The following is a 202616-nucleotide window of genomic DNA, read 5'->3' as shown; positions in this document are numbered from 1 at the left end:
GATGATATTGAAGTGTTTCTTCAGACTAAACATTTTGGCAAATTTAGCCTAATGCAGGTGAAATTAGCAATTGAAATGAGGGGTGTTAACAACAGTGAAAACTTGCTAACCACATTTGACGTCACAGCTATTTACGGCGACGGCTGTACTGCGAGCGCGCGCGACGATATCGTAAATCTTGCAATTGTTCTGAAATCAATTGTACATCCCTAATAGTACGTAATATGGTTCTCGGTAAAGTTGTCCTTTAAGGCTAAATATAGGTATAAGCAAAGCTTGTCCTAGCGCCATTCTACGTCGTCATCTTTGCCCACGTTGATTCTATTCTATTTTAAATAGAGTTTGCCAAGAACATTAGTGAACTGATCCTGAAAGCTGAGGTAAGGGCAGTTTTGATAGAACACATGAGTGTGGTGGATTTAATAGCAGATTTACACATTGTCTCGAATAACAATAATATGGCTGGGTTGGAATGTGTAAAAACCGGTGAAAACTGCTTAAATCTGGTAAATTATTCGCAGAAAATCACCTTTTCAGTATTCACTAGTGGGACACGCGAAGCATGGAAAGCTGTCGTCAAAAATAAACACAGCTTTACTATTGGGCGGGCCGCGATATTTCTTTTCGTACATAAGTTGGGGACACCTCGTGAAAATCTAAATCCGCGACTGGTAAATCACACATCACTTGTGTGTACGTCTCCACATCGTCTAAACGTAACATAGCGAATGCGCATATCATCTTAGTTGTTGAATCTTAAATTTCTAAAATAATTTAGAGTAAGTAGCCAATCGCATGCCGCTGAAACTAGTGAACCGAATAATCGCATGCACCAAGAATTATTGGTGTCAAACCAGGGAGTTGCTGGTCAAACCACGTACGTACGTACGTGTTTTCCCAGACGGAGTTTATAAGCTTAAGTAGTATACGTATGAAACGCCATATGTGCCAAAATATTTATCTTTTTACAAATATTAAGTCAAAACTCCGTCTGAAACCCATAGTCCAGGAGTATTAGACAAAAAAAGGGCCAAAGGTAGAAATAAATATGCTAAAGCTGAATTTTTCAGGATAGGTCCCCAATGTTGTCTGGAACAACATACTAAAAGTCCCCGGGTTTCCCCGTTGTGCTTCAACCTGATTGGGCCATTTTTTCAAAATGGCGGCCATCTTAACATTATTTACCATATTTTGACAACCAGTAGGTGTAAGTAAACAATTTTGGTGTCAAAATACTCAGAAGACCAATATTTATATTCACTGTAATGGAGAAGTTTTTAAAAAAATGACCGGAAATGCCTGTTTTGACCTTTGACCATAAATTTGGATTATCTCAATATCTCATCAACGACTGGCCGTTGAGAGTTCAAAATTGTCCCAAATTATTCAGAATGCCCAACTTTCTATTCACTCTAATGAAAGAAAAATACTAAATTCCTTTAGACACCTTCTATTCTGACCTTTGAACTATTGACCTAAGCATATTTTAATTTTATAGACATCTTGGTGATCGATAGGAGTACATAAGCGAAATTGGTGTCAAAATACTCAGAAGACCCATATTTATATTCATTATATAGTATCCCTAAATTAGCCATATATTGAGCAAATCTGTGAAAAAATTTAAAAGAAGCTAATTTCAACTGATTTTGGTAGGTATGGGTATGGACAACTACCAAAAAAAAAGAAGGGAAGATAGGGGCTGGGGAAAATTTTTTATCGGAGGTCAAAGTTCATTGACCATTGCCAAATAGCTATAATTATTGTATGAATCATATTTCGTCACCAGAATATGGTATCTAAGTAAAATTGGTGTCAAAATGTGCAGAATTAAAAAAGGAATAACACTTAAAATAAAAGTCATGTCTTTGGATCAAATCTTGACCACTAAAAATGAGGTCAAAGGTCAAAAGGTCAAATTTTCTACATAAAATGGCATATAATTGATATTTCAGCAACATAATGGTATATTGATGTTAAAATATGCAGAAAAAAAAGGAAGAAAACTTGGAAGAAAAACAAACAACTTAAAAAAAGAGGTCAAAGGTCAAAAGTATTTATTCTATCATGAACATGTGCTATTATTAGTGATTGTTTTTTTTTTAAATTAACAAAAATCCCCAAAACATTAACTTTGGCTTATTGAGGCGTACATGGTGTCAAAACGCACAGAATAAAACGGTCAAACTAAATTTGATAATGACCCTAAACCAAGTCTTGACCACCAAATACAAGGTCAAGATAATGCTGATAATAACTTACAGTAACTATCACCAAAACAAATTAAATTAATAATTATAGTGCTTCCTCTTCTTCGCTGTCAATTAGTTCTTCTGCATCTGTGTTATCCTTTCCATTCTCGCAATGTCCACTGCACACACCACATGCAGATATGATACACACGACATGCCAGCTTTCATGCAGCTGCATCTCATGGTTTGGCATTGCCTTTCGCCTTCCTTGCAATTGCAGCAGATTCCTTTGAGAAGGTTGTCTGGCGCAATACCACAAGAGAGCATCTTAGGTTTAAGTTTTCTGTTGGAGTCTAATTCCCATCCTCTTCCTTTGGGTTCAAGAACCGAGGTGTTCAGATGCCTCCATATCCCAACTTGAAGATGAACACGCAGGGAATGTTGAGCGGTTGCATATTCCGTTGGTGGTAGACGGTCAGGATTGATCTTTCCTTTGGCTGCTTGCTTCTTGAACTTAAGATAGCGAGGCTTTTCAAGAGGAGTATCCCCACAGCCATATGTGATCTGCATTGCCTTTGATCCGGCTGTTCAAATTTGTGAGACAGGTGAAGTGGTACATGTAAATGTTGTGATGACACAGGCAGGAAATTTGGATTTGTAAAGAGCACATTTAGTATGTCCATGAATGCATGAAACAGTGTCATTTCCAGACCAGCCATACTTGAAGAGGAACTCCTCGCGGTCACTGATGTCTATGGTAGAGATGTCGTAAAGACCATCAAAGTCTGCTTGAAGATACAAGTTAGTACAGTCGATAGGTCTATGATAGCAGAGCAAAATCAAAATATCACTGTCTTGGGCGACAACAACAACCGGGGAATTAACACCTACGACCAAATCCATTGCAGATCTAACAATCAGTGTGTCACCATCATCCTTTGCTTGGCGTACAGATATGCTGTCTTGCCCTCTCTGTAGATATCATCGTGATTAAGGCTCCTTTGTTCTTCTCATTTGCCAGGAATACCTCTCATCACATGACACAGTCAGGTCCAGTGTGACACTCAAGTTCGGAGAAACCTTCTTTCCAGCCATCCGGCGTATATGCTCATGGTCTTTCGTTGATGATTCTTCCCCGTAGTCATCAAACATGACGGTAGCACTCTTGAATTTGTTGTCAACATACCTGACATAAGAATCAACTATAGCCTTGACAGTTGCTCCGCTGGCCCATTTTACCTGATGAAGAAGCCGTCCTCCATCAACCACGTGCACCTTGCTGTTCATGTCTACATAGAGTTTTGTAGCTTTCTTCTTTAGCATTTGGCAAATTTATCTTTTTTATTTTGGTTTCCTTATCATGCGGTCCATTGTGAAATTACATTGCTGCTTGGTCCATTGGTGGTCTCCTGAGAAACAGGTTTTGGCTGAGGGTTATCTGTTTTAAGGCCATTTTCATATAAAGATATTGTGGAACAACGTCAGGTCAAGTTCAATATTGAATATCCACGAAACGTGGCAGGCGCTTGACCTTTGACAAGATCGCCTAAATTTTTTGTATATTAACTTTACAATACCTAGTGTTGTGTATTCTGGTACAGCCGCTCCATAATCTCTTTGCTTTTCTTCCTTATATCTATATTTTTAATTTATACTAACAAATATCTTTTTATTAATATAATAATAATATATCAAAAATGTATTAAATAATATTTATCGCATAATATACAACCTACGATAATTTAATTACCGGTAATTGATATAAAAAATCATTATAATGATATTATATTCGATATTATACCCAACTATTATCTCCAATTCCTTGTGCAGAACATCATTAGAATAAAAGAACAAATCACACATCTACACATAATCAAACATCGTATACTCTATCTCTAACAATTTTTTCAATCTTCTATCGACTAAAGCCGAAGTATAGTCGTTATCTCGGGACTGTTCTATGGTTACCACCAGGTAGGCTTACTTCATCAAAGCTTCTATGAATGGATGTACTGGTTGGGAGCAGAAAAACTAGTAGACCATACCCAGTACCGTTTTAATTACGGTCAATCGGGAAATTACCTCACGAAATTCAAGAGTGCTACCGTCGTGTTTGATGGCTACGGGGAAGAATCATCAATGAAAGGCCATCGAGCATATACGCCGGATGGCTGGAAAGAAGGTTTCTCCGGACTTGAGTGTCACACTGGACCTGACTGTGTCATGTGATAGAGAGGTATTCCTGGCAAATGAGAAGAACAAAGGAGCCTTGATCACGATGATATCTACAGAGATGGCAAGACAGCATATCACTGTACGCCAAACAAAGGATGATGGTGACACACTGATTGTTAGATCTGCAATGGATTTGGTCGTAGGTGTTAATTCCCCAGTTTTTGTTGTCGCCCAGGACACTGATATTTTGATTTTGCTCTGCTATCATAGACCTATCGACTGTACTAACTTGTATCTTCAAGCAGACTTTGATGGCCTGCGTGTTCATCTTCAAGTTGGAATATGGAGGCATCTGAACACTTCGGTTCTTGAACCCAAAGGAAGAGGATGAGAATTAGACTCCAACAGAAAACTTAAACCTAAGATGCTCTCTTGTGGTATTGCGCCAGACAACCTTCTCAAAGGAATCTGCTGCAATTGCAAGAAAGGCGAAAGGCAATGCCAAACCAGGAGATGCAGCTGCATGATAGCTGGCATGTTGTGTGTATCTGCATGTGGTGTGTGCAGTGGACCTTTGACCTCATTTTTTAAGTTGTTTGTTTTTGTTCCAAGTTTTCTTCTTTTTTTTCCTGCATATTTTAACATCAATATACCATTATGTTGCTGAAATCAATTATATGCCATTTTATGTAGAAAATTTGACTTTTTGACCTTTGACCTCATTTTTAGTGGTCAAGATTTGATCCAAAGACATGACTTCTATTTTAAGTGTTATTCCTTTTTTAATTCTGCACATTTTGACACCAATTTTACTTAGATACCATATTCTGGTGACGAAATATGATTCATACAATAATTATAGCTATTTGGCAATGGTCAATGAACTTTGACCTCCGATAAAAAATTTTCCCCAGCCCCTATCTCCCCTTCTTTTTTTTTGGTAGTTGTCCATACCCATACCTACCAAAATCAGTTGAAATTTGCTTCTTTTAAATTTTTTCACAGATAAACCTTTAGTTAGGGATACTAATAAAGGAAAAGGTTTTTAAAAAATGACCGGAAATGCATGTTTTGAACTTTCACCCTAAATTTGGATTATCTCAATATCTCATCAACGACTGGCCGTAGAGACTTCAAAGTTGTCCCAAATTATTCGGAATGCCCAACTTTCTATTTAAATACTTTAATGAAAGAAAAATACCAAAAACCTTTAGAAACCTTCTATTTTGACCTTTGAACTATTGACATAGGCATATTTATTTTTATAGACATCTTGGTGATCGATAGTATACGAAATTGGTTTCAAAATTTATAACTTTGACCCTAAATTAGTGTTATCTCAATACCGCATCAACTGCTGGCCGTAGAGACTTCAAAATTGTCCTAAATTAAGCAGTGTGCCCAACTATCTATTCACTGTAGTTAAAGAAAAATACTAAAAGCCTGTAGAAACCACCTATTTTGCCATTTGAACTATTGATCTGGCCAATACAATATTTTATATCATAATTATATAGAAATCTTGGTGATCGATAGGAATACATAAGCGAATTTGTTGTCAAAATATTCCAAAACACCCATGTTTTTTTACCTTTGTTTGACTTTAATCACTACATTATAATTTAATAATTTAAGTCCCAAATAGCATGATGGACATATCATACCATTCATCATGCCATGAGATGTCAAATTTATCTAAAACAGCCTAGAAAAAATGTCCGATGGACGAATAATAATATTCATCAATATAGATATGAGGCCATAATTTCAGGTATCAAAGGGTCACAATGTGTCATTTGACAAATCACCTAAATAATAAAATACAATATGAAACTCTTACAAATCTATCAAGATGGATTATAAAGAAATTGTCACTGTAAAGTTGTTATGGTCTTCAACAGATTTCCATGCCCTTATTTTATTAACCATCATATAGTCCTGAAGTATTTTCGATTTTTAGAGAATTTTGATTAGAAAAAAAAACAGAGAAAAATGTTCACATCTTAAAGATAAATGCAATAATTCTTTTAAAATTAAATTGCATCATATCAGATAAGAATCGGAGGTACTGTATGACTAGAGCCTAAATGAGACTTAGACTGAGACCTTGATAAATGGTTGGGTGGTGGGTGACTATGTACAGTGTGCAGTTTTAGACAATTTAAAAAATGTTATAAGATGAATTATGTACTCCAGACCTATATACACAAAGAAATGTAATAGTGCAGCTCAATTGAAAAAAAACCAACAATTTTACCAATAAGTGTGTGTCAAATCAACCAGTAGTGGTCTCTGCTATATTAAATGACGCTGCCGAAGAGGAAACATTTCAGAATTGGTGTAGCTCCAAAGTTTAAACATGGACATTAGCCATATAGAGAATGCGTGGCATTTTTTGGAGGACTAATTTCTAACCTTGATATTTCAACATTTGTTTGGTTACTAATGAATAAAAGAAGTGAAAACAGGCTAAAGCCCAAACAGACAGTAAAATGTATCATATATATATAGTTTAAAATTGGGGCTTGGTTTGTCTGTTTAGCATCTGAGCAATTTGGAATGAATTTTACCTCTCATGGCAATGGCCATACTGATGAATTGTTAGATTCTGTCTATCTTTATGTCAACTTAAATTTAACTTTTTGCATCTAAGCCCTCCCTCTGGAGAGCACGGGCTATTGTCGGTTTATACAGGTAAGCTAGGCACGAAATGAGACTAATTTTCATTAAAATGTAATGATTAAGGTCAAAGGTCAAAACACTTTCAATCGCATTTAGTACATTATTTCTATAAGAGTAAACAGAAACATGGGTGTTTTGGAGTATTTTGACACCAAATTCCCTTATGTATTCCTATCGATCACCAAGATTTCTATACAATTTTGGTATAAAATATGACTAGATCAAGGGTTCAAAGGTCAAAATAGAAGGTTTCTAAAGGAATTTGGTATTTTTCTTTCATTAAAGTGAATAGAAAGTTGGGCATTCCGAATAATTTGGGACAACTTTGAAGTCTCTACGGCCAGTCGTTGATGAGATATTGAGATAATCCAAATTTAGGGTCAATTTTTAAAAAACTTTTCCATTATAATGAATATAAATATGGGTCTTCTGAGTATTTTGACACCAATTTCGCTTGTGTACTCCTATTGATCACCAAGATGTCTATACAATTAAAATATGTCTAGGTCAATAGTTCAAAGGTCAAAATAGAAGGTTTCTAAAGGAATTTGGTATTTTTCTATCATTAAAGTGAATAGAAAGTTGGGCATTCTGAATAATTTGGGACAACTTTGAAGTCTCTACGGCCAGTCGTTGATGAGATATTGAGATAATCCAAATTTAGGGTCAAAGGTCAAAACAGGCATTTCTGACCATTTTTTGTTAAACTTTCTCATTACAGTGAATATAAATATGGGTCTTCTGAGTATTTTGACACCAAGATTGTTTACTTACATCTACTGGTTGTCAGCATATGGTAAATAATTTTAAGATGGCCGCCATTTTGAAAAATGGCCCAATCGGGTTGAAGCACAACGGGGAAACCCGGGGACTTTTAGTATGTTGTTTCAGACAACATTAGGGACCTATCCTGAAAAATTCAGCTTTAGCATATTTATTTCTACCTCAAAGTCTAATACTCCTGGACTACCAGACTAGGTATTCGTAAATGCTGTTTACATTTTTCGGTGCCTGCTATTACAAATACGCGGCCGTCGGGAGGGATAGCTACTCCAGATGTTATCTGCAGTGTCACTCCAAATGGATTGGTGGTGAAAAAGAAATATGAAAACAAGAACGAACATTTTGTTGTAGTTTATTGTACAAATATAAATATGAAAACACATACGGTAGCTTATAAAATAAGGCCTAGTAAAATAATACTGTAATGACAAACACAGTATCGTTCGAATACGACATAGGCCATATAGGCCTACAATCCTGTCGCCACCACTGTACGTAAGGCTGCTGCCGATTTGGCGCTAATGTAGATACTGAACCCTTAAAATAATTTACTTGTTTAAAACATCATGAAAGCATACAATTGTAAAAAAATCGAAATTTTTTTAATTTATAACTTTTTAAAATCAATTAAAGAAATCAAAACTATTCATTTACTACTACAGTACATGTAAAACCGTACAACAGTGATATTAATTGCGGCGTCATCCGTTCACCCACTAGCGAGTTTTACAATAACAACCCATTTTTCCCTTAATCAAATTATAATTAATATAGATTCTGTTTCAGCCCTGGATTTTTATAACGTTATAGGCCCTATTGCATACGATGAAGTGGGATCAAATTTTTAATTTAATGGCAGAAAAAACATTTAGTATGAAATTCCCGAGCCACTGGGCAACACCCCTCGGTCCGCCCCCTGATTATGACCATGTGTAACTTCTTGGACATTTCATTCCATTCAAGCATGGAGAAACATGATTCAAGCGTCCAGTGTTTTTTTTTTTTTATTCCAGGGGGAGAGAGAGAGAGAGAGTCATAACTGTACCTGACCATTATGGGATAAAGGTTGTGAGAGTCAGCAAATAAGAAACTGTAGATGCTGTTTTGTCTCTGGACATAATACCGTACAAGAATCTGGTGTAATTAAAGCATAACAAAATCAATACGGAACGATTTATCCATTACTTTTTTATTATTTTGCAACCACTTTTAAATACGACACTTTAAGCAAACGAAGACCACCACAGTTAATTACCCCTTTTTTCCAACGAGCTTTAGAATGAAAATTGATTATCAGTTAATTTTTAACCAATCGCATCGTTATAAAAAAACTCAAGTGCGCACGATCAAAGTGCCGGCATGTGGGCTAAATATTTGACCTTTTGGTCAAAGGTTAACAAGTATCGCATTATACAGGTATTTGATTTAAATGAAATAAATTAACAGTTAATTTTGTCTAAAGTGAAATCGGTTAAAGCCCGTTTCCACAAAACATTTATCGGATAATGTTCGGCTTTGCTTGTTTCTAGTTCCACGATAGACAAGTCATTTTAAATTGTACAACTGTAAAATGACTTGACCCACCAATGTTGTTTATCTAATATTATAGTTATTCATTTGAAATCACCAATTAACAAAAGTTCAACAAGAAAAATGTTTGAATTACTTTTAAAATTATTAAAAAATGATGCTTGATAGTTTAATTTAATTGCTTATACAAATAAGTATGTATGCAGAAACTGATTACACGTCCTACCACCAGTATAATGATGTAAAAGAAATATTTATCATTTTAATTAATAATTAATTTGCCATCGGGGTTTTTGCAATCGAAATTGGATTGAGTGCGGTAATTAAAACAGCTATTAATCTCATACCAATAATAATAATAACATTCGTGACTGAATCCATCCGATTGCAAAATGAAACCAATCAAATTGGTTCCATAGAAAGTAAAACTATTCTTCTGCGAAATACATATCTATTTCTCTATCAGCATCCTGTCTTCGGTTATCAGGTTTAATAAATATAGTTATAAATACCGCTAATGCCCCCATTATGCATATCATGATATTGGCTTTATTCAAATTGAAATGTTCTAGGACAATATCATAAACATATACGGTAAATAACGCTACAATATCAACAGAAGTGACTATTACTGATGCAGAAACGGATTCGGGTTCCGGATAAGTCTGTTCCGCAGCAGTTTCGAACGATACTGGGAACAGAACACGAGATAAAATGAAATAAATATAAAAAGATATGAAACTCCACCAGCTATATTCATATTTTAGTGACAACGTGAAACATACAAAGGTTACAAATATCATGAGTACAATAATTCTTGTTGCCAATAAAAACTTTTTAGTTCGGTCTAAAATCCAACCGCCTACTACGGCTCCGATATTAACAGTCACTAAGCTACCCAAAACAACAGCGCTAATATTACTGCTCTTTTCTGGATATACAGTTACAAATATATATTTTATTTTCACCATGATAAATGCAGATTGCCCGATAGCAAGGCCACAAGTCGTAAGGAGTAAGGCAAAGTTTTTATTTGTGATTACAAATTTGATAGATTTCCAAAAATTGGTTTGTTTTCTTTGAACTGAATTCTTTTTCTGAAGACTGGGAGCCGATTGTGGTTTCTCCTCAAAGAAACAAATTATTATTGGTAAAATTATCGTCATCAAAACTGCTGTTCCCAGAAACATATATTTAAGTTTGATATCAGTCTGAAATTGTAATAGCTGAGTTGGTATTATGAATGAAATTGCAATTCCAATATTGAATGCAGTGTATACAAGTCCACTTGCTAAAGAAACTTCGTTAGATCCAAACCACGTACCCGCAAATTGTGAGGAAATTCCAAGGCAACATGGTTGCCCCGTTCCGCAAAGTATCTGGCCAAAAATACTTAAATAAATGGATTGATGAATTATTCCGATATAACGAATCCATGAGCCAGCAAGGTGTAAAACACCGCCTGTTACAGTAATTGCTTTCACGCCTTTCTTCTCAACTAGAAATAGTGCAAAAAATACAAAAACTATGTACGTTAGGAAATAGACAGTACTTAGTGTATCTACAATAGGCGCACGAACGTCAAAATAAACTTCAACCTCATCTGATATTGCCGCATACTGGACCATCATCATTCCGCTTGATAACTGCAGAGACATGAATATTAATAACATAAACCATCTTCTAGTGTAAAGTTGGCATCTCGTTGTGTCGATTAAAGATACAGTTTCTCTTTCAATGTCGGCCATATATAATTTGCTTTTTGTGAAGGTAAACGGATAAACATAATAGTCCTGGCGATGGTTAGTAGGTCTCGTCTACAGGTAACAGTCCACTTGACTTCAAGCGATGACGTAGGCGAAACGCAAGTCAGTTGACAAATCATAAGCGATAAGTTAGTTTGGATGATCCATCGCCTCGTGTGATTGGCCAAATTGTGTCGATCTATTCTAAATTCAATTTTCTCAAATTCCAATTGATAATGGATTGTTGCTGCCCTTGATTAATTATATAATTCTAAATACAAAAACCTAAAACCTTGAGATTTAACTTTTGATCTGATTTTGTCCAAAATGGTGCAAATCAGCAGTGGGCAAAATCGGTATTTTACCGGCAACAAAAAATAAGATATTTCAGTTAATAGAAGCCAAATTTTCTGTGCAACCTGAACCGTATTGTATTCCCTATAGTATTCCACAACCAACTTCAATGACAAATGGAGGTATCAATGAATGACATTGTGAATCTGATTTTTCAATTTAGAAATGCTAATCCAGGCTTATATAGGCCTATAGCGCATTAAGCAAAATCCTCAACGTGCTTAACAAAGACAAAATACCACATAAAAGTAGAGTTTAAAAGTGAATTGTCAAAGTAGGCCTAGGCCTATAGCTTTAAAATATTATAGTGTGGCCTACAGTAGGCCTACAAAAAGAAAAATATAATCCTAAACTAAAGAATGGTAGTGGGTGGACTGTACATATTCCGGGGTAGGGGCGTTACTCCCTTATGTCATAGTGACACACCCAAACATTCAAATACACACAACTTATAATTTCCCAGCTACCGACAAACGTACTCAATATCAAATAATTCTTCATCTATAGGCCTACGCACCATTTACCAACAAATATTTACCATTAAAGGCCTCTAGCGGGAAGGAACGTTTTTTGACAGCCTGTGACTTGTACCGTACCACACACCACAACACAAAGGGTAGAATTATAATATTCCTAAGGAAAAGGTCTATAAACTATCTCAATAAAGAAAGTACACATCCATAGGCCTATGCCTGTCAATCATTAATATTCAGGCATAACGAAAACCAAACAATAGCATAGGGCTATATTAGTATGCCGTTTCTTTGTTTTGTACAAGGCCTGGGCATCTGGATAGATTGATAATATCAATGTCTCATCTACTAACTTATTCTCAACAATAAGTTAGTAGTTACCAGATCTGGAAGATTAACAACAATTTCAGTAAAAACAAATAGACATAAATTTTCATTCTTACCTAGCGCTATTAGACTATACAACAGTGAGTTTCAAAGATAGGTCATTAGGTCTGTTGTATTTTTTATTGCTGATCATTTGTTGTTGTTAGTTCCAAGTTGATCACGAATGTAAATATTTTGTATGTATTGTTTTGCTTGTGTTTTTCTGCCAAGAAAACAATTATCATTATACTATGTATGAATGACGTTTAATAATTCGAATCTGAATCTGAATCTGAATCGCCCGGAAATAGGCTACTTCACTTTGGTAATAAAGGCCTCGTATCCTTTTTTTCTCCTCAACAATAGGCCTATTCACAGATTTTTGTGTAGGTCTACCGATAAATTCCCACGTCGATAAATTAATTCTGCGTTACATGCAAATTTGTGTAAAACGGTGCTCTTTGCATAGCTTCTAAATCGGTAAACATTGTGAAAGCTAATGTTGTAGATTATGAACTATTATGTACAATTTTTGTGAGACGGTCATGTCTATTATTTTTGTCGTAGGGGGGGGGGGGCGGGCTCCAGCTCTTACGCAATTTTTTTAAAGATTTTCTTAAGTTTCTGTGTTGCTGTAACAATCTTGTTTCTTTCGGCTTAATTTCGTGAAATAAATGAGGAAGAACTACTTTTAAAACCGGAGCTACCCTTTAAATTACACTCCGCCTTTCGTCGTCGCCGTGCCACCATCTCATCATCATGCCATCATTATTTACACGGTTACCGTACAAATAGAATTTACATTAGTTATTTACGTACGTCACATGTAAACAAATTCACACTTTTGAATTGTTTCCGTGTTATTGTGAGTAGCTAGCTAGGCCTATAGAGTAGTTTGTTTAATCTTTGTTTTTTGATGATAGAATTTAAATAATTAAATCTGCTGACATATCACATATGAATAATATTAGCCGAATTAGCTGAATTCTAGGGAGGTAGGCCTAGGATAGGCCTACTAGAGGCCTAGGCTAGGCCCCTACTCCTAATTAATTAATACTAGCCTACGCCTAATAGTTAATAGTAAAACCGTCTAGGCTAGGTAGGGCCTAGGCCTAAGCCTGTTAGGCTAGAATAGGCCCCCTAGTAGGCCTAGTTAGTAGTAAGTAGGCCTTAGTTAGTTAGCCTCCTCCGGTGGCAATAGTGCTAAGTGTAGGCCTATATTATAATAAGTGACAGCCCTCCCCTCCTGCCAAGTTAGGTTAAGTATTTGAGCCCTTCGTCACGGTGAGCGACCACGGAAAAATTAATTAATTTCCTGATATTATGTATTTTCGCTATATTATATATGTGGTGTTTATTATTAATGAATACATGCATAACTGTTTTGTACTTTTAAAATATACATAAATTAATTTGAAGGCATTTTCCTCTCAAAAAGTGTTAAAAAATAATCACGCAAATACTTCTGCGAAATGCGTGACAAATATGTGGTCAAAATGCGTGTTACATTAAAAATCGCTTTGAAATGCACGATGCGAGACAGTTGGTGACTATGATATTGTAGTTATTTTTTAAATGTTAATGGATGTGAACTAATTGTTTAGCTTTTCACCCTGTCCGCATGAAAAATGATATATTATTGTTTTAATATTGTTATTTATTTTTGAAGGAGAGAGAATGTCCAGAAGAAGAAAACTTGTCGTAAATTCAACATTTGATGATGATCACTCTGAATCACATCCATCTGACGATAACAGTCGATTTTTTGCAAGAGGAAGAGATTTTGAAAGTCGTTACGTAAACCACAAGTACACAAGACAGGAACGTGAGTTGTTGGCCACGTATGAGAGTCTTGACTACCTGCCTCCTCACAGCCAGGCTTATAAGACTTGGCTGAGAAAACAACCAGCAAGGTACAAGAAAATTTAGTACTAGTGCAGATTTCAGCGGGTGGTGGACGCCAACATATTGTTTAGTCTTGCGCACAAAATGCTTTACAATCTGAGATAATTTTATTTACTGCGCTATTCTATAATTGACATTTTAATTTGTATTATTGTTCTTTCTCTTTGTCTTCTGGATGTGAAAACTTAGGTTGCAGATAAAAAATGTTTTTCAAATATTTTTTTTTTCATATGGAAAAATGATAATCGAAAAGTATTCTTTTTCAAAGTTTATTATATTATGTTTTAAATGAAGGGGGCTTGGACTAAGCGGCTACCAGTCTCAGTACTTGTTTTGACAACTTAACCCAATGGCAGTGTTCAGGAGAATGTGCTTATGCGTGTAGCCACGTGAAAACGAACTTTGGCATTCGATTTGATATGCCATCGCCAGACTGGAACTGTCCCGGAACAGGTGTGAAAGACCATCACTATAGTCTGGGTTCCAGACAGACTTTTGTCTTAATATTAGTAAAAAGATAAATATTTTGGCACATATGGCGTTTCATACGTATACTACTTAATTTTGGATACTCCAAAAATCGAAATAAAACAAATAAGTAAGAAGACAATGAATACAGACATAAGGCACTCACCACTGTAGAATAGCAATTTCGTTTCATGGCATAGTGTCCCGTGTGTCCTCTGATTAGGTATGTCCGAATTGACGGTTTCTACTGTCCAATGTAAAAAAATGATTAAAATATGGTGAACTTTGTAATCATAGGTTGGAATGGGACCGATGGGTAATGATGGCGTTGATTGGGTTTTCTACAGGTTTCATTGGTTTCCTTTTGCATCAATCAATTGATCTTATCTCAGATTTTAAATGGGAGAAAACAGAAGAATATATACAGGTACAGTACTGTATGTCTTAATTCAAAGAGGTCTAAAGGCATGATACTCTCCCTGTAAAGGAGAGGTTGCGAGTTTGAAAAAGATATTTTATGCATATTTATAATTTTTTTTATACCAAAAATCTTTTATAGAAATGGATTATGATACTCATTTAACTTTTGAAAACATTTTTTTAAATCAAATCAACGTTTATTTATTTCAAATCGGGTTAGAGTAAACATATCTTATTAATTTCTTTCTTTTTTTTTAAAGTAAGCAAAATGATTATTGAAATGGCAAAGTTTAATTTCAGCATTGTTTTTATTTTTCAGGAAAGCTATGCAAAATCTTGGGGATGGTTATTTGGCATTAGTCTGGCTTTAGTTCTTTTTGGTAGTGGTATTGTTGTGGTGAGTTGTATGAATAATAAAATTTAATGAATAAGAATGACAGATAAAAAACCTTGATGTTTGGTCGTTTTCTCGTAGTCATCCATATAGGGAATAGAATAGCGGAAGGCTATGACGATGAACAGTGTGAAAATGAGATAAGATTTGATTTTGAAAACTATCTATTGTCTATCTATTGTTCTAATTAATACACCAGTAATGATAATCAATTACTTGTAAGTTCTGTCAACCTTTAGAACTACATACATATGGTTCACCAAGTTTGAAGCTGGAATCGTGGATTTGATTGTTTAAATTATTGATTGATTGATATTATGTATTTCACTTTACTTACACATTTATTCACAATTACATTTACAATATTTAATAGTACCGTATACCAAAAGAAGCCAGTGCTTGTCAGTTTGGTAATGATATAAAGGCATTTAAATGTGCTGTACATACATGTCAGAAAGACGTTAAAAAAAATGATTTTAAAAAAAAAAACAACATGGGTCACCCACGACCAGTCAGTAACTCTGGTAGGGCACTCCACTGTGGGAAAAACGGAGAAATTCAAAAAATTTCATTTTAATATTCAGTTTCATAATAATTGCACATTATATGAATTGTTGTAGTTCCTTAGGCCGTCAGCAGCAGGATCTGGCATGCCTGAACTAATAGGTTTTCTAAACGGTACACTGGTACGAAACATCTTTAATGTCAAGACACTGGTTGTAAAGTTCCTGTCCTGCTTATGTGCTGTTAGTAGTGGACTGCCTGTTGGCCCTGAGGGGCCTATGATTCATATGGGGTATGGTCTTAGTTTAGTTTAGTACAAATTTGATATTCTTGCACTTAAATTGATTTATTGTAGTTGTCTTCAGTTTTGTTTCTAATCTTTAGAAAGGTGTAATTTTACTATCAGTAAACCCATCTCAAGGCTTTTTTTTATAGGGAACGCAAGATACTAATTGTTTAACTAAACACCCACTATATGGTGGAACAATTGGTCACTTTTATTACATCTACCTTCAATTCCTATGCCTTTATTTGAAGTGATGTTCATCCATCCAAATCTACTCTATAGTACAGTATAAGTACTTTCATTTTTTAGCCGAAAGGGAAATATCCAATTGTTGCTGAATAGGTTCATTGGAGTATTTCATAACAAAGGAACAAACAGCCTTAGTTTTTTTATTGAACACAATAATTCCTCCCCTGTCCGAAATAAAGATTTTTTTGGGATATTTATTTAAAAATGTAAAATTTTTATGATTTTAAAAATAAGTGTTTCCAAATAAATGTTAATGTCTGCGAAATTTTAAATTTGTGTGTGGAAGTTACAATCCCTGGGTTTGGAAAAGTTTTGAAAAATAGAAATTGTTTTAATGTGCCCTGATTGAAAGTAATAATTAAAATATGAATCTGTTTTAGTTCTTTGATAGGAGCAGGCTTAAGCCAGTGTAAGTCAAGAACGCTAAAATTCACTTTGCCAATATTTGAAAGATTTAGAAATCCTGAAGACAGGTAGGTGAAACTATAGAAGGAATTACATACACATTCTTGTCATTGTAATGAAAGACAACAGACTTGACCAGAACAATCAATACACTGTATAGTGCCTGGTTTGAAAGACTATTTTAATTCAAGACACTGAATAGTGCCTGGTTTGAAAGACTATTTTACTTCTAGACACTGTATAGTGCCTAGTTTGAAAGACTATTTTACTTCAAAACACTGTAAAGTGCCTTGTTTGAAAGACTATTTTGTTCCAAGACAAGTGCCTTGTTTGAAAGACTATTTTACTTCGAAACACTGTATAGTGCCTGGTTTGAAAGACTATTTTAATTCAAGACACTGTATAGTGCCTGGTTTGAAAGACTATTTTACTTCTGCACACTGTATAGTGCCTGGTTTGAAAGACTATTTTACTTCAAAACACTGTAAAGTGCCTGGTTTGAAAGACTATTTTGCTCCAAGACAAGTGCCTTGTTTGAAAGACTATTTTACTTCAAAACACTGTATAGTGCCTCGTTTGAAAGACTATTTCACTGTTGGATTTGAACATTTCTTTTTTACAAAACCAATATTGAAATTCTATTAGAAAGTCTATACCATTGAGCCACACAGCCGGCTTAAAAACTCGTTCTATTGCCATTACATTTTTATATCAAAATAACTTTTTAACATGAATTTTGTTTTGAAAAAAAGGAATTTCCAAACCAAATAAGATGAATATTTTTTAATCTCTACTGTTGTACTACTTTTTTTATTACTGAATAACATTGCAATATATTTCCTTTATTCCAGACGCAACTTCATCTCAGCTGGATCTGCTGCAGGGGTTGCTTCAGCGTTTGGTGCACCTGTTGGTGGCCTCTTGTTTGCAATGGAAGAGGTGTCATCCTTCTGGAGTATGAAGCTTTCATGGCAGATCTTTTTCTGTTGTATGATATCAACGTTTACCACAGACTTGTTCAATTCAGCATTCCAAGCGTTTAGATACCAGGGGAACTTTGGTTTATTTACTTCTGATAAATACATTCTTTTTCAGGTAAAATACAAACACGTAGGATTGGAAATCACTTCAGAAATTCCTCATTAAAGCGTGGTTCCCACTAGCGACGCAACTTAAGGACATAACGCAACGCAAGTGAATTGACTAATCACAAGCGATGGCTTATTCGCTTGTGATTGTCACCTGTCTATAACTTCGCTTGTCATTGGTTAAAACGCTTGCGTTGCGTTTACGTCCTTGCGTTACGTTCTAGTGGGAACCAAGCTTTACATACAACCTGTCCTATTGGTATATAAGTACTCTAGGCGTTGTTTTCTGTTCTGATGATGAGAATAGTTTCTCAAAACATCTTAAGACATTTTAAAGCAGTGTGCCCATCAAACGCCTTACAATCGTTATTTTAACTCAAAAGTAGAGCTATTCTAAAAAATATTAACTTAACCATGCCTTGTTCAGTGATTTCGAGCTCATGCCTCATGGGCGTCGCTTTCGACGTAGAACAAACGGGAAAAGGAATTCGTTTCTGCCAGTGGCCATCCGACTCTTAAATTCTTGAACTTTGACTCTTGTTATATTGTACTGTGTATTGTGATATTTTGTATATTTTGTAAGATCATTTTAATCCAGACCTTTTTATTTGAATGCTCCGTGTGGGATGATTAAAGAATTTTGAATTGAATTTAAAATTGAATTGAAAGATCGGTGGAATCATTCATGATTTATCTAACTTCAAAAATGCGATAATTAAGTATGTCGGGTGTAAAGTTAAGAATATAGTACAGTTCAGAATGTCATTAGAAGACATTTGTAGCATAACAACCCAACATAAAGACATTCTCAACATATATATTCCCTTTTGAAACGCATGGTGCACAGCTAATATTACTATTGTTTATTGGCTATTTAAACTTTTTTAACAATATTATAATTTTTCCCATATGTATCTTTAAGCTGCGTTCAAACTGAGACCATATTTCGTTCCGGTAGACGATTACAAAATTGTAAAAAACTTTTCACATATTCACAAATATTTTTCTCATAGCAAACTTTATTTTAACAAAATTCATTTTTTTTTTTTTTAAATTGTAATTTGTATCTATTCCACAGGTTCGCAAAGGTTTAGATGTTAATATTTTGATGTTTTTTCCAACCGTTATAATTGGTGTACTTGGTGGTGTCCTAGGAGGACTATTTGTGTTTTGTAATCTAAAATTAGCCAGATTTCGTCGAGCAAAATTGGCCAAAATCAACAATAAAATAACGAAAAAAGTTGCTAGACTGTTAGAGCCTTGTATCATTGTTGTAAGTATGTTCTTTTAATGTTTATGCTTTTTTTAAGTGTTAATTGTAATGACAAATTAGTATGTGTAGTGTTGTAATAACTCGGAATAGGAACATTTTAAATTGTAATTGTATCCTTACTACCATATGCTTGCTGAATCTGACAACCTTAATACTACTTGTACAGTAATTCCAGAAAAGGGATAAAGAACCAGAACCATATACAGTATTGTATTTTCCCTGGTCTTATCAACCTTGAATGTTGCCGATAATTTGCTACTAAACCTTCTATTTGCTCAAATAAATTCCTGTGCTTTGATTTTGTGTTCGCATCGCGTGCAACAATTAGTAAATTCACTTAAAACATTATCAGTTTGTTTATTAGAATTTCAATATAAACAATAGGATATTGAAATAGTAACATAGGTCCAGGCTTAGGTGTTTTACCCAGGTATTAGTTAGTCATCTACCATCTATAGCGATAATTGGTTCATAAGGCCAGCAGGAAAATAGGTACGTGTGAATGAACCCATAAAAACAGTGCATGTGGGCGAATGGAGGCTACTATACAGTGATCTTGGAAGTTGTGGCTCTTTCATATTCAAGCAGTTCTTGCACAATGCATTCAATTGAAGTGATATTTTAGTTACAATTGTTGCGTGGGTGGTTATTCATTTATATATAACAATAAACTTTGTTTTGTTAAGGCAATAATGGCAACAGCTAGTGTCTTCCTGCCAGCTATATTTGATTGTAGTCCTTTCACATGCTACTATGAAAACGAATCAGGAAAGTAAGTAAAGATGGATTAAACATCATCACTCGGATAACATTTTAATAAATGCTGTGGGTAAAATGCTGATCTCAATGGAGAAACAAAATTTGTAATGAATGAAAGTAAAATGTTTTAATGTTAAGTTAAAGATGCTTGCCTACTGGTCCCAAGGTCCGGGGTACAAATCGTGTATGATGTAGTCCGGATCTCATGATATTGTATTAAGACATTTTATGTTTATGTCGAAAATCTTGTGTATACAGTCAATGAAAGTGAAGGTCAGTCCATGAAATCACTGTGGTTTATCCTTGGCAATTTTTCTATATTGAGAATGAATGAATGAATAAGCAGGAAAGTAAGCATCTAGAAGAGAACTCTTCTAAACTTTTGGAAAATATTATTCAGTCAAAGAAGCACAACCTCCAATGTATATTAAATATCCTTAAGATCTGCTTCCACCTTCCAGTAGCGTAATGGCTATGAGCGCTCACTGTCTAAAACCAGGGGCCCAGAGCATGAGCAGCCCAATGCACTCCTTAGGAGTGCTAAACTAGGGGCCTTGCCGTCCGTGTTACGCCACTGCATGAGTTTCTATATTTTGGGAATGTTCTACTGTATGACACTACAATTGATATTTGTAAATTTTAGGCCACCATCAGACTTCAGCCCCAAATGTTTGGACAACCCTGCTGGGTCTACAGAAAAAGAAGTCAGTTACTATACTTGTACCCGTGGAATTGTTGTGAAAGAAGGCGAGAATATTACATTTTCAAATGATACATTTAGTCAAGGTTGGTTTAACTATGAATACTGTAATAAATAGACATAGTATATGACATTCACATATTTAAATTCACATATTATCAACCATTGCAAAAGGCTTCAGTTCTCTTTTTAAGTACAGAAGTTCTTGCTCATTTTAGCTCCAATGTTTCATCTGCACCCCATCCTAGTAATTTATTCTTGTCCTCAAACTTAACTTGAAACTGGATAAATTTGGATTGGGCTCATCCATAGACCCACGCCATCCAGCAGTGCAGCGCGATCCCCTACTCTTTTCACTTAGTGTACCAGCTTCTTTAACATGCACTAAGCTTCGGTATGAGTTTCAAAGGGATTAACTGAGTACTAAGCGTTTTCTAATTAAGGAATTAACGCAGTACCAAGCGTTTTTTAATTCAGTGATACAATATAACCTACAATGACATTAAAGAATTGATTCGGAAACTAGTAGTTTATTTTCTCATACATTATGATTGTGTGTAGAAATTATACCAATAATTTAAAAAGATGACACATTGAAGCTCTTCTCAGATACATATTAGACGAAATGTTTTCAACTTTCTTGTTTAGTTGCTACATTACTGTTTGTAACCGGGGAAGAAGCAATCCATCATCTATTCTCACGTGAAACACATTGGGAGTTCACCTTCGGTCCCTTGTTCACCGTTCTAATATTCTACTTCTTCATGGCATGTTGGAGCTGTGGCCCATCAATCTCAAGTGGTTTAGTTGTGCCTATGTTGTAAGTATATTGTTGTTGTTTGTTGTTTTATTCACGTGTATTTACTGAGTGTGCACTATCAACTTGTGTGCTACCTGGTGCCACTCAATAGATTGATAGTTCTCAGGTGATCGGCAATCAAATTTTTCCAAATGTTATTATGTTATATTAATTCATTGTGTCCATACTGGGACATTTGGACGTGTTTCCTTACCCGATCGGACTCCTTAACACAATTTTGCCGGAAGTTAAAAAGTGGTTTGATAGTTGGCTACAAATTCCAGGATCTTTAGTTCAAATCTGTCAGATGGCAATATTTTTTTTCTCATGACAGCCACTTGTACAAAAGACTTTAGTATGTTTGTCTTGTGAATTTGTTGTCAGTATATAAAGAAAAAATGTATACATATTTGTTTATTTTTAGGTATATTGGTGCTCTGTATGGTCGAATTGTAGGCCTAATAATGGTCACTTTGTTTGGAGTGCACTCTACCGATGATATCTATTGGGCTTGGATGGATCCTGGAGCCTTCGCTCTTATAGGAGCAGCTTCATTCTTCGGTGGTGTATCTCGTCTTACCATGTCACTCACAGTTATCATGGTAATTTTTTAGTTTATTGTTGAAGCATAAACCAAAAACCTTACATAACCCAGGCGTAGTACTCCGTGACTGTGTAGGGGTCGTGAATGGTCGATTGCATACTGTTGGGTACCCTCTCTATGAAGATAACATTTGAATCCGCTCTCTAGCCAATCTATATAAGCTCATTGATGTTTGTGGAACCTTTTTAGTATGCTGTGAAAATTAACAATACTGATACAACTTTACTTTTTGTTTATAAATGTTCTCAATGTTTATTATGCAACAACAAATATTGGGAAACATATTTATAATAACAAAAACTGTAACTTTTATATTTTTTTTCAGATGGAGATAACAAATGATATTCAATTTCTACTTCCCATTATGGTTGCTATTATGGTTGCTAAGTGGGTTGGAGATGCATTTACACATCCCATTTACCACGCCCTTCTAGAGGTCAAATGTATACCATTCCTTGATTCCGAGCCTGTAATATTTCATGATGGTAAAAGGTATGTTGTAAATTTGTACTTTATCATTGTTAATTTAGCTACAGAAGTTGAAAATTAGAGATTATAGTGCTGAATGTACAATACATTCAACAGCTAGTGTAGTAGATTTTTCTAGAGATCCTACTAGACAATTTATAATACGCATACCACATGTTGTGTCACATCTTCGTAATTACCATTGTCAAATCACATTAATCTTTCCATATTTTATCATAGATAGTTATTACAAATAATGAATGTTCATTAATTCAATGGTACAAATAATTTCATGAGGTGAAAGATGAAATTCTATTTTCATGAAGTGAAGCCCATATGAAAATAGAATTTAAATGAAATTCTTTTTACCATTGCATGAATATAAAAACATTCTTTGTTTTATATAACATACAAATAGACTCTTGAAAAGTACATTTGATTCATTGATTTAATAATACATACTATTGCATGTCATGTGACTCACAATCATCCAATCAAGTGACATGAATTTATTTAGGTGTTATATAATATCCATTATATTATAATCTTAAATATCATTACATAATGTTATTTCTGTTAGCATTAATCTTGAGCTACATTCAGCAGCTGATGCAATGGCCTCACCACCTACAGTACTTCAATGCCGGCCAACTGTTAGTGAACTAGCTCACGTTCTTCTGGACACAGCATATGGTGGTTTCCCTGTGGTCGAAACCGGGCCTCTTGGCAACCGCAATGAATTTAAGGGCCTCATAAATAGGTATAAATACTATGTTTAATGTTTATTAAAATTTATTATGTGTACATTTAACCTATTTTTTGTTGAATTTAATTTATAATTGAAAACATTACTTTTTTGGGGTTTTTTTTCTACGGAATTTTAAAACTACAAAATGGTTAAGTTTAATGAAAGATTTATTTTTTTACACATAGAAATGAAATATGTGTTCTGCTTTCCTATGAATCAATATTTGAGAGATCAGACGCAGCTCAAGATGATGAAGTTGAAATTCCTAAACTTGATTATCAGACGGTAGGAAGATGCTTTTTTTTGTTTTTTCTTTATTTTGTTGTGTTATTTTTAATTTAGATATTCTATACATAGAAATAAATAAATCAATTAAAATTTCAAAATTTTACTGACTTTTTCAATCAATATTTGTTTAATTCGGTATTTTAAACAGAGGTGCCTGGTGAAACCAGTTAAACTTCAGGCGCAACAAAGAAGAAATATTCTATAGCTTTAATTGACTTGCTTATTTCTTTATTATTTTTGTAATGATTGTTTATTTCATGGTAAACTTGATTAGATTGCGGTGGAAAACCTGGAAAATCCAGAGGTTCTAGAAGAGTGTCTTCACCAGTATTGTGAAGATGATAAGTTTCAACATATGACAGTTAACTTGGTGAATACATTTTATAATTATTTTCTTTATCATATTTCTATTATGCTTAAATGCTTGTGTTTGTATGTAATATAGATATATATATCTTTATGTTGTTTTACCATTTAGGTACTGTATCTAATTCAGTATTATTAATTAATACAGTATAATTATATAATCAACAGTTTTGTTTTATTACTTAATTTGCATATAAATACAACCAATGTTTATATATTACTATTTTCAAAGATGTATTTCTTTCCTACTAAATAAGTTATTTAGAGGTTTATTCTATCAAAACATCTGTCTGAATTATTTGATGAAATGTATAAAAAATATACTATATATACTAAAACTCTGTCTACACTATCAAACTTTGTGATAAAAAAAAATGTGATGTGCCATATATGGACGCGATGACATCATATAACTTTTTTTTTATCAAACTAGTTTGATATTGTAGAAAGATTTTATAAATAAATCTATTTATATTGCTACCTTATCATTTGATATAACAGAAACCCTATGTTAATATGTCTGCTCCATGCATTCCAAGCACATTCTCTTTGCACCGTACCTACATAATATTTCGCACACTTGGTCTGCGTCATCTAACTGTTGTGGATCACAAGAACTGTGTTGTGGGCATGATATCGCGCAAAGACTTGATGGGATTCAAGATCGAGGAGAGCATTGCACCTATACTAAAACGAAGACAAGAGGCTGAACGAAATCCGGTTGAAATGACAAACGTAAGTATTGTTGGAACAATCGTAGAAGTCTTTGAATAAATTGTAATATAAAGGCTGTTTTAGACTTAGAGGTTTGTCTTAATAAGTGTAATTTTGTAATAATTATGTAACTTTTTTATTATTAAAATAAAAACAGTGCTAAGATTGCAGGGCAGCTCTGTTGTTTTGTGGACTTTTAGTATGGTAATAGGTATAAATCTAGGCTTTATATCTATGACTACCGAAAGACCATTTTTCAATCTGTCCCTGGATTGGTACACACATCAGTGTAATTTCATACCTCATGGGATGTGTTTTTGTTTTCAGAATTCTGGTGTTGTTTGAATATTCAATTCATCTTCATTGGTTTCATTATAGAGTACCAGTGCCACCATGATCATGTCCATAGAGTCAGACTAGAGGGCACCAGTGCCACCATGATCATATGCATATAGCATCAGACTAGAGAGTAACGGTGTTACCATGATCATGTGTCTATATCATCAGGCTAGACAGTAACGGTGTTACCATGATCATATGCATATACATAAGACCAGGGAGTACCAGTTTCACCATAATCATGTGCATAGCATCAGGCTAGAGAGTACCTGTGTTACCGATATGTGCATAGCATCAGGCTAGAGAGTACCTGTGTTACCGATCATGTGCATATAGCATAATAAGACTAGAGAGTACTGGTGTCACCATAAGCATGTGCATATATCATCAGGCTAGACAGTACTATTGCCACCATAATCATCAGTCTAGAGTAGTACTAGTACCAATGCCAGAATGAGCATGTGCCTATAATACCAGGCTAGATAGTACCAGTGTCACTATGATCATGTGCATATATCATCAGGCTAGAGAGTACCAGTGTCACTATGATCATGTGCATATAGCATCAGGCTAGAGAGTACCAGTGTCACTATAATCATGTGCATATAGCATCAGGCTATATAGTACCAGTGTAACTATGATCATGTGCATATATCATCAGGCTAGAGAGTACCAGTGTTACCATGATCATGGGCATATAGTATAAGACTAGAGAGTACCAGTGTTACCATGATCGTGTGCATATAGTATAAGACTAGAGAGTACCAGTGTTACCATAATCATGTGCATATAGCATCAGGCTAGAGATTACCAGTGTTACCATGATCATGTGCATAGCATCAGGCTAGAGAGTACCAGTGCCACCATAATCATGTGCATAGCATCAGGCTAGACAGTACTATTGCCACCATGATCATCAGTCTAGAGTAGTACCAGTGTGACAGTGTCATCATGATCATGTGCATAACATCAGGCGAGCGAGTACCAGTGTGACAGTGTCATCATGATCATGTGCATAACATCAGGCTAGAGAGTACCAGTGTGACAGTGTCATCATGATCATGTGCATAACATCAGGCTAGAGAGTACCAGTGTGACAGTGTCACCATGATCATGTGCATAGCATCAGGCGAGAGAGTACCAGTGTGACAGTGTCATCATGATCATGTGCATAGCATCAGGCGAGAGAGTACCAGTGTGACAGTGTCATCATGATCATGTGCATAGCATCAGGTGAGAGAGTACCAGTGTGACAGTGTCATCATGATCATGTCCATAGCATCAGGCGAGAGAGTGCCAGTGTGACAGTGTCATTATGATCATGTGCATAGCATCAGGCGAGAGAGTACCAGTGTGACAGTGTCATCATGATCATGTCCATAGCATCAGGCGAGAGAGTACCAGTGTGACAGTGTCATTATGATCATGTGCATGGCATCAGGCGAGAGAGTACCAGTGTGACAGTGTCATCATGATCATGTGCATAGCATCAGGCGAGAGAGTACCAGTGTTACAGTGCCATCATGATCATGTGCATAGCACCATACTAGTGCGACAATAGAATTTTTTTAAAGAAATAAAACGTTCCATATTTTGATATACATTTATTTAAACTATGATACATTCCATATATTTAATATAAAAGTATTGCATTGTCTTTTTTTTTTGCAGGTCAATATGTATTAAGACTGGAACAAAATTGTTACAAACTATGTAAAGATGCATTTTTCTTGTTTTTGTGATTAAATAATTATTCATAATTAAGAATAAAAATAATTATAATTACAATAATCGATTGTACATAGTTTTGTCTTTTTAATTAAAATTGAAAATAAAATAAATGATTGTTTTTTGTTTAAATGGCCAAAATATCGACTTTTAACAATTCAATTATTATGCAATAATATTTCAATATATTCGCATATATTGTGTTAAAGACATCTGGTTGCAATATCAAAGTGTGACATGCTCTAAATCACATGTGATCTTCGCATGTTACGTGATGAGTGGCCAAATGGTTAAGACAGTGGAACCGCAATACCTTGCCATATTAACATCGTTAGGGGTTTGAGCCTCACTCGCTTCATGGTTCTGGTGGTAGAACGAGTATTATTGGATAAGGACTATAAACCGTAGGTCCAGTGTACACATCTGGCTCATGTGCCCTTCAAAGAACCTAGTACATCTTTCGAGACAAGTAGGGGGTTACCCCGGTGTACTAGTATACACACATCCACTGTCACTCATCAAGAGGGCCCCTTGATTGTCAGCATATGCTGTTGTCTATAAATACAGCATATAGTACAGGGATTTTTTCGAAAATTGGCCAAATATCAGGTTTTTAAAATTCAATTATTATGCGATAATATTGCTATATAATGATCATATATTGCATTTTCATCATCTTATAGTACCATAGAAACCAGTTATGTCAAAAAATAAAAGGTTCGAAATTTGGCCATTTAAAAAAAAATCCCTGAACTATACTGCCCAGCTGTCATGAAAGAACGACTTAACTGACACATTTTTTCAAAAATCACTTTTTTAGCTTTTTGGGCTATTTAGGGAATGATACACCTTGTGGTATATTCAGATATTCTAAATTTTAACTAGAAATATGAAATTTAAAAATCAAAATACCACTCAATTACAAGTGTGTGTTACTATTGCTATGCTCTAGTAACCATTTATGTCAAAACTGGTTAGTGTAGCATTGGCATGCGCATAACCCATTATTCGTCTCTGCGCATGTTTATTATGCAATAGTAACCATTTATGTCAAGAAATAAAAGGGTCGAAAATCGGCCATTTTTCGGAAATTTTCCTGTACTATAGTACAGGGATTTTTCAAAAAATTGCAAATTTTCGACCTTTTTATTTTTCGATAAAACTGGTTACTATAGCATAATTGACATGCGCTGAACCCATTATTCGCCTCTGCGCATGTTTATTATGCTATAGTAACCATTTATGTCAAAACTCGTTACTATAGCACAATTGACATGCGCAGAACCCATTATTCGCCTCTGCGCATGTTAATTATGCTATAGTAACCATTTATGTCAAAACTGGGTACTATAGCACAATTGACATGCGCAGAACCCATTATTCGACTCTGCGCATGTCAATTGTGCTATAGTAACCAGTTTTATCGAAAAATAAAAGGGTCGAAAATCGGCCATTTTTCGAAAATTTCCCTGTACAGCGATTTTTCAAAAAATTGCAAATTTTCGACCTTTTTATTTTTCGATAAAACTGGTTACAATAGCACAATTGACATGCGCAGAACACATTATTCGCCTCTGCGCATGTTTATTATGCTATAGTAACCATTTATGTCAAAACTCGTTACTATAGCACAATTTATATGCGCAGAACCCATTATTCGTCTCTGCGCATGTTTATTATGCAATAGTAACCATTTATGTCAAAAATAAAAGGGTCGAAAATCGGCCATTTTTCGGAAATTTTCCTGTACTATAGTACAGGGATTTTTCAAAAAATTGCAAATTTTCGACCTTTTTATTTTTCGATAAAACTGGTTACTATAGCATAATTGACATGCGCTGAACCCATTATTCGCCTCTGCGCATGTTTATTATGCTATAGTAACCATTTATGTCAAAACTCGTTACTATAGCACAATTGACATGCGCAGAACCCATTATTCGCCTCTGCGCATGTTTATTATGCTATAGTAACCATTTATGTCAAAACTGGTTACTATAGCACAATTGACATGCGCAGAACCCATTATTCGCCTCTGCGCATGTTAATTATGCTATAGTAACCATTTATGTCAAAACTGGGTACTATAGCACAATTGACATGCGCAGAACCCATTATTCGACTCTGCGCATGTCAATTGTGCTATAGTAACCAGTTTTATCGAAAAATAAAAGGGTCGAAAATCGGCCATTTTTCGAAAATTTCCCTGTACAGCGATTTTTCAAAAAATTGCAAATTTTCGACCTTTTTATTTTTCGATAAAACTGGTTACAATAGCACAATTGACATGCGCAGAACACATTATTCGCCTCTGCGCATGTTTATTATGCTATAGTAACCATTTATGTCAAAACTCGTTACTATAGCACAATTTATATGCGCAGAACCCATTATTCGTCTCTGCGCATGTTTATTATGCAATAGTAACCATTTATGTCAAAAATAAAAGGGTAAAAAATCGGCCATTTTTCGGAAATTTTCAGGGATTTTTTAAAAAATGGCAAATTTTCTACCTTTTTATTTTTCGATAAAACTGGTTACTATAGCACAATTGACATGCGCAGAACCCATTATTTGCCTCTACGCATGTTTATTATGCTATAGTAACCATTTATGTCAAAACTGGGTACTACAGCACAATTGACATGCGCAGAACCCAGTATTCGCCTCTGCGCATGTTTATTATGCTATAGTAACCATTTATGTCAAAACTGGGTACTATAGCACAATTGACATGCGCAGAACCCATTATTCGACTCTGCGCATGCCAATTGTGCTATAGTAACCAGTTTTATCGAAAAATAAAAGGGTCGAAAATCGGCCATTTTTCGAAAATATTCCTGTACTATAGTACAGGGATTTTTCAAAAAATGGCAAATTTTTGACCTTTTTATTTTTCGATAAAACTGGTTACTATAGCACAATTGACATGTGCAGAACACATTATTCGCCTCTGCGCATGTTTATTATGCTATAGTAACCATTTATGTCAAAACTCGTTACTATAGCACAATTTATATGCGCAGAACCCATTATTCGTCTCTGCGCATGTTTATTATGCAATATTAACCATTTATGTCAAGAAATAAAAGGGTCGAAAATCGGCCATTTTTCGGAAATTTTCCTGTACTATAGTACAGAGATTTTTCAAAAAATTGCAAATTTTCGACCTTTTTATTTTTCGATAAAACTGGTTACAATAGCACAATTGACATGCCCATTATTCGCCTCTGCGCATGTTTATTATGCTATAGTAACCATTTATGTCAAAACTCGTTACTATAGCACAACTTATATGCGCAGAACCCATTATTCGTCTCTGCGGATGTTTATTATGCAATAGTAACCATTTATGTCAAAAAATGAAAGGGTAAAAAATCGGCCATTTTTCGGAAATTTTCCTGTACTATAGTACAGGGATTTTTCAAAAAATGGCAAATTTTTGACCTTTTTATTTTTCGATAAAACTGGTTACTATAGCACAATTGACATGCGCAGAACACATTGTTCGCCTCTGCGCATGTTTATTATGCTATAGTAACCATTTATGTCAAAACTCGTTACTATAGCACAATTTATATGCGCAGAACCCATTATTCGTCTCTGCGCATGTTTATTATGCAATATTAACCATTTATGTCAAGAAATAAAAGGGTCGAAAATCGGCCATTTTTCGGAAATTTTCCTGTACAATAGTACAGGAATTTTTCAAAAAATGGCAAATTTTCGACCTTTTTATTTTTCGATAAAACTGGTTACTATAGCACAATTGACATGCGCAGAACTTATTATTCGCCTCTGCGCATCTTTATTATGCTATAGTAACCATTTATGTCAAAACTCGTTACTATAGCACAATTTATATGCGCAGAACCCATTATTCGTCTCTGCGCATGTTTATTATGCAATAGTAACCATTTATGTCAAAAAATAAAAGAGTAAAAAATCGGCCATTTTTCGGAAATTTTCCTGTACTATAGTACAGGGATTTTTTAAAAAATGGCAAATTTTCTACCTTTTTATTTTTCGATAAAACTGGTTACTATAGCACAATTGACATGCGCAGAACCCATTATTCGCCTCTGCGCTTGTTTATTATGCTATAGTAACCATTTATGTCAAAACTCGTTACTATAGCACAATTTATATGCACAGAACCCATTATTCGTCTCTGCGCATGTTTATTATGCCATATTAACCATTTATGTCAAGAAATAAAAGGGTCGAAAATCGGCCATTTTTCGGAAATTTTCCTGTACTATAGTACAGGGATTTTTCAAAAAATTGCAAATTTTCGACCTTTTTATTTTTCGATAAAACTGGTTACAATAGCACAATTGACATGCGCAGAACACATTATTCGCCTCTGCGCATGTTTATTATGCTATAGTAACCATTTATGTCAAAACTCGTTACTATAGCACAATTGACATGCGCAGAACCCATTATTCGTCTCTGCGCATGTTTATTATGCAATAGTAACCATTTATGTCAAAAAATAAAAGGGTAAAAAATCGGCCATTTTTCGGAAATTTTCCTGTACTATAATACAGGGATTTTTCAAAAAATTGCAAATTTTCGAACTTTTTATTTTTCGATAAAACTGGTTACAATAGCACAATTGACATGCCCATTATTCGCCTCTGCGCATGTTTATTATGCTATAGTAACCATTTATGTCAAAACTCGTTACTATAGCACAATTTATATGCGCAGAACCCATTATTCGTCTCTGCGCATGTTTATTATGCTATAGTAACCATTTATGTCAAAACTCGTTACTATAGCACAATTTATATGCGCAGAACCCATTATTCGTCTCTGCGCATGTTTATTATGCAATATTAACCATTTATGTCAAGAAATAAAAGGGTCGAAAATCGGCCATTTTTCGGCCAGGGATTTTTCAAAAAAATTGCAAATTTTCGACCTTTTTATTTTTCGATAAAAAGGTCGAAAATCGGCCATTTTTCGGAAATTTTCCTGTACTATAGTACAGGGATTTTTCAAAAAATTGAAAATTTTTCGATAAAACTGGTTACTATAGCACAATTGACATGCGCAGAACATATTATTCGCCTCTGCGCATGTTTATTTTGCTATAGTAACCATTTATGTCAAAACTCGTTACTATAGCACAATTTATATGCGCAGAACCCATTATTCGTCTCTGCGCATGTTTATTAACCATTTATGTCAAGAAATAAAAGGGTCGAAAATCGGCCATTTTTCGGAAATTGTCCTGTACTATAGTATAGGGATTTTTCAAAAAATTGAAAATTTTCGACCTTTTTATTTTTCGATAAAACTGGTTACAATAGCACAATTGACATGCGCAGAACACATTATTCGCCTCTGCGCATGTTTATTATGCTATAGTAACCATTTATGTCAAAACTCGTTACTATAGCGCAATTTATATGCGCAGAACCCATTATTCGTCTCTGCGCATGTTTATTATGCAATAGTAACCATTTATGTCAAAAAATAAAAGGGTCGAAAATCGGCCATTTTTCGGAAATTTTCCTGTACTACAGGGATTTTTCAAAAAATGGCAAATTTTTGACCTTTTTATTTTTCGATAAAACTGGTTACTATAGCACAATTGACATGCGCAGAACACATTATTCGCCTCTGCGCATGTTTATTATGCTATAGTAACCATTTATGCCAAAACTCGTTACTATAGCACAATTTATATGCGCAGAACCCATTATTCGTCTCTGCGGATGTTTATTATGCAATAGTAACCATTTATGTCAAAAAATAAAAGGGTAAAAAATCGGCCATTTTTCGGAAATTTTCCTGTACTATAGTACAGGGATTTTTCAAAAAATTGCAAATTTTCTACCTTTTTATTTTTCGATAAAACTGGTTACTATAGCACAATTGACATGCGCAGAACCCATTATTCGCCTCTGCACATGTTTATTATGCTATAGTAACCATTTATGTCAAAACTGGTTACTATAGCACAATTGACATGCTCAGAACCCATTATTCGACTCTGCGCATGTCAATTGTGCTATAGTAACCAGTTTTATCGAAAAATAAAAGGGTCGGAAATCGGCCATTTCTCAAAAATTTTCCTGTACTATAGTACAGGGATTTTTCCAAAAAGGGCAAATTTTGACCTTTTTATTTTTCGATAAAACTGGTTACTATGGCACAATTGACATGCACAGAACCCATTATTCGACTCTGCGCATGTTTATTTTTCAATAGTAACCATTTATGTCCAAAAATAAAACGGTCGAAAATCGGTCATTTTTTGAAAATTTCCCTGTACTATAGTACAGGGATTTTTCAAAAAATGGCAAATTTTCGACCTTTATATTTTTTGATAAAACTGGTTAGTATAGCACAATTGACATGCGCAGAACCCATTATTCGCCTCTGCGCATGTTTATTAAGCTAATCAAAATAATATTATCTCCACACGTGAAGAGCTAAAACAAGAACACGTTTTGTTGATTATCTCAAAACTTTGCTTTATGCAGTTGAGTCGTTTCTTTCATGACGGGGCAGTATAGTACAAGGATTTTTTCGAAAAATCACCAAAATATCAGGTTTTTTTTATTCAATTAATATGCGATAATAATGCTATATATTATCATATATTGCATTATCATCATCTTATAGTGCCATAGAAACCAGTTTTGTCGAAAAATAAAGGTTCGAAATTTGGCCATTTTTGAAAAATAGTAAGCCATAGTAACTCTGTACTATAGTACTACAGAGAATAAAGTCGTTTTTTGGACATTTCCATCATACATGCTTTTCACACAGAATGATTATCTACTAAGATAATTTTTATTATAAAATAAACGACTATTACTATTAATTTACCTCTCAATTTTGCTGTTTAATTATCAAGGAATAACAACATCAAAAAGCCAGAGTTACAGTGAAAAAAATCTGCAATTGTTTTAAAACGCATTTCATATCTTTTCATTTTATATGTACACAAAATTAAATTCATACTAATTATGGTAAAGTTAACGTGTTATACCATATAACCTCTGACCTGAATAATTAATCATTCTTGACACACGCACACACATATTATTTTTGTATCCCCATAAAACCTTATTTCATACAAAATACATTAAATAAATTCTATTTTTTTTAATATGCCCAAATATATACCATCCATATAATATGCACAATTAAATTAGTAGTGCAATCATTATGAGTTTTATACATTTAACATACATTTACAATTATAGTCATGATTTTCTTTATATTAATCAAGAGGCAGAACGAATACGTTAAAAAATAATCAATACCAAAATATTTTTCCATGCTCATCTGTATAGAGTAACTTACTAACAAAAAAAAACAAAATAGTGTTCGGATTTAGGTGAATCTTTAGTGTTTTTATTATACCCTTGTCACATCTGTATATATGTATATTTTGATCTCTCGATGTATTACACGTTGTCATCATTCGCGAACCTTGCCAAGTCACAAGATGAGAAGTTGGGACCAGGGAAGAGTAAATTTGTAATCTTACACTCGAGACACCAAATAATTACTAATCTTTCTTGGTCCTCTCCCCACCCCTCCTCCCACAAAATTGGATTCACACTACGTAAACCTGGATACTGCGCAGATGTGAAAAGGGTAATTATATTGGAGCATTTGTTGTAGATTTCTTGTACTACAAAAAATATTGTTATACTCAAAACTTTATGCATACCCCTTCAAATTCACTTAATCCACTTTGTGATTAATTAAAACATCTTCCTAACAACATACACGGTATTTTTCAACCACATTCACTAAATTAAAATGCAACTGAACCACCAGTACCTATATAAATCAAAATAGAGGTACGGACTACCTGCACCTGATCATGTTTAAGATGCATTCACACTGTGTACGGATTCGGGTAGTGGCCGTATAAATAGAACCGATCATGCTAAATCATTTCAGATTCCCTACAAAACATTTTTTTTTTCCTCCTATCACGTTAAAGGCAGATATTATGAATATATGAAATTATTTTCTAACCTTAACCTAACCTTCTAAATATTCTCTCAATAAAAAAAAAAAACATGTATGATAGTATATATCTATACAACTTAGCTGAATAATTCATAATTGCTGTCTGAACCCGACAGGAAAAAATAATGCTCGCCGCCGACCTGACCGAATCAGTGTGAACGCAGTTGTAGGGGTGAACATACATGACAGTAGACATTTAACCAATCACCCCTATCATCAAAATGATAGCTGGATCTCACTTTGATGAGGGCATTGTAATGATGGTATGTTTTGCATAGGAACTCCAATGAATAAATATCTCGTCCAATCTGTTGCACATTCACTTCAGTTAACAGAAATCAGCATGCCTATTAGTTTGTTGTAATAGATAACATAATTGTGCTCAGATTTTAAAAGTATGTATCCGATTGGCAGCAGCAATATAAATCTCTGCACCCGATTGGTTGATTCAAAGGAGCTATAGTCACATCACTCAACAGGTTGACTGATCTGCAAGTGTATTTCACTTGATAGCCTAGCCTTCATAAACTATATTATTAAAGTACGTGAAGGGGACACCTCTATTAAGAGAACCCAGAAGGTATCCACTGGTAGACCTAGTACTAGTGAAAGGTAAAATTATATATATATATATTTATAATGCTTCGAAGGAACAAAACATTTCTTTAAAAAATATGGGTAAGGTATTTTTTAAAAGGAAGTGAGTCATAATTTAATTTGATTATTACTTAAGTGCTTTAGATTTTATTTTACATGTGATATATAGATAAAAAAATTATATTACTAATCGTTTATAATTTAATGAGAAATGACTTTTCTAAAATCATCTCCATTTTCTTTCTATCCCATTTAAAACTATATACAATCTTTAAATTTAGTTGAATAATAATTATAATAATCAATTACAAAGATATAATATTGCTTCCTAGATGCAACTAACTCAATGGAAGTGACAATAAATGAATTTGATTAATTTTGTTTCCACAGCATCACACCTGGTTTATGTAAATAACCACCTTAGTGCTACTGGTTATTAAATCCGGCGACCGATGCCACTTTCCATCATGGTGGTAGTTTTATGTTGTGGATGCAACTTTCTGCCATAGCAGCAATGATCATGGTGTCAGCTTTTCATCATAGTGGTAAGTTTCTGCCATGGTTGCAGATGTTACTTATCCATCAGTCAGCTTTACATTATGGTGGCTGCTTACAATATAGTTTCTGCCATGGTGGCAGCTTTCTGTCGCAGTGGCAGCTTACCGCCACAGTGGCAGCTTTGCATCATGATGGAAGCTTCCCATCATAGTGGTAGCTTTCGGTCATGGTGGCAGCTTGATAGTGGCACTGTAGCAGCTTTCCATCATAGTGGTAGCTTTCTGCAACCGTGGCAGCTTTCCACCACAGTGGCAGTTATCCACCAGGATGGCAGCTTTCACTTATAGTGATATCTATTAATATTTATTGTTGGTGCTTGGTACTCTGGGTGTGATCTTTGTGGTGCCTTTGTGTACATGTTGTCTCTATTCTTGACCAAATCCTTCAGTTTCTTCGATGGCGAAGCTTACTTTTTCCCATAGTTGTTCATAATTTTTGTAAGGTGGTAGATCAATTCTATTAAAACTGCAATTGTAAGTTAAAAAATAATTAATTTATAACCATGTGAAAATCCATATATGTTGTACCTTTCTCTACATTGATCTCTAAGAAGAAACTCAAAGTCAATCAAAGAACAAGAAGCTGAGCTCCGTTAAATCAAAGGTTTTATCTGTGGTTGCGACAGAATTCTCCCATGCTCTTTACACAGAAACTGGAGAATAATGTATTTGATACTGTAACCATAACTAGTATACATTTTTCGCAGCCAATCATAAGATCAAAGGACTCTTGCTATCTTGGCAAGGCTAAGCATCCTGTTGTCATCATCAAATTTCTTCCTAAAATATAAAATAATTGTACTCACCATGTATGACTCCTTGGCAACCAGGTATCTTTACCAACTTTCTCAATACAAAATTTCTGTGCTCCATTGCTTCCTACATTTGAAAAAAAAAATCATAATTGAATTCAACAATTAATATACAGTGGAAATAATTTGCTTTGTACTTTTTATCCTTGTTGTATAATTTTTTCATAAGGAGACACCTTCAGTACCTTAGAAAACGTCCCCTAAAGGAGCGCTTCTACATAGAGGTTAAAGGTCAATTCAGTAAGGATTTACTTCTACATATACCAATACAGTGATTAAGTTTAGAGAGCATAGCATTTACTAACCCATTAATTCACTAAATCCGCCAACAGGTAGTCGACATGTTCCGGTAACAAACTGTAGTAGTCGCGACCTCTTCTCATTATCCATTTCCTTCACAGCGCGCCAGAACCACACTACCTGCTTACTATCTCTTGTGTAGTGGCGGTATATTGTGTTCCGTTGCCAGTCTTCAATGTCAAACTCTTGCATCCCACATAACATCAACTAAATAATAATAAGAGAAGGTATTTAAATGGATGAAGTTTAAAGATATATGATCCCTGGAAAAATATATTTAAATACCGTAGTTATTTGAATAAATGCCCCGCTTTTAATAAACAACTCCTTCTAATAAACTATAGAACATCTTTTGGAATAAATTCTGCCTCATTCTTTTTCCTGAATAAACGTCCCAACACATATATAAACGTGTGTTACAACACTATTTGTAGTAAAATTCATTGACTCCCAAGATCTACAATTTACCAAGCACTTTATACTGTATTTTATCACTTCTTAATGGCAATAGGGTTGTATTTTTGTTATATCTAGGGGGCAATTATTTGATTATGGATGTTACAACAAAAAATAAACGCCTCCCTCGAATAAAAAAACCCTAAAAACTCTCCCAACCAATAAATGCCCCAGGACTTTAATTGCGTTGCTGTGCGCAAGATGTACAGAGGCTTCATGTAAACAGGTGATTACCTCTAATTCTCTTTCATCAAAGTACTGTAACCATTGTAAAGGAACTACTTCATTAAATCCCTCTAAGAAAGCTTTCATCTGCTCTTCAATGCCTCGTGAAAATCGCCATTGAGTCATCAAACTACGAGAGGATTAAAATAATTTCGTATGAAATTTTAATATTTTTTTGCATTTGTATTTTATCCTCTTGGTGTCTTTAACTGTCTGTTTTTTACCCATTTAATCATATTTTTTTATGTGATTGTTTATTTTCATGGTGTTTATATTTGTATGTGACAAACAAGACACTTTTCGAGCCAGAGTGATGTACGAAAAAAATGTATTCATTTATAGATTTTCCACTTATTAAACAGACAAGTAAAAGACTTCTACCTAATCATATTACAAGACATACATTTTTATTATGTCACTATTCATATATACAGTAGCTAGACCTAGATGGCATAATAGTGTTCTCAACAGCACTTACTGTATATATTCCTCTTTGTTTTCCTCTGTGACTGGAATATCTGCTCCGCCTTCTTTCAAATCATGTGACTCTATCTTACCTAGGATCTCAAAGTCCGCTGTGAAGTACATATCAAGACCACACTCCTCAACATTGTTCTCCCTGATAGTAAGAAATGAATTTAGATAAGACTACACTACTAAACATTGTGTGCACGTCAGTTTGGCTAGGGCTGGCTGTATTGTTTGTTTCCCAAAAGGAAGAAATCATGGTTCTGGTATAAAGCTCTGTCTACACTATCAAACTAGTTTGACAAAAAAGTGTGATGTGTCCAAATATGATAGTGACATAACGTCATCGTGTTCAAATATAGGCACATCACTTTTTTTTATGGGTCTGTCCCCCAGTAACTGGCCATTTTTACCAGTAACCTTTTTTTAGAGAAATGAGAAAGTTTAAGTTATTGCACAATTAAATTTGGGGACAATGGTTCAGCTAAGTTAAAATTAAGTCGACCTCTGTAATCAATGAGTAGAAACAGCATATAAAATACTTACTTAGTCCATTCTAATGAGTTGTAAAACTCGGGGTCAATATTTTCTAAATCTTTCAGGGTCAATGATTTGTTCAACATTCGCTTGTAGAATGGCATGGTGAAACCACTGTAGATGAATTTACCATGATAAAGAGCCTGCAAAGGTAAATAGATAGATATCATAATAAAACATTAAAACCCTACATTTGGGATATACCTTTTCAAGGGAAGCTGTCATATTGTGTATGTTGTTTAGATAAGGATGCTTTAGACCAGGTCCGCCTTATATTATTAGCCAATCAAAATCGTATAATTTTTGGAGGGAAAATGTTATCCTCCTCTGAAGCCTCAAATTTGCATGTCCAGTATAAAAGTGGAATGTAATATATATTAAAAGAGAAGAGAGAATAAGATCAGAGTAGATAAACGGAAAGATGATAAAGAAAATAATAAGGCTTGACTGGTAGTAAGATGTATTAATCGAATTACAAGGAATAAAAGTTCTAGTTGAGTTAAATATACTTTTTGTATGAGTTATCATTCAGTGACAGCTGTGTACGTCGCGTGGAGTTATATACGCCTGAGAAAGCTCGGAACCAACTAAAATAATCACTACAGAAGCTTTCATGTGAAAACGAACAAGGAGAAATATGATTTTGAATACTACTTTGTTTGTTTATGTATACAGGCATACATGTAGTGTTTTTATTTGTATACAACTACATGTAGTGTATGTACGCAACATGTAGTGTATTTATGTGTATACAACTGTATGTAGGATATAGTGTATTTATGTGTACAACTACATGTAGTGTATGTATGTGACATGTAGTGTATTTATGTGTATACAACTATATGTAGGACATAGTGTATTTATGTGTATACAACTACATGTAGTGTATGTACGACTACGTGACATGTAGTGTATTTATGTGTATACAACTGTATGTATGACATGTAGTGTATGTATGTGTACACAACTACATGTAGTGTATGTACGTGACATGTAGTGTATTTATGTGTATACAAATGTATGTATGACATGTAGTGTATTTATGTGTATACAAATGTATGTATGTGACATGTAGTGTATGTATGTGTATACAACTATATGTAGGACATATTGTTTTTATGTGTATACAACTACATGTAGTGTATGTATGTGACATGTAGTGTATTTATGTGTATACGAATGTATGTAGGATATAGTGTATTTATGTGTATACAACTACATGTAGTGTATGTAGGTGACATGTAGTGTATTTATGTGTATACGAATGTATGTAGGATATAGTGTATTTATGTGTATACAACTACATGTAGTGTATGTAGGTGACATGTAGTGTATTTATGTGTATACAACTACATGTAGTGTATGTATGTGACATGTAGTGTATTTATGTGTATACAACTACATGTAGTGTATGTATGTGACATGTAGTGTATTTATGTGTATACAACTACATGTAGTGTATGTATGTGACATGTAGTGTATTTATGTGTATACAACTACATGTAGTGTATGTATGTGACATGTAGTGTATTTATGTGTATACAACTACATGTAGTGTATGTATGTGACGTGGAGTGTATTTATGTGTATACAATACAACTACATGTAGTGTATGTATGTGACATGTAGTGTATGTATGTGTACATATATGTTACTAGTGTATGTGACATGGAGCGTATTTAAGTGTATACACCTACACAGTCCTTGGCAATGTACATAAATAAAATAATACTTGGTATTAGTTACCATGGCTATAAATCGGCCAACAAATTTGAAGTATTGGATGTGATCTGGATTGACAGATGATGCAGCATTAATTTGTAGACTGTAGTTATTTTTGCTGGCATATTCAAATAGACAATACATTGGGTTCAACACTTCATGCGACAACATAAAGAACCATTCTCTGTAAAAAAAATGAACAAGTTATATAAATATTATAGTCGAATTTTATTCAGGTTGATGCTGTATCTTTGTGTTTTGCGTTCCAATCTCAAGGCCTTGTGTCAGGTTTGCATTGCATAACTGTTTCTGCTCAACTCACCCTAGACCTCTAATGAGACCAAGTTTATAAAGCACAATATAGTATATCCATCCTGTAATTAGGGACTTACAGTTGTGGATGTTGTAATTAATCACAATATACAAGATGTAAAGAGTAAAACTGATTTGCATTGTAAATGTATTTACCTTGCTACGCCACCGTAATCTAAGCCTTCCTCACCACGAAAGATAATATAAAGTCTCCTTCGTAGATCATATGCATGCAGTCTCATTATCTAGTAAGAAACAAATATTAATATTTAAAAATGGGTGTAATTCCCAGCATCATTCAGGGGGAATTCCCAGTATCATTTGGGGGAATTCCCAGCATCATCCAGGGCGAATTCCCAGCATCATTCAGGGCGAATTCCCAGCATCATTTAGGGCGAATTCCCAGTTATCATTTGGGGGAAATTCCCAGTATTATTCGGGGGTATTCCCATCGATATGCAACAAAGATCTCTGTTAATTTCTGTTCTTTTAGTAAGTTAATCCTTACACGAAAGTGGAAGACAGGCAATTGACCATGCTTGAATACCAATGGCATGATCTATTGGGATAATCAAGTTCCAGCAAAAAAAAAGAAAAAAAAAAGATCGTTGTGGGAGTTGTGGTTTCTATGCAGATGTAGCAATTCTCGTGCTCCAGAAAACTGTTAATTATTTTCTATTGCTGGAATTTACTCTACTTATCACGGCTAAATTCTGTATTAAATACAGTAGAACAGTCTATTAGGGGGAACCAACTAAGTGTACTTTAATAAAAATCTGAATAAGGCTTAACAGTAGTGTTTAAAACATATATTTCCTCCATAGCCAATTTTCTTAAATTCACTTTTCTTTTGTATATCCAACAATCATCTATTTCATTTTCAATATACCTTACCATTTCTGTTTATTATTTTGTATTGTTTTGCTATGGAGGAAAATAAATGTCTTTTGAATTGAATTGAATTGAATGTTTGTTTCATTGGAGAGTGTCTCCTTTATAAGGGTTTCCTCTGAATGGCGGTGTCCTCACTGTATTAGAAATAATATTGCATCATTTCCTTACCTGATGGAATGAGTCTTCAAATAACGTATTCCTAGACACACTAATCTTGACATGGCTTGGTAGAGAGTTACTTTGACACAGATATCGGAACTGACCTAGCTTCCATCGGAAACTTCTTTCGTACGCTATTGGCACGCCAAATGCTCCCTTAGGGCTACGATAAATTTTAGAAATAAATATTAATTAAATTATTGATCAAAATTACTTATGTAAGGGCAGTTGGAAATTTTACTTCTGATTGTGAGGATCTTGCACTTGAATCCAATGCTCATCACATTGCTTGTATGCTAAGGGAAGATACTACTTATATTTAACTTTATAATAATAATAATAATAAATACTTTATTTTAACACGGAAAAGCTTGTGTCACCATAAAGGTGTTCTTCTACAAGGCCGTGATCAACTAACAGTAGTACATTACACATTTAAAAATAACAAATTTAAAAAATAACAAATTTAAAAAATAACAAATTAGAGAACAAAAATATATGAACAGAAACCTTAATTACATTTGTGATAAGAGAACAAAATAAATAATAAATCACACCAATAATTTTTTGAAAGTATTTAAATTTGTGGCATTTTGCATTGGTTTTTTTTAGAGTATTCCATAAACTAGCACCATGATATGAAAAACTTTTTTTTTTTTTCTCCACCCAGGTGTACAAATGGGTACCTGGTAAGGTCATGACACAACTTTGCGCCGATTACTAGCTGCATTATGAGGGTATGTTTTCATACGGGTTTGATCCAAAAATGATGGGGTAATAATATGTACATCGCTTTGGAGATTTCACAACATGGTTTATAAATCCAGGATATTATTAGCAATTTTGAAATGTCCTTTAATAAATAAAAACAATAATAATTTTTGAATTCTTACCCCTTAGTTGCTCCTGGTCTTGGATCTTGGAATGTTGTTGCTCTTGTGTTGTGATCCACAAAATACAATACACCTTCCTTTGTGTAACGTATCTCCCATCCATCGGGCAACGGCTTTTCAGTATGCTGCCTATATTGTACAAACAACATATAACACTATATAGATTAACAACTGAATAACAAAATAATAAGATAAAGGAAAGCACTCAGAAACTGAGTGAAGTACTCGGCAAAATATTGCCATAGAGAGCACATGTTGATATTTCTGCCTTTGTTAAAATGTTATTTGTGAAGTTATTAATGAACTGATTTTCTTGAATTTCAATAGCCATGTACTGTAAGTATCTACCTATTTACACCCAAATTCTCAGAAGATAACTTGAAAATTATAGGCTCTATCATGCTAACAAATTAAGCAAGTACTACACATGGCAAAATTCTATTTTTCCAAGTAAAAAATAGCGGACTTGATCAAATTAAAGATTCCTTTCAACACTTTCCAGTGGCCAGAATGAACAAGAGGAATTTTGAGTTTCAATACTAGGTGTTTATAAAGACACCTCTTATGGTACGATTATTATTAAGCTGGCTGGAAGACCCTTTAAGTCACCCAATACACCTTTTGACCAGCACAAACACCTCCATTTTATCGGCCTAGATGGCTAGAGCTGGTACACAATTCACTTTTAAAAATACTTTTACTTGACTAATGATATCAAAACAGTACTAACTCTTGAGTTCCCTGTGTTCTAGGATCTTCCCATTGTGTAGTTCTCGTTAGATGATTCACAAAATATATCCGTCCATGTTGGTCTATACGTTTTTCTGCAATAGTAAATTAATATTTAACAGAATCTGTGATGGATCAAAAAGGAGGCAATCTACTAAATTACTATACTTGTAGGGATTTCAAGTGTGTATATCTAAAGTGGTTGAACCTAAGCAACTAGAAAAACAGCATATATATGAGTGGCGTGCGGCCACCTTTAGATTTGAGGCAAATCAATGTCCCGGCAGCTGCTAGGATGACATCAAGCAGCATCCTTACCACTAACACAGTCACTTGATTTCCAATGTCAAATTTTACCATTGAGCGATTCAAACGTTGGATATAGTTTATCTTCAATCAATCAAACCTAGTATCATTAGTGAACTAAAAGAGGACCCCCCTATCGAAATGACACTTTGTTGGGTTTTGAAGGTGTCACCTTAATGAGGGTTCTATTGTAAAGATTAATAACTTACCCCATCCTTGTGGTAAAGGTCCTAGTGGATCACTAGAATCGACAACACCCTATGAATTATTTAAAAAAACATATTCAATTAGAAACAAGTCATTTTTTGAAAGCTCTCCCAAAAAAAATAATTGTCTCAAGCTTTGAAATTCTTAGTTGCATTCTAAAAACCTCCACACAAAGACTAAGGGGAACACTTATCCTTTAAAATACCACTTAATTCTTTATTATAATTTGCGATTAGTGAATATGGCCACAGGAGTCAGAGTTATCAAACATATTTAATTTAAAATTAATGACTTTGTCCGTTTCCAAAATAATTTTTAAGGATTTTGTTATTTTAGAATACAAGTCAGTTTTTCACCTCTTAAAGTATCTTGACATGTATAAAAAAATTTAAGGATAATTTAATAAATACAAGCCCTATTTATATACTTGTATAGGTAATTCAGAGACAAAAAACATCAGTCAACATACTGGTAAATACAAGCGTGAGTTGCGCTGTTGGGCAACCTGGCTGCGTAATCTTTCATGCTGAAGCTGCCATTCCTGGTATGACCGTACTGAATCGTTGGTAGGTCGTTGCCATGTAGTAGAGCGAGTGTTGTGATCTACATAATAGATACGTCCCTGTGGATCATGTCTCCTCTCCCATCTAAAAACAAAATAAATATGTATCATTAATACTAGAGATAGAAAGTCATAATTTTTATAAAGCATAATTGAGATGGGAGATATTCTAGGCTTCCTCTTATTTTGATGAAAGATATGCTCTGGTTTTTCTCCTAGTATGTGATTTTTTAATTTTTGTCCTAAATGCAAAAATTTCAAAGCCATACAAATACATTCAGAGGTCCCATGGGAAATCCAGATGCTTTTTATCCCAGGCATGTGCCAATATGTGTTTTAACAAAGGATAAAAATGCATTGTTTACACATTTTCAAAGTCAAAAGGGACTAGAATTATAGCACAAATGATTGATGCACTATTGTGTGTTTTTTTTTCTATATTCAAAACAATCAGGAGAAATCATATACAGGCGATGGAGATCACTTTTCTTAGAATACTTGGAGGTCTGTACACACTTCATTGTTAAACACACTTACCCCTGAGGAAGGGGCTGTGGTCTCTCCCATGTTGTTGTATGAGCATTGTGATCTACGTAATACGTCCTTCCTTGCTGGTCAGTGCGCATCTCCCATCTGCAATAAAAATGATTTTTAAATAAAATTTCTAGTATTGCTTTCACTGGACACAAATTAGAGGCACTAATGAATTCTTTGATTATTTTTGACAGTGATAAAGTTGCTTGTAAACATTTTGTGTAAATATTGTCTGGCCTACTGTACAGAACAAAAATATAATTATAAACTTAACTACAGTATATGTACATATTCCAGGGTAGGAGCATTACTCCCTATTGACCCGGCCCACCTACTACATACGGATAACAATACAACTTTAAAAGTTAATATTTTTCAAATTACACAGCGTTCAATTCAAGAAACTATACACTCGGAACTCACCCTGGTGGAAGGCCATCATTGACGGCATTGTTTGTGTCTGGAGGTGCTGGCACAGGCACGGTGCTGTTTGTGTTAGCATGTGGCACTGAGGGTGCTGTTGTAGTTGTACTACCACTTCTTGGGGGTGGTGGAGGTAAAGCTAAAATGAGAAGTGAATATTTAACCATGATTTAAATATTTATCAATGGTATATTTTATTCAATTATACATAAAAAATACATATAAACATAAAAAATGAAGATAAATAAAAATAAAGAACTTCGATAGGTTTTCGTTTTAATAAAGTTAATAACTTCCATAGAAAAAAAAATGTTTTCACTTATAATCATTATTTATTAACAACAAAATTGTATGATTCTTAAGCTCTATCTACACTATCAAACAAGTTCGACAAAAACAAATGTGATGTGCTCAAATATGGTAGTGATATGACATCATTGTGTCCATATATGGGCACATCACATTTTCTTGTCACATAAAGTTTGATAATGTAGCTTTAGAATAATCAGCACTTGTTTTTTTTATTAAAAACAATTCCAGAAAATTGGGATTTGTTTGACCTAAGGTCAAAGCTTGCATAATATACTTGACACATTCATGTTTGTTATTTTGTATTCATAAATATTTCAATTGAAATAAACACTTTTTTAGAGTGGAAGGCAAGTATGTAAAGGTGGGTAGGTCATATACATAGGCATACATCTTTACAACAACACAAGTATCAAGTATGTAGATATCAGAATGTCAAACAGACATAAATCTAAATGCATTATGGGATACCTAACTACCAAATTCAATTTATTTATTATAAATAACCTAAAAAAAATATACAGTTTGGGAAACATTAAAAGAAATGGTGGTGACATCATTAGAAGTTGGTGATTTGTGTACAGATTGTAAATACAGCAGATCTCTGTATAATACGTGTTTTACTTTTAGTTGAGCTGAAAAAGTACTATTGAACGTTCAGCTTGTACAACAAATTTCAGAATTTTGTGTCCTGCGGTAAGGATGGTGAAGGATAATGCGATTGTACCAATGATGGTGCCAGCATTTACTATTAATTTTCAAGAATTAAATTAGCTGTGAAGATATGGCAGCAAAGTTTCCATGGGTGCTGTTGACATTACAACGCTATTGGGCTTCTAGATTATTTAATAGTCATGATTTTTTTATCTCAGCAACATGAAACTTAACTTATAAATAAATTTATTTGTTACTGAAACTGATGAACATGATATCATATACATCATAAACCTAGACACACACACAACATCTAATTCAAATAAAAATTTCACTTTCAAGGACCAGTCAATTTTCATAATAAATAATAACAATAGTTTTCTCTCAAACCACCAACTTAGATCACTAAGTACTAATAAATTGACTTGTACAGGTGTCTTGTGTTGACAGGTGTGGAAATTTACAGTAGAAATGTTATAAAACAAATAATGAATTATTTGTACTAGATAACTCCACAGATGGTTCTCGAACACACAGTAATTTCAGCGTAAAAAATGTACGTACCGCAGGACTATAGTACATTGTCGTTTACAGAAACGAATAAATAGACACGATGATTTATGTAAAATTAGCACCCTGGGAATTAGGCCTTGTCTTAAAAATGAGTCCAATTTTTTTTATTTGAACTCATTTAAACAAACCCAATTTGTGTTTTGTATATAACATTAGAGTTGAGGGATGGGGAAGAGGATGGGAAGAACAATTTTAAAATATATTCTCTATCCACTCAGTAACGAAATATTGTTTTAAATGTTTTATAGGCCTATCAATAATATACCACTAAACACAGTAAAACATTTACGATTTATAATACTTTTTTAAAACTGTCCCTGTTATAGTCGATTGAAATAGTAAAGTACATGTAACGATACACCACTACGACGTTTATATTTTTTATACTTATTAATTAATACAAAAACATTGAGAAGCAACTGTCAGTAATCTACCCACAGTCACAGTAATAAATGTTCTTTGTATATTTTGTTTATATATCTAACAGTAACCACATTCACAGTAAGACAATTTCGATTCAAATGGCGACCAAAAATGGTTAATACGTACAGTATTTACAATATTGCCAGTATTGCAATACTATATATAAGTTTTATTCTCCAAGGGCCCATAAATTTACTTACTTGTGTTAAACCAAGGGCTCATAAATTTACCTACAAACTGGGAGTCTGAGAGATTGGAATGTTCCATTCATCGCAAATCAATACATTTGTATAAACGTATATTAAATCTATCAAAATAGTATTTTTTAAAGAAAATCGGCCTGTCTTCAACATTATGATACTGTACTCGAGCTGTTCAACCGGTTTTCAGCTATTAAAAACAATTATCGTAGGAGGAGATAGGAAAATGCGAATCCTCGTATTATTGTGTGCAGGTATTTTTCATGAGGACATCCAATAGACAGTGTATACCACGATCGGAAAACACCCCTATTTGGGGCAAATCTTTGAACCTAAATTCGTTTTAATTGTCAATAACTAATTATCTAACTAAATTTAATTAGTAAACAGGATTACATCAGGTCGTTAAAATCAGTACCGAGATTCTAACCAACTTTATATACCATCGAGTAAACATTCTAGAAATAACGCGCGATTTACCGAATTTTGCCCTTACTTACATTTATATATAGATTCATTGAATGGTGAGAATACTGTAGTTGAGAGAATTTACAGTTCTATGACCATAGATGTTTTTTCCTTTTTTTTCCATAACTGAATAGACTGAACAGATTCTCTGTGCTGTATCTTTATATGGCATTACATGTCCATTGTCATAGGCAAATTCTGTAATACAGTATCACATGTGGTACCTGTACCATGTTAGGGTTTTAATAGACTTACCTCTAGTGGTGGGGGCTGCTGGTGAACGATTCACAGGAGGATTCACATTCCTGTTTGGTACTGGGGGAGCCCTATTGTTAGCTCTTGATGTTGACGACGGTGATGGGGCATCAGAGCGCCCTCTTGCCTCGTTTGAACTGGCTGTGGTACCTGTGATAAGTGGATGAATTGGTCTCGGGCTTATATCTCCATTGCCTATCATATCAAAAAATCATTTTAAATCCACTGAATATACTACTACTGTCTACACTACACTTTATGTGACAACCAAATGTGATGTGCCCATATATGAGAATGTCATATCACTACCAAATTTGGGCATATCACTACCATATTTGGGCATATCACTACCATATTGGGCACATCATACTGTTTTTATCAAACTAGTTTGGTAGTGTACTGTACACAGAGTAAAGTAAGTCAAATCTGAATATTGGATTTTAATTTTAAAAAGAGCCGACAGAATTAAAGCAAGATGACAAATCTGTGGCGATGTAAATTAATGGGTATGCCATATGCCAAGAGAGCATCATGATAAATAAAAATAAACAATCATGATAAAAAAAAACATTGTTTTGTAACAGAGGCTTGTTCACTACAAAATTTGTTGAACAAATATGCACTTACCGTTTTGTGTACTATACCTAAATGCTGCTAAAGCCCTTTCTTCAACTTTAAGTTGATTTAAACATAACAAAAGCTCAGATCGTCTTTGTTCGGATAACATTGACGATGACACTGACGATGACACTGACTTTCCTTCTGCCTTTAACTGCAACTTGTATTCAAAATTACTAACTGTATAACGGAATACAGATACATTATAAGGCAATTGAATTAGTAGCGATATAAACTGTGTCTAGATCTATATTAAGTATCAAATCTTTTGTTTCTTTTTTTTCAACATCAACAAACTATTCTCTTGCTCCTGAACCTAGTATATATTATTCACTTATCAAATCGGTACTTTTCAAAATCATCTTCTAAAAGATTATTTTGACAAGTGGCATAAAACAAGATGATTTTGGTGCTAAAGCTTGGTTCCAACGATGTACTGTAGGTGAAACGCAGGTTAGTTGACCAATCACAGACGACAGTTCAGATGATCAATCATGACGTGAATGATGGAATTACTTCTACGGTGGGTTATGTCCTTATCTTACATTTATGTGGGAACCAAGCCTTAGTATGGTTGATAAATCTTACCCCTGGTGTCAAAAATCCTTTAGTGCACAATTGCACAGTGAATTATAGTGTAAACAATACTTACTGTCACCATTGTGTTGTAGAAGTATAGGCAGTAGATCTAGCGTGCCACTGTAGGATAAGCTGTCTGTTTTAAACACATGATGAAAGAACACCTTGAAGCTTATCTTAGACTTTGGTTCAACAAGTCTGAAAAAAATTAAACATGTCAACATAAAAAACAATGCAGTACTGATTATGATTTTTAATATCTTATACAGTATTTACGTTGCCAGCCAAAATTTTCCCCATTTTGACAATGGTAGAATCCATTGTTGTATTATAATAGTTTGATTTGAACAGATTGAAACAGCAACCTCTAAAACTCTGTCTACACCATCAAACTAGTTTGACAAAAAAAAGTGCCCAAATATAGTAGTGATATGTTTAAATATGGTAGTGATATGGCATCATCATGTCCATATATGGGCACATCACATGTTTTTGTCATATAAAGTTTGATGATGTAGACAGAGCTTAAGACATCTAGAGTAGTAATGCAAGATTTTGAAAGTCATCATACGGCTGTGTAAAATTTGTTCGCGACAACCATAATACTACACAAAAAAAGATTCAAATTTTGAATCTTTTTTTTTTAGTCTAAATGCGCATGTTTATAACAGAAACTAAGGTTGTCACATGAACCTATAATCAACCAAATTGGGTAAGACGACTTGAAAAAAGGGATTTTTATAGTGTGGGTTGTTGATTTGTCCAAAAAAATAGTGTTCAATAACTTAAGGCCAAATTATAACTTTGCGTGGTTTGTACAGGTAAGGTATTTCTGTAGTATTTATCTTCATTTTCGAACAGATTTGGGCAAAATTCCTGCAGTAAAGGGTCTTTCACACCTGTCCCGGGACAATTCCGTTCTGGCGATTAGCGCGTACCCGCGTGATAACGGAACATTGGTGTTAGATTGGATTTTCCAGTGCCGGAATAGGTTTGAAAGACCCTTAGATGAATGTGCGTAGTATTTTACTTCAGAACCCTGATTATGGAAAGCTTCTTTCTTACATTGTATAATCATCCTTCCACTCTGGATTCCACGATTTCTTGACAACATCTGTCTTACGATGATTTTTACCCTTTGAATCAACTGTCAATGTAACATAGGTATCCGGCTTGCTGGCAAACAGACTGCTAGATCCTTCTACTAATTTTGCTGATATAACTGAAAAAAAATATATATATTTTACAGTCTGTAGCAAAAGAGACCAGACAGGATGAGAGGTTATAAGAATGGAATTAGATTATTCACAGCATGGGGTGGAATGATAGAGAGAGCTATCAAGATGGGGCTAGAGAGCTATCAAGATGGGGCTAGAGAGCTATCAAGATGGGGCTAGAGAGCTATCAAGATGGGGATAAAGAGCTATCATGATAGGGCTAGAGAGCTATCAAGATAGGGCTAGAGAGCTATCAAGATAGGGCTAGAGAGCTATCAAGATAGGGCTAGAGAGCTTTCAAGATACGGGCTAGAGAGCTTTCAAGATACGGGCTAGAGAGCTTTCAAGATACGGGCTAGAGAGCTACAGTATCAAGATAGGGCTAGAGAGCTATCAAGATAGGGCTAGAGAGCTATCAAGATAGGGCTAGAGAGCTATCAAGATAGGGCTAGAGAGCTTTCAAGATAGGGCTAGAGAGCTATCAAGATAGGGCTAGAGAGCAATCAAGATAGGGCTAGAGAGCTATCAAGATAGGGCTAGAGAGCTATCAAGATAGGGCTAGAGAGCTATCAAGATGGGGCTAGAGAGCTTTCAAGATGGGGCTAGAGAGCTATCAAGATGGGGCTAGAGAGCTATCAAGATGGGGCTAGAGAGCTATCAAGATGGGGCTAGAGAGCTATCAAGATAGGGCTAGAGAGCTATCAAGATAGGGCTAGAGAGCTTTCAATATGGGGGCTAGAGAGCTAATAAGATACGGGAGTAGAATACATTTTGATTTTCAATAATTGTAGTTACCTGATAAACTAAGTTGATACAGCTTATTGATAGCTGGTGCTGGTTGGTCATTTGCCATTTCACTTTGCTTCGCTTACTTGCCCAACCTACGAGGGAAATACAACATGTACTGTAACAACATCAAATGATTCCTACTGAACTAATTAAATATTTACATTAAGTTAATATGCTATATTATTAATGATTTTACACACACTGAATTATTTTTTTTTTTTTTTTTTTTTTTTTTTTTTTTTTTTTTTTTTTTTTTTCATTTCATCACATACATAATACAAAATTAATATATAAAGGCAACGTAACAATTAAAACGATATAATACTCTCTCAAAAATAAGAGAGTAATGAAATTAAAGAAAAAAAAAATAATGTATCGCAAAAATACACTTAATAATAATCATTTTGCTAATAATATGGTTGCCTTGTATTTTTGGTAAATGTGAAATAAATGATTATAATTAAGTAATTGTTTTTTGATTTTGCAACTAAATATGTACCACTTTGTAATTAAAATTAAAATGTTTGCATCACTGTGTGTTTTTCCAAAACCAAAACATATACTTTCTTTGGTGATAATTAAGTTATTGTTGATATTTCGATACATATATTGTTTTACATTTTCCCAAATGTTCTTTACCAGATCACATTCAAAGAACATATGTAGCAGTGTTTCCTGCTTTTCCTTGCAAAAACTACACATTGGTGAATCGACCTTTGACATCTTAAAGAGCATTGTATTTGTATAAATTATACGATGAATAAATTTAAATTGAAAATTTTTTAGCTTAGTGTCATTTGTACAGGCGTGTAAATTTGAGAAAAGGTTTTTCCAATTAAGTTTGTTGTCAAACTCCTTTTCCCATTTGGATTCAATTCCAATTGGCTCTTCAACATTTTTTAATATAATGTGTTTATAGATATAATGACAATTTCTCGTTTTCACAGAAATGAATGTCTGTAATTTGGATTCAACTTCATTAGTTGTGTTTATACCTTGTTCAATTAATTTCTGTTTCCAGAGCTTTGGAATTGAATTTACAATCTGGTGATATAATAAGAAGTCTGGTTTAAAATTATATTTTTGGTTAAATTCGTCTAGTTCTAATATTTTCCCTTCTTTGTTCACGATATCTTTTACATAGTTTACATTTTTAACCAACCAATTTTTTTCAACTTTAAATTCTCTTTTATCAAAAACATGAGTTGTTCCATAAAGATTGATTTAAGATGTCCTCTATCGTATACGGTTCTACAAAATTGTATTCACTCCACGCAGAGAGTATATCTTTATGGAACCTTTCAAATTGTTTTAATATTTTTGAAGATTTAGAAAAGTTGGTTTCGAAAACAATATTTCCTCCAACCTCTTTAATCTTACTTTTTAAAAACACTTTCCACTTGGATTGATTTCCATCAAGATATCTTTTCACCCAACATGATTTGAGAGATGTACAGTAACTCTTAATATGGGGAATTTTTAACCCTCCTCGTCAAAATTGTTAAGCATGACTTTTCTTTTGACTTTATCGGGTTTTCCGTTCCATATAAATTTAAAAATTTTACTTTGAATATCTTGAAGGAAACAATCGGGTGGGTCTGGTAAATTTGAGAAAACATACGTGAATATCGGGAGAAACAGTGACTTAATAATAGTTGCTTTTCCAAACAGAGTAAGTGAGCGTTGTTTCCACATATTTAATACTTGTTCAGCATTTTTAGCCTTATCTGGAAAATTGAGTCTGAAAATATCATTAAAATTACAAGAAATATTGACACCCAAGTATTTTACTGGGCCTTTGGTCCATGAAATACTTTTCTCAGATGGCGTTTTATAGTCGCAGTTTCTTAACGATCCTATTCTCATAATGTTACTTTTTTCATAATTAATTCTGAGTCCAGAATATATAGAAAATTCATCCAGTATATCTATAATCGGTTTAATTGAGTTTTGGTCTTTGAGAAAAAACACAGTGTCATCTGCAAATTGGCTAATTCTTATGTCTACATTATTGTACTCTATACCTTTAAATGTGTCTGATTGACGTACCATGTTACCTAGTGTTTCTGCACAAATTATAAAAAGATATGGGGATAAGGGACATCCTTGACGCAGGCCTCGTTTTAAATTGAAGAATTTTGATGTTACCCCGTTATTTATAACGCAACTAACAATGTCTTTATATAATATTTTTATCCAATTTATCATATTTTTACCAAAGCCAAATCTCTTAAGAGACATATCAAGGAAGTCCCATTTCACCTTATCGAAAGCCTTTTCAAAATCTACAAAAAATAGTAAGTTTGGCTTGTTGTGCATTTCTGCATATTTTATTACATCATAGACTAATCTTATGTTTTCTCCAATATATCTGCCTTTAAGAAAGCCCGTTTGATCAGGATTAATTACTGATGGCAGCACACATTTTAAACGAGTCGCAATGGCTTTTGCTAAAATTTTATAATCCACATTTAAAAGCGAGATGGGACGCCAGTTTTTCAATAATAGCGGAGATTTATCTTTTTTCGGTATAAGTGATATCACCCCTCGTTTCTGGGAGATACTTAAAAACCCGGATTGGAAAGAATAATGGTAAGCGTTAATTAGCGTATCTTTTATATCATTCCAAAATAGTTTATAAAACTCGGCAGGAAAACCATCTGTCCCAGGGGTTTTATTGTTATCCATCGCCTTTAATGCTTCTAAACATTCTGTATCTCTAAGGGGCTGGTCACATATAGATTCATCATCTTTATTGATTTTATCTATGTGTATCTTGTCAAAAATATCAGCAGGGTTGACATTGTTATTTTCGCCTTCAAAACTATATAATGATTCATAGAATCGTTTTTCTTCATTTATTATATCGTCGGGGTTAGTTATGTCTCCATTATCTGTTGTAATTTTAGTTATATGCTTTTTATTATAATTCCTCCTCTCTAAATTAAGAAAATATTTCGTGCTTTTTTCTCCTTCTTCTATCCAACGGGCTTTGGATCGAATCAGTGAGCCACGTGTTCTAATTTCATAGATTGATTCTAGTTCGTTTCTTTTAATTTGGATCATTTCGGTTATTTTTTCATTACTGTTTACGCAATATTGCTCTTCTAGGGTTTTGATTTCATTGTTTAATCGATCCGCGTCTTTTTTAATTGTTTTATTTAGTCTACCAGAATACGACATTGATGTTCTCCTTGTATTACATTTTATCATTTCCCATACAGTATGTGGGTTATTTTCTAAACATTCTTCTTTTGTGTTTTTTATGGTTTCTTTAATTTCTTTAACGTATTGTGGGTCACTTAAAAGGCTTGTATTCAGTTTCCAGAAACCTGACCCTCGTTTGCTTGTTATTCCATGTATTGATAACGTAATCAATGAATGGTCACTTTTAAAACCCGGTGATATTAAAGTTTTTTCAACTTGAGACCAAAGTTCATAGGATATAAGAAAATAATCTAACCTACAGAACACTTTTGGAGATTGATTGGAGTGCCATGTAAATTGGGTTTTAGTTGGATTTTCCTGTCTCCAGATGTCAATTAAATTATAATTGTCTTTTATACTATTTATTTGTTCTACAGATCTCGGGTGAATTTGACCTCTTCCATTTTTCTTATCCAGATCAGGTTCAAGTATTGTATTAAAATCTCCGCCTATTATTAGAGAGTACTGTGCGAACTCCTCAATTTTATTATTAAATTGTTCAAAAAAGAAACTGTTGTCATCATTTGGTCCATATAAATTTGCAATTGTAATATGTTTATCCTCTATTTGTATATTCATAATAATAAATTTCCCATTTTGATCATTGTATATGTTTCCTATTTTGTAGCTGACATTTAATTTTAAAAGAATACAGACTCCAGCCGAATTATTCTTTCCATTGCTAAATTTAATCTCAGAACCCCAGTCATTACGCCACGCAGTTTCCAGCTCATGTGTGCAGTGGGTTTCTTGTAGGAGATATATGGAGAAGGGTTGATCCCTTAGCCAATTAAATACGGTGCTGCGTTTAAAAGGGTTTCTAAGCCCCCGTACATTTAAACTACATATATCTATGCTACCCATATTTATTTTTTTGTGGTTTTATTACTGTCTGCGTTATTATTATACATTTAGTTATATCAGAGAGATAATAACAATTGAGATCATAAACGTCGTTATAGATACTGTACATCGTTATCTGATGGAAATAAATAGTATATGTTAAGAATGCAAATAATTAGCGGAGTCCGGTTTTGTATAGCCGTTTCCATTACCGTGGGTATAAAAACATACACATTTAATAGTCTATAAAATGCGATACTCAAAATAAAAAAAATAAAATTAAAGATAACATTAACATTAATTACACTTGAGAACATCAAATACAAAAATGCGTAGCATTGGATAACCATCGCCATCTGCGAGTAGCTATCATGTACATGTAAATTGATATAAAACATATCTATATTTGCAATGCCGTAGTAATAGATAAAAAAGAAAATTATAAAAAGTGTTCACAGTCTAGGGATCAAAATACCTTTTGTTTACACCCTGGTAGTTCATTTGCTGTTTTGTCCAGGTACGAATGATTCAAAGCGGCCATCTTGCTTCTGGTATCTAATAACTGGAGGCACACAGAACGGGATAAACGCGAACTTAACGTCCGATCGCCGTCTTATTCTTTCGATGTGATTTTGCCTCAGTATTTTCCGCTGCTCTCTCACCTTCTTTGAAACATCGTCGCTAATATATATAAGATTGGTGTGCAGTGGATTGTTCTTCAGCGTTTTTGCAGCATTCCTCAGTACAAATTGACGATCAGTGAAGCGGAGTAACTTAACATGAATCAGCCTAGGCGTTTGTTTGCGTTTTGTTGATCCTTTATTATGCAAATAGCCAGGTGTTCTATGGGCGCGTTCGATCTCGATGTGTTCGCCATCTTCCAATTTCATATGGGAGGTTAATATATATTTCACTAATTCTTCACATGTTTTATTTTCCTTCTTTTCATAGCCTTCCGGTACGTTGTGAATTACAAGGTTATTTCTTCTGGACCTGTTTTCCAGGTCTTCAACTTTGTTTTGTAAATATTCAAAATTACCTGTAATTTCACTTGTCGACTTGCATTTTGTTGTGTTTTCTTCTACACTTTTACCAATGAATTCTAATGACCGATGAATTTCTGCGATGTCCTGATTTTGTGTTTTGGATTTTCCCTCTGCTTTACTCATCCGGGATTCTAAGTTTTTTACACGCTTATCCATCGATTCTAGTTTTTGAATGATCATGTCCAGTTTCTGGTCTAGTACGGAATTCGACGGTTGGGCTGCGCTTCCCGCGCTGACCGGTTCTATTGTTTCCTCGGCGTCCGCCCTTACAGATCTCAGGTGGTAGGTGATTTTTTCTTTGTCTTGTTTTCCACTTTCCATAATGAAATTTCCGATTTAACGTCCAACATCCAATGGAAACATTAATAAAGACAAGTTTGGTTTACAGTATTGTGTGTATTTAGTAATATTTACCACCTTTTTGTGATTCTACAGGTATATACACTGAATTATTATTCATAAAACTAAATTTAATCTTGTCTGAAAATATCAATATCTGCAGTAAATGATTGGAATAGTTTGCCATATCATATACTGTAGTAAATGCATCCTCTATAAATAATTTTAAAACCCATCTTGAAACACACTGGAAAACCCACAACCTAAAGTTTGAGCCATATAACCAAGATGTTCAAAGAGGGACTCACAAACCTTAACAGGTTTATAGTCTAAAGGTCAAGGTAAATCAAGGTAAAATAACATACAAAAACAGTAACTATGAAACCATGTATCTAAATAGGTTCATTTTCAATTAATTGAATAGGTTAAATCTGAGAGAAGTCGATTAAACTACAGAATAATAGTTAATACACAGTGCTTTGTGTGATACATTCTTCTTGATTGTAGCTTGGGAAAGGTACAATCATATACAGTACAGTACAAAAAGAAATAATTTTATTTCCTCTATGAAAATATTCTGTAGACTACTGTATACTGTTTGTACAGTGATTCTGTGCCAGAATAAATTGGCTCCGATCATTGTAAAAAATGGTGTACTGTTATATTGACATAGACACTTGTCCTAAGTATTAGTAGTAGGCTAGGCCTATTGTATTGTAATGTACAGTAGCCATTGAAATATAGACAGTGAGCAATCAAAGACTACTGTAAATCCGGAATGATAAAGTAAAATATCAATGTATCAAATTGTAAGCTACTGTAGGTAATCATCTAGGCCTTGGTATCTCGTCTGTTGTCAATAATTGTCTCTGAGAAATTTTAAATTGACAAAACACAGTAAAACCATACAGTACCAACACTGATAATAGCGAGCTTTCGTTGTAGTACGGAAGTAGTTCAGTACGGTAATTCGAACCAAAATGTGATCCATGCATGTGCAGAAATTTGAGACTCACCGTAGCGCTAAATTTGAGAACGGTAGTGAGAAGAAATAGCGTCCTTAATTATGGAGGAAACGATGGAAGCAGTATCATCAAACGTAAAGCAGTTTAATCAGTCGTTATTTTAACTTATTGTAATCAAACATAGACTAGGCTATAGCATATTAAATGAATGTTCATTAATGTAGTGCTCTAAGATCAGTGATGACAAATATAAAATGAAAAAAATTGCCTTAGTTAGAGATTCGGCCTAGCCTGAAATAGCTGTTGCATTCATCATCGTTGAATTTATCTAAGTTGAATTGATATTCATCACTTTTATACTGAAAATCAGGGCGCTAGTTCCGTTTCGCACCTGTCATTTACTTGGGGAATTCATAGTATACAACATAATAAATTCTTCCTCGTCTAGAACATCTGAAATATAGGCAGCAACAAGAGCATCTCGTACCCTATGTAGGTTTGCCATGTTGTGAGATGCTGAAAGTCGAGTCAACTGATGATGATACCTGATCGCACTATGACGTCGCGCACATGTTCCTGCCGCGTGAACAAAACGAAACAGTAACAGACATGACGGGTGACTAGTAAATGAGTACGGTCACAGTTGGTACTGCACGTTTACCGTCCCTTTACGAAAGCTCGCTAATAGTAATAATAGAACCAAAAGAAGTGTACAGTAATAATATTATTAAAAATTAGTAAAATTCAATGAAATTAGGAAATTATTACGTACAAAGTATACTGACCTATTGTTCATTATAAATAACTGAAGCCAACACATTAATCAATCAATCACAAACACTTAAATATTAAAACGATGACTTAATTAAAATGACAAAATTGATTGACTAGTAATACTAATAGTATTAATTATTGGTAAAACCAGAAACTCAGAACCAGAAGTACCAGAATTTTGAAATTTAAAAACCAGATTTTAAATGGAAAACTATTTGGCCAGCCCAATAGTGTCTATTATTGGAATCATTAGACCTGTTTTATGCATGTACTGTATACCTTTGCCCACTTATTAAGAATTAATTAATGTTTGAATTATTATCTCTGTATCATCATACAATTATTGCACATTACAATTTATTAGAGTTAGGTTTATACCATGTATACCAATGTATGAATAAGTACTGTAGAGGTGTAGTATTAGATGATTATTTGGTGGCCACACCCATCAGTAGTATCACCCATTAAGGTTGGGCTTACTGTACTGCTGTATAAATTTTGATATAAATTTTGATATAATAATAATAATAATAATTTTTTTATTTTTTTTTTTGATATAATAATATTAATACCAATGTACAGTAATGTAACAATTAACATGATGTATTCTTATTATAAATAAATACAGTTTACAGTACTATTTTTAACATTATACTTCCTTCTCATAGCTGAAGTACAGTATAACAAACATACAGGGGTTTCCCAGAGTGTTTTAACCAAAAACATACTGGTTCACTGACTTTTGTTTGCCATAACAATATGATCCGTTGGTAGTAGGAACTGTGTGTACAGAAAGACGAAAATACAGAACAATACACAGTACTAATATGAATGAAGTGTCATAGTTCATAGTCAATGAAATGACTCAATGACCTGAATTCAGTGTCCAGTCATTGCATGATGATTTTGAGTGAACACGGCTGGTGTGTGCTATACTACTACAGTATTAAGGGACCGTAATATTAATATTATGATTAAATAAAATAAATTATTATACTGCTTTAAAAGTACTGCAGTAACTACAGTACTTTTGCTTAATCTTTAATTAACCAGTTGGTGCAATTATTTATCAATCAGTACTGTATATAATTGGGGTGGATAATTCAGACAGTACACTATTGATTACAGTCATTGGCCAGTTATAATCATACATTACTGCAGTAAGAAAATGATACAATAATGCTGTTACAATAAAAATGACAAATGGTCCCTAAAATACACACGTAACTTGTTTATTTTTTTGGTTAAATAAAACAGTCACCAGTTGTCAAAAATATGATTCTTATTCGAAACTACAGTATGAATTTTTATTGAATAACTTTTGTACACTTTCAATATTATTATACAATATCCCACAATTTCTGGTAATATTACAGGTCAGTGGTGATAACATTTACGTAATCTGGGTCAAAGCCAAACAATATACACTCGCTTGTAGGCCTAACAAAGATCTGTTTTTTTTTTACCTTTATGCACATTACATAGTGGTTATTATTAGATGGTTATGCACTTGTCAAATGTATGACCCACCATACGACCCCTGGGAGAGGTGCGTCATTTGTCCAATGTGCATCATGAATATACCATGACTCACCTGTGCGTAAAAAATATGACTTTCCTTTAGGTGGCCATGACGCACCCATTTTGACGCACTGTGACCATGTGTTTATGATATGGTGGATGGTAAAGTGACACACATTGACACACCATTGTTCAGTGATGTGACGTACCATCTAGGTTTTTTTACGCATCCCTGCATCAATAATTATTTGTAAATGACGCACCTCTCCCGGGGGTAATATAGTGGGTCATACAATTGACAAGTGCATTAAATAGAGATACTGTAAACATGCCTAAGGCCCAATATATAACAGAATGCCCCTCTATTTCCATAACTTTATATCAGCAATTATAGTGTCCACAGCCAACAAAAAAAAGCACTATACAGTGCTGTTTAAACTATCTTTTCATTTATTTTGCCTTCAACATACTGTTTCGTTTCGTTTCGTTTGTTTTCCCACTCACTTATAGATATAATTTGAACAAACATGAGTATACATATATTAAATGTGGGTGGATGGAGGTCACAATTTGTATAAATATTAAAAATATCTAAACAAATACTGATCATAAAAATAAAATGTGATTGCAATACATTATTAAATAGTCTAATAGACAAAATCAATAAATAGCAGAATATCTTATTTGTGTACATGAAATTGGCATACAGGTTACAGGTATTTTACTGGCCTGTGTACTGCTGTATGCTAATTTATATTCATATTTCCATCCATATTATTAATATTATCAATCTTGTTATTTTCTACAGAAAAAACATGTTTCACTTTCACTGAATAAGAAATTAGGCCTAGGCCTAAGTCTGGATAATTTACTACTAATACTACTACTATTACTACAGTACAATGCCTAGACTAGGAGAGTCTAGCCCATAATTATAATAGCTAGGCTTGGGCAAGTGGTGGTGTTTGGATAGGCCGGCTAGGCAGGCTCTAGTGTTGTGACAATAAAAATATTTTATTTTTAGTTTACAAATTATCATTTTTCAAATCATCATCATGAAAACGATATAAAAACACTCCCTTTTTAAATAACAATCCAAGACCACAGTTGAAACTAAACAATAAATTATTGTTAAATATTTAGATCATAATATATTAACCAGTCAAAGTTCAACAACAGGCCGTATTGTGATAGCCCGCCGTGTCCAAAAATCATGAAGTACCCGACGACGACACAACCGACCGGAGCAACTGCCTACATTTTACGTTCCATCATCCATACAAAATGTAGATGAATGGGCCTAGCCTAACTGACATAAAACTACAGTATATCAATGAATATCTGATATTTACCGGGCGTATGATTCCTATTTACAGAAAAAGAAACATCCCATTGACTTCTGACTTTATAACTTGTGTATTTATGTAAGTAAATCACTAAACAATATTTCAACTATTTTTTTCTTTCCGTTAAAATCCGCTTGTGTTGAAGGCTAGCTATCTGTTGCAGGTCACGTGATCACGTGATGACGACAAAAAGTATTTTTGTGTGTGGTACGGTTTGTGTGTGTGCTCGGTATATGACGAATCTCAGAGTATGCGCTAATAATATTATATTAATGTATAATGTGTGGATTTTGTGTTCATAATATGCCCTATATTAAGATCATTCATTTGTATTTCGACAGTGAAATATAAAACAAGGAAATAAAAATAACAGAAAGATCAGAATACAATGTCGAATATTGAAAAATAAGAAATTTTAATCATTATTCATTGATTCAATAAAATAACGGATAAAAAAAAATACATAATTAATGAAGGACGAAGATTCATACGAATTTAACTGAAACCCCCAAGTTGATTTGTTATCTACGTTTTGGATCGGCTGATTTCAGTTGACATAGCCTAATCATTTTTATTTTTCATTCATTTCTTAATTACATTTCAATTTACTTATAGGCCTACTTTTAGCATGTATAGGCCTAATAGGAAGCCCATTAAGTATGACATCATAAATATCCAGCTACATCACAAGGATCATCTTCTAACAAGTCACATCCATAATATGTCACTATTATATCAATCTCATAGGCCTATACTCTTTCATCGGGAATTATTATATTGGATACAGAATTAGGAGAGTCTACTTGCTATTTTTTGCGTTCCATAATCGAGAAGCATTGGGTAACGAACTTTGATTGTGGTAAACCCAGATTCCTCATTTTTAAATGTGAACGGAACTCTTTACCACTTCGTTCAAACGTATACCGAAATGGTGTGCCGCCCGGCCATTTTGACAATGGTTTCAAAGGTCAATATATATCATTATGCACGTGTCACAGTGAATAGAAAATTTGTAATAACGGTGGCATATGTAGGCCTATGGTTATCTTTTAAGTAGAAAATTTCAGATCGGACTCATCTGGCCCATTCATGTTTTCCATTCACTGTCCCCTCCCCACATAGAATGAATGCGGATCATCATCGGACACACCTCTTTCCGTGCGAAAGAGTGGGAAATATAGCTCATGTTCACCTGGACACATTTATTAAAAGGGAAATTTTGTTAAGACACCAAAAATAATAATACCGGTATGTTTGTACAGTGTTTTGTAGGCCTTCTAATATTACATAGTCATCATCAATGATCAATATAATGGTTGTACCAGGAAAGAGATTAAAATCTCTTTTCTGGTTGTGATAGTGGTGCAGTCAACTTGAACTACATACAAATAAACGTTATAAACCAAACAAATTTAAAAAGAAATATATACTATAATATGTAGGTACACTCAGCGATACACTTCCACCTCTCGAACAAGAAGCTTGCCAAGCGGATTATTATTAAACTTTAATTTAGAGAGAAAAAACAATTTGATTTCCATCAATTATTTATGTATACATGAGTAGTAGTATAGGAAAACAGTGTTTACATTATGTGAATCGCAGAACAGAACCGAGTTCACGTACTCAGTAATAGAATTCTGCGAACTTTCGACGAGTCATCATGACGTGGGCATGACGTTAAAAATTGCCTCACACCGTCATATACGTCACATAATCTGCAGTCTATAGGCGTAGAGGGGGCTATCATGATTTTTATTTGCCTCCAATATTCAAAAACTTTATTCAAACAAAAGTTACACGTTAAAGGGAAGCTCCGGGTTTGCACGATAACAATCACATTTTTTCCAAAAGTGTTGAAGAAAGAAAAGAAGTAGTATGCTACAGAGCTTTTTCGTAATGTAGGAAGAATGAATAATTAACAAAAAAAAAAGCTTAATGTAAGAAACCTTCGCTTATTCTAAACATTTAAAGTGCTGATCCCTACTCCGATTCGAAATTGAAAACATGTATGCCGGTTTCAAACTGGTTCTTTTCTAAAATCATGTTTTCTTCTATCACCATAATACTCTCACTTTTGTAATTTCATGGTAATATATTTTACGGCTGTTTTTAGATTTAGTTCTATTTAGGCCTACATAACATAATAAAGAAGCTACACATATTTTCAAATAGCTTTAACGGCAGTTTATTTTAATTTCCTGATCTATTATTTCTTACTTACTGTATAGCGTTGAAGAAGAAAAGTACATAAAAACAAGTATTTATAATCGGACAATATGGCTAAACTCCTCCCTTGGAACACGTCAGGGGACACCCTTATAAGGCGGACATTTCCTTGAAATATGAATGAGGGACATGTTTTTACAATACGGGTAACCCAGCTCTCAGAGGTCACCTCTGCTATTAAGGGAGGTGTCATAAAACAGGCATTTCACAACCAAGTGTTGTCAATAAACACCCACTTAGCTAGTCATAAATACAGATCAGAATGGTCTGATCAGGGATCTTGCGTTTAACCTAGTCCACACTGGGAAACTTTGTTTGAAAAAAAAATTGCAGAAAATAAGTTTACAGAAGTCTACACTGACAAACATTAGTTGAAGAAAAAAATTTAAACAAGTTTGATAGTGTAAACTAGGCTTTAAATAAACAAATCAACAATAACTCTGCGAGTTTGAACGTAGGCCAAAGCCATTTTGCAGTTAATCCTATAACACATTTATACATTTTCCACACTTGGTGTGGCATCTATAAAGCATGCAATAAGCTCTAAACAATATTTACATATTTTCACTCCTAATCACTTCTCTGTGTAAACTAAAAGTTAAAATAAATACAAACATTAATACCAAAATAGATATATGTATACAGAAATCCATAAATTTAATTGCAGTTTCCCGAACAAAATTTTAATTTACCGTATTTTAATCCTTTTTTTAACACTGCAGTTGGCAAGTATATAAAAGCATGCAAGGCTCAGGACAATCACTGTTAAAAGTGACATTTTGGTTAAAATGGAATGGATGTGCGAGTCAATAAACAGATGTTAATTTCTTTCATTGTGTAAACATAGAGCAATATCAGTTGTCAGAAATAAAAGTTGTTAATAACTAAGAATTAAAGATGTATTGTCCCCCAAAAAACATGAAAAATGAAGATTAATTAAATCAGACTTCGAGTTATTTTGTAGTTTATTAAAGTTAATCGCTTTTGTAGGAAAAAACCCCAAATGTTTTCACTTATAAAATGACAAAAAAATGGTTAAATTCTTTTTTTCGATCCATTTTTTGGTCAAAGTGGATAACTCTTAGGTTACATTAAAATGGTATATTCAGCAAAAATTTTGTTAAGAATTATTTTTTCAGGGGGACAAAACATCTTTAATGGGTTTCCAAATGTTGATTATGATATATTATACAACTACAGTACATTGTGACCAAACATTCACTGAGATTTCTTAAATACATATTCCCGCTCTTGCATAATTTAAATGCTTCTTTCCATATGTAAAATGAAAACCAGATGTCAATGGTTTCAACCAGTTTGAATTATTTAAGTACAGTATTATTTAATATTATCTAATTTTAAAATGCCACAGATAAGGCACTCAACATACAGTACAAGATAATAAATATACAATGTAAATTAATTTTTAAGGATGCTAAGTTAAAAGTTCAACAAGTCACATAATTTCTTACTAAATTTACGAACAAACAAAAACTAAATTTAAATTCCCAGGAAATGGCAGATTTTAACCTAAATCATAATTTTGTTGCCATGACCATCATTTTTTGTTTAAAATTAGATAACTTTCTACTTTCCAAGTACACTCGTAATTATTGATACATAATATGAACAGCTTAGTGGATGGATTTTTGGTCTTACGAAATAATACTGTATTATTTTGTAAAACATATTGAAGAAGGTGGTACGAGTTTGGTGATACAGTAATTGGCACATGAAAAAACGACAAAAAAAAGATTCTGACAGGAACAGAAAGTTTTTTTTTACTGTACAAATAAAAGTATTAGAGTGGCATTTAAAAGGAAGCACCTACATATAATTAAACGCTGTACTGAAACTCAATCAGAGTAAAAAGTTGATAACAGATCTTGTGGACAGTTTGCTATTCATATCTTTTCATGGCTTTTGTGAGTAGAGAACAAGTATCAAATGAACTGTTTTTGGTTGTTTAAAAAAAAACTTCCACTGTGATCATATACACATAGTTTAATGAATGCATGTGTAACCGGCTGGTTGGCAAAGTGATGTGTTTAGGAATGCCATAGTTGTGGGTTAGACTTCATTTTTTCATCTTTCATCGTCTTGAGTCAAATAGTTAGGCTGGTTTCACTCACCATTTCGCAGAGGTTTATATACATTTTTTGGTAAGCTACTAATTTCAATGCTGTTCTTCAAATACAAGTGGAATCTTTGGTGACGACAACTAGTATTTGGATGTCTTAAGCCGAAATAAGCGGACCTTGTATAGTACTGTGAACTTGTTGTAGGTCATTTCAAATTTTAAGTACCTTCTTCCTCTAAGTTGAAATAAATGTAACTTCGTTTAAAGTACATGAACGACTTATTTCCTGAGCTTTGATTGGTTGCGCATTTTTTTGCATCGCAAACAGTAGAAACAATTCAAACTACTAATTTTGCTAAAGCGAAAAACTCAAGGAACTAGAATTCGTCTCAGAAAGAGATTTTGAAGATAAAAGATAAATATGCATGCGTATAAGCGGAATGCTTTTTCGATTCGCCCTAGTGGGAAACAGGCTTAAGTACAGATGCCTTTATGACAGTTTAGGTTATGTGTTACTGTTTACATCTCACAGTTTTAGTTGGCACACGGTGTAACAAGTCGTGTACTTATCGCGTAGTATAAGACAAAGGATCAGAATGTACTTGAATTGCATTGCTATACATCTGTGATTCATATAAAAAAACTCTGAAAGAATAAAAAGAAATAATTCTGTTAAAAAGACAGTTGGTGTTGTTAACTTCATGTTGATATTAATGTATTCAATAATAAAATTATTATTATTATTATTTAGTGATTCTAAAGCTACATTTTCCATTTGTTACGTTTCAGGGAAAGAGGTGCAATTCAATTCAAGTTTTCATTATTTTCCCATTTTAAAAATCAAAACCGAGCTCACTTTCATTTCTAATCTATGAATGTAGCTTAGAGAAGGGTGAATACATGAGAAATTGGAGCAGGGGAAAAAAGTTGACATAGTGAATAGCATTGGATAGTTTTTTATTATCATTATCAACTTTACCTTGACTAATTCCTTAATCAATTTTCTGCTGACCAACAACCATAAACAGCCTCTGAAACCAAAAACTTGTTGTTGCTGAATGAAAGAAAATAAAATTTAATATTAAAGTTATATTCATTATGGACAATTTTAGATGCAATGTGCAGGCATCATGTTTACAGTAGATACAACAACTTTTAGTAATATAACCATTTATTCAGGTGTTGATAAAAAAAAAAGTTCTTACTTATCATTCGTAGAAAAACAAGTGGTTTATCCGTCCACTTGATGCAGAGGAAATAAACGGGGAATGCCGTAATCGTAATGGCTAAGCCAATCAGTGTATCGTAGAAGGCAGCAATAACGCCCATGACAGTCAAAAACAGACATGCCAAAACAAAGGCTATTGGGAACATAATATTTAGCTGCAAAAGAAAACAGAAATTACAAACTGTTTGAGTAAAAACAAAAATTAAATTATTAATATACCATGCCATGACTGGTTCAGGAAGAAATTGTGAACTAATTTGCACTCTTACCTTAAATGGCCTTTTGAGCTCTGGTTTCTTGAAACGCAAGTAAATGAGACCGCAGACTGCAAAGCCGATTGCAAGCCACGTGACAAAGCTGAAGTAGTTTATTAGTGTGTCTATCTCAGACACGAACACATACATACACGACAAAATACACTGCGATAAAAGAAAATAAGCAAACAATTGTGTATATATATATATATATATATATATATAAATCAAAAAGCAAATTACAGACAAATTAACACTATGGGTATCAGTGGCTAGATCTCAATGGAGATACAAATAAATTAAAGCAGAAAACAAATCGATAATGCAAAAGAGTCAGAAAGTGAAAAGCTTTTAGAAATCACTATTCCTTCATCTGGGTTAAATGTTTAATGTACAAGAAGGGCTTTTTGGCAAATAAGGTACTGTTGCTTCTCAAATCTCAAAATAAATATTACTTACTGTGAAAAAAATAGAAGGTAGAGGTGTACACCGCTTAACATGTATCATCCCCATCAATTGAGGTAGCTGGCCTTCGCGAGCACCCACAAAAAACAACCTAAATTATTCAATACATTAAACGGTTATGAAGACATTACCTTACATAATATATAAAAGAGTAGGTACAGTATAGTCTATAATAAGGTATGATTTTTATTTAAACCCATCAATAGGAAACTTTCAAATTGCGAAGGTTGAGCTAAAAATGGATGTTTTTAGTAAATATATAGTAATTGGGTTGAATGTTTGAGGCAGTTCTTGTTGGAACAAGACCAGTTCCTTTCCTTCAAATAAGAATTACAGTCTGGCTACAGTAGAATCTATGTTGACAAAGAACCAGATGGCCAAATATCATAACGCTATTGGACATGACAAAGAACCAGATGGCCAAATATCATAACGCTATTGGACATGACGAAGAACCAGATGGCCAAATATCATAACGCTATTGGACACGGTTCTATGTCCTTTCTTGGAAATGGAATATTAGTGAATGTAGACTGCCTAAATCTCCTTGATAGTGATTGATAGAGTTTATATTAATTACCTTGACTGGGATAAAATCCCCCCATTAACAGCTCCAAATGTAGACATTGCCACAGCAATGGGAATAATCCAAGCCATTGGTCCAAGAACTTTCACTGCAAATGACTAAAGAAAATATCACATTTTTATTTGTAAAATTCCAGCAAATAACACATTATTACTGCTTAAGTATGTTTAGTCTACACCAGTATTTGTTTTTATATTAAGGAAAATAACCTTAAGCGAATTCATTCAGTGTCCTACTTAAAACTAGCAATCCAGCTCTGACAAACATAATACGCAAAAGACTCTACAGTGCATATTAACCAATTTTCCGAGTAGAGTTGTTTTTTTGTCTCAGAACAAATCCTGACATCATATGGAAGGACTTGAACCCAGGACCCTTGGAGTGGTAGAAGAGCATCTTAACTAAGCTAAAACTGTATTCTACGTAAATCAGTGAACTTATACGTACAACTGCTACTGCGTTTGACAGCATCAGCTCATTGGGTGAGAGAACAGCAAAGTATGCCACATTCGCTAGTACATAGATGATTGTTACTAGTGGCATGGCAATGATAATAGCCCTTGGTAAATTTCTGAAAGGAAAATAAAATACATTACCGGTACAGATTTTTAAAACCAGCAAATGCAAGCCAGCCAACAAGTGTTTCATTACGCAAGTTAATCGATACAAAGCCTTTTTTCTACTAGGCAAATTTGTTTGGGTAAATAGTGCTACCAGTTTAATATGTTCCTGCTACAACTTACAACTTACAAGATTGTTTGCTCGGATTGGTTTTGAAATCTTCGCAAGAATAAATTGTGGAAAACATGCTTTAGGTTATGCATTTAGAATATGTTGAAGTTTGATGCTGTAGCATATTGCCCCAGAGCTTTAGTGTTGTATAGTAATAGATGGCTCAAACCTTGTGAACTTATAACCAATATGGCAAAGTGCTTTAGTATGAGGTCAATTATGTCCATCAGATTATAGGCTTAAACTTTACTGTAGCTGCAATATACACTAATGGAACCCTCACTTATGATCATAATTTACTTAATATTGTGTGTAGGCACGCACGTTTAAATATTCGCTGGAAGTCTTTTAGTTCAGTAAATTATCAACTACCATAGAGGAAATGCATATTGCCAATAAGCTCCTCTCGAAGTTTAAATAATTTTAATTTTTGCTTCCTTTTTTATTTCAGTACATTCATTTTATCTATAATAAATACTGCACATAAAATACAGTATGACTGTCCTCCTGTTGCATAGACTATCAACTACCGTAGAGTGAATAAAGCTCTTCTCTAAGCTGAACATACATATACATAAAGAAATATACTATTTTTTCCAAATACAACAAATCAGCTTTATGGAAAGTATTGCATTCTTGGTAAATAGTTTCAGTTGCATAGATTATCAACTACCATAGAGTGAATAAAGCTCTTCTCTAAGCTGAAATGCATACTTTTTGCACCAAGTTTTTATGTTTCCATTTTTCCTCCATATTTTATATAATATATACTTTATCATTTATTTATAATAAAAACCATACATACATATACATAAAGAGATATACTATTTTTTCCAAATAAAACAAATCAGCTTTATGACAAGTATTGCATTCTTGGTAAATAAAAATTACAACATGTGTTCCTCATAGTAACACTTAAGTGATTATTTGTTTTAAGTACTTTGCTTTAATAATTAACAGCAATAGTAAATAACAAACAACATACTGGTCTGATTCTTTAATTTCTTCTGTCAAATAATTCAAATAATTCCTGAAAAATACAAAACAATACTGATTAAATATTGTGATTGTAATTTTTACACATGTTAATAATTATAAATATGTATACAGCCACAGAAAAAATTCTAAACTGCCCAGTGATTACTGAAAATTTATTAATTAATTTAAAATGATAAAGATGAGGAAATCTGTTTCTATTTACTCTAGTAGTAAGTTATGTTGCATTCAAAATATGGACTAAACCTATTACATTAACATCTATAGCTAACTACAGTACTACTATAATAGCTCAGTGTGTGCTGCTAGTGAAAGAAAAAACATTGAATCATGCCTTGAATAGAATCGTTAATATTTCATATATATAAAACTCAAAATTCGTTTCCTTTTAGAAACATGTGTACTGCAAACAAACGTTAAATAGTGCATACTTGCTATGTATACCTACAGTAAAACATAAAACCAAATATATTATATTCTTATGTATTATTACTCATTATTTAAACATAATTCTATATTCTCTACAAGTAGAAAAATATTCATAAAAATTACTTCCAATCGGAAAGAAATAAAATCTTTAATATTTCTATTTTTTAACACAATCTGACGAATTCAGGTTTACAGAAAGTAAAGAGGAATGAGTTTGAGACTTTACACTACTTTTTTTGGAAAGTGTCTTCTCACACTACTCTCCAAAGTACTTACCAGCCTGCATATGCAAATAACCCACTGTAGAAAGCAAGTGCTATGCTTCCATCTTCTCCAATCTTATTTTCAAAAGAATTTTCAAAATTTTCTGTGTTGCCTGTCAAAGCAATAAGTTGTTTGATTAACAAAATTATTCCTAATGTGAAAATTAAAATATTAAATATAGAAATGGATTTTCTTTTCTTATCAATAAAGTAGTATGGTTCAACTATTGCAGAAGTTTTTAAGTCAGGCCATTTTTTAATTATCTTTTCTAATTTGAGTTGAGACGGTAATATACTACAGTATACTGTACAGCACCGCACTCTTTGATAAAAGAGGCAATTGTAACAAGGGTAGATGTGTTGCCCAGTGGTGTACTGCAGAGGCCGAAGCCCGCTGATTTTGTCACCCTAAGGGGAGGTCCCAACAATGTGGACAGGTCGGAATTGTATTTTTCTTTTCTGGGCCCTGTTATGAATCCCTATTTAGTCCAAGTAAGCCTCATAGCCGATACATAAATTCCTCTCACTCAATTTAAGTTACAATTGATAATAAATTAGAACTTCCTAATCTTGCACGGACTGACCGATTAAGCCCCTCATTTATAGTTCATTGTCATTACCTTGCGCCATATACGCAAATCCGGCGATGATAATGATGATAAGCGCCGACACCTTAGCCACTGTGAAGACATCTTGAACCTTGGTAGCCAATGGCACACTCCAACAGTTAATGAATGTCAATAGAGCTGTGTAAAGTGAAACAATACATCAATCAGTTTAAGATCAATAAGATTAAAATAATGTATAGGTCAATGCTGTTATAGAAACTAGTGCAATACACTATAAAAACGTGATTATTATATGCCATTATATTATAAGTAAGCTTCACTTCCCTGGAGTACTATACCATTAACTGTATAAGCCAAAATAGCCTATATGACGAAATTATATAGATTTTAGAAAGTGTTGTAGAAAGTAGTAGTTAAATGAAACAATATTAGTATCAAAATACCAAAATATGATTATCTCCCTGCTATTACACATCGTATATCATATTATAGATTCAAGAAAATCGGTTCATAAATAATTAAAGATAAATTTCTTTTATAAATATAAACATGCGCCCTCTGTGGCAATATTTTGCAGAGTACAGTACTTCACTCAGTTTCTGGGTGCTTTAATTAAGGTCACATTCTTAAAAACTAAATATCTACAGTGACCAACTCACTAAAATTATATTATTTCTATAACGTATCACAAAAATAAAGGGTTATGACGCACAGGAGATACATTTATGGTACATTTTGAAATTACAATGTAAACATGCGAATACTGTGCATGTGTTGAGTTCAACAAATATCCGCATTTGCATTTATCTAGGTTGATTAAATTAGTAGAAGAATGATAAAATCGTTTATTATCTACAGATTTGATAAATAACAAAATAAATATATTGCAGTTGAGTGGCCAAGCGGCTCATTCAGACAGTGGAGGGGGTCATTCAGGGCATCAACAAAATCAGCACAGTTTCAAGAGTCTCCTTGTCCATAGTTCTGATGTTAGAACAAGTCCTCTCAGAAAACTCCAAGGTCCAGTATATATATCTGGCTCAGGGTATGTGACACTCAACCCTCAGTACTTCTTTCTGAAGAGTAAGGGGTAAACCCAGTGTGACATATGGCATGCATGCTCCTCATTTTATCATGTAAAACTATACATAGTATGACATATGGCATGCATGGTCCTCCTTTTATCATGTAAAACTATATATATTTAAAGCACAATATGCTATTATTCATGTATCTTATGCTGTCTTTGCACCCGTAACACCGGTGTTACAGGTAAATTTCAGCCCCTGCCATTGTGGTCAGATGAATGAGCACTGATATGCGGCTGCTATAGATACGAAGGAACACTTATAAAAGGTTGTCAGTATTAATAATTATATAGAAAACTTGTGTATATTAATAAATATGAACCCAGTATATTTGTATGTAGTTATTGATTTTAACATCAACATTTTAAGTAGTTTATTTATGATTTTCTGATTATTAAAGAATATTTGATTTGATGTTATTGATTTCCTTGCTATTGTCCATGGCATCATGTAATAAATACAGTATAAAACCTGTGTATCATTGATTATTCAAAGTAATGAATAACAATAACAGTCAGTACTTTGCAATCAAATATTGATTGGTAATATTGTCTATTCAATACATTGGTATAATACAGTATTTTGGCGGGAAATAATATGAATATAAAAAAAAAAACATTGGATGATGCAACCGATCATAGCAACACATGTATATAAAACAAAAAGTTGTTTTAAACCAATGGTTGTGGCTCAAGGCCAATACTATGATGTGTTCATGCATGTGTGGGCGGGAATTAATGGAACAGTCCAATGAACAACGATGAATGGAATGCCTAAAGACTTGAGTCTTGAGCAAATTTAGTCAATGAATGAGGCACACAGCATGGATTACTGATTACTTATTATTATACAACTATACATACAAAGGAGGAAGGCAGATACTTTGTGAAGAAAAGGATGAGTTTAGATCATTATAATACAAGACACAATACATTTGATATTAAAATTATCGAAGAAATAAAATAAATTACAAAAATTCAATGCCACAAATCAAATATAATATATTTGATCAATATTTGATCAGATTATATAATATGTAATTTTTAATTTAATCTGGAATTTTTTCAGTCTTTGACTTTCGGTTAATACTGTACAGTACATTTATGTTTTAGAAGCTGTTTGTTGAAACATATTTGTTTTTTTTTTCTTGATGTCGTCTTTTACTAACACTACCATATTTATTTTTATTTTGTAAAGGGACTTTACAACACCGAAAATTTCTATTTTTCTTGTGTAAACGTCCATGCTGCTTTGGCTATTTTTTGGCTGTTGAAAAAAATATTTTGTTTATTTCTTGCCTAAAAATGTGTATATATAAATACCAGGATATATAGGTTTTGATTTAATATTTATTAGGTATTAAATAGAAAATAATTTTAAAAACTTACTTAAACACAACACGGCAGCAATTCTTATAAATTCATCTGGCGGCGGACAATCTGGGTCGGGATAAAAAGGCTGAACAACATAATATGAAAAAGTTAAGGCGACAACAGCCTGGCCAGTAGGGTTAATGATGATTAAAGTAACCCACAGGAGAACGAAAGCTGGTAACTCTCCAAAAGCCTCGTAAATATATGAATACTCCCCTCCTGATAACTGAATTGTTGTGCCCAGCTCAGCATAACAAAGAGCACCAACAAGTGAGAAAAGGCCGGAAATTGTCCAAACAAGGAGAGACATACCAACGGACCCTGCTGAAGATTCTAAAACACCTTTTGGTGATATGAAGATACCAGATCCAATGATGGAGCCAACGATTACTGTTACACCATTGAACAGCCCAACTTCTTTTTTTAATGTTACTTGTCCTCCGTCGGTCGAATCGCCTGCAACCGGCCCATTCGGCTGATGTTCAGGTGTAACATGCGATATCTTAGCGTCCACAAGCAATTCCTCTTCCGACGGCTTGATTTCCGTGGTATCTCCACTCGCCAATGCCATATTTTCAACTTCACTATTATCACCCATCTTAACAATGTTCAATTTTGTTACAGATCTACTAACAGATACTATTAATTGTCAAATAAATACCTATTTCGTTAACCATATGCAAGGAAAACAAACAACGTGCTCCTCTCCTTCTCTTCACCGGTTCGATGTGTGTTGTGCAGATAATATGAAGGTCAAACAAAGATACTTCCTGTTTTGACGGTATATTTACTATAGAGTAGATTTCGCGCGCGTGGGATTTTTCGCGGTAAATTAAATATAATGGAATGATCCATTTTTTAAATGGGTTCATAATAAAACCAGGTTCCAAAATTCCATAATGTTTATTTCAAATTTCGCTCGTTATATATAAATCATCTAGTATTCTATTGAATTAATACTCGAATTTGTGTATTTGGATTTGTATTTAAATATTTTAACTGATAAAACTTATATGTTTTAAAATCTCACAACCGGCAATATTTGACTCTCCCAGTCATAAACCAATCAAATGCGTGCCTTTTTTTGATTGACGTTTCAAGGTTTCCAAGCTTATCTTCATAAATTCAAAAAACACATGAAGGTGATCAATGATATGGATCAAATCATTAATTTTGCATGTGTGAGACTAGATAATATCGTGTTAGATGTAAAAATACCCATGGATCATTGCACTTAACTCAAATCATTTGTTAATATAGTACTGTATATGATGATGCAATAGTCATGTTCAACTTATGGCGCATACATAATTCATTGTATGCCAATTTTTCAAATATTACAATTAATATATTGACATGATGTCTTTACATTCCATTACATATTATGCAGTACCATGACAGAAAAACAACTTAAAAAAAATCTTTACAGAAAAATATATAAACATTCATAAAAGTACTAATTATTTCCTTTACCAAACAGAGGTTACCAAACAGAGGACCAGAATCGTTTTGGTAGAATGAAACTTAACCCTGATATGAATACCAGTAAAATTCAACTAGAAAATGAAATTAGTTTCTTCCATACTGAGTTGCCATAAGAGGCCCACAAATTTCCAACATTGGTAGGCTCAATGTTTTTTTTGCAAAGATGATACATTCCATATATTTATTTTTTTTTTGTTCCTTTCAATATTGTTTTGTCAATATATTAGAGTTATTATTTTTCTTGTCATGTCGACAACTGTTCAGGTGGTCAATTTACTTATTTTGATCTCCTTTTCCCGTCATTTTTTTCTTTTATATAGTATACCGTATATATATACCGGTATATCTGTTCTTCTTTTCAATGTGTGGAAAATAAATAAATGAAACAAACAAAAACAATGTGGGTATATGCCAAAGATTACAATTTAATTCTGCTGCGAGCTATGTGCCATTGCGCAAAGCAATGAGCTTAATATGATTAAATTTATATATAGTACAGTATTACTTGTTACAACTACCAAAAAATAGGATTAAGTTTTTCTTTCTTAATTATTTTTTATTTTTCACACAGTAACTTTTTTTATTGTTATATTATTAGAAGAGGTTGGTTTGTTACCATTTTATTGTAGTTTTTATTTACAGGTGATAAAACACGTTCCCCACAATACTTGCTTTGCTATTAAAGATATTGTATTATATTTGAGGTGATAAACTTGATGCATCAATAAATTCAGACAATAAAACAAAAACCGATAGGAAAAGCTAATAGATAATAAAAATAAAATAAATGAATGTACACACGCATACTGATAATTAAACAACACGACACCCACTACATCAATATATTGACAAAACGAAAGCATTAAGTAAAGAAAAACGTTTTTAAAAATATTTTTTAGGGCAGTTTTATGAAGAGTAAATGGTAATGAACTAAGAGATAAGAAGTAAAATGGAGGATTTTAAGTCAAATATTAACGAATGCTTCTGATAATTTGCTAAAGTAGCCCGATGGAGATGGGCATGTTGAGGTGGGAAAGTGTATGAGAAAAATTAAGATTAAGGTAAAAAGTGAGATTGATTAAGATGCGTTTCTCAATGAACAATGTGATAAAAAATAACTTCAGCACAGGATTGTCCACTGGTGTATTGTTCATGGCTGGTACTCCTCCATACTGGCTAACGACGCCTGTAGATGGCCTCCTTCCTCGTCGTCTTGATAAGATACTGGACATTTTTTTATATAATGAAATCTGAATCAGAATATCTGGCCAAATGGCACATCAAAATTTAATACAGAAAAAAGTACAATACAATCATTTTATTTCCTGAAACGGTCTAAAAAATTCTGTTCCACTTTACTAATGTTAAACACAATTTCATCAGGTGCAGCTTTTAAAAAGCACTTATACAAACATGTTTGAATTGGTCTGTTTTGAAATAAGGAACAGAAATTTTATAACAATATGTCCATTGTTTGTTTCTAAGCAGCTTACATGTTACCAGAAAAGAATCTAATAGCTAATTCTTTTGTTACTAAAAACCAATAGAGCACTTTAGCTAATCTTTTGCGAGAAACTAGAATTCAATATTATCTAAAAGTTAAGCTTATTTAAAGAAAAACAACGACGACGTCTGAGAGTTGTATTGTATCTTCTGTTTGTATTGTAAAAAAACAAATCGTGAAATAATAATCTTGACGTGATCTTGTGAGTTCAGTGTTTAAATGGGGATGAGGTTGTTACAAAATCATTTATTTTAATTATCATGGTCCTAACAAGTGTTATTCATTTCAGTTCTTCTCATCTTGATATTCATAATGTAGTTTCATTACATCAGTCTGTGATACTTTAATCCAACCAGTTTCTTTCATATGATATACTGTGAAGAGATGAAAATGATTAATAATTAATAGTTTGTTTCATACTCCTGCAACAGCAACTTACAATTACTAGATAAACATATCATGTATAAAAACTAAGTCTTATTAGGAACCCGAGGATCGGAAAGCCAAGCATGTTCACCACCAAGCTTCACTGCAATAAAATTGATAATTAAAATGTATGGATAATAGAAAAGAAAGTTTATGGGAAATTGTTGTGGGTGTTGAGAGGCATTGTAAATAATGATTTAACGTAAAGTACTATCAATCAATCGTCAACATCTGTATTGAAACAAAATTCTCTATACTAAATATCGCAATGTATTAGCGATAATATTAAACAAGGTATTATTTTGAAATGTTTTCTAAAAAAAAAAGATTTTATTGTGTGAGTAATCATTTGATATTATCACTTACAATTAACAACACCTCCACTGTATGCATCTCTATGTGTGGCATGGTAGATTGATCTCTTAGCTAAATCATAAGCTTCTTCAACTGTTAGGTCTTCCCTGTAACCACTGTCAAGAACACCATAGGCATATGGTGAGCCTGAACCAACAGAAAACATATTATTTTGAAGCCTGGTGCCATCACTGTCTACGTAATATAAGCCAGGCCCCTAAAAAATAAAGTGAATAGTAGTTGTAAAAAGTGGGAGAGCACGCCCTTATTGCCCCTTACGTTATGTTGAATAATAAAAAATTGGCTCTAATTTGCTTTAAAAAATTAAATGGAGATATCACAGAAACTGTTTCATACAAATAATAAATAGTTTGGGAAAAGAGAGAATAAATAATAATATTATTTCCTGATACACATTTTTTTTTAAAATACTTTCATGGTAAAAACATAAAATTCCCCTTTTATTTTGTCAAATAGATTACTGATAATAATAAAATGTGATAAAATAGTTATGTTCTTCTACAGTGACAGTATAGTTAATTAAAGAATTAAATAGTGACAAAAGTTACTTTTGAAATTTTTTAGTGTTTGTTCTTTATAAATATATACGATTTAATGAAACACTTACTCGTTTATCCCAGCCACAAATCATTGTACCCTATAAGAAAGACAATAGACGTTACTGATGCATATAAAAATAATTGTACAGGTCTATGGTAAGGCAGGAGCAGCGCAAACACTAACCATAGAGTTGGCATAGCTTCAAGACTCTCCTCAAGAATTGTTGATTAAGAATCACATTTTGGAGCATTTTAAAAAGCCCAAAATATCTTTTAAATGTTAAGCATTATTGTATTAACATTTTTTTTTTTTATGAAATTTTTTCGCTGAAAATGACGAATAATTTTGTATCTAGTTTAATTAGTTTAATTTTTTAATTAGTTTTATAATGTCTCAATTATCACTATGAATTAATTATGTCATTATTATTATTAACTGTAAAGAATACACAAAAAGAAAACTTACCATTGACAGTCCCATTCCTTTGTAGTTCAGGACCATATTTGTTAACATCTTCGATGCAGCCGCTACAGAAATTCTCTCTTTATTTCTTAATTCGTAAAGCCTAAGAAAGAAGAGTTAACACTTATACTTACTTATGCTGCTATATGTTCTACCAAGGCAATCTTAACAACAGGACACTACGCTTGACTTGCAAACATAGTAACAGTTCTTTAAATACCAACATTACTGTACTATGTAAATATTCTCAGCGGTGCGCAGTGTCTGTAAGGGGTGTGAAATGGATTGTTATCACAGCCACAGAAAAACTCTTTGATCTTCGGAGCTCAGCATTCTGTCTTGTTTCTACCATTATTTTAGATCATTTTGTTCTATGGTTTTAAAGCCTGTTTTCCACTAGAGTAGAATTACTTGTCGCGCAATCATGAGCACTAATACTAAAGCGTGGTTCCCACTAGCGACGCAACACAAGGACGTAACGCAACGCAAGTGAATTGACCAATCACAAGCGATGGCTTATTCGCTTGTGATTGCTAACTGTCTATAACTTCGCTTGTCATTGGTTAAAACGCTTGTTTACGTCCTTGCGTGTTCTAGTGGGAACCAAGCTTAATCAAAGAGCTCAGAAATGAAAAGTAGTGTAGTGAAAAAGGTATCAAGATTTTTCTTCTCTGGATTTCCCTACAGTAGTGGCAAACAGGCTGGTTCTTCGTTTAAATCTAATCATATTTAATAACTAATACCAATAGTAAAAAACAAAACAAAATTTGATTTTGTTTACATATGACTATGAGTTGTGATTATAGATTCAAAATACACAAAATAAAAAATTAGTAACATCTGCAATTGGGTTATTCAAATATCAAGTGTTTTGCGTGGGTGATTATAGTGATTATGTAATCTGATATTTTTCTGCCTGCAGACATATTAAAGTTTATGAACAATTTTATGAGTGTAGCAAACATTCATCAATGAATTTTCTCACAAATAATTTATTCTATAAGTTAACGGTCCTTTCTGCTGAAAAATGTCAATAGGTTTAATAATTTTTTACAAGTCAATTTTAAATCAAAATTTAATAATAATTTTTGAGTGTTCGTGGTTGGTTGTTGGTAATGATGTCCACGCCATTCAGATTGATTGAAATTAAAAATACAAAATTGCCTCTTTTAAATTAAGATGTCTCTTTGATTGTATTTAAAAAGTTTTATCCTGCTTCGGCTGTGAAAAAATAACTGTGTAAATAAATTAACCCTCATTTCTTGGCAGCAGAAACAGGACAAATTTTCAATAACTGGTTAAATGTCAGCCTGAAAATAACAGTTAAAAAACACCCAATTGATTCAGTGTTAGAACGCCATTTTACCGGTTATCGCTGTGCAACTTTAAGCTGTCTACAAGTTTAAACTGTTATTTGGGAGCAGAAAATTGAGCAGTAATGATGTTTTTTAAAATAAACGGTTAATTCGGCGCTACGCAGGAGAAAGATATATTAGTAATGGCTTTAGACATTTGTTGCCGTCATTTGTGTGGGCATACAGAATATTAACATCATAGTTAATAGTACTGTAGTAGCAGTTGATCGCAAGTAATAATAACTGCCTGTCTGTCATTAAATTTTCATTATAGAACTTAATATTTGAAATCAAAATAATCATGACCTAATTAAACATGCTTCAATAATTACAATCATATATTTATATTTATATTATAACTTTCTGAATTTGAAATATGATGCGTCTAATCAGGTCCATATATGGATAGCGTAGAAAAGGCTTAAAGCCTTGTCTACACTGTCAGTGTCAAATTAATTTGCAAATTAAATGTGATGTGCCCAAATACTGTATGGTAGTGATATGACATCACATCACATTTTTGTGTCACATAAACTTTGACAGTGTAGACAAAGCTAATAAAAAGTTGGGACTAGCATAAAATTCCCTTTAACTGAAAACATTGATTTCAGCTATGGGAAATAATTGTATCACTCTCAAAACAACACTACATCTCTCATGGATGTAATTGTTATCGAGGACACCCACTACCAAAGTCTCACACCGTAAAGTTAAATTAAGACACGTATGGATACCTGAAAGTACTGTTGCATTATTTTCCATCCAGCCTCAACCTTTTCCATATCAAGCCCGGCTCCTAGATTTAACTAATTCTATAAGCTCCATGCCCATACTATGTAAGTAATTCATTTACCTGCACTGTTGGGCTAAGAATCGTTCCCAGAAAGAGCAATCTGCTGCTCCTCCTGCCATCGTTCCTAACAAGTATGGGTTGATTTCAATCACCTTCTTTACAGTCTGAGAGGCTGCAAATTGAAAATAATAGCACTTTGATGACAACATCATTTTATTATTTATTTATCAGTTCAAGTTCACAATTAATGACTTGTAGGCAAGAAAAGTTGAGGTGATTATAAAAAAAGTGAGAAAAGTTTTTCGGTCATAACAATGGACAAAACAGATGATATTTACGAAAGGAATTTTTCATACTTTATAGACATTTCTGCTGAAACAAATATTTTAAAATATTATTTTTCTTTTTATTTTAAAATTATTAACCATCATATTCATAAATTTACACGAATAATTTACATTAACATCAACTGCATGTATTAAACAATTAATGAATTAATGTTTCATATTTTATCCCGACATAAGCTGTTTATAATCATATGCACAAACTCAGGCATTGGTAAAAATACAAATAATCTGAGTAATTACTATTAAATCAATAATATTTCAATAAATATTCACATAAATTCACCTAAAACATGAATACTAGATGGTTAGTACACATACTATTATGATAAAATCATTGTATAAATTCTCAAAAAATAACCAATATACTAAAAAATGTCAGCTGTCACTAAATAATTTTTATAGTGACAATTTCAAATGTGTATCTTAGCAATACAAATAGGTCAATGTAAACAAAGAATTAGACACAACATAAACATTCAGCATATTACAGGTGTCGACTTCGCTCCTCTAATGATCCCACCCGACTTTTCGTTCCACGATCTAATCGGAAAGCTGGTGACAATGCTTTTTCTGTCGCCACTCCGCGGATCTGGAACGCGCTACCTATCGATTTGAGAGGAGCAAATTCGGCACCTCTATTTAAACGTCAACTTAAAACTTTTCTTTTTAATTAATAACTAAGTAATGTTAGGCGCTCTGTTCTTTGTAGGGCGCCATATAAAAACCTGAATAGAATAGGTCAAGTGGTTAAGACAGATGTACCGGTCATACTATTCTACTGTACACAGGGTGGTATGACCCTCAGTATTGCTAGGTTTGTTTGTTTGTTTGTTTTATCTTTATACTGGGTGACCTCTTCAGTCAAAGACTGATCTCCCAGAGGGCCCAGTTGGTGATCAGTGGCTGTGATGTACTAATACACCGGGGTAACCCCCTACACGTCTCGAAAGATGTACTAGGTTCTTTAAAGTGCACACGAGCAAGTTGTGTACACTGGACCTACGGTTTATAGTCCTTATCCGAGAAGACTCGTTCTACCACAAGAACCATGGAGTGAGTGAGCCTCGAACCCCTGCCGATGTTATGGCTACGTGATTACGGTTCCACTGTCTTAACCGCTCGGCCACTCACTCACTGGTGAGAGACCAGTAGGGTTTTATAATACAGTATAACATGATGTCAAGTACATTTTTATTAGCATGCTTTAGTGGTAAATTATTTATGTATATTTTTCTTTCCAGAAACAATTTAAAATCAGTTAAAAATTGTTACAATTTTTATTCGTCAAAACATCACTTATCACAGAGGGCGGTCTTCAGTTTTGGAATAAACCTAATCAATATTTTGACAGTTTTTTTACATAAAAATGTATAAAAATAAATATCATAATAACATTAAATATAATGTTAGCATAGTACTTAAAATGGCATTTTATATTATAAATAATATGTAAGATTAGTATAACCCAGGGGTACTGCAAACCACTGCAGCTATAAAATTGGCACAAGTTCAAGGCTCTCCTCGAGCATAGTTCTGGTGGTAGAACAAGTCTTCTCAGTGTAAAACAGGAGGTTCAGTGTACTCATCTGGCATGCACTTTTAAAGAATCTAGCAAATGTTGCAACTTTTGGAAAAGTTACCCCCACCATCCAGAAACACACCGAACATACTAGAACATGTCAGTTACATACAGTTGACAGGCCTGTCATGAAATTTAAAAGCCATTTTTGTTATGGCCATTGGCTTGGCCAGCAGACCTGTACCAAATTGAACACAGTTCAATCAGTTCAATAATACATTTATTTAAACACAGCATAATAATAAATTTATAACACAATCCTAATATCAGTAGTAAACAAATTAAGATGGGATCAATTCAATTATTATAGGACACAAAAAAATGAATTTATATGTACCAATATATGGTCCTGCCGTTGCTCTTGAATCCACGGCAACGATGACGCCATGTTGGAATTTGAAAGCTAGTGTTGTGGTACCATGAAGGAAGCGTATCTTAACACCATCATCATTCTGGTCTAAAGATTGTAAATAATCTTGAGGCTAAATTAGAAACGAAAGTTAGATTAGAATTTGGTTATTAATATTATTTACTGGTATAGGTAGGAGAAAAATGTATACTGATCACATGGTATGAAAGTAGTATGGATATATTATTAGTACATTATTATATATGATTCTTCTTATCCTAACTAGCCTGGCCTAGGCCTACTAGATGATTAATATATAATTATTAATATTAATCTAGCCTAGCTAGGCCTAGGTCATGTGACAAAAACCAATAAAACTGTAATGTTGGGATTATTTCAGAAAATTAAAAGAAATAGGATAATTATTTCAAAAAATTCTCCTTGGGTCTAGGCTAGGCCTAGACTAGCAGTAGGCCTACACTAGGCCTAGCTAGGCCCCTCCCTAGAGACTAGCCTAGCTTGCTAGCTAGAGAGGCCTAACATTTAAAACAAAAATGCTTTCTTACGGACTCAACAGCAGGAACAAGAAAACTAGAATCGTTTATTAAACCTTCATTGAAACCGCTGTGTTTGAACGTTTGTGAAGGCGGGAGGATTGATTCAAGTGCCATATTAAATGAATAGTAATCTTCTAGGCTAGGCCAAATGTATGGAGAAAACCAAGATAAAAAACCACGGCAAAAGTGTCTACTCCCCCGTGTGTCCAACCTCAGGATTTCACAGGTATATAAACTATACCAAACTGGCGAGTAAATCATGTTTTACTTTTTAAACCTCGCAACGTCTGGTTGAAAAGGCTACTCGGACCAATAATTTCTATTAGCCTAGGGGTTATTGCGATTTGGACGTTTCTGATTGGCTGTAGCCATGGACTATATTGATTAACACTGTTCTGATTGGTTGTAGCTTTGAATACATCTTCTCGGAACTCGTCCTTAATACAATAGCAATTTAGCACAGTGTTTTACTATATAACCAGATAAATAATAGGAAACATTTAATAATTTGATAAATGACATTTAAATAGAAATTTAGGTAAATGTCTTTTGAAATGAAATTAAATAAATTATAACCAATTTGGTTAGAGTAAAACACAATGATAAAGAATAGGAAACATTTAATAATATGATAAATTACATTTACATAGCAATTTAGCACTGTGTTTTACTATAACCAATTTGGTTAGAGTAAAACACAATGATAAAGAATAAGAAACATTTAATAACATGATAAATGACATTTACATAGCAATTTAGCACTGTGTTTTACTATAACCAATTTGGTTAGAGTAAAGCACAATGATAAAGAATAGGAAACATTTAATAACATGATAAATGACATTCACATAGCAATTTAGCACTGTGTTTTACTATAACCAATCATATTAGAGTAAAACACAATGATAAAGAATAGGAAACATTTAATAATATGATATATAACATTTACATAGCAATTCACTGTGTTTTACTATAACCAATTTGATTAGAGTAAAACACAATGATAAAGAATAGGAAACATTTAATAATATGATATATAACATTTACATAGCAATTTAGCACTGTGTTTTACTATAACCAATTTGATTAGAGTAAAACTCAACGATAAAGAATAGGAAACATTTAATAACATGATAAATTACATTTACATAGCAATTTATCACTGTGTTTTTCTATAACCAATTTGGTTAGAGTAAAACACAATGATAAAGAATAGGAAACATTTAATAATATTATGATAAATTACATTTACATAGCAATTTATCACTGTGTTTTACTATAACCAATTTGGTTAGAGTAAAACACAATGATAAAGAATAGGAATTTAATAATATGATATATAACATTTACATAGCAATTTAGCACTGTGTTTTACTATAACCAATTTGGTTAGAGTTAAACACAATGATAAAGAATAGGAAACATTTAAAAATATGATAAATGACATTCACATAGCAATTTAGCACTGTGTTTTACTATACCAATTTGATTAGAGTAAAACACAATGATAAAGAATATGAAACATTTAATAATATGATAAATTGCTAGCACTGTGTTTTACTATACCAATTTAGTTTTGGATAAAGAATATGAATTTAAAGAATGGATATAATATGATATGATACAATATGATTTTCTCCCAATTAGTAAGACATTTTGGAATACTGCGTGCGCAGTGCACCTAACAAGATCATGTTCGCTATTTAAAACTCACATTTTAAAACCGTAAACGCATAAATTTGCGGACATACTCGTAAAACACACTTCCAGAGATTTAATAATTTTAACAGTACTACAAAATCCATAATATAAAGTAGTATAGATTTGTACAAAAAGAGCAGAACAATTAAATTAACTGTCATTACATCTACTGAACTGTCTCATTACATCTACTGAAAAATTCATCGCGATGAATTTATTTATAATACACCAATCAGATCACACGCAATTAGTATGGAATGCCAGTTTAGGCGATGATAAAATCGCGTCGATGATGCAATGAAAATTGCGTCGATGTGATGAAATTGCGTCGATGAATATAGTATTGATGTAATGAAAATATAAGTCGATGTGATGAACATTGCGTCGATGAAAATTGCGTCGATGTAATGAAAATTGCGTTAATGTGATGAAAATTGCGTCGATGAAAATTGCGTCGATGAAAACTGCATCGATGAAAACTGCATCGATAAATTGTGATCTCCCTGCCGGTATGATTTGAATATGATGTCATGGATGCTGGACATCTGAATTTTATGTACTGAACTGGTGGATTAACGGAAGCAATTAGCTAGAAGATATAATGTGTCCGAAAGGACAATAATGGATCCATTGCTAAAATGTGTTGACACTAAATCACTAAAATGTTAATCAGTGCATATATTTCAACATTGTTTTAGTGCGCGCTCACTGTGCGCTTGTCTATAACGCGCGCTAGCGCAAGCGGTAAACATGTTTATCATATCAAAATATTCAGAAACCGTCAATTTTTAGCAACATAATAACATTATTAACATCATTATTAACATCATCATTTACTTTACTAGTAGTCATTTTCATCATTGATTGAATTAAAACCATTTGGAATTTTCATAATCAATTAAATTCATCACATCAATTTTCATCGATGCAGTTTTCATCGACGCAATTTTCATCGATGCAGTTTTCATCGACGCAATTTTCATCGACGCAATTTTCATCGATGCAATTTTCATCGACGCAATGTAAATTGCGTCGACGCAATCTACATTGCGTCGATGCAATTTTCATCGACGCAATTTCATCATCGACGCAATTTTTATCATCGCCAAAAACTTGTGTAAAACGGCGTTCCATAATTAGTGACGAATCGCATATTCGCCGTTTATTGTTGAGGCGCGTAAACAGTGTGCGCAATGCACGTTTTCTTCCCATAAAGCACAATGATATAGAATAGGAAACATTTAATAATAATGATTATTTACTTAGCAATTTATCACTGTGTTTTATTATAACCAATTTGGTTAAAGTAAAACATAATGATAAAGAATAGGAAACATTTAATAATTTGATAAATGACATTTACATAGCAATTTAGCACTGTGTTTTACTATAACCAATTTGGTTATGGTAAAGCACAATGATATAGAATAGGAAACATTTAATAATATGATAAATGACTTACATAGCAATTTAGCACTGTGTTTTACTATAACCAATTTGGTTATGGTAAAGCACAATGATATAGAATAGGAAACATTTAATAATATGATAAATGACTTACATAGCAATTTAGCACTGTGTTTTACTATAAACAATTTGGTCAAAGTAAAACACAATGATAAAGAATATGAAACATTTAATAATTTGATAAATGACATTCACATAGCAATTTAGCACTGTGTTTTACTATAACCAATTTGGTTATGGTAAAGCACAATGATATAGAATAGGAAACATTTAATAATATGATAAATGACATTAACATAGCAATTTAGCACTGTGTTTTACTATAACCAATTCGGTTATGGTAAAGCACAATGATATAGAATAGGAAACATTTAATAATAATGATTATTTACATAGCAATTTATCACTGTGTTTTACTATAACCAATTTGATTAGAGTAAAACACAATGATATAGAATAGGAACATTTAATAACATGATAAATGACATTCACATAGAAATTTAGCACTGTGTTTTACTATAACCAATTTGATTAGAGTAAAGCACAATGATAAAGAATAGGAAACATTTAATAATATGATAAATGACATTTACATAGTAATTTATCACTGTGTTTTACTATAACCAATTTGGTTAGAGTAAAACATTTTAAATATGATAAATGATATTTAGCACTGCGCTGGATACAGTAAAACACAAATAAAGAATAGAAAACATATAATAATATGATACATTTACATACAAATTTAGTATTGTGTTTTACTATAGCCAATTTGGTTACAGTAAAACACAATGATAATGAAACATTTATTATATGATGTTATTTACATAGCAAAATATTATATTAAACATATCTTATTATCTAAACGTTATGATAAAGAATAGGATACATATAATGTAATAATATAATAAATACAAGTTACATAGTTTATCATCTTGTTTTACAGAACCAATTTGGTGACACAGTTAAACACAGTGATAAAGAATAGATACTGTTTTAGGTTATATAACCCTAACCCTAGTTTGAAGCGACATAATAAATTCATCGCGAAAAAGTACGTATCGTATTCAGAAACTTTTGAAATTTGTTAGATATGTTTAATAGGTTCTTACGTCTATAAAACAAACAAAAAATATAAATTTCACGAAAAATTCGTGATTTTAATAATTTGCATTTCTAAAAATGTACACTTATGAAATACCATACATTTTCCAACACATTTTTACTTCATTGATGATTCCCAGAAATCAAAATAAAACAAATTATGATATTTCTTTTACATTATAGATGTAAGAACCTATATTGAACCTGTACCAAATTTCAAACGTTTTTTAAGACGATACGTATTTTTATCGATGAATTAAGTATGTTATCGCTTCAAACTAGGGTTAGGGTTAAATAACCTAACAGTTCCATTCTTTAACACTGTGTTTAACTTTTAACCAAATTGGTTTTAGTACAACACAATGATAAACTATGTACATTTTATTTTTCATATTACATTATAGGATACATTATAATGTAATAATAATAAATACAAGTTACATAGTTTATCACCTTGTTTTACAGAACCAATTTGGTTACACAGTTAAACACAGTGATAAAGAATAGACACTGTTTTAGGTTTTATAACTTTAACCCTAGTTTGAAGCGATCACATACTTAATTCATCGCGAAAAAAAACGTATCGTATTCAGAAACATTTGAAATTTGGTAAATATGTTCAATAGGTTCTTACGTCTATAAAACAAACAAAAAATAAAAGTTTCAAGACAAATTCGTGATTTTAATAATTTGCATTTCTAAACATTTACACTTATGAAAGACAATACATTTCCAACACATTTTTACTTCATTGATGATTCCCAGAAATCAAAATAAAACTATTAGGATATTTCTTTTGCATTATAGATGTAAGAACCTATATTGAACATATCTACCAAATATCAAACGTTTTTCAAGACGATACGTATTTTTAGCGATGAATATTAAATATGTGATCGCTTCAAACTAGGGTTAGGGTTAAATAAACTAAAACAGTTCTATTCTTTATCACTCACTGTGTTTAAACACAATGATAAACTTATATGTAAATTTTATTTTTCATAACATAAAATGTTTGATATTCTTTATAATATTTAATATTATATTTTAGGCCTACTATTAATGACGTATAAATGCACACTACATCTGAAATAACTTTCTACTTCATTGGCGATTCTTACCAAAAAAAAAGAACTAATTTTGTTATGTATATAGAGCAACCTATTATAACATGTCTTGTATGATTTTTATCTCGTTTCAATGACATTTTATACTACAATTCAAATGAAAAAGCATCACAAAAAAATACGTCTGGTATTCAAAAAGTTTCTAAACTCGGTACACAGAAAAAACGAATATGTTGAAAATGTATGGTCTTTCATAAGTGTGAATTTTTAGAAATGCAAATAATGGAAGTCATCGATTTGTCTTGAAATTTATAATTTGTTTCGTCTTATTGAACATATCTATACAAAATGTCAAACGTTTCTGAATACGATACGTTTTTTTTCTCGATGAATTTATAATGTCGCTTCAAACTAGAGGGTAGGGTAGTAACCTAACAAGTATCTATTCTTTATCACTATGTTTAACTGTGTAACCATATTGGTTCTAATAAAAAACAATGATAAACTATGTAAATTGTATGTTTCATATATTACATTTTTGCCAAAAAAAATTATTGGGAATGTCAAATTTCTTTTTCATGACATATATCTACAAATTTCAGAAGCTTTTGAATACGAGTATTTTACGCGATGTTTTTTTATCCTCATTTTAATATTTTGGTAATGTAATTCACATGCATAAAGTTTTGTATCCAAAAATTGTTTATTCTTGGGTAGAAATGAGGAAATAAATAGTATTCCTGTATAATATAATAATCTTTTTCATGACATATATCTACAAATTTCAGAAGCTTTTGAATACGAGTATTTTAGGCGATGTTTTTTTATCCTCATTTTAATATTTTGGTAATGTAATTCACATGCATAAAGTTTTGTATCCAAAAATTGTTTATTCTTGGGTAGAAATGAGGAAATAAATAGTATTCCTGTATAATATAATAATCAATAATAAAGTATAAAAAAAAGTGTTGTGTAAACGAACGTATTTATTCTAAAGAACAATTGATGCAAACATCAAGTGCGTATCTTATTTCATTAATTAATTATATTAATTATAATTTGGCGATTATTCGTCACACGAATATCGATTCGTCTCGTCATACCATAACCGAATTGGTTATAGTAAAACACAGTGCTAAATTGCTATGTAAATGTCATTTATCATATTATTAAATGTTTCCTATTCTATATCATTGTGCTTTACCATAACCAAATTGGTTATAGTAAAATACAGTGCTAAATTTCTATATGAATGTCATTTATCAAATTATTAAATGTTTCATATTCTTTATCATTGTGTTTTACTTTAACCAAATTGTTTATAGTAAAACACAGTGCTAAATTGCTAAGTAAGTCATTTATCATCTATATATAAATTATGGTTAATTCTGACATAGGCGAGCACAATGCAAAAACTTCGGTACAAATCTCCGCCTTGGATACCTACCTTATCTATCCGAGATGTACCGCGAAACGTAGATTTGATAACATTAGTGTGCACGCCGACGCTATTGTTCCATATTTATATCTTAGGAAGATATTATAAAGAGTTTTTTAACAACATTTATGATTTCAACATTGGATTTTCCTCTCAATTTCAATTCTTCCCGGTCAAAGTAATTTCCGGGTTTAAGATAAGTTCACCTTAGTTTCAAATATTTTCTCTCTTTTATACACCAGGGAGCAGTTAAAATAATAGATTTGACCCTAAAGGTGACTGGAAAGAGGCACTTTCCATCAATCAATACAGTGTCCCTTTGGAAGACGAAAAAAAAATTGGCCATTAATCATAGCCATTTCAGTTTTTTGTTTATTTTAAAACATACCACACGTGTGTGAAGGTACAGTAGTTAAATAATAGGAATTATACTGCAAAGTAATAAAGATCAAATTAAATATACGCCATAAAGAATCAGAATATATTGTGGGGAATAGTATTATAAAATTACATAGGGAGATTTGATAAGACATTTTTCGAGTGAAATCCCGATAGCTGAGTTTTATTGAGTAAGCTTGCAGGAATAACTGTAGGCTATCTTCCTGTGTCCCGTTAGGACCGAGATGTCTGCCCATGTTGCAAGCCGTAATGTCTTCTTTCTTGGGCCCACTCTGTCACGGCAGTTAGTTTCAAAAGATGATTAAATTAAATAATGTATTAATAATTATTAGGATGGTATTCATTTGAATAAACGCCTCTCCAATAAAACATCACCCCCCCCCTCCCCAACTCAACTATCTAATAAACGTCCATCCACATATTTATAATAACACAATTATACTATTTGTAGTAGAATTCACCGCACTGTTATCTGCAATTTACCAAGCATTTGTTATTCTTTTTTACCACTTTTCATATCTATGAGAGGATTTCATTTGATTATAAATGTTACCATATTATTAGAACTAAAAAATTTAACATATATCCCTCGAATAAGCACCTCCCTCAAATGACCTCCGCCTCCCCAAAGGGCCCTACCAAACAATAAAAACTATACTTTAAAATGTTATTAATCATCTAAAACACTGTGATTCTGAAACAAAGTAGTTTAGTTTTACGAATGTCAAGCATTTTCAATAATGGTAACCGACAGAAAATGTATAAGGAGAACATTATCATTCCGAAAACCATCGTCTACACTTCCTAGAGGGGAAGCGAGCGAAGCGAGCTCACCCTCTAGTATTATTAAATGTTTCCTATTCTATATCATTGTGCTTTACCATAACCAAATTGGTTATAGTAAAACACAGTGCTAAATTGCTATGTAAATGTCATTTATCAAATTATTAAATGTTTCCTATTCTTTATCATTATGTTTTACTTTAACCAAATTGGTTATAGTAAAACACAGTGATAAATAGCTATGTAAATGTCATTTATCATATTATTAAATGTTTCCTATTCTTTATCATTGTGTTTTACTCTAACCAAATTGGTTATAGTAAAACACAGTGCTAAATTGCTATGTAAATGTCATTTATCATATTATTAAATGTTTCCTATTCTATATCATTGTGCTTTACCATAACCAAATTGGTTATAGTAAAACACAGTGATAAATTGCTATGTAAATGTCATTTATCATATTATTAAATGTTTCCTATTCTATATCATTGTGCTTTACCATAACCAAATTGGTTATAGTAAAACACAGTGATAAATTGCTATGTAAATGTCATTTATCATATTATTAAATGTTTCCTATTCTATATCATTGTGTTTTACTATAACCAAATTGGGTATAGTAAAACACAGTGCTAAATTGCTATGTAAATAATCATTATTATTAAATGTTTCCTATTTTTTATCATTGTGTTTTACTCTAACCAAATTGTTTATAGTAAAACACAGTGCTAAATTGCTATGTAAGTCATTTATCATATTATTAAATGTTTCCTATTCTATATCATTGTGCTTTACCATAACCAAATTGGTTATAGTAAAACACAGTGCTAAATTGCTATGTGAATGTCATTTATCAAATTATTAAATGTTTCATATTCTTTATCATTGTGTTTTACTTTGACCAAATTGTTTATAGTAAAACACAGTGCTAAATTGCTATGTAAGTCATTTATCATATTATTAAATGTTTCCTATTCTATATCATTGTGCTTTACCATAACCAAATTGTTTATAGTAAAACACAGTGCTAAATTGCTATGTAAGTCATTTATCATATTATTAAATGTTTCCTATTCTATATCATTGTGCTTTACCATAACCAAATTGGTTATAGTAAAACACAGTGCTAAATTGCTATGTAAATGTCATTTATCAAATTATTAAATGTTTCCTATTCTTTATCATTATGTTTTACTTTAACCAAATTGGTTATAGTAAAACACAGTGATAAATTGCTATGTAAATGTCATTTATCATATTATTAAATGTTTCCTATTCTTTATCATTGTGTTTTACTCTAACCAAATTGGTTATAGTAAAACACAGTGCTAAATTGCTATGTAAATGTCATTTATCATATTATTAAATGTTTCCTATTCTATATCATTGTGCTTTACCATAACCAAATTGGTTATAGTAAAACACAGTGATAAATTGCTATGTAAATGTCATTTATCATATTATTAAATGTTTCCTATTCTTTATCATTGTGTTTTACTCTAACCAAATTGGTTATAGTAAAACACAGTGCTAAATTGCTATGTAAATGTCATTTATCATATTATTAAATGTTTCCTATTCTATATCATTGTGCTTTACCATAACCAAATTGGTTATAGTAAAACACAGTGATAAATTGCTATGTAAATGTCATTTATCATATTATTAAATGTTTCCTATTCTATATCATTGTGCTTTACCATAACCAAATTGGTTATAGTAAAACACAGTGATAAATTGCTATGTAAATGTCATTTATCATATTATTAAATGTTTCCTATTCTATATCATTGTGTTTTACTATAACCAAATTGGTTATAGTAAAACACAGTGCTAAATTGCTATGTAAATAATCATTATTATTAAATGTTTCCTATTCTTTATCATTGTGTTTTACTCTAACCAAATTGGTTATAGTAAAACACAGTGCTAAATTGCTATGTAAATGTCATATATCATATTATTAAATTCCTATTCTTTAACATTCTGCTTTACTTTAACCAAATTGGTTATAGTAAAACACAGTGCTAAATTGCTATGTAAATGTCATTTATCATATTATTAAATGTTTCCTATTCTTTATCATTGTGTTTTACTTTAACCAAATTGGTTATAGTAAAACACAGTGCTAAATTGCTATGTAAATGTCATTTATCAAATTATTAAATGTTTCCTATTCTATATCATTGTGTTTTACTCTAACCAAATTGGTTATAGTAAAACACAGTGCTAAATTGCTATGTGAATGTCATATATCATATTATTAAATGTTTCCTATTCTTTATCATTGTGTTTTACTCTAACCAAATTGGTTATAGTAAAACACAGTGCTAAATTGCTATGTAAATGTCATATATCATATTATTAAATTCCTATTCTTTATCATTCTGCTTTACTTTAACCAAATTGTTTATAGTAAAACACAGTGCTAAATTGCTATGTGAATGTCATTTATCATATTATTAAATGTTTCCTATTCTATATCATTGTGTTTTACTCTAACCAAATTGGTTATAGTAAAACACAGTGATAAATTGCTATGTAATGACATTTATCATATTATTAAACGTTTCCTATTCTTTATCATTGTGTTTTACTCTAACCAAATTGGTTATAGTAAAACACAGTGATAAATTGCTATGTAAATGTCATTTATCATATTATTAAATGTTTCCTATTCTTTATCATTGTGTTTTACTCTAACCAAATTGGTTATTGTAAAACACAGTATATTTTACCTCAACAACATGTAACATCGCCGCAAAATTGTTTATACGTTTATTTTGATTGGCTAACTAAAGTACGGTCTAATGAATATTGATATTAGAAGATTCCCTAGCTTAGTGAAAAAGTTTTATTACCAAAAATATGCTGATTACGTCACTACCGGAAGTTGTAGTCTAGCATGATGCAGACGCAATTGATTATGTACGTTTGTTAAATATATAAAAAGCTGTAAATTACCACAAAACGACAATAGGAAAGAATTCAAAGAAATGCCCTACGTGTTCAAAATCATTGTTTTAATATAGTCTGTATGTATAACTAACAATTGACCTTGTGGAAGAGCGTATACATTTAATTTAAAGTAAAACATGATTTACTCGCCAATTTGGTATTGGATATATAGCTCGATTTCAGCGTGAGTTTGCATTTATTTACCCCCTCTACAGTCATAGAAAGAAACAATGGTCTTATATATCCAGGCGTACGTTACCGATTTGTTTTTTTCAATTTTGTGCCAAAATGAAGATTAATAAAATCACACTTTGAATAGGCCATTTTGTAATTTAAAAAAAAAACACCGAAAAAATAATGTTTTGACTTATAAAATGATAAAACAAACGATTTAATCATGAACTTGGTTTAATCAGGGAACTATTATAGTTCCATGGTTTAATTAACCAAAAACCCATTGGCTGGCAGCCAGTTTGACTATTTTTTTGCTTTAAATTAGTTTTTTTAGGTGAATAATTTTTTTCCTATCCAATTTTCGGTGAAATTAAATAACTATTATGTGACATTACTAATATTTTTTCAGGGTACTATACATCTTTAAGTAATACAAATTTGCAAAACCAACACACTAGCATTTCCACAGTTTTTACTTGTATCGATATAATGTCGGTATCGAGAAATAAAACAAAATTTGGTTAATAAATTAATTTGTTTCTTTAACTCTTTAATCTAAAAAAAAATAGCCAGCAATTATACCAACTTTTCCTATCAAAAGAACACAACTTAAACCAATATGTAAAAATTAATCCTTGAATTATTCAACTTGACAAAATATGAGACATAGTATAATATATAATTATTGTTTTAAAACATAATACTGCTATATCGATCCTAAATACAAAATAATAATAATAATAATAACAACAATAATAATAATAATAATAATAATAAATAGTTCATGTAACTGCACGTTGGTTAGTGTTTGTAGCATAAAAACGCTGAGAGGAATTACTTGTGCCGTGAAGTATTGTGAACAAGATCAATGGTGTCTGAAACTCTTTCTTCTTCATCAGTTGCTGAAGATCACTGCCATTGCTGGCATCATTTGCATTGGTATCTGTGCTTATGCCATTAGTAGTGTCTTTGATTATTTCTGTTTGCTCGGCCACTGCGTCAGTTTCATGGCGTCTGGTGTTACGAAAGCCTCGTCGAAGTTTGCGTAGTATGCAACATTTAAAAAATAATTATTTTTTACTGTTTTTGTTCAATATGCCATTTTAATGTCACATAATAGTTTTTCACTTTGACCAAAAATGAGATTTTTAAAAATGGTTTTCTTTGAAAAAACTGTCAAAGTAGTCAAATTGACTGGAGGTCAATGGGTTTTGGTTGAATAACAGTTTATTTTGTCTTTTTATAAATGAAAAGATTATTTGATTTTGTTTATAAAAGTCGTCGGAAGATTCCTGATTTTAGTGCATCTGCAGTAGTTGCTGTATCAATGTTGTCTTCTTCGTGGCACTTTTGTTGGTGACGATATTAACGCTGTATGCGATGATATCAGAGACATACTCTTTGACGGCATTGATATTAATCCTGAAGATACTGTGATCAGTCTTAAAAAATAATAGCAACAAATTAAACTGACGTATCGAATTATTAAACATTTGAAATAACCGTTTGAATCAACATAGCGAAGTAAAAACATATAACATACCTTTGCATTTAACTGAGAACATTCAGCCTCTGACTAGACTGCACGCCACACTGACCGAGCAAAGGAGTTGGGTGATCATTTTCCACGTTCTGTGGCTGGCACTCTACTTGACGCGGTGATGGTCCGGTTGGTAGGGAAATGACGGCGTCTGGACTCCGATGATGTAGGCCTACCATACCTCTGGCATAGCTCCTCGAGTGCCCTCTTTATTAATATTATCCTTAGTGGCTCTGGCCACCAGAAAAAATGCCTTCTTAAAGAAAAATCTAGGTTGGATTTTTTCCCTCGGTAGTGTGACTGCTTTGTTGCTTTGGTTTGGTGACACTCTCGCCACACACTCCGCCGGAATAAGTTTCACCAATTCGTGGATAAAACTCCAGCGTCGAGCTGAGGTGCTCGCAGATACGGCTTCAATAATAATAATAAATAATCGAAAAATGTCGAATTTTATCGCTCAGTATTTCATACACAGTTGATGTATCAACTAATAGATTATTTGTGTTGATATATGTTTCCGCCACGCTGTTTTTGTGCTGCAGAATTCTTTCGCACAACGATGAACGCGCGGTTATGCGCAATATTGGGACTGCTGGGCCACTAATGACTAGCCTACTTTTACAGTATGACAAACATTAATTTTTTATCGGTGAAAAACACTCTCGAGCTAGAAATGTTTATTCTTGCAGCATAATGTACGGTAATTATTCTAATTTTTATGAGTGAAACTTAAAAGTGCGGCTATCTATGCCTGTTGGAAACAAAAGTAGAATTTATAGAATGTTACTTTTTTTTCAATATATTAAATACAGTTAAACAGACAGTATTTCACCAAAATAGAGCATTTAATATATATCTATAAATTACCAGTCTATATGCACAAACAATTCATCACAAACAACATAAAGTACGTTAATTACGATAGCTCTACAACATGGCCATGCCCATAGCAGGGGGCCGTATCGTATTACGGGTCTCAGGACAAAACACGTAATACCTGCGCCCGCGTGCTGCTGCAGTCATGATTTATTAGATTTTTTTTTTATCAAAAAGCCATACAAAAAAATTAGTCTATAATATAAGTCAATGTTATGATCTTTTCAAATAATTACATTTTCCACATTGATGGTATTTGAGAACACTTTAAACCATTAGTCGATTTCGCATCGTCTTCTACTACTAACAAAAAATAAAAATATCATGATTTGTTTTGTTTTATCGAAAAAAAATATTCTTTTAAATCGCGAAAAAAAGTTGAGAGAAGATGGTCACGTCATTATTAGGTAAATTCAGTCGTCAGTCATCAAACTCGCGTCATAATCATGATTAAAGAAACATTTCTAAAGCCTGGAGCCAACTATGCCAATCTTGTGTTCTTTTAAATCGTTGTCTTGGGCCAAATCTACGTTAAGTTGAGGGTAGTTAAGAAATTGTCGACACGTCATCACGCGCTCTGTCGCGTCGTCAGAAACCAAACAGATGTCATAGTCGTAGTTCTCGATCATTTTGTTGTTCTTCCAACTGATCGTGGCCTTCTCATCACCGTCGTTGGTATCATTCATCTATAGGAAGAACAAAATATACAGGGTTGATACCATAAAATATACAGTATAAATAATATGGAAAATCCATATCCAGATTAGTATCCGTCACGACAACGCACAAAACTCCAAAAAACAATTAAAACCAAACTATTGTACTCACTTCTATCATAATTCCACCGGTTTTTGCTTGGTCAGCGCCTTTAAGCTGCTGGCCTGAGCCACACTGGACAATCGTACTATCGGTCAACTCAACGGAACAGCCTTGCTTAATAAGTAAACCAGCTTTCTAAATAATTATCATAAAACAAGTAAATTGAAAATAAAATTATGTGATATCAATCGCCATTTGTAGTTAAAACGAATACGACATCCAGGTTTCACAGAACAAACATGCCTCTGCGCACGCATTAAGCTCGATTTCCACGTGATTGCAATGCAGCAAGGTGAGGCACAACCATCTCACAGTGGAATGGTTCATGGCGGCGTATGGTCAAATCGCTTTTACGGAACCAATAAGCATTGTCTAGACTATCCAAATTATGGTAGTGATACACTATATATAATTATATGGCCACATCACATTTGTTGTCACATAACGTTTTATAGTGTAGACGGGGCTTCAGATACAACTTAATATAGAAAAAAAGAAAAAATAAAACAACAATGGTTGATAGACAATATATAACACAGATTCATAGAAATGAGCACTGCATTTCAAGGTTGACCACACTTGTACGAAACAACGTAGGAGAAACGCAAGCGACATCTCCTGTGAATATCCATCACGTCGTGATTGGTCACAATGACGTGCACCGCGCTACCTCCTTGCGTTGCGGACTAGTGGTAACCAAGCTTTATAGGTCTAAATTTTTAAAACCCTTACAGTTGCTCCCTGTATGCTGCAATTTTTTATGATGAGCGAACACGGACTATGAGCAAGAACTCCCACAGTTCCACCTTGCAGCATGCACCTTCGTAGCTCGCTAGTACCTCTCTTGACACCGAGCACCGGCTCTGAACTGGCGGAAGAATCGCAGGTGAGCATGACGTTCTCCATAACAAATTTGTACGACGAGATTTCTACAGGAATGTCTTCTGTGTCGATGACGACGAGGGCGGTCTCCCCAACACCTTCGGAAATGAGAATAAAATAAAATAGTACTAGTACATACAGTGCGAGAGGACACGTTTTCAATATCTAAATTTATTTTGGCGCGAACGATCAACAAGTGACGGTGTATTATGCATGAACATGACAAAAATTTAATTTAGTGCTGTATCGCATCATCATTTGTAATGTGTCAATACATCGCGTCGTGATATGAAGAAATAAAAGACATTTAAACACTTCACTTTAGAAGCCGATGAAAATAGGGCGACTGACCACCAACCAGTGTAGCGTACCCAACACAAGAGTAGTAACAGACTGCACAGCAAAACAAAAAAGAGCAGTAGTATCAGAATTAACATAAGTTAGAAAGGATTACCTTTAATTGAAATGGACTGATGCATGTTCGAAAGAGCCCACGAAGAGTAAGTACCTGGATAAAGCATGACGTCATCGCCATCAAAGCTGCTCTGTAAAGCAGCATCCAATGACTTGTGATGCATTATTTCTGTATCACTTTGTAAACTCTGTTAATACAATGAGTTTAAGTTTCAAGTTTCAAATACAATATAAGTTAAAAGTTAAGTTTAGTCTCCACTATCAAACTTTATGTCACAAGAACAAAATGTGATGCGCACATATGGACATGACGATGTCATATCACTACCATATTTGGGCACATCACACTTTTTTCCCCTAACTAGTTTAATATAGTGTAGACAGAGTTTTACATTACATTATAATATTTTGGAAGGGCGCGGATGTTGGATGCCTTGTACGAGTGTAAACTAATACTTCTGTTAGGCGATGTCAATAGTTATGGTTTAATTACCTGCACCATATAAGCCTTTAACTTGTCGCAGACTATATGTGTCACCGTGGACCTATCAGACCTTGCACCTCTTGCTTCACAACTAGGGTACGTCGCACTTTTTGTTCCTCCAGACGAGAATAACATTCTACAAAACACACGCACAACATACTATAAATTTAACAATACTGTTGCATTGTCGAAAAATGTCATACTAAACGGACAACGCTCGTGATAGCTGCCACTAAAATACGTGCTGTTCCCGGTTATTGAAAAACAAACTAACCTTAGAGCAGGGGTCTCCATCACCGACAACGTTTGGCTTAGGCGCACTAAGCATTCATATAGATTGGTTATTTCTATCAAATCAAGTTCACTTAATTCAGAGTCTGAGCCTTCGTTTTCTACGAGGGCTAGACGTCGGCGCAGCAGCTCCCGATACACCGTTTGATACTCGTGTATCACTTCTGTATACTTCTTCGCATCCACAGAAGTTGCATTCATCTTCATTTCGTAGTATCTATCGAAAAATTAATATAGCGTGCATAAAGCTTTGTCTTTACTATCAAACTTTATGTGAAAAAAAATGTGATGTGCCCACTTATGGACATGATGATGTCATATCACTACCATATTTGGGCACATCACTTTTTTTGACAAACTAGTTTGATAGTGTATAGACAAAGCTTAATAAATCTAGATTTCAAAAGGGAATTTTTGTGACTTCGTTTAAAGTTGCTACACACTATATACAATTGGCGATAAACATACATTTTTCCTACATAAACCAAAAAAAAAGACGACATGCATGACGGTACTTAGAGCCTATCTAGTATAGTGTATCGTAATCAATCAATTATCGTCCTAGTACAAACGGGCCTTTATTCAATGCTTCTTCCATGTTTTTTTTTAACGATTTACTTACAACTTCAATCTAGGATGAAGGCTTCTTGTTGCATAAACACATTCATCGTTATCTTCCTCGTCGGTAACTCTCCATACGAAATCATAGAAAAACCTTAAACAATACAAATTGAATTATTAATTAAAACCTCAGATTCAGAGTTTAGGCCTAGTTTAAAATGATTTAAACCCGCACACTGAAATACAATACACATGAGACGTCAACTGTGGTTTATACTTTTTGATGAAGGAACGATATTATAAAATACTCATATCCTCTAGATACGTTTTTACCCTAAATAAATTGTTACCTAAATTGTTCTATAGCCGATGCAAGTTCTCGTAGGTGTCCATCATCGTTGTCGCTACAGACTGGGTATAGATCCAATAACAGCACCTTATTATTAGTGGCCTGTATGTATTCATGTACTTGTTGACGCAAATTCTCAGAATCGTCACCAAAATCAAAACAGTCATGTATCTTAATACTTGCAGTCATAAACTTGCGTGTATAAATTTTAACTACCTGAAAAAGATGAAAAACCAAATTTTGTCCATCATCAATACAAGAACAATAACTAGGCTAATAGGCCTAGCGTAGTGATTTACCCTTTAAAAATCACCTACATATTTTTGTTTAGTTAGGCCTACCTTGACAAGTATGTCTACTTCGGGATTTTCACACCTCCAAACAGCATTCCAATCACATCGTAGAGGCTTACTTTCTAGAAACTCAATTAATCTATCTTCGATTTCAAATGGTTTATGAAAAGTTAAAATGGAAGAAATTTCATTGAAATGATCATCAAACGAAGGGCTTACAAGTTGATAAATGTTCGGTGTACCGACAATCGGTTTCTCTGGGGTTAAGTCACATTGCATGGATTCATTTCCTTCTTCGTTGGTACTAGCGCTACTATTCACAATCGTTTCGTCATTAAGAGAGCAATCCTCGGGTTTGGAAAAAGAATTGTCCCCTTCCATGATGTGTATTACTACCCTATATTATATTAAAGTGATACACTATTTTCATATAGCACACAGCTGCTAACCCCAGTAACCAAGATCAACGTAATTTCCTTTGCATTTAGAATTTATCTGAAAGAACTCCAACGCACCAATGACGCACACGCGCTAACTTTACCACCTGCCCGCATACTTATTTCATGCATAACTTGAGACTTAACCTTTGACAGAAAATACAGCTGGTATTTATTTGCAACTGGTAATTGTGTCATTGGTCATCACTGAATATAAAGAATTTAACTGGATGTAACGAAGAACAACCGACGACATTTCCACTATTTAGTAAAAGGAGACGTGGGTTCGAATCTTACTTCTTACAAATTCTCCTTATTACTTTTTCGTACCGGTTTTTTTTACTCATCATCAAAAGTTAGTCTATAATTTGAGACCACTGTATAATCAGGGAGTTGTACTCCCTGGTATAATCAAAATATAATTAAGTTTATTTGCAACACATTCTTCTATCAGTTGTCAGGATGGCCGAGCGGTCTAAGGCGCCAGACTCAAGGTTCAACCTTGCTACTATTCAGGCAAAAGAGTATTCTGGTCTCCGAATGGAGGCGTGGGTTCGAATCCCACTTCTGACAGACTTTTTAAAATTAAGTTTTCGTACTTCATATCTTCACTCATAAAAAAGGTTAGTCTATAATTTGAGACCACTGTATATTCAAAATATAACTAAGTTTATTTGCAACTCGTTTAGCTATCAGTTGTCAGGATGGCCGAGCGGTCTAAGGCGCCAGACCCAAGGTTCAACCTTGCCACTATTCAGGCAAACGGGTATTCTGGTCTCCGAATGGAGGCGTGGGTTCGAATCCCACTTCTGACAGACGTTCTAAAATTAAGTTTTCGTACTTTATATCTCCACTCATCAAATTTTAGTCTATAATTTGAGACCACTGTATATTCAAAACATAATTAAGTTTATTTGCAACTCGTCCATCTATCAGTTGTCAGGATGGCCGAGCGGTCTAAGCCGCCAGACTCAAAGTTCAACCTTGCCACTATTCAGGCAAAAGGGTATTTTGGTCTCCGAATGGAGGCGTGGGTACGAATCCCAGTTCTGACAGACTTTTTAAAATTAAGTTTTCGTACCTTATATCTCCACTCATCAAATTTTAGTCTATAATTTGAGACCACTGTATATTCAAAATGTAATTAAATTTATTTGCAACTCATTCAGATATCAGTTGTCAGGTAGGCCGAGCGGTCTAAGGCGCCAGACTCAAGGTTCAACCTTGCCACTATTCAGGTAAAAGGGTATTCTGGTCTCCGAATGGAGGCGTGGGTTCGAATCCCACTTCTGACAGACTTTTTAAAATTAAGTTTTCGTACTTTATATCTTCACTCATCAAATTTTAGTCTATAATTTGAGATCACTGTATATTCAAAATGTAATTAAGTTTATTTGCAACTCATTGAGATATCAGTTGTCAGGATGGCCGAGCGGTCTAAGGCGCCAGACTCAAGGTTCAACCTTGCCACTATTCAGGTAAAGGGTATTCTGGTCTCCGAATGGAGGCGTGGGTTCGAATCCCACTTCTGACAGACTTTTTAAAATTAAGTTTTCGTACTTTATATCTTCACTCATCAAATTTTAGTCTATAATTTGAGACCACTGTATATTCAAAATGTCATTAAGTTTATTTGCAACTCATTCATATATCAGTTGTCAGGATGGCCGAGCGGTCTAAGGTGCCAGACTCAAGGTTTAACCTTGCCACTATTCAGGCAAACGGGTATTCTGGTCTCCGAATGGAGGCGTGGGTTCGAATCCCACTTCTGACAGACTTTCTAAAATTAAGTATTCGTACTTTATATCTTCACTCATCAAAATTGTAGTCTATAAATTGAGACCACTTTATATTCAAAACATAATTAAGTTTATTTGCAACTCATCCATCTATCAGTTGTCAGGATGGCCGAGTGGTCTAAGGCGCCAGACTCAAGGTTGTTCAACCTTGCTACTATTCAGGCAAAAGGGTATTCTGGTCTCCGAATGGAGGCGTGGGTTCGAATCCCACTTCTGACAGACTTTTTAAACTTAAGTTGTTGTACTTTATATCTTCACTCATCAAATGTTAGTCTATAATTTGAGACCACTGTATATTCCAAATATAATTAAGTTTATTTGCAACTCGTGCATCTATCAGTGGTCAGGATGGCCGAGCGGTCTAAGGGGCCAGACTCAAGGTTCAACCTTGCCACTATTCAGGTAAAAGGGTGTTCTGGTCTCCGAATGGAGGCGTGGGTTCGAATCCCACTTCTGACAGACTTTTTAAAATTAAGTTTTCGTACTTTATATCTTCACTCATCAAATTTTAGTCTATAATTTGAGACCACTGTATATTCAAAATGTAATTAAGTTTATTTGCAACTCATTCAGATATCAGTTGTCAGGATGGCCGAGCGGTCTAAGGCGCCAGACTCAAGGTTCAACCTTGCCACTATTCAGGTAAAGGGTATTCTGGTCTCCGAATGGAGGCGTGGGTTCGAATCCCACTTCTGACAGACTTTTTAAAATTAAGTTTTCGTACTTTATATCTTCACTCATCAAATTTTAGTCTATAATTTGAGACCACTGTATATTCAAAATGTCATTAAGTTTATTTGCAACTCATTCACATATCAGTTGTCAGGATGGCCGAGCGGTCTAAGGCGCCAGACTCAAGGTTTAACCTTGCCACTATTCAGGCAAACGGGTTTTCTGGTCTCCGAATGGAGGCGTGGGTTCGAATCCCACTTCTGACAGACTTTTTAAACTTAAGTTTTTGTACTTTATATCTTCACTCATCAAATGTTAGTCTATAATTTGAGACCACTGTATATTCCAAATATAATTAAGTTTATTTGCAACTCGTGCATCTATCAGTTGTCAGGATGGCCGAGCGGTCTAAGGCGCCAGACTCAAGGTTGAACCTTGCCACTATTCAGGCAAAAGGGTATTCTGGTCTTCGAATGGAGGCGTGGGTTCGAATCCCACTTCTGACAGACTTTTTAAAATTAAGTTTTCGTACTTTATATCTTCACTCATCAAATTTTAGTCTATAATTTGAGACCACTGTATATTCAAAACATAATTAAGTTTATTTGCAACTCGTGCATCTATCAGTTGTCAGGATGGCCGAGCGGTCTAAGGCGCCAGACTCAAGGTTCAACCTTGCCACTATTCAGGCAAAAGGGTATTCTGGTCTCCGAATGGAGGCGTGGGTTCGAATCCCACTTCTGACAGACTTTTTAAAATTAAGATTTTGTACCTTATATCTTAACTCATCAAATTTTAGTCTATAATTTCCGACCACTGTATATTCAAAATGTAATTAAGTTTATTTGCAACTCATTCAGATATCAGTTTTCAGGATGGCCGAGCGGTCTAAGGCGCCAGACTCAAGGTTCAACCTTGCCACTATTCAGGTAAAAGGGTATTCTGGTCTCCGAATGGAGGCATGGGTTCGAATCCCACTTCTGACAGACTTTTTAAAATTAAGTTTTCGTACTTCATATCTTCACTCATAAAAAAGGTTAGTCTATAATTTGAGACCACTGTATATTCAAAATATAATTAAGTTTATTTGCAACTCGTTCAGCTATCAGTTGTCAGGATGGTCTAAGGCGGCAGACTCAAGGTTCAACCTTGCCACTATTCAGGCAAAAGGGTATTCTGGTCACCGAATGGAGGGGTGGGTTTGAATCCCACTTCTGACAGACTTTTTAAAATTAAGTTTTTCTACTTTATATCTTCACTCATCAAACGTTAGTCTATAATTTCAAACCACTGTATATTCAAAATGTAATTAAGTTTATTTGCAACTCTTCCCTCTATCAGTTGTCAGGATGGCCGAGCGGTCTAAGGCGCCAGACTCAGGGGTTAACCTTGCCATTTTTTAGAAAAAAGGATATTCTGGTCTCCTAATGGAGACGTGGGTTCGAATCCCACTTCTGACAGACTTTCTAAAATTAAGTTTTCGTACTTTATATCTTCACTCATCAAATTTTAGTCTATAATTTGAGACCACTGTATATTCAAAATATAATTAAGTTTATTTGCAACTAGTCCATCTATCAGTTGTCAGGATGGCCGAGCGGTCTAAGGCGCCAGACTCAAGGTTCAACCTTGCCACTATTCAGGTAAAAGGGTATTCTGGTCTCCGAATGGAGGCGTGAGTTCGAATCCCACTTCTGACAGACTTTCTAAAATTAAGTTTTCGTACTTTATATCTCCACTTATCAAATTTTAGTCTATAATTTTAGACCACTGTATATTCAATATATAATTAAGTTTATTTGCAACTCGTCCATCTATCAGTTGTCAGGATGGCCGAGCGGTCTAAGGCGCCAGACTCAAGGTTCAACCTTGCCACTATTCAGGCAAAAGGGTATTCTGGTCTCCGAATGGAGGCGTGGGTTCGAATCCCACTTCTGACAGGCTTTTTTAAATTAAGTTTTCGTACTTTATATCTTCAGTCATCAAATTTTAGTCTATAATTTTAGACCACTGTATATTCAAAATATAATTAAATTTATTTGCAACTCGTTCAGATATCAGTTGTCAGGATGGCCGAGCGGTCTAAGGCGCCAGACTCAAGGTTCAACCTTGCCACTATTCAGGCAAAAGGGTATTCTGGTCTCCGAATGGAGGCGTGGGTTCGAATCCCACTTCTGACAGACTTTTTAAACTTAAGTTTTTGTACTTTATATTTTCACTCATCAAATGTTAGTCTATAATTTGAGACCACTGTATATTCCAAATATAATTAAGTTTATTTGCAACTCGTGCATCTATCAGTTGTCAGGATGGCCAAGCGGTCTAAGGCGCCAGACTCAAGGTTCAACCTTGCCACTATTCAGGCAAAAGGGTATTCTGGTCTCCGAATGGAGGCGTGGGTTCGAATCCCACTTCTGACAGACTTTTTAAAATTAAGTTTTCGTACTTTATATCTTCACTCATCAAATTTTAGTCTATAATTTGAGACCACTGTATATTCAAAATATAATTAAGTTTATTTGCAACTAGTCCATCTATCAGTTGTCAGGATGGCCGAGCGGTCTAAGGCGCCAGACTCAAGGTTCAACCTTGCCACTATTCAGGTAAAAGGGTATTCTGGTCTCCGAATGGAGGCGTGAGTTCGAATCCCACTTCTGACAGACTTTCTAAAATTAAGTTTTCGTACTTTATATCTCCACTCATCAAATTTTAGTCTATAATTTTAGACCACTGTATATTCAATATATAATTAAGTTTATTTGCAACTCGTCCATCTATCAGTTGTCAGGATGGCCGAGCGGTCTAAGGCGCCAGACTCAAGGTTCAACCTTGCCACTATTCAGGCAAAAGGGTATTCTGGTCTCCGAATGGAGGCGTGGGTTCGAATCCCACTTCTGACAGGCTTTTTTAAATTAAGTTTTCGTACTTTATATCTTCAGTCATCAAATTTTAGTCTATAATTTTAGACCACTGTATATTCAAAATATAATTAAATTTATTTGCAACTCGTTCAGATATCAGTTGTCAGGATGGCCGAGCGGTCTAAGGCGCCAGACTCAAGGTTCAACCTTGCCACTATTCAGGCTAAAGGGTATTCTGGTCTCCGAATGGAGGCGTGGGTTCGAATCCCACTTCTGACAGACTTTTTAAAATTAAGTTTTTGTACTTTATATCTTCACTCATCAAATTTTTGTCTATAATTTCAGACCACTGTGTATATTCAAAATGTAATTAAGTTTATTTGCAACTCATTCAGATATCAGTTGTCAGGATGGTCGAGCGGTCTAAGGCGCCAGACTCAAGGTTTAACCTTGCCACTATTCAGGCAAACGGGTATTCTGGTCTCCGACTGGAGGCGTGGGTTCTTATCCCACTTCTGACAGACTTTCTAAAATTAAGTTTTCGTACTTTATATCTCCACTTATCAAATTTTAGTCTATATATTGAGACCACTGTATATTCAAAACATAATTAAATTTATTTGCAACTCGTCCATCTATCAGTTGTCAGGATGGCCGAGCGGTCTAAGGCGCCAGATTCAAGGTTCAACCTTGCCACTATTCAGGCAAAAGGGTATTCTGGTCTCCGAATGGAGGCGTGGGTTCGAATCCCACTTCTGACAGACTTTTTAAAATTAAGTTTTCATATCTTCACTCATAAAAAAGGTTAGTCTATAATTTGAGACCACTGTATATTCAAAATATAATGAAGTTTATTTGCAACTCGTTCAGCTATCAGTTGTCAGGATGGTCTAAGGCGGCAGACTCAAGGTTCAACCTTGCCACTATTCAGGCAAAAGGGTATTCTGGTCTCCGAATGGAGGCGTGGGTTCGAATCCCACTTCTGACAGGCTTTTTTAAATTAAGTTTTCGTACTTTATATCTTCACTCATCAAATTTTAGTCTATAATTTTAGACCACTGTATATTCAAAATATAATTAAATTTATTTGCAACTCGTTCAGATATCAGTTGTCAGGATGGCCGAGCGGTCTAAGGCGCCAGACTCAAGGTTCAACCTTGCCACTATTCAGGCAAAAGGGTATTCTGGTCTTTGAATGGAGGCGTGGGTTCGAATCCCACTTCTGACAGACTTTTTAAACTTAAGATTTTGTACTTTATATCTTCACTCATCAAATGTTAGTCTATAATTTGAGACCACTGTATATTCCAAATATAATTAAGTTTATTTGCAACTCGTGCATCTATCAGTTGTCAGGATGGCCGAGCGGTCTAAGGCGCCAGACTCAAGGTTCAACCTTGCCACTATTCAGGCAAAAGGGTATTCTGGTCTCCGAATGGAGGCGTGGGTTCGAATCCCACTTCTGACAGACTTTTTAAAATTAAGTTTTCGTACTTTATATCTCCACTCATCAAATTTTAGTCTATAATTTTAGACCACTGTATATTCAAAATATAATTAAGTTTATTTGCAACTCGTCCATCTATCAGTTGTCAGGATGGCCGAGCGGTCTAAGGCGCCAGACTCAAGGTTCAACCTTGCCACTATTCAGGCAAAAGGGTATTCTGGTCTCCGAATGGAGGCGTGGGTTCGAATCCCACTTCTGACAGGCTTTTTTAAATTAAGTTTTCGTACCTTATATCTTCACTCATCAAATTTTAGTCTATAATTTTAGACCACTGTATATTCAAAATATAATTAAATTTATTTGCAACTCGTTCAGATATCAGTTGTCAGGATGGCCGAGCGGTCTAAGGCGCCAGACTCAAGGTTCAACCTTGCCACTATTCAGGCAAAAGGGTATTCTGGTCTCCGAATGGAGGCGTGGGTTCGAATCCCACTTCTGACAGACTTTTTAAAATTAAGTTTTTGTACTTTATATCTTCACTCATCAAATTTTTGTCTATAATTTCAGACCACTGTGTATATTCAAAATGTAATTAAGTTTATTTGCAACTCATTCAGATATCAGTTGTCAGGATGGTCGAGCGGTCTAAGGCGCCAGACTCAAGGTTTAACCTTGCCACTATTCAGGCAAACGGGTATTCTGGTCTCCGAATGGAGGCGTGGGTTCGAATCCCACTTCTGACAGACTTTCTAAAATTAAGTTTTCGTACTTTATATCTCCACTCATCAAATTTTGGTCTATAAATTGAGACCACTGTATATTCAAAACATAATTAAATTTATTTGCAACTCGTCCATCTATCAGTTGTCAGGATGGCCGAGCGGTCTAAGGCGCCAGACTCAAGGTTCAACCTTGCCACTATTCAGGCAAAAGGGTATTCTGGTCTCCGAATGGAGGCGTGGGTTCGAATCCCACTTCTGACAGACTTTTTAAAATTAAGTTTTCATATCTTCACTCATAAAAAAGGTTAGTCTATAATTTGAGACCACTGTATATTCAAAATATAATGAAGTTTATTTGCAACTCGTTCAGCTATCAGTTGTCAGGATGGTCTAAGGCGGCAGACTCAAGGTTCAACCTCGCCACTATTCAGGCAAAAGGGTATTCTGGTCTCCGAATGGAGGGGTGGGTTTGAATACCACTTCTGACAGACTTTTTAAAATTAAGTTTTCCTACTTTATATCTTCACTCATCAAATGTTAGTCTATAATTTCAAACCACTGTATATTCAAAATGTAATTAAGTTTATTTGCAACTCGTCCATCTATCAGTTGCCAGGATGGTCGAGCGGTCTAAGGCGCCAGACTCAAGGTTTAACCTTGCCATTTTTCAGAAAAAAGGATATTCTGGTCTCCGAATGGAGGCGTGGGTTCGAATCCCACTTCTGACAGGCTTTTTTAAATTAAGTTTTCGTAATTTATATCTTCACTCATCAAATTTTAGTCTATAATTTTAGACCACTGTATATTCAAAATATAATTAAGTTTATTTGCAACTCGTTCAGATATCAGTTGTCAGGATGGCCGAGCGGTCTAAGGCGCCAGACTCAAGGTTCAACCTTGCCACTATTCAGGTAAAAGGGTATTCTGGTCTCCGAATGGAGGCGTGGGTTCGAATTCCACTTCTGACAGACTTTTTAAAATTAAGTTCTCGTACCTTATATCTCCACTCATCAAATTTTTGTCTATAATTTCAAACCACTGTATATTCAAAATGTAATTAAGTTTATTTGCAACTCGTCCATCTATCAGTTGCCAGGATGGTCGAGCGGTCTAAGGCGCCAGACTCAAGGTTTAACCTTGCCATTTTTCAGAAAAAAGGATATTCTGGTCTCCTAATGGAGGCGTAGGTTTGAATCCCACTTCTGACAGAGTTTCTAAAATTAAGTTTTCGTACTTTATATCTTCACTCATCAAATTTTAGTCTATAAATTGAGACCACTGTATATTCAAAACATAATTAAATTTATTTGCAACTCATCCATCTATCAGTTGTCAGGATGGCCGAGCGGTCTAAGGCGCCAGACTCAAGGTTCAACCTTGCAACTATTCAGGCAAAAGGGTATTCTGGTCTCCGAATGGAGGCGTGGGTTCGAATCCCACTTCTGACAGACTTTTTAAAATTAAGTTTTCATATCTTCACTCATAAAAAAGGTTAGTCTATAATTTGAGACCACTGTATATTCAAAATATAATGAAGTTTATTTGCAACTCGTTCAGCTATCAGTTGTCAGGATGGTCTAAGGCGGCAGACTCAAGGTTCAACCTCGCCACTATTCAGGCAAAAGGGTATTCTGGTCTCCGAATGGAGGGGTGGGTTTGAATACCACTTCTGACAGACTTTTTAAAATTAAGTTTTCCTACTTTATATCTTCACTCATCAAATGTTAGTCTATAATTTCAAACCACTGTATATTCAAAATGTAATTAAGTTTATTTGCAACTCGTCCATCTATCAGTTGCCAGGATGGTCGAGCGGTCTAAGGCGCCAGACTCAAGGTTTAACCTTGCCATTTTTCAGAAAAAAGGATATTCTGGTCTCCTAATGGAGGCGTAGGTTTGAATCCCACTTCTGACAGACTTTCTAAAATTAAGTTTTCGTAATTTATATCTTCACTCATCAAATTTTAGTCTATAATTTTAGACCACTGTATATTCAAAATATAATTAAGTTTATTTGCAACTCGTTCAGATATCAGTTGTCAGGATGGCCGAGCGGTCTAAGGCGCCAGACTCAAGGTTCAACCTTGCCACTATTCAGGTAAAAGGGTATTCTGGTCTCCGAATGGAGGCGTGGGTTCGAATTCCACTTCTGACAGACTTTTTAAAATTAAGTTCTCGTACCTTATATCTCCACTCATCAAATTTTTGTCTATAATTTCAAACCACTGTATATTCAAAATGTAATTAAGTTTATTTGCAACTCGTCCATCTATCAGTTGCCAGGATGGTCGAGCGGTCTAAGGCGCCAGACTCAAGGTTTAACCTTGCCATTTTTCAGAAAAAAGGATATTCTGGTCTCCTAATGGAGGCGTAGGTTTGAATCCCACTTCTGACAGAGTTTCTAAAATTAAGTTTTCGTACTTTATATCTTCACTCATCAAATTTTAGTCTATAAATTGAGACCACTGTATATTCAAAACATAATTAAATTTATTTGCAACTCATCCATCTATCAGTTGTCAGGATGGCCGAGCGGTCTAAGGCGCCAGACTCAAGGTTCAACCTTGCAACTATTCAGGCAAAAGGGTATTCTGGTCTCCGAATGGAGGCGTGGGTTCGAATCCCACTTCTGACAGACTTTTTAAAATTAAGTTTTCATATCTTCACTCATAAAAAAGGTTAGTCTATAATTTGAGACCACTGTATATTCAAAATATAATGAAGTTTATTTGCAACTCGTTCAGCTATCAGTTGTCAGGATGGTCGAGCGGTCTAAGGCGCCAGACTCAAGGTTTAACCTTGCCACTATTCAGGCAAACGGGTATTCTGGTCTCCGAATGGAGGCGTGGGTTCGAATCCCACTTCTGACAGACTTTCTAAAATTAAGTTTTCGTACTTTATATCTCCACTCATCAAATTTTGGTCTATAAATTGAGACCACTGTATATTCAAAACATAATTTAATTTATTTGCAACTCGTCCATCTATCAGTTGTCAGGATGGCCGAGCGGTCTAAGGCGCCAGACTCAAGGTTCAACCTTGCCACTATTCAGGCAAAAGGGTATTCTGGTCTCCGAATGGAGGCGTGGGTTCGAATCCCACTTCTGACAGACTTTTTAAAATTAAGTTTTCATATCTTCACTCATAAAAAAGGTTAGTCTATAATTTGAGACCACTGTATATTCAAAATATAATGAAGTTTATTTGCAACTCGTTCAGCTATCAGTTGTCAGGATGGTCTAAGGCGGCAGACTCAAGGTTCAACCTCGCCACTATTCAGGCAAAAGGGTATTCTGGTCTCCGAATGGAGGGGTGGGTTTGAATACCACTTCTGACAGACTTTTTAAAATTAAGTTTTCCTACTTTATATCTTCACTCATCAAATGTTAGTCTATAATTTCAAACCACTGTATATTCAAAATGTAATTAAGTTTATTTGCAACTCGTCCATCTATCAGTTGCCAGGATGGTCGAGCGGTCTAAGGCGCCAGACTCAAGGTTTAACCTTGCCATTTTTCAGAAAAAAGGATATTCTGGTCTCCTAATGGAGGCGTAGGTTTGAATCCCACTTCTGACAGACTTTCTAAAATTAAGTTTTCGTAATTTATATCTTCACTCATCAAATTTTAGTCTATAATTTTAGACCACTGTATATTCAAAATATAATTAAGTTTATTTGCAACTCGTTCAGATATCAGTTGTCAGGATGGCCGAGCGGTCTAAGGCGCCAGACTCAAGGTTCAACCTTGCCACTATTCAGGTAAAAGGGTATTCTGGTCTCCGAATGGAGGCGTGGGTTCGAATTCCACTTCTGACAGACTTTTTAAAATTAAGTTCTCGTACCTTATATCTCCACTCATCAAATTTTTGTCTATAATTTCAAACCACTGTATATTCAAAATGTAATTAAGTTTATTTGCAACTCGTCCATCTATCAGTTGCCAGGATGGTCGAGCGGTCTAAGGCGCCAGACTCAAGGTTTAACCTTGCCATTTTTCAGAAAAAAGGATATTCTGGTCTCCTAATGGAGGCGTAGGTTTGAATCCCACTTCTGACAGAGTTTCTAAAATTAAGTTTTCGTACTTTATATCTTCACTCATCAAATTTTAGTCTATAAATTGAGACCACTGTATATTCAAAACATAATTAAATTTATTTGCAACTCGTCCATCTATCAGTTGTCAGGATGGCCGAGCGGTCTAAGGCGCCAGACTCAAGGTTCAACCTTGCAACTATTCAGGCAAAAGGGTATTCTGGTCTCCGAATGGAGGCGTGGGTTCGAATCCCACTTCTGACAGACTTTTTAAAATTAAGTTTTCATATCTTCACTCATAAAAAAGGTTAGTCTATAATTTGAGACCACTGTATATTCAAAATATAATGAAGTTTATTTGCAACTCGTTCAGCTATCAGTTGTCAGGATGGTCTAAGGCGGCAGACTCAAGGTTCAACCTTGCCACTATTCAGGCAAAAGGGTATTCTGGTCTCCGAATGGAGGCGTGGGTTCGAATCCCACTTCTGACAGGCTTTTTTAAATTAAGTTTTCGTACTTTATATCTTCACTCATCAAATTTTAGTCTATAATTTTAGACCACTGTATATTCAAAATATAATTAAATTTATTTGCAACTCGTTCAGATATCAGTTGTCAGGATGGCCGAGCGGTCTAAGGCGCCAGACTCAAGGTTCAACCTTGCCACTATTCAGGCAAAAGGGTATTCTGGTCTCCGAATGGAGGCGTGGGTTCGAATCCCACTTCTGACAGACTTTTTAAACTTAAGTTTTTGTACTTTATATCTTCACTCATCAAATGTTAGTCTATAATTTGAGACCACTGTATATTCCAAATATAATTAAGTTTATTTGCAACTCGTGCATCTATCAGTTGTCAGGATGGCCGAGCGGTCTAAGGCGCCAGACTCAAGGTTCAACCTTGCCACTATTCAGGCAAAAGGGTATTCTGGTCTCCGAATGGAGGCGTGGGTTCGAATCCCACTTCTGACAGACTTTTTAAAATTAAGTTTTCGTACTTTATATCTCCACTCATCAAATTTTAGTCTATAATTTTAGACCACTGTATATTCAAAATATAATTAAGTTTATTTGCAACTCGTCCATCTATCAGTTGTCAGGATGGCCGAGCGGTCTAAGGCGCCAGACTCAAGGTTCAACCTTGCCACTATTCAGGCAAAAGGGTATTCTGGTCTCCGAATGGAGGCGTGGGTTCGAATCCCACTTCTGACAGGCTTTTTTAAATTAAGTTTTCGTACCTTATATCTTCACTCATCAAATTTTAGTCTATAATTTTAGACCACTGTATATTCAAAATATAATTAAATTTATTTGCAACTCGTTCAGATATCAGTTGTCAGGATGGCCGAGCGGTCTAAGGCGCCAGACTCAAGGTTCAACCTTGCCACTATTCAGGCAAAAGGGTATTCTGGTCTCCGAATGGAGGCGTGGGTTCGAATCCCACTTCTGACAGACTTTTTAAAATTAAGTTTTTGTACTTTATATCTTCACTCATTAAATTTTTGTCTATAATTTCAGACCACTGTGTATATTCAAAATGTAATTAAGTTTATTTGCAACTCATTCAGATATCAGTTGTCAGGATGGTCGAGCGGTCTAAGGCGCCAGACTCAAGGTTTAACCTTGCCACTATTCAGGCAAACGGGTATTCTGGTCTCCGAATGGAGGCGTGGGTTCGAATCCCACTTCTGACAGACTTTTTAAAATTAAGTTTTCATATCTTCACTCATAAAAAAGGTTAGTCTATAATTTGAGACCACTGTATATTCAAAATATAATGAAGTTTATTTGCAACTCGATCAGCTATCAGTTGTCAGGATGGTCTAAGGCGGCAGACTCAAGGTTCAACCTCGCCACTATTCAAGCAAAAGGGTATTCTGGTCTCCGAATGGAGGGGTGGGTTTGAATACCACTTCTGACAGACTTTTTAAAATTAAGTTTTCCTACTTTATATCTTCACTCATCAAATGTTAGTCTATAATTTCAAACCACTGTATATTCAAAATGTAATTAAGTTTATTTGCAACTCGTCCATCTATCAGTTGCCAGGATGGTCGAGCGGTCTAAGGCGCCAGACTCAAGGTTTAACCTTGCCATTTTTCAGAAAAAAGGATATTCTGGTCTCCTAATGGAGGCGTAGGTTTGAATCCCACTTCTGACAGACTTTCTAAAATTAAGTTTTCGTAATTTATATCTTCACTCATCAAATTTTAGTCTATAATTTTAGACCACTGTATATTCAAAATATAATTAAGTTTATTTGCAACTCGTTCAGATATCAGTTGTCAGGATGGCCGAGCGGTCTAAGGCGCCAGACTCAAGGTTCAACCTTGCCACTATTCAGGTAAAAGGGTATTCTGGTCTCCGAATGGAGGCGTGGGTTCGAATTCCACTTCTGACAGACTTTTTAAAATTAAGTTCTCGTACCTTATATCTCCACTCATCAAATTTTTGTCTATAATTTCAAACCACTGTATATTCAAAATGTAATTAAGTTTATTTGCAACTCGTCCATCTATCAGTTGCCAGGATGGTCGAGCGGTCTAAGGCGCCAGACTCAAGGTTTAACCTTGCCATTTTTCAGAAAAAAGGATATTCTGGTCTCCTAATGGAGGCGTAGGTTTGAATCCCACTTCTGACAGAGTTTCTAAAATTAAGTTTTCGTACTTTATATCTTCACTCATCAAATTTTAGTCTATAAATTGAGACCACTGTATATTCAAAACATAATTAAATTTATTTGCAACTCGTCCATCTATCAGTTGTCAGGATGGCCGAGCGGTCTAAGGCGCCAGACTCAAGGTTCAACCTTGCCACTATTCAGGCAAAAGGGTATTCTGGTCTCCGAATGGAGGCGTGGGTTCGAATCCCACTTCTGACAGACTTTTTAAAATTAAGTTTTCATATCTTCACTCATAAAAAAGGTTAGTCTATAATTTGAGACCACTGTATATTCAAAATATAATGAAGTTTATTTGCAACTCGTTCAGCTATCAGTTGTCAGGATGGTCTAAGGCGGCAGACTCAAGGTTCAACCTTGCCACTATTCAGGCAAAAGGGTATTCTGGTCTCCGAATGGAGGCGTGGGTTCGAATCCCACTTCTGACAGGCTTTTTTAAATTAAGTTTTCGTACTTTATATCTTCACTCATCAAATTTTAGTCTATAATTTTAGACCACTGTATATTCAAAATATAATTAAATTTATTTGCAACTCGTTCAGATATCAGTTGTCAGGATGGCCGAGCGGTCTAAGGCGCCAGACTCAAGGTTTAACCTTGCCACTATTCAGGCAAACGGGTATTCTGGTCTCCGAATGGAGGCGTGGGTTCGAATCCCACTTCTGACAGACTTTCTAAAATTAAGTTTTCGTACTTTATATCTTCACTCATCAAATTTTAGTCTATAAATTGAGACCACTTTATATTCAAAACATAATTAAGTTTATTTGCAACTCGTCCATCTATCAGTTGTCAGGATGGCCGAGCGGTCTAAGGCGCCAGACTCAAGGTTCAACCTTGCCACTATTCAGGCAAACGGGTATTCTGGTCTCCGAATGGAGGCGTGGGTTCGAATCCCACTTCTGACAGACTTTCTAAAATTAAGTTTTCGTACTTTATATCTCCACTCATCAAATTTTAGTCTATAAATTGAGACCACTGTATATTCAAAACATAATTAAATTTATTTGCAACTCGTCCATCTATCAGTTGTCAGGATGGCCGAGCGGTCTAAGGCGCCAGACTCAAGGTTCAACCTTGCCACTATTCAGGCAAAAGGGTATTCTGGTCTCCGAATGGAGGCGTGGGTTCGAATCCCACTTCTGACAGACTTTTAAAAATTAAGTTTTCATATCTTCACTCATAAAAAAGGTTAGTCTATAATTTGAGACCACTGTATATTCAAAATATAATGAAGTTTATTTGCAACTCGTTCAGCTATCAGTTGTCAGGATGGTCTAAGGCGGCAGACTCAAGGTTCAACCTCGCCACTATTCAGGCAAAATGGTATTCTGGTCTCCGAATGGAGGGGTGGGTTTGAATACCACTTCTGACAGACTTTTTAAAATTAAGTTTTCCTACTTTATATCTTCACTCATCAAATGTTAGTCTATAATTTCAAACCACTGTATATTCAAAATGTAATTAAGTTTATTTGCAACTCGTCCATCTATCAGTTGCCAGGATGGTCGAGCGGTCTAAGGCGCCAGACTCAAGGTTTAACCTTGCCATTTTTCAGAAAAAAGGATATTCTGGTCTCCTAATGGAGGCGTAGGTTTGAATCCCACTTCTGACAGACTTTCTAAAATTAAGTTTTCGTAATTTATATCTTCACTCATCAAATTTTTGTCTATAATTTTAGACCACTGTATATTCAAAATATAATTAAGTTTATTTGCAACTCGTTCAGATATCAGTTGTCAGGATGGCCGAGCGGTCTAAGGCGCCAGACTCAAGGTTCAACCTTGCCACTATTCAGGTAAAAGGGTATTCTGGTCTCCGAATGGAGGCGTGGGTTCGAATTCCACTTCTGACAGACTTTTTAAAATTAAGTTCTCGTACCTTATATCTTCACTCATCAAATTTTTGTCTATAATTTCAGACCACTGTGTATATTCAAAATGTAATTAAGTTTATTTGCAACTCATTCAGATATCAGTTGTCAGGATGGCCGAGCGGTCTAAGGCGCCAGACTCAAGGTTTAACCTTGCCACTATTCAGGCAAACGGGTATTCTGGTCTCCGAATGGAGGCGTGGGTTCGAATCCCACTTCTGACAGACTTTTTTAAATTAAGTTTTCGTACTTTATATCTTCATTCATAAAATTTTAGTCTATAATTTTAGACCACTGTATATTCAAAATATAATTAAGTTTATTTGCAACTCGTTCAGATATCAGTTGTCAGGATGGCCGAGCGGTCTAAGGCGCCAGACTCAAGGTTCAACCTTGCTACTATTCAGGCAAAAGGGTATTCTGGTCTCCGAATGGAGGCGTGGGTTCGAATCCCACTTCTGACAGACTTTTTAAAATTAAGTTTTCATATCTTCACTCATAAAAGAGGTTACTCTATAATTTGAGACCACTGTATATTCAAAATATAATTAAGTTTATTTGCAACTCGTTCAGCTATCAGTTGTCAGGATGGTCTAAGGCGGCAGACTCAAGGTTCAACCTTGCCACTATTCAGGTAAAAGGGTATTCTGGTCTCCGAATGGAGGCGTGGGTTCGAAACCCACTTCTGACAGACTTTTTAAAATTAAGTTTTCATATCTTCACTCATAAAAAAGGTTAGTCTATAATTTGAGACCACTGTATATTCAAAATGTAATTAAGTTTATTTGCAACTCATTCAGATATCAGTTGTCAGGATGGCCGAGCGGTCTAAGGCACCAGACTCAAGGTTTAACCTTGCCACTATTCAGGCAAACGGGTACTCTGGTCTCCGAATGGAGGCGTGGGTTCGAATCCCACATCTGACAGACTTTCTAAAATTAAGTTTTCGTACTTTATATCTCCACTCATCAAATTTTAGTCTATAAATTGAGACCACTGTATATTCAAAACATAATTAAATTTATTTGCAACTCGTCCATCTATCAGTTGTCAGGATGGCCGAGCGGTCTAAGGCGCCAGACTCAAGGTTCAACCTTGCAACTATTCAGGCAAAAGGGTATTCTGGTCTCCGAATGGAGGCGTGGGTTCGAATCCCACTTCTGACAGACTTTTTAAAATTAAGTTCTCGTACCTTATATCTCCACTCATCAAATTTTTGTCTATAATTTCAAACCACTGTATATTCAAAATGTAATTAAGTTTATTTGCAACTCGTCCATCTATCAGTTGCCAGGATGGTCGAGCGGTCTAAGGCGCCAGACTCAAGGTTTAACCTTGCCATTTTTCAGAAAAAAGGATATTCTGGTCTCCTAATGGAGGCGTAGGTTTGAATCCCACTTCTGACAGAGTTTCTAAAATTAAGTTTTCGTACTTTATATCTTCACTCATCAAATTTTAGTCTATAAATTGAGACCACTGTATATTCAAAACATAATTAAATTTATTTGCAACTCGTCCATCTATCAGTTGTCAGGATGGCCGAGCGGTCTAAGGCGCCAGACTCAAGGTTCAACCTTGCCACTATTCAGGCAAAAGGGTATTCTGGTCTCCGAATGGAGGCGTCGGTTCGAATCCCACTTCTGACAGACTTTTTAAAATTAAGTTTTCATATCTTCACTCATAAAAAAGGTTAGTCTATAATTTGAGACCACTGTATATTCAAAATATAATGAAGTTTATTTGCAACTCGTTCAGCTATCAGTTGTCAGGATGGTCTAAGGCGGCAGACTCAAGGTTCAACCTTGCCACTATTCAGGCAAAAGGGTATTCTGGTCTCCGAATGGAGGCGTGGGTTCGAATCCCACTTCTGACAGGCTTTTTTAAATTAAGTTTTCGTACTTTATATCTTCACTCATCAAATTTTAGTCTATAATTTTAGACCACTGTATATTCAAAATATAATTAAATTTATTTGCAACTCGTTCAGATATCAGTTGTCAGGATGGCCGAGCGGTCTAAGGCGCCAGACTCAAGGTTTAACCTTGCCACTATTCAGGCAAACGGGTATTCTGGTCTCCGAATGGAGGCGTGGGTTCGAATCCCACTTCTGACAGACTTTCTAAAATTAAGTTTTCGTACTTTATATCTTCACTCATCAAATTTTAGTCTATAAATTGAGACCACTTTATATTCAAAACATAATTAAGTTTATTTGCAACTCGTCCATCTATCAGTTGTCAGGATGGCCGAGCGGTCTAAGGCGCCAGACTCAAGGTTCAACCTTGCCACTATTCAGGCAAACGGGTATTCTGGTCTCCGAATGGAGGCGTGGGTTCGAATCCCACTTCTGACAGACTTTCTAAAATTAAGTTTTCGTACTTTATATCTCCACTCATCAAATTTTAGTCTATAAATTGAGACCACTGTATATTCAAAACATAATTAAATTTATTTGCAACTCGTCCATCTATCAGTTGTCAGGATGGCCGAGCGGTCTAAGGCGCCAGACTCAAGGTTCAACCTTGCCACTATTCAGGCAAAAGGGTATTCTGGTCTCCGAATGGAGGCGTGGGTTCGAATCCCACTTCTGACAGACTTTTAAAAATTAAGTTTTCATATCTTCACTCATAAAAAAGGTTAGTCTATAATTTGAGACCACTGTATATTCAAAATATAATGAAGTTTATTTGCAACTCGTTCAGCTATCAGTTGTCAGGATGGTCTAAGGCGGCAGACTCAAGGTTCAACCTCGCCACTATTCAGGCAAAATGGTATTCTGGTCTCCGAATGGAGGGGTGGGTTTGAATACCACTTCTGACAGACTTTTTAAAATTAAGTTTTCCTACTTTATATCTTCACTCATCAAATGTTAGTCTATAATTTCAAACCACTGTATATTCAAAATGTAATTAAGTTTATTTGCAACTCGTCCATCTATCAGTTGCCAGGATGGTCGAGCGGTCTAAGGCGCCAGACTCAAGGTTTAACCTTGCCATTTTTCAGAAAAAAGGATATTCTGGTCTCCTAATGGAGGCGTAGGTTTGAATCCCACTTCTGACAGACTTTCTAAAATTAAGTTTTCGTAATTTATATCTTCACTCATCAAATTTTTGTCTATAATTTTAGACCACTGTATATTCAAAATATAATTAAGTTTATTTGCAACTCGTTCAGATATCAGTTGTCAGGATGGCCGAGCGGTCTAAGGCGCCAGACTCAAGGTTCAACCTTGCCACTATTCAGGTAAAAGGGTATTCTGGTCTCCGAATGGAGGCGTGGGTTCGAATTCCACTTCTGACAGACTTTTTAAAATTAAGTTCTCGTACCTTATATCTTCACTCATCAAATTTTTGTCTATAATTTCAGACCACTGTGTATATTCAAAATGTAATTAAGTTTATTTGCAACTCATTCAGATATCAGTTGTCAGGATGGCCGAGCGGTCTAAGGCGCCAGACTCAAGGTTTAACCTTGCCACTATTCAGGCAAACGGGTATTCTGGTCTCCGAATGGAGGCGTGGGTTCGAATCCCACTTCTGACAGACTTTTTTAAATTAAGTTTTCGTACTTTATATCTTCATTCATAAAATTTTAGTCTATAATTTTAGACCACTGTATATTCAAAATATAATTAAGTTTATTTGCAACTCGTTCAGATATCAGTTGTCAGGATGGCCGAGCGGTCTAAGGCGCCAGACTCAAGGTTCAACCTTGCTACTATTCAGGCAAAAGGGTATTCTGGTCTCCGAATGGAGGCGTGGGTTCGAATCCCACTTCTGACAGACTTTTTAAAATTAAGTTTTCATATCTTCACTCATAAAAGAGGTTACTCTATAATTTGAGACCACTGTATATTCAAAATATAATTAAGTTTATTTGCAACTCGTTCAGCTATCAGTTGTCAGGATGGTCTAAGGCGGCAGACTCAAGGTTCAACCTTGCCACTATTCAGGTAAAAGGGTATTCTGGTCTCCGAATGGAGGCGTGGGTTCGAAACCCACTTCTGACAGACTTTTTAAAATTAAGTTTTCATATCTTCACTCATAAAAAAGGTTAGTCTATAATTTGAGACCACTGTATATTCAAAATGTAATTAAGTTTATTTGCAACTCATTCAGATATCAGTTGTCAGGATGGCCGAGCGGTCTAAGGCACCAGACTCAAGGTTTAACCTTGCCACTATTCAGGCAAACGGGTACTCTGGTCTCCGAATGGAGGCGTGGGTTCGAATCCCACATCTGACAGACTTTCTAAAATTAAGTTTTCGTACTTTATATCTCCACTCATCAAATTTTAGTCTATAAATTGAGACCACTGTATATTCAAAACATAATTAAATTTATTTGCAACTCGTCCATCTATCAGTTGTCAGGATGGCCGAGCGGTCTAAGGCGCCAGACTCAAGGTTCAACCTTGCCACTATTCAGGCAAAAGGGTATTCTGGTCTCCGAATGGAGGCGTGGGTACAAATCCAACTTCTGACAGACTTTTTAAAATTAATTTTTCGTACCATATATCTCCACTAATCAAATTTTAGTCTATAATTTCAGACCACTGTATATTCAAAATGTAATTAAGTTTATTTGCAACTCATTCAGATATCAGTTGTCAGGATGGCCGAGCGGTCTAAGGCGCCAGACTCAAGGTTTAACCTTGCCACTATTCAGGCAAACGGGTATTCTGGTCTCCGAATGGAGGCGTGGGTTCGAATCCCACTTCTGACAGACTTTCTAAAATTAAGTTTTCGTATCTCCACTCATCAAATTTTAGTCTATAAATTGAGACCACTGTATATTCAAAATGTAATTAAGTTTATTTGCAACTCGTCCATCTATCAGTTGTCTATAATTTCAGACCACTGTAGGCTATATTAAAAATATAATTAAGTTTATATGCAACTCTATCAGTTGTCCGGATTGCCGAGCGTTCTAAAGAGCCACACTCAAGGTTCAACCTTTGCCATTATTCAGGCCAAATGGGAAATACCTACGTTGCAGGGTGCAACGATTATATCTCTTAGTGTACACATATAAGCAATTAGACAAGAAACAAAGAAAAAAAACCCCAAATATATACAGTATTTTGTGTCATATTCGATGGTTGAAATCACAGCTACGCATACGCTTAACGATAAAAATACAATACATAAACAACGCACGCGTAGAAACATCAAACAGGTAATACGGGATATATTACCCTTCTGATCCGCTTGACTGAGTAAATGGGCGTAATACGGAATTATATTTCATACATATTGACCAATCGGATTACAGAATTCACGTACACTAAAAGATAAAATATCACATTCCTATGAGAACTGAGAATACTCAATAGGTGTCCTTATCCAGGTGGGAAAGTATTCCAAAAACCTCTTCCAAGAATCTTGATATTTTACACATGCTTGCTTGTAGTCCCAATATGTATTCAGTGTGTTGCTTCTAGGGAAAATAACAAAAAAACGAGTACAATGGATGTTATCATAGCAAGCAAAAGGTTATGTAACATAGACTTCTTCTTATACTAGTCTACAATGACAAACTTTTGTTAGCAAACTGGAGCAAAGCAAGGAATTTGTCAAGAAAAGTTTGTAGGTCAATTGACTTCAGCAAACTGCAGGAAAAAAGTTTGTAGAATTGTACATACAAGGAAACTATACAAAGAAACTCAAGAAAAATCCAAGTTTGCAAACAAAAAGTTGGTACATTCTGATACATATTAATTACAAAATGAAGGTAACATAAAACTTACTTTAAACTATTTGGAAGATTCTCTGATTTAATGAGAGCGACGATTTCCTTGAAGGTTTCAAATAACTTTGATTTGCATATGTTACACCTGTTAGAGGCAAGAAATGTTGGTTAAAATGTTTTTGTATTATTAATTGTATTCTGTGCTGATGTGACAGACAAACTATTATTACATGATGACAATGATGTAAATTAGGCCTACTAGTACTATTTATAAAATAAGTTTTAATTAGTCAAAGTACTATCTGCAAATTACATTATGGCGTAGAATTCTGATACACAAATCATATCAAATTTCTACCTTGCATTTCTTTGATCTACATCCTTGGTTGTAACACCTTGTTTGATTCCCTTTACAGAGACTTCAAGTGGACAATCGGGAACTGCTGACCAGACAATAGCTGGAAATATGTAAGACGTTGCAATTAAATTAATCATAACTTAATATAAATATATACACATTTTAATAATTAAAATGACTTGGCTTGAAATATTTTGATAAATTGATGCTTAAAAAGAACATCTGTTCATACCTGATCCACATGGTGACATTTTACCAAGAGCCTTAATATGATTCTGTACGATGTACTCTTTTGAATGTTTAAATTCAACATTAGAATGATATATAGAAACACTATCATGTACTGCAAAACTTAGTTTTTCATGAATACCATCGATTCTTTTCAGCAAGGCTCTTTTTGCAGCCTCTTCGTTGAAGTTACATTTTCCAATAACAATGCTCTTGAACTTTATCGGATGAGAGAGGAAGTGAGAGAGGAGTGCTCCCTGACAACCAAGAATGTTCCACTTGGCAAACTTGTCACTACAGCTCATTGAGAGACTCCGACTTCCTCTGCCTGGCTTCAGGCGCAGAACCCCAACGGCATGGTAACCACTGGAATCTTTGGGATCTTGAGTGTCTCCTGGCACACATTTGGCCCCAGTTCGATGATCTTCAAACCTCTTGTTTTCACCAAAACCAATACTTTCACATTGCTCTTTGGTTAAACTGATTTCATCAGTAGTTTCTTGATCTTCATCAGTATTTGAAACAACTTCTGATGAGCAGATTTTGGCTGACTTCAATTCGCAGCGTACAGGTGATGCTTTTCTTTTACGACTCCTAACGTTGGCATCACAGTTGTCTCCAAGTCTATTACTACATTCAGTACTTGTACATGCCTCCATAAACTTACAATTTAAAGGGAGACATTTATGGCAGGAACTTTGCTCTATATTACTCCGTTCAAAGTTGGGCATTGGATCATGTGTTGTCTGTATACTATCACTATCTGCTGTATCAAAAATTGAAGCATCACCACCTTTGAAGGAAAAAACAATTGTTTGATTAAAACATGTAAATATGAAAACACCAATATAAAGAGTGGATACTCCCACAAAACACAAACAAAATTAAAATACAGGATTTCTGTCAAAAGAAAAAGGGAAATAATGGTTCTAAAATATTTGTATGCTATTGATTAGTTAACTAGAAAAATAGGCTAATGACTAATGGAAAAATGATATAACCTATTATAAATATTATATAATACAATTAGCTGATGATATATAGTACAATTAGCTAATGATACTAAGTAGAAATTGTGTTATGTAAAAAAACAAAATTAAATAAATGACATATAACACATGATGTATTGTATGTTACAGTAATGGGATTGTGAACAATGAAGAATAAAAGTGGGCTGTTTTCACAGAAGTGAAAAAAAGAATGTTTATGTTTTATTTATATTTATTATAAACATTCACTTCAAATAGATAGGGGATTTACAAGTGAAAGTTGTTCTCGCTTAGCCTAAATACACTCACAAGGTGTTTGGCTGGTAAAAAAGTGGAATGTCACATCTGGTTTTAACTGGAATTCTCCATTGGTATTGATATCACAGAAAATGCTTTCTTCTTTTAGAATGCTCTTCTTTATTTGATGATATAAATACCTGTAATAGCAACACGAAAACAAAATGTCTACTTTTATATATATATATTATATAAATAATAAACATAGTTAAAGATGTATTGTCCCTTGAAACACAAAAAAATGAAGGTCAAAATGTTCTAAATTTAAATTGGCCATATCAAAGTAATATTAAAGTTATTCACTTTAAGTCGAAAATTTGAGCCAAAACCAACAAGTTTACGTAATTAACAGGTAAATTAGTTGGATTACATTTCGTCTGAAAAATCGTCGCGAGCGAAAGTAAACAAAGATTTCAAACCACGAGTACGCATATGCTAATTAGGATTGTTTACAACTCGTCACGGTTGAGAAGGTATTTTCACACAGATCACGAGAAAGTTTATGATTATGCATACAGAGTAGCCAAACAAGCGCGTTTCATTATGGGATATGTTTTGATCGAAAACTTTGACTGGAAGTCAAAGTTATTTTTTTAACAAAAAAACGTCTGTATTTTAGTTAAATGATTTTTTTTTTCGACAAATTTTTGGTGATAGGTACGTAATAACTATTATGATACTTCAGAATGACCCACCTTTTTTTGAAATCTGTTATTTTTTATTCTTTTTGGAATTAGTCAAAAGGACAATACATCTTTAAATAGTAAATTCCAAACAGTAACGTGTCGGGTATGTAAGTATTTTTACTAAAGGTATCCCATCCCGAACGCGATTTTTTTTTTCGTACATAAGTTGGGGACCCCCTCATGAAACGTCACAAAATAAACATGAATAATTCATCAGTTAAATTTTCTTGTTCCGTGTGCACCCAAGCGTATAGCAACAAGAAGTGATTACACAAGTGCGGTACGATTCTAGGCCTAATCTCCGCTGTGGTTGTTGCCGCGTGGGATTTCATAAAAGAATAGCAACGTTTTGTGTGGATTGTCGAAATAATCAGCCTTTAGTTTATGGTGTTTTTAATATAATTTATTACTAAAGAATTACGTGTTAAAACTATAGTTTCTATTAATACTATTAGGCCTAATTATTAGTCTCTAAACCCATTTCTATTCTAGTAGTGTGGGTGTGTGCATGGAGTTTACTCCATGGTGTGTGTGAGGTGTGTGTGTTAGTTATGACACAGTCCGAGTAATAAGTCAGCAAAATTAAACAATAAACATTACACAAAAATACATTTTTTATTCTCGTGGGTCTAATCTTCCCATCTCATGTGTTCATATACGCGCATTTTTAAAGTTCCTTTGAGTACATGCATATTGTTTGATAATAAAATAGCAGAATTAAAAAATTACAGTAGGCCTACACAAATTATACACATTTTTTATTCTTGTGGGTCTAAGCTTTCTTTGGGCTATGTCCAATTACTACTTAGTTTAATGTCTTGCCTAGCTGTCGATTAGCCTCGACACATTTTGCATAGTGGTGTGTGTGAAGAAGAGTGCGCGAAGGCAATCACGTGAATTGACCTAGAATCCTAGGCCTACTGTAGAAAGAATCGTATCGCAGTTTAGTTGTGCGTGTAATCACTTCTTGTTGCTATACGCTTGGGTGCACACGGAACAACAAATTTAACTGATGAATTATTCATGTTTATTTTGTGACGTTTCATGAGGGGGTCCCCAACTTATGTACGAAAAAAAAAATCGCATCCCGAACAGAGGTTTTGTTAATAGCAGGTGACAAAAACAATCAAAAGCTGTAAACAATGCATAAATTACCACCTTGACAAAACCTCTGAAATGCAAGTCATGTATTAATAGTGATGAATGAACCTATTCTTCACCTTTGAAATATAGATATAGGCCTAACGTAGGTGCACTAGGCTACGTACAGTTATTAAGAATGAGTAATTAAAATATTATAGTTATAGTACTGTAGGCTTACCTCAAAAATGCTCGTCTAGTAACAACCTCTGAATGGTAATCATGAATTACATCACCTGATATACAGTAAATATAAACAGAAAGTTAGTCTTTATTACAGTTGAAACAAGCAACTGATGATGAGCTTATATATCACTTAGCTTTAGCACCAATATGTAAGCTTTAACACTTTTGGCGTTATAGTATAGGGCTCAAAATAAAAGAATTATTCCATTTGTCATTGATACTTGACCACAACTAACCCTTCTTGAGATGGCTTACATTTGTATGTAATACTAATAAATAGAACTGGAGCTTTTACACTCATAAATTGTTATATACTAAAAAATACAAACATTTTGGCTTTATTACAGATTAATGATTAAAAAGATACTTGCCAGATTTGCTAAGTTTATCACGCCCAACACATTTAGAACCAGTGCCAAGGGCAACAACTTCATATACCAATCCCTTGTAAAGTTCTACACCATAACATAGAAAAGAATCTATATCAGTGGTAGCAGATCTATATTTCATAATTGGGGGGGGGGGGGGTGTTGACTTTTCCTAAGGATCTGCCTAAATGTATATTATTATTATGGGGGTGGGGGAGTTGAGACTCAGCTCTCTCTTTGCATCTGCAAACAAGTACAAAGTTGTCAGGTTTGTTTACATTACACTCACTACAAACATGCACAACACTACAATGTCCAAGCCGTTCTCTTACCTTGTTGTACACTCTGTGTCTGCCGAATGCATCTCGTCGGATTAGGGAGATTGGGCCTGCATGGCCTATGCCTAGGCCTAGCCTGAACAATTCCAGCTAAAATAGTCCATTCACGATTAGCTTGAGGCTTTCCTCGTTTGGGCAAACCTTGCTCGTAGTGATTTATACATAATCTAGCTATCATGTTCTTGACTTCGTGATCCATTGTTTAATTGTTTTATAAATCGAGGCGATCAAAACAAAACACTGCAGGCTTGTGCAGAGAGAGGATGCACGTGCTGGCAAGATCGCTCGAAAGAGGGCGGGAACTTTTAAAAAAACGGAGCAATCGGTATGATTGCTATCTTTAAGCGGGTCTTTAGGCCAATAGATACAATATCTATGATAATAGATAACGATTAACGAAGCTTTAAAAGTAGACCATTACTTACCTTCAAATCCACCCAATATGACATAGGCCTAGGGCCTATTATCTTTCATGAGATCTTCGCCGTATCATCACACAACAGAGTGTGGCAAGGTTACATGTAAATAGAAGGCCTACTTAATTACCGCGTAACGCGTTCATCGCGTCGCATGGTAGCATAATTGCGCGCTAGGTATCCAGCACAATTATAGCTATAGCAACGTAACAACACAAATCATCTACAGCTTGATATATCAACTGTGTATGAAATACTGAGCGATAAATTCTGAATTATCTTAGTAATTATTATCAATTTAATTAAGCTATTGCGTACAAACAATGGAAAGGGTTCCAACGAACCGTGGTGAGTGGATAAATCATTTAGAAACTTTTTATATAAATAGAAATAATAGTTGAAATGAATGACATTTTTTTTGTGGACACGATCAATTTCTTCACTGTGGAAATATTCACCCATTACTACATTAGGATATACCTATATTAATTGTGTGTGGCCAGAAGATACATTTTCTAGGTAGCTTTACAGTGTACTTCTTTTGTAATATTTTCAGGCATAATTGTCAACGAAACGTTCGGGCCTGTCATCCAAGGACTAAAACCAATATCGTGTTTCAGTGGGAAGACAAAGGCACAAGGAGACGATGCTACAAAGAACAGCATCAATGATTTGGCAGTTAACCCAAAGGTTGAACGTCCTCGGCACAGGATTAAGCCACCAGTTGCACCAAAACCAGCAAAGAAGAGTGTAAAAAAGATGGCGCATTCAAGCCAAGGTGATGAAATTGTAAAAGAGGACAAGTTTCATCAGATTAAGCCACCAGTTGCACCAAAACCAGCAAAGAAAAGTGTAAAAAAGATGGCGCATTCAATCCAAGACGATGACAATATTGTAAAAGAGGACAAGTCTCATCAGATTAAGCCACCAGTTGCACCAAAACCAGCAAAGAAGAGTGTAAAAAAGATGGCGCATTCAATCCAAGATGATGTCAATATTGTAAACGAGGACAAGTCTCATCAGATTAAGCCACCAGTTGCACCAAAACCAGCAAAGAAAAGTGTAAACAAGATGGCACATTCAACCCAAGGTGATGACAATATTGTAAAAGAGGACAAGTCTCATCAGATTAAGCCACCAGTTGCACCAAAACCATCAAAGAAAAGTGTAAAAAAGATGGCGCATTCAATCCAAGGTGATGGCAATATTGTAAAAGATGACAAGTCTCATCAGATTAAGCCACCAGTTGCACCAAAACCATCAAAGAAAAGTGTAAAAAAGATGGCGCATTCAATCCAAGGTGATGGCAATATTGTAAAAGAGGACAAGTCTCATCAGATTAAGCCACCAGCTGCACCAAAACCAGCAAAGAAAAGTGTAAAAAAGATGGCACATTCAATTCAAGGTGATGTTGTAAACGAGGACAAGTTGAAAAAGCCACCCAAAATAATCGGCTGGGCAAAACTCCTTGGCAACACCAAAACAAGAGGTGCATCTGTGAAAAATATGACACAGAACTTTATGCAGGACAACAATAGACAGGTAACTGTACGGACATACAATAGTGCTATTTCTTTTTTTGTTTGTTATTCACAGGATTTACTACATCTCTCACAATCAGCATGATTTTTCTCAACTGGTGGTAGCCATATCCTAAAGTTGATTTTTTAATGCCTCATTTGACTGTTTTGTGAATTTTATATACATTTTACAAGTAATTTTACATAGTGTAATGTAATTCAATTGTTGTGTGGTAAACAACTAACGATTCTTTCCCAAGAAGAACATGGACATTTTTTAGTACTGCAAGTTGCTTTAATTATACCCATATTCATCGTTTAATTTTACAGGCTTCTCATGTTCAAGGCATCCCAGTTCCACGAAAATCAACTCGAAATATGATAGATAGTTTTGTTGAGAAAAAGGTTGAATATATGCTGAATAAGTCAAAACCATCACTTGCTGGTGATGAGAGCGATGATGAGGATGAGATATTTTATGATGCACTTTCAGGTACTTATTACAATCAATCTAGTGTAAAAAAGATGGCGCATTCAAACCAAGGTGATGACAATATTGTAAAAGAGGACAAGTTTCACCAAATTAAGCCACCAGTTGCACCAAAACCAGCGAAGAAAAATGAAAAAAAGATGGCGCATTCAATCCAAGGTGATGGCAATATTGTAAAAGAAGACAAGTTGAAAAAGCCACCCAAAATAATCGGCTGGGCGAAACTCCTTGGCAACACCGAAACAAGCGGTGCATCTGTGAAAAATATGACCCAGAACTTTATGCAGGACAACAATGGATTGGATTATTGGAGCGACGATGAGGATGAGATATTCTATGATGCACTTTCAGGTACTTATTACAATCAATCAATCAATTTCTATTATTTTCACAAGTTTTTTTTAAACCCTACATGAATGTAATAATGTACAAAATGTGACACAATGTTTGCATTTTACAGACTTGAATGACATTATTGATGAACCTCAATGCATCAGTGGTTCTGAAGATATTAAGAATCATGTGCAAGATGTAGAAAGCATAAGAAAGGTCAGTGACCTGGATGTTAGCACCAAGGCAGCAGCTGCAGCCATTATTGAAGTCTTTGACAATAACATGCTCCTTGACGATAGTACCCAAGATGCCGTCGCAGTCACTACAAAAGTGAAGGATTACATTGGAGATGTCGTCCCTAATAGCCTTGCCATCATCAATAGGGATAAAGTTAGCGAAGTCGTCCCAAAGGATTTTGTAATCTCAGAAAACATCACCACTTCCAATGATATCACCAATGGCATTGACAAAAATGCTGTGAATGAGTACATCTCCAGCATTATCTCAACCAGCATGAAGACTGTCGATGTAACCAACACCTTGATTGACAACACCATCTCTGAAATTGATATTGACGACACTTTGTCCAAGATTGATGACCCCCTCTCCGATGCCATAATTAACCACACCGTCTCAAATGCCAAGATTGACAACACTGTCTCTGATATAAAGATTGATGACACCCTCTCCGATGGCAAGATTGACAACACTATCCTTGATGTTGAAATTGACGACACCATCCCTGATGTTGAGGTTGACATCAATGCAGTCAGACAGTATGTCTCTGCAAACGCTGTTCCAACATGCAAGCAAAGCGAAGGTGATTTATTTTATTACATAAAATTAAACATGCATTGTATTATGTTTTTTTAATTACTAATACAAATAGTACTATATTATTAAAAACAAACATTGCATTTATTCCTTACAGACAATTTAGCTGGTGATGTCCCTGCTAACCAGAATTCTACAGATGTACCACGAGCAGGTATTTTCAGACGGCTTTTCCGCAGACTTAGAAGAGGCATCCGTAATATCGGTCGCCACAGAACAACACTGACAGAGGAAATCCAGGATACTACCGGTGAAGAAATCGACAGCACAGACCCCAGTGCTAATGATGCCTGTACCAATGATGCCAGTGCCAATGACGCCAGTGCCAATGACGTCACTGATCTTGCGGCAAATGATGATCTTGTTCACAATACTTCACGCCACAGATTCCTCTCTGCATTGTTATGCTGCAAACACTAATCAAGTGCAATATTATACAGAATCAACTACTTATCAATATTACTGCAAAACCATTGGATTTTATAACTATATATTATATTTTATAACCAGAATGATATATATTATTATGTCTCATATTATATCAAATGCTTAAATATAAGATTTAAAAAATTTTCAAAAATATTGCCTTTGCGTTTATTATTTGCCTTTGTGTTCAATGATCATTCACATCTGGGACTACGAATTTTACCATATATGAATATGACCATGGTGATGATGACACTATCAATAATATTTACTGTACATGCATACACTATTATATTTCAATATCCACTAGAAAAATAGATGATGACGTTGAAACAGAAAATGAATAAATCTAAAAGAACTCAAGAAATACATTAATTTAACTTTAAAAAAGTTTATTAACATTGGATGTTTTAGCAAATTAGTTCATTATCAAAAACAAAATTCAGCAAAATTTGAATTATTAAATTAAGCCATACTGGCATGATCCAACGCATCACAGGATTTGCACAATTATTATACAATAATTGAAATACACTTAACCGAGATATTTCACTTAAGTCAATAAATATATGGATTTCACTTAAGGGATATTCAGTTAGATAGGAATTTTTAACTTAGGATGTTTCCTTTAGATAGTTTGATATGTGTAGGGCTACAGGGCCCTAGGAAGATAGGAGCTCTCTTCCTACCACCAATCCACTACAATAGATGATCTCACTTGCCTTCTCTTCTCACCCCACTTTGTTAGCAAGGCGCCAAACAGTCAATCAAGCTAGGTAGCCAGGCTCAGTAACATTTTCTCATCAACTCTTCAACAACAAGCCTTTGTTTACCGCTTCACTTCTGCTGGTTTTTTCTCCCTTGGCTTCATACAGTTGCCATCTGGGTAAGCTGTGTTAAAGCGTTCTATAATGTCCGGCTCAACAAGGTTCACTCCATCCAATTGATTTCCAAGCGTAGTCCTGTTGGAATAAACAGTATTACTAGATGTTAAAATTCCATTGAGACAGTAAAACCCGTCCTTTGAGACAACTCGAATGAGGGGAAATTTTAAAACAGTCAACACCTATTCAGCGGACAGACTATATTAAGAGGACAATTTGTTAGGTCTCAAACGTGTCCCCTTAACACTTTGACTGCCAGAGGTTTTTCCAGTTAGAAACTGCCACCGCCAGCGTTTTTAGCCCAATTCGATGTTTTTATTAAAGCTGATTGCAACCATGTATGTGATCTGATTTATATGTAATTTAGACTAAAATAATCATAAAGATTTTAGCTTTACAATGGTACCAAGAACGATTTTTAAATCGCAATATGTAAATCGTAATAGTAAAATGAAAGTAACCCACTTTTTGAATTTTTGGTAGTTTCGCGCAAGAAAGTTGAGATATTCGCGATTTTGTGCAAGACATCACAATATGAAAATATCGCCCGGTGAGATCAACAAACAACGAAAAAGTTACTTACACGGCACAGATAGGCCTATAAAAACAAGTTATCACTATCGAAAAATGTATTACATTTTATAAATCATAAATCTTACATCAATGTTTCGCCAAAATCCACATAGTAAAGATACCAGGCCTAGTTAACCAGGCCTAAAGTTGGTCCGGAACCGTTTTACGACTAGGGCTAGGCTAGCCTAGGCTAGTACTACTAGCCTAGGCCTAGGAGATAGTAAACTGATGATAATAACCATACCATTTCAAAACAAGTTTGTTGCGTGAAACTCGGTCACTTTCAGTAAAACACCAAAACAATTAGGGTATACATACAATAATAAAATTAAAGACTTCATATTGAAAATGACTCCATTATTTTTTATTCAGATAACAAACAAACATGTCAATCCACAAAAACCTTTGTAATGCTTCGGCGGCATAGCTAGCGCGCGACCGATACACAATGCGCCAAGCCATCGCTCTACGCGCTACTGTGATGCGCGGTGTTTGTTATTTCGACAGGTACCATTTTGACAGTCGTTCGTAAACAGATTAGTTACTTTCAAATTGTAAAATATTGACGGTCCAGACCGAATATAGTGTTCATATTTATAGTATATACCAATAATTAACCTATCTACCGGATTTCGTAAAAAAAACGCGAAAAACGAAGATCTTCGTTTTTGGCAGTCAAGCGTTGTGTTTCCAAAAACGAAGATCTTCGTGTTTGGCAGTCAAAGTGTTAACAGAGTTTCTAACTGTATAGTGAAACAACATACCAATTTGGCTGTACATTATGCATCCTTCCAAACAGCTCAATCTTGCGTGTTCCTGGTGAAAGTCGTTCAATCAATCCATATATTTCATCCGGCTTGTGACTTGTCTCTCTCACTTCGGCTACAATGACATCACAATCAAGGCCTCTATTATACCCTGCAGGGTCACCTTTGACCCCAACCTATTTGAAGAAATATAACAGATAAAATAGTTTCCATAAATATAAAACATAACAGATTTTCTATAGAGTAAACAAATTGTCTTTATGATTGTCAGAACTTATGATTTCTGAATAAACAAAGGCATATTCACAAGTCAAGTCAATAGGAAATCAAACGAAAAGAACTGAATTCACAATAACAATCTGTGTTGACATTTCATATCAGACTAAGTGAAAACACAGCTTGATTTACCAAACAATGTTCTTTCCCATGATTCAACCAATGACCTGTCCTTCCTGTTCGGATTAACCTCTGAAGTTGGTTGGTCTTTACCCAGATGATTTCATCAACTTGTTTATATCCCCATAATTGTAAGCATTCACGTCCAAGTTCCATGGCTCTAAAATAACATTTCAATACTATTTTGTATACATTTTCATGATAGATTGCAGGCAAAGATTTACACAAACATCATCACCAATCATGTGTCTTTAGTACGTGGTTATTTAATAGCTTCCTAGCAGGCATGCAATTTTAATATAAAAGCCAATGTTAAGAACCTACTTATACATACCTTCCTGTGACCCAAAGGAATATGAATCCATCATCTTGAAGACCAGGTACATTAAGCTTCCGCATCTCATCATCTTGCATGGTTCCATATGGAAGTTCCATGTGGATATCCCACGGAGGATCCGCCATAATGACAGCAAACTTACCAAGTACATCTATATCAAGGGATCGCAAGTCGCACTGGACCCACTACAAATGCAACCAAGGATGATGAGAATGTACAGTAGTCATGCTTACCAGCATGATTACCAGCCACTACAATAGGTTTTTAAAAAACTGTATTCTACAACAATACCTGTAATCACTATTTTTCATTACAACTTTAGATACAGTATACATTACTACTCGAATGAACTGCTATTTTTAAATGCTATTTGTTTTAAATAACAATTACTGAATAAAATGCAATCAAATAGATAAATGAAATTCTACCTGAGGTTGTATAAGAGTCATTGTGTTATCTCCACGAAGGCCCTTATTAGGGGCGGAAGCTGTCTTGTCCAATGTGGGTGGGTATTCAATCTCATAATGTACATACTATAACCAGAAGGATTGTATTATGTATTATATTAAAATTAACAATTCAAACTTTGTTCTACTAAATCCTGAAGCTAATCAATAAAGAGCTCATAGAAGAAGTACAAAAGGTGACATGTACCTTGCAAGTGTCCATATGGAAACATGTGTTTAGAAAGGAGCAATCACCAAGTGATTCTAAAAATAGAAATACTATCTGTTAAATATCAATCCTGTGGTGTACACAAACATTTCTGGAAACAAAATATGATTGAACAATTTGTGCATGGGATAATAAACGCACGGTACACCTGTGAGCAACTTGAATAAGTAAATTATTATAACATTATGTGATTAGTAAGATATGTTGAATAAGAATATGAACAATTTCTTTATAATTTATTTCTTTTCCATTTGTTTTACAAGTTTTATTGATCAAATGAATCCTGTGCACCTACCATCAGTATGCTTGTTTATCAACCGTCGGAAATGAAGCTGTAAAATATTTAAGAAACGGTAAAATATTTATTTTGGAAATATTCTTTTTTTCAAACCAACAATTAGTAAACTAACCTTTTTGACAGTTTCGCTGCTTATTCAGAAATAAATTATTATTTCTTATTATTATTTATTTATTATTATTATTTATTTCTGAAGAAGCAGTCCAATCAGGACAGCGAAACTGTCAAGAAGGTTAGTTTACTAATTGTTGGTTTGAAAAAAAGAATATTTCCAAAATAACTTATATCTACAAACCAGATGAACATTTTCAATCAAGGTAAAATATTTATTTATTATCTTTCTATGGGCCAGTTAAGGCTTAATAATAATAATAATACCACATTTATATAGCGCCCTTTTCATGAGTAATCATGCTCAAAGGCGCTTTACAAGCATTATTACCCCAGTATTTTTTTTGGGATCAAACACGTATGGAAACATACTCCCATAATGCAGCCGGTAACCAGCGCAAAGTTGTGTCTAGATCTAACTGGGTACCCATTTATACACCTGGGTGGAGAGAGGCAACGTAAGTAAAGTATCTTGCCTACGGATACAAGCAATGCGGCGAGAGTTGGATTCGAACCTAGGTCTGACGATCGATAGTCCAACGTCCAACACACTGCGCCACACGCCCTTAATTAGTTGGTGTCATAGCTAACTTTGGTAAATAACTAAGCCTGGATGGGGCCTATTTCACCACTAAGATCTTGTTTTTTACTTATATGGTACTGTACTAAATAAAATATTTTTCTTAAAATCGTACCTTGCTACAACGAACAGTGTTGTTACCAACTCTTTCACAGTCCTGTCGTGTACCATGAGGACAGAACTCCTGGACTGTGCCTAAAATGTATAATTATCATTAGTTATTAGCAGTTATTGGGAGACTTTGGAGGTCTGTTGTTGTGAACTGAGGATAAAAATAGAAGATCAGATTGATAATTGATAGATACATACCACTTGCAGATTTAAACTTTTCTGCTAGCGATTGCTCCTTAGCTGTTGGCATGTTGAGCAGATCAAAGATCTCCTTGCCGACTTCATTACTCTACAGAAGAAACATATAAACACATACTACAATTGTTTGACGACTAACTTTAAACATTTAGAGAAAGAGTGGAGAGACAATGATAAAACCTATGTAGACAGTGTCGTGTATCGTCGTACCCGTTTGTTCGAGACAAATTAATAACATACGCTGAGATGAGTATAATAACAATGAATGTGTTTAATGAAACCAACTAGTACTATTCATGAACAAGTAGTATAGAACGTTTGTAGGCTAACCTATCGCCAGAGCATATGCGCAGTACGCGCATCAAGCAGGATACCCAATGTGCGCATATACTACACTCCTCCTTTCTTATTTTAACGTTAACATTATATCAATAAGCACAATAAACTTTCGTTAATTATCTTGTTAATCAAATAGGTTAATCATCGTGATTAAATTACTGCTTCTATAGTTCCAGATAGTTCTTATTTGGTTCCTCATATAATTAACAAATGTGAGTAATTCTCACCATTATAACTTTGTGTAAAAACATGAACAACATAACTTTAACGTTCATAATAATAACATTGTTCACAAGTTCTATATCTCTTCGATAAGTCGCGTTGGCTTCCTTCGAAGTCGCGTGGAGCGTCGTGGAATAACCTCAGGCGATGAAGACAATCTATGTTCCTCTTCAACCGGTTGGTTGGTGGATGTTTGCTCTTTGTTCGCAATCGTTTCGCTCGCAATCGTTATTGGTACTGTCTGTTTAATCTTGTGTTCCAACTCGCTATGTGAAGTAGGAGTTTTACTCGCGTAAGCGTCCGCGTCTGTCGCTTTCAACTGGTCAATGTGTCTTTTCCACACTCGGCCATCCTCAACACTAATTACGTATGATTTTGGAGCGGTACGTTCTATCACGGTACCTGGCCACCACTTTCCCTCTTGTCGGAAATCTTTCACTAATACCATTTCACCTGGGTAAAATTCTCAAAGATCTTTCGTTTTGTCGTGATGAAGCTTCTGATCACTCTGCTCGTTCAGTACCTTGTTTTCTGTACTGGGATGTAAAAGTGATACTCGCGTTCTCAACTCACGGCACATGAATAACTTCGCTGGCGTTTGTCCCATAGTTGCGTGTTTTGTTGTGCGATACGATAAAAGAAATCTGTCCAAACATTGTTGGAAATCCTTCCCATTTGCTCGGCTTGCCGCTAACGATCTTTTGAAAGATTGAACCATTCGTTCTGCTGCTCCGTTGCTTGCGGCGTGATAAGGTGCAACCTTTACATGTTTCACCCCGTTTTGCTTTAAGAAGAATTCAAATTCGTCGCTAACAAATTGAGGTCCATTATCGCTTACAAGTTGAACAGGCAATCCGTATCTACTGAACAACTCTCTCATCGCTTTGATGGTCGCTGCACTCGTCGTACTGTTCATCTGAACGACTTCTGGCCATTTCGAATATGAGTCAACCACTACTAGATAATCTCGTTTATCTTTCTGCGCATAGTCAATATGTATTCGTGTCCAAGGCTGATTTGGCCAGATCCAGGGCATCATTGGTGCTACGCTTGGTCGACTTTGCGTTTGGTGACATGCTTGACATTGCTTCACCAATCGTTCAATGTCGGAATCTATCTGGGGCCACCAGACATGACTTCGTGCAATCTCTTTCATACGCACGATTCCGGGGTGAGCACAATGAAGCTCCTCCAGAACTGCCCCTCTGAGTTTCGGTGGAATCACTACCCTGTATCCCCACAGCAAACAGTCCTGTTCTACACTCAATTCGTCTCTTCGGTGTAGGAATGGTTTTAGATCGTCGTCGTTTTCTGACTGCCATAAACCTGTCCGTACCATGTATAACCCTTTGCTCAATAGCGGGTCTTTCCTGGTATGCTGTTGTACGTTCGTACTCGTGACTGGCAAATTGTCTAATGTATGCCCCGCTATGTTGTATACTGCATCGTCTTCCCGTCCTTCGTCTGGCATTGGGAGACGTGAGAGTGCGTCGGCAATTACGTTCTGTTTTCCAGGAATGAACTCTAAATCGTATTCGAACGCTGACAGTACGATTGCCCATCGCTGTAATCTCTGTGCGGCCAGTGTCGGAATAGCTGATTTAGGTCCTAGAATGCGTTCAAGTGGCTTATGATCAGTTCTTATCGTGAATTTCCGTCCGTATAAGTATGTTCTAAACCTTTGAAGTCCAAACATGATGCTTAGGGCTTCCTTGTCTAGTTGTGCATAACCCTTTTCGTGTTTATGCAGGCCTCGCGATGCGTACGCGATCGGTGTTTTGATATTGTTCTCGTTTACGTGGCAAATGACTGCGCCAATTCCGTATGGTGATGCATCCGTGTATAGTTCCAGTGGTTTTAATGGGTCATAATGCGTCAACATCATGTCTTCGCTAATAATTCGCTTTACCGCGTTAAACGCTTTACTACAGTCGACAGTCCATGACCATGGTTTGCTTCCCAACAGCTCATTCAAAGGATGTATCATCGTCGATAATCGTGGAATAAATGACGCGTGATAGTTAACTAGTCCTAACCAGGATCTTAGTTCTGTTGCATTCTGTGGTGCTTGTGCATCCTTGATGGCTTTCACTTTATCGTTTGTCGGTTGAATTCCTGCTGCTGATAGCTTACGTCCCATGTAGACTACTTCCTTTTTTTACAAACGCGCATTTCTCAGCTTTCACTCTGAGACCATACTTGTTAAATCTCTCAAATAGTTTCTCAAGATTACTAATATGCTCTTTATCAGACGCACCTGTAACAAGAACATCGTCCATGATCGCACATGTTCCTTTAAGTCCTGCTATCACCTGTTCTATGAAATCGCTGCCATATGGCTGGACTGGACGAAATACCAAACGGTAACCTCGTGTATCGATATAATCCGCGGTGCGTGTTGATCGTTACCAACTCTTGCGCCTCGTCTTCCAGTACTAACTGCTGGTACGCACATTTCAAATCAATCTTAGAGAATCGCTTTCCACCTCCCAACTTGGTGAAAACTTCCTCTGGGGTCGGAATTGGATATTGGTCGCAATTTAAACTCGGGTTGACTGTTACTTTATAATCTCCGCAGACACGTACCCTGCCATCGGCCTTTGGAATACATACCAATGGGGTTGCCCACTGACTAAAGTCTACCGGATAAATATCTCCTTCGTTTTGCATTCTGTCTAACTCTACCTCAACTGCGGAGCGTAGCGCAAATGGAACATTTTGAGCTTTGCAGAATTTTGAGATTGCGTTCACTTTTAGATGTAATGTCGCTTTGTGTCCCTGAACCGTACCCAATTCCGTTCGGAAAACTTCTGGGAACTTCCGTTTGAATGACTGACCGACATCGTTATCTATTTCTACCGAATTCTGAGCAAGCGATGGTGGAAATAATGACTTCCAGTCCAACTTAATCACTTCTAACCAGGTTCTTCCAAGCAAGGGTGGTGAGTTTCGTCGCTGCGTTCTCACTACTATCAGTGGGAGAACGTTACTCTGGCCCCTATAGTTCACGGTGACTTTAATTTCTCCTGCTATATCGAGCTTAGTACCTGTGTATGCGTGAAGTGTACGTTTTACTGACTTTAATGGTAGATGGCTAAGCTTGCTTTCGTAATCGTCAAAGCTAATTATCGATACTGCTGCGCCCGTATCTACTTCAAAATCAATATCTATATCATCAACTCGCATCTGTACCGTTATTGGTGGTACCGAATTGTCCTGCTTAATGCCTACGCAAAACATTGTATCTACAAAATCGTCATTACCTTCGTCGTAATCCGGTGCTTCTACTTGCTTGATGGATTTAGGTTTATATTGTTTTGTTGATTTACTCGACTGCCTGCATTCTGATTTTAGGTGTCCTTGTTTGTTGCATTTAAAGCATGTAGCGTTTTTGTATTTACACGTATCTCTTGTATGATTGTTCATACCACAGCGGTCACATTTCTGCGTTCGTGTTAGTTTTGACGCTTGATAAGTTTTCGTAGACTTCCTGCTGTTAGACGTAACTTGGTTGATTGGCTTGTCAACATCGTGCGACATACTTTTCATATTCGCTGTTGCTGCCTCCGAGGCTATGGCTATGTCTGTTGCTTCCTTGAACGTATGGTTCTTTGTCAATAATTTCTTTTGGATGCTCTGACTTATTAGTCCACATACGAACTGAACACGCAGTGCGTTTTCCAATGCCTCTCCTTCAAAACCACAATGTATCGCCTTTTTCTTTAGATGTGATACAAATTGAGAAATAGTCTGTCCCGGTGTCTGTTTTACATTTCTGAATATAAATCGTTCAGAAATCGTTATTCGAGTAGGTTTGTAATGCTCTTTGAGCTTGGTTGAGAGCGTATCGTACGATTTTGTACTTGGTTTATCAGGAAAACACAAATCTTGTATCGTTGTGTATCCAGTCTCTCCGAAACTACTCAATAATATCGCTCTTTTCTTACCTCCGTCATTGATATCTAATGCCACAAAATATTGTTCCAGCCTGTCCACATACGTATCTATGTCTCCATACTGGACGTTAAATTCCTCGAATAGAATTCTGGTATTAGCCGCTGCCATTACCGCGCTTCGCTCTGTACGTTCAGGGCGCTCAGAATCGTTATTAGCCTGTGCAGTTCCTTGGTTACGGTTGCCGTTGTTGGAAAATCAAAAACTGCTAGCCTAGGCCTAGTTTTATAATATTATTATACTTCCGTTTCTCTATGTAAATGTGCCTGTATCCTCGTCGCCAGTGTCGTGTATCGTCGTACCCGTTTGTTCGAGACAAATTAATAACATACGCTGAGATGAGTATAATAACAATGAATGTGTTTAATGAAACCAACTATTACTATTCATGAACAAGTAGTATAGAACGTTCGTAGGCTAACCTATCACCAGAGCATATGCGCAGTACGCGCATCAAGCGGGATACCCAATGTGCGCGTGCATATACTACAGACAGTATGGTACGCCCAAATATGACTAGTTGTGACTACTACTACCACAACTAAGAAGATCATTCTTTGACAGAGTTTACTCGGATTTTTTTATTCACAAATAAACCTATTTGCAACTAACGTCCACTATTTTATTACAAAACAAAAATTGTTATTGAACTCCGACCTTTTGCTCTTTGAATGACTTGACTGATAACAAGTTTTTAAGAAAGCTTTCATCATCTTCAACTACTGCTTCTTGACAAGTCTTCTTCCCAGAATCCTTTTCAATATCGTTTTCATCCCTGGAAAACATTTAAGTGCCAATCATACACATACTGTAGAATAAGCATATCTAAATAAAGCCTCATGTTGAAATAACTAACTTAGCTGCCGTGTTGAACACTTTTTAGACATCACCTTGCTGTGGTTTATATTAAGAGAAAATATAGCTCTTACGATAATAACGTATATATAATAACGATATTCCATTACAGACCAACTGCTATATTATTGATTGTAAATTGCACATATAGAGAGATTGTTTATTGCTTATTTTTGGTTTTCTTTTTTTTTTAAATATTGTATGTCAATTTTTATGTCAAAGCTCTACATAAATGGCGCCTAATAAAAGAAATAACATTTTTTTTTAAAGATATTCAATTATGACATGCTCTTGCTTATGAATGACTTGTTTTAAATTTTAATATTTCAATATATGTAAATTGGATACCTTTCATGCGGTCTTTTCCGTGATCCCGACTTATTCTGTTCATCTTTTTCCTGACTTGTCATTGCTTTTATCTAATCATAAAAAATCAAATAAAAAATGGTTGAAAGAATTTAAGAATAAGAGGGCAAGATGGGCCAAAGATAGAACATGGTCAAGCACTAGTTATGTGTGTCTTGGCCTGAAAATTACCTATATCATCTACATTAAAATCAGAAATCAATCAAGATACATACCTTGCTGTGTTCAACATAGGTGACCAAAAGGTGTACAGTGCCGTCTGTTTCCCGAGTCTCCTTAAATCTTTATAAAAATAAATATAGAAAATACGATTAAGAGACATGTCAAAAATAATTCTACTGCAGTTACCACATCACTTGAACAAACAAATCTATAACTTAGGCGTCACGCTAGCCATATGATTGTTTGTTGCTTACGTTCCTTGTTGTTTTATCAAGCTAATTACCATCTTATTTACATACAACCTGTCCTATTGGTATATAAGTACTCTAGGCGTTGTTTTCTGTTCTTCTGATGATGAGAATAGTTTCTCGAAACATGTCGCATTTTAAGGCATTTTGCCTATTCATTAAATGCCTCGCTATAGTTATTTTGACTGTGTTTTGTTTACTCTTTTAACCTGTTGATGTAGTTACTGCAGTAGAATAATTTTGAGAAGATTCCTAATAGAAAATACTAAGCACCCTCTTTTTATTGTTTTGCCATTCACGAATCATCAACCATTCTACTCTCCACTTTATAATCACAGCCTTTATTACCAATTTGTATTCAGTCTTCAATGCTCACCTTATAAGTTCCTGAGCAGCTAACTTCTGTAATAAACTGTCAATACCAACTTTTGAGACTTCTTCATTTAGCTTCTGTAAAAGGATGTCACAATAAAAATGGCAAAATCAGCACTGTGGTCATGTTACAAGTGTTGTCAAAACAATATAGATTATCTGATAAAAAAACTAGAAAGTAGGAAATCTTTTGCCATTTTAGCCCTGACCGGTAAGATTATGTTGTTATAAAGTTTGCAGTATGCAACGTATGTCTCTGAAAAGAACTGTTGAGTTTAATCAATATTCTTCGACCATCATGAGTAAGAGTAAGATAATAAAGATTTGATCTAAAAACGTAACCGCAAAAATGTGTATTCCAACTTTATATACTGTAGAGAGGGTAACCCTTCCAGCTCAACCCACCACCTCTTACCTTACAAAGCAGTGTATGTATACTTGTAGAATCCATTGGTAAATTAATGTCATCACTCCCTAAAGTTTCTAGAAGTAACTGTTCTATTGCTTGGTTAATTATGATATTTTCTGCTGCTTTGTTAATTTTACTGGGTTTTACTTCTGTTGGTTTTTCAGCATTACCGTCTCCTCTCACAACCAGAGGTTCATCTCGAGTTCCAGACTCTGCAAAAGAATATGCACATTAATTACCTTATAAAAACATTGGATTAATTTTAGTCGGATTTATTTACCTGTGTAAGTCGGTTTCATGGGAACAGTTATCGCTGATTTTGGAGGTTAGGAAACAATCTACCAGACGTGTAAATAACTAAGAATGGGCCAATATCTTCTATAATATTGTGCCAATTTAATGTTAGTTTTTTAAAAACTTAATTCTAAGTTGACAATGCTTTAAAAAATTGTCTAGTGTTAATGCAACTGTCCTAGGTGGACACTTAAATCATTGTCATTTGCATCGGTCAAATGTACAATATGCATAGTTTATTTCTTATTAAATGAAATCAGTCGCGATAACATTTTATATACAATGTCACTACAAATTAATACCTTTGTTCCTATATCCTTTTAATACATTTATTGATGTGATTGATTACAAGAGGCTTTACTCGCAATTACTTAAAGGGATGTCATTTTTACTTAATAAGTTATTTTTTCGATTTCAGACACGACCGATATCTCAAACCGACAATACTGTAGGGGTATTGGGCCTACACATAACAAATATTTCTATGTGAAATCAGTGACAAAATATCCACTGGCACATCGATTTTAAAAAAAACTTACGTCCTGATGATAAATCTTGGACTTTGGATGGTTTTGTAGCGGAAACTAAAGTTGGTAAATTAGAGACTCTCTCTTTTCCAATAGCTGCAGTATCTGATGTCGCTTTAGTAGGCTTTGGATGAGAATCTAAGTTGCTTTGGTGGTCAACAGGGGTAGCCTGCTGTTGAGAGGGAGAGCTTGAAGAAGATCCACCTCCTCCAGCAGCAAGAGCTAAATTCTGGCGTTCTTTTTTCCGTCGATTTACACGTTCACGGAGGCTTTCTTGACGCCTTTTGACAGCCTGAATGTCACTCCATGTATCCGACATGACTGTTAATCTTGTTAGATCACCAACAATAACTTTTTACAATACAATAAATAAGGCTGGCCCGCGAGTCTAGGCCTAATCTAATTTACTGTCACCAGCTTGGTTTTGACACGCGCGACACGGCACAATTTAACCAGGTGTAGGCTAGGCCTAATTCCCCGACAAAATAGGTTAAGGGTCCTAGGCTCTCTAGCTAGGGTGGCGGTGAGGCTAATAATAAAGCTAGGCCTAGCCTACTTACACTTTATTTAATAAAATGAGTTTAGCCTACTAGACTTTAACGCAATAATGTTCGTACTATTTATGTGCACTTAAATGAATACTTAAATACAGTAAGAACAGTTACACATAAGCTATAATTTTGATTTTGTGCATTATATCTGCAGCATGCTTTTGTTGCTTTGATGTTCTTTTATGCTGTTAGTATTTTTTTACCCGAACCCGCACGTACGTAGCGCCACCATCGGGAGTTTTCATTTATTTTTTTAAATACAAATTTCAGCCAAAAATATTTTTTTTTATTACTATTATTAAGCCAAATCGCCGTCTAGAGTAGCTCTTGATTTGATGTACTGTACAGTATTGTCCCACAAAACATGACATTAAAAAATAAACATAAATAAAATCAAACTTTGAATAGGTAGTAGTGTGATCAAATTTGGATCTAACAAATTGTATTCAAATTGATTTTGCTCATCGTTTATTCTTGTGGGAAACAATATATCTTATATTTCAAAACAGAAAATAAAACCATCTAGCTAGTGCCAAATTCCACATCAAGACCACACATCTTCATTCATTTCAGCATATAAGTTCAACTCATCATCGGTGATTTATTCAGTTGTGTTGTGTAAAGGCAAAGCAACATTTTTACAAAAATAAATAAAAACCAAACAACTCTCTTTTTCTTTCTTTATTATTTATTATCACAATAAAAAAAAAAACTTTACAATAAATGAAATCTTTCAACAGATTAATTGCTAATGTCTGTTATAGTATCTTATAGTATCCATATCTTATATGGCCAAACCGAGACATCATTTATGCAAATACTGTACATTTTGGAAATAAGAGAGATATGCATTAAACAATGTTAAACATGTCAAATGCCAGCAGGCTTGAACACTTTAAACATGTCAAATGTCATAATGTATCAAGTTTTTACAAATTGTGCTTGCATGATTTATGCTATGAATTCAAAAAGGGATAAAACTTTGTACCAGAAATAATACTAAATTAGGGCACATCAAATCAAATGTACTAACTTCATGGAATGGGGATAAATATTCAGTTCAGACTATGAATAATACTGCAAACATACTTGTTTATAAAATAACAAATTGACTTTGAGGAGAAGGGCTAGAAAAGTAGAACCGAGGGCAAGAATGATTAAGGTCTGGGTATGTGTTAGGGCGAGAAAGGTGGAAGTGAGGGCCATAAATGTGTAACTGAAGGCTAGAAAGTGAAAGAAATTAAAACATATGTAGTGCAAGACTTGAATTGATGCCGATGGTATTAAAGGGTGTACAATAGTTGAAACTGCTACTCTAATTGTCTGGGTAAGCATTTACAATGCAATAAAAGTGTGAACCTTATTTATTTGTGTGTTCTATACTTTCCAAATAATGCAGAAAACAGAGCAAGATGTACTACGAAATCTACGCAATAATCATTCCATCACTTTACAACATTATGTGAAACAATTTAATTTACAATTGCATTATATATTAGTCAAATGTTAAGTACACTACCCTGAATATTAGAAATTTAAACAAAAATTGTTGATCTAGAATAGTTAAAACTAAAGCCTTGTCTACACTATCAAACTTTATGTGTCAAAAAAATGTGATGTGCCCATATATGGACATGATGATGTCATATCACTACCATATTTAAGCATATCACTACCATATATAGGCACATCAAACAAATTACCACAGTCGAACTTCTCATTGAGGACACCCCTTTTCAGGAGACACAAACAAGATGTATGCTTTAACACTACGGCCATCCCTATTCAGGGTATACTTTGTGATACAAACAAGATGTATGCTTTAACACTACGGCCATCCCTATTCAGGGTATATCCCCAGCAAGGGGAACTAGGTCCTGGTAGGTGTCCACTTAATAGGGGTTCTACTGTGTTTCTATTATGTAGATTACAAAATTCTTAATTATTTTCAAGTATCCTTTTAATAAGCAGAACATTTGCTTACGTTACATCAAGGTACACACGGAGCTTAAAAGAAACTCCAACATTGATTTCCTCTAAAAAAGGAAACCATAAACACAATGCAGTTTAGAGTGAAACTTGACATCACTGAATATAAATATTTCTACAAAACAATTACAAATATCTTATTTTTATTTACAATTATGTACATTTATCTATTATGTACAAGTTGTATATATATGGCAAAATATTTCTTGTTTATCAATATATTATTTTCTTTTTTACATTATGTACAGTTTGTGTATACCTCGTGGAATTAGTGCGTGGTTCCAATCCCAAGTACCTCAGCCACTGTAAAAGTAAAGAAAAAAAAAGAGAGTTAGTAAAATTGTTTGTAGGTTTATAAAACCACATCCTTAGCTAACATTCATACACTGTTAATATACCAGCAAGCCGCATGCCCTGAAAATAGAAACAGAGGGGGAAAAAAATGATCATTTTTCAAAACAGACTTGAAGGAAATTCTATACTGTACCATCGTCTAGCAACTGGCCACAAAATAGGCCAGCGAGATCATCATATTTTCCATCAAATTGTTTAGTAGGGCATGTCAAGTCAGATGTTACACTGATGATGTTGCTGGGGTAGTTCAGCCCTTCAGCCATATCCTTCAGGCCTGTGGTAGTGGTGGTATCATATAGGTCTACTTTATTAGGGCAACTCAAATCTGAGGATACACTCATCAAGTCTGTGGTAGAATTCATTTTCTTGTTCTGCAATTCTCCGGTTACGCCCATCATTCCTTCGTACAATTTTTCATTCTCACAATCACCGTTATTGCCTACAATTGGTTTAAAATGGTACTGTATTTAGAATACTAAAATATCTATGAAATGGGATTTTTCAGAGATTGCCGACGTCGACCTGGTCGCATCCATATGCCGTTAATATAAAGGACACTTTTCATCATGCAACAAAACACAATCTCAATCAAATACATCTATACTTCACTGTAAATTCTTGAATATAAGGTGACATTTCCATCCTATGTAGAAATGGCTTCACGTGTGAGCTTATAATAAAGAATTTACAGGTCCCTAGATGCAGCTAACAATACCACTACACTTCAAATAAACAATTGGGCTTCATACAGCTTATAGCAAAGTACAATACACATGCACACACCTTGATTTATCTGCAATTGGCTCATCAAGGTCTGTTCTTGATCCACATAGAGCTGAGCAGCTTGGAACAATGCCAACTCAAATGGCGACTCAATGCTGCTCTTTGTTTCTGACTGGTTGTTGGAGACGACTCCAGGGCAACTGATGGGCAACTCCGGTTCCTCGTTTGCAAGGCTTGGTGAATCGTTGAGTGAATTATTCAGTAATAAGTTGTTGGCAACCTTGTCAAAACCTGTTTAAGGGGAAAAAGAAATCCGAACTTGTAGTAAATACTGAAACTAGGCATAAGTATAAGTAATTCCATAAATATATTTAGTAATTTGTGTAATTTATCAAAATTAAGTGCTGATGCATTTGAAATTTCACATGGTGAAGTTAAAACGAAGTCTGAATACTACATCTATTTCTTTAATTCAGTTTTATTTTATTAGCTACCAATGCCATTCAAGGGCAAATCTCTGCATAAACAGACAATACAAAATAAATACATAGAAAAAATATAATTACTTATTGTAATTGTTTCTATTATGTATATTGTATTGATGGCATCGGTAGGAAATAAAATCGTATTTTAAAGGGGCTTAATATTGATCTTATAGTTGAGAGTTTAAATACTCACCAATAGAACAGTTCAACGACTGCGCAACTGACGGACGAGAGCTAAGCTTAAGCGTTTGTCGTTCATTTTCTGTGGATGCAAAATGTAACAAGTGAGACTAAAATGTTCACAATCAACAGACAGCAACAAGGGCTGTGGATAATAACAATCCCGTCCAGTCGGTCCCGTTAACGTAAAATTCACTTCACTTTCCCCACAACATTTTTTTTATAAAAACATGTTTGTTTTCGAATATTATAAAATTTTAATTATGCCTTTCCTCCTTCGCCTGGTCTCTAGTCTTTGACAAACGCTTGTATAACTATTTACTTAACTTGTGATAAATTAAAGTCAGAAAATATTTTATCTCTAAGATAAATAGTTCTGAAATCGTTAATCATTGCGAGTCCAGTTTCCAGAATTGGGCAAAAGCATGTTTGAAAACAAATATGGTTTAAAATTATTACAGAAAGTGTTATCCGAAGTATTCAAAAAACAAAATATTGTACTATAATATTAAATAAATATAGTATAGTATTTCTCTGTTTAACATTTGTTAAAAAAATTGCACGTGTTTTTCATAAAATTGTGGTGAAAGTGGAATTTATAGTGAATTATAAATTTGAATTTTAACAATTTTATTCGATTAGAAATGATTGACCAAACAGTTGAAAGCAGTCTGTTAAGTCTGTCAATCCGTTGTGGGAACACCAGGTTTCTTCTATCTTCATGATTCTGAAATAAATTGAAAAAGTTGTTTGCAGACTTCCAGGCAGCAAGTCCGTACCTTTCCTGGGGGAAAAATGTCATGGGTTAAACAACTTAAACTAATACAAACATATATTGCTAAACGTTTTAATGTTTTTAAAAGTTGCAATAACAACGAAAAACCGGTTTTCAAAAAAGCATTACTAATTTATAATAATATTGGCTAATAAATGTAGAATGTGTATGGAGAGCCAAGAAACCACTTCCAAATATCATCTGACAAATCCATTAAGAATTGAGTTTAATCTGGCTCGTACAATAACGTCACCTAAGCCAAACAGCTTATATAGGGTGAACATCATTTTTAGTTGCTTTTTAGACACAGTTTACCACACTGGAAACTGTAAATTTGACTCTTATTTCTTATCATTTACATTGTAGTTACAATTGGATTTTTACACCTTGCAGGCATAGAATCAAGAATTGAGGTTTGATTTTAAATATAAAAGATTGACGGTACTGTACTCTAGTAACAGTTGCCGATGTACTACCATAAATCCGCAGGAACATGACGAGCGTTAACAGCCTTCAAAGCATGTTAACGTGCCAGTGCTGCGCTTACACTGCACAAAGTGTGCAAAAGCGTCCATTTGGTTTTGACATCTGAAGAAAAACAAATTTTGCTGTAAATCTATTGACCCGTCCCACTGGAGAAAGAGGACACCGACCCGGGGAACGGAGCATAAATATATCGGTAACAAAAAATGTTAAGTTTCTAGAAGAGTTCCAACCTGGCACTTGAATAAATATGTATTTCTATCAAATTTGAACATTCAAACTAAATTATTACAAATAAATACAAATTTATAGTATAATTTTGTAGTATAGTGATTTATTGAGGTACAAACATTTGAAGGTTATAACATTGTGAATCAATGCTGTATAAAAATACACTTCTAGCTACTATACTATTTGCCAGTTTTAACTTTTCTAGAGACTTTAGGGACTTGCAATTTGAAACTAAAAACTTACTGAAACTTTCAACATTTAAATTCAAATTTGGATATATTCTAATTCATTTATCTATTAATTACTTTTACTAGCCAATTGTTCTCTTAAATTTAATGTTAAATTTCAGTAGATTTTCTTTTTCAAATAGGACAAACAAAAGCTCCCTCAAAATACATTTCAATAAAGAAAAAGCCATTGTATTGTATTATTTATTATAGAATATTCAATATGATCCAAAAAATTGAATTATTTATTTACCTAAATTTGGTACATACGACAGTGGCTTTAACTTGTCATGACATATATAGTTTACACAATGTCTAAAATGCAGTTCAAAACTGAAATCCAGTTAAAATTTAAATTTGATTATTTCTGCGACAAGGTCCTTTTTTAACCAAGGCAGTTTACTAGTTTACTGACACAGTAAATCTTGAATTATTATAAATTAATTAATGTTCTTAATTGTATTAACGATTTCTGATTTCTACTATGCATTTGAGGCATGGTCATCTTTTTTTAACAAACTTCATGTTATGTTAAAAATCAAAATCTCAGATCACACGAATCTGCTGAATACATAGAAAAATATATTTTAAAACTACGCAGTTCATTTTAGATTTATCGCATGCAATCACAATCACCTGAATTTGTTAATTGCATGCTGCATTTATATGCGTGCAATGTATTCAATTAATTACTATATTATATCAATTTGGTACATTGTCACATCATTTTCCAACCAATTGAAATTTGTAATGAACATACAGTTTTTTAAATATATTTTTTATTTGGTAAAGTACATACAAACTCATAAAAATCTTTTATATTTTGAATAGTTATAAATTCACTTGGTTTTATTTATTTATTTTTTTCTATTTCATGTTAATTGAAATTAATATTTAAGCAACATTTGATTTATTATCGGTCAGATTTTTTGGCTATTTACATGTACCTTACCAAAACGTACATTTTAAAGTATTTCAGCAGAAACAGAGAGACCCGTTGATGCTCTTCTTATACAGATTAAATTAACTTGGTTTGACACTTTTGAATTAAATTTGAAAGTTCCCACCCAAATATTATTGATTTGTTTGTAGAATAGTAATTTTTTAATATCAATTATAAATTGTTTTATAGATTTAAAATAAATTTATATCATTGAGGCAAGCCTGACAAATAGTTTATGCAAAATGTTGTTCTTTTTAGCCAGATTAGTGTCATTAGGTACCAAGGTCTGTTTGGCACCAACAGGTACATCCCCTGGTGACCACAACTCAAACCACAACCAAACAATCAAGTCATAGAAACGATAGTCTTACCTGGAAGCGGTGTATATGTAAAAGAATGCAGCTCACTGCATTTACCCGGCCCACTCGTTACCAACATTACGGTCTCTATGTCATGTTCAACATCCTGGTCTTTATATGGTGGTATGCTGCAAACAATGTGGGTCTAAACAAAACAAATATTTGTTATAATACATTGCAACCAAACAATGTGAATGACTAATTTCTCGTCACCTAAAATAGAGAAAGCAAAGCCAAGTTCTAATTCTAGATACTAAAACTTACTCCATGGAATAATGATTTGTCAATCTTGCAATCGCCTTCCCATATCACTGTTCCATTTGGATGCCTTTCCTGGATTTTTACCTCCGTCGTCTTGTTGATGAAGTTTTTGCCAATGATGAACAGATCTTCACCACCCTTTACTGAACAGCTACTGCAGCTTCTTTTTGTGATTTCTGGGTGTCCCAATGGTTGGGCTAGAAAAAGATATGATCATTTATTTAAATGGATGGAACCTAAAATCTATTTGGGCGTTTAACTATTCTCACTCCTGGTTATTGTGTAAAGTAATATTTAAAGTTACAAGCCAACTAAAAAATTATTATTATATTATAAAGAGTCACTTTTACTTACTACATGAGATGGACCTGGATGCAACTTGTAGTGTCAAAATGCTGCCATTGGGTCTGGGAATGTTCACACGGAATACTAATCGAACATTTGTACTCTTCCTCTTGCACCTTGCAAGACCGATTCGCTTTTCCACATCGGCATTCCTCAACTTCAAAATGCCAACACAATCAACACTACAAAAACAATTTTCAATTCATATCTTTTATTTTATTCAGCACAAAGAAGTTTTGGGTTTACTGGTCATGTGCCCAAGGGCAAGCCACAAATCTATGGGTTTTGTCACCATAGTTCAGGCACAAAGCAAATGTCTTGCTTGTCATGCCTGCTTGCTACCAAGACATTCTCTATTCACTTCCGTTTGAACTTCCTTGCTTTATATACTACACATCATACTAGGCAAAATAATAGCCCTGATCAGAAGGCCTAGCTGCATGGTTGAACAAACAATACTGCTACCAATTCACTAGCCTAGTCACAAGTTAATTGTACTTACAAAATCTCCATTTTGTCATCACTGGGCTCCCATGGAATTTCAATTACTGTTGTGCCGCTGACATCTTCCTCTGTACATGGTGTTGTTGTCCTGCCGTACACCTTACATGCCTGGTAGTAACCATGTGGCTTTACTTTTTGATGATCTGTGCCAACAAACACTTGTAAGGTTACTGGTTGCACACATCCAGTCATCTAAAAGAAAACAATGTTCTTTATTTACTGCATTTCCACTTTCCAACATTATAAGCACATTCTGTAATACAATGTTAATGTATCATATGTGGCACCTGTACAAGTTAAGATCATGACATCACATGTGATTCATGTTTAACCTTAACATGTATTCTTTGTTGAAACTTGCTGAATGTATCAATCTTACCTTTAATGATGGGTAATCCAGCTGACTTTCATCTTTTACACAACCTCTGCTGCCCTCTGTTAAGTATCTTGCTCTGTGTTGTTTCTCGGGCTGACATGTGATGCTTAACTCTATCTTATCTTCTTTGCTTGGTGGGCAAAAGTTCAAGTTTGGTAACTTCTTCTGCTTCAACTTTGATGGTAATAACAAGCTAATGGGAGACAAAAAAAACAACATTTATGTAAAGTATTATGTTTAAACTGTCCAGATGTGCCAAGTCGTCCTATTACTCATTTCTGTATTTAAAATGCTGTACACTTTTTATAAGTTTATTTACTACCTATAATATCATTAATTTGAATCAATATAATATACTAATAATTACTTTTTGGTTTCTTGCACATTTTCATTTGATGCAGATAACTTTGCAGCTAGCCTGGCTACAATGGAGGCTGCTTTCGAATCCTCTCTGAACCCAGTTTGAGACTGTGTAAAGTTGAACTTTGTTTCAGATTTAGGGCTTATGGTTGGAGACTGCACTCTGGCCTTTTTTGATGGTACAGGTGTCTGCTCAAAAACCTGAAATGGTCGTTTGTTTGTTGGCGAGATTGGGCTGAGAGACTCCCCAATCATCGACACAATAGACTGCACAGTGTCTTCGTCGAGAAGTTCTAGTGCAGGACTGTGAGGAAGTGAGTCCGACGACATGTCCGATTCTGTAGTGCTCATTGGCGTTGCAGGATGAAAACTCTCTGGAGAGTTTGATAGTTCATCAAATGATATGTTGCTCTCCTGATACGGAGAACCAACCGCATTGTGCGGGAACGAATCGATCATAATAGATTCACCCATACCAACTACATCCAGTAATGAAGAATCTAAGAATTGAAAAATATTTTTTATTTATAAACTACAGTACAGAAAATATTCATTAAAAATAAATAAGCTATCAAATAATTTGATTGAACTTTACGAAAATGTGTTGACTTACAATTATCCTTTGGATTAGTCTGTGGGAAAAATCTGTTTTCTTTCATCTTTTCAGTTCCATCTAAATTTTTAAAAAATTGTTAGCACATTGTATTGTTTATAATAAGTCTTCTTATTGTCACACTTATTTATCTGTTATCATCATTATTCCAATAATAAATGTGTGAAATTATATTCAAATATTAAAAAAACAAGTTAGGTGTACAGCTAGACTTGACAGCAAAAAATTTATACTGTATAAAAAATTATTACCACATGCCTCGATGATGCGCGCGATTGCATAGTCACGTGACAAGGACACGCCCTAGGGACGACATTTTACTACTACTCGGAGGTAATCGTATTTATGGAACTACTTTTATCCAGCATTAATAATTTTATGTAAAACATCCTAACATTGTTGAAGAAATAACAAACAATTCACACGATATAATTTACTCAAAATTAGAGCATTCTGTTTAATTCTAAATTACTTTCATTGACAAAATAAAACTAGTTTTCAACTTGCAAATATCAATCCGCCATCATTCGATCCCGTGATCAGATCGATAAGAGACAAAACATAAAAATGGCGGCCAACAACAAGGCAAGCCATTTTTTACAAACGCACCTTGACTTGAATACAAGCTTTCAGGTGAATCTAGATAGCTCAAGCAATTATTTGAGACTTCAAATAATGAAGCATCCATATTTTCAATCCAGAAGAACGTGATTATCCGAAAATTTTCTGTTATCAACTATACGTACTTCTTCCTTCGACGATCTGTAGACGAATGTGCCGAGGGACGGATTTTCATTGGTTTATTCTCTACAATTTAGCTTTCGGCCATTTTTATTGGCTGTGTGACATTACATCACCATTCACCAATCGGTGCTTTTCAAATACAATTGACGTCATTACACGTCGTAACTCATTATGCATAATAATTGATAATAGGGAAAGTTCCCCCAGAGTCCAAAAATAACGTATATTATTTAAATAAGCGGTTATTTTCCATTGCGCAATGTAATTTTTTGGATCTTCTCTTTGATCCGTTTTGCGTTCCATGAATAAATTGATATTATTAACATCATATCCGTTCATGAATCCAAGGCTAGGCCTACTACAAAAATATATAGGTTAATATCGATACGGGTCTTTATTTTTAGGACTTTATATATTAATTATTGTTATTACAGCGTAAATTTATTAGCGTAGGTGGCTAAGATAAATAATTAGAGTGCGCATAGCTATTATTTTGTAAAATAATGTGAGAGGTGTGGAGGCCTTAAAAATTCAATAACAGGGTGGTTTAAATCATACCTTAACGGATGAACGCAAACAAGAACGCATATTTAATATTACTGATTGCTTTATGTAATTATTGAACAAATATTTTTTAAATATAAAATTTTTTTTTATTTTATTTTTTTTATTTATTTTTTTTTTGCTGTTCACTAGAAACGTGGACGTAAGCCTGATAAAGTACGATTTTCTGTAGATATTTTCCTAAACTAAAATTATGTTAGAATTATTTATGTACTTTTGGCGATTAAAAAATAATTATTAACAATTTGTTACCGTTATTCTTTTGTTGTGGTTCGACTATACGACCAATTTCTAAAGGCAAAATATCATTGGTAAAAAAATACGGTATCCGGTTTTTTATTTGAATTGGAAACATGCCATTTGATGCCAACTCACGTCTTGCTCATACTAATATCCTTTTTTATAACCTTAAACTCTTAACTGTGCACGATATTAATAAACTCCAACAATGCATTTTCGTTTATGAACATATTAATTCCAAACTGCCTTCTAACTTTTCCTGTAATTTTTTAACTAACTCTGAAATCCATTCGTATAACACAAGAGCATCACGGGACCTTCATCTTCCTCAACCTAAACTAACTAAAATGAAACATAACATTCGCTATAGTGGTTCTAAACTATTCAATAATCTACCTCCCGAAATTTCATCATCGTCTTCTAGCAAAATGTTCTCTTTTAAACTTAAAGAATATCTTATTTCAAATTCAAATTATAACTATATTGTTTTCTCTATTTTGTAATATTTTTTTAACTTTAGAAACTTTTTCGAAATTGCTTCCTTTTCTGTTGGTGTGTGTGTGTGTGTCTGTTGATCTATATGTGTATGTGTAGTTATATGTTTACATTTATATATATAAGTATATAATCTTCTTACATGGCTTCCCAACATACAAGTTTCAATTGGATTTTTGTTTCCAATTGATCGATACTTTCTTGGGGTTTTTTGCCTCTTTCATTTTGTATATAACTGAATCATCTTTTTATACATTATGATTTACTGTATTAGGCCTATATCTCTAAAAAAAAAAATATATATTTATTTATAAAATATCAGAAATTATAATGTTTTTTTACTCAAATATGAATGAAAGAAATAAATGTTTCAAACAAAATGAATATATTGTTATTGACAGAGGCCTATATACCAACGATTAAGGTCGAGGGGTGACTGTTGGATTGTTGGATCCCGAAAGTTTTCCTAAATATATGAGTTAAACTGCAGTTTTGTACCGATGATGTAAACAGTTTTTAGCTAAAAGTGAGTCAATTCTTTTTGTTTGAGAATGATGAGACGAGTGATGATTTGTGATGAGAATTCGTATATGATGTAGGAGTAGTTAGCAACGGTTACTATGAAAATAATTAATAATGCTTCAATTTGTTTTCAGTATTATTGTCACAGCACAACAACAGTGATCCTTTTTCCATAACATGGCTTTAGGGCTTTATGGAACTGAGCCAGCAAAAAAAGAAAAGAAAGAAAAACGAAATGGAAAAACACCATACCGAATCAATTTGTTAATGAAAATACGATTCTGCTATGATAGCACCAGTAGTTGTGGGGTTGGGCTATTACCGACATTGATTCACGAGTATGAAGAATAATGTGAACGAATTTAAGAAAATAAATATTTCAAACAAAATGAATATATTGTTATTGACAGAGGCCTATATACCAACGATTAGGTCGGGGGGTGACTGTTGGATTGTTGGATCCCGAAAGTTTTCCTAAATATATGAGTTAAACTTCAGTTTTGTACCGATGATGTAAACAGTTTTTAGCTAAAAGTAGTCAATTCTTTTTTTTTTTAGAATGATGAGACGAGTGATGATTTGTGATGAGAATTCGTATATGATGTAGGAGTAGTTAGCAACGGTTACTATGAAAATAATTAATAATACAATAATAAAAATTGGCACTGCCATGTACACAGTACTATTCCATGACATTTACACAGTAATTTATTCAATGATGGCATTGTAAGCCATTTTCATTATTGTAATGTTGTATACCTTTTTATTGCTGCTCATTCTTGCGGGGAAAAAATAAAAATAATAGGTTTTGCTCTCGAACCATCAATTTTTCACTTGAGATTGGTGAAAAATGTATTTGGTTGTTTAATATTATAATACGATCCAGGAAGAACTGTATTCCAAGAGAATCAAAATAAAATGTCTACTGGTAAATCATATGTAGGCCTATATTATTATTTTAATATCAAAGACTGTTATGGTTTTTGTTGGACATATTCACAATGGATAACTCACTGATAACTTATAATATCTCTATTGTCCTCATAAACATTGAAAAAATGAAGATTGATAAAATCAGACTTCGAAAGGCGATTTTGCAGTTAAAGTTATTCACTTACGTAGAAAAAAGAGTAAAAACATTGATTTAAATTTACCCAAAAATCAAAAACCAAATTGTCTCCGACAGACAATTTGACATTTTTGATTGCTTTAGTTTTCAGGTGAATATATTTTTTTTTCGCTTACATTTAATAATTTTGGTCAAAGTGAATAACCATTAGCATATGTGACATTAGAATGGCATATTGCATAGGCCTACTATGCATTGGCCTATTGGTATAAAAAAAAATATAGATATAAATAAATCTTCAACATTGTATATAATATATACATAACTAAAGCGTTGTACCTGTATTTAATCCGCCGTATTTAGACTTCTTTCCCTTCATTTGCGGCAACATTTGTATGCGTTTGTATGCACTCAAAACGAAAGATGTTTTACATTTTTATTTCGAAATGGAAACGTTACATTATCAATACAAATCCCAAACCAATGTTGAATTCAAATAATAACATGAATATGAACACAAATATTTATTACAAAAATGTTATAAAAATTAACATAAATGAAAATATTACCCAATTTGGGAATAAAAAATATACAATAGTGATATTTATCATGATTTTACTATTGAATATTATTAAGATATCACAAAACAATTGAAATGGAATGTACATAGTAAAGAAATATTTATTTATTTATTTATTAGCCCAGTGAGCAATCTTTAATGAGTACATACAAACATCAAAAATATAAAATGTTCTTGTTTTTGTATTTTTTGTAAATCTTGTTTTTGTATTTTTTGTAAAAGAAATATCATCTTGGTTGAGGCAATCTAACAACTGCTTTGGTCCAATTATCTTGTCATGTGTCTACGTATGCCGAATTCTCAGTGTATAATGGAATTATTGTTTTACCGACAAAGTTGTAATGTCTTAATCTATTTAATAATAATCTAGGAATTTGTTACTACATTTTTTCATTTTTTCTAATCTAGGAATTTGTTACTACTTTTTTTCTGTTATAGTTCTTGTATGTATTCTGAAACATGAAAAAAAAAACGTAGATGTCGAAAATCAGCTCAAAAGTTGACATTAGATTGTACAATCTTCTTCTTTTCAATTTCACCTGTATTTTTTTGTAATTTATATTTGTAAAGGGGGTTAAACTATTTTTTAAACCTCCTATTGCCATGCTGCAATTTGTTAAAAATATATATTTATATATTATTATTTTGTGTGGCAATAAAAGTTGAATATACAAATCATTCAGGAATTTTTACTAAGTGTTCAAAACTTACTTAAATTAATACATAGTACTATGTATTATAATAATAAACTATGCTTTCTAAATTTCACCATGATTTCTGTATAACCGAAAAAAAACCAAAAATATCCGTTCAAATAACCCATAACCAAAGTATAATTTTTAAAAGTTTAAAAAATGTTTAATGTCACAAACATATTAGAAAAATGATGTAACCAAGTTAAATCAGATGTTATATTTATCAGAATAGAAAAAACCCAGCACACCAGTACTGTAGATTTCACAAGACAATCGGAACGTGAATGAATGAATGGATATGGAAATCAATTTTTACCATGTTGTTTAAAAATGACAATACATCGTTGTTACCTTTACAAATTACGGATATAGTAGGACAATGCAATGCATTACAGGCCTATATTATGTAGGCCCTATTAGTCTTTTTTTTAGTTACAGAAATATAATTGGAATTTTCCAATAAGATATAAATACATATCTTTATCTTAATATCTAGTTTATTTCAGTTGTTTTTGTATTTTTGTACACAAATCTCTTTATAACAAAATATTACTGTTATTTTGCACAAGTTTTATATTGCTTTTATGTATACATTTTACTTTCCTAAAGTTGACGTGGAAATTTCGATTTAAAAAATTTACATTTACACAGTTCTCCTTTAAACTGTACCATAATACAAATTTATAAACATTATGAAAGATTAATTTGCAAGGAAACCCTCATGGAAAAATCTGTTTCAGATTTATTTCACACAGCAGAAACTGAAACAGAAAAATCTCCCATGGAACAAAAGTATATTGCTTTGGAATAACACAATTATCATTAAGTACCCTTATGGTTATTATACTTTTACACTTAAAACTGTATTTAGTGAAACTTTATTTTATTGTTTTTACAATATGTTATGATTTGATATTCTGGTCACAAACTTAGTAAAAACCATTAACCCAGCCCGCCACCCCACCATTCCTCGACCCTGAAAAGAAGAAAAGAATATAAAATATATACTGTATTTACTTTCCTATTATAAAGAATACGCTGGCAAGAACATAAGTAGAACGCATGTAATTAGACAAATCAAGCCAAGAATTCTAAGACCTACTACATCTACAGTCTAGGAAACTAAAGCTCTGTCTACACTATCAAACTTTATGTGATATGCTCATATATGGACACGATAGCGTAATACAACATATTTTGGCACATCATACTTCTTTTCCCAACCAGTGTAGACGGAGAATTAGATATCTTAATTCTTAGTTTTCATGTCATGATAGGTCAAATTACTTGTGTTGCATTTGCATCTAGGACGTTGCGTCCCAGCGTGAACCAAGCTTAATACTTAAATGGAAGCTACCAAATATATTTGTATTTCATTTATAATATATATAATTATGAATAATACATTATAATAACACAGTACTGTTTATACATGAGGTAAGTCATTCGTTCCTCTTTCATTAATGAGGCCAGGTACATTTTTTTGGGTTAGATGCAGGTGCCTTTAAACAACGATTTATTTTATCACAACCCGGTGGAGCCCAGTTCTGAAAAAGTAAAAAAAATTAAATAATTTTAAGAAATGACACTTTAAGAATCAGATAGGATCACGATACTATAATAATAAATATATTGTGTATTGTCCTTCCATTCCTTATTATTATTCATTATTTATTAAAGTATTTTTACTATCAAACTTAAATTATTACGGCTTATGGCCTATGATACCGGCCTACCGGATACATATGCAGCGAGAATCAGCTAACATAAATGTTAAAATAAAATTACAAATATTTATTTATTGGAAAAGGGAAAGAAATTCTGCACTGGATTTTCTTCTTTTTTTTCAATTTTAATGTGAAATATCAATAGTGAATCATGTAGGATTTAATGTAGTGAGTTAACTATCACATGATGGAAAAACATTATTTATAAATATTTGGCAGCATCATTGTACTTACCATCACTGCATTATCGCACACATTAAGCTGAGGGGTTCCTGGCTTCAGATTGGCCTTGTGGTCTGCAACAACACTTATAATATCAACTATGGCCTGCTTGTATTCTGTACTTGTTGACCTGATTTATAAGGATTATGTTATTATCATATTAAAGAAAAATTATTCACTTTAAAATAAAGTCAGATTATATACTGTAGTACTATTAAGTGAGATTTATACTGTAATTCAGGTCTGTATGTTTGAGGAATTGGGGGTTTCCCTACTACTGTTTCTAAGAAACAAATTATTGGGATGCTAGTCAAAACTGATATTTTAGTCTATTTTCCAGAGAAGAGAACACATTACAATCCAGTTAATTAAGAATTGCTTAAGTGAAAAACTAAGGCTTTATTTATCAAACCAGTGTATTTTTTTTATCTTATGGGATGGAATTTGTCCTCTAATGTCCCTGCATAAATTGTTACAACTTGTAACAAGTTGTAACCAGGTTTGATCTCCCGATTTGTTACACATTTTCATGCATGCATACGCGAACCGTGAGAAATCTCAGGAAAAAGCATAGTTGCACGCTATTTGATTTCTATGATTGGTCAGTTTAAAATCAGGGCAATATGCGCATACAGTAACACAATCTCAGAATTAAAAACCAGGTCTCTCATCGGTGTGTGTGTCTCCCAAGATTTCACAGATGGAGATTTTCCACAAAATTGTCTTCACACTATGCAAACCTGGTGCGACTTGTTACTTTTTGCAGGTGTGAAAAATGTATAATATTGAAGAAAATGTAAAAATATATTTGTTTAAGTTATCTTTAAAACAGACTTAAGTAACTAATTTTTTAAATCTGACCCTGTATGATTAAAAAACATGCAGATAAATATCACAAACTTGTGTAAAAACAATCAATATTGATTGAACAAGTTGTACTGCACATCAGTCTTGTGAATAAATAAAGTTTATATATATATCAAACCCTTACTTAATAGGATATTTTTCACCGGGATCTCGGCCTAGATGAAACAGAAGTGGTTGTGCAGTGTGATTCGTTTGTTCGTGTGTCATTACACCAGTGACATTTTCTCCTCTACAAAAGTTGATACCCTGATGTAAGAAAAAAACAAATTGATACTTTATGTGCAATCAAATTGAAATAACAATGTATTATTGTAGGATAGTGATTAATTTACTATTGGTAATCCTTGGCCACATGTGCTTCTATACATAATAAAAAGAGACCTCCCAAAGTGAAATTCTTCCAATTTGTTTTGGATATAAAACAAAATATTAAATTTACCATCTCTACAACTGGATCCTTTTGGTTAAATAAAGGTGGAAATATGATACAACAGAATACCTATTTATATTATATTCTCATGCCAGATATCTTTTTTAAATAATTTTCTCTAGGTTTGGTTGTATTAAAAGAAAACATAGCAACCTCTATGTTTTGGGTATTTCATTTATACCTTAATGAATTCACTAATAGAATTTGTCCATGTCCAATAATGAGCCTTGTATAGTCCTTGTCTAACTGCCATCATTTCATTTCCACGGTAATAAAATATTGCCTTTTTAGAGTCGATCTGACCGTCTAGTAGAGCTGGTAGCAGAGATCGACCATCATAGATTCGGTCAGTGGGTGCATCAATCCCAACTATGTCCAGAACTGTACTGAAAATATCCATAACACTACCAAGTTGATGGCTGACCTTTTAAAATAAATTGAATAGTCATTAGTCTGAAATTTGGCAAAAATCAATGAAAAAGATACATACCACTAGATATATGCTGATGGCTTAGTTAAGATTATAGCCTAATTATTATAATTACATATAATAAATCTACATTGAATTATCAATATTTTCTAGTTAATGGCAACTGGCTTATAGTTATCTTACTTTTCCAGCAGAAATCTTTCCTGGCCACCAAGCAATAGTCGGTTCACGCATACCGCCCTCATATGTTGTCTCTTTACCACAGAGAAACGGGCCATTACTGCCACCTGATATAAAGATATACACAAATATTAAGTAACACATGTGCAGTCTCTGAAAAGAGCAACTCTTTCAAAACCTTTTCGTGGATTTTTTTTAACATTAAAAATGGAAAACAAGACTTAAAATTATTAGTAAGTATTACTATTATTATGTCTCCATGGTCAGCCCAATAGTGTCTGATATGGGAGAGTTGACTGAATGACATGAATGTCCTGTTTAGACAATCAATATACGTACATGCAATAACAGAAAAATAAAATTAAGCAACAAAAAATGCATCATTAGTATTTGAAGTGCAGTGGTTCGACTATAAATAATCATTTTGTTGAAAGAAAATGTGTACCATCAGATTTAGCATTCAAAGGTGCTCCATTATCAGATGAAAAAATCACAAAAGTATTTTGAGCAATCTGTAAGTTTTCAAGACGTTTTCGAATACGACCAACTCCATCATCGAGTTCCATAACCACATCACCGTACAGGCCGCGCTGACTACGTCCCTGGAAAGCGGAAGAAGCGTAGTGAGGACGGTGAGCGGAATCCGGTGCCCAATATAGGAAGAATGGTTGTTTCTCATTTGCTTGTTTCTCAATGAAAACAAGGGCTTCCTGTAAAGATATTAAATTATTATTAAATATTGCGTGAATTACTCACCCTGAACTCGTGAAACGAGGGCTGCTCCATTATCAGATGTAAATAAAACAAACGTGTTGTTTTCGATTTTCAGTTCCTTGAGCTTCGAAAGGATTCTACCGACCCCTGAATCAAGTTCTCGAACGACATCACCATATAGTCCACGTTGGCTCGTACCTTGGAATGCCTGGGAAGCGTAAAGCGGCGTGTGTGTCGCGTCAGGCGCCCAGTATAAAAAGAATGGCTGATCTGCACTTTGCTCTTTTTCAATGAATTTTAAACCTTCCTTTAAATTTAAAGATTAAATAACAAGAATAAAAAAAAAAAATAATAAACTTGGTATTGAAGTGGCATGTACAATTATTTTACCGCACCCTCTCCTGAACAGGGCCTCAAAATAAATGTTTTTAATGTTATGTTGCCCAAAAGTACAACATCAGTTGCAAAACAGGGGCCTTTGAACAGAATTTTTTATTTTTTTAATCTGATGTTGTGTTAAAAATGTATATTTTTTAACTATAAAAACTTTAATTAAACAAATAGAGTGTTATATAAAATATATTTATTGTATGTTTTGTTGTAAAAAAAAGACAAATTGTGCGAAAATTGTTTATTAAGAGAAATTGATTAATCCATGTTATTGACAATGTCCATAAATTAACAAATTAAATTCTAACCTCAATGAAGATTTGAGTCAAGTTAGACACCCCTTTTTTGACTGGAAAATCTTCATAGTACCGGCCAATCATGGCATCATCACGAAAAACTGGAATATTAGGTGTAGCCTTATTGTCATATGGTCCAAAGTGACAATTGGTCGATCCAAAAAATTCGTCAAAACCATGCTTTAACGGTAAAAACTGTGGTTGATGACCTAAATGCCTATTTAAGTAAAAAAAAAAATGTTCTCTCTAGTTAAAAGCATTGGAATACAGATTCAACAGAGGATAGAGGACACAAATAATCATTATCTGTAGTTAAAATTGGATATACCAGATGATTTCCATGATTGGCAAATATGGAAAATTATTTCGTTTTTTAATTGGATGCATCAAAATGCAATAAAAAAGACCATACATTATTGTTTTTAATGTATTCTTACCATTTACCAATTATTTTGCTTCTGTAACCCTTTGTCCGTAATAGTTTTGGCAAAAGAACTTCTGAATCTTGAATTCCTCCCACTATCACCTGTGGAGTATACCCATTCCTGGCATGTGCATTTGTCGTGTAGAATCCATTACGTATTGGAAGTCGTCCTGTTAGTAAAGATGCTCTGGCTGGAAAATAGACAAAATGTTAAGATATATGCACCTGTACCATAGTACAGTAGTATCTTAATATCTTAGTCAAGTACAATCCTTGTGTCTGTAAATCTTCAGTTAAAAAGGTGATTTAAGTTACTGGTAAATGGACGAGCTGGATGGCTCAGTGGAGTAGTGATGAGGCTATGGCCCCTTTGGTTGTAGGACCAAATTCTCTGCTTGACGGTTTTTTTCTTTGTTTAATAGTTTAGAGAGATTGTAGATAGGTCAGCTATTTAGGAACGACTTTTACGTTTAGTATGATGACGGTGACCAATCACAACTTTTTATCTAACAGCAAGTAGACTTACAAGGTGAGCAAAGAGGATTTCCAGAGTAGAAATCAGGCAGTAAAATCCCATCAGAAGCCATTTTATCCAGATTTGGTGTTTCCTTCGCCGGTTGACCATAAACTCCCAAATCTCCCCATCCCATCTAAGTTTGATGATGAAGAAAAAATACTTTACTTTACTTCAATTTAATAAATCTCTTCCCTATAATTCAGATTCAATTTTATTTTGCCACTTTAAATATGGAAATAATATGGTATGGTATGAGTACATTTTTAAAATGTATATTGAATAATAATAAAATTATTATACAATATTTATATTATTTAAAACAATCAATTAAAAACAGATATGAATACTACTACTACTAGAGGGCCAGGCTAGCCTACAGGCTACACTACACAGACAAGGATACACAATTTTAAATAAAGGCAACATATATGATATAAAAACATCAAAAATACGAAAAACATTACAATTACATTATACAGGTTCCAATAATTAGGTAAAATATGCAATAAAACTGATAATAATAGATCTAGGCCTAGGTAAACCGGTAATCAGGGTCGCCGGCGGTCTAGAGGAGGCCTAGCTAGGCCCTGTGTGACGTGTTTTATAGGCTTATTTAGCCTCTAAATAAAGAAGGCCGGATAATGGATATCCAGAAGGCCTCTAGCTAGGTAGTACAGTACAGTAGGCTAGGCATAGCTAGCTATTTTAACTTTAGCATCTAGGCCTATGCCCACAACTAAATAGGCAACTTACATCGTCCATTAACATGACGATAATATTTGGTTGTTGAGATGCATAAGAAATAGTCAACCAATTCAACAAGAAATATAAGATAAAGTTCGGAAACTGCATCTTTTCTTTTTTATTTACAAACAAAACGACGATGATTGAAACCGATCACGTGGCAAAACATCACGTGACTTCCTAAGGTTGGATTAAAAGAGGTCACGATTTAAAATGAAAAAAGTGCGCTAGTAGGCCTAGGTCTTTAAAAAACATACAATTTACTTTTATAAATTATCTATCAATAATAATAATTTGATTATTAAAAGTGAAATACCTTATTTCGCTTACGAAATTATTATTTAAAAAAAGAAGATAGTCAACTAAATTGTTTGATGACCTTTCTCTTCTTTCATATGGTAATGAGCATTTTATTAGCCAATCACATCACATTCGACATTTTGGTTTCAAAATTTAAAAGGTTTGATTGATAGAGGATGAAGGAAGAGACTGCCAATTGAGAGAAAAACAAGACAATTAATTTCGCTAAAAGTAGATAAGAATCTTTTTATTTTTTCTAGTAAGTTATAACAATGAATTCTTTAATTTAATATCTATCAAATAAATTGTATTTTATAGCTTAAAGATGTATTAATCTGTATGAAATGTTCATTAAAGTTAGACGTGTTTTCTACCAAAACGTAGTAGGGCTAGCCTACTCGCCTACTCTAGGCCTAGCCTATAATAGATAAGGTAGCATTTCCCGCCCGCCGTGTTCGTGGGCTCGGGCGCATCTCGATCCGCGACGTGTTGATTAATTCTGCACGTGCCTAGGCCTATAGAAATAGGACTACAAACCAGACTAGGGCTTGCCTAGGCGGTAGAATAATGTCAATTAATTATTTTTACTTAATTTTTATTCAGATTGAGATTCTAAATTTGTTTTGCGCAGTTTGAAATTTCCTGGAAATTTCAAATTGTACAAGAAGTAAAGTATTTTCAGTATTTTATTTATTTGATTATATGTGACCCGATCTGGCAAAACCCTACTTTTGTCGGAAATATTCATTTTGTATTTTTTTATATATTTGGATTATTTGAATCATAAGCTTTGCAATGGTGTTTATTTCATAAAAATTGAGTAAATATTTAAAAAGTTATTATATTTTAAAAACTTACAATTCATTCAATTAGTTTACGAGAAAATCGCGTTTGAAGTTTGCAATGAAATTCTTTTTGATACGCGCTGAAAACTCACTCCGTAGCAACGCGCTATTTTGGTCTAAGGCACAATGACGTCATACCAGGAAGTGTGTGCGATATAGCAGCAGCGTGGACACTATGGTCAATTTGACTGATTTCAGACGCCGTTTTAACCTATTTAGTCACTCGAATTAACTATTTTGCACTATTGAAAAGCAGCATTATAAGTACCAAGCTAATGTTAACTGGTTTCGGAAGTGTTTACGATATCAACGGCAAAAAACCAAGCAGGCCTAGGCGCGCCTATTCAGATTTTCGCCGTCATCGCCTGTATTAAGACCTACTGATGATGGGTGTTCATCAGGCCGTGTATGGCAGCGGTGCATCGACACGGGGGCTAGCGTTAGTCTAGACAAGTTAGGCGCCTTGCAGAGTCACAGCTAATTGCAAGCTAACATTACACTGTATTGACGATTACATTTGTTTTTTTTTTATAACGTGGAAGATTCGCTGTGATGTTTGGGCTTGAATCCAATGATTTAACAAAACATTTAATATGAAAGGAATGGACAATAAATTAAATAAATAATTAAGAGCCGATTGGATATATAAAATGTATAAATAAAACTATTGACAATAATATAAAGCTAGGCCCAGTAGTAGTAGGCCTACAACCATAATAAAATTAGGCCTAGGGCCTACTAGCCCAAGAAAATATAGAAAATACAATTGAATTTATGACGTGAATTGTTTTTGACTTGTCTATTTTACTATGGAATAAACAAATACACACTACAGCTATTGCAGAACACTTTACTTTGAATATTAAAATCGTTTTTATTCCAATTTACGACATGCTGTGTGTACAATAAAAATAACCTCACAAAAATGTAAACAACTTTTTATTTCCGCGCGTAGAGCGTATAACATCTAGCGCGTTGACCAATAACGTTTGTTATTGCGATGATGCGCCATAGCAACACACGCAGTTCGCTGTTCCAGAAACTTCGAAGAACCGAATTTTCTGAAATGATGTCATAGTAAATCAAAGTTTTCATTGGTTCCTTCTTTAAACTCCGCCCTAAAACTTCCATATTTGGAATGTCAAATGGATGAGCTTTATTTTGATGTGTGACCTTTCAACATTGTGCAGCGAACTGGCGATCAAAATGTCGTAAAACTCGGCAACTTTCAACTGAATTTACGCAAAATTTTAGCGTAGATCGTGAATAAATTGTTAGGCTTGAGGAAAATACATGTTTTTAAAACTCTCTTTTTTCATAATTTTAGTTAAATTTCGGGAGTTTAAATCAGGTAGACGTATTCTTAGATAGTGAAATATTTCGAAAATGCAAAAACATGTAATCTGCCAGGGTAGTCGATTTGGACGTATTTTGACTGATTACGTGAATTTTGAATTGCCGACAAAGAGAGGGTTTTGCCAGATCGGGTCACATATAGGCCTAACCAACAAAACAAAGCATGATAACCTTAATTATGTTTATAGTATCCTTAATTAATAAATAATGCAAAATAAATAATAGTTTATTAATAAATATCAATTATAATTAATAGAATAAAATGTTATATATAGGCCTAGGCCTATACCCTCATCATACACAGAGGGAAAGACGAAATTGCATGGCAAAGAATGCCTAGTCAGCTAGCCTAGAAACTTTACTTTAGAAAAGGCTGCAATCCTTTCGCTGTCGCGTTGTTCGGTTGATCAATCAATATAGTGCGACCTGATCGAATGCGGATGATGTGTCAATTTTTATGCTATTTTGTGTTCAAATTGTGAAGCGGAAATCCCTGTACAAATTCAAATTGCACAAGAAAATCCTTGTGCAATAAAATTGAAATTGCGCATTTAACTAATTTAATTAATAAATTTATGCATTTAATTTATTAACTAATCTGATTGTACTCGGTCTTAGTCTAAAATAAAAAAGATAACCTCTCTCTTAAAAATACACCTAGGTTCCAAATGATTTAATTATTTACATCTCAATACTATTAACAGCAAAGTGTAAGTTAGCATAGGCTACACTGTATATTTATAACAAACCAAAATCATTATGTAATTTGCTGTATTTCATATTCTAACCCACAAAAAATGAAAGGTATAGAAAATGGAATTAAATAATATTAGATGGATTATTAAATGTTTTAGAGGTTTTGAAAATAAAATGTACTTTTTTATTTTATAGGAATAGGTGTAGTATTTTTATTTATGAACTTAAGATGAATTCTTTTAAGCAGACACCTATTGGGAAAACAGCTGATTCAAAGGTATATTGAATTACTTTATTTATTTAAAATATTTGTTACAAGATTAGGTACATTTATAGTTTTCTAATGAAAATTATAAATTCTTTACCTACATCTAAATAGATTACATCTAGTTTGGTACGGTCAATAGATGGTGGCCCAAAGAGGGTTCTGAAGCCAACGAGTGTGAACGTTTCACAAGGCATTCATCAAGTAGGTAAACAAGGTGTATCATCAGGACATTCTGTTGAAAAGGAGAACCAGACTGCTCAAAGTCACAAAGAACAAAAAGGAAAGCCTGAGGCCACAAAACAAGAATCATCAATACCAAAGTAGGTGATCCAAGACTGTGTAAAGACTGTAATGATAGCTCGGGTGCAGTGGTTGGTGAAATTAAAGCCCAACAACATTAGCATATTTTGGTTTGAAAGTTCAGCAAGAAAGTTTTGCTATAGTCACTGGCAAACAGAAATAACCAAACTCAAAATTTAGTAAAGACATTTTTCTAGTGTAGATAAAATGTTAAGAAACTATTTTGACTAAAAAGTGTAATGTGCCAAAATATGACATCATCATGTCCATATATTGGTACCATTGTGTCTATATACACTATGGGCATATTTTTATGTTTTATAGTGTTTAAAAAACTTTAAATATACTTTCTTTCATACACAGATCAAAGTGGACTTTGCAAGACTTTGATATTGGCCGACCTTTGGGAAAGGGCAAATTTGGAAATGTATATTTAGCTAGAGAGAAACAAAGTAAATTTATCGTCGCTTTGAAAGTTCTTTTCAAGTCGCAGCTTTCCAAATCAAATGTTGAACATCAGTTACGTAGAGAAATTGAAATTCAAGCCCATCTCAGGTATACATAACAATTCTTTTCAATTAATATTTGTTGGCTATCGATTACTGTACAGTATATGTATTGCATGTATACCATAAATTTAAAAATTGTTATTGTCCAGTAGTATATAAAGATTGATTATTTTAAATTGGACAAATGTTCGACTTAATATAATTTGTATTATTTTGGTTCTTGTTACCATTGCAGGCATCCACACATTCTTAGACTTTATGGCTATTTCTATGATGCAACTAGAGTTTATCTTATCCTGGAATTTGCTCCAAAGGGTGAACTTTACAAACAATTACAGAAGTGTGGAAGATTTGATGAAAGGAGATCATCCAATGTAAGATCAGTTCTACAGTGTACTTATTTCTTTGAATATTGAATAAAAGCGTGTGTTTGAGGGGGGGGGGGGAGGTTTATGTATGAAGTCCTACTGTATATTGTATCATGTATCCATGCATATGGGGTATCAAAATAACTACAATTGTACTTGGAACAACATTTGAAAACCACCGCGTTCTGGGATTTTGTGGAGTTTTTGGCGTTTTCAGAGTTATCAAAATAACTTGTGCTGGGAAGGCTTTAAACTATATTTAAACTGCCTCAGAGTGGGGGAGCTGGAGGGGTTTGGGGTAACACTCTCACTCTGGGCCAGGTATGTTTACTAAGTATATAGTGTTATTTAATAATTATCTTTTATTCACTTTCAATTAGTATATTAGCAAGGTGGAGGTGTTTGGGGTAACACACTTATTCTGGGCCTTTGCTAAGTATTGTAATGTTATTTAATAATTATCTTTTATTTGCTTTCAATTAGTATATTGGCCAATTAGCAAATGCTCTGCAGTATTGTCACAGTAAGAAAGTTATACATAGGGACATCAAACCAGAAAACCTTCTACTCGGGCTCAAAGGTGATCTGAAGATTGCAGACTTTGGCTGGTCTGTTCATGCACCATCTTCAAGGTATTTTATTTCACACTCTAAAGCTCTGTCTATGCTATAAAACTTTATGATGTGATCACACCTTTGTCATCAAACTAGTTTGATAGTGAAGAAAGAGCTTTAGATAGGATGGTTGTAATAATCACATGCTTAAAATCACAAAAAAAATAAAAAGAAAATGTAACCAAAAAAAAAGAATTGTATGCTTTATGTGTTTACAATGCATATACATTACCTCACCTAAATGATGAAAACACAAGTCTTCTTGAAGTAGAAACCACCTTCTAAAACTTATCTTTTGAATTAATTTTGTTTGCTCTGTTTCCAATGCATATATATATTTCCTCACCTAAATGTTGAAAACACAAGTCTCCTTCTTGACGTAGAAACCTCCTAACACTTCATTTTGAATGAATATCCTGATTTTTTGTTTGTTTTGCTGTGTTCTATTTTCCTCTTTTTTGTTCTGAACTGAAATTGTCAATTTAATTCAACTAGAAATAGCAATGTACATGCCATTTTCTTGTTAAATATTTATCACAAACCATTTTTCTTTTTTTTATCAAATTAGACGAGCAACATTATGCGGAACATTAGATTATCTTCCTCCAGAGATGATTGAAGGAAAGATGCATGATGCCAACGTAGATCTGTGGAGCCTGGGTGTGTTATGTTATGAATTCTTAGTAGGAAAACCACCATTTGAGGCTGAGGGAAACAATGAAACGTATAGACGAATAACAAAGGTATAACATTTAGTTTACACTATACCTAAATATTGTAGTGTAGTGCAGTTTTTTGTCACACAAAGTTTGATAGTATAGACAGAGTTTTATAAGTAGTAGTAGAACTTCACTGTCTTAAAGCTCGTCTACATTGTCTACTTTATGTGACAAAAAAAATAAAAATGCCCATATATGGACACAATGATGTTGTATGACTACCATATTTGGGCACATTTTTTTGGGCAAACTAGTTTGATAGTGTAGACAGAACTTAACAGACTCCATATTACAGAATGGTAATCTTTCTAAAGATTTTTCTAAACCAAGTCTGATATGAGAGCAATTATACTAATAACTTTCATTGTTCTACAGGTGGATTATAAATTTCCAGACCACGTATCACCAGAGGCAAGAAACTTAGTATCAGGAGTAAGTGATAACTTGAAAAATCTATCAATTAATTTTGTATACACAAATTTAACTAATTAATGGATATATCTCGCTAGCTTGTCACAGTGTATAATATGTCAACGTAGGAAAAACTTTGGTGTATAGATACTGCTGTGTTACATCAATGTAACCCTTAATTATTTACTGAAATTTAAGTCTAAATTACATTTAAATGCTTTCACACGTGCAATATGTTACATTTTGTTAATATTTGTCAGATTTGTGTACGTATAAATCCAGTAGTAGCAATACATTATCAAATTGTTGTCTTCATGTTTTAGTTGCTACGACATAATCCCAGTGCAAGAACTCGACTTTCCGAAGTACTAGAACACCCTTGGATTAAGAAATATGCCGACGTAAAACGAACAATGCCACCATCTGCATCATAACATGTATCCAATCCAAAGAGAGTGCGTCAATATTATAATCTGCCTTTATGAAGGCGTTGATAGCATAGCACTATTGTTTCTAGAAGAGGGTAGAACTTCAATAACAGTATGTATATCATTCTGCACTGTACATTGTTGTTGGGAGGGTGTTAAAGTGTACAAAGCAGTCTATTTAATTATCACAACGTTAAGTATTGTAAGATTATGTTTTCAAAATTTATTGTTTACTATATTCTATACATATTTAGTAGAATCGTGTTTGTGAACTCTGTGGTTGTTGAAGATTTTGGTTAGGTACATCACAGGATATTTAGGTTTATTATCGGTATGTTTATAAAATAAAAAAAAATGGGTCTGCGATGGCAAAAGGGAGGGCTGTAACCTTGGTCGTTGGACAAAATGACGTGTATCGCAATAATTTTTAACATTTTGTAAGTACAAATGATGCATCAATTTGTTGTCGATATAATGAACTTACTCGATAACTGCGGTAATGGTGTTAATTCATACGCACTTAAACTATATCAAACATTACAAGTCATTTTTTTTTATATATAAAGCATTTATTTCTTATGTATATCAAATAAATGGTTTTTGTAGATTGTAATATTAAAAATAAATTGGTTTTCATTAAAAATGTGTATTTCTCTTCTTTTATTACTGTATAGCAATACAGGCCTACATGCATGTAAAACAAAACAATTTTAATTTGCATTCAAAGAGCTAAACTAAACAGAAATTTAAAGGTGCTAAAGTTGCTGATGATTTAAAGTGGCTCTGACATTACTGGAAGGTCATTTAATTTAACCTTATATTATGCACTATGATTGGGCAAGAAATATATAAATTATAATCTTTGAAATAAAGTTGTTTAACTTCTTTTTACTGAAGTAACTACACTACCACAAAATAGATGACAGCAACTTCATAATGTTGGCCAAAATACACATTATTGTGCATTTCAATACAAGTCTATTAGTAAAGATCAATCTTGTATTATGGGGAAATATTGCAAAAAGAAACGAAACAAATTATACAATGGCATTTTATGGTTTTTTTTTAAATAAACGACTGTACTTGTTTATACAGAAGTTGTAGTTTTTAAAATACAGTACTACTAAACTGTAGCCAAATAATAATAAAGATATAATATACAAATAAAGATTTAGATAAAAATAATTAAATCATAGTAGGCCTTACTGTCAGTACAACACAAACACAAGACTTCTGTGGTTCTTGAAAAACTTTGTACAAAATTATACCAGATATTAAATTAACTACTGTAATAAAATAAATATGTTTACAGTACAAACAAGCCCATGTGGGGGCTGTGGTTTCAATGGACAGTACACCAACAATTCCTATGGTACTCTGTGAAGATTGTACAGTATTAGAAGGTGGAATTCTTTCAACTTTGTCAACAAATAGTTGCAGTTAAAAATTATTCTTTGAGTTGCATTCTGTAAAGTTATTTATACAGTACAAAAGCGACACAAAATGTCTTAATTCTTCAGAAATTCTGTACTTATTTGACTGGGGGTTTCAAGAAGTTAATTCGCCGTAAATACTGAACAAGTAACGGTGCGACCGTCAACGTTATTCCTAAACGAACTGGCATGAACAGTTTGTATACAGCGTATGATATCACAAATGTACTTGCGTTTGCCGCCAAACGGGCTGATATCACTTCTTCACTGAATCCAAAGAACTTTAACAGAGCTTCTACATCGAGGCCACTACAGAGAGAATTGAAAGATTTTTATCATTTATTTAATTATTTGCATCGTTGAGTGAATTTTTTGCGAGTTTCTCAGTTCACCATAACAACCATAACGCAGAGTCTGATACCGAAACCAATTTTGATCAACTTTACTTGGGAGGCTTCAATACGCCAACCTTACGCAAGTATCTCACAAGAAAAGGACAAGTGGTAAGCGTGATCCCAATTCGAACTGGGGCAAACATTTTGTGCACGGCATATGCAACAACAAATGTGCTCGCACCCGTAGCTAGTTTAGATTGTACCATTTCGGCGCTAAAACCAATGCTTTTCAGAAGGACAGTCATATCGAGCCCACTGGAAGATAAAAATTGATGTTGATTTTCAATTTAAATGATAACAGTTTGATCAAGCAGATTGTATGATTAGGTGAGTGAACAAGAGATGAGCACACAGGCAAAAAATCTACATGAAACAAAGGTACATACTTTGATTACTGTATTATCAAAACTAAAGTAAAATATATTATTATCAGATTTCAAAACATCCAATGAAAGCCTCAGTAAGTGGTATACAGAGGTAGGCATCTGCATATGAAGCAAAAGATCCAAGTTCAAATCTAACTTATCACTCTTACAAATTATATAATATCTATACTGTTAAAAAAACATTTCATATTAATTAAGATGCAATACCACCTGGGCTACATTACCTTGACACAGCGAGATAGAATCCACCAAGAGAAGCTAGAGAGATACCGACGTGGAAGACCACGACAGTACCACCATATTCCTTCACAGCCCTCTTCAGCTTTTCACGCTGCGTCAACTGCCTAGGTGTATCAGAGGCAGTCGTATTATTTGTTTCAGCTGTGTTTTGTACAGATGATAGTGTGTATTGGCGGTGTTGTATGAATTCATTCACAACATTGCTCAAAGTTATGTTACTGTTTCTTGAAACAAACTCTGCCTGTAAGTCATTTCCAGTTGAACAATTTGTGAACAAAAGTAATGGGTTTTTAGAAGCTGTAAGAGATGTTCTGCCACTGTTTGAATGATATCCGCGTACTATTGGAGAGATTTTAGCGTTCCCTGACAGAGTTGAAAACTTCCTGGTAGTAGGAACACCTTGCATGATATCCGACAAGTCAAGCTTCCCAAACATGGAATTTGTTCGACAATACCTAGTGCTCCCCGGCATGCAAGTACCCTGTAAAACGCAAATTATATCTTCGTCCGTCCAAGGTTCAAAGGTCATTGGTGTGTTACAACTGTAGCGTTTTCTAGTAGTGTGGATATATCTTCTTAATTTCTGATTGGTACTTTTGTTATCTTGTGATGTTTCATCCTGATTTGAGACAGTCTTGGTTGACACTTTCAAAGCAAGTATCTGTGAAGATGATAGTGGCAGTATATTTCTTTTTCTAGTAGTAGTGTGCACTATAGTTCGAAGTGGTCCGCTGCGATACATATTTGTTGATTGCTTTCGTTAAACCACCTGGATCTGTGGAGATAAATGTTTTTACCATTAAAGAAAAAGCTGCTTCTTTTTACCCTTAATGTATTACATAATTCCGCGTAAGTTAGTAACTAGGTCAAGTAGTTTCTACCGGTGTGGTTCTTGGTCCTACCATGGAGGTATTTATACCTCCATGGTCCTACCCTGGCCTAAGACAAGCCTACTTCTTTAATACACAGTACATACTAAGCTAGGCCTACCCTTAATTAATAATAGGCTGCCCTCTCTAATTTAATAATAATAGGCTAGGTTCTACTTACTAGGCCTAGTACTACTACTGTCAGTCAGTCTGTGTTAACTAGTGAAAAGGCCTACTAAGCACATACATAACACAATCACTAGTCATACAGACAGATAACTGTTATTATACAGTATTAAAGTACGATACAGTACTTCTACTACAAGAACATAACATATGGGCCTACTATCACGGCCTGACTTTGCAAAAATCAAAGATCATCATAATCATTCATAACACAATACATTCAACCCTCTTGACCTCGCTCATCAACCACAGAATCAGGATTCAGCAACAACCAATCAAACCAGATCACGTGAATATATCGTGTAAGAGTTTTAGGAGGTGAATGACTTTTTAAATCGTATATAAAATTCGTTATATCATCATCTTATGCTTATAATCATACGTTTTAACGTTTAATGAGGCCAGAAAGGGAGTTTTTATAACTCCTTGATGAGATGAGACCTCCTCACAACGTGCAACATGATGATGTTTTGTTTTCTATTTTTTATCATGATCATGTGATCTTTCATTGGTTCTATCACGTGCTTCTCCAGGAGTTCAAAAACATCAAAGTTTTAACTTTGGTGGCAGCAGACAATAAAAATGGCAGATCACGGTAGTGTAATCGAGAATGTACCAGAAATAAAACAAGTAAATGAAGATGAAATGAAGGATAAATTGAAAGAAAAAATGATGAAGAGACATGAACAACGTTTGGCGAATATGGAGAAACGTCGAACGGAGCGCGAACAAGCTTCGTCAAAAGACGAATCTGTAGCAATTTTCACATCCACCTTCAACACGGAGAAGCAGGGAATACAACTGAAGATTGACAGGTCAAACACGATTGGCCCGGATGATTTGAATAATCACTTTGATGATATTACAGGTGATCTGCAAAAGTTTCAGAAGTATATTACCGATTCAACGATATTTCTTCCTTCCTACGACAGAAAACATGCGCAGGATACAGTAAATGAACTAAATGCTGCAGTCTCTGATAAGAGAAGTGAATTAAAACCCAAAAAGAAGTTCACTTTTAGTAAATCGAAGAAAAAGGACACAAAAGTAGAGGACAAACCCGCTGTAAAAAATGAAAATAATAAACTTGTTCAGTTAGTAGAACAAAAGAAAGAAGAAACTATAGGTTTCCGAGATTGTTCATCTCTGGTTTTAGAAATGGGTTCTGATCAAATAAATTCCAATGACATTGGGCTTTCAAAACTCGTGAACTGCAAAGTATTTCTAAGAGGTACACCAAGTGCAGCGCATATAGATAAGCTTACCGGTTGTACCATCTTCTGCGGACCAATATCAGGCTCGATATTTGTCGCAGACTGCACAGATTGCACGTTTGTTTTGTCGTGTCAACAGCTCCGTGTTCACACAACAAAATCATGTAAATTTTATCTACATGTAACCAGTCGTGCAATTATAGAAGATACGTCCGGTGTTGAATTTGCTCCGTACAATTGGACTTATGATGGAATTGACGCTGATTTTGCTGTATCTGGATTGGATCGCAGCAAGAATAGCTGGGATGATGTAGATGATTTCAATTGGCTGGCGAGTGATAAGCGTTCTCCAAACTGGAAAGTTCTACCTGAAGAAAAACGTGTTGCAAGCTGGGATTAAAACCTTTCAAATAGAACTATTAAACACTATAATATTATTAGAATACGCTTTCTTATGATTTTTGCTGAATTTGTTAAAAAAGAACCTCTTGAGATCTACTGTAATAATTAAAACAAATACAAATGTGCAATTCTAAAGTAATTATACTAGCTTTATTAGTGGGTAAATAAAATTAAAAAAATGATGACTCATTTCTTCAAGGATGAAAATGAATTTTATATTTAATTTTATGTACTGTAAACATTCATTTTTATGTCTTGTTTGAGACATGTTAGTTTGCTTTGAGTTTTACAGTCAACTCTGAAAACTGGGCACCCATCATGGCCTGGCCTAATAAGTAAAGCTGACTACACTATCAAACTAGTGTGATGTGCTCAAATATGGTAGTGATATGATGTCATGTCAATCACATTTTTTGTCACATAAAGTTTGATAGTATAGACAGGATATCCTGAAACTCTGTTATTCTAAATGTACCTTCTAATGGTAAAATGATATGAGACTTTTTAGACTTCAAGAAAAGTCTGCTTTTCGGAGAGTCTTGTCGACTGTATACCTATGCTTGACTGCTACTATTAATTATTAATAAAACAAATGAACATTTACCTTTTCATGATTTTAATTTATTTGTATGTGTATAAATATAAATTGTCATCACAATATTAACCTTAACCCAACAAATATAATTTTTATTCAACAAATAGCAAGTTTATATACAACAAATAAAAAGTACATTAATAATAATATATCAGTGGTGTTCATTTAAATTGTACAAATAAAAGATTTGTCAAATGAATAGATATTGAAAACTTTAAAGATCAGTACATACAAACCCTACAGTAAAACACCGCTTTCACATCAACCAAAGCACCAGCGTTTTTTATGTGCACCTTGGTGTGTTTAAACCCTTCAGTAAACACCGCTTTGACATCAACCAGAGCACCAGCGTTTTGTATGTTTGCCTTGGTGCTTTGACACCAACCAGAGCACCAGCGTTTTGTATGTGTGCCTTGTTGTGTTTAAACCATTCAGTAAAACACTGCTTTCACATCATCTAGTGCACCAGTGCACCTGCGTTTTGTACAATGTGTGCCTTGGTGCATTTAAACTGCGGAGCTTGGCTAAGGGCTTGATTACAATTTGAGTTAGTAAAATGTATTTTGAAAAGAACATTGTGAAAATATTAATTATTTAATGCCTTTTAAATATTTAAAAACACAACAAACATGTATAAATACTGTCACTTGCACTGATGAAGGGCTAGTGTTGCCCGAAAGCTCTGCTAATTTTTCTGGCTGTTTTACTTTGTTTTGATTTAGCTTTTCGCTTTTTTTTTGTATCTCTATTGGGATCCAGCCACTGATACCTACAGCATTGTCATTTTTCAGTAATTTGCCTTTGGATTTATAAATACTGTACTGTAATATATCATTTAGGTATAATACAATCCGCATTCTGTAACTGTAATGCTTAACTTCCTCAAGGAAGAATAATGAATGAAGTCTCGCGTAAGGTTTGTGATAATAAATATTATTGTTGGTATTGCAAACAGTAGGTCATTTACCAATTACCACCCAAATTTTTCCCCCTCCCTTCCCACAAATTTATTTATTTTATTCAGTTGACAACCAACAGCGATGAAACTGCCACTAACAGGTTGAATCTAAACTTAATAAACTATAATAATTAATTCAAATAAGCAACAATAACATAAACAAAGATTGGAACATTACAGAGATTTAACAATTTTACCCTTAAATACATTTAAACATCATAAAATAAATCAATATCCAAACCAGTAACAAGCACACTATTAAATGTGTTGGGTAACCGCTGAAAAATACCTCGTTTTGTACATTCAACACGACCACAAGGAACGTGAAGCAAACACTTGCTGCGAGTACGAGTTGGTATATTCACCTTAAACAAAGCAACAAGAGGACAATATAAACAGAATTGAAAGAGTTATATAAAAATAATTAAGACATGTATACTAAAAGTAATAGGCAACATATGCAATTACGGTTTACCTAAAATCATGACATAAATTCTCTTTAAAGGAAAGAATTTAACATTTTTAGGCAATACAAAATTAATATATTACCTATAATTACCAATTCTTCAAATGTATGTCATATTAATTCCAAAATTCTGTGTCAAGTGACATTGTTTTAACCCAAACCTAACAAATAAAATAATTCTTCTGATACAGAACTTTTTCAGTACCATTGGCAAATTTATAAATACAGTGTCACAGGTTATACTGTAACACAGACCTTCCTAAATACAGTGTCACAGGTTATACTGTAACACAGACCTTCCTAAATACAGTGTCACAGGTTATACTGTAACACAGACCTTTCCTAAGTACATTGTCAAATATGACATTTTTATAATTATAAAATATTCCTGATACAGCTGTAACTTGTGACAAACATGGTATGGTGTATCCGAGATCTTTCCTAGATACTGAACAGATTAAGATACAGTACACTGAATTGTGGAAATAACTGTGAGGTAGAGATAAATTCAATATGCTATGCAAGCAACTGGTCATTAAATCTGTCTCAAAATCCAGTGTATTTTTTTTAAACTGCACTAACCACTACTCCTGCACCTAATATCATTGATTCGTATTGCGATTATATATTTCATCCTCATCGCTAGCACTCTCATTTGGATCGCCCTCTCTCAGTAGCATTTGGACAGATTCTCCGTTTCTCTCTTCCTTATACAATTTTGGTTTCTTTTTACCTGTTGACGAAAACAAAAGTATTTTAGAATTCGGATTATAATAAATTAAATTTTTGTAGTTGGGGATATTGCGAACTCCTCTTTCTGACAGCCCTTTATGTTTAGATTTTATCATTGTTATTTTTAGTTGTATTATTATTTTATTGCAATTTACCTTTTGAAGCTAATGCCTTCATTCCTACGTGTACGACGATTCCCATCAAACACACAACCATTCCAAATTTATTAAGGGTGGACATTTTATCTCCTCGAAAATGAACTGCTAAAAATAATGTACACACTTCCTACAAATTAAAAAATCAAGCCTTTATTTTCACAAACCTAAATATTTATCTCATCTGCATCATTCACCTAAAGTAATCATGTGTCCCAACCAACTCTGATCAGGCCGAAGGCTCATAGCCATTACATGCACCATGGCTACAGTTCACCAACCATATAACATCACCGATGCCCCTTCCTACTTTTCCCCTCTGCACCTTTATAGAATACATACAAATTTTCACAATTTACAAAAATTTACACCAAAAAGCACTTTTCAGTTTGGATACCATTCGGTCTAAATAATCTACATAGCTTGCTTTTTATTCACCGGTTCCACTCAACGCAACACCTAATTTTACCTACCTTAAATATACCAGAAATAGATAATGTTATACATGAGGTCATTGAAACCAGTAAATATTCTGAGCAGGCTAAGAAAAACGCTAAGACAGCACCAAGACCAATCCTAAAGCACATAGTCAAGAACAACTCACTGTCGGTGAAGCCTAGGAATTGTTTTGTTGTTGATATTGGTAAACCTTTAATAAGAAACGAAAATACAATGATTTGACAGTGGAAAAGCACAAAATGGTGGTTAGCATGTTTTCCTTAAAATCACAGTGGCAAAGAAGATTATGTTTATCTCATGCTGTCCATTAAACACAACAAATACAGTTGAACCCCTAGGAGGGGACACCTTTTAGACCCTAACCCAGGAATAGGTGTTAGCGCAGTGTGTTTAACCTTATCTGGTTCATGGGACAGTATCATATCCCCCTTAATAAGGATGTTCTCTGTGTTAAAACCTAGCCTATATTGCCGCTTGTTTGTCCACTTAATAGTGGTGTCCCAAAGTTCTTCTACGTGTAAGCGTGAAGTCTTTACACAGCAGCCGTGCCATCAAATGATATTACTGTAGTTTCATCTTGTAGTATTGTTTCTTCTTATAAGTTTACATACATATTGAGTATCCTTTTTATCTATACATACCTTCTGTTACTATTGCTATTGGTAACAAACCCACAATCATTATAGGTTGAAGGTGATATATTGTATCTACCGGATTTACTAATCCTAAAAAGATTAAAATACACGCCATATTTACAGAATGTTGTTAGAGATATTGTAGTGAACAACATAATATCTCTATAGATGTATACAAAGTCTCTACTTTGTATTGATTGAAAATATCAGATAACTTTGGTTACAAAACACCAGTGGTGGTAACACCTATGGTCAATCCAAATGGTTAGATGCTGAAGCCCTGGTAAGGTTGTAATATGACTAAAATCTAAACCGATCTTTTATACTTCCCCAAAAATTAATTTAAGATTTTCCATAATATCTATAGTTTGTATCACTACCAGTATTACTTTTGTAGTCAATGTATCTTATAGTACAGTGTTCTCCCGAATACGGTTATACAAGCATAATATACCGGAATAGATGGCTCCCAACCGGTATTAAAAAATTAGGTGTATGAAAATTTGTCTAGTAGTAGGCTAGGCATTACATTAAACAATCAGGTAGGCTGTATTTTGTCAATTTGATTGATAAGGTAAAATATATTTGACATTTAAGATAGTATATCAGTGACTATAGCTCTATCTAAAAACCTTATGTGAAAAAATGTGATGTGCCCATATATGGACTGGATGACATAATATCACTACCATATTTGGACACATCACATATTTTTTGTCAAACTAGTTTGATAATGTAGTCATGAGCTCAAGGATTCATAACCTTATATCTTGGTTTGATTTCTAAATTTGGAAATACTAAAACCATTTTAAAAACAAATATAGAACTTACCAGTTTCTTTATTCTGCGTTAATAACTGCGCTAAGGACCAGCGTACACCGCTAATAAAGGATGCTAACATCACCAAAATGAATCCTTCTAAGTTAAACTGGGTTGACTGGTAAGTGAACATAAAAAGACCAATTGCTATAAATATTATGATTACCCCTTGGATAAGTTTCTGTAAAACAAAAACGGAATTTATTTAAACTATCCAGAGATCTCTACTTGGAAAAATGAATGTCAAACTAAAGAGGGTGCGATTAAACAACATTGGGTATGTCAGACATGCCAAATGCCGAAAATAGCAAAACATTACTTTATATATTAAACAATGCATACATTTTTATAAACATAGACATTGTCGGTCAAAACATATTCATATAAAAAGGAAGATATTTTGATTAGTACAAGTTATTCATATTTTATTACGAAGTTATAGTTTTACATTTTATGTGGTATTTTATGAATTTCTGACTACTGAATGCATAAAACAACGGTTTTTTCTAAGAAGTAGTAGATTTACCGGTTTCTCAAGACCAAGCACGATTGCAAAAAACAGGAGAAATACAATGCAAGATGATTTAGACATGGTGTACAGTGATATAGTGATGAATACCAAACTCCAGTTGGAAAGGCCTATATCCAATGAACTAGCCAAAGCTGAAAAAGAAAGATATTTTTCAAATGTAGTTTAAATCCTTCCTAGTACAATTTCCTGTCATTTTGATACACCATGTGTGAACCACTGTCGAAACTCTTCTTCTTTCTTATATACAGTAGGACATCTTTAGCATTTCGTGGTTTCCTGGTTATGGTTTTTTGGAGGTTTGCGGGGTTTAGCAATCATTTTTGACCAAAAAATGATGTTTTACCCCAAAAATAAGTTGTTAACAGTAGAAATTTAATTTTTTTTTTTACATGAATATACCCAGTGGGTTGTACACTACATGATTCAATCACTTTTATGTTGGTTCGGTGGGGTTTGCTATGTTTTTTTGGAGGTTTGCGGGGGTTTGCGGTGTTTAGCAATACCCTTTCCATGTCCTCTAAATAGGTGTTGGCTGTTCTGTTAACACATATATTGCCCCTTCTTGATTCCACAGGAAAGTGTCCCTAAATAGGGGGGTTGTCCCAAAGTAGTGGTTTTACTGAATGTATTTTGAATACAATAAAAAACATTAATTTCATTTTTATTTTTTAAAATAATAGTAGCCACTCAACCTAAAAAAGGAAACATTGGGATTTAAAAAGTGTCGCAAACGGCTAAAAACGGCAGGTGTTCCCAGTGTTGGGAGGGCTATTAAGAGCCCTAAACCTCTACGTTACAACACTTTCCTTAATAGGACGTCTCCTGAATGGAAGTGTTAATGTACATCCTTATTTAAAAGAAATTACTAATGAACTAACCGGTTGGTGCGACTTTTTTAATGTATGTGTTCCAATCCAACGTGACAGGCGCAGGGCCTCCTGACTTCGCTAAACATGCTCGCACAGGAATGGAAATTAAAAATTTGACAAAGAAATGAATAATAGTTACAGTCAATGGAAAACTGAAGTCCTGCAAAGAAAAAAGTGTTACAAATAAAAGTAATGAATGGTTAAAAGTTGAACGAGGAGAATATTTTAGTGCCTTGTAAAAGTAGTACAAGCAGATGTCATGTGTCAGGATTCTATAGCCTTATTGGAGCTTTTGAGTTGCAAGAACCGACGACCAAGCTACGTAAAGTTGATTCACTGTGCGAACGCGGATGCAGAGATATCATGTTTTCTCGCTCCCCACCACCTTGATGCAGTTTTGATAGTTTCTAGGTTCAAGCGGCAACCATCAAATGACCTGACCTACTGTAGTTATGCAACTCGAAAGCTCCCTAATATTGCAATACAGAAGAAAATGGGACACCCCTGTTCAGCACACACTAGAGGTTACTCATTGAACACGAACAGTCACCAACCTTGCATGGCACAAAATTACCAAAATATTTACATACTTAAGTTGAATGTACAATGAATAAAACCATTAAATGACACTTAGCCTATTGCTGTTTATTATAAAAAAAACCAAAATACAACATTATGCACTTGTCAATTGTATGACCCACTATACGACCCCCGGGAGAGGTGCGTCATTTGTCCGATGTGCGTCATACTTTTGAATACCATGACGCACCCGTGCGTCAAAAAGGTGACTTACCTTTAGGTGACCATGACGCACCCATTTTGACGCACTGTGACCATGTTGTTTATGATATGGTAGGTGGTAAAGTGACGGACATTGACACACCTTGTTCATTGATGTGACGTACCATCTAGGTTTTTTGACGCACCCCTGTGTCAGTAATTATTTGTAAATGACGCACCCATGACGCACCTCTCCCGGGGGTCGTATAGTGGGTCATACAATTGACAAGTGCATTAATACCACTCAAATTGGATCAAAGGATACACACAAAATACATGATTAAAAAAAAATACATCTTATTTAAAAGAGATTCTGCCATACTGTAGGAAGTTGGGGTGTAAAATTAAAAATTATGAAATAAATAATTACTGAATTGTTGATGAATAAATGAATATATTGACTAGTCTTTGATAAATGATTAACTTACTGATAGTATCCATTTATTGTAGAATGTTAGGCTGATTGACCAACAGTAATAGAATAATATGAGTCCCAACGTCTTTATCGTCACTATCGTATAATCATACCACAAGGATCGCTTTAATTTGTGTGGAGAGTGCTTGTAAATGGTCTGCTCTAAACGCATGCTAAATTTGCGTCCACTCGGCGAGGACATGGTTTATTCTATGGTCAAATTGTTTTAGATAACTACCAGCTAATAAAGCTCCTTACAATATGTAATCATAAAGTATTTAACAAATTGGAGGCCCATCATGTCAAATCCTTTAAAGTCAATAATATCTGCAATATAAAAGAAAAGAAAATGTATCATTGAATTTTTATTTGTATTTAAAATAAAGTTCTATCTACACAATAAAACTTTATGTGACAAAATGTGAGGTGCCCATATATCATGGACACGATAATGTCATATCACTACTATATTTGGGCACATTACACATTTTTTTGTAAAACTAGTTTGATAGTTGCAGACTTTTCACAATTACAATAGTGAAATGTAATGTGTGTCAGTATGTGATTCTCTCCAGGATCTTGAAGCATCTCAGTGTGGATGTACATTGTGATGCTATGGCACCTCTTTGATGTCTTGAATGAAGATGATCCTTGCCTGCGGATGATGTTATTACAGTAGAACCTCTCAGTGGATACTTTCATGACACAACATAGTATTCACGTTATTTGGGATGTCCCAGACATGAATGGCCATATTGTTGAAGCAGTATTGCCCTTGTTTGATTCTTGTTTGATTCATGGGAAATATCCCTGAAAAGGGATGTCCCCAATGATGGTTTCTGCTGTATCATTATAATGAATCTTGACAGTTTTTTTTTAAAATAATCACTTTTCACTAGGTCTAGTGGTAATCAATAACACACTTGTTTTTCATATTTGGTTTGTTGTGTTTACATGGTGTGAAAATATTTGATTGCCTGTTTGTATTTTGTATTGTGTTTAATATGCATTGTTTAATTTATTGATTTATATATTTTTACATTTTCCTGCAAACATGAATATTAATTGGATTATTCTAATGTATTTATTTATTACTTTCTCTCAAATAAAGTGACACGAGTTGATAATGATATGCATGAGTTAACAAACAAATTAAAAATTATAAAAAAAATTTATTCATATAGAAATAAATGTAAATCTAAATAAACTAGATTTAATTCGGCACTATGACGAATTATAGGTTATATGCATTGATTTAAATAAAGATAATTGATTTTTTAAAGATATATTGATTGATTGATTTTCTCAGAATCTTTAATTATTTATAATATATGATAGGACCTTGCTAACGCGAACACCATAGCCGGTATCACAATCCGATCAAAGATCCATATGCGTATAATGTCATAAACCACATTTGTTGTTACATAATAATAAAGACATAAGTTAATTTTTATCTAGATTTCATTATAAATCATGTGTATAATCTATACACTAAGAAATAAATTTGAACAAACAATACGGATAATAAAAAAAAAATCTTATTTCGTTTCCCAAGGTGAGACTCGATCTCGGTACCTTGAATGCCATAGACACGAGCACAGACCACCAAGCCGTACACAACTGACTAAAAGTTGTAGAAAAATTCCTCCGTGTATTTACTATGCAGTAACCACTTTGATGCAAATAGATTATTACATACCGAAATGAATTATAATTTTTTACTATGATGACATCTTTAAAATGTATACAAATGATGCACTGTCAAACTACATACTTTTAACTTTAATATATGAATTTTTGAAGGAAGAAAGTTAATGTTAAGTTTGTTATTTTGGCCTAAGAAAATGTCAGAATTTGTTTGATTGTCGAAATTATTTTTTTTTTATTTAATATGCAATTAATGATGACTTAATCAACTTTTGTTCTCTTTATTTGATAATAAATCATACATATGATACATACACTTCAAGAAAATGAAATAAAAAATAGGTGTTCCCCTGCATTCTGACGATATATATTAATTTTAAAATTTAGCATATTTTCACCATTTTGTTAACTTATACGTGCGTAGCCAGTCACTTTTGACGTGCTCGTATAACGCAATTTCGAGTTGAAACCTGAATCAAATATGATGATATTATTAAAGAAAGATTGTAAAACAGAAATCGGGCAAAAAGAGTGCGCAATAACGTTTAACGCGCAGTGCGCGTGCAAAAATCTGCGCACTCATGGCATTTTTTAAACGCTTAAAATTGCCTGAAACGTACTCTAATTTCATCGAAAATAAATTTTGACAATTTTGAACATTTTAAGCGCGCGTACGCAAGCGTTATATGCGCTACGCACGTAATTTTATTGCCATATGATGAAATATGACCTGAAATTTATGAGTACCAAATTTTGTTTAATTGTGATTCATGCTTGTGAAGATATGATTACAAACGTGATTTCGTAAAATCGTGCATAGACCGCGTAATTTTTGATTACGCATCGTGAAAATATAACCACATCGATTCCTGGCCATGAGGAATATACTCTGAAAACTTGACTTAGCTAGATTAAACTGATGCCAAGATAATGCACGGACAAAATAGTGCTAAGGAAAGAATAAATAAATAAACTAGATTTAATTCGTCACTATGACGAATTATAGGTTATATGCATTGATTTAAATAAAGATAATTGATTTTTTAAAGATATATTGATTGATTGTTTTTCTCAGAATCTTAAATTATTTATAATATATGATAGGACCTTGCTAACGTGAATACAATAGCCGGTATCACAATCCGATCAAAGATCCCTCTGCGTATAATGTCATAAACCACATTTGTTGTTACATATATTAATAAAGACATAAGTTACTTTTTATCTAGATTTCATTATAAATCATGTGTATAATCTATACACTAAGAAATAAATTTGAACAAACAATACAGATAATAAAAAAAAAATCTTATTTCGTTTCTCAAGGTGAGACTCTATCTCGGTACCTTGAATGCCATAGACACGAGCAAAGACCATCGAGCCATACACAACTGACTAAAGTTATGGAAAGATTCCTCTGTGTATTTACTATGCAGTAACCACTTTGGTGCAGATAGATTATTACATACCGCAATGAATTATAATGTTTTACTATGATGACATCTTTAAAAATTTTTAAAAATGATGCACTGTCAAACTATATACTTTTAACTTTAATATATGAACTTCTTAAGGAAGAAAGTTAATGTTAAGTTTGTTATTTCGGCCTAAGAAAATGTTATAATTTGATTGATTGTCATAATTAATTTTTTTAAATTTAATATGCCATTAATGATGACTTAATCAACTTTTTTTCTCCTAATTTCATAATAAATCATACATATGATACATACACTTCAAGAAAATGAAATAAAAAATAGGTGTTCCCGAGCATTCTAACGATATATATTAATTTTAAAATTTAGCATATTTTCACCATTTTGTTAAAGCCCCATTCCCTACTATCTAATTTAAGATCACAAACTATATTTAATGTAAAAATAATACTATATGGTCCTATTGCGATAACTTTTTTCGTCTTTAAACGGTTAAAAATGTGAAAAATAAATCGATTTTAATAATTATAGCGGCCCGCTATAAATCCCAAAATGCATTGCGCGCGGATTGATATTGTTGTTTTTCACCTGTAATTCGCCCACTTTTCGATCGATCGTGAAGCCAAAACAAATGGAAGACTCCTAACTTTTCAGCGAAAATACCGGGTTTTCCCCAATTTGTATCAACGGAGTCTGGCAAAAATAGAAAGACAATTAATGCAGCAACTATACAACGTCAGGCTAGGTATATAGCTAGCGTACGATGTTCGTACGTTACCGATGTTTACCAGCTAGGCCTACAAAACTAAGCCTAGCTAGGCTAGGCCTGAGACCGTCCACGAGAGGTCGATCGCCGCGAGCTACTTAGGTAGTGCATTGTTTCTCACTTTTTATCATAATTTACCATAAAACGTACATTTAAGACAAGGAATGACATGGTTTAATGTTTTTAAAGTGATATATATGTATTATTTTCCAAAAAACGTCCAAAATTGCAGGGAAGGGGTCTTTAACTTACACGTGCGTAGACTGTCACTTTAGACGTGCTCGTATAAAGCTGTTTCGCGTTGAAAAGTGAATAAAATATGATGATATTATTAAAGAAAGGTTATACAACAGTAATCGGACAAAAAAAGTGCGCATTAACGTTTGACGCGCAGTGCGCGTGCAAAAATCTGCGCACTCATGGTAATTTTTTTAACGCTTAAAATTGCCTGAAACGTACTCTAATTTCATCGAAAATAAATTCTGACAATTTTGAACATTTTAAGCGCGCATACGCATGCGTTATATGCGCTACGCACGTAATTGTATTGCCATATGATGAAATATGACCTGAAATTTATGAGTACCAAATTTTGTTTAAAAATGATTCATGCTTGTGAAGATATGATTACAAACGTGATTTCATTAAATCGCGCGTAGACCACGTAATGTTTGATTGCGCACCGTGAAAACATAACCACATCGATTCCTGGCCATAAGGAATATACTCTGAAAAATTGACTTAGCTAGATGAAACTGATATCAAGATAATTCACGGACAAAATAGTGCTAAGGAAAGAATAAATAAACAAATAAAGATTTTGACAGAATCAAGAGGTTATATGCATGATAATGCATATAACCTAATTACGTTACGATATACAATTGCAATGAATTTGAGCCGCTTTTGACCATTGATTGATCTTGTATCTTATTTATTGGCTTGTTGAATTTAGATCAATCTAAACTAATAAAATGAAATCCTATTCCAAGCTTGATATGATGGACTTCACACTGGAGAGAACTACATACGGTACAGGTACTGTATAACCTAATAAAATAGAGACCAGCCCCACCAACCACTGTCTGTGTGTTCTGCATGCTATGGTGGGATTCCCCTATATGGTGGTGGCCAGAATAACAAGGCCCACCATTTGACACATACACACGGCATGAAGCCTAGATAAACACACACACATAAAACCACAGAATAATGAACAATAACATTAAAATCAAAGTAGAGTATACTAACTCCATAGAAGTTTCAAGTAAAAATACCTACACATCATCACTTTTTAAAGCCGGATCCTTGCCGTGTTGTATGGTTGGTCATGGCTGACTGAGTTTTGTGTCAAGGTTGACCACACATGCGTAAATAAACCCGCAATTTTCGAAACTAAAAATAATAAAAAACAAAAAAAGATGGCTTTGCCACCCGAAAAAGTCGCCGAATTAAAACAGATTATACATAATCAATTAAGTCAGGTCAAGACACATTACTGTATTATTTCCCTTGTAAATTTAAGAATAATGACTTTAAAATTTAAGAAATTGTAGATTGTTTTAAGCAGGCCAAGGCATAGGATCGTTTTGTCGCCTATCCCGTCCAGCCAGGCGGGCGCATGCTAGGCCTATCTAATCTTAGCCTAGGCTAGGCCCATAGTAGGCTATGTAGATTAGTTTGGGCCTACTAGCTAATTTATATATTAGGCCAGATGATATGGAATGGGCCGGGTCTAGCTTTCTGTGTTTTTATCCGAATATTTTTACTTTGGAAATTTCATACAATTTTTGTTATTAAATTTAAATAGAAATTTTATGTAATTTGTATAGGCCTATATAGGCCTAATATATTTGTTTTTGTTTGTTATTTATGCTTAGATGGATGTTCATTCAAGAATTCGTCAAGTTCTCTCAGAATCCATCCACGACTCTGGTGCATCGGACAGGAATGCATTTGGTGAGCAAGAACTATTAACAGCACTCCGAGAAAAAGGCATCGTTGATGACATACTACAACAATTACAAATCGGCCAGAATCCTGAACAGGAACGATACAGCAGTCAACAGCCTAAACCAGCTACTCACTATGTTAATAAAAATGAGAAAACAGAAAGTGTACCTTTACGAAAAGGTGAGATTTGTACACAACAAGAGAAAACATTTTGTATGTTTAAACTATCTTTTGTAATTAAAAAACTATACAAACAAAAAATGTGTTTATTTTTTTTATTTCAGGTAATGTTGACCCAACACGCCGTAATTTGTACTTGCAGGTTCTGGGTGGCAAAGCGTTTCTCGAACATCTTCAAGAACCACAACCTGTACCTGGTCAAGTCACATCAACTTTCACCCTGCACATTAACTTCCGTGGGCAGAGGTTCAAATCCCGTCCAGTTCCCTGTGCCTGTGAACCTGATTTTCAAGAAGGATTTCTGCTTGAGTTACACAAAGACAGAGGAGGTTAATAAACACTTTTAATTTTTATAGCAAAATATTGGCAGTAAAGCTTTTTAAGTTTTATTCAGTAATTTAACCTTTCTCTTCAAATTCTATACATTATATCTGTTTCATTTGGTTACAAAACAAAATTAAATACAGTATTAACAAATCAATCCATTATGTTATAGAAACTAACTACAACCAAGATCTCTACCCTTCACCATTACCTCTCTCACTAGTACCCCTTTCACACCAAAAGCAAAACTCCGGAGACACCCCGGAGTTGACGCCCCGCTGTTGACGCCCCGCTGTTTGGTGTGACACTCCGGAGTTTTGGTGTGAAAGGGGTACTATAAGGTCCATATTAACCCCTTTTCTGCCCTTCCAGATTCACTGAATTGTAAATAATTGTATTATTTAAATTAGTTTTTCTATTATGTATTTATATTATTTTGCCTGTTTATGCGGATATTTTCCCTTGATGGCATCAGTAGCTAATAAATTAAAATTGAACAGTAAAAAACAAGAAAATAACAGTTTTTTTACAAATATTTTTTTTATCAGGAGATGCCAACAAGATGGCTGACTGTACCTCAATGCTTTCTATGAGTGATCCTATTCACCTTGTGTTGATAAAGACAGACAGTTCGGGTAATACTAGTTTGGTTTCCTCACACTACCTGGAGTGGAGATCAGTTTTGTCGGCCAATGATGCTCGCACCACTATGGCTGTTGAAATTATGGGTGTAGGTAAGAATAGGTTGATTTGAGCTGACTCAAAATGTTCCAAAGCTTGTAGATAGTAACTTAGGACAACAAAGAACTCAATATGTAACACACAGTTTATGTAAAATATTTGACACAAATGCAATTGAGTTGCTACTAATTGAACACAACTTTGAGTCGAGTGTGGTATGGGTAACTGCAGATGGTTTCAATCTGTTTCATGTTGACAAAAGCACTCACAAAACTGAATAGTAGTTGTTCACCAACTTGCACTTGCGTTCCTTCAGTTGAGTTCCTTAGCCACCTAACGCAGCCTTCCTTAAGACAATTATGGTTTTCAGTAAATGAGTTGACTGCATAATAAAATACTATTTTACGTAATTTTCTTAGGTAGTGAAAACAAGGTTCCTGTTGGGATGCTCCAGATCAGAATAGAATTAATTCCAACACCAAGTCAGAAGCTTGCCAGAGATGTCATTTCCACACAGGTAAATCAGCCAATGATTTTTCCATGTGCATAAGGATTTCTTTATGAACAGCAACATATTAACTTTTTTTTTTCTGCCATAGATTGATTTGGAGAAGAATCGACAAGCAGAAAGAGAAAGGCTGTTCTTAGTGTATGCAAAACAGTGGTGGCGAGAATATCTACAAATAAGAGAGACGCACCAACATAGACTAGTGAAGATATTTGCACAGGTTAGTTAATTTCCATGCCAAGTTTAAATTGTGTATTTACATCCTATTACACATTGCTAGGACAATCAAAGCATATTGATCGAAACGTTGAGAAACTCAACAGTTCTTTTCAGAACTAATATACGTGGTGTACCACAAAATTTATATCAACATTTGACTGTACCTTATTTGTGCATTTACTGTAGGCCTACTGTTTTTCAATTGGTATTAAAATCTATACATTTTTCACAGGATGAAAATGCCATAAATCGACCTGTCTGTGCTTTTGTTAAACCACTGCGTGCTGGTCGACTCCTTGACACAACACGTCAGGCTGCTCGGTTTGTTAGCGTCATAGGTTATGAAAAAGCGCCATCACTGGGTGGTGGTAGTCAACAGGAACTCTGGTGTAATTTACATACATTTTTTTGTAAAAATAAAGGGGTAAGATATAGGTATTTTTATTCATTAAATATGTATTTTTCTTTCAGGATTTTAAAAAAGCTTTGTGTCATGGAAGTAATTGAGTCAAATGGTATACCCTACTCTGAAGTACAAGGGTGGGTGCTTCAAACCCCTGTTCTCTTTAAGCCTGAGCTACTTTGTAGTGGTTTAAATTATCATATTTCTGTGAAATACTTGCACTTTAATTGTTTTTAAATACTACCTGTTTTTCATGAAAGCTAATATTTCTATGGATTCTATTCTTTATTTTCTGTGCAAAACAAAGTCAAAAACTTGCAAAGTTAATTTGATTAAATAATAATTTTTTAGGCCGATTTTATAAACTAAATTGTATATTATGTTATAACCTATTTTTATAAATAATTTATTTTTATTTTATCGTTATGTAATTTATCTTTTCCCTGTATTTTATTGGAATTTAAAAGGGCATTAATTTGTCCAGCTGAAAGGGTTACCCTCTATAAATAAAGTTGAAATTTAAAACATAAATTTAAAAATGTATTAATTACTGAACTTGTAATATTTGAGTAACTTTTGTTGAATCCGCTAGGATTGTGAGGACCATGTAGTCCTACTATGTAGCCTTCTTTTAGGATTTGGTTTAGATGCATACGTGTGTGTAGGTACAAAAGCTAAGAGTGTTCCACACACATGGGTAATGACAATATCTCCAGATGGTGATGTTGTTTTCTGGGAAAGCCTAACAGGTCATAGGTGAGTTACATAAAAACATATGAAAGTTTTATGTTATATATCTCTTGTTATGTTGTTGATGATTGCTGCTCATATGTAGATGAGGAACTATTTTTTTTGTTTTTTTGTACGTGACAAGATTTTTTTTTTCATACACAACTGTAAGAACTATTACATATTCATTAAATAGTACGTAGTTTTGCACACCACGTGACCCACAATCGTCGAATCAAATGACAGAAATTTATTTAGATGTTATATAATGTCAAATAAGCAATAAAAACAAACATACATCTATATAATTATATGTCAATAATAATTTTTAGGAACAAATTTATGTAGCTTTACTAAAATTGTCTCTGTTTTAAAGATATGTACACCTGTCTATTGACCCGGATGACCCACCAGCTGTAGACCATCCCAAAACTGAGTACCCATACAGGGCCATAGGCTGTGTATTCAACCATCAACGATTCTATGCAAATAACCAGGTAACACTGATACGCATTATATTTGAAACAGTACTTATAGATAGCAGTTATAACATCTCATACGGTGAAAGAGACTACTGTAGTTTGCCTCTTATTATATCGGCAAACAGCAACGATTTTACACGTCATATCAGTTTTGTCCAGGGTGCCTGGATAATACTCATAAAAAAACAGCTTTTGTTACCCTGCATGTACTGTATGCATCATAGAAATTCACAACTTCATGGAGTAGTGCAGAGAAGACGCACCTAGACGATAATTGCATTTTATTTTGTGTTTTATTAGAGAAAGTAATAAAATCATATATATTGTGGTAGCACCCCTCTGTTTTTAATAACTTATTCTTGCATATGTGACAGAACTTATCTGGCAGCCAATGCGTTAAAATAATATTGTATAGTTAAACAACCCTCTTATTAGAAGACAGTTTTTCCAGGCTGATGTTAAATTCTGCAGTATGTAGACTTACTGTATGCTTTTAATTGTTCGTTATAGCCATCTGATACAGTAGAGTTATGTCGATTTCATCTTCATGATGATACTCTCTGGAAAGCAATGAGCGTTGATGCATTACAGTCTGTGTGTGGTGCTGATAACTTGGTGAGTGACACACCTGTCTATAATAAAAGGATATTAAATAATAATTATATCAAAATATATAGGATTATAAATTATGCAAAGTATACAGAGTCGATTAGTCAGGAAAAAAGCTATGTTTACTCACAATTATTTGGTCAATGGCATGATAAATATCCGGGTTATGTTACGCTTGCACACATGCTTTTTGTTCGGAATATTATCCGAAATAAGGTAGCATTAACAGTTCTGGACTCGGTGAACATAGCGTTAATCAGTATGTATGTTGCTTACTAACTTACATACTTTAGCCTTTTGGTCATCTTTCATATTATTTACATATTTTTGTTGTTTGATATTTTATTTATCTTAATACGGAAAGAAACTAAAACTTTTACATTAAAATGGAACTTAAACAAAATGGCGCATGACATTACCAAACAGGAAAAGGTGCACAAATGGCGTATGTTTTATGATAATAATATTTCTGAAATTACATATCTCAATTCTGTATCTTGATATGAATATATATACTTTGATAACAAGTAGTGTATCTACACTTAAATATATTAAGGGTGCTTGAATCTCTGATACAGTTATCTGTATTATCCCATATTAGAGTCCTTGTCGCTTTATAGTGTTCATGGCAAGTTCCGTTTTAAAAATCACAATAGCGTAAATGATAATAGGTGTGCGACCAAGTGTTTTTTTTTCGGTAACTGATTGTCTCAAGTTAATAAACGTTTCTCCTTCTCCAGCCAAGTTGGCCGAACCATTCACCTCTCTGTCCAAACATCACAGACGCTTCTCTCACCAGCAACGATCTTGAATATCAGCTTAGAGGGTTTGTTACTGACCAAAGGAAGGTAATAATAATGTTCTTTAAATTTGTATGAATGTTAGCTAGTCTAAGCTTAAAGATGTATTGTCTCCCAAAAACATGAAAAATGAACATTAATAAAAACAGGTCATAAGTTTTTTTCAAACTTTTTGAGTAATCCTGCTAACTAACAAATATAGAAAAATAACAAATACAAACAACACACATGCATGAAGCAAAACTTCTTGGTGAAGGTAATAAAAATGTCATTTATTTAGGACTTGGGCCTAACAACAGTCTGGGATGACCAGCTCAGCTACCTATTGACACCAGCACTGGCAGCCTATGAGCAGGAGCGTTTGACTGGTGTTAGCTCAGGAAATGAAGAGTTTCAGCATGCCATTAGGAGGTCGGTACCAGATGGACACACATTTAAGGGCTTCCCAATTCAGTTTATTCACAAAAATGCAAGAAGAGCATTTGCAACCTGTTTAAGGTAACAAACCATTATTTTTTTTACGCAAACCATTTCATACAAAATCGCAACTATTATCATATTATTTTAATTGGGCTTTAAGTTTGAGTTTTTCTATTAAGTAAACCTACTCAGTTTACCAATGTGTTGAGTTAGTACTCAATTACAGCCTTATTGTAGTTAACCTTAAAAACATATTATTCCCTGAAAAAACAATTTGTTTAAAATTTATGTTGAATACGGCCTTGTAATGTCCAAAAAATTGCATCGGAAAAAAAAATTATTTACCTGAAAAAAATGTTTACATGAAAAATCGTTATTTGTCATGATTTTGGAGGACAGTAAATCTTTAATTAAACGTTTACTATTTGAATGAAAAAAATACTTATGTTTTCACAACTTACCATTTGAATAGTCAAAGTATGGGCTACGTCATATTTTTATTAAAACATTGTCTACGAAATTCCTTCTGCGAAGATATTTGATAGGCCTATATAGATAGATATCAATATTTGATATGTTTCAGTTTTTGAAAATATTTTCTATGAATTTTCGCAGGTCACAAGTCTGCGAAGATATCATCTGTTGCCGTGGAGATCATGTGAGGTTAGCGGTACGTGTTCGCGTGTTCACATACCCTGAGTCTGCCTGCGCTACATGGGTAATGTTCGCATGTAAATACAAATCTGTTTTATAACACATGTATTGGGGTCTTAAGCCTCATTCACACTGGAATTATTTTGATAAAGGTATGAGAATTCTTACTACTGTCTCCACATGGACATTGTTATTGAAATCAAATCAATCTTTGTAAGAAAGTATGTGAATCCCCTTCCATGGTTAAAGACTCATCCATGCATGAAACACTGCTGGCCACCATGAACATAGCATTATTGTTAAGATCAAAACTGTATTAAATATGTTTGATTCGCATCATTACTTAACTATAAACTTAGTAATTCTTAATTAATCTTAGATTTAAACTTTGATTCAATTATCATCTATGTTATTTATATTATTTTTAATACTTATTTAATAGTCATTGATTGGAGGTAGCTTAGGCTGCTTTTGTGTTTTGCTGGCAGCTAGTGACTATGATATATTTTGTTCTTACGTCAGGTTTGTTTAATTTTTTAAAATGTACCTTTTTCCTGAATAAATAATAATAATAATAATTTTTGTACATTAAATCTTAAATGATAATTAAGTTTGTTGCTAAATTTTTTTTTTATTTCAACATAGTATGTTTTACGTATATAAATAAATATTCAATTGTATATGTTTTTATTGCACTAGTAGCAGTAGTAATTTCGATTCGATTTTCATTTTAGTTCCAAAGTTATTGGTAACTGTGCTGGTGAAATCAACTTATTCGGCTAAATACCGAATCAAGAATTATAGTAGACAGGCGCGTGCTATATTATTTTAATCCAATTATTTTTTGTTTCAATCCAATTTATTATTTTAATCCCATTTATTTACTATTTATCCTAATGTAGTCCATCAATAAGGATTAATATTTTGATTGATTGAAGCATAGAGATATTATAGTTCACTATAATATCTCTATGATTGAAGGGGGATTAGCGTCGCGTGAGGACGACAGGAAGGGAAGAGTACTGTCTTTTAGGGTGCCTCATTTGCATAATAAAGACATGGTTTATGTCATGGGTGATGCTCACTAGGTCATGGCTTTGAATGTCTTGTTTATGACTAATTAGTAATTCATTGTTTTGAACCACCCTGGGCGTACGAACGGTACAAGACAATTTGAGAGGTAAAAATGCAATACAGTTCCAATAATAATTTATTGGAAACTTTACTTTTACAACAGTAGCACACTACTGTTAATCTCCGTAACTTTAACGATCAACCATACAAAATGTCCGGAAATCATGATATTCTATCCCTCCAAGTAGTAACTTAAAATAAAACAAAATAAATGTTGTGTGAAATATAGCATACAAAAATAAATAATAAAATAGTACAACGGCCTATTAGATTTCATTTTTTAATTTAAAATTACTAATTAGCGAGTCATTGATTTGAGAAAATTGAACAAGGCAAGAGTGTAATTTTACTCTTCACTCCCTCACTTTTCAACAGCAAAATCATTAAATTGTTGAAATAGAAAGTAAGACTTCTATGACACGAATGACGTGTAGGCCTAATTTCAGACAATACAGTATCTAAGAAGAATAGATTTTTCTTCCGGACGTAATTTTTATGTGTTCAGAAATCACCTATAAATTACTCAAAGAGTCAGGCTTCCATGGCCCCCAGCCTAATGGAGATTTCATTGTTATATACCCCCGCCCCTCCCCACTATTAAAAACGGATCTGGTCGTTGGGTTGAACAACCATAAAGGAGTTCAAATTAATATTTTAAAAAAGGCCTAGGCCTATATATTTTCATTTTTAATATTAGTTCAATTTCTCTGCCACCTCCCAAAGCTTCCATAATATTTCAAATAAATTATTATCAATAGAATTCTAGCTTTGTAAATAACTAAATGTATTTATTTAATTATTCAATTAGTAATAATTTGCCTCTTTCCACTCAGATGTAGAATTGAATAGCCTGGTTAAAATAACAACTCTACCGATTAGGCCCTACTGGCTGCAAAATAACCACTTGAACATATTTATGGAATTTTTGCCACAAAAATTAATACATTATTATTTATTTATTATTATTATTATTAATGCCACTGGTCTGTCTTTGCATGGAGGAAATCGTTTCTTCTGTTGTCTTTGTAACACATTAGGCATATTTTTTACTGACAGTTCGTGTAATGATAAGGCCTTTCATAACATTATCAAGTGTTTGCCGACACTCAAAGACACCAGAACGCATAGGATGTACGCATTATACAGCTAACTGATTTCATACTACATATCAGCCTGAATAATATCATATCTATCAATTGTATCTATCGTGGTTTGTAACCCATCAATTTGGTCGGTAAATTCAAAATCATCAAAGTGTTTAGGAAGTACAGAGACTAGATATTTGATTATTTACGGTTCCGCAGTGCTATTCAACTAACAATCAAACCATATACCCCCATGAGTAAACGGGATTCAATCAAACATAACGTTTAAACAGTAATTAGGCATATTTCATCAAAAGTATGATAAATACATTTAAAATACACATTTTCCTGTATGCTAAGGAAGAGTTATTATTGTTTGTTTGTTTATTTCCATTCATAAACACACCAAAAAAATCATTACAAAACAAAAGGTGCATCTTTGAAGCACAGCTTATAAGTAGAAACCCCTGTTACAAAACAGTATATAAATAAATAGAAATATGAAAAAAAAACAGCACAAGGGCATGCAAACTCTAGGCCTACTAAGTCTAAAATTCATACTCAAACAGTGAGATCTTTCAGTTTTCCCCATATTTGATTTAAATTCATACTCAAACAGTGAGATCTTTCAGTTTTCCCCATATTTGATTTAAATTCATACTCAAACAGTGAGATCTTTCAGTTTTCCCCATATTTGATTTAAATTCATACTCAAACAGTGAGATCTTTCAGTTTTCCCCATATTTGATTTAAATTCATACTCAAACAGTGAGATCTTTCAGTTTTCCCCATATTTGATTTAAATTCATTAGGAAAATAATTATAAGAAACACATACAAACACAGATTTCAAATAAATACATTTATAAAAGAATTTTAGTTTCCAGGATAGGCTTATAGGATTTTAGTTTCCGCTTGGATCCTTTTATAATTTAAACAGGGGGATTTTAATAATAAAAAAAGGTGTATAGACCTATAATTCGTATTAATTATATTTGAATATCTATAAAGCATTATTATTAGTATTATAGTGGATTTTATTTATGATTATTACTTTTATTTGTATCTCCACTACCCAACATGTATTCAGTAATTTGTCTTTGCACTTATTGTTTTATTTACTATTAGCTGAATAAATGTGTGTTTTACCTCCAAGAGAAAGAAAGATCAAACAATAATTGTCGGCCTATTATTCAATTAAAATAGTCAGACAAAGTGTTCAGTAATCTGTCTTAAATAATAAGTCGATTGTACTGGTAGGCCTATTTGCAATACAGCAATCATGCGCAAAGAAACTTTGATTTGTTTGTTTACTATAAAAACTACTACTAACAAAACCCGAAATAAAATGTTTTCACTTATAACAATAACATGACGAAATGGCAGCCAATTTATCGCTTTAAATACTTTTTTTTGAAAGGTAAATACATTTTTAATGATTGTGTAACATTATTTTTCAGGGGGACAATCTGGAGGTTCTGGAAGTCAAGCTATAATTGTTTTAAAAAAAACATTTTAAAATAGTAAAATGAATACGATACGATCAAGAGGCTTGGCTTTTATAAAAGTAATTACTATTTGTGCCATACAAGTTATTCTAGTATGTTGTGAGAAAAGTAAATCATTTGTACAAGTGTAGGCCTACTACACGACTATTTAAGAAAAAGAAACGGAGGAAACGGGTACGTGAAGAATATTCGGTAATGAATAATTTAGGTTGACATAGGCCTATACTATTACTAATGTAGACATTCATTTAAAAAAAATCAAAGCGCATGTATAGAAGATGACGGACCAATAAAAGCGCGCTTTCTTAGTGTCTGCTCTCCTCCCAATTTTCATTCAAACAAAAGACGCTTTTTTCGGCATAAACTTCATTTCTACAAACGGCATACAATTTCTAAAGAAAATGGGCGAACAATAGACAGGGGGTCAATAGCTATAGAATTCTTTAGAACACCCTACATTCCTCATAGTAAACAGCCGACACGTTTGAGGCAACTCCCAGTGAAGTTAAAAATAAATGCTGCAGGCCATGTTATAGGCTTAATAGTAATTTAAATTTAATAACAAAATCTAAACACAACAAATATTACGTTTCTATAAAATTGTTGTTATCTTAAAAGAAAATAATACGAACATTTAACAGCACAATTAATAGGCCTACATGTAGTCTACCATACCATCATTTTTGTATGAAAATAAATTAATTTGAACAAATATTAATAAATTATTCAACCCAGACCTAATCCCATGTTTATATTACTTTGCTTTAACCACTTAAGCAACCGGGGTAATGATGTGAAAGCGTCATTTGAACATAATATAGGATTTAGTGCGCTATAAATAAATACATTATTATTTGCATTTTTGTCAAAATGGTCTGTCTTTGCACGGAGTAACATTTCTTCCGTGTTCTTGTGACATTAGGCATATTTTTACTGACAGTGTAATGATAGAGAAAGCAGACAGTTACAATATCTTAAAAATGTGTCAACTCTAGATTCATCTTCCTCAATATCGTTACCACATTAAGATTTTAGGATTCTTACGTCACATCTATATTCCCTTATTGTGTATCTTTTAAGTAGTAGGTAGTAGTAGGCCTACATAGTCTGCTTGTTCAAAGTAAAAATGAACGTAATAAATAGTATAAAAAGTGATAAATATACAAAGTTAAATTTAATTGAAAAATAAAGGTAGAAAATATACAGGACATCCATACATAAGACATTTGAGTTGATGTACATTATACATACACTATTCAATTATTCGAACTTTAATATAAATAAAGCATCCATTTGTATTGCTAACTGTATT

At 34.0% G+C, this 202616-nt stretch overlaps 15 protein-coding genes and 60 non-coding genes across 89 annotated transcripts; 65 read left to right on the top strand and 10 right to left on the bottom strand.

The window, feature by feature from the left end:
* Window positions 1-13139: 13139 nt before the first annotated feature.
* Window positions 13140-26645, top strand: LOC140056677 (chloride channel protein C-like). 3 transcript variants are annotated; one of them, XM_072102127.1, is made up of 18 exons: window positions 13140-13165; window positions 13970-14213; window positions 14971-15100; window positions 15413-15490; window positions 16108-16283; window positions 16907-16999; window positions 17783-18026; window positions 19098-19292; window positions 19979-20064; window positions 20695-20837; window positions 21400-21571; window positions 21975-22152; window positions 22480-22646; window positions 23203-23382; window positions 23556-23655; window positions 23933-24028; window positions 24526-24759; window positions 25117-26645. In XM_072102127.1, exons 2-18 carry the CDS (start codon window positions 13978-13980, stop codon window positions 25156-25158), a joined length of 2550 nt encoding a protein of 849 aa, XP_071958228.1. In that variant the 5' UTR covers window positions 13140-13165; window positions 13970-13977; the 3' UTR covers window positions 25159-26645. The 3 variants fall into 3 exon arrangements, with proteins under 3 accessions (XP_071958228.1, XP_071958229.1, XP_071958230.1); XM_072102128.1 differs by having other exon boundaries at window positions 25066-26645; XM_072102129.1 differs by lacking the exons at window positions 13140-13165; window positions 13970-14213 and adding an exon at window positions 14381-14658.
* Window positions 26646-33425: 6780 nt separating this feature from the next.
* On the bottom strand, window positions 33426-61841 carry LOC140056692 (E3 ubiquitin-protein ligase Su(dx)-like). Of its 2 annotated transcripts, XM_072102150.1 has the most exons (21): window positions 61641-61841; window positions 51600-51685; window positions 50653-50809; window positions 49661-49785; window positions 49018-49188; window positions 48391-48585; window positions 45509-45647; window positions 45089-45184; window positions 44459-44636; window positions 43992-44040; window positions 43478-43571; window positions 42748-42876; window positions 41864-42017; window positions 40958-41046; window positions 40514-40673; window positions 38777-38910; window positions 38241-38381; window positions 37772-37892; window positions 37087-37288; window positions 36776-36848; window positions 33427-36435 (listed from the first exon to the last, which is right to left on the bottom strand). In XM_072102150.1, exons 2-21 carry the CDS (start codon window positions 51655-51657, stop codon window positions 36336-36338), a joined length of 2565 nt encoding a protein of 854 aa, XP_071958251.1. In that variant the 5' UTR covers window positions 51658-51685; window positions 61641-61841; the 3' UTR covers window positions 33427-36335. The 2 variants fall into 2 exon arrangements, with proteins under 2 accessions (XP_071958252.1, XP_071958251.1); XM_072102151.1 differs by lacking the exon at window positions 61641-61841 and having other exon boundaries at window positions 33426-36435; window positions 51600-51763.
* A 245-nt stretch (window positions 61842-62086) lies between these two features.
* Window positions 62087-74693, bottom strand: LOC140056693 (Y+L amino acid transporter 2-like). Its single transcript, XM_072102152.1, has 11 exons — window positions 73942-74693; window positions 71517-71642; window positions 70910-71009; window positions 70194-70238; window positions 68924-69047; window positions 68471-68574; window positions 67885-67981; window positions 67441-67590; window positions 67149-67326; window positions 66923-66997; window positions 62087-66588 (listed from the first exon to the last, which is right to left on the bottom strand). The coding sequence occupies exons 1-10, from the start codon at window positions 74522-74524 to the stop codon at window positions 66936-66938; spliced, it is 1569 nt and encodes a 522-aa protein (XP_071958253.1). The 5' UTR covers window positions 74525-74693; the 3' UTR covers window positions 62087-66588; window positions 66923-66935.
* A 1981-nt stretch (window positions 74694-76674) lies between these two features.
* Window positions 76675-83929, bottom strand: LOC140056172 (proteasome subunit beta type-5-like). The gene is made up of 7 exons (XM_072101461.1): window positions 83708-83929; window positions 83130-83274; window positions 80927-81038; window positions 78722-78821; window positions 78324-78353; window positions 77708-77912; window positions 76675-77289 (listed from the first exon to the last, which is right to left on the bottom strand). Exons 1-7 carry the CDS (start codon window positions 83810-83812, stop codon window positions 77201-77203), a joined length of 786 nt encoding a protein of 261 aa, XP_071957562.1. The 5' UTR covers window positions 83813-83929; the 3' UTR covers window positions 76675-77200.
* A 13225-nt stretch (window positions 83930-97154) lies between these two features.
* On the bottom strand, window positions 97155-101846 carry LOC140056688 (SHC SH2 domain-binding protein 1-like). The gene is made up of 9 exons (XM_072102145.1): window positions 101350-101846; window positions 101010-101224; window positions 100721-100813; window positions 100082-100315; window positions 99817-99943; window positions 99364-99511; window positions 98760-99007; window positions 98037-98162; window positions 97155-97894 (listed from the first exon to the last, which is right to left on the bottom strand). The coding sequence occupies exons 1-9, from the start codon at window positions 101680-101682 to the stop codon at window positions 97673-97675; spliced, it is 1746 nt and encodes a 581-aa protein (XP_071958246.1). The 5' UTR covers window positions 101683-101846; the 3' UTR covers window positions 97155-97672.
* A 348-nt stretch (window positions 101847-102194) lies between these two features.
* Window positions 102195-102311, top strand: Trnal-caa (transfer RNA leucine (anticodon CAA)). The gene is made up of 2 exons: window positions 102195-102232; window positions 102266-102311. It is a non-coding gene; the product is annotated as a tRNA-Leu (tRNA).
* A 125-nt stretch (window positions 102312-102436) lies between these two features.
* On the top strand, window positions 102437-102553 carry Trnal-caa (transfer RNA leucine (anticodon CAA)). Its single transcript has 2 exons — window positions 102437-102474; window positions 102508-102553. It is a non-coding gene; the product is annotated as a tRNA-Leu (tRNA).
* Window positions 102554-102915: 362 nt separating this feature from the next.
* Window positions 102916-103034, top strand: Trnal-caa (transfer RNA leucine (anticodon CAA)). Its single transcript has 2 exons — window positions 102916-102954; window positions 102988-103034. It is a non-coding gene; the product is annotated as a tRNA-Leu (tRNA).
* Window positions 103035-103156: 122 nt separating this feature from the next.
* Trnal-caa (transfer RNA leucine (anticodon CAA)) lies at window positions 103157-103272 on the top strand. Its single transcript has 2 exons — window positions 103157-103194; window positions 103227-103272. It is a non-coding gene; the product is annotated as a tRNA-Leu (tRNA).
* Window positions 103273-103395: 123 nt separating this feature from the next.
* Trnal-caa (transfer RNA leucine (anticodon CAA)) lies at window positions 103396-103512 on the top strand. The gene is made up of 2 exons: window positions 103396-103433; window positions 103467-103512. It is a non-coding gene; the product is annotated as a tRNA-Leu (tRNA).
* Window positions 103513-103636: 124 nt separating this feature from the next.
* On the top strand, window positions 103637-103756 carry Trnal-caa (transfer RNA leucine (anticodon CAA)). The gene is made up of 2 exons: window positions 103637-103674; window positions 103711-103756. It is a non-coding gene; the product is annotated as a tRNA-Leu (tRNA).
* Window positions 103757-103879: 123 nt separating this feature from the next.
* On the top strand, window positions 103880-103996 carry Trnal-caa (transfer RNA leucine (anticodon CAA)). Its single transcript has 2 exons — window positions 103880-103917; window positions 103951-103996. It is a non-coding gene; the product is annotated as a tRNA-Leu (tRNA).
* A 123-nt stretch (window positions 103997-104119) lies between these two features.
* Trnal-caa (transfer RNA leucine (anticodon CAA)) lies at window positions 104120-104235 on the top strand. Its single transcript has 2 exons — window positions 104120-104157; window positions 104190-104235. It is a non-coding gene; the product is annotated as a tRNA-Leu (tRNA).
* Window positions 104236-104358: 123 nt separating this feature from the next.
* On the top strand, window positions 104359-104475 carry Trnal-caa (transfer RNA leucine (anticodon CAA)). Its single transcript has 2 exons — window positions 104359-104396; window positions 104430-104475. It is a non-coding gene; the product is annotated as a tRNA-Leu (tRNA).
* A 123-nt stretch (window positions 104476-104598) lies between these two features.
* Window positions 104599-104715, top strand: Trnal-caa (transfer RNA leucine (anticodon CAA)). The gene is made up of 2 exons: window positions 104599-104636; window positions 104670-104715. It is a non-coding gene; the product is annotated as a tRNA-Leu (tRNA).
* Window positions 104716-104838: 123 nt separating this feature from the next.
* Window positions 104839-104955, top strand: Trnal-caa (transfer RNA leucine (anticodon CAA)). The gene is made up of 2 exons: window positions 104839-104876; window positions 104910-104955. It is a non-coding gene; the product is annotated as a tRNA-Leu (tRNA).
* Window positions 104956-105078: 123 nt separating this feature from the next.
* Window positions 105079-105195, top strand: Trnal-caa (transfer RNA leucine (anticodon CAA)). Its single transcript has 2 exons — window positions 105079-105116; window positions 105150-105195. It is a non-coding gene; the product is annotated as a tRNA-Leu (tRNA).
* A 357-nt stretch (window positions 105196-105552) lies between these two features.
* On the top strand, window positions 105553-105669 carry Trnal-cag (transfer RNA leucine (anticodon CAG)). Its single transcript has 2 exons — window positions 105553-105590; window positions 105624-105669. It is a non-coding gene; the product is annotated as a tRNA-Leu (tRNA).
* Window positions 105670-105792: 123 nt separating this feature from the next.
* Window positions 105793-105909, top strand: Trnal-caa (transfer RNA leucine (anticodon CAA)). Its single transcript has 2 exons — window positions 105793-105830; window positions 105864-105909. It is a non-coding gene; the product is annotated as a tRNA-Leu (tRNA).
* Window positions 105910-106032: 123 nt separating this feature from the next.
* Trnal-caa (transfer RNA leucine (anticodon CAA)) lies at window positions 106033-106149 on the top strand. Its single transcript has 2 exons — window positions 106033-106070; window positions 106104-106149. It is a non-coding gene; the product is annotated as a tRNA-Leu (tRNA).
* Window positions 106150-106272: 123 nt separating this feature from the next.
* Trnal-caa (transfer RNA leucine (anticodon CAA)) lies at window positions 106273-106389 on the top strand. The gene is made up of 2 exons: window positions 106273-106310; window positions 106344-106389. It is a non-coding gene; the product is annotated as a tRNA-Leu (tRNA).
* A 123-nt stretch (window positions 106390-106512) lies between these two features.
* On the top strand, window positions 106513-106629 carry Trnal-caa (transfer RNA leucine (anticodon CAA)). Its single transcript has 2 exons — window positions 106513-106550; window positions 106584-106629. It is a non-coding gene; the product is annotated as a tRNA-Leu (tRNA).
* Window positions 106630-106752: 123 nt separating this feature from the next.
* Trnal-caa (transfer RNA leucine (anticodon CAA)) lies at window positions 106753-106869 on the top strand. The gene is made up of 2 exons: window positions 106753-106790; window positions 106824-106869. It is a non-coding gene; the product is annotated as a tRNA-Leu (tRNA).
* Window positions 106870-106992: 123 nt separating this feature from the next.
* Window positions 106993-107109, top strand: Trnal-caa (transfer RNA leucine (anticodon CAA)). Its single transcript has 2 exons — window positions 106993-107030; window positions 107064-107109. It is a non-coding gene; the product is annotated as a tRNA-Leu (tRNA).
* Window positions 107110-107232: 123 nt separating this feature from the next.
* Window positions 107233-107349, top strand: Trnal-caa (transfer RNA leucine (anticodon CAA)). Its single transcript has 2 exons — window positions 107233-107270; window positions 107304-107349. It is a non-coding gene; the product is annotated as a tRNA-Leu (tRNA).
* Window positions 107350-107714: 365 nt separating this feature from the next.
* On the top strand, window positions 107715-107831 carry Trnal-caa (transfer RNA leucine (anticodon CAA)). The gene is made up of 2 exons: window positions 107715-107752; window positions 107786-107831. It is a non-coding gene; the product is annotated as a tRNA-Leu (tRNA).
* A 350-nt stretch (window positions 107832-108181) lies between these two features.
* Window positions 108182-108298, top strand: Trnal-caa (transfer RNA leucine (anticodon CAA)). The gene is made up of 2 exons: window positions 108182-108219; window positions 108253-108298. It is a non-coding gene; the product is annotated as a tRNA-Leu (tRNA).
* Window positions 108299-108421: 123 nt separating this feature from the next.
* Window positions 108422-108538, top strand: Trnal-caa (transfer RNA leucine (anticodon CAA)). Its single transcript has 2 exons — window positions 108422-108459; window positions 108493-108538. It is a non-coding gene; the product is annotated as a tRNA-Leu (tRNA).
* A 123-nt stretch (window positions 108539-108661) lies between these two features.
* Trnal-caa (transfer RNA leucine (anticodon CAA)) lies at window positions 108662-108778 on the top strand. The gene is made up of 2 exons: window positions 108662-108699; window positions 108733-108778. It is a non-coding gene; the product is annotated as a tRNA-Leu (tRNA).
* Window positions 108779-108901: 123 nt separating this feature from the next.
* Trnal-caa (transfer RNA leucine (anticodon CAA)) lies at window positions 108902-109018 on the top strand. The gene is made up of 2 exons: window positions 108902-108939; window positions 108973-109018. It is a non-coding gene; the product is annotated as a tRNA-Leu (tRNA).
* A 125-nt stretch (window positions 109019-109143) lies between these two features.
* Trnal-caa (transfer RNA leucine (anticodon CAA)) lies at window positions 109144-109260 on the top strand. Its single transcript has 2 exons — window positions 109144-109181; window positions 109215-109260. It is a non-coding gene; the product is annotated as a tRNA-Leu (tRNA).
* Window positions 109261-109383: 123 nt separating this feature from the next.
* On the top strand, window positions 109384-109500 carry Trnal-caa (transfer RNA leucine (anticodon CAA)). Its single transcript has 2 exons — window positions 109384-109421; window positions 109455-109500. It is a non-coding gene; the product is annotated as a tRNA-Leu (tRNA).
* Window positions 109501-109850: 350 nt separating this feature from the next.
* On the top strand, window positions 109851-109967 carry Trnal-caa (transfer RNA leucine (anticodon CAA)). The gene is made up of 2 exons: window positions 109851-109888; window positions 109922-109967. It is a non-coding gene; the product is annotated as a tRNA-Leu (tRNA).
* A 123-nt stretch (window positions 109968-110090) lies between these two features.
* Trnal-caa (transfer RNA leucine (anticodon CAA)) lies at window positions 110091-110207 on the top strand. Its single transcript has 2 exons — window positions 110091-110128; window positions 110162-110207. It is a non-coding gene; the product is annotated as a tRNA-Leu (tRNA).
* Window positions 110208-110570: 363 nt separating this feature from the next.
* Window positions 110571-110687, top strand: Trnal-caa (transfer RNA leucine (anticodon CAA)). The gene is made up of 2 exons: window positions 110571-110608; window positions 110642-110687. It is a non-coding gene; the product is annotated as a tRNA-Leu (tRNA).
* Window positions 110688-111277: 590 nt separating this feature from the next.
* Window positions 111278-111394, top strand: Trnal-caa (transfer RNA leucine (anticodon CAA)). The gene is made up of 2 exons: window positions 111278-111315; window positions 111349-111394. It is a non-coding gene; the product is annotated as a tRNA-Leu (tRNA).
* Window positions 111395-111757: 363 nt separating this feature from the next.
* On the top strand, window positions 111758-111874 carry Trnal-caa (transfer RNA leucine (anticodon CAA)). The gene is made up of 2 exons: window positions 111758-111795; window positions 111829-111874. It is a non-coding gene; the product is annotated as a tRNA-Leu (tRNA).
* A 118-nt stretch (window positions 111875-111992) lies between these two features.
* On the top strand, window positions 111993-112109 carry Trnal-caa (transfer RNA leucine (anticodon CAA)). The gene is made up of 2 exons: window positions 111993-112030; window positions 112064-112109. It is a non-coding gene; the product is annotated as a tRNA-Leu (tRNA).
* A 123-nt stretch (window positions 112110-112232) lies between these two features.
* Window positions 112233-112349, top strand: Trnal-caa (transfer RNA leucine (anticodon CAA)). Its single transcript has 2 exons — window positions 112233-112270; window positions 112304-112349. It is a non-coding gene; the product is annotated as a tRNA-Leu (tRNA).
* Window positions 112350-112939: 590 nt separating this feature from the next.
* Window positions 112940-113056, top strand: Trnal-caa (transfer RNA leucine (anticodon CAA)). The gene is made up of 2 exons: window positions 112940-112977; window positions 113011-113056. It is a non-coding gene; the product is annotated as a tRNA-Leu (tRNA).
* A 363-nt stretch (window positions 113057-113419) lies between these two features.
* Window positions 113420-113536, top strand: Trnal-caa (transfer RNA leucine (anticodon CAA)). The gene is made up of 2 exons: window positions 113420-113457; window positions 113491-113536. It is a non-coding gene; the product is annotated as a tRNA-Leu (tRNA).
* A 350-nt stretch (window positions 113537-113886) lies between these two features.
* Window positions 113887-114003, top strand: Trnal-caa (transfer RNA leucine (anticodon CAA)). The gene is made up of 2 exons: window positions 113887-113924; window positions 113958-114003. It is a non-coding gene; the product is annotated as a tRNA-Leu (tRNA).
* A 123-nt stretch (window positions 114004-114126) lies between these two features.
* On the top strand, window positions 114127-114243 carry Trnal-caa (transfer RNA leucine (anticodon CAA)). The gene is made up of 2 exons: window positions 114127-114164; window positions 114198-114243. It is a non-coding gene; the product is annotated as a tRNA-Leu (tRNA).
* Window positions 114244-114366: 123 nt separating this feature from the next.
* On the top strand, window positions 114367-114483 carry Trnal-caa (transfer RNA leucine (anticodon CAA)). Its single transcript has 2 exons — window positions 114367-114404; window positions 114438-114483. It is a non-coding gene; the product is annotated as a tRNA-Leu (tRNA).
* Window positions 114484-114606: 123 nt separating this feature from the next.
* Window positions 114607-114723, top strand: Trnal-caa (transfer RNA leucine (anticodon CAA)). Its single transcript has 2 exons — window positions 114607-114644; window positions 114678-114723. It is a non-coding gene; the product is annotated as a tRNA-Leu (tRNA).
* Window positions 114724-114848: 125 nt separating this feature from the next.
* Trnal-caa (transfer RNA leucine (anticodon CAA)) lies at window positions 114849-114965 on the top strand. Its single transcript has 2 exons — window positions 114849-114886; window positions 114920-114965. It is a non-coding gene; the product is annotated as a tRNA-Leu (tRNA).
* A 590-nt stretch (window positions 114966-115555) lies between these two features.
* On the top strand, window positions 115556-115672 carry Trnal-caa (transfer RNA leucine (anticodon CAA)). The gene is made up of 2 exons: window positions 115556-115593; window positions 115627-115672. It is a non-coding gene; the product is annotated as a tRNA-Leu (tRNA).
* A 363-nt stretch (window positions 115673-116035) lies between these two features.
* Window positions 116036-116152, top strand: Trnal-caa (transfer RNA leucine (anticodon CAA)). The gene is made up of 2 exons: window positions 116036-116073; window positions 116107-116152. It is a non-coding gene; the product is annotated as a tRNA-Leu (tRNA).
* A 350-nt stretch (window positions 116153-116502) lies between these two features.
* On the top strand, window positions 116503-116619 carry Trnal-caa (transfer RNA leucine (anticodon CAA)). Its single transcript has 2 exons — window positions 116503-116540; window positions 116574-116619. It is a non-coding gene; the product is annotated as a tRNA-Leu (tRNA).
* A 123-nt stretch (window positions 116620-116742) lies between these two features.
* Trnal-caa (transfer RNA leucine (anticodon CAA)) lies at window positions 116743-116859 on the top strand. The gene is made up of 2 exons: window positions 116743-116780; window positions 116814-116859. It is a non-coding gene; the product is annotated as a tRNA-Leu (tRNA).
* Window positions 116860-116982: 123 nt separating this feature from the next.
* Window positions 116983-117099, top strand: Trnal-caa (transfer RNA leucine (anticodon CAA)). Its single transcript has 2 exons — window positions 116983-117020; window positions 117054-117099. It is a non-coding gene; the product is annotated as a tRNA-Leu (tRNA).
* Window positions 117100-117689: 590 nt separating this feature from the next.
* Window positions 117690-117806, top strand: Trnal-caa (transfer RNA leucine (anticodon CAA)). The gene is made up of 2 exons: window positions 117690-117727; window positions 117761-117806. It is a non-coding gene; the product is annotated as a tRNA-Leu (tRNA).
* A 125-nt stretch (window positions 117807-117931) lies between these two features.
* Window positions 117932-118048, top strand: Trnal-caa (transfer RNA leucine (anticodon CAA)). The gene is made up of 2 exons: window positions 117932-117969; window positions 118003-118048. It is a non-coding gene; the product is annotated as a tRNA-Leu (tRNA).
* A 123-nt stretch (window positions 118049-118171) lies between these two features.
* Trnal-caa (transfer RNA leucine (anticodon CAA)) lies at window positions 118172-118288 on the top strand. Its single transcript has 2 exons — window positions 118172-118209; window positions 118243-118288. It is a non-coding gene; the product is annotated as a tRNA-Leu (tRNA).
* A 345-nt stretch (window positions 118289-118633) lies between these two features.
* Trnal-caa (transfer RNA leucine (anticodon CAA)) lies at window positions 118634-118750 on the top strand. Its single transcript has 2 exons — window positions 118634-118671; window positions 118705-118750. It is a non-coding gene; the product is annotated as a tRNA-Leu (tRNA).
* Window positions 118751-118873: 123 nt separating this feature from the next.
* Trnal-caa (transfer RNA leucine (anticodon CAA)) lies at window positions 118874-118990 on the top strand. The gene is made up of 2 exons: window positions 118874-118911; window positions 118945-118990. It is a non-coding gene; the product is annotated as a tRNA-Leu (tRNA).
* A 363-nt stretch (window positions 118991-119353) lies between these two features.
* On the top strand, window positions 119354-119470 carry Trnal-caa (transfer RNA leucine (anticodon CAA)). The gene is made up of 2 exons: window positions 119354-119391; window positions 119425-119470. It is a non-coding gene; the product is annotated as a tRNA-Leu (tRNA).
* A 350-nt stretch (window positions 119471-119820) lies between these two features.
* Trnal-caa (transfer RNA leucine (anticodon CAA)) lies at window positions 119821-119937 on the top strand. Its single transcript has 2 exons — window positions 119821-119858; window positions 119892-119937. It is a non-coding gene; the product is annotated as a tRNA-Leu (tRNA).
* A 123-nt stretch (window positions 119938-120060) lies between these two features.
* Trnal-caa (transfer RNA leucine (anticodon CAA)) lies at window positions 120061-120177 on the top strand. Its single transcript has 2 exons — window positions 120061-120098; window positions 120132-120177. It is a non-coding gene; the product is annotated as a tRNA-Leu (tRNA).
* A 123-nt stretch (window positions 120178-120300) lies between these two features.
* Trnal-caa (transfer RNA leucine (anticodon CAA)) lies at window positions 120301-120417 on the top strand. The gene is made up of 2 exons: window positions 120301-120338; window positions 120372-120417. It is a non-coding gene; the product is annotated as a tRNA-Leu (tRNA).
* A 590-nt stretch (window positions 120418-121007) lies between these two features.
* Trnal-caa (transfer RNA leucine (anticodon CAA)) lies at window positions 121008-121124 on the top strand. Its single transcript has 2 exons — window positions 121008-121045; window positions 121079-121124. It is a non-coding gene; the product is annotated as a tRNA-Leu (tRNA).
* Window positions 121125-121249: 125 nt separating this feature from the next.
* On the top strand, window positions 121250-121366 carry Trnal-caa (transfer RNA leucine (anticodon CAA)). Its single transcript has 2 exons — window positions 121250-121287; window positions 121321-121366. It is a non-coding gene; the product is annotated as a tRNA-Leu (tRNA).
* A 123-nt stretch (window positions 121367-121489) lies between these two features.
* On the top strand, window positions 121490-121606 carry Trnal-caa (transfer RNA leucine (anticodon CAA)). The gene is made up of 2 exons: window positions 121490-121527; window positions 121561-121606. It is a non-coding gene; the product is annotated as a tRNA-Leu (tRNA).
* A 345-nt stretch (window positions 121607-121951) lies between these two features.
* Trnal-caa (transfer RNA leucine (anticodon CAA)) lies at window positions 121952-122068 on the top strand. The gene is made up of 2 exons: window positions 121952-121989; window positions 122023-122068. It is a non-coding gene; the product is annotated as a tRNA-Leu (tRNA).
* A 363-nt stretch (window positions 122069-122431) lies between these two features.
* Trnal-caa (transfer RNA leucine (anticodon CAA)) lies at window positions 122432-122548 on the top strand. The gene is made up of 2 exons: window positions 122432-122469; window positions 122503-122548. It is a non-coding gene; the product is annotated as a tRNA-Leu (tRNA).
* A 70-nt stretch (window positions 122549-122618) lies between these two features.
* LOC140057503 (tRNA-specific adenosine deaminase 1-like) lies at window positions 122619-128445 on the bottom strand. Its single transcript, XM_072103196.1, has 8 exons — window positions 128099-128445; window positions 127770-127853; window positions 127394-127448; window positions 125399-125526; window positions 124105-124893; window positions 123873-123972; window positions 123573-123659; window positions 122619-123262 (listed from the first exon to the last, which is right to left on the bottom strand). The coding sequence occupies exons 1-8, from the start codon at window positions 128301-128303 to the stop codon at window positions 123133-123135; spliced, it is 1578 nt and encodes a 525-aa protein (XP_071959297.1). The 5' UTR covers window positions 128304-128445; the 3' UTR covers window positions 122619-123132.
* Window positions 128446-128478: 33 nt separating this feature from the next.
* On the top strand, window positions 128479-132437 carry LOC140057501 (uncharacterized). Its single transcript, XM_072103191.1, has 5 exons — window positions 128479-128868; window positions 129077-130062; window positions 130371-130881; window positions 130991-131683; window positions 131795-132437. Exons 1-5 carry the CDS (start codon window positions 128844-128846, stop codon window positions 132115-132117), a joined length of 2538 nt encoding a protein of 845 aa, XP_071959292.1. The 5' UTR covers window positions 128479-128843; the 3' UTR covers window positions 132118-132437.
* A 61-nt stretch (window positions 132438-132498) lies between these two features.
* Window positions 132499-145555, bottom strand: LOC140057502 (N(6)-adenosine-methyltransferase catalytic subunit METTL3-like). 3 transcript variants are annotated; one of them, XM_072103193.1, is made up of 16 exons: window positions 145467-145555; window positions 144814-145152; window positions 143987-144192; window positions 143576-143649; window positions 143005-143071; window positions 142772-142842; window positions 142226-142343; window positions 137054-137144; window positions 136860-136939; window positions 136051-136087; window positions 135735-135790; window positions 135509-135613; window positions 135078-135265; window positions 134756-134903; window positions 134345-134523; window positions 132499-133085 (listed from the first exon to the last, which is right to left on the bottom strand). In XM_072103193.1, the coding sequence occupies exons 1-16, from the start codon at window positions 145468-145470 to the stop codon at window positions 132953-132955; spliced, it is 1896 nt and encodes a 631-aa protein (XP_071959294.1). In that variant the 5' UTR covers window positions 145471-145555; the 3' UTR covers window positions 132499-132952. The 3 variants fall into 3 exon arrangements, with proteins under 3 accessions (XP_071959294.1, XP_071959293.1, XP_071959296.1); XM_072103192.1 differs by having other exon boundaries at window positions 144814-145130; window positions 145467-145526; XM_072103195.1 differs by having other exon boundaries at window positions 144814-145525.
* A 465-nt stretch (window positions 145556-146020) lies between these two features.
* LOC140057485 (uncharacterized) lies at window positions 146021-155347 on the bottom strand. 2 transcript variants are annotated; one of them, XM_072103156.1, is made up of 12 exons: window positions 155170-155346; window positions 154561-154620; window positions 153955-154447; window positions 153591-153780; window positions 153210-153403; window positions 152717-152889; window positions 152366-152559; window positions 152114-152246; window positions 149097-149165; window positions 148479-148709; window positions 147829-148134; window positions 146021-147644 (listed from the first exon to the last, which is right to left on the bottom strand). In XM_072103156.1, exons 1-12 carry the CDS (start codon window positions 155246-155248, stop codon window positions 147610-147612), a joined length of 2157 nt encoding a protein of 718 aa, XP_071959257.1. In that variant the 5' UTR covers window positions 155249-155346; the 3' UTR covers window positions 146021-147609. The 2 variants fall into 2 exon arrangements, with proteins under 2 accessions (XP_071959257.1, XP_071959258.1); XM_072103157.1 differs by lacking the exon at window positions 147829-148134 and having other exon boundaries at window positions 155170-155347.
* Window positions 155348-158809: 3462 nt separating this feature from the next.
* LOC140057488 (N-acetylgalactosamine-6-sulfatase-like) lies at window positions 158810-166543 on the bottom strand. Of its 2 annotated transcripts, none has more exons than XM_072103160.1 (10): window positions 166420-166543; window positions 165676-165799; window positions 165163-165340; window positions 164738-164942; window positions 164082-164346; window positions 163329-163432; window positions 162897-163139; window positions 162410-162531; window positions 161431-161548; window positions 158810-161016 (listed from the first exon to the last, which is right to left on the bottom strand). In XM_072103160.1, exons 1-10 carry the CDS (start codon window positions 166516-166518, stop codon window positions 160930-160932), a joined length of 1545 nt encoding a protein of 514 aa, XP_071959261.1. In that variant the 5' UTR covers window positions 166519-166543; the 3' UTR covers window positions 158810-160929. The 2 variants fall into 2 exon arrangements, with proteins under 2 accessions (XP_071959261.1, XP_071959262.1); XM_072103161.1 differs by lacking the exon at window positions 164082-164346 and adding an exon at window positions 163771-164035.
* A 326-nt stretch (window positions 166544-166869) lies between these two features.
* On the top strand, window positions 166870-173780 carry LOC140057489 (aurora kinase C-like). 2 transcript variants are annotated; one of them, XM_072103162.1, is made up of 9 exons: window positions 166870-166969; window positions 169803-169884; window positions 169987-170195; window positions 170539-170730; window positions 170920-171058; window positions 171536-171684; window positions 172235-172409; window positions 172761-172817; window positions 173120-173779. In XM_072103162.1, exons 2-9 carry the CDS (start codon window positions 169837-169839, stop codon window positions 173228-173230), a joined length of 1080 nt encoding a protein of 359 aa, XP_071959263.1. In that variant the 5' UTR covers window positions 166870-166969; window positions 169803-169836; the 3' UTR covers window positions 173231-173779. The 2 variants fall into 2 exon arrangements, with proteins under 2 accessions (XP_071959263.1, XP_071959265.1); XM_072103164.1 differs by having other exon boundaries at window positions 166893-166941; window positions 173120-173780.
* Window positions 173781-173821: 41 nt separating this feature from the next.
* LOC140057490 (uncharacterized) lies at window positions 173822-177050 on the bottom strand. 7 transcript variants are annotated; one of them, XM_072103170.1, is made up of 3 exons: window positions 176968-177050; window positions 175663-176453; window positions 173822-174966 (listed from the first exon to the last, which is right to left on the bottom strand). In XM_072103170.1, exons 2-3 carry the CDS (start codon window positions 176418-176420, stop codon window positions 174756-174758), a joined length of 969 nt encoding a protein of 322 aa, XP_071959271.1. In that variant the 5' UTR covers window positions 176421-176453; window positions 176968-177050; the 3' UTR covers window positions 173822-174755. The 7 variants fall into 7 exon arrangements, with proteins under 7 accessions (XP_071959271.1, XP_071959266.1, XP_071959270.1 ...); XM_072103165.1 differs by having other exon boundaries at window positions 176894-177010; XM_072103169.1 differs by having other exon boundaries at window positions 176952-176973.
* Window positions 177051-177280: 230 nt separating this feature from the next.
* Window positions 177281-178935, top strand: LOC140056034 (tubulin-specific chaperone C-like). The gene has a single exon (XM_072101257.1). It carries the CDS (start codon window positions 177316-177318, stop codon window positions 178345-178347), a length of 1032 nt encoding a protein of 343 aa, XP_071957358.1. The 5' UTR covers window positions 177281-177315; the 3' UTR covers window positions 178348-178935.
* A 114-nt stretch (window positions 178936-179049) lies between these two features.
* LOC140056033 (solute carrier family 35 member C2-like) lies at window positions 179050-190960 on the bottom strand. The gene is made up of 10 exons (XM_072101256.1): window positions 190898-190960; window positions 185778-186091; window positions 184579-184729; window positions 183695-183831; window positions 183181-183349; window positions 182356-182439; window positions 181729-181904; window positions 181256-181385; window positions 180951-181101; window positions 179050-180267 (listed from the first exon to the last, which is right to left on the bottom strand). The coding sequence occupies exons 2-9, from the start codon at window positions 185964-185966 to the stop codon at window positions 180971-180973; spliced, it is 1167 nt and encodes a 388-aa protein (XP_071957357.1). The 5' UTR covers window positions 185967-186091; window positions 190898-190960; the 3' UTR covers window positions 179050-180267; window positions 180951-180970.
* A 32-nt stretch (window positions 190961-190992) lies between these two features.
* On the top strand, window positions 190993-198922 carry LOC140056032 (centrosomal protein of 76 kDa-like). The gene is made up of 13 exons (XM_072101255.1): window positions 190993-191100; window positions 191497-191749; window positions 191854-192078; window positions 192622-192807; window positions 193174-193271; window positions 193354-193482; window positions 193714-193905; window positions 194477-194640; window positions 194990-195110; window positions 195606-195710; window positions 196445-196552; window positions 196785-197002; window positions 197540-198922. Exons 1-13 carry the CDS (start codon window positions 191038-191040, stop codon window positions 197676-197678), a joined length of 2001 nt encoding a protein of 666 aa, XP_071957356.1. The 5' UTR covers window positions 190993-191037; the 3' UTR covers window positions 197679-198922.
* Window positions 198923-202616: the final 3694 nt, after the last annotated feature.

The sequence above is a fragment of the Antedon mediterranea genome, chromosome 8 (assembly GCF_964355755.1).
Source record: "Antedon mediterranea chromosome 8, ecAntMedi1.1, whole genome shotgun sequence".
NCBI classification, from domain to species: domain Eukaryota; kingdom Metazoa; phylum Echinodermata; class Crinoidea; order Comatulida; family Antedonidae; genus Antedon; species Antedon mediterranea.
Note: the sequence above shows the minus strand (reverse complement) of the source record. Positions and strands in the feature narration are given on the sequence as shown.

Coding starts and splice junctions, on each gene's coding strand:
- LOC140057501 (XM_072103191.1), top strand. CDS start 128,844: ATGGAAAGGGTTCCAACGAACCGTG. Junction 128,869..129,076: donor AAGGGTTCCAACGAACCGTG/GTGAGTGGATAA, acceptor TAATATTTTCAG/GCATAATTGTCAACGAAACG. Junction 131,684..131,794: donor AACATGCAAGCAAAGCGAAG/GTGATTTATTTT, acceptor TATTCCTTACAG/ACAATTTAGCTGGTGATGTC.
- LOC140056677 (XM_072102127.1), top strand. CDS start 13,978: ATGTCCAGAAGAAGAAAACTTGTCGTAAATTCAACATTTGATGATGAT. Junction 17,000..17,782: donor TTTAGAAATCCTGAAGACAG/GTAGGTGAAACT, acceptor CCTTTATTCCAG/ACGCAACTTCATCTCAGCTG. Junction 24,760..25,116: donor ATCCGGTTGAAATGACAAAC/GTAAGTATTGTT, acceptor GTTTCATTATAG/AGTACCAGTGCCACCATGAT.
- LOC140057502 (XM_072103192.1), bottom strand. CDS start 145,495: ATGCACAAAATCAAAATTATAGCTTATGT. Junction 142,344..142,771: donor CGGAAAAGACCGCATGAAAG/GTATCCAATTTA, acceptor AATGTTTTCCAG/GGATGAAAACGATATTGAAA. Junction 134,904..135,077: donor TTCCTTTGGGTCACAGGAAG/GTATGTATAAGT, acceptor ATGTTATTTTAG/AGCCATGGAACTTGGACGTG.
- LOC140057490 (XM_072103170.1), bottom strand. CDS start 176,420: ATGTATCGCAGCGGACCACTTCGAACTATAGTGCACACTACTACTAGA. Junction 174,967..175,662: donor TTCTATCTCGCTGTGTCAAG/GTAATGTAGCCC, acceptor TTCTCTCTGTAG/TGGCCTCGATGTAGAAGCTC.
- LOC140057485 (XM_072103156.1), bottom strand. CDS start 155,248: ATGGATGCTTCATTATTTGAAGTCTCAAATAATTGCTTGAGCTATCTA. Junction 154,448..154,560: donor GACTAATCCAAAGGATAATT/GTAAGTCAACAC, acceptor TTCAATTCTTAG/ATTCTTCATTACTGGATGTA. Junction 152,247..152,365: donor ACAAATCATTATTCCATGGA/GTAAGTTTTAGT, acceptor TGTTTTGTTTAG/ACCCACATTGTTTGCAGCAT.
- LOC140056033 (XM_072101256.1), bottom strand. CDS start 185,966: ATGTCCTCGCCGAGTGGACGCAAATTTAGCATGCGTTTAGAGCAGACC. Junction 184,730..185,777: donor ACAATAAATGGATACTATCA/GTAAGTTAATCA, acceptor TTTTCTTTGCAG/GACTTCAGTTTTCCATTGAC. Junction 183,350..183,694: donor TGCTTGGTCTTGAGAAACCG/GTAAATCTACTA, acceptor TTTGTTTTACAG/AAACTTATCCAAGGGGTAAT.
- LOC140056032 (XM_072101255.1), top strand. CDS start 191,038: ATGGCTTTGCCACCCGAAAAAGTCGCCGAATTAAAACAGATTATACAT. Junction 195,711..196,444: donor TGTGTGGTGCTGATAACTTG/GTGAGTGACACA, acceptor CTCCTTCTCCAG/CCAAGTTGGCCGAACCATTC. Junction 197,003..197,539: donor GCATTTGCAACCTGTTTAAG/GTAACAAACCAT, acceptor GAATTTTCGCAG/GTCACAAGTCTGCGAAGATA.
- LOC140056172 (XM_072101461.1), bottom strand. CDS start 83,812: ATGGCACTTGAATCAATCCTCCCGCCTTCACAAACGTTCAAACACAGC. Junction 83,275..83,707: donor TTGTTCCTGCTGTTGAGTCC/GTAAGAAAGCAT, acceptor TTTCTAATTTAG/CCTCAAGATTATTTACAATC. Junction 78,822..80,926: donor TTCTTAGCCCAACAGTGCAG/GTAAATGAATTA, acceptor CTTCTTTCTTAG/GCTTTACGAATTAAGAAATA.
- LOC140057489 (XM_072103164.1), top strand. CDS start 169,837: ATGAATTCTTTTAAGCAGACACCTATTGGGAAAACAGCTGATTCAAAG. Junction 170,196..170,538: donor CAAGAATCATCAATACCAAA/GTAGGTGATCCA, acceptor TTTCATACACAG/ATCAAAGTGGACTTTGCAAG. Junction 172,410..172,760: donor CGTATAGACGAATAACAAAG/GTATAACATTTA, acceptor ATTGTTCTACAG/GTGGATTATAAATTTCCAGA.
- LOC140056688 (XM_072102145.1), bottom strand. CDS start 101,682: ATGGAAGGGGACAATTCTTTTTCCAAACCCGAGGATTGCTCTCTTAAT. Junction 100,316..100,720: donor CTTCATCCTAGATTGAAGTT/GTAAGTAAATCG, acceptor ATTTTTCGATAG/ATACTACGAAATGAAGATGA. Junction 99,512..99,816: donor TAAAGGCTTATATGGTGCAG/GTAATTAAACCA, acceptor TTGTATTAACAG/AGTTTACAAAGTGATACAGA.
- LOC140056692 (XM_072102150.1), bottom strand. CDS start 51,657: ATGGCAAATGACCAACCAGCACCAGCTATCAATAAGCTGTATCAACTT. Junction 37,893..38,240: donor AACAAAGAGGAATATATACA/GTAAGTGCTGTT, acceptor ATCCTCTCGTAG/TTTGATGACTCAATGGCGAT. Junction 36,436..36,775: donor TTGCCAAGGAGTCATACATG/GTGAGTACAATT, acceptor TTACAATTGCAG/TTTTAATAGAATTGATCTAC.
- LOC140057488 (XM_072103160.1), bottom strand. CDS start 166,518: ATGCAGTTTCCGAACTTTATCTTATATTTCTTGTTGAATTGGTTGACT. Junction 165,800..166,419: donor TCGTCATGTTAATGGACGAT/GTAAGTTGCCTA, acceptor CATCAAACTTAG/ATGGGATGGGGAGATTTGGG. Junction 164,347..164,737: donor TGACTCAAATCTTCATTGAG/GTTAGAATTTAA, acceptor TTAAATTTAAAG/GAAGGTTTAAAATTCATTGA.
- LOC140056034 (XM_072101257.1), top strand. CDS start 177,316: ATGGCAGATCACGGTAGTGTAATCGAGAATGTACCAGAAATAAAACAA.
- LOC140057503 (XM_072103196.1), bottom strand. CDS start 128,303: ATGGATCACGAAGTCAAGAACATGATAGCTAGATTATGTATAAATCAC. Junction 127,449..127,769: donor TGATAAACTTAGCAAATCTG/GCAAGTATCTTT, acceptor ACTGTATATCAG/GTGATGTAATTCATGATTAC. Junction 124,894..125,398: donor TTTTACCAGCCAAACACCTT/GTGAGTGTATTT, acceptor TTTCCTTCAAAG/GTGGTGATGCTTCAATTTTT.
- LOC140056693 (XM_072102152.1), bottom strand. CDS start 74,524: ATGGGTGATAATAGTGAAGTTGAAAATATGGCATTGGCGAGTGGAGAT. Junction 71,010..71,516: donor ATTTGCGTATATGGCGCAAG/GTAATGACAATG, acceptor TTGCTTTGACAG/GCAACACAGAAAATTTTGAA. Junction 70,239..70,909: donor TTATTTGCATATGCAGGCTG/GTAAGTACTTTG, acceptor TGTATTTTTCAG/GAATTATTTGAATTATTTGA.